The sequence below is a fragment of the Brachycentrus maculatus genome, unplaced genomic scaffold, assembly GCF_059751285.1.
Source record: "Brachycentrus maculatus isolate JH-2025_06_01 unplaced genomic scaffold, ASM5975128v1 h1tg000522l, whole genome shotgun sequence".
In the NCBI taxonomy this organism is placed as follows: domain Eukaryota; kingdom Metazoa; phylum Arthropoda; class Insecta; order Trichoptera; family Brachycentridae; genus Brachycentrus; species Brachycentrus maculatus.
In genome coordinates this window covers 28,130-274,069 of record NW_028281268.1, presented here as the reverse complement: position 1 = coordinate 274,069, position 245,940 = coordinate 28,130, and the positions used below count along the sequence as shown (strand labels likewise).

The 245,940-nt window shown below is 33.3% G+C and overlaps 4 protein-coding genes and 1 long non-coding RNA gene across 10 annotated transcripts; 1 reads left to right on the top strand and 4 right to left on the bottom strand.

Moving 5' to 3' along the window:
• Nucleotides 1-13,678: 13,678 nt before the first annotated feature.
• Nucleotides 13,679-190,372, bottom strand: LOC148301751 (SLIT-ROBO Rho GTPase-activating protein 1-like). 5 transcript variants are annotated; one of them, XM_088272774.1, is made up of 22 exons: nt 129,242-129,308; nt 126,577-126,797; nt 39,635-39,818; nt 37,645-37,810; nt 36,612-36,854; nt 34,995-35,123; nt 34,749-34,857; nt 34,007-34,122; nt 33,100-33,273; nt 31,628-31,840; nt 29,788-29,936; nt 29,169-29,305; nt 28,099-28,311; nt 27,431-27,536; nt 27,221-27,317; nt 26,457-26,572; nt 25,833-25,909; nt 25,017-25,152; nt 23,617-23,758; nt 16,997-17,142; nt 15,860-16,078; nt 13,679-14,652 (listed from the first exon to the last, which is right to left on the bottom strand). In XM_088272774.1, exons 2-22 carry the CDS (start codon nt 126,650-126,652, stop codon nt 14,373-14,375), a joined length of 3,228 nt encoding a protein of 1,075 aa, XP_088128900.1. In that variant the 5' UTR covers nt 126,653-126,797; nt 129,242-129,308; the 3' UTR covers nt 13,679-14,372. The 5 variants fall into 5 exon arrangements, with proteins under 5 accessions (XP_088128900.1, XP_088128901.1, XP_088128899.1 ...); XM_088272775.1 differs by lacking the exon at nt 129,242-129,308 and adding an exon at nt 127,845-128,150; XM_088272773.1 differs by lacking the exons at nt 126,577-126,797; nt 129,242-129,308 and adding an exon at nt 189,453-190,372.
• On the top strand, nt 187,252-189,426 carry LOC148301752 (uncharacterized). Its single transcript, XR_015838759.1, has 3 exons — nt 187,252-187,477; nt 188,494-188,686; nt 189,119-189,426. It is a non-coding gene; the product is annotated as an uncharacterized LOC148301752 (long non-coding RNA).
• Nucleotides 190,373-190,561: 189 nt separating the features above from the next.
• LOC148301750 (ribosome biogenesis protein BOP1 homolog) lies at nt 190,562-204,483 on the bottom strand. The gene is made up of 16 exons (XM_088272769.1): nt 204,300-204,483; nt 204,066-204,158; nt 202,995-203,057; nt 201,809-202,220; nt 201,177-201,339; nt 200,568-200,709; nt 199,713-199,895; nt 199,168-199,317; nt 198,165-198,332; nt 197,912-198,086; nt 196,859-197,080; nt 195,941-196,044; nt 193,782-193,955; nt 192,765-192,910; nt 191,690-191,839; nt 190,562-190,760 (listed from the first exon to the last, which is right to left on the bottom strand). The coding sequence occupies exons 1-16, from the start codon at nt 204,411-204,413 to the stop codon at nt 190,607-190,609; spliced, it is 2,613 nt and encodes an 870-aa protein (XP_088128895.1). The 5' UTR covers nt 204,414-204,483; the 3' UTR covers nt 190,562-190,606.
• Nucleotides 204,484-205,681: 1,198 nt separating this feature from the next.
• On the bottom strand, nt 205,682-207,835 carry LOC148301749 (uncharacterized). The gene is made up of 3 exons (XM_088272772.1): nt 206,458-207,835; nt 206,152-206,367; nt 205,682-206,036 (listed from the first exon to the last, which is right to left on the bottom strand). Exons 1-3 carry the CDS (start codon nt 207,676-207,678, stop codon nt 205,758-205,760), a joined length of 1,716 nt encoding a protein of 571 aa, XP_088128898.1. The 5' UTR covers nt 207,679-207,835; the 3' UTR covers nt 205,682-205,757.
• Nucleotides 207,836-211,985: 4,150 nt separating this feature from the next.
• Nucleotides 211,986-225,945, bottom strand: LOC148301748 (uncharacterized). Of its 2 annotated transcripts, none has more exons than XM_088272770.1 (4): nt 225,848-225,945; nt 213,676-215,016; nt 213,498-213,590; nt 211,986-213,184 (listed from the first exon to the last, which is right to left on the bottom strand). In XM_088272770.1, exons 2-4 carry the CDS (start codon nt 214,983-214,985, stop codon nt 212,125-212,127), a joined length of 2,463 nt encoding a protein of 820 aa, XP_088128896.1. In that variant the 5' UTR covers nt 214,986-215,016; nt 225,848-225,945; the 3' UTR covers nt 211,986-212,124. The 2 variants fall into 2 exon arrangements, with proteins under 2 accessions (XP_088128896.1, XP_088128897.1); XM_088272771.1 differs by lacking the exon at nt 225,848-225,945 and adding an exon at nt 224,414-224,963.
• Nucleotides 225,946-245,940: the final 19,995 nt, after the last annotated feature.

Here is a 245,940-nt window from a genome sequence, read left to right as displayed (position 1 = left end):
TATTAAATTTAAGGTAAATGTAATTATTATATTTGTGTGGAAAAATAATCACTTTTGAGTTTTTTTTTATTCTTCCGTATTTATCAAAAATGTAACAGATACAGCTATATGTAGATGTTTATACCTATTTATTTTAATTATAAATTCGAGTATTGGGAGCACTATCGGAACTGTACACCTAAAAACTAAAATATTCAACTGTCTCCATATGTGGCATTAAAATTGCAATTTAAACAACGTTCTAAACTATGATTTTCGCCAATAATTATATTTATGCTCTGAACACCCTCAAATATTTGTAGGTTTTTCATACAAATATATCAGATTTATTAAACTTTTTCAAATGTGAGAGAATACTTAACCTTTATCTGTTCAATATTTTTAAACATAAATTTTAATTATTAATTATTTGCAATCTTATTAATGATAATTTCAGTTGCATCCTTAAAAATATTGTGATTCTGCAGTTTTTGTTTTCTATTTAAAATGGTAAATACCACTATGTTTATCTTAAAACCTATTGTGATACGTGTTTCGATACATTCAGCATCAATATCAAACATCGCATGTGAATATTAATTTAAATTTGTGAGTTTAAACACGTGTCACGATAGATTTTACGAAATACTGGTATTTACCGAGAAAAAGATAAATATAACCACAAGGTGATGAATCAATTAATTTTTTTAAATGTTTGGCATCGTTCATATCGTTGCCGTGACGCATGCGGCCCGCAGACCACAGGTCGGACACGCCTGGTAGCTACGCGATCAAATGAAGCTTAATATAATATACTGAAAATCCAATTACCTTAGGGAAAATAGCCAACCCCTATACATTGTTCCGTTCTTTCATTCTTTATTTTTTAAAGTCTAAAATTAGCTTCCGTTTGCGTCTACCCCTAATGTAATATTTCATGTTTTAATTGCGGTTAAGCCACGGATGAGCTCGGACTTTTGCTGAAATAGTCTCTTCCTTGAAAAAGCTCATTTTTACCCCTTTTTAGAAAATCTTTTGATTTTTAAAAATAGCAAAAGGCCGCGATATATAAATTTTGATTAATTATGCTTAATATTTTATAATTTATTTTAAATAATGAAAAATTATATATTGTTTAAATTCATTCATGTATTTAGAATAAATAATACCGTTTTTTCCAATAACCTGATATTTTTTAATTGAAAATAATACAAAATAATATTTTGAGTATATATTTTGCGTCTCCAAATACAATATATATGCATAAGTAGTGGTAATCCCCGAGAGATTGTTACCACAGACGAAGAACTTTGTGGGAAGGGAATATACAAGTCCGAGGCATTCACAGGGCTTACGACCCTGTTTAAGGCTTATGACTTGTCATTGACCGGTTTAAGTCATCAGTTTACACGCTGTAACATTCACCATGATTAAACTTCCATAATTAATTACTGAAACCCAGTAAAAAGGGTTACCCCAAGTAAACGAGGGGATGTTCATTATTTGTATATTTTTTAAATTATTTTTAAAGGATTTTTAAATTAAATTTTACTTATTTTTTTAAATACCTTATATTCCACAAAGTGAATTCGTATTAGTCATTATTATTTTTTAAATTAAAATAAACAATTACCTGTCAATATATACCTAAAACTTCCATTCTCACTTTTTGCAAAGGTCTTTGCGACTTTATGAAAATATCAATAATAAATATTTGTATGTGATATACACAAGAAAAAACAAGATAAACTTTTACTTATTCACAAATCCGCGTTTCTCCCGTTCTTTTTACATTTTTGACTTTATTATCATTTTGTATAAATGTTTGTTTTAAATAAACCAATGGGTCCTGTCAAACATTGTCAAAAATAATGATAATATTATTTTTTAACATCTCATCAAGGATGAAGAAGAATATGTAAGTTTGGGCATTTACGGGGCTGACGACCGTCATAGGCTGGTTTCAGTGATCACTTTACACACGTGTAACATTCACCAATTCTACCCATTGTTGACAAACACACTACTCAAATTCTTGGAAGTTCTATATATATGAAACTATTTAGAAACCTCGTTCTTGAATCACTAGAACTTCACTACATACATCTATTGGTGAGATATAAAGAAGTTTTTTTAGTAAGCAGAAACTCTTAAATTAGTATGTGAGGTCCGAATCCTGGATTATAATCACATACATAATCCAGATTTGTAAACAAGTATTTGGATACACTCAAAATGTTGTAAAAATAATTTTCACTTCGATGGTGTTCTTGCCAGTTTTCTAAACTGATCAGAATATTAATGCGATTTTTTTTTCGAAATATAATAATCCATTTATTCTGACCATGGTTAAAGTTTTATATATTTTAACGATATATATATCCCAATATTTGTTTACAATAAACAAGTAATTAACCTAATATTTAACTTTGGCTCAGTTGCTAACACTCCGTAAAACAACCCAAAATTAATTAAAATTTTGCAACGCCTTTTCGCGATGTCCAAAGATTAACTGCTGTATTTAAGTTTGGTTTATTGTATAATCACGTGTACATTTTTAAACAAACTCATAAACCAATGTACAGCTATGGACAAAAGTACCGTCGCACTTAATTCCTATTGCAACCCCTAACACCGAACCGATTTTCTAAGGAAACCATGTCTTTTTTACCCTGTATTTGGGAAACTACTAGTTACCTTTCCATAGTATTTTTTTTTAATATTCCAAAAATCTTGTTTCAACCGTTATAACTTAACTAAAATTACTAGAAAATGATGTGAATTACAGTTAAATCGTTTTGAAATATGAAATTTCATAACGAATTATATTCTCCGGGCCTTAATTACGTAGTGTAGACAAATTTAACGTTACTTTTATAGAAAAATATTTTTTTTTTAAAAAACCCTTTTGTGTTTTTGTGGTAGTTTTAGTAAAGTTAAAGTTATCGAATTGACATCTAGAGAACATTACTCGTTAATAAATTTCATATTCCAAAATTAATATCCTCTTAAATGTGATGATTATACAATTAATCCTGGGTTTTTTTTTACACATTTTCTATTCATCGTATGCACTGTTAATGTTTAATTTAGTCTTCCATTTAGAATCAACACCCTAAAGATTCCATTAAAAAAACAGTCCCAAATCTGGTCTGCAGACTGGAAAAAGGGAGCAAAAGGGGTGATTTAAATCTGACAAAGAAAACAGATTGAACGAAGCAAAATGAAGCAATATTCACGTAATAACAGCAAGAAAATTGTATCTACCGGCACCGAAAAATCTATCGTTTTGCGGCCGAGGATCGGACAATGTGCTTTCCGGTATTCATCAGATATGTAAACCAATAGAAAATAACGATTTGAATATCAAACGTAATTAATTATTGCCAAATTTCTCATTTTTAACGAGTGGGATGGTTTTTTCCGTTTCCAGCGGTGTACATATAATCTGTATAGAGACCAATCCGAATAAAATTTACCGAAAAAAGTAAACAGAAATTTTGTAACTCGCTTTTGCTTATGTCAATAAACCTTATTGAATTATTTTATGGAGGTGTATTTGAAATTGGGAAAATTGCCTTTGTGGCGCTACAGAATTAAATATTTTTTCAATCAAACCTCAGTCAATTCAATAAACGTGTATTCTCAAAGCGAGAATAGTAATCAATTATTATATACACGAAAAAAGATTATTGTTTTAACAATAATCAATAATTTGAACAATAATTTAAATAATAAATTGTGTATTATGCATGATTTAAAATGCTGACAGGAAGGAACCCTTGATTCCGCAATAGCCGTTTTCAATATTTTTAAAGAGCTTTTCATATTTATTTTATTTACTATTTTTCTGATAACATACAAAGAGTTTCTTCATAATATTCTTGAAATGGTTTACAAATACTTTACCTGGGTTTTAAACATTATTTTGTATGATAAACAATTCACGTTGGTTTAAATACAGAACAAATTCGGTTTACAAAAACTAATAGCTATTATTATTTTTTTAGATAATTTGTTTCAGTTTCGTATTAATTTCACTTTTAATTCATTTACTCACTTTTTTCTCAACAAAATATGTCTGGACAGAATAACGTTTATTTTTATTATTTTAAAACATAATTATTAAAAATAATAGACTGATTATATTTGTAATACTATGTTATATATTGAAATAATTATCAATATTCAGATTGAAATACGTAAAACTTAATCGGGACTTTTACATTTATATATTATTTATTATTACTATGGATTTCTTTTATACATTTGGAGCTATTTAAATGGTTTTATGTAATAAACACAGTAGAGACATTAGAATTACAAGTATCAGGAGATTAAAATTTATGTGTAATATCTATGTCTATCGATAATTTAATAGCAAAAACATAAAATCAAATGATTTGTTACGTATGTATAGATTTTAAAAAATATTTTAATGTTATAAAACTAAATGAAACTTACCCAAAACCAATCATTAAATGGCTGGATGATTGAAAATTCTATTTTTTTTTTAATTATGTATCAATTTCAGATTATTTAAATAGTTCACATATAAAATATAACGAGATTTTATAATCTTTGTCTTGAATATGTGTTTGATTATTAATGATTTAATATTACTAAGAAAAAAGATTTTTTTATTATGTACAAAATTATTTAATAATTTAGCATTACTATATTTACTTCCTGTAAAATTGTATTGTAGGTTAATTATTTCTATTTTATTTTTAATAATAATTGATTATTATAGTTGTCTTTATAAAATACAACTTATAATATGTTTAAGTATTAACAATACATATGTATTTGTTTTATTATGTAATGTAAATTTTAGTATGTAACCTCATTTATTACTGTTGATGAAATGTTCATGTCCCTAAATTGATGTCACTGCATCATCTTTGTCAAGTTTGAGGCCAAATAAAAATATATCAAAACATTATGCATTCAAATTGTCTTTATTTATTTGAAATACATTAATTTTCGTTGGAAATGATATGTTAGTGTCTATTTCAGTCAGCAAATTATTGCCTATTAAATCAGTGTAAACCTTTAATTGATTTATTGGCTAACTACAAATTTTGTTATGTAAATTTTTTTTTTTAAAGATTGAAAAAGAAAACTATTGTCTTCTTCTTCTCCGTTTTAGTATTCATAGTAGAGGGTTTTGACCCTTGTTGAAGCAATAACTCTTCTCCGGCTATCCCTTGACTGCGCTGCACATAGCATTCCAATCACCGAAGTGCCTGCTGCTGTCTTAACTTGATTTGTCCATCACGTGGGGATCTTCCTCTCCCTCACTTCCCCTCCAGGATAGTAAAAATATTGTAATCACCTGTTTTTCTCAAATTTTTATAAAGTTATGTATTTCAGTTTAAAGAGCTGAACTCGCCTAATAAAATATTTCTGCAAATATACCAAAAGGACCTTATTAAAAATGTATTACACTGTGTGGAAACAGAGTAGTGACTATGTACCTTTTTACCCACTATTTACTTTTTCAAAACCCACTATTTACTTGTTTTGAATATTGAAAGCATTAACTTTGTGGACCATATTGATATATTATTTTGAGAAATAAAAAGACTTTATTTATTTGATCCACTCACATGTGAGTGGATCAAATAAACAAAGTCTTTTTATTTCTCAAAATAATATACACTATTGACTTTTTCGAAAAATACACAAACAAATTTTTAACATGTTTTATTTTTTAAATAAATTTGTAATGTTTTTTAGTGATTTTGGAAATACAAAGTACCTCGGATAAATCTTCCGCTTCCATGCTGATCCAATCCCAGTAAATCGAGGGATCCCCTCTACATATATAACAAGGATATGGTAAGAACTAAATACAGACTAAGTTACAAATTTAGAAAATTACTGTTAAGTTGTAATTACTAAAATGGCCATTATTTTATCATACGAATTTGTAGCAACATTGAATAATATATTAGCAAGTTTGCTAAACTGCAAATATTGATGACCAACTGTGCCTGATGCGGTATTATCTTCTTCCTTTATATCCCTGTAAATGTTACAAATGTTCAATAGCAACTAGTCAGAAAATAAAATAAAACAAATGCATTATTAGACCAAAGGATTTATTGTTAAGAATATTCATAAGAGTTACAATATTATGTAGTTTCGTTGGCCGCTCTATCATTTTGTGGAAACATTCAACCCATTCCTCGCACATCTTCCCACCGGTAATACGTAACACTACTTGAGACAAATACACTTATCTTGGTCATTATAGAATACCTGTAGAGTAGAGATACATTACATTTAGGAAATTATAACCAATCATTTATTGTACTCACTTTAAACTATAATAAGTTTGAAAAAAAGCCATAAAAAACAGTATATTGTAACATATACTACACATATTAGCTTAACACTGTTGTATTCTATTTATTATAATACTTAGATACAGTCAACCTGGGTAACTTTTTTATATTCATTTTGCAATTACGTTTGTTTTTTATACTCGTATATGGGTGTAACATCTATCATTTTTTATACGAAAGAAGTAAGTCTGAGCATTTCGGAGCTTATGGCATAGCATTTGGCTGGCTTAAGTGTTTACTTTATACACTTGTGTAACGTTCGCCATTCCAAAATTAAGGACCATTTATCGCTAATCAAGGTAATATTGAACACAAAGTCAAATCCTAAATATATTGTATAGATTTAATAATGTAAGACAAAAATATGTCCTTGAATCACTAAATTAGTTAAATTCTGTCTTTTTTTATCTAAACAAAACAATTCAGAGTTGAAAACATGTAAAAAAAAATAGACATCATAACCAAATTAAAGTGAAATTGTTTATAAACATGTTTTTAATATTCATTTAATCGTGAAAACACTTTTATTAAAGGATTAACCCTTAAAAACCAGAGGATCTTAAAATAGATTTTAGAGTCGATGCTTTAGAAAAGATAACATATAAAAAGTTCATTTGACCATAGATATGACCCTGGCGTCCCTGGTCTCCTAAATCTTTTGACAGACCATACATGAAATTATACTTGATGCTATAGCATATATTTGAATTATACTGATGCTATAGCATCAGTATAATTCAAATATATTCAAAGTAGGCAAATGTGAATTTTTCATGTGAGCGTTGTTATCACTCCATTTTTAAGGGCGAGTGACACAAATTCTCATATGGCCAGACTCATGTAACCATCTTCTATGAGTGTCATATTAGATAATTTGACAAAATGTTCATCTGCAGTTGAAATTTTACTCTCAAAATGTATTTTTCGCATTACGGGGCTAAATAAAAAATATACTTATGCTTAAATGGCACAAATAAAATCATTACTTAATTCTGTTGCTTTGATTTTACTACGGTTTATATATTTTTAAAAGTTAATACTCCACTTGATTTTTAAAAAGGTATATTAATTTTAAATTACATGAGATAGCTTATGATATGTTGGTATTTAATTTTTTACAAACTGAATTTAGCAATAAACAAACATTTGTTTTGTAGTTTAAAATTAGAAAGTGGTATATGTGAATTTGAATGTGAATTTTCGTCCGCCTCCGTAGTGTAATGGTCAGCACGCTCGGCTACCGTTCTGGAGGTCCCGGGTTCAATTCCCAAGGGGGGTAAAAATAAATATAAGTGATTTTTTCACTGTAATATTTATTCAATATTACCATGGACTGGTACCTGAAGCGAAGGGCTGATCACCTTTCCTTCATAAGTAAAACGATCATGATAACACTGCGTTTATATGACGCAGTGCCCTATGCACCATTGGGGTGCGGATAAGGGTTTTATTATTTATTATTATATTATATATGTGAATTTGAAAAGCATTTCAATATTTCAAATCAATGGTTAAATTTTAAGGCGAGTACAATAACAAATGGTGAATAAAATAATAAATTGTGTAAATTTCCTTGGGATATATTATAACACAGCACCTTCATCTAAATATTCAAAGCAAGTTACAAAGATTGCTTTGATTATACAAATATGTAAGTGAATATTTGGGTATATGTAGTTCCAGCATAATTCTTAAAAATAGCAAAAACAAAGAAAAGGAAAGAAACACCAAAACAGTAATCGTTCAAGTAATTATGCAGTCACTTAAAATTACTTTAAAATAAAATATTTAATTAATGAGTATTTAGAATAAAGAAAATACTCGCATTCTACAGTAACAAAAATACGCGGACAAGCTAAATTAAAGTAATATACTATCTTACAGTAAGCAGTCATAAGTAATATATTTATCACATAATCAAGGAATTAAAAATAAGATGTGTTACCTTTCAATTTAAACCGACGCAGGAAAAAGTAAGCTATAATATTAATTTTTAGTTAAACTTTTATGTTAAAGTGATTATAACTCCGTAGTTTAGTGAATAGAGTGTTTGGCTATCGTACTGGGGGTCCTGGGTTCGATTCCCAGATAGGTGAAAATAAATATATGTGATTTTCCACTCTTTTGATTGGTACTGAAGCGCACGACTGCTCACTGTGCCTTCTATTAATTAACAATCAAGATAACACCGTGTGTATGCGTTGCAGTGCCCTATGCACCATTGAGTGCAGATAAGGGTCAAAGAAGAGTAAGTTTTGCAATAATCAGATGATATATGTAAAACAATCAGGTAAATAAAGTATCCATATAAATTTTTTGTTATGATTAAATCTGAATAATTATATTTTAATTAATTTAGATGGCAAATGTGACAAAAAAGTATGTATTTAGGTATACGTAATACATATTGATTTTAAGCTGGGATATGTTTATAACTTTACACCGCGCAACATGCATATTTTATTATAATTTGAATTGGTAATATAAAATGCTACTCTAAAAATGTTTGTCTGAGAGATGAAGGGTTATAACCCAACCGTAATAGTTCAAATAGGTTATGCATCTAGGATTACATTATTATTGCAAAACACCATCCAACTAAGAGTTGGAAAATCGACAACTATGTATACATATCGCTCACTCCTTTCAAGAACGTCATATATCAAAAAACTTGATTTTTCAGGAGAACGTTTTTAAAGTTTAAAAATATAACGCAATTTATTAAAAATAAATATATCAAGCGACTTATTGAACTTTTTACTGTGCAACAGATCTTTTTAGGTAAAACCTGAAGGTTTTTTCGCCATTTGAAAAATATTACGTTTATTTTTTAAAAAAATTAAACAATACCTTTTCTTCAAAATGCAAAAACAACATTTTCTGCCCTGTAGTGGGTAAATATTAAGTTAAAAATATGCCGCTTTTTCTGGGATATAGTACATTTTCTGGGCATTCTGAAATCATACACAACTGAAAATTGACGATTTTTGATTTATGACGTTCTTGAAAGGAGTGAGCGATATATCATGAGTAATATTTTAATGATTTTAAGAGCTTAAAGCCCAGGTGACAGACTTTTATTATACTTTTTTCAAACTAAAGTTTTCTGGCCTTGATAGTGCAGTGGTAAGCACAACTGGCTGCCGTACTAGAGGTCCCGGATTCGATTCCCGGTAGGAAAAATAAATAAAAGTGTTCACTATAATAATTATTTAATATTACCCTGGAATGGTACATGAAGCGCAGGACCGATCACCTTGGCTCCATATAATGAATTATCAAATCAACATTGTGTCAATTTGAAGCAGTGCCCTATGCACCATTGGGTGCAAATAAGGGTCAGTAGCAGTAGTAGAGTTTTAGAGTTTTCTGGTGACCAATTCCCAGTGAGATTTTTATAAGAAAAATATTGCATTATTATAGGGTATGCCAAATTAGTAACTACGAAACAAGTACTATGTAACAAGTCAAACGATACACCACATATTCAATGATTACCAAAATAATATTTTTGGTTAGAATTGGCCATTTTCACAATGCGTTCAAACAGTTGGGCATCTTAGTTTTGAGAGTTTAGCAGTTGGTAGAATTAACAAGCTGATCAAATAAAAACTTTCAAATAGACATAATTACAATATACATAATAAGCACAATAAACAGAGTAAAGATTGGGAAATAAAACATTTCTTACTTGGTAAAACATCAAACATCAAATGAAGATTACGACTTTGATTAATCTAAATTTTGTGTACATAACACGAAAGTATAGTTCCCGTTCATTTAAAGATGAAACATACAATTTTCACCCGCCGCTTAATTTGATGACCTCAAATCGAAAATAACAATAACTGAGCTAACCTTTGAGCCGTTCTTCAGCTTGGGTTGTTCAGAAATGAGCTGTTATTTTAAGGTGGAGACTGACCGGAGCATTTCGTCGTAACATAACGTCGTAACATCGCTTGCGGCGAGCATCAGAAACTATGGATGGAGCGCTCGGCTCGCTGTACTGACTGCTTGAATGCTCGCATCGTAACGTGTTACGTTACGACGAAATGCTCCGGTCAGTCTCCACCTTTATATCTTATTATAAATTATGTATAGCACGATTTAAAAATGTATAATTAATATATTTAATTATGACGCGGGGAAATAGTGAGTATTGCTTCATTACAATATATGTTTATGTATATATTTAAGCTATACTTATTTCTTTACACACAAAAAAAACGTTGATTCAAAATTAATTGTTTACATAATATTTTCATTCGCAAACATTCAGTTGTTCAGCAAATTACATCAACTTTAATAGAGTTAAACATTTTCAAAAAATATTTTGTCACTTACCGAGTCGAAATACAGCATTCAAGAATATTAGTGTAAAATCTGTCTTAGCATACCTTAGGTGTAAAGACGTCTATTTCTCTTACGGCTACCGTACCGACTAAAAGTTTTGGACCTAACGTCAGCAAACAGAGATTGCTTCGTGTTTTAAGAGATAACTTAACAAAGACTGTCATATATAAAAATAATGACCACGCTCGTAGAAGCTCACATATTTATTGTTTGATAATCACACTATAGTTTATCGACCTAATATCTGCCTTCGTAAATTGAAATCTTAGACGCTAGATCTATAAAATTAATTTAAATGTAATACAAATAAAATTAGGGTTGATATACGTTCCAAAGTAGGGAACTTTCACTGGATACAATAGTAAAGTCACATCAAATTATGCCTTTAAGAATAAGAATTACACTTAAAAAATATCAATTTCACTTCGCTTAGTTACTATTTAAAGGAACATAAAAATTTCTTTAATAATACGATACAACTTTATACGTGAGTAATTAGAGTTAGGCGAATCGTTCACGATAGATAGACTTAGATATAATATGTTAGAATTTTACGCAGGGATCTACGTTAAACAATTATTCATCACATTTGTAAATTATCTTTAACATTGGACAAAAATGACGGTGATTCTTATCTGACACTACTGGACTTAAGTTTTCTATTGTTGTGTACTGGAGTGTGCTCTGAGTGAAAACAATTCATGCTCAATTTTTTTAATGGTCTTATTCTAATTGTAAACATTAATGTAGGTATTATATGACCATACAATTGATCTAAATAAGCTTGTTTTAAACATACGGATAACACACATGCAACTAGTGGTAGATGAGTTTATTATAGTTGCCGTATTGTAGGAACAGTTTTTTTGATAGAATGAAAGAGTGATTTATTTAATCTTCATATATTCAATATAAATTTTTGATTTTGAATTGAATTTTTATTGATGAAATACTACATATTTATTACAGATCAATTTATTTAATGAGGTATAATTGATCACACACAATATTGACAATGTGAACATTGGAAAGTGAGAGATGTATGAAAAGGATATCTTGATCTGTCCCTATAGTACGGCATGCATAAGACGGCGATTATTATAATATGATTTGTAATAACGTTTATACGAGGTAAATCCTGATAAAAATATTATTTTTACTATAAAATATAATACACAACTAATCTGTATTTGCTTAACATTATTAAGTATGATAAAAAGCTTTAAGAATTCCACCTAGCACCTTCCATTTATATAGAGATTAAACTCAAATTAATGCGTCATTACATTGTAGAAATTGGAAAAAAAGGTAATAAAATGACAAGATACATATCTTACAAGAAAAGAGGTTCGTAACATAAATATTCCTAGATCTATTTCTGAAAGAACACTTTCAGGCCACTTGTATTGTGCGATTTTTTTTACAAAATATAATAAAAAGAAGAAATAATACAAAACGTTTGACATGCATAAACATGTAATATGTATTTATATTTCTCGAGTAATTTTATTACAAAATAAAAGTCAGAGATTCTTGGAAGGTCAAAATCAAAGAGATTGATCTAGGAGAATCCAGAAAGTTGCTAACTTTTATCTATGTTAATAGTACCTACACATTGAAACATACTGATAAAGGCTTTAAATTTAGGACAAATGCAAGTTGAATAAGTAATATGTTAATTTTCTTCCTCGCATGCAAGATTCAAAAAAATATCCTTAAACATAGATTAATAATGTTGTGGGTCAAGTGTGTTTTAACCCGTCTCCATAGTGTAGTAATAAGCACTTTGGATACCATGCCGAAGATCCCGGGTTAGATTCCCAGCTAAATGATCAAATTAACATTGCATCAATTTGATTCAGTGCCCTATGCACCATTGGGTGTGAATTAGGGTAAGTAACGTTGCAGGTGGAAACAGCACGAGTCAATAAAGAAAAATTGGTAATAAATGACAAGAACCTAATAATACAACTAAAGTTGGTAACACAATGACAATGACAATCAATTCACATACGTTGGTGTTACGAGTATAATTTTGACACTTATTTCTAAAGATAACTTACAACATATCTCACACATAGAGAATTATTAGAAATATAGTGAATATATCATCAAAGTTAAAGAACATTTATATACAAAGTACTTAATATGTTTATTGAAAAACATCTTAAACATCTACAAGTTTCCCGATTATTTTTCATTTGGATTCTGTTGTTACATCGATGATTAGGTTGTCTCCTCAGTCATATACACATCCGAGTATATATATGAATAAAATAAAATTCAATCAATTCCTTAAATAAAAATTACTTGATGCTGTTTTTTTATATATCTACCACAGGTGTAATACAGCAGAGTACAAATAATTATTTTAAGGAGAGATTTGGTACTTTATATGATGAAAAAACATTTTACAACACGATTCTACAATAATTGATAATTCTCTGATGTCTACTTGCAGATCAGTGAAAAAAAAGCTCAAAAAGTATAAAAATAGTTGAGTTGTAATTTTTTTACATACATACTGTATATCATATTGAAAAAGGCATATATATTTACAGAAATACATTATGTCGGCGTACAGTTGAAACTAAATAACTGACAATAAGGACAACAAGTGGATTTAATAACAAAAATCAACAAAACACAGAAATTTGCTCGTTAAAAACATTCCTTTTGAGATCACTATATTTATATTGTGTATTCCATTAAAATCAATTAATATTTCAATGAAATTAAGTTGAAAGAAGAGAAAAATATAAACTTCTGCCATAGTAAGCGAAACTATTTATTCTCTAAAATTCCTTTTTTCCTTAGAGAAATACAGCCAGAATTGCATAACTCCATAATGAAATTTAAGCAGTTTTGCATTATAAGCTATTGAAGTATGTATTTTTTGTTAGCTGTTATCAGATTTTTCTTTCACTCTTCTTGATTATAATTAACAAAAAACCATTTTACAATTTTTGGATAAAAAGTCTGTTGGAAAAAAGCACACACGGAGCAAAGAGTAAAGTTGATACAAACTCGGATTTTATGCAGTTATTGCTGTTAACAAAGTAACTAAATCAACTCTTAACACATCGTTTGCGGGAAACGCTTAAAAGCGTCTTTAGCATACTGCTGGTAAAAGCGAAAGACGCTTATAAGTGTTCTATTTGCTTACTTTTGGTTGTGCGAGATACGCCAAATAACATTGTACAAATCGGAGTTGGTTTTACGGTTACTTGTGATTAGTATACTACTCCAATTAGTATGCTAATTAGGGTCGGTGTTGATGAAAAAATCGCCCGCCAACAATGTGTTAAAATAAATGCACTCGGCGTTCTCACATCTTGTCTGCAATTATTGACTAAATCGTTTAAGATTGAGGTGGGGACGACAACGAAGGCGATACTGGAAGGAACATATAAACAGAATGTCAGAAGACAGATTTCCACGTATCGCCCTCCAAGGCAACCCTGAAGGACGCAGACTCCCAGGCAGACCTCCGAAAAGATGGAAAGACAGCTGGGAGTTGACATCCCAAGAGCGACGTGCAGAGGCACAAACAGATCCCTAGGATCTACAAAAAGAAGAAGAAGAAGAAGTTTAAGATTGATAATTATTCTCTCATCTGTGTTGAAAGGTCCCCAACATCGGTTTAGGTTTCAATAGAGGTTTCCCATCCTCGGACGATACTAAGTGTCAATCCTCTATCGTGGCCTGAGACGGTTTCCTCAGCGCCATGGGCTTGGCAGCTATCTGCGGCTTGAGAGACCCCCCGGTGAGGGTCAGGTCCGCGAACTTGGCGGCCACCCGCTGCGTGTTGCGCGGGGGCACGGGGCTCTTCTGGCACTCGGCGCGGAGGGCCGGGGTCATGAGCTTGCCCGACTCGGGCGTCGCGTCCTTGGGCAAGTCGTCCTTGGGGATTTCGCGTGAGGATTTGCGCTCGTGGTGAGACTCGGCGTCGACAGGCGCCGGCTCTCTGTGAAGGGAAATACAAATATTAACGATGTATAAGTAGATTGTTGCCTGTCCAGTGCCTGGAAACATGAATGGCGAGACTAATGCTCTCAATCAGGTGTCCAGTGGTGTAGTTAATGGTCTATTAATGATGATATCCAGGGTTTTTTTTCTATGTAATGCTGTGGAACGGCGTTTCGGTACCTATTTTCGCATATAATTTATATATTTTTTAAAATTTCAAAACAAATTAGACTAAACAATGTTTGTCCTTACATAATTACAATCTATATTAACATAATTTATCAAAATGATAAAGTATGGTACTGTAATGAATATTTAAATGACATTTGTATATGATTTTTTCAAAGTAAAAAGCTTAACATGAAGTGGGTTCCTAGTGATATCAGATTTCCATGAATTACTCGTATGTCATACATACATTGATAAGTGATATGATCTTGGTGTGGAAAATACATATGTATTTGGAAAATACAGTATGTATTTGACTTATTGTCCACATAGTCTACAAAGAAGGCGATGAGCTGATCTCTAGTTATTAGCGAATGTAATAAGTAAAAAATAAATCATTGTTAATCAATGGAATATTTTCAATCTTTTAATTTGTAGCCGTTTTAACCCTTACCGGTACAATGTCAAATCTCATTCGACATCAATGTTTTCCTCTTAGGTCCCATGTCGGGTTTTATTCGACGTTTTTTTCATCAATAGTATTATTTATTTAAAATGCAGGCTTACATTTTTGTCACTCGTATCTATTACAACAGTATGTGGAGCAGAGGACAAATGATTTTTTTCCAATTGGAATGTTTACCTATATATTTTTAAAAAAATTGGGGGACCTGTACGTATTAAAGGTAGCTTATTTATTATATTGCTGTCGAAAACCTTTTAATGCAAAAAAAATAACTTGAAAGTGTCCTTTGTACTTCATTGTTAAAATGAATTTTTTCCCTAGTAAAAAAAACTGTACGGTATGAAAAAATCTCAGCATTAACCCTTTGCACTTGGATTTTTTTTCCATGACATACCAGTAACTCAAGTGTACTTTTTTGCAAATTTACACAAATTGGTACAAAGTGGCGACAAATAGTCGCCAACCGATTTACTGAGGAATTAACCATGTCGACATATTGTTGCCATTCGAGTGCAAAGGTTTAAAACAGTTAAAATATTAATATCTTTAACTTAAAACGGGCAGTACTCACTTATCAGCAGCATCTCTGTTGACCGTCCTCTTCTTGAGGGTGTGCTGGTTGTGCGCGAACCTCTCGGCCGCCGTGACGGGGGAGGTGCTGCCCGCGTCGTCCTCCGCCCCCTCGCCCCCCTCCCCGCCCCCCGCGCCCCCCGTGGGCGCCGCGCCCTCCGCCCCGTCCCCGGGCAGGTCCATCACCAGGTCGGGCGTGTGCTTCAACTGGTGAGAGGCGCTGCACAAACATAATTGTTGCTATTATTAACCTTCCCTTCCCGGTGATATGTATTTACTACAACTCAACTTTTAAAATGAGAATATCAATATAAAATATAATAGATACGGGCTCACAATTTTTGTATTCCTCCGTAATATAATTACGTTAATTACGTTATTCATTTGCAGCGACGGAAATAAATAATTTGTGAAAAAATCGGGGATAAAATCACCAATACACAAACATTTCTCAGTGTGTGCGTGCGTGCTGTGCTTCGCGTATACGCGCATGTCGTAGCGTGTTTAGTTGCGTCAGTAGCGCACAGATCATCTTGGTCGCACAGGTCGTGTCGCTACGCTAGCTATTGCGGTTACTTGTAATGTATTTTTTTCTCGTTTTCAGATAATTACTAGAACATTACAAAATTGTTACATTTCAAATTCAATTGTGGTCAATAAAAGCAACATTTAGGAATATTCACATTTTTTCCGTTTTTAAACCACATTTTCATATGGTGTACAAAATACATATCAGCTTGTTTATGTAACTTTTATAAAGAAATTAAATATTTTAGTTGATCGAGATTTAATAACAAGTAAAAGCTTTGTCTCATAATTTACTTATAAGCATCTTTTCTACCACAGGAATATCCACTTGGTCAGCCCCTTCTAAACATGTTTTTAAGGGATGAGTAGGCAGTCGGATTACAAAGAAGTTTGGATTATAGAAGTCCTGCTGTATTTTGAGTATGTCCAAATCTTTGTCCACAACTGACTCTTGTCCACTAAATATTAATTTTTTTATCTCGATATTTCAACGTAGATGAAGAAGAATATGGAAGTCGGCTTATGACCTGTCATAAGCTGGTTTGAGTGAATTTTAATATAAATTTCTCAAAATAAACTTTAGTAACCAAGCAATTGTTAGAGTACTAACCGTTGTTGCCACAATTCCCTATTGAGGGAAAAGGGAACAGCGCTATTCTCTCCGGTACTGTGTGACTTGTTGTGTGCCTTCCCATTTATCTCACTCGCCATGGAACCGTTCACATCCCCTCCACTCGCCCGTGACTCTTCACCCTTCTGTGAAAAGAATCAACAATATAACGTACATGGTCAAATATAAAAACAAAGTCTCCAGTTGGAAATAATGGTAATCAAGGCCAATAAGGAAAACATAACTAACTTTGCATGTTATTAAAAAAATTAAATACTTTGCTCACTCCTTTCAACAAAGTCCTATATCAAAAAGCTCACTCGTGTAACAGAAATATCATCATAAATTATGTATACAGGGCAAAATGTCGTCGTCATAAAAGCTAATAACTAAAATATCTGAAAATACCTTATTTATTTATTTAAACCTCACGCATGTCAAACATAAAATGAATGATATTTCTTGCCTAGTACTGAATTTATAAAATATTTTTGTATAACTGTTATGAACACGAAAACAACCCAACAGAATTTATTATACTGCTCATGTTTTATTAAAAATATTATTTGCTGTTTGAGAAAAAAAATCACCAAATAAAGGAGTATATTTTATCACATATCGCTCACTCCTTTCAACAAAGTCATATTTCAAAACACTTCATTTTTCAGGAGATCGTATTTAAAGTTTAAAAATATAATTAAATGTTTTAAAAATAAATATCAAGCCACTTATTGAACTTTTTACTGTGCAACAGATCATTTTAGGTAAAACCTGAATGTTTTTTCTCAATTTGAAAAATATTTAGTACATTAAAAAAAATAGTTAAACAATACCTTTTCTTTAAAATGCAAAAACAACACTTTCTGTCCTGTAGCGGGTAAATATTAAGTGAAAAATATGCCGCTTTTGCTGGGATATAGTACATTTTCTGCACATTCTGAAAACATGCATAACTGAAAATTGTTGAAAGGAGTGAGCCACTTGTTTAATCCCACTTATTGAGTTTTATTTCATTAAAATTTTCAAATTTGGTTGGATTTTACGAATTTCTAGTTGATGATAATATATTTAACAATTTGACATAAAAAAATAAAGGAGAGGAATACAAACAGATATAAAGTAATGCATACTATCTTCACCTACAATCCTACAACCTTATATGTAGTATACCATACAATACTTTATATGTTAGTGCAGTTGAAGCTTTACAATATTGACCAAAAACGGCATTTGAAGGAGATCATGCTTTGGGCAGTTATAAATTTGCCTCATTTTATTGATATTTTTTTTCATTCAACATGCAAAAACCACTAAAAGATCATATACATATTTCAGTTGCAGAAACCTAAATTATTATGAAATAACTAGAAAATAAAAATTAAAGCGATAGAGAGTAACTTGATATTTCACAAATTTTAAGGAGGTTTATATCAATGATAATTGTAGGTTAGTCATTATTTGTATTATTGTAGATTTTTATTAGCTTAAGTTAATATTTTTTTAAATTCATATTTATGTTTTTTTTTCAACTCATATTTACACTTGGTGACTTGATAAAGGGATGTTTTTTTAGTAGCATTGTGTGTGAAAAGCGAACACTAGCATTACAGTTACGTTTAATAGCACTTACTAAAAGAATACCGAATCCAGATAAAAAATTTTTTTTTTTTGTTAAATTGGTTATAAGCGTTTATGTTTCCTCAGTTAAAATAATAATAAAAAACATTAAAATTTAAATACCTATACATATATACAAATTGTGCTACGTTAGATTGACATCAAATATATTTATTATAAGTATTGTTTGTTCATAATGATAAAAAAGACTAATAAATTAATATTCACAATTAATTACAACTAATAATATTGCATATTCTGTTTTTTTATTTATTTATTTTGATATAAAATAAAATTATGTTCATGAATTGCATAAGAATAAGCTTAAGATTTTATTTTTATTAGTTGTAGACCCAATAGGGAATTTTCACACATGAGGAATGTTACATTTGACATACTCTACAAACAAGAGGATTTTTAAGATTCTCTTTGTATATTTTTTAAAATAATTATGCTGTTTAGCATTTTACTATGTTCGCGACGCATTGAATCATCGAGAGTATGCGTATTTTACTAAGTTGGTACCAATGTTAAAAAAATCCGTGCCTAAAGTTACGACTTGCATATTTTAAACACAAAAGTAATCCCAAAAACAGTGCATGTGTTTATTCAAACACACGCACAGTTTTTGGAGTAGCATTAAATTTTTGATAAAACCATTATTGCTAAAATAAGCAGTCTTTCAAGACATAAAAACGGGATACTCATAATTGCAATTTGTGCATAATATCAGATAATTTTCACATATGAAAGGGCATTTCTATATTGTTAATAATTCAGGCATAAAACAGTGTATGATTGCCTTATATTTGGCAAAATACAGCAATAATTAACACATTGTTGTTGGGCGGTTTTTTCATCAACCCCGACCCTATAGTATACTAATTGGGGTCGTATATAATCACAAGTAACTGCAAACCCTATTCCGATCTTTACAATGTTTTTGGCGTCTCACGCTCTGCCAAAAGTAAGGAAATAGAACACTCTGTCAACAGAATGTAAAATACACTTTTAAGTGTTTCCCGCAAACAATGTGTTAAGATAAATTCATAAAAAATAGATATGTACAAAAGAATATTAAAAATAAGTTATAGAAAAATAGTTTGGCATGCATGATTCAAGGTTATAGGTGAATAAGTACGAAAATATAAAATAAAAAAGAAACCAGGAGAGAGTACCCATTGACATGTCCCATTAAAATTACAATAACTCAACACGAGTGATTAGTGCCAAATTATCTACCACACGGGTGAATTGTGCCTTTAATTTTAAAGTGACCTTTAATGTATAAATTTACACTCAGAAAATCATTGAACTTTTCTTATATTATGACCAATAATCCAAATTAGTAATTTTTAGTATTAATATTTTTATCAATGAAGTTTGTTTTTTTTTTCATATCAAACAATAATTAAAATTATTCTTTTTATTTCAGTGATTCAAGTATAAATGTAAATATTTCTGCATTTAAATCAGTTTTTTATATATTATTTTTTATTGTCTTTAAGCGTTAGAAAAAGTGTTATTTTTTTAGACTTCCGAAGATAGCTGTATGTACAGTTCAAAATGCATTAATTTTGTTAAGATTCGTTCAGAGAAAGAAGGTCGTTTGAGAACATGGTAAAGTTGTGATGATTTTAGTGAAGTGTCAGTAAAAAGTCGGGGTAGCTCTCACCTGATTTCTTGGAGTCAACGACAGCTCGGAAAACTCGGCAAAAAACATCCTCGTGACAATTAAAAGCGTGTGGATCCATGGGATTTTTTTAAGTGATGTCTCAGACTAATAATGCTCACAAAAATTAACAGAAATCATTGATTTTTTTCTTCTTTTTTCTTATTACTCAATGCTCTGATAAAAAAGGTGCTTTGAATGGTTTTTATTTAATCCTTTACTTTGTCAGCAGCTTTTGTAAATACATAAATTTTTTTAATGAAAGAACTCCTTAAAAAATATATATAATTGCAAAAAGTAATAAATAAATAAATGATTAATCAGCTACTTGAGTTTAATAAACGGACAGACAAGTTTCAGGTTTAGGACTATATTTTTGCATCTGATAAAATTATTTATTTAAATTGACCATTCTGAATTGAATACCATACTTGGTTTTTAACTTTCATATCAGGTTTTTCAGTAAATATTGTTGAAATACAAAAAGTGTCAAAATATTTTGCTCCTAAAGTGTTAGCTGTAACTCAAGAACAATTAATATGTTTCTTTCTTTTTTATATGGTATTAAGGATACATTAAATCATTGATCAAAATAAACACCATTCAAAACAGAACACTCTGAATGGAGTATCCAAAAATAAGATTTTTCTCCGGCATGCTTGTGAAATAAATAAATAAAAAATAAATTAAAATAAGCTGAACCTATTAAAATATTTATTTTTAAGAAATAATTTTGACATAACAATAAGTATTATTAAACACAAATAAAAAATTTGTTTAAATTAAAAACAACACAAATACATATTAATATAACACATAAATACAACTAAAACACACTTGAGGTTAAATTATTATTTGTAGTGGATGCGAGCGTAGATGATTGGGATAACTATGAAGCAACAAAGAGAAGGGTTATTTTTTAATAAAGGCACAAAACAAGACAACGAAAAAACACAAATTTACATGAACAATAAATAAATCAAATTTGAAAAACTATTTTAAATATGTTTTTAAATAATAATCAAACCTGAAAAACATATACATATATTACTATGTGCTTTTTATATATTACTATGCTTAAACCCTAATCTTAGAGAATGTTTACAATATTTATGTAAATTATTTTTACATTGTAAACAAAACTAAATAAAAAAAAATTTCGTGGGGTATTTTCACTACATTTTTTTTACACAAAAATCTCCAAAACAATGGAGTTTTTTTTATGAATACCTAACCTTAATTCAGCATTATAAATACATACAAGTATCTAATTTTGTACATTTTAATTTGAAAAAATTGATTATTTATTGGAAAGAATGACTTAAAATTCTAGGATTAAATGAACACCATTTCAATTCTTTTTTCAGTATAATGATTGCTAATTTCCCAGTTTACAATCTATTTTGCGACTTTATTTTTAAACATAATACAATCTTAAATTTAAATTCTAAATAACAATGTATGTTATATACATTTTTGAAACATATATGCAGAAAAAACTATATACAATGTTAAAAAAATATATATATTAAACACAAACAAATATGTATTTATTAAAACAAACAAAATATGGCAGAATTGCAGTTATTTTAACAAAAACAAAAAAAAACATAAAGGGTCTTATAAATAAAATTGAAATAATAACATACACGGAAAGCTTTGGAAATTAAGCCATGCATTTTTATAAACCTAGTGAAAATATTTTTATTAAATATATATTTTTTTAAAACTAACTAACCATCACGCCGCTTCCCGCAGGGGTAGGCAGAGAGAATCGAACGCCACACCACTCTCTCCTTGCAAACATTCTTTGCCCCTTCTACATTCATGCATCTCCTCATACATACTCGACGATTATTACGACTCCTGACCCGGCCGCTTTCAAGTATTTGACATACCTGATTGTGCCAAGTTTTCCTCGGTTGTCCTCTGCTTCTTTTTCCAACTACATTCGCCTCATAAATTTGTTTAACCGTTCTTTCTTCACTCATACGCTCCACATGTCCAAACCATCTCAACACACCTTTCTTAATTTAATCGATAATGCTTATCTCAGCCTTACATTCTTTCCTTATTTCATCATTCGAACATCTATCAAACATCGTTTTGCCACACATTCGTCTGAGGGATCGCATTTCGACTGCATTAATAATTTTTTTTTTTAGATCTATATCATCATTTTGATTATAATAATAATAAAATGTAAAATCTACTTAGGCAATAAAAAAATAATTGTATCTTATGTATATATAAAAATCTTAAATAGAAAACGTAAACTAAAATTGAGAAATTTTGAGCAGAAAACTTTGATGGAGATGCATTCAAAAGGCTATTATTTTTTTCTTTTCCCTGACTTATATTACCTTTTGCGATTTGTATAAAAAAAAAACAAAACATAAAATAAAATGATAATTATAAATCAATAACTAGATTATGATTGATTCAACTAAACAAAGTGTGTCCATTTATATCTAAACATGAAATTATATTTTTCAATTTTATTTCACTATCTAGGGGAAGGGCTGATAGCCCCGGACACTGGAATTGGTGCGAGCTTATATGGACAAAGCTTGACGAAGGCCTGTGATGTCACAAAACTACGCATGTGATGGCACGCATCATTATCAGAAATAGGTTTTAAATTGTGGTAGAGTCGGTTCGAACCGAGAAACTCTGACTCAAGAGCCCGCGACACTAACCACGGGACCACAACCCAATTTCATTTCAATTACCAATTTAATATATTTTTCGTCTTTTCAATTTGAAATAAACACAAGTTTTTACTAAACGAAATTCGTGTGTTTACTGCTATGGAAAGAATTCACTCATATCGCTCACTCCTTTCAACAACGTCATAAATCAAAAATCGTCCATTTTCAGTTGTGCATGTTTTCGGAATGCCCAGAAAATGTACTATATCCCAGCAAAAGCGGCATATTTTTAACTTAATATTTACCCGCTACAGGGCAGAAAGTGTTGTTTTTGCATTTTGAAGAAAAGGTATTGTTTAACTATTTTTTCAAATGTACTAAATATTTTTCAAATAGAGAAAAAACCTTCAGGTTACACCTAAAAAGATTTGTTGCACAGTAAATAGATCAATAAGTGGCTTGATATTTATTTTTAATACATTTTACTATATTCTTAAACTTTAAAAACGATCTCCTGAAAAATCAAATTTTTTGATATATGACGTTGTTGAAAGGAGTGAGCGATATGTCAGAGTACACTTCTTAGCTAACCGGATTCGCCATCTAGATATGAGAATGGAGGAAACATTTAAAGGCGCGAGCTAAGGGAATGCCCCTCATACGGTGGTCTCGAGTAATACCTCTTGTCGGGGCCAAGTGTGCGGGGGCAGGGCGGGGGTGGGGGCCGGGGAGCGGGCCCCCTCCACACTGTCACTGTTGCTGGAGGACACGCGCCGCCGCAGAGAGTCACTGCTCACCGAACAGTGCAGGCTGTCTTCATCCCTGGACATGATAAATATGACAATTTTGATTAATAATGATTTTATCTATCTAAGCACATATTTCTGATCCGACAGTTGCATTTAACGTGGATGTCATTAGTAGGATGAAGCATCGACAAAGCCGTTGCATTCACAATAAACACATTGATGTCGGGCAGTTTTTTCATCAACCCTGAACCTAATTAGTAAACTTATTAGAGTCATATGCTAATCACAAGTAAACCAATCAATCATAAGTAACCACAAATCCAATTCCAACCTAAACAATGTTTTTTGGCGTATCTAGTGCTCTACCAAAAGTAAGCAAATATAACGCTTATAAGCATCTCCCACTCTCTACCAACAGCATGTAAAGACGCTTTTCAGCATTTCCCACAAACAAACGAAGAGCGTAAAATCACTGATTATACGAATTCATCATATCTAATACACGAAACGATAACTATCTGCATCAGGATGCAAAACCGGACCCTTTGATTGCCAGTTTTTTCAACCGAGCAACTGAACTTAATATTTACAAAATTCCACAGAGAAGGGTTGGTTTCATATGGTTGACATTATAGGCGTGTTTGCATGGCTTAGTTAAATAATATTTCGCTGACCAGCAATCAGCGAAATGGGGTATAAATTGTAATGCATAATGATTATTTTTCTGTACTATGTATGATGAATTCATGTCATTGTCATCAGCTACCACAAGATTAATGATGTTTTTTTAAACAAAATATTTTGTATATTATACTTTTGACATTGCCTGATATTTAATGCCAGGACAAAATAATAGAATATTTTTAAACCGATATGCTTCAGTAGTGACATGTTTCTCGGGTGGCTTATAGTTTGGGCTTAGGAAAGGTTAGAGACTGGTGTTATACTAACTTTGAAAATAGGTGCCTGAGGCAATAAAGTGGTATGACTTCGTCAGGAATGACGATGTGAGGAGAAGAACCCAACAGCCCCTCATACTGGAAGTCCTGAAGAGGAGAAGGTGGACATGGATGGGACATGTCCTTAGAATGCCACCTGAGAGCATCAACCCCTCATGTCTCTTCTTCCAACCCCGAGGATTCCAGCGCCCCGGAAGGCCGCTGACGGCCATTCACCGACTATACTCAGAGGAACTTCGAGACACCGGACTGACCTGGGAGGATGCCAAGGAGATGGCGCGTGACAGAGTGACTTGGAGACGTCTCGTGTTGGCCATATGCTCCGCCTAGAGAGCGAACATAGAAAGAAGAAGAAGAAGAAGTTATACTAACTTGATGTGTATGTCGGTGTATGAATCCGGAGTATGGGGAGCTTCCCTCCTCCAGCAGTGAGCTGGTCTTTCTCCGGGACCCCCTTCCCAGATTATCCCCCCTCCAACATCTCCCAAACTCTCTCCTCCGTCACCCTCTGCGAATGGAAAAAACAAATAAATAATCAAAATTTAAAAAAAAAAAAAAAAAATTAAAAAAGGCATATGAAAAAGTAAGTAATGTGAGTGGATCAAAACACAAAGTTTTTTTATTTCTCAAAATAATATATGATCCAAAAAGTCAATGCTTTCAATATTCAAAACATGAAAAAGTACCATTTTTTTCACCTAAACTATATATTTTTTTTTTTATGACACAGAAACTACCATAAAAATATTTTATTTATTGTTGTGGCATTCACTTTGTGGTAAGACATGATGAAAATGTAAAAGAAAAACACTTGTTTTTTAACACTCGAGTTTCTTTTATTATGAAATAATAAAATAAACTCAAGGGGTAAAAAAACAAGTGTTTTTCTTTTACAAGCCTTAATAATTATATAAATTTAAAAATATTAGAGCTCAGTGCAACACTTTTAGTGTAAGAATAGGTTTTTTTGCTGATTACATTTTTGGACATTTAATTTACAATTCTCTGCTTGTGAATTACTGAATTGTATTATAGTGCAGGCAAAAATCATAGCTAAACTGTAGCAACTGGACCGGGAGAGAGATAAAGAAGTTGTCCCAGACAACGCAGGCCCACAAGCTTTCGCCCTGATGGCACAAATAGAAGAAAAAGGAAAATTTATTGGAAATTAATAATAAAAACACTTACCATCTTCTGAAGGATATAAAGATGCTTCGGAATCCAAGTCATCAGTTCCCGCCTCCAACGGACTTTCATCCACTTCTCTGTAAAAACATAACAAATTAAAATGTTTGTTTCATTGACCTCACAGTGTTATTTTCCATGTCTAGAGAATACCACAATTTAAAAACACAAAGCACATATCGCTCACTCCTTTCAAGAACGTCATAAATAAAAAATTGTCAATTTTCAGTTGTGCATGTTTTCGGAATGCCCAGAAAATGTAATATATCCCAGCAAAAGCGGCATATTTTTAACTTAATATTTACCTGCTACAGGGCAGAAAGTGTTGTTTTTACATTTTGAAGAAAAGGTATTGTTTAATTATTTTTTTAAATATTTCAAATATTTTTCAAATGGAGAAAAAACATTCAGGTTTTACCTAAAAAGATCTATTGCCCAGTAAAAAGTTCAAAAAGTAACTTGATATTTATTTTTAATACATTGTATTATATTTTTTAACTTTAAAAACGTTCTCCTGAAAAATCAAGTTTTTTGATTTATGACGTTCTTGAAAGGAGTGAGCGATATGTACTTTTATTCGCCATAGTCTAACACTAAGGTTGAAACATATATGTAATTAAAACTTACTGTCCCGGTAATGTCTGGTATTTTTCATATATGGGTCCACCATCAATGGGGAAGATTTCTTCATGCAGAATTATGATATTCTTAATCAAGTCATTTATTTGATTTTGATATTGGACCTGGAAAGGAAAAAGACCTCAATGTAAATAGGACAGAATAACACAATGTGAAAATAAAATCTCCATGATGGGCATACCCAAATTCATGCAGAAGTTACAAAAGAAAACTTTTTGTAAAGTAAGAAATGCTACACCTGTGAATTTCAACTATTAATTCAAATCTCACCATAATTCTTTTAAAAAATCTGGACCCTCATATTCATAATAATTTTCATTAAAAAATACATGAGAAAGGAATACAATTATTTAACTGGAATAGACATGGGCGAATTAAATAATGACTGCTTAAAAAGAAGTTGCTGCTTAGTTTGGTTTTTTGATTCAATAACTTAAAACTAATGATGCTAATCAGAGTACAAATATGGTTGCGCATTATTGCCTTTTTTAGTTCCCGAAATATGAGTATTTGACAATTCGACATAAAAAACTTAAGCTGGAAAGAAATAAAAAGCAAGAAAAAGTAACAAACACTATTCCAATTGGATTAAACAGTTAACCATTTGTCAAACTTCTAATCTTGTCAAAAAAACATCCAAATTACATACTTTAAAAACATTGACCGTGAGAGTTTTTTTTTTGGTTGCCCCAATTCCTAATAAAGAAACTTCTACTATGAATTTAATATAGAGAAGTTGGAAAGTAGGGTACCTGGTCTTTATCTTCAGGAACCGGTATGAGTGTAGGCCCAAAGCAAATGGCAAGATTCCAGGGGTCCATCATGTTTTCTTCAGAGAACTCCGACAAACTGGAAATGAACACATTGCACTGTAGTCAATCCTTGCAACACATGTAATGGATGAATTTCACTTTCAGATTTGCTTAGAAATGTCTTAAATCAATCAATCTTTGATAACTTACTGATTCAGAAAGGCGAATAGATATCGCAGAAGCACCATCGTGGAACGCGGCATACCGCGGACAAACTCTCGCATCTTTTGTACAAATTCCGGCTTTGACTCCAATTCTGAAATATTCAAATAATCAAATCGATCATTTCATCTAAATTGATTTCTGCCAGGTACGGTAATACCACAGATAGTAAAGAGGGAAGCAATATTTTGTATGGGCCGGGTTTTTTTCAATTCCAAAAGTAGGTAACCAAAATTACTTTGTTGAAGGTGGGCCAACTGTCATACTTAGTTTTAGCATTTATTAATGCGCCCCTAATTCAATCCTGCACTCCGGTGTCTTGAAATATAATATATCTGATACGAGGGGCATATATAAAGTAAGGTCTCCAAGACCCGCGCGTTGCCGCACGCACCGCAACGCAACATCTGGCAACAATGTCGTGTTTATTGGTCTTTCCTCCACCCGCTGCATAAACAGCATCTCGGTAGCAAGCTCAGTTCTTGCTCTGATTGAAATTCATCGCCAATTGGAAGAAGAGTACTGTCTAAAGTAAATTTGGGCATTTTTTACTTTTTTCGTTTAAAAGTTTACCTTGCGTAATAAAATCATTAAATTATTATTTAATTTTAGGCACACTTTCTTAATGTGAAGACTAATGGGTACGTGGAACTTACGCGCCAAATCCATGTAGTGTTCAAAGTACACGATGGGGAAGAGCGGTTCCCGCAGTTCCCTCAAGTAGAGCTTGAGGACTCCCGCCACAGAGTTGATGTCGGAAGCATCGCTCACTGTGGCCAGCGGGTCGGCTCCCCTCTCGAACCATTCCCGGAGCGCTCCGATCTCCACCTGAGACCCGGACACTCGGAATATACCCTGGTGGTGCAGACCTAAAAAGGAAAGAGTTAAACATATTTTTAAAATATATATTGAATTTCTTGATGGAACTGCATTTGTATATAGTAAAAAAAAAAACAATTATATAGTTTTCCACATATATTTTACTTGACTAGTGACCGGGTTTCGTCATTGCCAACATCATCACCAGTCTAATTATTGTCGGTAATGACGAAACCCAGTCACTGGTCAAATAAAATATGTGAAAACAACTACAAATTTGTAATTTTATTGTATAAAAAATATATATATCTGACCGACTGAATTTTTTTTTAAAAAATCATAAAAATGATAAATGCTAAATTCTGTATTATGATTAACAAAACATCTGTTTTGTCAGTTTTCTGCATCCAATGATATATAGGATACAATAATATAATGTGTGTAGCACTGCATTAATGTAAAAGAACTTTGCATTGATCATAAATTACATGAAAGCAAAATGATTAATTGAACAATTCAAGTACCGTAGAACGGCGCCACTTAAACTTAGATGTGTTACTTGAGCCCAGTACAAAAAAAGAGATTTAAATCTGTATTTGGTCTACAATAATGAACGTATCGTGACAATAAGTGTCACCTGTCAGGGAAACAATGAATCATGTCGATACATTCATTATTGTAGACCACATACAGATCTAAATTTTTTTTTTGTACTGGGCTCAAGTAACACATCAAAGTTCAAGTAGCCCCGTTCTACGGTATCAGTGCAGGTTGACGTAAAAAACATTACAGTGGAAAAAAATGTGGAGTCTTTCGGGAGTCGACCCAGATTTCATACATAGTAGCCGAATGCAATAGCCACGTATACCACGAGACGGAAAAGCCATTATAAGATGGAAATATTTACCATAAAGGTTGATAACTCTGATGCAGGAAGTCACCACTAGCGGTAACTCTTGTCCAGTTGCCTCCAGATACTCCTCCAGGGATCCGGCAAACAGGCGCGGCTGGGATTGGCAGGAGCTGCCTCTTCCTATTCGTTTCCTGAAGAATTTAAAACAAAATATATAACCAAGATAATATTAAAGCACTGGAGCAATTCAAAGTTTATTAAACAGCTAAAACAAATTGTTATTTTTTGACATCTCATCAAAGATGAAGAAGAATATGGAACGTTTTGAATATTGAAAGCATCAACTTTGTGGATCATATTGATATATTATTTTGAGAAATAAAAGACTTTGTGTTTTGATCCACTCACATTTTTATTAGACTGAAAAATCACTAATATTTATTTTGACCCTCTTGGGAATCGAAGCATGGTAGCCTAGCGCGCTAACCACTACACTATGGAGGCGGACAACCCACATGAAATGTTTTCTCTAGAGTGATTTGAGTGTAAATATTGAACACAACCAAGAATCTCATAGTAGCAATGGATTGCCTGATACATAATTGCAAATAATGTGCCATTTACACGATCTTCAAAATAGACAGCTAAACTACATAATACCGAGGTATTATACCTGTGTCTCGGTGCTGGGTGGTGCTGGTTGGCGGTGAGCGCCGGCGGGGCCCCCGCCCGGGCTGCGCAGCCGATGCGCCCCCTCAGGAAGCCCCCCTTCGACTCCAACCGAGCTATTCGGCTGCTGCCCAGCAGGTATTCACGGAATTTCTGCATTCAAATTATCACATATAAAACTTCTGTTACTTTTTAACACTTATTAAACAGGTATTTTTTATGCCTGCGGAACGACGGGATTTGATAATTGTATACATATCATAGTCATACAGGAGAACGTGACCAAGTGCATATTAAAAAAAAAATGTGATCATTGACTGTTTGATATCTTGCTAGCTTAATATTGCCATGAAAAAAATCCCAAAGGATTTTAAACTTGGAAGTATAATATATTGACTTGTTAAAAATGACTAACTGCATTGATGTTTATTTTCTTGCCAAGCAAAAGTGACTTAAATGACCCTCCTGAACATTTTACGTTTTGGTAGTTAGTCACTTTCTCCTGTACGACTACAATATAGATATATAGACCTTAACAAAGGGTTGGTATATAATATTCATATAAAAACATTGGATAATTCCTTATTCTCCGCCATTGATATGAGGCCGACGCAAAAGGTAAAAATACCCTTACTGTCCTTAACCCTTTCCAGTCCCCCAAAATGAAAAAAAAAATATATATATATCTAAGTAGACAGTTACATTCCAATTGGAAGAAAAAATCACTTACAACATTTGAGTGTGTCCAAATACTTGTTCACAAAATCTGGATTATCTCCAATTACAGGAGTCATTTTCATATTATTTTTCGACATCTCATCAAAGCTGAAGAAGAATATGGAAGTCTGGGTATTTACGTAATCATTTCGTCAGCCCCGTAAATGCCCAGACTTCCATATTCTTCTTCATCTTTGATGAGATGTCAAAAAAAAAATCACTTGTCCTCATACTGTTGTAATAGATACGAGTGACAAAAATGTAAGCTTGTATTTTAAATAAATAATATTAATGATGAAAATAATGTCGAATAACATCCGACATGGGACCTGAGAGGAAAAAATCGATGTCGAATGAGATTCGACATTAAACTGGTAAGGGTTAAGCGTTTGAAAATGCCATAACTAGGCGAAACAATTATCACAATATTAATTTTTATGCGTTTTTTAATAAAATACAACTTAGTTGACAGAAAAAACAAAAAATTTGTGTTTGATTTAAAAATTAATACATAAATTAAAATGGAGTTCTACAAATTAAACGCCAAATCAATAAATAAGTTAAGCATCAATCGACCGAACGGGAAAAATACCTTTCACGAAAAGCATTTTTCAAACCCTTATCCGCACACCAATGGTGCATAGGGCACTGCATTATACAAACACAGTGTTATCTTGATCGTTAACACATGAAGGAAAGGTGATCAGCCCTCCGCTTCAGGTACCAGTCCAGGGTAATATTGAATAAATATTAGAGTGAAAAAATCACCTTTATTTATTTGACCCCCCCTGGGAATCGAACCAGGGACCTCCAGAACGGTAGCCGAGCGTGCCTACCATTACACTACGGAGGCGGACCAACGAAAAGCTATTTAGAAATATTACAACTAAAATAACAAAGACTGCCTTTACCTTTTCTTAATAATTAATATTGTAAGTTAAAAAATAAACTTTTTCTTCTAATAATAAATAAATATTTTATTGTTTATTATTGAAATGCTTTATTTTATTCCGAAGTGTTTTAAGACATATTATTTCGAGATTTAAGACAACCCAATAAAATAATTCGGGAATAACATGAATGGAAAAATGCCAGTTTACGGAATACTCAAATTCCAGGACACTTGCCGTGAGATAGAAGTCTTCAGTCTCCTGTCGGTCGGCTCGCGCCTTGAGGGCCACCTGCTCGGGCTGCTTGGGGAGGGGGGGCCCGCCCGACACGGTGCTGCTGGAGCCGACCGCGGAGCCCCCGTTCAGCACCGAGCCCCCGCCGCTGCCCCCGCACGACCCGTTCTGCTGCTCCCCGAACATCCAGCTCGTCTCCCAGTCCTTGGCGTCCACCTAAACAATTGACATAATACCTTTAACTATCCAAACACTGAGATATCAAATTATGAATTATGTAAGGAAGGTAATTCAAAACGGGTCTCAATGTTAGAATGTCCTTCCCTTATAAAATCTTGAGTAGGGGAAAATGGTCAATGTTGCATGTTACAATTAACAATTTCTTTTTCTTTTGCAGAATCACAATGTGTTAATGTACATAATATGGCTCCAGAGTATCTAAAAGAGCTGTGTATTTCAGACGACTTTTGAGAGACGTTGAGAGACGTCTCGCCTTTCCATCGGGCACAACAACTGCAATGGGCAAAGTGATTTTACTAGCTCGCAACCAACACACTAAATTCGGTGAGTGTGCCTTTGCTGTTGCGGGACCGAAGGCGTGGAATGCTTTTCCTTCAGTGGTTGGAAAAAGTGAGGGAGATGATCTTTATAAGAAAAAAAAACTAAAAACACATTTGTTTGTTTAAATCATTTCCACCATCTTCTTCTCCCCAATTCATTCACAGTAAAGCACCCTGAGGTAGTATTTTAGGGAAAAGGCACATCAAAAATAAACCAAATTTATTATTATAACCCATTGGCATACCAGCCACCAATATATGGCCCCTAAGAATATTTTACATTCGCATATCAACCGTTAAACATTGGCGGTTTAAGCCACACCTCCGTCCGTAAGTAGTTAATATTATAAAGTTACTTTCATGAGATATCTACCAATCAGTAAAGAAAACTTTTGGTCATGCATTATTCCTTATTATTTTTATACAAATTTATATACGGCACTTGACCAGAGATGTCCCTGTAAGGCTAAAATTATCATTTTGATTAAAATATCAACTATAATCAATTAAAATTCAAAACTCTACATCCCAGGCGTAATGTTTTACTGAGTTATTTTTTCAAGATTTCTTGTCAATTGATCACATTTCTGATCTAGACACTCAATGAAATACCATATTTATTAGTAAAACAGTAGTAGTTTATTTTTATAACTCGGTTTAATTTGAACGCTTTTGACATTTCAAAAGTATTATTCAAACATGTTTGTTCTCATTATATCAGGTGCAAAATATAAACGCCTCATTGTTTGACAAACCATGTCACCTCCCCTCTGGGCAGGGCAAATCTTTTACTTTCAGGGATACATTTAATTAGTTTATTTGTAAAAATACATATTTTTTAAAAACCGATATGCAGATGGGTTAAAAATTCAAAGGCTCTCTACAGCTAACACTAGAGATGGTATTTGGTCTTACCATCTGCAGGAGTGTGGTCTCTGCCGTCTCCAGGGTCTTCCAGACCTCGTCAGACTCGGTGCGCAGGTGGCGCACGCGCGCCTCGAGCTGAGCCAGGCGCGCCTCCATCTCCCCGCGCAGTGCCCGGGACACGCTGTCCTCCACGCCGTCCTGACCGATGGTCACCTCGCATTCCTGAAGACAAAAATCAAGGTCAAAAATTATCATAAACTACTATCACTTATCCATAGCTCATGGTGTATGAATAAGCTCAAGGTTAAAGACATTGCGAAAAGGAAAATAGCAGCAACGGTGAAGATGACATCTTTCATTAACCTGTTAACCGGGCGGTCCGCTGTCCAATTACGCAACTTGTAACGGGCGCGGATACTGATTCACTCCGTGTCTTAAATTCATGTCGAGACATGTATGGATGACTAATAATACCTTTGTTGTTCGATAAATATACCTCCATATATATAATATAATAAATATATATTTCAAGGACGTATTCATATGTTCTTCCCGTACCCAATATTGTTTACGTTTGACGTATTTATGCGTCCCGCCCGGTTAACAGTTTAAAAAAAAGGTGACATTCAGAATTCATAATTATTTTTTTTTACTTCAAAGGAATAACCTGCAAAGCCTTTACTTTTAGAGGCTTGTCTGCAGGTGGGATAGTAAGGATAGAGAAGGTAAATATGAAAAATGCATCACAAACACCCAGATCAATTGATAATAAATGCTTCTTGAATTTATTTTGCAATGGCGGGAATTAAACCCGCGATGCCATTTCGCAGTTGAGCGTCTACCCAACTACGCCACGGCGCCTGCCAAGTCATGTCAAATCAATTGGGTTTTATTACAGCGGTAAATTTTGGCAGTATTCTAAAGATATATGTCACCGTATTGATATGCTACATACCTCATCGCTCGGTTGCTGTCCCTGGAAAGCCAGCTTTTTGGGAATAACAAAAGCAGTATGGTGAGCCTCCAGGAATTTCTGTTTATCCAATCTGGAGTCCAGTGCGTTTATACAACCTGGAAAAACAAGCAAAAATACAACTTTAGGTGGTTGCGACATTTTTGTAGTTGTATACAAACAATGCATGATATAATACAAATAAATGGCCTGTTAAGGCACCGAGTGGCAGGCTTCCGGGAGAGGCTGATGAAGAGCTCCAACCTCATCATAAAGCGGCTTGTGGAGCACTGATGGGGGCTGGAAATGTGGCGGCACTGGAGCACACTGCTGCGTTTGCCAGCAAGCTGATTGATATTCATCTACTACATCTCTCCAAAAAAAAATTACTTTATTTTTAATTGTTTTTCTTCCACGGTTCCTTTTCTTAATTTTTTTTAATTTCTTTATTATTGTAATTTTGATTTCATTTTATAAAAAAAATGTTGTAAAACATATATGGCTGACTAAGTATTGCACCCACCACTTAGTCAAGCTGGAAAAAAGAGTTATTACTATTATATTATTATTATTATAAAAAACATGGTTCAAATCAATATCCAATGTATATTTTTATGAAAGTTGTATGATCTTTCATTGAGTTTTTCATACAAACCAAACCACCACACACGATTCATCCAATTTTTTATTGAGCGTGATTTAACTACGCAAAATATCTTGAATATTTAAGGTTCTTATAGCTTACTTGAAAGAGTATCAGCTCCTTGCTGCAGCGCCCTCGCTCTTCCTTCGTCAGCAGACACTTGCATCCTTAGTGCTCTTGATATGCAATTATGGAAACCAAGATCCATACACTAAAACACACCAAGAAAATATTTTTATTTCATGAAAAAGATAAAGAGAACTGAGATAGGTATGAAAAGCAACAAAGCCATTATATAATTTTAGATTGTAAGTTTATAGGTTTATCAAATTATAGTGCATTACTTACATCAATCAAGTCGGAGAGATCATCAACAAAGTACTTGTGTATGGTTGTGTTAGAAGCTTCCAGGCACAGCAAGTATTCATTCCTCGCCTTGAGTGCTTTCAATTTGGCATCAGTATATTTGATTTTCCTCTGAAAAAAAGGAAAATAAATTATAAATCATCGAGTCACCTATCTTGAATAGTAACATTCTTGTCGTGTTGCTCTCCCAAATACCTTTTAGATGCATTTATTGCGCTTTAGGCAATGTATGGTAATAGTATCAAGACTTATTTTTGTAAGGAAAGATCCGAGAGATCTAAAGATCTGGAAGAAGGCTGACCTCCTGATTGAACAGTATGAGAATGGTTTGGAAAGAGCACCAATATGTAGTATCTTGAGCTACAGTTTCCCGAAATTGAACAGTCCTGATGATAGTCCAAAGGTTTGTACTTTTATTTCTGTCCTTCGTTTACTAGGATTATGACAGGTCAAGGAAAAATATAACTTGTGAAAGGGATCCGTAATAGTGTCAATGAATAATGGTTGAGTGGGAAATGCAATGATTGAGCATTTTCTGTAAATGTCTGCACTGTTCCGTGTCTGTCTGCAGTGCTGGTCGGGTTAGTGGAGGAGTCTGTGTACCGGCCAACGTTGGGTATAAAATCGGATCTAACTGACTAACTGAACTAACTAACTACTAATCCCTTTCACTGCCTACACTAGGGCACTTCTAGCAAATTAGGTGGTGGTTTTACAAACTTGTATTCATTTAGATTGGCAGTGACAGGGATACTGAAAGATTTAAAATGTAAATTCACAGTAAAATTGGGATACAATTTAATTTCACATTTTCTATAAATTTTGCAACTTAGTTCATAAAACAAACAAAAAATTGCTTCACAAGAGAAAGTCTGTCAGGAAGCCTAGATGCTTCTGTATTAGATCTGGCAATGCGGTGGGACAGGTTTCAATAGTCCTGATGATAGGCGACCCCCAATAGAAGGTACCGAGAGAAGATGGCTTTGATTTAGACTATTTATTGGAGACTCGCGAGGATGAAAAGTTATGGACCGTCAACCAGTGAGATGGACAGACGGCATCGCCAAAATTGCTGGAAAGGACTGGTCGAGGAGGGCCCAAAATCGCAAGGAGTGTCAGGCAGTGAAGGGGACCTTCACCCATCAGTGGGTGGATGCGGATCGAAGACACATTTATTGGGTTTTTTCTTTTTAGATGGGAATTGCATTTATTATTTACCTTGCTTATTATGTACAAGGTTTATAGATCATTAAGTGGATTTTTGTTTCTTCAAACTACATTAGTATGTTTTCATTAATAATCTGTATTGGGAACAGGAGGGATAATCTAGTGTGGGCCAATCAGGAACTTCTCAGCATTTGCTCATTGCTGGGAGAAACCACGTAAAACTCCTCAGGAGAAGGCAGACTGTCATCAGCAGACCTTCCGTTACACTAGAAGAGGGTTCGGCATTTTGTTTCAAAGACAACAGCTGGAGACGCATTGCAGGAGCCTAGGTGAGGACCTATCCGAGGTGGTATCATACATGATAAAGATAGTGAAGGACATTGGTAACATAAACCAAGCAAGGACATTTATTGGGTTTGCCCCTTTTCTCACCTTTTCGACCTCCTTGTCGAGCGTCCTCGCCTTCTTGGAGGCGGGCTTGGCGGGCGCGGCGGCGGCGGCGGCGGGCGGCGCGGCGGCGGGCAGCAGGCGCGCGCGCTGCGCCTCCGCGCCGCGCAGCTTGGCCTCGGCCGCGCGCCACTCGGCGCCGTACTGCTGGAAGGTCTTCATGGCCGCGTGCAGCTCGTGCAGCACGCGCAGGATCTCCTCGTGCGTCTCGTACGCCACCTCGCGACACTGCACAAAAGAGACAAAACTGTTAGATTCCGATTATTCTTCATCTTTCCAGTCTTGCTCAGCACTGACCATTGCGCCCTGCAGAGATGTATAGAACTTGGTGTGACAGTTCATCTCCATTCCTTTAACAGGTTGTTTGCGGGAAACACTCAAAAGCATATTTCACATACTGTCGGTAGAGAGCGGGCGATGCTTATAAGCGTTCTATTTGCTTACTTTTTGTAGGGCGCGAAAAATGCCAAAAAACGCTATACAGATCAGTATTGGGTTTGCGGTTACTTAAAATTAGTATACATACGACCCTAATTACAATAGTATACTAATTAGGGTCAGGATTGATGAAAAAACCGCCCGACAACAATGTTTAAGAAGATCGCGTTAAGTCCTTTATTTGAGCTGTCCATCTCATAGAAGGCTGTCACTTTCCTCACTTTTCCTTGGCTGTCCCTATCGCTACAAAGCTATGAGCTTCAAAACAGAAAATAGTGCTTCGAGTTTTACCAAAACAGCCCATTTTTTGAAGATGACGACGTTTGCGTGTCTCACAGTCCAAGCAAGCATCTCCAAAGCATATGCCTCCATATTGATTCATTTCAAATCAAATGTTACAATTGCGGTGACTCGAGTAGGTCCCTACCATTGACAACAAACGTACCAAGTTCCAAGCACTGACAAACTTTTCACGTTGGCAATGTGACAAGTTTGTCAGTGCTGGCAACATTGTAAGTTTGCTTTCGATGGTAGGGACCTACTCCAGTGACCACACCAGATTGGTTTTCTCAACACTCACCCTGCGGTAGACTCGCTGGACATCTTCCATGACGGTGGCCAGTCGAGCCACGAGGTGGGTGGAGTGCAGGTCGGCCAGGGTAGCGTGGTCCCTGGCCAGGGCGCGTGCACCGGCCACCAGCTGCTGATAGCAGCTGTATGAAGAGAACAGCGGCCATTGCTCACGCCTGAAATAAAATTGAACAAATTTTAGCATTGCCTACATTTTAGCATTGACTACAGTCGTTACCACATCAAGATAGATCCTTGTCTGGGAGCAAGATATATAATGCTGAACAAATAGGGGAATTAAACCAAATATAATGTTGATTTGAAGTTATAGGTTTTATTTATTTTTTATTATTATTTTTTTTTATTATTTTTTTGGGATTTTTACAGCCACTACAAAACAATATACAACAACAATTAACAAATCTACAGCCAATTAAAAAAATCCACCAATAATGCTATTCTTATGAAAGTAATGTTGGTTGGGGTGAGTGTGTGTGTGTGTGTGTGTGTATAGTACCTATTCCATGTCAACATAAATCATGTTTTACATTATACCATGTTTTACATGAAAAAATATGGAAGTCTGACCATACCAGGGCTTGCGACCTAGCATTTGTCTGGTTTAAGTGATGACTTTATACACTTGTGCAACGTTCGCCATTCTGCCCATTATTGAACATATTGCAATAATTTTTGGAACTTATGAACATGCGATGATCTTGGATCCCTTTCACATGTTGGTTTTTCTACTGAGGGACGAAGTGTCGGCCTCTCTCCATACATCCTCCCCCCCCCCCCTAATTAATCAGCATAGAGTTTTTATTCCTTAATAATATTTTGAAAATTTTCCTCTAAGCGCTGACAAAAAAATCCCCCAGGACTCTATAACCGCAGTGGGTGGATAGTGGGTTTCAAAAAAGTAACCAACAGTGATCGCTTAAGCCAGTCAAACACCAGGGATGCCATGAGATGCTCAGACTTCCATATTCTTTCATAAAAAGGGAAGAATGATACGTGTTTCATATCGAGTTGACACCTTTACAATGGATCAATTTCATGATGTGTTATTATTGGCTAATAAATTAATATTTAAATCACAAGACCATCGGTAACATTCTTATTGAAATCTGTATAGAAGTAAGGGAGATATTAATGTTTAAACTTTAGATATTTGAATAAAACGAAAAACGGACACCGCTATACGTCATCAAATTTTACGTCATCGGGTGTGTTATGCGGTGTATCCCAAAATGTCTCCGCTTTATAGAGAATATATTAAAATAAGTCCATCGCTTTTGTGACGTCATTCATTACAAACATACGAAAGCAACGTTTTTACGAAGGCAAATTTTCCCAAAGAAAATATTGATTTTATCGGCTGTTATAATTTTGTCTGCCTCCGTAGTGTAATGGTAAGCACGCTCGGTTATCGTACTGGAGGTCCCGGGTTCGATTCCCAGGGAGGGTCAAATAAATATAAGGGATTTTTTCACTCTAATATATATTCAATATTACCCTGGACTGGTATCTGACGTGGAGGGCTGATCACCTTTCCTTCATGTTAATGATCAAGATAACACTGCGTTTATATGATGCAGTGCCCTATGCACCATTGGGGTGCGGCTAAGGGTTAGAATGGAATGTTCTAAACACAAAACGAGTCTAATACAATCCTTTATAGGTTGAGCACGTTAAATTAGATATTCTTCCGTCTGCAAATGATCCATTGAAATGAGAAGGTTTATACCAAGGGTGGAATTTAAAACAAAACCAACATGCCTGATATGCAATGATTATGTTTCTATCTTGAAAAAGTATAACATTAAACGGCATAACGAGGCTAAACATGCAAATAAGCAAAAAGTACCTAATATATATAAGTATATATTTATCTTGTTTGCTTTGAATAATAAATTTTATTTTACGGCCCGGTAGGATATCTCATTTCTAAAATTTGGCCCGGCTACTAAAAATGTTGGCCACCCATGGTTTATACTGACTTGTTCCTCTGCTCTTTGTGTCGCAGCTGCAGCCCCTTGGCCAGCTTATCCAGCCCCCGGCTGTAGTCCAGCTCCACCTCGGCCCTCCGTCTGAAGAACTCCTGCAGCTCGGCGGCCAGGGCCACCTGCGCCTCCACGCGCGCGTCCAGCCATCGCAGCTGCTCGTTCAGCTGTGCGCGAATATCTGAAAACACACAAAAAAATACTTGGATAAATCATTCTGGAGTAGGTACTGAAAATGACCAAGAATAAGCCGCGGGAAGAGCCGCTTTGATTAGAAGATTACTAGCAAAAAGAGACAGCGGTGAAAAAACTTTAAAAAAAATTATACATAAGTAATACTAAAAAAATCGTTGACGTCCAAGGATTCAATGATAAACTAGTGTAGGTATAGCGAAAGCTGAAAATGTTTAATGTTTTGGATAATTTACATAGGTCCATATTCGTAAAATACTACCTCAAGGGCGCTTTTAAGGACGTGGATGATGATAAAGATTTATAAAATATAGAATGATAATAATGGCGAAATGATTTTTTTAAACCATAGTGATGGCAAAACAATAAAATAAAATAAAACGATAATAATGACAAAACGACAATGATAAATTAAAAAGAAGCGATAATAATGGAAAAATATTTTTTTGAAAAAGGAAGATAAAAATGGCAAAATAATAAAAAAAAAAAAAACGGTAGTAATGGTCGCGTGAACATCGTTTAACATGTTCATAAATTTGCGTCAAAAAATGAGAAGTAACTTGCAGATGGGTCGGTAAATTGGGTCCCCTGGGCATGTTGAAAACAGCTATTAAAAGCGTCTGCATTTTACGAAATATGCACTTTATGAGACAGCTCCAAATTGACTGCAGCTTGGAACTCCCTCCATAAATCCAGAATCCGAACGTGTTACTTCGGATTCTGGATTTATTACGTATCGAGAGCATCTCATCATTGAAACAGGACATTGGCTCATTCAATCCCTATTTTTGGATACGGCCGGATTACTTTGGAGAAAAGTAATATTTGTTTTATTTTTTTTCTTTTATATATTTTTTTCTGCTCTGGGACTCGAATCTGGGCTTTCTTATGTCGATCTTCTAAGCTTAATATACTCTGATCTTTTTCGAGGCCGTTCAGATGCTGATAGCGTTTTCTCTGGATTATTGCGCCGTGTATCCACACTGATGATAGGTATCGGAATGCGATCCGAAACGTCAGCAAGAAAGGCCAACAGAAACACATAAAAAGTTAAATACTGATAAAACATTAATTAATATTATGCTTTCCCAAGATTCCTCATCATTATAGTCTATGTTCCTATTAAAGCATGTCACAACTCTTTACCCCCCCCCCCCTGCCTCTATTTATTACCCCACCCGCCTCTACCAATATCTGAATGATTTTTCGCTCGTTATTTTTGCGATCACCTGTCGATGAAAACATCTGTAGTTTTCGTAACTAGTGGTGTGAAATAAACTCAATTGGTGGTCTAATACAAGTATTTTATTAATTTTTAATAATCAACATGTCCTTCCACAAAGTTAATGCCAAGTCGATAAATAATATGATATTCAACACTCTCCTTATCATTCATCGTTCACTTTGTGTAATACCACTTTAGTAAACACTAATTCGTGACTACCGGTTTCGGATAATCATTCCATCAGGTCAATAAAATGAAATTGTTACTGTCTGACATTTAAACAAATATATTTTCTCTTACGTGGTATTACACAAAGTGAACGATGAATTATACGGAGTGTTATATTACCATATCACAAAGTTAACAATGCTTTTAATATACAAGGAATGTGATATTCGTTCAATTCACCAACGGTCATGCGACACGTCTCCTACAAGTACAACAAAATTCGTTCTAATTGAAGACGGTATGTTGATAACAATTTCAACCGGAAAACGGATACAAACATCTCTTTTCACACTTTCAACACTTTTCTAACGGCATTACTCGTACTTTACTCGATAGCACAATGTATAAAATAACCGGAATTAAAATAAGAACAGGAAGCAGGCAGTAATGTGTACTTACTGTAAATGCACATAACATGTGAGAATCATATATAAATGTGTGTTAAAACACTTTCTTGTTTGAGAAAATGAAAATTTAAAAAAATGCAACTGAAAATTCTCAAGGTCCGTCTACGGAAACATGAAATCCAAACTATGGTATACGAGAATACAGATTCTGTTCTTAGGCGATCTCTTAGTACACGTTTTTTATATAACACGAAATAGAAAATAATACAATTCTCTTTTTACACACATCACTTTGATTTACACGATAAAAACACTAAGTCTCCATTTTCATTTATTTAGGTTCACATTGTGCACACAGTTTTATAAACGTACAATTTACAATTTTATATATGTATCGCTGCTTCAATATACTTAAATAGGCTTACCCATTCCAACGTAGAACCGAAAATACAAATTACGAGTATTTACGCATGTATAGATATTTTAACATATGTTACGATATCGAGTAAAACAGATGTGTAACTACTTTAAAAAATATAAAAAGAAACGATCAAAATATCTGTGTACATACGAGTATATCATTGACATTTAGAAAATAATTAATAAATAAAATAACCACCAGAAAAAAAATTATGAGGCATAAGTATTTAGTTTTTTTAAACGAAAGAAGATGAAAATCTAATCATCTCAGAACGTACGACTTGGCTTTTGGCTGACTTAACGTCCAGTATTCGCCAGGTCGCAAATTAATTCTCTCGAAATCCAGGTAACATTTTACGTAACTGATTTTTTTAACATCGTTTTTCCATTGAAAAAATCAGTTTTTCTACGAAATAAGTATATGAGTTTGAAAAGAAAAGAGTTATTGAAAGGAAGGGAGTTAAAAAACCTTTTTTTCTGTACATAAAGGTATTTTAAAAAACAAAAAATTATCCAATATACATTATTTAAAAAAAAATCGGGCGTGAAGAGACGTATAACTACTCCAGTGGTCGGCCGGTGATTGAATTCTGTGTTCGCGTTGTATCCCCTTAAGTGGTATACACATTTGTAACGTAAACCATTATGTCCATTATTGAACATCCATATTGCATTAATTCTTTGAAAAATACACTATTCTACAGTTATGCCTTTTGCTGTAAACCTATGCCAAGAAATTTCACATAGATTCTAACTAAAAGCTCAAAACAATTTCCACGTAAGCATATTGGAATGAAAATGATCATTCATCGTTACATTTAGAGTTATGCATAACAGTTTTCCTAAACTACAAGAATTTGCCATTATGTAGTTCCGAGAATTCCTTCCCACAAACTCTGGGAACGGGAATATGAAAACACAACATGTGGGTAAATTAAATCAGCCAGTTTCTATGGCAGAGAACACTCACCGCTAGCATTGACATTCCGTGAATCGATAGAAATGATATACAAGACAAAACGTAGCAATTTTAATAGCCATAGAAAAGATGGTTAGGCTTATTTGGTCAGGAATGCTTCTTCCACAATCTATAATATATAAATAAAAATTTCAATTTTTTTTTAACATCTCAACATAGATGAAAAAGAATATGGAAGTCTGGGTATTTACAGGGCTTATGACCTGTCACATGCTGGTTAAGTGATCACTCAACACACGTGCAACATTCACCATATAAAATTATGACACAACATTGCATTGTAATGCGTGTTTTTACCTATATAAATAAAAATGTAAATGTTAGTTCTAGACCAGTGACTGTGACCTGTGACAGGTAAAAACCCGTTTTTTTAGAAAAAACAGATTTTTATCGCAATGGCAGCGCCATCTGTTTAACGTAAATACTTTTTGCTTCTTGACAGTTTTTTATTGCATTGTTGTGCCTTGGGTTTATAATATATTTTCATTGCTTCACAAGTACAGTGGAACGTCTCCTAACGAGTAATTCGCATAACGCGCAAATAAAAATTTGAAAAAGTTGCCCCCTTAACGAGCGATGATTCGCATAATGAGTAATTCGGAGAGAAAGGGTAAGTCCCTAACGGTTGGAGAAAAAAGTACCAATAAAAAGTGGTTAAAAACAAAGTTGTTTTTAACCACTTTTTATTTGCACATCTTATAAAGTTTATAAAATGTGCCACAGAGTATCTGCGAAAAACATTCAAGAAAAATTAACAAAATCATATTCACGAGACAATAAATAATCTGTATGAAAACGTAACTAACTAACTATCACGCCGCTTCCCCGCAGGGGTAGGCAGAGAGAATAGAACGCCACACCACTCTGTCCTTGCAAACATTCTTCGCCTCTTCCACGTTCATGCATCTCCTCATACATACCCGCCGATTATTACGACTCCTAACCTGACCACTTTCAAGTATACCTAATCGTACCATGTTTTTCTCGGTCTTCCTCTGCTCTTTTTTTAAACTGAATTTGCCTCATAAATTTGTTTTACCGTTCTATCCTCGCTCATTCGTTCTACATGTCCGAACCATCTCAACACACCTTTCTTAATTTTATCGATAATGCTTATCTCAGCTTTGCATTCCTTCCTTATTTCACTATTCGAACATCTATCATACATCGGTTTGTCGCACATTCTTCTAAGAGATCGCATTTCGACTGCATTCAGTCTACTTTCATCCTTCTTTTGCCAACTCCATGTTTCACTTCCGTACATTAGAGTTGGGACCAGCACTCCGTTGTGCACTGCCAGTTTAGTTTCCGCTGATAGGTTTTTATTTGCTATAACTGATTTCAGTGCACCATTCACTTCGTTCCCAGCATTCATCCAAGAAAACTTTCAAGAAAACGTGGACTGTGAGAAAAAAATGGGTATTCTAGTGACTATTACTAAAACGCGGGTCGTGTGCCAGGAATGCGGACCGAAGTACGAGCAAAGTGAACAGACGGTTTGATAGAGTTCATAGTTTAGTGAACACCAAATTAGGCAGATTGTGTTTCAAGAGTCGGGAGTCGGGAGCCGGGAGACGGTGAGGCCGCCGGCCAAATTGCTGCGGACGCTAAGCCAAAATCACTATCAGTTGGCTGGAATTGTACTCGCACTTGGCCGCCGATCAAACTGTATTACAATACCACACTTGTACAGATATTACTGTACTTGGAATACTAACGGTTACTATTATTTACTATTATCAGACCAGCATGCTTTTCTCGATGTTTGCTATATCCAAATACATAATTTTTGAGCTATATTTGACTTCTATAATACACACACAGAGAAGCACAAGGGATACGAAAACATATCGTTCACTCCTTTCAAGAACGTCATAAATCAAAAAACTTGATTTTTCAGGAGAACGTTTTTAAAGTTTAAAAATATACAACGTGATAAATACTACACTACCGAGGTGGACAAATTTGTTCTACTCAAATCAGATTTTGTGTCACATCATTTTTTTTTATACAAGCGTAGTCGGTTAGGTTAGCGTGCAGTGTACACTGAGTACTATGAATTGGTGATTAGTTTTATTATATACAGGGTTGGGACGGTGAAAACAATGAAACACAAAAATACACCCTATTTTAATCAGTTCTTTTGTTTATTTTTTAAATTGAACGTAAAACATTTTGACAAGAAGATTTTTTTTAAATGAACATATTTTCGTATTAAAGTACAGTTCTGACTTATAAATTAAGAGAATTGCCGTCTACTTCAATTGTTCTTTGAATCGGAGAGAACCAATGAGAAATTTTCTGGGTTTCGGATTAAAATCGTTATGGATTAGACCGATATGAGTAAAACAGATTTATCTACAAGCTTTTTTTTTCTTAGCGCCATAGCGGCGGCATTCGAGTAGTACGGCAAACCACGCATGTCGCCTCTATGGCGACACTCGAGTGCTAAGGGATAACCATTTTTTACTCTTACCACTCTGTAGACCAGATATTCTGGCCCGTATGATTCTAGTAGGCAGCTCCGTGGGCCACAATCTCCGGCCCGGCGCAGGTATAACTTTAATCACTGATTTCTCTATCACCCAAGTATATTCTACCAAAAAATATTTCAGATAAATACAGCTAATCTTAATTAACATGGTCATACGAATTGCCGGACAGAGTGTCCCAAAATTAGGGAACCAAAATATTTATTTGAATGGTAGAAAAACGTCGCATTTTTTATATTATTTTTTGACATCTCATCAAAGATGAAGAAGAATATGGAAGTCTGGGCATTTACGGGGCTGACGACCGTCATAGGCTGGTTTAAGTGATCACTTTACACACGTTTAACATTCACCAATTGTACCCATTATTGACAACCACACTACTCAAATTCTTGGAAGTTCTATATATATGAACCAATTTAGAAACCTTGTTCTTGAATCACTAGAACTTCACTAGAGACATCTATTGATGAGATATAAAGAAGCTTTTTATTATTTTTGTTTATTTTTTTTTCATCATCCACGTAAATTCCCAGACTTCCATATTCTTCTTCGTCTTTGATGAGATGTCAAAAAATAATATGAAAATAACTCCTGTAATTGGAGATAATCCAGATTTTGTGAGCAAGTATTTGGACACACTCAAAATGTTGTCGCATTTTTTGATCAGAGTAGCTGATCAGTTAGGTGAAAAAATGGTCTGAATGGAAAGGGTTAATAATAAAAATAATAACATCAACGATGTTGATACCTAAGTAAACTAGTATTCAAAACGAAAATAAATCTTTGAAACAACAGTAAAAAAAGTAATTAAAAAATAATAATAAAATTGCCATCCCTGGGATGATCGCGTGCAGTGCAGTGTACAGGCTGCAGATAGGGAAAACAATAACCGACCAGCTGACGTCCGACCAAACCATATTAGGAAAAGAATAATTTATTATTACAATCCGATAGCATCGCTCCTTCACGATGTTCGCTTATCAATGACAAAAATCGGATTCAAGCCCTCACTGTACTGTCCCTTTAAAAAAACGAGCTATATTGCAATTTACTTGTGTATTGAAAAAAAAAAGAACTTTACTGTCCATATAGTCAAGTGGTTCGAATAGTGAAATAAGGAAGGAATGCAAAGCTGAGACAAGCATTATCGATAAATTAAGAGAGGTGTGTTGAGATGGTTTGGACATGTAGAACGAATGAGTGAGGAAAGAACGGTAAAACAAATTTATGAGGCGAAATTAATTGGAAAACGGAGCAGAGGAAGACCGAAAAAACTTGACACCATCAGGTATGCCAAATACTTGGAAGCGGTCAGGTTAGGAGTCGTAACAATCGGCGGGTGTGTATAAGGAGATGCATGAACGTGGAAGAGGCGAGGAATGTTTGCAAATACAGAATGGTGTGGCGTTCTATTCTCTCTGCCTACCCCTGCGGGGAAGCGGCGTGATGGTTAGTTAGTTAGAAAATTTAGTCAAACAAAACTTATCATTATTAAAACTTAGGCTGGGATAGCCTCACCATATTGAAAGTCTAAGTCTGTTTCGGTTTATTAGCATACGGGGTAACAAGCGATGGTAATTTACTGAATAAATGATTGTCTGTATAGAATGCAGGGGTCGAAGATCCGATGGACTTTTTCCATGGTCTTTCGTTCTTCCCGTGAACGTGTAATATACCAGGAGAGTAGGGGAAAGATTCGGTGATTTACGACTTCAATCCGAAGCTGCCCAGTCCTGGCCAACTAGCGCATGTGTCACCCTGATGCGGACATGAATCTTGTGACATAACGCGCTATAGAATTCCCTCCGCGGTGAATGGAAGGTTCGTACGAGGATAAAAAAAAAAGATAAAATGTGTCGATTTGCGATGTTTAGTACGTAAATCAACGCGGAAAAAAATCTCAAAAAAAACACAAATTTTTATAACTGAATTATTTATTGATTCGGCATTAACTTTGTGGAATGCCATGTTGATTTTTTTTTTAAATTAAACACTTGAATATACCACTTAATGAGTTTTATTTAAATATGCAACTAATTTCTAAAACTTACACATGTTTTCATCTTCTGGTAAAAATTAAAACTATGTGTTTTAATTTTTACCAGAAGTTGAAAACGTCTGTAAGTTTTCGAAACTAGTCGTATATATAAATAAAACTCATTATGTGGTATATTCAAGTGTTTAATTGTTAAAAAAATAATAATTGAACATGGTTTTCTGTTAGTGAAAAATAATAACAAAAATAAATTATCAAAAGACATCTGATCATATAAAATATAACCACTTTCTATGTGACAATTGTAGTAAAGTATGTGTGTGTGTTTGTATGTGTGCGCGCGTGTGTGTATTGTAAATTAACTTCAAATTGTTACGCGTGTTTCGATGCCTTCAATAATAATAATAATAAACCCTTATCCGCACCCCAATGGTGCATAGGGCACTGCGTCATATAAACGCAGTGTTATCTTGATCGTTTACACATGAAAGAAAGGAGATCAGCCCTCCGCTTCAGGTACCAGTCCAGGGTAATATTGAATAAATATGACAGTGAAAAAATCACTTATATTTATTTTACCCCCCTATTTTTATTTTCGATGCCTTCAATACCATTATATAATAAAACACCGTTAGAAAGTGGTGTTGCATGTTTCACAATACATTTCGATAAATGGTGGTATTTTTTCAAGTAAAAGTTAAATAAATTAAAAATATATTAATATTACTACAGCTGATTAAAATACATCGCTCGCTTCTTTCAAGAACGTCATAAATCAAAAATCGACAATTTTCAGTAATGCATGTTTTCAGAATGCCCAGATAATGTACTATATCCCAGCAAAAGAAGCATATTTTTAACTAATATTTACCCGCTTCAGGGCAGAAAGTGTTGTTTTTGCATTTTGAAGAAAAGGTATTGTTTAATCATTTTTTTAAATATACTTGAAAAGAAAAATATACTTGGTTTTACCTAAAAAGATCTGTTGCACAGTAAAAAGTTCAATAAGTGGCTTGATATTTATTTTTCATACATTGTATTATATTATTAAACTTGAAAAACGTTCTTCTGAAAAATCAAGTTTTTTGATTTATGACGTTCTTGAAAGGAGTGAGCGATGTGTTATAATTATGTTTTTATACAATTTTTTTTAGATTATTTCAAAACATAAAAAATAATGACAATCACGGGACGAAGTCCAGGAATAAGGCGAATCAATGCAATTTCAAAGAATAGCTTATTAATATGTATAAATTTATAAAACGTATTGATGAAACTTTCCCAACTAACCTGGTATACAATCCAAAGAAATAAATAAAATTCTTACATAGCTGCTCTTAAAATGTATATACAACAATTGAAAAACCCTCTTGCTATTTAGTAAATTATGTATTGTTATTAATGCAAGCTCCCCAAGACGAAAGTTCATCATGAATATTAAAAGATAATATATTTTACATAAATGTAAAATAACAAATATCGCCCTAGATCTTTGGCTCTGAAAGCACATTTGCATTAAGCTCAACTTGACTTCTTTCTAGAGTTCCCCTTTGATGTTAAGCTTCATACAACAAAAAGCAAGATCAAAAGTCCCCTATATCTCGTAGAGAAACTCTTACGTTATATATTTTTCTATAAAAGCCGAGCACCCTTATACTCCATACTTAAAAAAGTGCCCGCATCGCAAAAAATAAATATACACATGAAATACCTAATTAAAGTGCTGTTAAGGCATTTTAAATACTTACTGCAGCGAAAATATGCTTTAAAATGTACATTTAATACAACATTTTGAGTGTGTCCAAATACTTGTTCACAAATCTGGATTATCTCCAATTACAGGAGTTTCTCATGTATGTGATTATAATCCGGGATTCGGACCTCACATACTGATATAAGAGTTTCTGCTCAATAAAAAGCTTCTTTTCATCTCACCCATAGATGTCTCTAGTGAAGTTCTAGTGATTTAAGAACAATGTTTCTGGATTAGTTCATATATATATATAGAACTTCCAAGAATTTGAGTAGTGCTGTAATCAATAGTGGGTAGAATTGGTAAATGTTACACGTGTGTTAAATGATCACTTAAACCAGCCTATGACGGTCTTAAGCACCGTAAATGCCCAGACTTACATATCCTTCATCTTTGTTGCGATGGAAAAAAATATATTAAATACGTTTATAGTTTTTTTTAGATTGACAATCATCAATACTTGAGGTTAGATCTTCCATATTCATGAGGAGATGCATGAATGTGGAAGACGCGAAGATTGAGTGCAACGCAAGATTGGTGTGGCGTTCTTTTCTCTCTGCCTACCCCCTGCGGAGAAGCGGCGTGATGGTTAGTAAGTTAGTTGGTTTTAATATCATTTTTAATTTTTTATATCATTTCTAATTTTTCAAAGACAAATAAACAATATAGTTTAAAATACGTACATTTTAGTAACAAAAATAAAAAAAATACATATGTCCTTACCACCACTATATCCTATTTTGACAAAACTATGAAGTAGTACTTGGGGAAGTATTTGTAGTAAAATGGCGCTATATAAACTACCCAAATTCAGTATTATAAGCTATTTTTAATTTAAGTATTACTTGGTAAATACCACAACTTCTTAAAATCAATTGTGACGCGTGTTTCGGTGTATTTCGCATCATTTTCAAACATCGGCGTTTGAAAATGATGCAGAATGCATCGAAACACGTGTCACAATAGATTTTAAGAAAAAGCGCCATTTACCAAGTAAAACTTAAACTAAAAATGGATAGATATTACCACAAAGTGAATGCCGAATCAGTTCATGAAATTATTATTAGCTTTTGACATATCGCTCACTCCTTTCAAGAACGTCATAAATCAAAAAACTTGATTTTTCAGGAGAGCGTTTTAAAAGTTTAAAAATATAATACAAAGTATTAAAAATAAATATCAAGCCACTTATTGAACTTTTTACTGTGCAACAGATCTTTTTAGGTAAAACCTGAAGGTTTTTTCTTCATTTGAAAAATATTTAGTATATTTAAAAAAATAATTAAACAATACCTTTTCTTCAAAGTGCAAAAACAACACTTTCTGCCCTGTAGCGGGTAAATATTAAGTTTAAAATATGCCTCTTTTGCTGGGATATAGTACATTTTCTGGGCATTCGGAAAACATGCACAACTGAAAACTGACGATTTTTGATTTATGACGTTCTTGAAAGGAGTGGGCGATATGTGTACAGCCTGTGCAAAGGCGTGCATTCTATATAGGCAGAAAAGTAGTGCCTACCCTGGATTACACGCGTTTCATATAGAAACACGACTATGCCTTTTTCTTATTCAACCCTACTTACTACCCTGATTAAAAACTCAGTGCACGCCACTGTGAACAGGAATATTTTCCGAAAAAACAGATTCAGTACAAACTTTTTATGATTAAATATCGCCATTTAATGAATTTCTATTAATATCTTACGCGAAATACAAATTTTCTTAAACGTATGTTAAAATCCCAATTATTTTTCTATCGAGGCCTTAAGATGGTGACTACACTAATAAACCTATTTCGCTCGTCGTTAGCAGCCCATAGGCACTCTATTCTGACGGGGTACAATAGTAATTTGGGCACTTTTCAAGGTTTTCTTCCCCTATTTAATGGGGTGGAATTTTTCGCACTGAAGAAAACGAACCGTCCTTACAACATGCGTCCGACTGTCCCAGCTGTAATTACTGCAGAACATTACTAGCGATCTGAGCAAAGGGGACACATCGAATGGATATAAATGGAGACAGGAGAAAACGTTTCATTAAAAGAAAATAGGAGAATGGGGAAATAATATCTGAGAGAGGAAAAAATAAACAATAACTAATGGATAAAAAAGCTTCTTCGTCTCACCAATAGGTGTCACTAGTGAAAATTCTAGTGATTCTCGTACAATGTTTCAAAATTCGATTGTATATTGTCCACCTCCGTGGTGTAATGGTTAGCTAGTTTAGCTGCCGTGCTGAAAGTCCCAGGTTCGATTCCCCGGGGAGATGAAAATAAATATTAGTTATATAACACTCCAATATTTATTTTATATTACCCTGGACTGGTAACTAAAGCGCAGGAGTGATCAACTTGCTTTCATCTGTTAACGATCAATATAACACTGCGTCGATATGATGCAGTGCCCTATGCACCATCGGGTGCGGATAAGGGTTTGAAGAATTGTAAATATACTTTAATAGTTAAACACCTAACGATACGAAAATTATCTAATTGACGGTTTGGAACAGCATCTGTACTTGGGTCCAAAGTAATGGCATTAAAAAAAATACATAGTAAGTGTAATATGTTTTCTAACAACACGGTAAATACTTTAGCCTGTGACAATAAAAATAGAAGTGGCAAGAACATGGTCTATTTCAAACTTTCTATCTGAGAATAGACCTTCCCTAACTACTTTAAAGTGTATTTTCAGACTTCCATTCTTCTCTCATCCTTTCTTTATCCCAACTACTTTAGTACAAACACTTCTTTTTCCCTTGTCTACACGGTTATTTATTTTTCCACCTCTTATGCGCGGGTAAAAGTACACAGCCCGAAACCCTCGTTTCTCGCTTTTACCTCATTGTTTTAAAGTAAAAGAGAAATATTCGTGTTTTTATTATTTACATAAATATTTCAATTTCAAAACTTTATAAAATTAATTAACATGATCGTTAGCACATGAAGGAAAGGTGATCAGCCCTCCGATTCAGATACCAATCCAGGGTAATATTGAATAAATATTGTAGTTAAAAATCATATAATATTTATTTGACCCCCCCTGGGAATCGAACCCGGGACCTCCGGCACGGTAGCCAAACGCGCTGACCATTACACTACATAGGTGGACAAAAATATTTATAATCTGTATTAAGGAAAGAATGCAAGGCTGAGAAAAGCACTATTGATAAAACAAAGAAAGGTGTTTTGAGATGTTTTGGACATGTGGATTTTACAACATATTTTATTTCATAGTAGTCAATTTATTGTGAATAAATAAATGGGTCGATTATTAGTCACATCCTATTCCTGACGTAGTTTATTCTAATCATTACTATAACGAATGAAAAATGAGATTAAATGTGTTATTTAATAGTTACGAGTGTCGGTAGTAAATATAACATATCATTATGAGTTTATTGACTCTTATTTTTCTACAAGATAACTGTAACATTATCTTCGTAATAAACATAAATATTATTAAAATGAAACTATGAATGAATTTTGACAAGATAAACCCTAAGAGAGGTCAAAGAATATTATTTCATTCATACAAATAAATAGTAACTAAATGCGTATTAAAAATAAGCACATGCTTTGAGTGTAGAACTATCATGCCTCGCATACAAGCAAATGTCTTTTTTATTTATGTATGTATTGTATTATTTTTTATACTGCTGATTTTGCTGTGCAGAAAGTTCTTAGCATAAATAAATAACATACATAAAGATTTTTTTAGAAAATCTGCTTTATGATTGAGATTTTTTTTCGAATGTTTAATTTCCACCCCTGTAAATTACTTTTATAATAATAATCTTGGATGATTTATATAGCGCCATTTTTATAAAATACTACCTCAAGGGCGCTTATACAGGTATGAATTGTGATACGAAAATGATAATAATAGATAAAAAAAAATATTAAAGAAAAACTTCGTCAATCGGCTGAGTCTGAAGGAAAAGTGGAGCCGCCGTATTATTACACCATCTTTTCGGTCTTCTTGGGCTGGGGCATGGCCAAGATGTTAGGATAGTTCTGCGTTCGGTTGACGATGCATTATTGCAAGAACGTCCAAGAATAAAGAAAAATGACCAGGTACTGAATAGAATACTCCTGACGTGAGCAATAATTAGAGATGTTCCTAATGAGTAACTGTTACTTTTTCGGTTACCCGATTGAGATAAGCAATAATTAGAAATGTTTCTAGTGGGCAACTGTTACTTTTTCGGTTACCCGATTGAGATAAACAATAATTAGAAATGTTCCTAGTCAGTAACGGTTACTTTTTCGGTTACCCGATTGGGATAAGCAATATTTAGAAATGTTCCTAATAAGTAACTGTTTACTTTTTCGGTTACCCGATTGAGATAAGCAATAATTAGAAATGTTCCTAGTGGGTAACTGTTTCTTTTTCGATTAACCAATGGGGATAAGCATAATTAGAGATGTTCTTAATAGGTTACTGTTACTTTTTCGGTTACCCGATTGAGATAATCAATAATGAGAAATGTTCTTTATGGGTGACTGTTACTTTTTCGGTTACCCGATTATGATGATAATTCAATTTCTCTTTCTCGGTTTAGATTTCTCTTCAACTTAAGTTTTTAGTGTAAAATTGACAAATATACGGAGTTAAAAATACGAAATTCCTTTAAATAATCGAATACAAACACTTTTCTTCAAAAGAAGTCGTCATTGAATTCATTTTTTTATTCAGGAGGCATTCATTTTATGACTTATCCAGTCCATATATAGACGATTATATTCGGCACAAAATTGATGATATGTAAACGCGGCATTAAGTGCGTTAAATACCCTGGTCGCATTTTACACGCGCAAGATAAAATATTCACACGCCAACGTACTGATTTATGATTTAGCACACAAAAATTCGCTCACGTTTTCCATCCGAACGGCTGAGGAAAGTCTATCAGCTGTGAGCTGCGAACCGACCCTCGGGAATAATAATAATACATCCTTGTGGGGTTCCCCGACCCGCCCCAACTTCATGCTCTCCTGCGCCGCCCCGCGACACGTGATGCCGCCGCGGAGGAGGGGGCATGACGTCATGGGTTGTAAGGGAAGACTCTGGAGAGGAGGCGACGAACGGGATCAACGTAACGAGCTCTCCACGCAGTGCAAAATTAAATTATTCCTCTTTATCCCTCTTTTTTCGAAATTCTTCGCCATTGCTTTCCATTTTTCCTTTGTTTTCAAACTCCGTTCCTTGACTAACCCCTTCCCCTTACTTTCCCCTCTCCTTATTTATAGAACAATTTTATATTTTATATTTTAGTTACTATACAGACCTGAATGATGGAAGTTTAACTTCTGAAACATGTAGTCTATAATAAAACTCATGTGGTAAAAAACGAAGTGTTTTCTTTAATCATTGTAACACGTCTTACCACAAAGTTAATGCCGAAACAATAAATAAAATTAGTTATGTTACACGTGGGTAAAGTGATCACTTAAACCAACCTATGACGGTCGTCAGCCCGTAAATGCCCAGACTTCCATATCCTTATTCATCTTTGATGAGATGTAAAAAAAGTAATATGCAATGAATATTGTTAAAAACGTTTTGAAATTGTATTTTTAAATCAATGAATACATATATTTCATCATTACTACCGTTTATTCTATTGGATACTGGATTATTTCAGTCATCTAGGATGCCAGCCAAATGACAGGTCGTGAGCCCTGGAATGCTCAGACTACCATCTTCCCTCCGTACAAAAACAATAGATGCTTCGTTTCAATTGAGACATCTATAATTTATATCTCGATAAATAAATATTATACTAAAGATTGATATTTTTCGGACATGCTAACATTTATATAAATTTCTAGAGTACATCATATTTTTTAAATCCCATAATACAGTAAAGCACTAAGCCTCGCTTTGCTTGACTTTTAGAATTTTATAATACAATGTAAAAAAGTTTGCAATTTAAAAATAGGATCGTTGTGTGCAAGAAGAATTTCATTATGGCCATAATCCATCGAGGGGTAACTTTAATACGTTATTAAAGCTTTACATATTTACATAATTGCTTCGGAGATGTGTTCAGAATTTTGGAAAAGTTAAAGAGATTACCTATGAAATATCAACTTTCCAGGAAAAATGGATATCGTTTTTATTTACTAACAATATGTTAAGTATGTTTTTACGAAAATATTAGATAACACACCCACAAAGAGCTTTTGAAATTTTAGTAATATGGTTGTCAATCATAGGTAGAAAGGCAAATGTTGCACAGTGTGTAAAGTGATCACTTGAACCTTAAAATAACAAGTCGGAAGAACTGTCAATACCCAGTCTTCCATATTTCTTCTTCTTCTTGTAGATCCTAGGGATCTGTTTGTGCCTCCGCATGTCGCTCTTGGGATATTGACTCCCAGCTGTCTTTCCATCTTTTCGGAGGTCTGCCTGTGGGCCTGCGTCCTTCAGGGTTGCCTTGGAGGGCGATATGTGGAAGTCTCTGTTCTGATATTCTGTTTATATGTTCCTTCCAGTATCGCCTTCGTTGTCGTCCCCACCTCACGATATCCCCCGTCTTACGCATGCTCCGGATGTCGGTATTTCTTACTCGGTCTCGCAATGTGTTTCCGGTTATGGATCGGAGAGTCTTCAACTCGAAGGTTCGAAGTCGAGATTTTATTCTGGAAGTATCTGCTCTTGCCTCAATCCCATAATTGGCTATTGGTCGAACACATGTTTTGTATATTTTCATTCCATATTTCAATCTCAATAAATTACTTATGTAGTTACTGTAGTTACATTTTTTACTTTAAAGTTTGCAAAAAAGGGTTATTTAATCCAGCAGTGTTATTTTTTTCTTGGTTCGAGAAAAAATATTTCAGTAATATAATTTGATATAATACAGAGATCCTGCACATTTTTCTCTGTCATAGACATCAACCTCTTGATTCTAAACAAGGCATTCTAAAGTAGCGAGTCACCCATACAAGGCAGCATCGCGTAAAGTATGTCACTAAAACATACAGTATGAAGGGTGGCTAAGGTGTCGACAAGAAGGTACGCCTATTTCCTTGGTGTACATTTGGTTTGAACAGTAAAGAACGTATTCTTTGGAATCGAGCCCCAAATAAAGCGAAATGTCCCGCATTTTAGGAAAAAAGCAATCGATCGGAAATGGAACCCACGATTTAATACCTGGTAGTCAAAATATGCGACAACTATAATATAACGTGGTGGTAGATCCAAAACCACAACAAGAAATAACGAATTAATGAAGAAAATAATAACAGATCTTAAACTAGTATTTATCCCTTATCTCAGCGGCTCTCAAACTTTTCTTGGCGGCAGAACACTTTTGAAACACGAAATATTTTACGGAGCCTTAAAATAAACAATTCAACTTCAATTCAAACCCTTATCCGCATCCAATGGTGCATAGGGCACTGCATCACATAAACGCAGTGATATCTTGATCGTTAACATGTGAAGGAAAGGTGATCAGCCCTCCGCTTCAGGTATCAGTTCAGGGTAGTATTGAATAAATATAAGAGTGGAAAAATCACATATATTTATTGACCCACCCTGGGGATCGAACCCGGGACCTCCAGTATAGTATCCGAGCGTGCTGACCATAACACGGACAAAGTAAACAAACCCTGGTTTATTGTTCATTACTGCAATCTTTTAATAAAAATCAAACAAAAATAGGTACATTATTTTTTAATTAAAAAATATATATAAGGGTTAACAACAGCGACATATGTATGTAAAACAATTCTTAAAAGATATACATTAAACAAGCCAATTATAGTTAACTACAGAGACGTAAATATTAGTACAAAATATTTAGCGTAGATCTAGCAAATAAACACGTATTTATGAGAGAAAATGTGTGTAAGAGGGTGTGTGTGTGATGTTGATTCCAGTAGGAACATACATACAATGCAGAGAAGCATAGTTTTTAAAGATCCTGAGAGGACAATATGCTCACCATTCGACTTTTCAACACAGATTTTCCGCAATTGAAAATGTCAACTTGACTTCTAGAACAGTATACAAAACAACACACAGTAAAACAATACACAAAATAATACGGATGATTAAGAATGTGGAAGTCTGGGCATTTACGGGGCTGACGACCGTCATAGGCTGGTTTAAGTGATCACTTTACACACGTGTAACATTCACCAATTCTACCCATTCTTGACAACCACACTACTCAAATTCTCGGAAGTTCAATATATATGAACCAATTTAGAAACCTTGTTCTTGAATCACTAGAACTTCACTAGAGACATCTATTGGTGAGATGTAAAGAAGCTTTTTTATCAAGCAGAAACTCTTGTATTAGTATGTGAGGTCCGAATCCTGGATTATAATCACACACATGAGAAACGCCAGAAAATACCATTTTCATTTTTATTATTTAAGCTTATAATTTGACCAGATAATTTATTTACAACGTTTTAAATGTGTGTCCAAATACTTGTTCACAAAATCTGGATTATGGGCATTTGCCCAGACTTCCATATTCTTCTTCATCTTTGATGAGATGTCAAAAAATAATATGAAAATAACTCCTGTAATTGGAGATAATCCAGATATTGTGAACAAGTGTTTGGACACACTCAAAACGTTGTACGGATGATTAATTTCATTCCACTGTAATTGTTTCGTTCGCATTTTTCTCACAGCATTATTGTAGAATTATTATGCTGCTTGTCTAATACACTGTGAGAACCGCTGCATTTACTAATACAAAGAGAAGGGGCCAATAGTAAGAAGGTAAGAATATAGTACGTTCGGTTAAAGTACAGCGTTTTCTCAGCAGTAGGTGTGTACTTACCTACAGAACCCTTATTTATTTTTTACTCCCCTAAATCGCTGGTCTAACGACCACTCGTAAAATACACACATTGGATATTAAGCGTTTTATGGTTACGTACGCATAAAGGAATGAGGCATACTTCAAAGATGAAAAGTAAAGAAATTTTAGCTTAACGTTCCACGCTATGGCAATGTTAAGAAAGCAAGAATCAATCGACCCGTAAATTGGAGACATTTTGATGGGAAAAAACGCTTGATTTTAAGATTTTTAACTACTTGATACTATGTATTTGTTTTATGAAATTTTAATTAATAAGTTCTGGATTTGCTCCACTTAGAAGCTTACTTACTATCACACGAGGGGCTTAAAGTTTGGATAAAATGGCATTTTAAAAATATATATTGATATAAAATACTGGAAATAATAATATTGATTAAACAATATAAAAATTAATTAAAGTCAAATAAGAGGCGCAAAACCTTCTATCCAAATGACATGTTTTGAAAAAAATTGCATGTTTGTTTTACTGGTGGTAGGGTACTACGTGCCATTGGCCCGCAGCAGCGAAGGCACGCTTGGAAATATTAATTTTAAAATTTAGAAGGTTTATAGGGGCTTGTAATTCTATGGTATCGCGTGATGGTTTGTGATTTGATTTAGACACCGAAAAAACGTAATACTATTAAAATAAAATTCAATATTGCCAATCCCTCACGCGTACATGAATTGCATTTTTTTAAATAATTAAAATGATAACGCATTTCATTTTGATAGGAAATGTAGTTTTTTAATATGTTTTATCTACCAATAGAAGCCATACATTGGTTCCTTTTTTTTTATATCATATTCATATTTATTTCGAAGAAAAGCTTATTTTTTGTAAAAACGGTGTTTTAAGAAGAAAACAATCGATTACGTTGAATGTTACCAGGGTTTAAAGAAAATAAAGTTGCGGGCTATCGAATATCCCGCCTTAATACAATGACTTATAGTCTAGATCATTTTCCGGAAATCAAATGGAGACATTTAAAGAAATATGTTATACATGATACATAAATGTAAGTGACTGTTTATTAGGTACCTTACTCTTAAGAGTTTTTAAAAATATATTATTATTTTTAAAAATGGCATTATTACGTTGCTGCAAAATAAAAACACACCCCTATAAAAACCTTAAAGTCTAGATTATTCATGTTATCCAAGTCGACCGATATTTTATTAATCCTTGCATTGTACAGGCGAACCCTTATAAAAATAAAAATAAACCTCCCCTAGCGGTTACATGTGTTTCGCATTAAATTTAAACTCTTAGCTGGCGCGCCTAATTAATATCTCGGTAATAATTTAAAGAGCCTAAAAGCCCATTGCAATTTGCGCGATATGCTTGGGAGATACGGGTTTGCTGGTAAATAAAATATTAATATATCAGTAGGGGTGACATCACAGGGGTTGGCCATTGCAAGGGTTTTTTTACTGTTACATAAATCTGGACATTATTGAAAGCGTTTTACGACATGATATATTTAAAAAATCTAGAAATTAACACTCCATTCTCCGTTATATACATAATAAGGTACTGTAATTCGTAACAATTAAATTCGTACTAGATCGTAATTTTTAACTGACCATTTTTTCATATAAATCTATTCAGCACTTATTTATCAAGCTGCTAATCAAATACTTTTTTTTAGACGGGAGCTGCATTGAATTATTTACCTTGCTAATGATGCACAGGGTTTATAAATAAATTAGTGGATTTTCGTTTCTACTAGCTAAGAACATGATTTATTTTAATCTGTTGGGAACAGTAAGGATAAACTAGTGTGGGCCAATCAGGAACTTCTCAACATTTGCTCATTGCTGGGAGAAAACCACGTAAAATTCCTCAGAAGAAGCCGGACTGTTGGTTGTCGTCAACAGGCCTTCAGTTTTACTAGAAGATAGTTCGGCATAATGTATACTAGCTTGGTTTATGGTATCAATGTCCTGCACAATTTTTATCCTGGGGTCCTGCAACGCGCTAAATACCAAATAGTTTAGATTGAAGAATTGAAGATACAATTGCTCATTAGTTATAGTACCGGAATGGGTAAATCATCAAGAGTTAATTTTATGATAATTGTAAAATGTTTATACTTAAGTATTCTTAATTTTTTTCTCTTTTATGTGTTTATATTAGGTTAAAATCGTTAAAAACAATAAAAAATGTATAAAAAAAGAACTCCACCGACAAGACACACAAGGTGGGTTGGTGGGTCTCTAAATAAATGTATACAAATAAAAAAATAAAATAAATAAAAAGTTTAATTTCTGGCTTATTTTTTGTCATAATTTTCCACAGTACGAGTAAGAGAAAAAACCTTTCGGTTTAAAATATGATCGACACATTATTACTGTGCACTTTTCCAATGTAAACACACAGAACACTCCACAGAAAAAAAAATATGGAAGGGTGCAACAAGAGGGGGAACAATTATATCAGTCCAGACAGGGAGGTATTCTGCCGGAACATTCAGAGCAGGATTCTACAAATATATCGAAGAATAAGCAATGGTGACACAAAATCGTTAGTACCTATTATAGTCTGGCCACGTCACGTCACTTCCGCGACAACTTCATAATTTATTTATTTGTTTCAAAACATATTACATACATCGTAGTCATACAGGAGAAAGTTACCAAGTGTATTTTTTTACAAAACCGTGATCATTGACTATTTGATATCTTACTAGCTTAATATTGCCCTGAAAAACGTTCCAAAGGATTTTAAACTCGTAAGTATAATATATTGACTTGGTAAAAATGACTAACTGCATTGATGTTTATTTTGTTGCCAAGCAAAAGTGACTTAAATGGCTCTCCTGAACATTTTACGTTTTGGTAGTTGGTCACTTTCTCCTGTACGACTACGACATAAGTCATATATACATATAATATTCCCGATGAGTAATTTCTATTTCTCATTTTGGGACATGGGATTAAGGTTAACAAGACTGGAACACAAATAATAAAGTAACAAAAAATATTTTTTGAAATAACCGAAACTAATACTAATACATGGCAAAATAAAAAAACAATAAACAGGTATAATAAATAGGCACAAGAAGCATATTTAAAAGAAATAATCGAGAAAAACATAAGGTAAGAAGCATATTTAAAATTAACAAAAGAGAAAATATAAAAAATTAGAAAATTTGAATAATGAGAAAATATAAAAAACATAAGGTAAAAACAAAATAATAATATAAAAATACGTAAATATTCATATTTTTTAGTAGTTTAATTTTTAAAAAAATCTGAAGATGAGCCATTTTTGGTAAGGTGGCCCGGAAAGCATTCAATTTGTACTAACATCAGAAATTTGTTGAATTTTATGAGTCTTAATTTTTTCATGATTTTCTGGCTGAATTCAAAAAACGTGTGTCCAGAATAAGAGAAAACAGAAAAGAAGAAAAAGTGTGAATATCATTCCGGGTGTGTTAGTGAATGAATATTCAGAAGCGTTTGCGAGAAGCGGTCACAGGGATCTACATACAATCGGCAAATCTTTAGGCGGCTTGTGGCGACCTAAACTACTCGTAAATATTCAGAAACTTTAGCGAAAAGCGGAATTGAAATTCCGTACGTGTGCGCCCAGCTTTATACTAGAATTAGAAGCGATAACGATAAAGATTCGCCGACTATTTTAAGGTTTGTTTTATTAAGTATAAATAGATTTTTATTTATTGATTTGGCGAACTTAGTAGACTCAAAAAATCTGTGTTTGATTTAAAATTAATACATAAAGTATAAATAGACTTTTTTAAGATTTTCGAAAATTATATAAATCCGTAATTACATGCTTTCGCGTATTGTCGCATATTTTCATATTGTAAATACACTTCCCAGCTGTTATTCTGTATAGCGGTAACCTTTTATAATATGATAATAGTACTGGTTAGTAATGGTATTGATAATATTATGAATAATTATTATTAATGCGGGAAAACATCAAAAGATATGATGATTTATTACGTACAAAGATAAACTGTAATTTAATTGCTATTTTGTATCGTAAAATAATAACCCTATTTTTCCTTCCACTGTGTCGGATGTGATAACAATGTCAACCCTTTCAGTAATGGAGTGATTTAAAAAATCTAATATAGTAAATATTTCTTGTTAAAATGACTAGAGAAGAATAAGATGAATAAAATGTCTCTTCGCGTAATTCATAATTTAATTTACTGTTTAACTTCTAATTTTGTACTTTACATACAATTAGTTTAATAATCTGGATATATAATAATAAATATAAGTATTGGCAACAAAAAAATCTATACAATTTTCAGGTACTTGCGTTTGAAAATGAGAATCATGTTGGGACAGATAGACAAATCGAAACTTGAACCTTGGCTCACGACACTAACTACAAGACCACAAACCGGCTTACGACTTTAAGGCCAAGATTCCGAATATTACGTGGGTTTAAAGAAAATTAAGTTGAAGAAAAATTAATGAAACGGTTCAGAAAAATACGTGTAGTTGTTTGTGTTCAAATATCGGCATAAATTATACAATAAACAGTATTTTTTTATAATTATAATACTAAGCAGAGGAAGACCAAGAAAAACTTGGTGAGGAGTCGAAATAATCGGCGGGTATGTATGAAGAGATGCATGAATGTGGAAGAGGCGAAGAATATTTGCAAAGACATGGTGGTATGGCGTTCTATTCTCTCTGCCTACCCCTGCGAGGAGCGACGTGATGGTTAGTTAGTTAGTTCAATAAGTTTTTTTCAGAGAAAAATCAGGTTCAATAAGACGGTACTGCGAATAATTTAAGCATCTGGGATAGATGCAGGAAGTGACCAGAGCTGTAGATCCGGTCCTGGTCGCCCTTCAGACCGGAACCGCCTTCAGCCTTCCTCCCTTCCGCACACCCTCGTGACTCACCACCGGCGGGCGGGGTACAACACACCGCCCCACACATACACCGCACCACACCACGCATGCAAGGGATAAAAATAAACTGGAAACCGAACTCGACGGATTGAAGTCTGATTGGAATGGAAATCAGTTCGATTGCAATGGTATTTTTGATACTATTTTGAGGCGAGATTTCGACGAAATAGTCTAAAAAGATTGATTGCAACTAGCAAATACTCATGCAGACATACGTAATGGACCTGTCTATTTGCTACAATTATTATGGTTATTTACAAATATACATAATTTTATGTGAATCGACAAAGTAATACTGATCGTCTTGCCAACATGTAATTTACAATCGAGATAAAACTTCTTCCTCTTCTTCTTCTTCTTAAAAATAAAACTGTACCTGTTATTCAGCTAGAGTATATACAAATATGTTTTGAATGTTGAACGTTACAGTATATAAAGTAATCAATTAATTACATTTTTTTTAAGTTTTACATGGTAAATGTTTGAAAATGACGCGGAATACATCGAAATACGTGTCACAATAGAATGTAATAAATAGGAGTATTTACCAAGTAAAGCTAAAATTGAAAATGGATAGATATTCAATTCAATTCAATTCAATTTTATTCAACAAAAAATTATATATACATAACAAACTATTTGCAAGGCGTATATATTAAAAGTAAGCAAGAAGACTTAGAAAGCGTAGAAGAGAATCCAGCTTCGGAAAACTCCTTCGGATACATGGAACAGATCTATATCCAATGTGATAATGTTTAACATAGCGGTAGCTCCTCCTACAGGCATTACCATTGTCAGGTTGGTCCTGTATATAGGAATGTGAAACAATCTATGCCGACGCTGTCTTAGGTAACTATCGGGAACATATAGACCAATGCACCGGATAACTTCAGGATTATCGATCATACCGCGCAAAATCGATAAAAATGAGTAATTAAACATTCCTTCTAGTCTATAAACTATTGTAGCCAGGCATACCCTGGAGAAACTCCTTCAGGTAGAGCCAAGGATAATAGCCGTACTCACTCGTGTATATTAATTACCACAAAGTGACTGCCTTATCAATTAATGAAAAAATAATTCCATATCAGCCAATGCCAGGTCGTAATCACAACGAATGCCCAGATTTTAATATTCCGTCGTGTAAATCTGTAAATGATACTTCATCTTTGTTGAGATAACTTTTTATCTAAAAAAAATGCCGCTTTTGGTCAAAGAAAACCTAAATTTATTTTATAAATCATAGGAAAACATTCAAAAAGCATTATTTTCGAAATAATTTTATTTTTAGAAAATAACGTAATATCCAAAATAAATAGAAAAACATTCAAATCTTCACCTATGATTGAAGTATGATGAAAAAATTAAATAAATTTTTAACACAAAAAAAATCTTATTTAAAAAAAAAACTACTAGAGACTTACACACTTATACCCACCCCACTATAAAAATATTAAATCATTATGTTTATATCGAAAATACGTAAGTAACTTTCTAAGAATATCAGTAATACATATCGTAGTCGTACAGGAGAAAGTGACCAACTGACAAAACGTAAAATGTTCAGGAGGGCCATTCAAATAACTTTTGCTTGACAATAAAATAAACATCAATGCAGTTAGTCATTTTTAACAAGTCAATACTTATATTATACTTCCAAGTTTAAAATCCTTTTGGGATTTTTTCAGGGCAATATTGAGCTAGTAAGATATCAAATAGTCAATGATCACGTTTTTGTAAAGAATGCACTTGGTCACTTTCTCCTGTATGACTACGATATACATAAAATAGATTACATATGTATATTCGTTAACATTAAAAAAATAGATGATATCAAAATACTTAAGAAAAAAATTAAAGCTCATTACACATAAATCTTGAAAGAATATACAAAAAAAAAGAAAAAAAAGACTTTTATACTATTTATTATATAACATTAAACCACGAGTGTAAGTCCCTCTCCAAGCACAAGAGCTCAGTCTCTTTTTTGGAGAGACACAGCGAATCGAAATATAAAAGTTTTCCTTATGTATAAATGTTTCAAATGTATTCTGTTATAAATAAAAATGTAAATATATTAAATAATAAAAAAAATCTAATCTTGCTTCAAAAAACTCTTCAGCGGGTGTTACTGATGTCAAAAGTTGCCGAAACTATTCAAGCTGTAATTTTCCTGACTGAAAAGCGCAATTATTCATTCGCAGTTGCATTACAGCGCACACTTCACAGCACAGTACACGGTACACGGTACACGAGACTCCAGGGGGTGAATTGGACCATGTTATGCATAAACCATCCAGCCCACAATTTGCAAAATTGGACTTTTAGGTGAATGCTACACTTGCCGAAGACAAAAGATCGTAACAATATTTTTGGAGAACTTTTGTCTTAACTACAACCAATAAATTCACGAAAAAAATATGTTAGAAATATCCATGTAGGTTGACAGCTTTCATCATTTTTCACATTGAAATTATTTATTTACATGAAAATATTGCAAATTAATTTTCTTAAAATCCTCCAGGTAACACTGTTAATTGTTGAAGAAATATTTTTTCTTCGAAATCAATAAGTAGGTTTTGAAAAGAGAATTTAAAAATTATAAAATATTTTTTCAATACATATTCTAAAAAACAAAAGCTAAAAATCTAAAACGTATTCTAAAAAAAAAAAAAAAATTGGGCTTGACCCAACGACCGGCTCTATGCGTTGCCGGAAGTAACGAAGTAAGTAAAGAGTTTTTTTATTGCGTGTTTCACCTTAACATATTTTTTTTAAATTCTCATTCATACCATCAAATTGTAAGCATTGCATGAAACTGTATATCTGTAGCAGCTACGAGGAGCAAGAATGGGATTGGATTACTTGTGAATAAAGCATCGGGTAGAAGTTGGAGCTTAAATCTTGAAAATGCAAGCGCGCAGACTTACATCTGTAAGTGCAATGTGAAACTAGACGAGACTAATGATCATCCGACAGGCTCTTGACATTACCACTTTATGAATATATAATAAATTGGTGGCATTGCGCCTCTTTTATGATGACATTAATTGAAAATTCCGCTGAAGAAAACATAGTACTTTCTTTCCGTACATTCGATTCCAGCGATTTTTTACAGTCTAAAGAATTGCATTTTAATGGCGGATTAATAAAAGGAACAATCAATTTTATTCTCAATATTATTAAAATTTAAAGCATTTACATTGTGGTTAGTCATTTTTACTTTTTTATTTTTTCAAAAATTTTAATAATTATAAATATTAAAATTTTTGAAATAAATATTAGTATATAACCACTCACCAAGATTTTTTCTACCGGTTTCGAGACGTACCCGTCTCTTCGTCAGGACAATCACTACAAAAACCTCGAGTCCTGACGAAGAGACGGGTACGTCTCGAAAACGGGAGACATAAAAATGTCGATGAGTGGTTATATGCTAATATCATTAACATTTTTGTAAAAAATAAATAAATAAATTTTAAGGAATGCATTTTTTTAATAAAAAAATTTGAATTAAATTATTGAATTATTTATGTAAATATTATTTCTGCCTTAAGCCCGTCTATTTATTACCCTCCCAACCTCTATTTTTACCTGAATATTTTTTATACTATTTTTTTTGTTCGTTAGTTTTACTATTCACCTGTCGATGAAAAGCACTGCAGTTTTCGAAACAAGTCGTAAGTGATGAAATAAAACTCAATAAGTGGTATTAAACAAGTGCTCATTAATTTAATGCCGAATCAATAAATTATTTGAAATGACATCTACAAAAACTATCAAAAATGTATTACTCATTGGATTTTCCTTGTATTTGCAATAGCTACAACTATGAATAATATTTCACAATCCCTATGCTGGAAGGGAGGGAGTATGTAATTAGATATTCTTTTGTAGCTTTATTCCGAAGCTCTTCTCCCGACTCGACTCCTGGCTTTATAAAGGGATACAATAAGGAAAAACACGAGAAGGGATCGAGCGAGCTTCGAGATCCGAGATGATAAATTATTCATAATCCCAAAATAGAATTCCGAACACCCAACTGTACGGCGGACAGAAAGTTTCACCATTTAAGTTTGAAATTTCGTTTATTTACGACACTTCGTACTCTTATCCGACTGGTAGATATTACACTTATTTTTCTTAAGGCCCAGATCTCAGATGTTCAAATTCAGAAAAAAAAACTCGATCATGTCAACCCTCATCATACCAATATAACAAAAGAAAGGTCAAATAAAAACTTTTTTAAAGGGATTTAATATCAATTGGTCTGGTTGTTTGTGATGTATTTTTCACATTTCCATCCCTGTCCTTACTTTCCTACCTGCAGACGAGCATCTAAAATAGACGCTTTGCAGGTCATTCCTTTAAAAACATATTTAAAAAAAGGTAAGTATTGCGATTTTATTAACGACAGGCGCCGTGGCGTAGTTACAGGTTCTATTCCCACCAATCGCAAAATGAATTAAATAAACAAGATATATTTTCAATCAGTCTGGGTGTTCCCTTTCCTTACTATCCCACATTCAGCAAAGCCTCTAAAATAGAGGCAATCATTTAAATTTTTCGGGTAAATCCTTTAAAAAATTAAAAGCAAATTTTATGAATCGTATTATTTCATATGCTTATGTATTTATACATCACAAATTGTGCAATATACAATACATTATTTTTCGGTCTTTTAAATACATTTTTTTTCATTTCAAATTTAAATTTCACTTGGTTAATACCACTTTCTCTAGAAATAGTGCTAATTACAAAAAAATATGTATGAAAATTAGATAGATATTATAATTAATGAAAATATTTTTTTTCTTTCTGCTTCTATGTAATACATGAATGTGCAATTTTTGAAAATTAATTGGTTGATAGGGACTCAGTAATTATGCACTACCTGCATAGGTATAAAACATCATTTTAAGCAAAAATACAAGAAAAAAAAAGTTATTTCAATATGTAAAAAATCGAAATAAATTAATGACTAATACGCACATGCATACAAATATACATAAGTCGATCGTTTGCTTATAAAACATACACACAAAACCACACAATAGCTTCGTCCCACAAGCTAAACTGAAATATAAAGGAATAATAAAAGCAGTGTGTAAGCTCCAGTTAGCGATGGGACTTTGCGATGCGTCAACCCCTGACTAAGGAATTATTCATACAGGCCTCACAAGAGCGCTCACACGAGAAAAAAGCCCGGCCTGATAACTAATAAACGGCGCGCGGAACGGGAAACGCGCGAGATCTGGCGCTCGTAAAAACATCGTGCAAAACTCTGGAAATGATAATTTATCCCGATATTAAAGAAACGGGAAAAGATTTTACATGTGTCGCACATAAATTTTATTGTTTATTTGTGCAAAATATCGACCGATTCCCGGCAAAACATCGAAAACGCCAGTTAGGGTACAAATCTTATTGTTTTAGTAAAGCGGGAGATACACTGACCGCTTGAAGAATTATACATTGGATATTAACATAAATATTTATATTTCCTTGTTCCCAATATAGTGAAGGTCAGCAAACTTATTAGATAAAGAGCCAAGTATGTACATTATAACGATTGAAACATTTCTTGAGAGTCAAATCTATTTGCAATTCTAGCACCTTAATTATAATTTCAGACCTTTATTACACGAGTATTACGGGTACACCCAATAAAACTAGATTTCACACTAAATAATGATTTTATTCACTGATAAAAAATCTTTTAAAAGTGAGGTATCTTTTAAATATAAGAAAACTACTTATTGTGAATAATAAATCCTTGCATTTCATTTGAAAATTTCATCAAGTCAGGTTTTCATATCGTTATTTATTGCACGTTTTCAGGTTCTCGTTAATAAGGCGGTTTCTCAATTTGCTTTGATGAGGTTGCTTCAAGAAGATTGTTTGCATGAATGCGTAGATCCGAAGAGCCTTCCCGGGGATATTTGTGCCGGAGCCGTACTTCAAAGGTCAAATAGTGGCATGCGGCTCCGGAGCCACACTTTGCCGACTCTATAGATATATACTTTGACCCATATCTACAAAAATAGTCAGTACAGTAAAATGCTGTTTTTCGGTAAGCGAATTCGCAAATGGAAATGATACATAAAATGATTGATTTTCCGGATGTTGATTAATACAAATAAATCCTTTTGTGTAAAGAGTCGTCCATTTTTATATGTAAAGTAACATATCGCTCACTCCTTTCAACAACGTCATATATAAAAAAAAACATGATTTTTCAGGAGATCGTTTTTAAAGTTTAAAAATATAATGAAATGTATTAAAAATAAAAATCAAGCCATTTATTGAACTATTTAGTGTGCAACATATCTTTTTAGGTAAAACCTGAAGGTTTTTTCTCCATTTGAAAAATATTTAGTTTATTTAAAAAAATAAATAAACAATACTTTCTCTTCAAAATACAAAAACAACACTTTCATCCCTGTAGCGGGTAAATATTAAGTTAAAAATATGCCGCTTTTTCTGGGATATAGTACATTTTCTGGGCATTCCGAAAAACATGCACAACTGTATATTGACGATTTTTGATATATGACGTTGTTGAAAGGAGTGAGCGATATGTTAAATCTGATACTCTACCCGAATGAAAATATGGATGAAATACACTAGGACTACAGTGATGGCGAATATTATTTGATTAATTTATAAAATGAAATGCCGCCTTTGTAATGTTTACGTCCTGTGAAAATGAAAATCTCACAATTTAAAGTAAGCAGGTACGGTGTTAAAGGAATTGTAGATAAATAGGTTGAATTTAATTTGAACTAAAGCATTTGTGTGGCGTGTAACACGACACGTGGATTTGAGTACTCGTATAAATATATATGATATTTTTTGTTTATAACACTTGTATAAGACCACTTTTGAGTTTATTTATGTACACTAATTTAAAAAACATTTATTAAAAATATACATTATTCTTCTTCAAACTCTTATCCGCACCCCAAAGGTGCAAAGGGCACTGCATCATATAAACGCAGTGTTATCTTGATCGTTAACACATGAAGAAAAGGTGGTCTAGGATAATGTAGAATACATAAATATAAGAAACATTTAATTATATTTATTTGACCCTCCCTGGGAATTGAACCCGGGACCTCCAATACGATAGCTAAACGCGCTAACCATTACACTACGGAGGCGGAATGTGTAAATGCGAAAAAAATATGTAAAAAATTTGTAAAAATAACCTGTCCTAGGTTGGTTAAGTGATCACTTTCCATACGTGCAACATTCACCATTCTACCCACGATTGACGACCACGCTACTGATTTTTGGAACTTCTACATATATCATAATCATATTTATTTATTAACGTACCTGATGGCTTATATAATACTTCTGATGCGTATTTTTTTAAAGTACTAGACCCATTTCTAGTAACGTGAACAATGGAACTTACCTGTGAACAAAAAAAAAATATTTAAGTATTTTACAAAATAATTTCAAGGAAGTACTTATATTTTTTTTTATAATTGAAAAAATACATTTTATTGAACCTTAAGGTAGGGACTGGCCGGAGTCATTTCGTCGTAACGTAACACGTTACGATGCGAGCATTCGTATAGTCAGTACAGCGAGCCGAGTGCTCCTTCCGATGTTCAGATGCTCGCCTCGAATGTTACATTATGACGAAATGCTCCGGTCAGTCCCCACCTTTAGACATGGTTTTATAATGTCGTAGATACAGGAGAAAGTGACCAACTAACAAAACGTAAAATGTTCAGGAGGGCCATTTAAGTCACTTTTGCTTGGCAAGAAAATAAACATCAATGCAGTTAGTCATTTTTAACAAGTCAATATATTATACTTCCAAGTTTAAAATCGCTTTGGAATTTCTTCAGGGCAATATTAAGCTAGTAAGATATAGTCAATAATCACGTTTTTGTCAAAAATACACTTGGTCACTTTCTCCTGTATGACTACGATATGTACAATACAGGGTCACCTTCGTCTACTTGTATCCATTGCAAAACATTTTCATTGGCTACTTCTTCTCCGGCATAATATTAACAGGGCGTTTTGAATTGTTTTACACTTTACCAGATTTTTGTCTGTTATATCCGAAGTTCGCTAAAAAGATGTCCGTTATATCGAGGTTTTACCGTACTCACTTGTCCAACATTGATGCGTGAGATCTGTCAGCGTTCGGCATGTTGAAGAACGTCCGTAAATGTATTCCATGTCTAGTGGAATGGAATCAAATGTAACTGGAAACGACATGACGCGGCTCTAATTGAGGGACTCACAAATATAAATTTGAACACTTTGTTTACATGAGGTTATTTCGGAACGTTTCATGTGTGTTAATATAGTACCCATATTAATCATCAATAAATGAGCCATTAATCAATCAAAAATATACTAAACGAACGGAATATTTAAATGCGAAAACGACGAAACGACTTCATTAATTGATTCGGCAGTCACTTTGTGGTAAAATCTATCCATTTTTAATTAATGTTTTACTTAGTAAATACCACTATTTCTTAAAATCTACTATGACACGTGTTTCGATGCATTCCGCATCATTTTCAAACACCGTACGGTGTTCGAAAATGATGCGGAATGCATCGAAACACGTGTCACAGTAGATTTTAAGAAATAGTGGTATTTACTAAGTAAAACATTAATTAAAAATGAAATGACTTCAGTTTGAAATTTCCCTCAAACTGTCGAGTTGAGATTTTGTGCAATTTTTTAAAATAAAATATTATATGAAGGCTATCGTCGAAACGTGATTCGTAAGTTTTTAAGTAAAAAATACTTATGAATCATGCAAATGGATATGTATAAAATAATTTTATATTCAAATACCATAGTTTACTTTATATTTTTTGTTTTTGTTTTGTAAAACAAATAAGTTTCATTACTTTGCCGTACTGCCACTAAACCACAGTAATACAAACAAACAAAAACTTCATAGACTAGAAAATAGGGATGATTTTTTTAAAAATACTTAACGTTATAAGTTACGACAAAATCAGGTAATTGCTCAAAGAATACAAATAGTTAGTGCTAAAAAAACAGTATTTTACGTGCTGTAATACATGTCAAAATAAAATCATTTAATGTCATATTTATTTTTAACATCTCAACAAAGAAGAAGGGAGTAAAAGTCTGGGCATTTACAGGGCTTGCGACCTGTCATAGGCTGAATAAGTGACCACTTTACACACGTGTCATATTCATTATTCTACCAATGATTGACAACCACACTACTCAAATTTTGGTCATACTTATATGATCCATCTCAAGACATTCCGTGATTGAGTTCAAAACATCATCCATGATTGAATTTAGAAAGCTTTTATTTAGCAGAGACCCTTTTATTTGTATTCAAGATCCGAACAAGAATGTCGGGTTGTGATCCCGTGGTTACTGTCGCGGACTCTTACCACAATTTGATACCTATTTCTCATATAAAAATGAGCCGCTTAGGCTCACAGAAATAATATGAAATTGAAATATTTGTGAAAATAATAAAAACACGGATATTTCTCTTCAAAAAAATTACAAACTACGATATTCAACTTATTGAATATTATGTAAATTTGTTGATATAAAATTATTTTACATTTTTTTAAACATTTATATAACATGTATTAGTTTTGTGAAAAAATCATGTAAATCCACAAAAAAAACCTTCATTCAAAGACAACAAAAAATTAAGACACAAAGTTCAATGACTAAAAAATTGTAAACAATTTGACATCGTTAAGTTACGAAGCAAATTAGGCGCGAAATCGTCGTAAATGAAAATGTTAATCTGATGGCAGGCTCGGGTGGATTCTGAACGGTCATAAATATGTTTTTCATTCGAGACCAGAATTACCGCAGACTTTGAACATAATTACGACTTACGTGTTCTGGCGTTACTTCCATTCTTCGTCATCCAAAGTGCGTGATGCTATAATAGGGATCCGCCCACTAAATTACCAACAGAATGCTCGCAAAATGTGAAAAAAAGAGTGAACAATGGAGACTTATAATATTAAATTTAACGTATAATAACAAAAAGTGTTTTTTGTACGTCATGTATAGTGTGTAAAAAAAAACTTTAAAAAGGATGGGTTGTGTTTTTTTAGGCGTTGCAGCTTCAATTCATACATAGGCTCTAGATTTGACTGCTAATTTTCTCACAGCTTGATTCCTACTGTCAAAAATAAGAAACAAAGTTTTTTCAACAGTATTATTTCATTGTTTTTCATTACCTTTATACAGTCCAGAGCTTTCACAGGCTCTGGTTTTTTTTCTCCACACTTGAATCCTACTGTCAAAAATAAGAAACAAAGATTTTTAAACAGGATTCATTTATTGTTTTCATTTCCTTTATCGTTTCCAGAGTTTTCATAGGCACTGGATTTGATTCCCTTCTCAAAATATGAATCCCTCTGTCAAAAATGAGAAACAAAGAATTATTTTTTAACAGGATTGTCCTACTTTTTTCATATGATTTTTCAAATCCAAAGCTTTCATAAGATAGCTGGATTTAAATACCTATTTTCTCATAACTTAATTTCTACTGTCAAAAATAAGAAACAAAGAAATAAATAAAACATTTTTTAAAGGATTCTTTTACCGTTTTTTTATTTCCTATACAGTATAAAATTATGAAAATAATACTGCATCGTAACATTGTGTTTACCAGAGAAATTTCAAATATTACAAAGACTCCAAAACACAATCCAACAGAGTGTCCTTTGCACGAGTCGATAAAGATTTTCCGGACAAGCTTAAGAAAAATATACGCGATAAAATAAAGCGATGCCATTTCCCGCAGCGACGACTGCAAAAATGGTTATTAAAATCCTGCGTTGAAAATAACGAGATTCGTCGCCCATCAAACTGTCAGTTCCCGGTTCTCGTCCCGGGAGAGGTGGTACTACGCTAGGGGAAGCGACACAATCCATCCATCCATCTCCCTGATAAATGGTACTCGCCCGAGGAGATGTTTGCCCACGAGGGACTGCCTCGGCTGGGAGGGACTTACGACGCAAACAATACAGTCTGATAAAACGAAGATAAGCTCCTCTTAACGCTTTATTTACTAACAACTTTTTGTTTGAATTTTACTAGTTTGTGTTATTTTTGTGTAATCGGGGCATAACAGGAACAGGTTGAAGATTTTAAACAAATAAACATTTACGTTTATTTAATAACAACATTTTGAGTGTGTCCAAATACTTGTTCACAAAATCTGGATTATCTCCAATTACAGGAGTTATTTTCATATTATTTTTTGACATCTTATCAAAGATAAAGAATAATTTGAATTTTCATCTCACCAATAGATGTCTCTAGTGAAATTCTAATGATTCAAGAACAACGTGTCGGAATTGGTTCATATATATAGAACTTCCAAGAATTTGAGTAGTGTGTTAATGGGTAGAATTGGTGAATGTTACACGTGTGTAAAGTAATCACTTAAACCAGCCTATGACGGTCGTCAGCCCTGTAAATGCCCAGATTTCCAAATACTTCTTCATCTTTGATGAGATGTCAAAAAAAATGATATTTATTTAATAAGTTTGACTTAGTAAATACCACTTTTCTGTAAAACGTCCAAATAGAATTTAAAAAAGTAAAAATAATGGAATTGTGACACGTGTTTCGATGCATTCCGCATCATTTTCAAACACCGTATAAACTAAGTAAAACCTGAATTAAAAATGGATAAATTTTACCACAAAGTAACTGCCGAATCAATTAATGAAAATATTTACATTTTTATTTATACGGACAATCATATAAATTAAGGATCGCCATGCATCAAAACTCAGTTTAAACCGTTAAATATTCGTCAGCCGATTTATTTTCAAATGAATTATATAAAATTCATCCAATAACCACAAAAATATGATTGTATTCATGAGATATAATATTTTTTTAATTAAAAAAAATAAGGAAGAAAGTATATGATAAGCAACGTATAGTCACTACACCATGTGATTAAGTTTGTGGAAAAATTAGATTAATAAAAAAACAAAGCAATCTGGAGCCGAGCGTTTTCTCAGAAACCGAGAAAAACAATGTTCTCACCACTGGCCACTCACCGCAAGCCGCAGGCGCAGGGCACAGCACATGTGCAGCGCAGTTGAATCACCCACCGAGCTATTTCAAGATCACACATCGCCAGATTAACATATTACTTTATGTCAATAAACAGTCGAATTGGAATCATTTCATGTTTACATTCAGTCAAATATAAATAATAACAATAACAAACTAACGATTTAATTTCTTGAATTATTGTAACCGTTTAGGGGCCGATAGCGTACTTCTGCATTCACAACATTTTGAGTGTCCAAATACTGGTTCACAAGTCTAAATTTAAGTGCAGGATTGTGAACAAGTATTTGGACGCACTCAGAACGTTGTGAATAAATAACTGGTCAAATTATAGGCTGCATAAAAAATTAAAATTGTATTATACAGGCATCTTCCTGTCTGTAAAATGATCCGGGGTTTTTAGCGACTGGTGTAAAATAATATGTAAAAGTATATCAAGCCACACGTTACTGCGCTCAGACAGATGATAAATGGAAAAGAAATAAGGGAGAAAGCAAATATTTCTAAGATGTTTAATTTCACAATTCTTGTGGGCATACAATATATTTAAGCAGATGTTAGAAGCCCTGTAAATATCCAGACATTTATATTCTTCTTCATCTTTGTTGAGATGTCAAAATGTATTTCTGCATTATTCATACCGTACGTCGATCGTGTTTATTGCCGACATTTCAGCCAACGTTTCAGGAGGCATCTTCAGAGCGCTTCGGCACTGAATTTATGTTTATTTATAACGTGGAAAATTGTCAAAAAGAGTGTACATGGTACAAATTAGATGTACCAACTTATTGATTTTTTAAATATATTTTTATTTTAAGCCTTCACTTCACTATAGGAAAGATTTTGGCTCTTACAAATAAAAATACTTTGTAACATTAAAATAAAAAGAGATTTTAACTCATATATTAAAATGTGGTCAGTGAAAATTATTGTTACCTTAAATGCAACCGTGAAATGTGGATTACATACATTTGCACATATATACATTTAATCAAAGAAAGTTATAGACAAAATTAACATTTAAATTAAAACTTATTAAAAAAACATAATTTGCATTAATCATTTCATTGGATAAATGAAGTGTTACTTGGATCGTAACTTGAGTTTTTCAGACGGCAGAGTTACATGTAATAGTTTAATAAAAAATCAAATATAAATATAAAAATATATAATTTTCACATTGACCCCACTGAGAATCGAGACCGCAACCTTTTAAGCGACAGGATGTGTTACTCGCTCTGCATCCTCCTTATATAAACCTTATATTCATCCAATCGCCCAATAGTATATAGAGCACCAAATCGGATCTAAGCTCTGTCGATTCGATCGATAATTATTATAAAGGCAAGGTGATCAGTTTGGGGTTCAGATTTTGGATCTAGTAGTGCAATACAGATAAGGCTTATCGCATTGACGTATTATTAAGGTACTATCCAGAATCTAGATTCTAGATTCTAGATGCTTGATAACTGTACTGACTAAATTGTATACACGGTCAGATAAGCCAAATACAAGTTCATAAAACAACCAGAAATAACTTTCAAACATTTTATGGAGAAATCATATTTCAATCTAAGCCACAAACGTACGAAGTTGAAATAATAGCGTGCTCGATCGTGGCCTTTGATACTGATTATAAATCGCTACCCGACTGCTGCGAATTCACGTTTCCCATTCGGTAGCGCCCGTTTACAAGTTGTTTCTTGTTTACGAAACGTAAAGTTCAAAGTGGATTAGGTTCAATCCTAATTACGGCCGTGTCGATAGCTCGTGGCCGTAACTCCGCGAAGCGCCGCAAACACATGCCAGCAACGGCGAACAGTGAATGCTTTATGCAAAGGCGTTGCAAATGCTATGAAAGCAATCAAAATGATTCATTTAACATTCAACACGATCGGGAGTAGTGATTACTATTTATTGCTACGTGAATCAAATATCTGACATATTCAACCATTTCTACATTCCGAGAAACGAGAGCAATCATGCGAATATTGAATTATGGCGGAGTTATAACACATCATTCACTCATCTTTATTTTGGTAAAATCCTGCCATCATTATGGTTATTCAAAGACATTTTGTGTCTTTCAGTTGACTAAATTGAACCATGCATGATAATTTTATTGTATTATATAAACCACTACATACATTTTAATAACAATTCGCTAATCTGTTTCAAACAATCATGGTAAATTTATTTTCGTCAACCAGTTTCGACATAAACCATACTTTTATAGACAACAATACACACTCGGAAATATACATATATTTTGAGGTGTGGGCAGAGAGAATAGAACACCACACCAATCTATCCTTGCAAACATTCTTCGCCTCTTCCACATTCATGCATCTCCTCATACATACCCGCCGATTATTTCGACTCCTAACCTGACCGCTTTCAAGTATTTGACATTCCTTTAAGTACCGATAACTGGTTTTATTAACTTTCATAATCTCAAAAAGTGATATTATAGAGCGTTTGTGCACTACACGGAATTTCGCCGTCCGGCAGTCTGGTTTTTTAAAATAAAAGCGACTACGACAGTTTAGCGTGATCGAATTTACGCGCACCGTGATCACGCATCAATCCGAAAAAAAAGACGGCCAAAAGCACAAGCCAATCATCCGTTTTATCATGTTAACCGGACGGTAAAATTCCTGTAGTGCACAAGCGCCCATACTTTATTTTTACACTCAATCATATAGAATACTTAATGAATGTGGTTATTTTGAGCAATGTGTATTGTTAAATCATGTCAAGTCATGAAACTTATGAAAACAAGTTTTTATTGATGTGTTTATACACACGCATGGTACTGAGAGCCTTACATTTACCTTCATACATTCGTGTTATATGTCATTTCCAGCCTTGTTTCTGCTTTATGATTTATATTTAATTTACCAGACATCATTCTGGAACATTCGTTCGTGTATTATAGCATTATTTTTCCAACGAGGATTTAATATAATTGTTCCCTCTGGAAATTTATCCTTGGCTATATTTGAAATCTGCGAAAGGGTTTTTTTCCCCTTGGGTACTTTTCACGTTGTTCTTGACCTATTTCCATCATTCTACTATCGTTTAATCAGGCGCTTGTTTCGTTCACTTAATGGCTTCAAATGTCGTATATCTACAGTAGAAAAATAACCTATCGCTAACTCCTTTCAACAACGTCATATATCAAAAAACTTGATTGTTCAGGAGATCGTTTTTAAAGTTTAAAAATATAATAAAACGTATTAAAAATAAATATCAAGCCATTTTTTTAACTTTTTACTGTGCAACAGATCTTTTTAGGTAAAACCTGAATGTTATTTCTCCATTTCAAAAATATTTAGTATATTTAAGAAAAAAATTAACAATACCTTTTCTTTAAAATGCAAAACAACACTTTCTGCCCTGTAGCGGGTAAATATTAAGTTAAAAATATGCCGCTTTTGCTGGGATATAGTACATTTTCTGGGCATTCCGAAAACACGCACAACTGAAAATTGTCGATTTTTGATATACGACGTTGTTGAAAGGAGTGAGCGATATGTTACAACAATTCTATTGTGTCCTATAATTATATTATATTATATTGTAAAATGCAACAACAAAAAATAGCTATCTATGATTGGATTTAGAAAGCTTTCGACGGGTCGTAAGACCTGTAATAAATATCCAGACTTCTATATTCTCATTCATCTATGTTGAGATGTCAAGAATGTAACATATACGAGTGTATTGTACTTTATTAGCATGTAAGTATTTTTCGGCAAGTGAGTACTTCGGCTTAACACAGGCTATGCCTAAGGAGCCAAAATGCAGAAAAAGTATAAGTATGTACATTTATATTTAAAAAATAAAATAAAAAAAATTAATGTCATTTACTCTCTTTATTTTCATTTCCGTGCCGTTTCATACCGATATATCGTAGTCATACAGGAGATAGTGACCAACTACCAAAACGTAAAATATTCAGGAGGGCCATTTAAGTCACTTTTGCTTGTCAAGAAAATAAACATCAATGCAGTTAGTCATTTTTAACAAATCAATATATTATACTTTCAAGTTTAAAATCCTTTGGAATTTTTTCAGGGCAATATTAAGCTAGTAAGATATCAAATAGTCAATGATCACGTTTTTGTAAGAAATGCACTTGGTCACTTTTTCCTGTACGACTACGATATATGAAAATACGATAAATATTCGAAATGTAAAGTAATTAATCATAATTTTTCATAATTTCTCTTCTCAGCACACATTCCATCCAGCTAACCGGAGTAAACAGTCCCGAGCACTGGGAAGTAATCTAAACTGATGGAGATTAATCCGTCTGGCCGGGGGCTGGAATCGATAGGCGGCGGAGGGGGTGGGCGGAGGGCGGCGGGCGGAGGGCGGCTGCAGGAACGTCAGGGCGGCTGGCATCTACTGCTGGGGCGGCTAAACAATTGCCTTTTGCCTTTAATCGTTCATATTTAAACAATGTTCACGACCTAAGATGTTAGGGCCCTCGTGAAGGTATTCTCATTGTTTCGGAAATAGTATACCGAAGGCAGGAACGATAAATTAAAATTTATTACAAGCTTAAGAATGCTAATACAAAAGGTTGCAGAGATAACAAATTATGGGAATTCTGATACTTTTCGAGGAACAAGAGTAGTTTCAAAATCAATGAACATTTCTGGGTTAATCTGTTTTTTTTTTAATCGAAACTACGCGACTTCGAACCGTGTCCAATACGATTAGTTCAGCACTCACGTTTTGAATCACCTAAGACAAAATAACGAGCGTAGGTTGAATTCAAATAAGATTTTTTTTCACTTTCAACAACGTCATATATCAAAAATCGTAAATTTTCAGTTGTACATGTTTTGGGAATGCCCAGAAAATGTACTATATCCCAGCAAAAGAGGCATATTTTTAACTTAATATTTACCCGCTACAAGGCGGAAAGTGTTGTTTTGCATTTTGTATAAAAGGTATTGTTTAATAATTTTTTTAAATATGCTTAATATTTTTCAAATGGAGAAAAAACCTTCAGAGTTTACCAAAAAAATCTGTTGCACAATAAAAAGTTCAATACGTGGCTTGATATTTATTTTTAATACATTGTTTTATATTTTTAAACTTTAAAAACGTTCTCCTGAAAAATCTAGTTTTTTTATTTTATTTATGACGTTCTTGAAAGAGGTGAGCGATATGATATTTAATAACATACCATGAAAATTTGAAAAAACATTAAATAATCAATATGAAAATGGAAAAATTGTAGTAAGTAAAGCTATCATCATCAACTTAGGTTAATCTGAGCGGACTTGAATAAGAACTAGAATCACCATATAAGCGTACAATAAAGTTTTATGAAACACACACAGACTGAGGAATTAATTGTGAACGCCACCCCTGAGAGGGCGGTTTTCTCGTGGTTGCCATGGAAACCGTTCCCACTACCACCGCAGAGCCAACATACACACACGTGTACGCGTAGCATGAACGAGGGGGTGAAATCAACAAGTAAAGGCAATAACGATCATCTCAAGAAGGAAGGAGCTTAGATGATGGGATGTGTGGTTTACGATAAGAGCAGAATGAAAGGTAATATGGGAAAAGTTTATAAAATAGAGGGTTTTGCTGAGAAATTTGGAGTGGTTGGTGTACTGAGGATTTTGCACCAATGAGTTGCAGTTATGATTTGCCTTTCTTATGATGTACAAGGTTTTACTTGAAAATGGAATTTTTTATTACTTTTAATTACCTTTGTTTGGGGATCAAGTAGTATGGTCGGATGTGACCTATTCATGGAAACTTCTCAGCATACTCTTTTGTAATGAGAAAACCACAGAAAATTCAACAGGAGAATACGATCTGTCGCTTCACAACGCATTGACAGGATCTTCCGTGTCACTATTATTACTATGACTCATCACAGATTTGAAGTCACTAAAGTCCTTATTCAGATTTTTTCATCTGGTCTCGCTGAAAAATGGGTGAATACATCAACAAATGATTGATATCTTGGTTGTTGCATCATTGCACAACAGTTGTCGATTTGTGATAAGGATAAAGTAATAAAATGTCATTTCGTACTGAATGTTTGTTTTAAAATATAAGGCGTGCATTAAAATCCATAGATTTATTTGCGTTGTTTTTACTAAAACTGTGTTTTTTACTAAACGTCCAAATTATCTTGTCAAAATAATCGGGTTGTGGTCCCGTGGACTGACTCAGTGTCGCGGACTCTGAGTCAGAAATTTGTCTTTGAATAATAAAAATAATAATATTTAATAAAAATGATAATGATCTTAAATTAATGGTTGAAGTAAAACAGTTAATAAAACATTTATATATTGTAGACATATTTTGTATTCTACCTAATTATGTGTAGTTCAAAGTTAACATTTTAAAGTCAGTGAAAACTGTCAATTCTTCATTAAAAAAATCATGTCAATGTGGATATATGAGTTTTGGAAAAGAACCTCAAAATTATGGTTTGATGAAATATAACTTAGGAAGTAAAATGCAGCTTAAACAAACGATACGAACTGATGTTTGGGGATAAGTAAGTACTTGTGTTTATGGTATTCAATTCCATAACGATGTTTATGTTTCGCACGGTCTTGCTATACTTATTGAAAAAACATGAAGACTCCCTGAGGAAGAACACAAATCGTCTAACTCGTTTATCCAAACATAGCCAATTTGAGGCAACTCCAAAATATTTTATGATGATTTATTGACCCACTTGGTTTACTTCAAATAAATAATATGCTAATGAGTGCTAAACATTTAACAGTTATTTAGGCTAAAGGCGTTATCAAATAACTATACGACATCTCCAGCAACGAACCAATATGCAAACCAGATAGCTATTAGTATAAACTAGAAACTATTTTCTGTTAAATTAAGCGACTAATCACATCGTCTTAGTTAGTAGACAGTATATTTTTTAAACTTGTTCAATAAAATAAATTATTGATATTCAACAATTTTAAAATGCGAGGACCTAAATTTGGTTCTAGAAAGAATTGTGCCAACCAGGGGCGTGCTTTCCATATAGGTACAAAAGCAGTGCCTATCCTAACTTACCCGCGTGACATATAAAAACGCATCCAGTACCTACCCTACCTTAATAAGTAGTACCAGCTTAATTTGCTACATACATCTACTGCCTACCCTACTAAGTAGTACCTAGCTTACCTTCTAACCTATCTCTACTGTCTACCCTAATTAAGGTCCAGTATTCGTTGAGCGCAACTTAATTTTCTCTGAATCCAGGTATATTTTACGTAATTGATTTTTTTATCTAAAAACACAGTTTTCGCATTGAAAAAATCAGTTTTCTTCGAAATAATTATATGTTTTTGAAAAGAAGAGTTTTTGAAAGGTGAGGAGTCAAAAATATATATATAAATATATTTGGACATATATTCTAAACAACAACAAAAATATCCAGCATGCATTTTTTTAAATCGGGCTTGAACAGACATGTAAACTCTCCGGTGGTCGTTGGTCTCCGGTGGTCGGTGGTCTCCGGTGGAATGAATTCTGTGTTTGCGAATATCCCCTCAATTCTCTGTGCTCGCCACTGGTGCCAACACCATGACAAGAAACTGGACTAATTGATTGACAATTAAAAGACTGCCCACAAGGTGTATAATTGGACGACGTTATCACGGAACGTGGGGATGCCATGCGAAATATGCAAAGCGGTGGGTGTCGGATATTTTAACGAGTCGTGCAAAACGTAAACGGAATGACCCAAGTATGCGCGACATGTCATCCAGTCGCTCACTCTTGACCGCCGTCGGACATGTGTCAAATTGTTTTATTAATGAAGCAGTGGAGATGTTTTTTTTCGCTACTGCCAAAAATTCGTACACAAAACATATTTATCCATCATAATTGTAAAACAAAAATAAATACACGTCTAAATAAGTTTTGACCTGTACACAAACGCCATATATGTATTTACGTAATACTAGAACGCTAGTAGATTGAGATGTTCGTAGGTAGCTTGATATAAGAAACGATTTATAATTAAAATGTATCTTTGTTTTAAAATCACTATAAATTTTATAGTGATATTAAACAAAGTTACATTTTAATTATAAAATGAAAAATGACAAAGTTAGTGCTTTGTTTGAAACGTTTGTTACAGGACAAACTTTCCTGTTTCAGATATATTATGTATGTGCAACTGAATTCAGCGTATGAAAAAGTGTGCCGATTATCTGAGAGAATAATTTGTAAAACTGTTAAGTAGTTTCCAGCACAAAGCATTTGTTTTTGCTCGTTAATCAAAATACATATTATGCAACCTACCTATTAAGTGTAGATATTTCTCATTTTAATATCCTTAACTTCTGTAGAATAAATGCACTGCTAATCCTTGTCTTATCCTTATTCTTAGGGGTTTGTCCGGTACCTTACTTTATGGGATTTTTATAATATTTATTATTGTAGAGATGCCTCTAAATATGAGAATACGAGTATATTATAAAATAACTGTTCATTTTTCTTAGAAAAGTGATATAAATAATAAACTTATTTACAACATTTTGAGTGTGTCTAAATACTTGTTCACAAAATCTGGATTATCTCCAAGTTATTTTCATATTATTTTTTGACATCTCATCAAAGATGAAGATGAATATGGAAGTCTGGGCATTTACGGGGCTATTCTTCTTCGTCTTTGATGAGATGTAAAAAAATATTAAATAAACTTATTGATATCTTAACAGACGAAGCAATTTATGTGAAGGACTTATGAAAGTCTCGGCATTTACAGGACTCAAAGTCCGTCATCAAAAAGTTAAAGTTATCACCTTTGGTCCGGTGTAAAATTCACCTTTTTACCCATAAAGGAACATCCATATAAATTGATTTTATATGGATGTTCATGTATAACTTGTTTGGTGTCCAAATATTAACTGACCATATGTGATTCTTGGAAAGAAAATACTATAATGTATTTCCTTCTCATAAATTGCGAAAGAAAGATTCCTGTTGACACATTTATAATACATCTTGACAACAATCCTTCGGGGCAAAACCAGTACAAATTGGCATTGAGATGTACGAGTTTCTCTGAATTGTTGGTAGTTAGCGACAACTTTGAAGCATTTGGCTATTAGTTGGAAAACGCCATTCCGAATCATATTTGAGTAAGTGGAGCCAAGTGCTCTGAATGCGGAGACGTAAACTCCTTACACCGCACATACAATATAACCAAAGCCGCTTCAAAGTACAGCTAAGTCTGCGGCTTTTTGAAGCTATTCACTAAAGACATAATATAAAATGTACACAATTTCATTATGCTATTGTGCAATACCGAGCGTAACGCTTGATGTTTGTACACCTCCCGCCATTACTGCTACCCTGGCAGGTGAACGTCTCGCCGTTGTCAACACAATTATAAAAATAATAACAAAAAATAAATAATAAATAAATAATAATATAAACAACCATAATAATAAGTGATCTTTTATAAATTGCTCGACTCACATAATGATTCGCCTGCATTGCTGGAACGTATATATTTTAGAGTTCCCAGTCGGATCACCAGGACAACTGACACCTTAGCGCTTCCCACGAGTAGAATAAACTCTAAACAAAGTTCCTATTTACTATTTTTTTTATTCTTATTACTTACTATCGTATTTGAATTTCAGTCTTGTTTATTTTTACTATTGTTGTAGCCAAGTTTTTTAAATATATTTTTACTGTATTCTACTCTTTGCTTTTGTTTTTTTACGTATCTTATTAAAGTTTTTTTATTTTTAATTTTACCTTTTTAACCTTAATACTAAAATAGGTAATGGAAATTTCAGGAATATTATATATTGTACTCTAATGCATGTGATATGTTTTAAAAGATTTTTTTTAAATTTACAAGTATTTATCGTTCATCTATTTAGATGGTTGACGATGAATATGTTACACTCGCCATTGTTAGAACTGAGATCGCCTACATTGTAACTCGACATTTATATCGTGGTGTGTCCCTAGTTTCATACAAATAGTCATTAGCTTGAGCTATGATCTTTCCCTTTTCCCCTTTTTCTCCCTCCCGCCTCTCTTCCAGGTATTTTCACAAATTTATAAACATGGAATTTTGTAACTGGAATAATACAAGTACTAATTTTGTGTAACTCATTTATGTGCAAGACTTGATTGATGACTATTATGTAAAATTACCCAAATATTTTTTTTTAAATGTATAGTAATTATTCTTCATCAAACCCTCATCCGCACTCGATGGTGCATAGGACACTGCATGATATAAACGCAGTGTTATTTTGATCGCTAATACTTGAAGGAAAGATGATCAGCCCTCCGTTTCAGGTACCAGTCCGCGGTAATATTGAATAAATATTAGAGTGAAAAAAGTACTTATATTTATTTAACCCCCTCCTTGTAAATCGAGCCTGGGACCTCCGGTACGGTAGCAGAGCGTGCTGACCATTACACTACGGAGGCGGACTATAACAAATAGGCTGAATAATAATTAGCTCAATAATAATTAGTGTCCGGGATGTTTGCCCACAGCATTCACAGTGCGATTCCGTGGAACAAAACTAGGTCCGGTGAGCTGCGCGCGTGGCTGACCCACAATAAGCCCGATCATCGCGCAAACTCGACCGTGAAATTGGCAATATTAAAACAGATCGTTTGATTAATGCGACCGGGGCATGATTCGCAGCCATTGGACTTCCTAGTACCGCGTGCGTCCCATCAGCGCATGAAAAGGTTATGCACAATGAGTGTTTTGTTCACATCTCGCTTTGTTTGAGCTCGTCCAGACTGTAGCGAACGAATCGATTTCAATTTCATAAACCGGGACTTTGTTTTAAACCGTGGCAAATTAAAATTTAAGCAGGCGTATTCTGGCGTTTATATAGGTAACGGTAATCTTCTTCTTATCAACTTTCTTCAACAATTTCTCAAATGTTTTCCGCAGATACTTTGTAGCACATTTTATAAGCTTTATAAACTTAAAAAAACTTTGTTTTAACCACTTTTTTTAATACAATTTAACCTACCGGTTTCGACAAGAACCTTGTCATCATCAAGGTTTATTTAATTCCAAAACATTAAAAACATTAAAATACTCTCACCAAAAACTTCCACACACTCCGTAAAAAAAACATTTAGGATTTATTACGGAGTGTGTGGAAGTTTTTGGTGAGAGAAATTAATGTTTTAGAATTAAATAAACCTCGATAATGACAAGGTTCTTGTCGAAACCGGTAGGTTAAATCGAGTTAGTAAAAATGTGGTTAAAACAAAGTTATTTAATTTTATAAAGTTTCTTCAACAATTTTCAACTTGGAGTCCGACTGTTGGGGTAAACTCTCCTTGACCTCAGGTTGTAGGTCATTCTATAATATGCATGACAACATCACCTAGGCCATGCCTTCGAATCATGTTATCTTTCTGTAGCATCCACGAATTTTTTGGTCTTCCTCTAGATGTCTTTCGAGGGAGATCCATAGCGATCGCCTGGTTTACAATATGTTCAATTCTTCGTCCTATGTGCCCGAACCATCTCAATTGCCTTTCCTCTACCTTGCTATTGATGTCAGTTGCACCCAGGCTTTCACGAATGCGTGATACGAACTCTTTATTTTGTCTCAGCTGACCTTCTAAACATTTCAGAAGTTTCTCGTTGCCAAGAGTGGGTGTTTGTTATACATGGTCTAGCATTCGGAGGCATAGAGGAAAGAGCCATTGGTAACAGTAATAAAATATTTAAATGCAAAATTAATACTGGCAATATCACCGTTACCGACCCAAAAAGGAAAGAAAACTTCAGCCTACTTTCCGCGTCGAAAAATTTAATTCAATTGGTAAAAAATGTTAAATATCCCTATTTGGTATTGAATACTGCTGGTGTATCGCTGCAAATTGGAATCACTACCGTTATCTCCGGTGCTGTTGACACTAAAACAGGATATTTATTTTACGAATCGAAATGTACGAACACAAGTGTGGCGATAAACAGGTAGGTAAAAAATAAAATTGAGTGCAGCATTTGCATCCCAGACGGAAATGCATTTCCATTGCTGCTTGTGAACTTTGCTTTTATTTTGTGACTTGGGAGTTAAATTCAGCATAAGTTTGAAATTGTCGGTGTCAGGAAGTGGATTTGAATTTTAAATGGATATTTCGAAGACAAGAAATAAAATTAATATGAAACCAGTATAAGACATTCAGAAAGTACGATTATAAGAGAGTACGAATAAAGCAGAGTTCTATAAATGCTATTGACATTCTATTTATTAATTACTCTAATATTTAAAGTATTATCTTATAAAACAATCAGTTTTTTGTGATGATAAACAGACTTTTAATGACGTGGATGTGGCGAAGATTATTTGCTAAGACATATAGCATTCTATTATCTATGCCTACCGTGATATTTTATTGTTTTTTTTTAGTTTCTTTTGAAGATTTTTTAAAGATTATGATGACAACCAAAAAAACTGTTAACTTTGATGTTTTGGCCACTGCGCTACCAAGGCATAGATTACATACAGATATTAACGTTAAAACTACAACGTAAAGATAACATCAGCTGTGTACTTCTCTTCGGTAAAAAGAGGCAAAAGAAAGAAAAAAATTCTTCACTATTTAGACAAAACGGACAACAAAAAAATAACATAATGTAACTAAATCAACTAACTAAACATCACGCCGCTTTCCCCCAGAGGTAGACAGAGAGGAAAGAACGCCACACCAATCTGAATTTGCAAACAATCTTTGCCTCTTCCCCATTCGTGCATCTCCTTATCTGTACATGCCGATTATTCCGACTCCTGACCTGGCCACTTTCAAATAGTTGAAATACTTCAACATGCAAAGTTTTCCTCGGTCATACTCTGCTTCTATTGCCAACCATTACGGACCGACATCTGATTTTAAAATGCCGAAGAAAATAAAAATAAAGATGATGTTTTCTTCATTACAACAAGTTAAAGCATTAATTCTCGTATGTAATCAATGCCGAGGGATGTAGAGTAATACCAAACGTTTCAAATCGCTCACTCCTTTCAAGAACGTCATAAATCAAAAATCGTAGATTTTCAATTGTGCGTGTTTTCGGAATGCCCAGAAAATGTACTATATCCCAGCAAAAGAGGCATATTTTTAACATAATATTTATACGCTACAGGGCAGAAAATGTTGTTTTTGCATTTTGAAACAAAGGTATTGTTTGATTATTTTATTAAATGCACAAAATATTTTTCGAATGGAGAAAAAACCTTCAGGTTTTACCTAAAAAGATCTGTTGTACAGTAAAATGTTCAATTAGTGGCTAGATATTTATTTTTAATACATTGTATTATATTTTTACGCTTTAAAAACGTTTTATAATTTATGACGTTCTTGAAAGAAGTGAGCGAAATGCCAATACTCGTACTAACACGATTCCATCAATCAACTGACGTCAACCCCGGTATGGATAATTAAGAGCAAATTTAATTAATTACACGTGTCTTTGGTTTGGCCAGGAAGGGGAGTCGAGTCGCCTCAGGGGTGCTACAAGACGTAATTACTACCAGTATTTATGTTCTACGAAATCTGAGCGTTTACAAACACTCGTGTGTAATCATAATTAACCATGGAAATAACTGGAACGGCTGAATGAATTTTTCAACACTATTGCAAAATAAATACGTCTGCCAGAGGCCTAATATTTGAATCTTCTTGGACTATAAATTAGTTAATTCATTTTATAAAGTTGCACACTCCGTAAAAAATCGTAAATGTTTTTTTTACGGAGTGTGTGGAAGTTTTTGGTAAGAGTATTTTAATGTTTTTAATGTTTTGGATTTAAATAAACCCTGATGATGACAAGGTTCTTGTCGAAACCGGTAGGTTAAATTGAATTAATAAAAAAGTGGTTAAAACAAAGTTATTTCATTTTATAAAGTTTATAAAATGTGCCACAAAGTATCTGCGGAAAACATTCAAGAAATACATTATATTTACTATATGCAGGGACGTGCATTTATAACATTGTGTAAAAAAATCGCTAATCTGCATAGTGAATAAGTAGATCGATATTTATAATATAGAAATAAATACTTGCAATTTATAATAGAAAAATACAAATATTTAATAATCGTCGGGTATGTATGAGGAGATGCATGAATGTGGAAGAGGCGAAGAATGTTTGCAAATACAGAGTGTGGCGTTCGATTTATCTCTGCCTACCCCTTGCGGCGAAGCGACGTGATGGTAGTTAGTTAGTTAAAAATACACATATATTTATAATTATAATTTATATTTGAAGCAATAACTATGTGATTTTCCATTTTATAATTGAAATATAACTTTGTTGTTTTAAAATCACAATAAATATTTTAAAACAAAGTTATATTAATTATAACACATACCTTTGTATTTTGCATACTTATTTAGATTTATGTTTTGTGCTGATTTCAATTTCTTGGTGGAACTGGATTTTATATAATAAAACAATTAATATGTATATAATGACGAAACCCGGTGAGTGGCCAAATAAAAAAAATGTGGAAAAAACCATAAAAGTAATCGTTATTTTATTAATATTATAAATATTCGCCTGGCGACCACCGGAGACGTTACATGTCTTTTCACGTCCGATTTTTAAAGAATGTATATTGGATATTATTTTAGTTTTTATAATAAAAAATAAAGTATAATTTTTAACCTTTTAACCTTTCAATAACCCTTTTCTTTTCAAAACCATATGATTAATTTTACTTTTCATCTAACTCGTGTGAGTTCAGTTTCCGTTTTCACTTTCCCAATTTGTTAACGAGGATGAAAAAAGAAGTTAAGATTAAACCCATCACTCAAACTTTGGGTAATCCAATCAGATAATGGGTATGACCAGTTACACCGGGTACAGATCAGTAATCCACAAGTGTTGCAAGAACAACGAGCTATACCATCAACCAAATACCATATACCAATAATCGACCGTATCAGCTCGGGGCAGTTTATTCGAGAGGTATAGCGACAAGAGAGGATGTGTCCATTTGTTTCAATTGGTGGTATCACCGCAATCAAATTGAAAGTCGTCAACCCTGTGGACGGTCCATGCCTCATGATGTACATCGTCAGCACCACTTTTCTCTATAAAAGTGGTTTTGACGACATTTTAACGTCAATATTCGTCATTATTCATTTTTAAGGACCACGATTCATCGCAGAACCAATTTATAAATAATCTTACAATATAAACTTTTTAAATTCAAGTTTTACATAGTAAATACAACTTTAAACAAAAAAATGTGACATATGTTTCCATTCATTCCGAATCATTTTCAATCACCGTATGTGAAGCTTAGTCTAAATTTTAGAGTTGTGTCCTTGGACGTTGAAAGATTAAGAGGGGGTAAAAACTGTTTGAAAAAAAAACAATAAAGTAATAAAAAAATATTTTTATGAATCTAATACACTCGATTACACCAAAGAAATATAATTTATTGTTGATTTAAAACAAATATTTTTATAAAGTGAAGTTCTAGTGATTCAAGAATAATGTTTCAGAGTTGGTTCATACATATATAATATAGAACTTCCAAGAATTCGAGTAGTGTGGTTGTCAATAATGGGTGGAGTTGGTGAATTTACACGTGTGTAAGGTGATCACTTAAACCAGCCTAAGACGGTCGTCAGCCCCGTAAATGCCCAGACTTCCATATTCTTCTTCATCTTTGATGAGATGTCAAAAAATAATATGAAAATAACTCCTGTAATTGGAGATAATCCAGATTTTGTGAACAAGTATTTGGACACACTCAAGATGTTGTAAATATTTTTATATTTACGACTATTCTATTTGATACTCTAGAAATATATGCTTGAAAACCAAAAAAATTATTGTCAAAACATATTTAAGTCTAGTACTGCTGTCAAAAATGCATCTTATATTATGTCATCACATAAGTAATATAGATATGCATTGCTCATTATTAGATGTTAGATTTTTTCCATCTCAATTTTAGCTTACCAATTTCCTGTCGATAAAAGCCTTTCGGTATTGAGCTGAAACGAATAACCCCTTCCTTAGGCTATGGAGCTGGTAATCCTTTAAGCTGAACCCATAATATACGACGTGTAGTATTGTCATAAAGAGTCCATTTATCATCCCCATTAAAAAATATTTACAAATGATCTTTTTTTTTCAATCTATAGAGATGTGAAGAAATACAGATGGCCAAATGTTCATATGATTTGAATAATTCGATAATTTGTGAGAAACTTATGACTTGTTTCGATAACATTGCTCCATCACTCAAATTTTACACTGATACTAATGAATCGACTCACTACACTTTGGCAAAACACTACCCCAATAATCGCAAAAAAAATATGAAATAAAAATATATTATGAGGTTAATTAAGATTTGTGAAATTCCAGCTGTTCCAAAACAAGTATGGATTGTATTAGTGAACAAACCGACTAATTGAACCAGGACGAAGAAAGAATTATTGTACTAAAAACAACAACAAAAAGTAAATTGATAAAGTTTAAACCATGACAACGTTGACCGACTTATTCGACCGTTTTTCTACAGAACAAAGAGAAGGAAGGAAACAAAAAACGGTAATGCATTAGCAAGACCCTAGGCTAGGCCCCTTTCAGATAAGTGTCGTGAAACGTGGAGAACAAATGCGTATCTCGGAGAACTAGATCACGGAACGGTCAATTCTAGGTGGAAAAAGACAGCAGAGAAATGTCTAGGTATTAAGAGAATGCGCATCTTTATCACGATTGTGAATTACTCGGAACGTGACCGAATGGAATATTTATACACAATATGGGTATCTACCGTTGTAGAAAACACCATTTTTTGCTATCGAACGTATAAAATATTTTTGTTACGACATACTAGCTATACCCGGCCACACGTTGCTGAGCCACCAAGCCATTTAAATGGAAAAGAAAGAAAATAGAAAGCACAAATTTTTGTATGTAAAATTTCACAATGCTTGAGATGCAATGAAAATATGAAAATATCTATCAAACTACAATGCAATCGAAAAAAGCGATAATAGATGTCAAAAAGCACGCTGTATGCTATGAGCAATGTTCAGTATTGCGTGCGTTGCTGTTTAGTTCAACAGGTGGCGCTGCCATTGCAGTAAAAAATGTTTGAAAAAATCCCTGTCGCAGGTAATTTTTAGGAAATTCAAGATTTTGATCAAACTAACAGTTACATTTTTATTCATATAGATAAAAACACGTATTCAAATGCAACGTTGTGTTGAATTGTCAAAGCAATCGGTGAATCACATTTGGAAATTTAATATTTTAAAGAAACGAACATTTACACTTTTATTTATATACGAGGAAATGATTTAAGATATGAGCTATTAAAATTTGGATGTATTTTTTTACGGAAAATGTGGAGTGCTAATTTAAAGACTCGAAAAATTTATAACTACATATATTATATGTTTCTAAACTTCGGTTTTAATTGTCGCATACTTAAGTTGTATCCCGAGCAATTGGTAAATATGGTCACCCTATCGTTACTCATTTATATTTTTTTAGAATTAATCGGTATGGAACTAATGGTATGTAAATAAATCCGCGTGAACGCTTAGCATTAAAAACAATAATATACTGACTGTGAAATCAGACATCGCTCACTCCTTTCAAGAATATCATAAATAAAAAAACTTGATTTTTCAGGAGAACGTTATTTTAAAAATATAATACAATTTATTAAAAATAAATTACTAGCCACTTATTGAACTTTTTACTGGGCAACAGATCTTTTTAGGTAAAACCTGAAGGTTTTTTCTCCATTTGAAAAATATTAAGTATTTTTTTTTAAATAATTAAACAATACCATTTCTTCAAAATGCAAAAACAACACTTTCTGCCCTGTAGCGGGTAAATATTAAGTTAAAAATATGCCGCTTTTGCTAGGATAAAGTACATTTTCTGGGCATTCCGAAAACATGCACAACTGAAAATTGACGATTTTTGATTTATGATGTTCTTGAAAGGAGTGAGCGATGTAGGAAAGAACATAAACAGGTAATAGATCAAAGATGTATTTTGTTATTCTTTGGCAGGCGTGTAATCGTCAGTCAGGGTGGAGAATCTATATGAAATCTGTATGAATATTAATTAGTAAGCCATAAGCGATACACGAGTATCTCAAACGGAAGGCAAAGTGAACACTTATAACTCACACTGAAGATAAACACTACATAATGGATTGGCAGCACGCGATCAACGCCCCTTAGCATCTAAATTATCGTAAATAGTTGTTCTTTTCGTTGTAAAAAATATAATACATACGAAATTGCCATTATACAGAATTTCTAGAAGAAAAAAAAGACCAATAGGGGTGTGAATTATTGGTGAATGGGGAAATAATGGAACAGGTAGATGATTTCGTATACAGTGGAACTCTCATAACGAAAAATTCGTAAAACGAACAAAGAAATGTGAAAAAGTTTAAGCATTTATTTATTTACATAAATAGTATACATTTATTTAAATAACAATTTTAAACAAATAAAAAAAATATTTTGCAGACACCCACCAAGCCAACTTGCGTGTCTTGTCGGTGGAGTTCTTTTCACAAACATTTTTAATGTTTTTATGCATTTAACATAATACATACACAAAAAAGAGAGAAAATTAAGAATATAAACTTTTTTACTATTTTCATAGAGTAAATTCTTGATCATTTACCCATTCCTTTATTTTGCCTTTGTTACATATTTTATTTTGAGATCTAACATCCGTCGGCAACAAATTAAAAATGTTTGGAACGATATATTGCAGTGTTCGACTCCCATATGTATTGTCAATTCTTGGGACTGTCAAACCTTCGTTGTGTGTAAATCGTAAACGAACGATATTTCGTATAAGGAGTTACAGAGAAAGGGCAAGACCCCTTTACACGACATTCACATGCGAGCCGGGACTTCCACGCCAGTACAAACAAAAAAGTTCGCTTAACGAGTAAGATTCTGGAACGAATTATGCTCGTTATGAGAGGTTCAACAGTATTTGGAAAGCATGTTAAAAACAGGCCACAAGACCTACACAAAGAAGAAAAAGAAGGAAATTATGTTTTCTAGGGATGGAAAGATTGATAAATATAAAGAAAGGAGAGTGAACGCTTAGAACAGAGTAAACGGTACACTGAAATCAGTTATAGCAAATAATAGCGAAAGCTAAGCTGGCAGTACACAATGAAGTCCTAGTACAAGTCCTAGTGTATGGAAGTGCAGCATGGAGTTGGCAAAAGAATGATGAAAGTAGACTGAATGCAGTCGAAATTCGACCTCTCATACGAATGTGCGGCAAAACTATGTACTCCATGATGTTATTTTTGTCACCAAATCTAAGTTTCCCCGCGATATTTTTGCTGTAACTGGCTAAAAACGAAAGTGATTTAAAAATGGATTTTTTACAAAATTAATACTGCCTCATTGAATAAAAGAATTATGTAAAATAATTTTGAATTTTAGTACGATTGAAATTGAGTATACTCAAACCAACCAAAGTATTACTTAGTCGCCGACATCAATACTCTTTTTCCGGCCGAATGGAGAATAAACCCGCAATGGTTATACGGAAACATGATACTGTACTACTTACATGTTCACTTTAAAAACTTCCGAGGATCAATGTTGGAAAAGGACACATTAAAACGTTGCGTTTTTATATATGCACATACATAAACACCCGAGTGAAGAAAGAACGGTTAAACAAATTTATGGAGCGAATGTAGTTGGAAAAAGAAGCAGAGGACGACCGAGGAAAACTTGGCACAATCAGGTATGTCAAATACTTGAAAGAGGCCGGGTCAGGAGTCGTAATAATCGTCGGGTATGTATGAGGAGATGCATGAATGTAGAAGAGGCAAAGAATGTTCGCAAAGACTGAGTGGTGTGGCGTTCGATTCTCTCTGCCTACCCCTGCGGGGAAGCGGCGTGATGGTTAGTTAGTTAGTTAATTTTCTTTACACCCAGGTAACATTTGACTTAGTTATTTTTTTGTTTAAAACACCTTTTTTGTATTGAAAAAAAGTTTTTCATCAGAATAAATATACGATTTCAAAAAGGAGTTATTGAAAGGTGAGGAATTAAAAAAATATCAACGTATATTCTAAAAAAAAGTCAAATTTTTATATACTTTTAAAAAAAAATGAGCGCGGAAAGACGTTTGGCCCCTAGTGCCGACTGATTGCGTGTTAATTTAAACGTTCGAGATCTCAGTTGTAACGGACTATATTTTCAAAATTTGTACTAATAATGGAAAATGCAGCTCACCAATGATGTCGGTTTGTTGTTTTTCAATGAAGTACCTAATCAATGTCTTTTGATTCACAGCATATTGGGTGTGTCTGAATCATTGTTCACAAATCTGGGTTTTCTCCACTTAGATGAAGAATAATATGGTATTAAGTCTGAGTATTAACAGGGCTTACGACCCGTCATAGACTCTTTATCACTCTAAACACGTTCTGATTGACAACAACACACCTCAAATTTGAGAAGTGTGGTGTCAATCATGGGTGGAATGGTCAATGTTACACATGTGTATAGTGATCACTTTACACGCGTTTTGATTGACAACCACACACCTCAATTTTGAGGAGTGTGGTTGTCAATCGTGGGTAGAACGGTGAATGTAACACGTGTATATAGTTATCACTAAAACCAGTCTATGATTTGGTTAAACATGCATATATACATGCGGTAAAGTTTTTAAAGATCTTTATAAAATTAAACAACTTTGTTTTAACCACTTTTTTATTATTAGTACATTTTAACCTACCGGTTTCAACAAGTACCTTGTCATCATAAGGGTTTATTAAATTCTTAAACATTAAAAAAATTTAATACTCATAATTAATTACATTCCCTTACCAAAAAAATAATAGAATTTAATATTTGGTAAGGGAATGTAATTAATTATGAGTATTTTAATGTTTTATAATTTAATAAACCCTGATGATGACAAGGTTCTTGTTGAAACCGGTAGATTAAAGTGTACTTATAATAAAGTGGTCAAAATAAAATGATTTAAATTTATAAAGTTCATAAAATATGCCACAAAGTATCTGCGAAAAACATTCAAGAAATGTTTAAATATCTACCGTTCTAGAATTGTAACAATGATTATTAATAATAAAAATTAGTAAACAGAAAAAAAAAAGTATCGAGAATGAAGAAAATAAGCATAAATCAAACGTAATCTTGTTATATCCGATAAAAGACTTAATTTATACCGAGCGACTATCTGTTGCGGTTGGCCGAGCGGATAAATATACGCGAGAACTACTCCCAAACTCATTATTTACTAGCAGAGGCCCGATACACTCGTACAGGAGACGTGTAATTGAGTGGAAAATACATACTTAAGAGACGCTAGAGAGCTATTATATACGGAGGTATGAATTTCAATGTATCGATAACATCTATAATCAAAGAGTAAGCTTTTTAACCGCCGAGGTGTTCGGCTGTCCAAACTCAAAACACAGTAAGGGACATTTTTTGTAGCACGTTTTTTTTTGCATTTTTGGACGAAGTAGATTCTACTTCTACTTAGTCCAAAAATGCAAAAAAACGTACTACAAAAAAAAGTCCCTTACTGTGTTTGGACAGCCGTGTTGCGGTAAGAAATTGGAGTTGCTGAGCAGCCTACTAATGATCTAACAAATAAATACATGTTTAGTGAAGCAATACTCTTATAATACTTGTTTATTTATTTAAACTTCATGTACGGAAAAGAAATAAGTACATTGGCTTTTTGCTAAAAAGCAATAACTTCTAAACAACCAATAACAGACTAGTGATATTGATCAAAACGTTTGATAGGGTAGATAGTACTTGAATATTTAAAAAAACATAAATTACAAATTGACATTAAAAAAAAACATAAATTACAAAAGATGATATTAAGGAGGGTAAAGGAAAAAGGGAGTTTAGGAAAGGAGGTAGAGGGAAAAACTAAGGGAAGAGGTTTGATAGACAGTTAGGATTGTAATGATAGATAATAATGTGTCAGACGTTTCTTAAAAGTTATTAGAGAAGGTGCATTTTTTTACAAGGAGAGGTAATTCATTCAATAGTCTGGCCGATTGGACAGAGAAGGATAAAAAGAGAAAGATAAAATATAAGGCTTAGTATGTAAAAATGTTTCGGAAAGAATCTTAAATATAACGTATTGCATGCACGTTTCTGCTAATATTATTTTTTTTAATAAAAACTCAATCATAGATATTGCCGAAGAAATAGCATACAGATAATCTTTGAGTAGTGTGTTGTCTGTCATAGGTAGACTGGTGAATGTTACACAGTGTATTAAGTTATCACATAAACCATCCAATGACAGGTTGATAGGCCATGTAAATGTCCAGGCATTCATATTCTTTTTAATCAATATTAAGATATAAAAAAAATATCGGCAATCATGTACGAGATCACGGATTCAATTCCCGAGCAGATTAGTATCGAATAAAAATTTAGTGCTTTATTTTGATACCCTAGACTCGCACTAGTATGCCAGTCGGCAATTCCTTACACCAAAGAAATACACTTGATGATAAAAAACGAAAGTATACGAACATATCGCTCACTCCTTTCAACGACGTCATCTATCAAAAATCGTCAATTTCTCGTGTTTTTGGAATGCCCAGAAAATGTACTATATCCCAGCAAAAGAGGCATATTTTTAACTTAATATTTACCCGCTACTGGGCAGAAAGTGTTGTTTTTGCATTTTGAAGAAAAGGTAGTGATTAATTATTTTTTTAAATAAACTAAATATTTTTCAAATGGAGAAAAAACATTCAGGGTTTACCTAAAAAGATCTGTCGCACAGTAAAAAGTTCAATAAGTGGATTGATTTTTATTTTTCATACACTTCATTATATTTTTAAACTTTAAAAACGATCTCCTGAAAAATCAAGTTTTTTGATATATCGCTCACTCCTTTCAAAAACGTCATAAATCAAAATTCGTCAATTTTCAGTTGGGCATGTTTTCGGAATGTCCAGAAAATTTACTATATCCCAGCAGAAGCGGCATATTTTTAACTGAATATTTACCCGCCACAGGGCAGAAAGTGTTGTTTTTGCATTTTGAAGAAAAGGTATTGTTTAATTATTTTTTTAAATATGCTTAATATTTTTCAAATGGAGAAACAACATTCAGGGTTTACCTAAGATTGTTTGCACAGTAAAAAGTTCAATAAGTGGATTGATTTTTATTTTTCATACATTTCATTATATTTTTAAACTTTAAAAACGATCTCCTGAAAAATTAAGTTTTTTTTATATATGACGTAGTTGAAAGGAGTGAGCGATATGTTACGGTTTCGGAATTACGGTAGGTGGAAGTCGCGACTTCCGAAAAATCTGAGCGCTTCTCTGATGCGGCGAAGGTTGTTGTAAATTGAACGTTGGATTCGCTAAGGTTAGGTTATATCCAGACTTACCTTTCAACAAAATCGGTTGTGGGGATTGCATCACGAAATAATAATTACAAAACAAAACTACACTGCACTTATATTCACAGAAAATATATAATGACCTGGAACCAAATGATACAGGTGTTAATCGGTCCGCGACCAGTGAACCAACGATGCGTGCAGTACCCGAAACGCATAGTCAGCGTTGCAATGAAACAAAGTCACCATTAAACACGTGTACAACAAAATGGCCACTACGTAAATTAATTAGTAGTCAATTAATTATTTTATTGTGAGACACAGCGTCATTGTATTTTTGCTTACTCGAGCTTGGTGGAAAAAAAAAACTGTTGAACTATATAATGGGAAAACCGCTGAGGTTTTTTCTTTAATATATATTATTTTACAAATATTGTGCAAGCATTCTGCTTGCGTTTGAAATCATAAAACGCATTTTATATTGTGTATTATAGTAACCGAATATTTTAAAAATAAAATAATTGTTATTATCTGTTATTGATGTTCGATTGTCAGCAATCGTAAAAACCTTACTTAAAAAATAAGTTATTATTTATTTATTTATTGAACGGCTAAAGTCTTTAACATAATACATTTATACAGTATCTAATATAAAAATACACCAATGAATACACTAATAGAGAAACAAAAAGTCTTATAACATAAAATAATAATAAAATAACAAATAGTAAGCACTGGTAAATACACGTCTCCTTCACACACTATCAGCGAGCAGCAAGAGACAATAAAACACAACGTTTAAATTATGACTATTATAGTGCTTTAACATTACATAAGCATTCCTATTAATTACTTTTGTTTTAATGATTAGTTATATTTTCTCATTTGTTTTCTTTAAACATGCTTCTTACCTTTTTTATTTACCTATTTACTCTACCAGTTATATTTTACATTTTGTCCTGTGTTAGTTTTGTTCAATTTTTTTACTTTCTTATTTGTGTTTTAATCTTGTTAACCTTAATCCCAAAATGAGTAATGGAAATTACTAATCGGGAAATATTATAATATATGTGAAAATCCTCTCTAAAACGTCACATTTCCATTAAAAATAATTTTAACTAATTAAGAATTCCAGCTTATAAAATTGTTACGTTTTGTTGCGATTTAATGATTTCATATTGGTTTAACACAGGATTGGTCACGTTTTGTCGCAACTTTAATTAAGATTTCGATAAAATACAGTAAACAGAACAGATTTGCATTTAAAAGATTTTTTGTGCAATATTGGAAATGTAAGTTTTTGGTGAGGACCTCCACATATCGCTCACTCCTTTCAAGAACGTCATAAATCAAAATACTTGATTTTTCAGGAGAACGTTTTTAAAGTTTAATAAAATAATACAATGCATTAAAAATAAATATCAAGCCACTTACTGAACTTTTTACTGTGCAACAGATCTTTTTAGGTAAAATCTGAAGTTTTTTTCTCCATTTGAAAAATATTTAGTTTTTTGAAAAAAATAATTAAACAATGCCTTTTCTTCAAAATGCAAAAACAACACTTTCTGTCCTGTAGCGGTTAAATATTAAGTTAAAAATATGCCACTTTTGCTGGGATATAGTACATTTTCTGGGCATTCCGAAAACATGCACAACTGAAAATTGTCGATTTTTTATTTATGACGTTCTCGAAAGGAGTGAGCGATATGTTTCTTATATATGTTACATGTTTTAAAATAATACCAAAAATACTAGAATATAAAATTTATGAAAAAATCCTTCAATCGTTCGAAGTGCCGTCCATTGTTTTGAAACGAATACAGTTAAAACAAAAAGCGTCTCGTCCATTAGAGAAATTACTTTGGAGGGTTCCCTAAATTCGTGAGAATGAGCAGATGCGCGGAGTGAAGGGAAGTGAATCCAATTCCCGGTTCCAGGCGGCGTCACGCACAAACTATTATGTGCAAGTAGCCTGTGTAGTCCAGTGGCAGTTTTTTGTTCCGCATGTCCCGTTACCGCGACAGCCGGGACGCCGGTTCGAGTACCGGCCACTGAAGCGTGACAAAATGACGTTCTGGATCGCCTTCCATTTTAACAGGAACTTTTTTGATGTTTAAATAGAACTGCTTTCCATATTTTCGTTTAACCTCACATTTAAGGATCGTGTGGTTTGGTAATTATTTTGATTTGCAGATTAATATTTCATTATAATCAACCAAAGGGTTATAAAGGACGATCATTATGACCCTTTTTTTCAATAGACTTTCATTGACAGAGTTGTTTTGAACTGCCATGGTAATTTTATGCAGTATTGTTTGACATTTCATCATGGAAAGACTTTCCGCAACAAAGTTTACATACATATTATTCTCGACTAAGTTGCTTTACGTTTAGTCAACTAATCAACTTCTTACTTCTCGTGAAAACGGACGCAATCGACGGTAGAATGACAGTTGTCGAAATGTCGGTCATCTTCGACTGTTGCGGATGTTCTGATGCATAAAGACGTTTCAAGTTGAAACGATACAACAGCAAATAGGAAGTTATAATGTTTACATTACGCTTCAGCTTTTCTAATGTCTTTTCTGTTAAAATTACTTTCGTAATTAATTATTGTAAAAAGAATTTCAACGCCAAAAGTAATGTAACATTACAAAGTGTTCCACAAGCAAATTTACAACTACCAAAAGCGTATAACATAGCACTGTTACAATCATAATGGAAACCGCTATTACACTTAAAAATGCACATAACTAGTGGTAAGCAAACAGAGAAAACAAATTTTGTATGATTTGATTCGTGCTGGCGTCATAAAATCACGATATCATTAAAATTTGAAGAACGGGAAAGTAACTGTTATATTGATCTGTTACGAGATCTGTGATTGCTGATCAAGTTTAAATTTATATTACACAATAAACTACGAAGGTGGAGAGTTTAGTTGAACCTATACAACCAGTGTCAGAAGATACAACATAATCGTAAAAAGAAGCAATGAAAATATATTTTCTACCAAGTAAATTAACACGCATAACTGGATAATTCTGTGTTGGAAGATGTAAGAACTTACAAAGAAATATCCTTACATTACTGAATAATTCTGTGTTGGAAGATGTAAGAACTTACAAAGAAATATCCTTACATTACTGGATAATTCTGTGTTGGGAGATGTAAGAACTTACAAAGAAATATCCTTACATTACTGGATAATTCTGTGTTGGAAGATGTAAGAACTTACAAAGAAATAGCCTTACATTGGTCAATTTTCAATTTTAAATCATGCAACTTTCGAGTTACGCAGACATGACTACACGGAGCCGGCCTCCCAATGAAACCTTTATAAAAAGGTTTATTATTATTATTTCATTTAAGTTTTACTTAGTAATTTCCTAAAATCTATTGTGACACCTATTTCGATGCATTCCGCATTTTAAAACACCGCAGGTTTTTATGTTCTTACAAGATATTCAGCATTTCGAAAAAATTCTTACTGCACAGAATTAATGACTAAATGTACTTTTAAATGTTGAAAATAAATTTACACATTAAGTACAAATGGTGTGTATTTTATAGATGTGTAAGTTAGCTATAAAATTACAGGTGAAAGCGACATAAACCGGAGGTGATGGGAACTGAAAAACTCCGCGACTGATGACGAAACCAGCTTCGGATGTATCTTGTTAATATGTTTGACCATTAAACTGCACTTCCTTCGTACAAACCAGATTAAGTAGTAATATTTATAGTAGAGATTAAAACATGTAGAGATGAACTCACAACTATACAGAATAACAATCGGAATATCAGTTATCAATACGCAATGACCGAAAATGAGAATAAGAATTGCTAAAATGTAATTTACGTGCATCTAATGAGACGTATACATATTTGCAAGTCCTTCTAAATGTGTAATATCGAATCAAAATAAAAAATTCTTACCCAAAAAACAATTAATAATATAGAATATACATGCATATACAATATACATATTCGGTTACTGGTCCAAAAAATCAAGTGGAAAAAATACAGATCTTTTTAGGTAAAACCTGAAGGTTTTTTTTCCATTTGAAAAATATTTAGTATATTTAAATAAAATAATTAAACAACACCTTTTCTTCAAAATGCAAAAACAACACTTTCTGCCCTGTAGCGGGTAAATATTAAGTTAAAAATATGCCGCTTTTGCTGCTTTTGTACATTTTCAGGGCATTCCGAAAACATGCAAAATTGAAAATTGTCGATTTTTTATATATGACGTTGTTGAAAGGAGTGGGCGATTTGTCAACAAAAAAATGTACCCTCAAAATCTTGTACATAAAAGGATGTTTCCCTGTAAATGCCCAGACAATATTTTTCATCTATGATGAGATGTCAATAATAATGCAAGGAGAATAATTTACTTGAGTGCATAAGTCGATCAAAATACATATAAAATTCCTTAACCCCCCTCCCTATATTTATTAACCTATATATACACCTCAATATATTTTTGTGCGTTAGTTTTAATTTGTACCAGAAGATGAAAACATCTATCGTTTTCGAAACTAGTCGTAAGTAAAAATAAAACTCATTAAAGTGGTATATTAAAGTATTTAATTTTAATAAAATAATCATGTAATTCCACAAAGTTAATGTCGAATCAATAAATAACATAAAATTTGTATTAAATTGGAGTTGAAGTGAGGTTAATAAAGCACGAAGACAATATTTTGTAATGAATTCATCTCAGATTGATTGATGGTGTAATTATCAATCATATTACCTCCCGGAGATGTGATTGGATAGACCGAGTAGACGCGCTCCTGTGCGCTGTGGCTGTGCCACCTAGAGCACACACATAGTTTGGTAAACACAAACAAACCGTAGCTGTAACAACACGCTAGAAATCAGAGCAAAGTCGTTACCGCTATCGATATAACGACCGGTTTGCACGTGGCCGATTGACAAATGTTTACTGCACCAAGACAATATTTACGCACGTAGCGGAAATCTCAACAGATACTGAGATCCTCTGAATAAAAAATATTTAATATATCGAAAAAATGATTTTGTGTCTGATTGTGGTCCCGTGTCGCGGACTCTTGGGTCAGAGGTTCTCGGTTCGAACCCACTCTACCATAAATTGATACCTATTTTCAATAATGAGCCGCTTAGGCTAACATAAATAGTTTAAAATTTAAGTATTTATATAAATGATAAAATCACATAAATTTTTTTTATAAAAAAAATCGCACACATACACGCCCTTATACACACCCTCCCTCTCTTATCTTTTTTCTCTCGTAATATACAACAGCATTCATAACATATATCGCAGTCATACAGGAGAAAGTGACCAAGTGCATTTTTTACAAAAACGTGATCATTGACTATTTGATATCTTACTAACTTAATATTGCCCTGAAAAAATCCCAAAGGATTTTAAACACGGAAGTATAATATATTGACTTTTTAAAAATGACTAACTGCAATGATGTATATTTTCTTGCCAAGCAAAAGTGAATTAAATGGCCCTCCTGAACATTTTACGTTTTGTTAGTTGGTCACTTTCTCCTGTACGACTACGATTTGTGGAATTATTCAATTGGCTTTTATCGTTGTCAATCTAATTTTTTAAATGTTTTTTTATGTACAAACTGCAATTCCCAAAAAACAAATAAAAAACAAAAAAATACTTTGTGGCAATATCTATCTATTTTTTCTTTAAGTTTTCCTTGGTAAATACTATTATTATTTATAAGTGGTATTTACCAAGTTAAATTGAAATGGAAAATGAGGAACAGTCCTTAAAAGGAACATAATCAGTCAGTAGGAAGAAACGACCGCTTCATTTTCATCATTCAACTTAAGAGTGAACCAAGCATTTATAGCATTATAATACATAACTTCTTTCCATTACATCTCACGTCTTTTATTTTGAAAAGCTTTCATTTTCATAATGCCCTGTCATCTGCTCTTCACAATATCTTATCAAGGGACCTGCCATTTGCCCTTTCTAATATCTTATCAAGTTCGGTCATGGTCCACATTCCAGATGTTGGTCACATGGACCTACACGCTTTGCTTATCAGCAGCTATATAAGGGTAGTCTACGCTAAATGAAGCATTGGTAATTCACAAGAGACGTCGTGTAACATCACGACAGAGCTGATTTAGAACACATGAGTATTGAATACTGAATTGTTGTTTCTTAATAAACATAGATAAATAGTCAACAGCTTGTAAAACACACTATCTGCGGGCGGATTCGCGCTCATAATAGAGATAAACATCTCTGAAAAGAAGTGATAACATTTAACCATACTGTATACATCGATATGAGATCAAAAGATGCCGCAATAGTCATGCGTGAAAATAACTTAAACGCAATTCACGATGAGTCGAGTGAAAAGGTAAAATTACCCTTCCCGCCGAACACTATCAGTCGATTGAAACGGTAAAATTACCCTTTCCGCAGATAGTAATACTACGCTGCAGTCCATCCTGCCTCCTGACAATAGGACTCCTTGCTAATCGGGCGTCGCGCACTCAGCACGCTCATCGCAGCTGCATTTTCAATGTATATGTTTGGAGTTTAAAATAGCGAGGTTTACCTTGTTACTTTTAACTCCATACTCATGTTACGTGTGCATTGCAAGGCACAGAAAGTCCAAATCCTCCAAAAATTTATTATTACAGAAAAACTATTAACAAGATACAGTAAAGACTCGTAGTACTCTGTAGACACGCTGCCAAACAATCAAATATTTCGGGAAATAAGAAATCCCAGCGACAGGAAAGCGACTAGTTGAAAAGATGAAGAAACAGACTAAAAGATGAACAAACCAAATAAAAAAGTTCCTATAATTTTTTGACATCTCATCAAAGATGAAGAAGAATATGAATAAGTCTGGCCATTTACGGGGCTAACGATCGTCATAGGCTGGTTTGAGTGATCGCTTTACACACGTGTAACATTCACCGTAAATGCCCAGACTTCCATATTCTTCTTCATCTTTGATGAGATGTCAAAAAAAAATGAAAATAACTCCTGTAATTGGAGTTAATCCAGATTTTGTGAACAAGTATTTGGACACACTCAATATGTTGTAAAAAAATCATTTTTACACGCTGTCATTAATATGGCTAAATTCCAGAATAAGCGATGAAAAGTGCACACCAAGTTATTTTATTTATTTTATTCATTCGGGAATTGTACAGCTTACATATATAAAAAAATGATATAAAACAATAGTTACATTAACAATAATAAACATTACATTACATTGACAAAAAATAGTTACGTTAAAAAAAACAATTAAACAATTCCACAATTCTGTTATAAAACTATTAAAAAATATTCAGAGATTAAACAAAAAACAAAAAAACAAAAAAGGGTATTATATAAAATAATAGATTTAGCAGGAAGGAGAAGGAAAGGAGAGGAATTAATAAGGGTGGTTAAAGGATTTTTTTTTCTAGGTAAGAATTTTAAAAATATATTTATAAATATACATACATACATATATATACGCATACATACACACATATATATATATACATATACATATTCTATATAAATATAGAAAAAAAATTGTCATGCACCGTTCACCCCCCATCCATAACATAACTAGGTTATTGGTGGAGAGTAAACAGAGTATGACAACTTTCTACTAACCTCAAATAGAATATAGAGTCGCCAGAACTCCAGGATTGAGCAAGAAGAAGAATCCATGATACTCGTTATTTGATCCACAATACAAGTTATTTGTAAACGCCTGCAAAATCTGATACCGAGGCATAATGATAATGAGCGACAGGTCGCTTTTATCATTTTTATATCTCAGAAATGCGAGCCAGAACCTCGCAAAGCGTAATTATATTAATCACTAATATTAATTATACACATTTGCCATTTTGAAATAAGAAACGGGGGAAACGCAATAATGACAGAGCGGTGCGAAGAAACGGGCATAGTTAGCGGCAAGGCAAAAACGTGTAATATACAAGTAAAGAAGACAGCGATATAGAAGCGTGATAAATATGTTGGGCGCAGTGGAAACAATGTGAGCTTACAACTTGAAAATTACGTATACAAAAAAGTCAATTATTTTTCGGGTTCTATTCCTCTAAAGCATGGCCGTGCAATAGAACGGTAATTTATTAGTCTAACGTCAAATTTACCATTCAATTCGGGTAATAAATGTGCCTCAAAAACTCGAAAGCAATCAATCATTGCTATATGAATTTAATCAACGGAAATAATAAGAAACTGTACAATAAATCATTATTTTTATCTTGAGTCACAATTTCACCTTTTACTAACATGAGAAAATGCGAAAATCGACAAGTTGCATTCTCAAGAATGAAGAACAGCATAATATTTTTTTTCAATTTTTCAATGCAAACCCTTATCCGCACCCCAATGGTGCATAGGGCACTGCATTATATAAACACAGTGTTATATTGATCATTAACACATGAAAGAAAGGTGATCAGCCCTCTGCTACAGGTACCAGTCCAGGGTAATATTGAATAAATATTACAGTGAAAAATTTAGCATAACAACATAATAATTTAGCATAACAAATAGCCATTTGTGTTACATATAACTCATTTATCTGACGTGCGTATTTGTCTTATTTCAGAGGCAGTTACATCGAATACAAGTCATAAACTTAAAGTTTATTTCAGTTCCACTTTACCGGTTATTGGAATGATAGTAAAATTTTAGAAATATAAACCCGTTTTTATAAAGGAACAAAATTCCTAACCGTGGAAGATAATAAATCTCCTAGTAATTCCGTGTCTAAAACAGCAATAAGAAAACCTTCGATAGAGATTTAGCAATAAAGCTGATCGATCGTTTATTGCATACAGACTACATCTGGGAAATGCTGCCCGATGTCTGACGTTAAAACTTCAACGATTGGGCCAACTCTATCTCTCTTCACGTGGATCGCTGATTTCAACACATTTGAATCCATTGATCCCAATATCAATATTATCTTCTCATCTCAAACACTTGACAAGTGGCCCATTAACCGTTTACACTTCACGAACGAACGAAAACTTTGGGAAATTGGTAATCCTTCAACAACGAGAGTTAATAAATTTAATATTTTCACTTTTTTTCTCACATAAGAGTGATTCATTCTGTGACAATGGTTAAAAATAATAAACTGTTTCGTCTGTTTTCTGGCAAAAACAAGGTATTTTTTTACGAATTTACCTAAATTTTTCAGAAGCGAAACGATCCAATAATAATAATAGAATACTTCTAAAAACACCTTCCTGTATTTGAAAACAATAAAAAAACAGTATAATTTCTGAACAATGTCGAAACCAGCCGACATAAATTTCATTTTCAATTGAATTAATTTCTTAAAATATATTGTCACACGTGTTTCGATGCATTCACCGTCTTTAAAAAACACACCGTATCTAAAATTTAGACAAAGCTTCTCGTAGGTTGATAATGACGCTGAATGCAACGAAACGCTCGTCACAGCAGGTTTTAAGACATAGTGGTATTTACCAAGCAAAATCTAAATTAAAAATAAATAGATATAATCAAGTTAGAACCTATAATTGTAACGAAGAAATTTTAAAACGTTAAACATCTAAAAATATATATATATTAATTACATGACTATAATACAACCCTACTACCAATGCGTAAATTTTAATTTGGATAGTAAAAGTCGAAATTTATTTATTGATTTGGCTTTTAATTTGTAGACATCCAAAATTTATATTTTAAATTTTAAAATCAAATACTGATTTTCGGGCTTACTATGTTGTATATTTCATTTAAAAAAACAAAAATACTACTGCAGTAGTTTGACAATACCCTCAAAAGGCGAAACAATCGCAACAAATTATATTTTTATGTTTTTTTTTAAACAAAATATAAATCTTAGTATACGCTAAAAATATGTGTTTGATTCTAATATTTAAAATTATTTATTATTATTATATATATATGTATATGTATGTGTATATATATATATATATATATATATATATATATATATATATATATATATATATATATATATATATATATATATATATATTATATAAATATACCATAATAATAATTAAGTTATTATGGTATAACGTTTCAGTCAATGTCAGTAACGAAGTCAAAATATTTATTTAGGACTCGATAAAGTAAAAAAGAAGAAACGAGAAACAAAGAATGAATCAGAACATGAAAAATAACATTCTCGTGACTTGGACAGTGTATGTATGGATGTGTGTACATAGTTCCAAAGTGTATTTTTGCGCCAGAATTGGCGACAGGTGTACAGGAAGTAGCCAGTGCCACGCTAACGACTAGGTATAGGCGCTTGTGCACTACACGGAATTTTACTGTCCGGCAGTCCGGTTAGCATGATAAAACAGATGATTGGCTTGTGATTTTAGCCGTCTTTCTTCGGATCGGTGCGCTTTATCGGTGCGTGATCACGGTGCGCGTGAACACGAACACGGTAAGTTGTCGTAGTCGCTTTTATTCGAAAAAAACCGGACTACCGGACAGTAAAATTCCGTGTAGTGCACAAGCGCTCTATGGGTGCTGGTCAGCCAGTGTCGGCTACTTGCTAGCTACAAAACAAAAACGAAGCCATTCAAACTCACATATTGTTTTCTGCTCTTGATTTGCTTAGAGGTTTGCAAACTTGAAATTGTAGCACCTAATGAAATTATTCAACAAGAATGGCATCACGCCAGCACCACACCCTTTTTCGTATTTACATCTCGACCCTCCTTCCTAAATGAGCTCAGCGATGAATGCAAATGGGATTTGACCAAACTGACGTTTGCGTTCACAGATTGTTTTTAAAAAGTAATTCTGGCAATTTAAAAAAAAATACAGTAATTTATAATCAATTTCTAACTCATTATTTACGAACATCTAAAAAAACTTAATTTGCCTTCAAATTATTTCCGTGATATATAATATAAATAGTTTAACAGTCCATTATTTCGTGTTAATTCAGGATCCTCGATGTTTTCAACATCTTTTCAGACATTTTTTAAGTCTATGTTCAAACTGTTTTTTAGTCTGTGTTTTAGTCTACTTCATTTCGAGTATCGATGTTGTGTACACAGAAATATTACGGATAATTTTTCTGTTACGAATTGTCCGCGCTTAAAACACCGCCTCTATTTTTTTGCAGAACACCATGCTCAATGGTATGTTAATAATCGAGAATGTTAATTAGATATATAATATTTACATTAGAGCCATAGTCGACTGAAATACAACGACCCTGTAATTCAATGGACCTTACAGTAACGGCAAACTTCCTAGTTGTGAATTTTATATTTTTTTTAGTAATAATTCAGGTACGACATCAATCAAGTAAAACAAAATCAATTTATATTTATGTACTATGCAATATCAATTTCTATCCGCGCTATGGGTTATTACACCGTCTGATAATATACTTTGTAATATTTTTCAATAATATTAAAAGAAAACAATTTTTCTGCATTAACTAATGATCTACGACTTCACCATTTATATCATTATTTTTATTTTTAGAATGCGAAATATTTCAAGACTTTTAAATTTATCATCACCTTGAAAATGTATTTCGGTAGCAGTTAAGAGAGAAGTTATTCGACTGACACTAATGTAAGACGAAATTTTACAAACCGCAAAATTGCAAGGCGGAAACCCGGCGAGGCAAAATTTGCATCTGTGTATAGTCGAGCCACGTTTAACATCTCGGCTCTAATTATTTAGACGGAATACAATCGAGACTTGTGGCGGACACAGATCAGAAAATTTGTTTTTCGGTAACGTGGGAAGATGAGCGGAGCTATTTCGATCGCGTAGTAATTCACTAAAACCGCATGAAAACGAGCGGAGTTTATTTTTAAAGGATCGGTTGCCCTTGGCAAGTGTCATAACACTGCAAAAATAATATTTTGATAATTGATTAGGTACGTAGTAGATGACAAATTGTGATAGATGGCAAGCGCTATTATTGAAATGAAACGCTAAAAATCATATCAAAACATTATACGGGATTCAACTGGTAATTTCGATTAGTAATGGTCAAGATGTTAATTTTCTGACAAATAAACAATAAGTGATGTTCTCATGAATACATACAATGGTAAGTATATACTTATATATTTTTTTAAATAAAAAAAACATCCATTTTCATCAAAGCTTACGAAATATTAAGGTTATGACTCAAATTGAATGCCCATACGCGATGTAATAGCTGTTAGTGATACAAAAAAAACAATGTTTCTCATATTCATGTATTTGATTATAATCCAGGATTCGGACCTCACATACAAATGAAAGAGTTCTGCTCAATAAAAAGCTTCTTTCATCTCACCATAGATGTCACTAGTGAAATTCTAGTGAATTCAAACTACAATATACGTAGAAGTTACAAGAATTTGAGTAGTGTGGTTGTCAATCGTGGGTAAAATTGGTACATAAATGTTACACGTTTGTAAAGTGATCTCTTAAACCAGCCTATGACGGTTGTAAGCCCAGTTTTCTATATTCTTCTTCATCTTTGTTGAAATGTCAAAAAATATATTTCTTTTATTGAAAATACATGAATGACTAGGAGAAATTCTTGGCGTGCGATGCTTAGAGCAAATTTAATGACTGGAATTTGGTGACAAGTCAATGAACGCAGCGACCTTTGGTTAGAAAACTGTTGGCAAAAAGCGACACTGAAGGTTAGACTAAGTACAGGATACCTTAGTCCTTATTTTACAAGGTTTAAGATTCCCATGAAACGTGGCTGACCATTTTTGACATGTCACTGACAGTTATAAGTATGGAAAATCTCGCAGCATTTCACTACAAAATCAATTCTCCCGATGTCTTTCCGCACATTTTGACATATTTAACTTGTTTATTTTTTAATGTAATTAATTAAGTACGTCATTGTTGCACCAAATAAGCAAAATCTGGATAATCTCCAATAAGAAGTATTTTTTTACATTATTTTTCGACATCTCAACAAAGATGAAGAAGAATACGAAATATTGGGTATTTAGCAGGGCTTACAACCATCATAGGCCGGTTTAAGTTATCACTTTACACATGTTTAACATTCACCGTTGTTTCTCAAGTATGTGAATATGGTCCAGGATTCGGACCTCACATACAAATTAAATAGTTTTTGCTTAATAAGAAGCTTCCTTTATCTTAACATAGATGTCTCTAGTGAAGTCAAGCACTGTGTTTCGAGTTTGATCAATACATATAGAAGTTTCAAGAATTTGAATAGTGTGGCAGTCTGAACTTATAAGTATGGAAAAAACTGGAGGCATTTGTTTGAATCTTATAGTATTTTTTACTATGCCTTATGGTATGAAAGATGTAACTTTCATAACAATGAATGGCATCGATTGGGTTCTGTCTGTAGAGAAAGAGTGACATCCAAACAATATAGTATCAATCCAACCTTAGCGAACGAATGTTTTTCTACAGCCCATTTTTTATTTCTTTATTATAATTTATTTATTTCTTAAGTTATTACATAACACGTTTACTAACAAATATTTGACGTTTAATATAGTACATTGTAATATTACGAGTAAACTATATTATAATTATATAAATATGTGTATATATATATATATATATATATATATATATATATATATATATATATATATATATATATACAGTGGGTGGCCAAATTATTAGGGACACTTGTACTTTTTTGTAATTTTCAAGTTTAAATGAATTTTTTGGTCAAATCAATAAGTTTTAATTATTTTTTCTTATGTATTTTTGTTGCTGGTATCAAAATTATTGTTTTGAAGATGTATCAATACTGTGAAATATCAAAAAAGTAAGTTTTTTTTTATTTGGATGTTGATTAGTGAAAAATGATATTGGTGTGAGCTCAGTTAATATTTTTTTAAACCATTTTTCTGTAAGTTTTTTGACTTCAAGACTATAAAAACGTAAGTGTTGTTTAATAATTTATTAGTTTTGCTAATTCAATAAGTTAATTTCAATGAATTTTTAAATAAAATTCAATTTAGTTTGAACTGAACCATAATATTCTCAATTTAAGTATGGGCAAGTCTTCAAACATATCTCCGAGAAAATATAGGGAAGTTATAACCTTACTACTTCATTTAACATATTTTCAGAGAGAAATAGCAGCACTTACAAATGTTTCGAATTCAGGAGTCCATCGGATTTAAAGAAAAATTGATATAAACCTGCGTCTAGAATCAGCCCGCGTCGCAAAAAAAGGCAGAAAAAGCATCAAAACTCCGCGTGGTGCCCATAAAATCAGGGACATCTATTTCCAAAATCGTAAAAAGTCTGTTGATTGTCTAATTGTTGTTGATTTTTGTTGATAAACGATGAAGGAATCAACGTATCCAAAAGGACAGTTCAGAGACGGTTAGTTGAAGTAAATCTAATGGGTCGACGTCCAATCAAAAAACTACGCCTGACTGAGGCATGAAGAAAAAACGACTCCTATGGGCCAAAGAACACCGGAATGTAAATATTTCGGACTAGATTCGAATATTTATGGCTTGTATTCGTATAATAAATTAAGAAGATAAAAAATATATGTATTTTTGCAATTATGGTAATACATTACAGGTCTGCTTCTTGGACGAGTCAACATTAAAAATTTTGGTGGGAAAAACTTCATTTTTCCGACGTGGCCCAGGAGAAAAATTCCACCCATACTGCCTTGTGGAGATGGTTAAAATACCCTGTTAGCATAATATTGTGGTCCGTAATCTCATTTAAGGGTATGGGATGCCTCTTTATCATGGAAGGGACCATGAGGCAAGAATAGTACCAGCGAGTACTGAAAAGTCGACTCCAGCCGAGGCTCAAGAATGGTTCCCTGGCGATGAAAAGTATGTGTTAATGCACGACTCTGTATTGTGTCATAAAGCCAGGAGTGTTATCACATTCCTGGCTGAAAAAACCCTCTGTGTTTTGCCTTACCCAAGGAATTAGCTGGATATGAACCCCATCGAAAACCTTTGGGAACTAACGAAACGTGAGATTGCTAAAGAAGTCATCACAACTAAGCGGCAAGTGATAGAAACTCTTATCAGAGTATGGCATAATAGCCCTAATCTCTGGCACAATGCAAAAATCTGCATTAAAAAGTATGCCCTGACGTTTGGAGGTTGTAATCGCAGCAAAGGGTGTTATTACTAAAAATGAAGATTTTTTCGAAATTGTTGAATAATCACTTATTATGATAAAAATAAATTGGTATTATTAAATCCATGATAATATAGTTTCTACATTCTAAATAAAGCACCCCGATCAATAAGAAAAAATTCAAAAAACCAAATTATTTGTTCATTAAATTCATTTAATAATGAAAATTACAGGAAATTCGAAGTGTCCCTAATAATATGGCCACCCACTGTATATATATGTATATATATATATATATATATATATATATATATATATATATATATATATATATATATATATATATATATATATATATATATATATATATATATATATATATATATATATATATATATATATATATATATATATATATATATATATATATATATATATATATATATATATATATATATATATATATATATATATATATATATATATATATATATATATATATATATATATATATATATATATATATATATATATATATATATATATATATATATATATACACCGCAGGACAAAAAAATTTACGAGTTTACTTGCTACCGCACGCCTTGACTTTACTGAACTCTTTTTCTAAGAAATCCTTTATCGATACCTCTTTCTTTTGTTCAATAAATTAAAGACACTTTGTGTCACCTTTCTAGAATATTTACATTTTAAAATGTCTCAACAATTTTGTTTTACCCGCGTTTGAGGGAACATAACACAACAATCATGGAAAGTGCAAAGCAAATGTCGATAGCGATAAAATCCAAAATAATCACACTGTCGCAGCAAAACATATCTAATTGTAAAATATCTCGTCGAGTTGGGTATTCAGAAGGTGCAGTGAGGTTTTTATTTAAAAAATTCCAACAAACTGAATCCATAGAACGGAAAAAAGGAAGCGGATGGGGGCGCGCGACATCTGCCCGAGATGATCGCTTAATAAAAAAAAATGTTAAGCGCGATCGATTTTTAACGGCACTTAAAATACACGCAGAGGTGCAGTCTACTAGCTAATCAACATTTTCAGTAAAAACAGTGTTCAGGCGGCAGTTGGAGCATGGTTTCCAAGCACGAAGTCCCGCAAAGAAACCATTACTGACGAACAAAATGCAGAAGGCTAGACTGGATTGGGCAAAGGAGCACCAGAATTGGACCTTGGAGGATTGGCAAAATGTTATTTTCTCCGATGAATTAAAATTCAACCTTTTTGGTCCAGACGGCATAAAGATAGTTCGACGAAAATTTGGGGAAAAATACCATCCGTCGTGCGTCCCTCGAACCGTTAAACATTCACCCTACGTCATGATTTGGGGGTGCATGACAGCGTACGGTTTGGGACCTCTAAATTTTAAAAAGGGTACGATGAATGCCATCCAGTACAAAAAAGTGCTGAAAAACCATCTTATTCCAACAATCGAGGACATTACGCAGTATACCGCGGACCCGATTTTTCAGGACGATTTGGCGCCGTGCCATAGAGCCCGCACTGTGAGTACAAATATTTATTTTTTAATGCACTTTGTAGACCACTTGATAAATAATTTATTGTTTTTCTTACAGATCATTGAATACAAGGATAAAATTGGCTTAAAATCGTTGACGTGGCCCGGGAATAGTCCTGATTTGAACCCGATAGAAAATTTATGGGCGATTATGAAAAAAAAGTTGGGAAAAAAAAATAAAAAAACATTGAGGAATTAAAAAAAAACTTGATTCAAGTTTAGGAAGAAGAAATAACATCAGAAATTTAAGATTCGCTTTACGCTTCGTTAAATAATAGAATTTTACATGTTATAAAAAATAAAGGTGAATTCACTAAGTATTAAATATTTTTAAATGTTATAAATATGTTTAAATGTAAAATACCTTAATTTAAAATAAAGCGATTAGAACCTTCTTCTTAAATATGAATAAAAAAATTACATGTCTTTTATTACTCCATCACAAACACTCGACCATAAATGAACCGTTATGGGTCTCTAAGGTTCGGATAATCTGATACCTGGTATATAATGGCAATTTCTAAGTACAATTCATGAGTAAGATCTTTCATTTTAACCTTGAAGTAACGAGTAGTCATCACATATGTTAAACAATACAAAAAAAAACTAATTAAATATCAAGAATAATTCATTATGTGTCAATTTTAGTTTTTTTGAGGACTCGTAAATTTTTTTGTCCAGGGGTGTATATATATATATATATATATATATATATATATATATATATATATATATATATATATATATATATATATATATATATATATATATATATATATATATATATATATATATATATATATATATATATAACGTAGTCGTACAGGAGAAAGTGACTAACTACCAAAACATAAAATGTTTAGGAGGGCCATTTAAGTCACTTTTGCTTGGCAAGAAAATAAACACCAATGCAGTCATTTTTAAAGAGTAAGTCAACATACTTCCAAGTTTAAAATCCATTGGGATTTTTTCAGGGCAATATTAAGTTTGTAAGATATTAAATAGTCAATGATCACGTTTTTGTAAAACAATGCACTTTGGTCACATTTTCCTGTATGACTACGATATACATAAATAATTAAAAACATTTACATTCTATATTAAAACATCCCAATTACAACATTTATTTTTAAATTCACTCGGTTTCCCTGCATTCTTAATACTTTCTGACATCTCATTAAACAATTTTCAACCCTCTCTTAATTACCGATTCTGTATACAAATGTTTGTATTGCTATTTCTAGATTTATAACTATGCACAACATTACTTAATAGAAAAATTATTTTAAAAAAATTTTTGGCATTTGGAGCAAGCATTGCCCTGGAGTAGCATCTAAAGTTATCATTATATTCATTTAAAAACTTGGTCACAATCAATACCAAACTAATTAAAGTAACCCCACATGAATCTATGATGAATTAAGTTTAGTATTTCTTATTTTGGTGGGAGCCTAAAAAAATGGCCGGAGCCCCTTGATCTTGAAGTGCCAAAACTGTTCAGCGACCATTGAATTGTCGTGGGAGTTCATCAGCTGACCTAATGAATTATCATTCGTGCCACCCACATACGTCACGGACCACGTGACCGCCGGCCGGCTTTATTATATTTTATGGCGTAGAATTATGTCATTTAAATCAACCGAGCGATAATCGCCTCGGACATAACAGCGAGCATAACGCGCCTCAATGTACTGAAGAAGCGGGCATGATTCTAAGCGATGTCGTTTCACCCATTCAAAATAGTCACCATAAATCGCATTTGACGATGCCACCAGAGATTTTCCGACTAATGAACAAGACATGATCATTTATATCATTTTAATACTAGTGATGCGAATTAGCTGTCATGATAACAATAATCGAATCACATCATAAATTTTAAAGTTGACTTACACAAACACTGTTAATTGTACATCACATATTTTCTGTGTATTTTATCGCCCTCCCGATATTTAAGACACAATTACAGAGTCACCATTAGGGCGCTACGATAGTGAAATATCAGTACAATATCAGCCTTCTGAAGATGGCTAGTGTTGATGTGCCAAAATCTTGGACGAAGAAATAAAACATACATGGATTTACCCAAAAATATGTACATATTCTATAAATTATTTGATAATCATAATAACTTCCTTTCAAGTGCCCGAGAACGGTCAATAAATATGACAATATTTACATTACTCGAAATTCTTATCATTAGCAACCAAAACAAGTCGCAATTAATGGCAAACGCTTAAATTGCCTTTGTAAATGGTCAATTGGTAACATCGATAAGCATCAATGACGTTAAAATATTCATTTATTGTCTTCGAACCTGTTTAGGACATTGTTTTAGTTTTAGACATAAGAAATTGATAATGATTAATAATAAAACACTATTTAGTGGTGTGAAAAAATATTGATATTGATATTGATATTGATGTGATAACCCTCGTATCTTGATCGATAATACATAATATATTACCAATCAAATATACATATTTTTTTTTAATACATAAATACCATTTTATGCAATTTTGTCACACGAATAACAAAGGATATAACGCCATACAACTTTCGCCGTTCCTACATCTCATGTCTCATACTTGCACATCACATTCTAAATCTAGCATGTCTACATTCAAGAAAATCTTATTTTCTTTTGTCTGACCACACCATGACTTTTTTGATCTTCCACGGTTCCTACGTCCAATATCCACACGACAAATCTGTTGTATCGATCTTCTATTTTCATCATCATCTATCGATCTAATATTTTCATCACTCAACGTGTTCATATTTTAATACAGCTGTTCAAGAAAACACACCAATAAAGTTAATTTTTTTATTTTCATAATACTGAGATGATTATCATAATCGATCTATTAACCAATTAAACGATTACCGATGATCGATGGCAGGTTAGGGTTAGGGGCGTTACTATTACAAATAAAAATGTATTAATAGTGCCAGGTGTCGTTTGCCAGATATTAATAGCTATTTTTTTGTTCGGTGCTGACCAATGTTTCTAATCCTGATAAATTATTATGAGACACGGATTTAATAGTCTCAAGGGCGAGCCTCGTAGGCGCCATATGAATATATAAATGTTTTTTAATAGTTAATGTTTACGTCTCCTTCCTTTAGGAATTGTAATGTAATAATTAATGAAAATAAAATAAGCTTGTTATAATCACTAGCGTTCATTCATTATGTTAAGTTCTATGTATCCCGCTGAGGACATGGGGTTTTATTAGACAGATAGAATCTAAATATTTTCAACTATATTATTTGGAGAAATAAAATGACTTTGTTTTTTGATCCACTCACCTTTTTACTAAAAAACCAACTAGTTTCTGCAACAGCCTGTTGCCCTCTTCAGGGTTTGTTTTATTACTGAAGTTTTGTTTTATTACAAACCCTGAAGAGGACAACAGGTTGTTGCCGAAACTAGCTGGTTTTTAAAAAAAAAAAGTGAGTGGATCAAAAAACAAAGTCATTTTATTTCTCCAAATAATATATTGCAATCATCCACAAAGTTAATACTTTAAATATTCAAATTATTTTCAACTATCTGCTTGGGTTAGTTTTATTTTTAAGGGATAAAATTAGCGTTTTGTCGGGTTTAAGAAATATTTCTGTGACGTGTTATCTAATAGCTTAGGTTTTATTGTTTTTGGTTGATTCCTGTTGGAGTTCAGTGATTAGTGCAGCGAGCTCTTGAGTCAAGGTTTATAGGTTCGACCCCCCACTCAGCCATAACTTTATTCCTAATTTTTAAACATGTATATAAATACATATGTTTAAAAAAAACGTTTAAGCTAAATAGACATATAACTATTATAATAATCGCATCTAGTACATGTGACTAGAATCTATTCTAGTTCTATATCCGGCGCTGCCAGAGTCACTTCCTGTCGTCTTATCAACCAAACGCATTTCTGTTTCGCCGTGCATTTGTCGGAATCGTATTACTGAAATACACTCAGAGAAACACCTATCCAAATTGTACCTAAAAAACACTACAAGACTATAAATAAAAACGTCTTTTTAAAGTATGGTATAATAAGCCAAATATTGAATTTAATAAATCAAGTGAGTGAATTTTTTTAATATAATTTCTTTTGACATCTCGACATAGATGAAGAAGAATATGGAAGACTGGGTATTTTCAGAGCTTATTAAATATCATAAGGTGGTTAAGTTACCATTCTACGCATGATTGACAACCACACTACTCAAAATTTTGGAACTCTTAGAAAAGGTTAATGTTGCACGTGTGCGAAGTGTTCAACTAACAAACCTTTGACAGGTCAAAAGCCATGTAAATACGCAGACTTCCATATTCGTTTTCATCACGGTTGAATGTCAAAAAAAAAAGTAAAATAACTTCAAGTAGACAAAACCCTGATTTGTGAAGTATTTGGAGACACTCAAAATGTCGTGAACAAATTTTTAATGTTTACAATGTCATTGATTCATGAGTTTTTATTATGTTTTTTTCTTGATTTTTATACAAACGATAAAGGATGTTAGTTTTACTGCTAGTATCAAAACGTTTCCTGTCCGTTTCAATAATAATGGGGGTATATTAATAGCTGTTTTACAATACGTAAGTACCTAGCTACACAATGCAGGATTATACAAAATAAACACATTACTAAATACACACATATGTCATGAGACGGACTACATACGTACATATTCGTGAGGTACGTTAGTTTTCAATGCCCAGCATACGATATTAATATGTATCATAGAAATTATTTTGCATGGCGTTCAAATTTGTTGCAAAAAACAAAGCACTTAGCTGTTGCAAAAAATTTGCTCGCTAGACAACTGGGTATTTCATGACTAATTTTACTAACTAACTAACTTAGCATCACGCCGCTTCTCTGCAGGGGTAGGCAGAGAGAATCGAGCGCCACATTACTCTGTCTTTGCAAACATTATTCGCCTCTTCCACATTCATGCATCTCCTCATACATACCCGACGATTATTACGACTCCTGACCCGACCGCTTTCAAGTATTATGCGTACTTGATCATGCCAAGTATTCCTCGGTCTTGCTCTGCTCGTATTTCCAACTACATTCGCCTCATAAATTTGTGCAACCGTTCGTTCAACATGTCCACACCGTCTCAACACACCTTTCTTAATTTTATCGATAATGCTTATTTCAGTCTTGCATTCTTTCTTTACTTCACCGTTCGATCTATCATACATTGTTCTGCCGCACGTTTATCTGAGGGATCGCATTTCGACTGCGTTCCGTCTTCTTTTATCCTTGTTTTACCAAATCCATACTTCACTTCCATATATTAGGGTTGCAACCAGGACTCCGTTGTGTACTGCACTAGAAATAAGAATCAAGAAATAAGCTTAAGATAAATACATATTGTTATCTGCGGTAGCTATATTCGCCTGACCTACGAGTCATGGCCTTTCATGCACTCTATCTCAGCATTCTACTAGCCGCTTCTGTATATATGCACTAAGCACTATGCACTACGCCGTTAAACCTGCACAAATGCACTTAAAAGCTCTAGCTTAGTTAAACCTTCCGCTTGCCAATCAATTGCGTTAAACCATTACAACATTTAGAGTGTGTCCAAATACTTGTTCACAAATCTGGATTTTCTCCAATTAGGAGTTATTTTTTACATTATTTTTTGACACCTCAACATAGATGAGCCAAAACACTTTACACACGTGTAACATTCACCGTTGTTTCTCAAGTATATGAATATAATCCAAGATTCGGACCTCATATACAAATGAAAGAGTTTCTGCTTAATAAAAAGCTTCCCTCGTCCGACCAAAGATGTCTCTAGTGAAGTCTAGTGAAGTCAAGCACTGTGTTTCGAGTTTGATCAATAAATTAAGTTTCAAGAATTTGAATAGTGTTTGTCAAACAAGGGTAGAATAAAAAAAAACTAACTAACTAACCATCACGCCGCTTCCTCGCAGGGGTAGGCAGAGAGAATCGAACGCCACACCACTCCGTCTTTGCAAACATTCTTTGCCTCTTCAACATTCATGCATCTCCTCATACATACCCGACGATTATTACGACTCCTGACCCGGCCGCTTTCAAGTATTTGACATACCTGATTGTGCCAAGTTTTCCTCGGTCGTCCTCTGCTTCTTTTTCCGACTACATTCGCCCCATAAATTTGTTTAACCGTTCTTTCTTCACTCATACGCTCCACATGTCCAAACCATCTCAAGGGTAGAATTGGTCCTCAAGGGTAGAACAAGGGTAGAATTGGTCCCTGTAAAAGCCCTGTAAAATGCTCAAACTTTCATATTCTTCTTCATCTATGTTGAGATATCAAAAATGTTAAACCATTATCATTAAATAAATACCCGGGTAATACTAAAGTAATTACTGCCGGTAATATTCGACTCACGAATGAAGCTAATGCCTTTTAAAAAATCAGGTTAACGATACGGTGTGTTAACTCCCTTTGATTAAGCCGATCTGCGCCGTGTTAAGCGAAGATAAAGGAGGACCTGGAACCATTAATGCCACAGTTTCAACTCGATGTACAGTAAAGCCTCGATATAACGGACTAATTAGGGGAAGGGGGTGTCCGTTAAAACCGAAAGTCCGTTATCTAAAAATAGGTTTAAAATTTATCAAAAAACATGTTTATGAAAATATGAACACTGTATTTAGAACAATACACAAGCAAAATTATATTTATTGTCTTCGGATACTCCTTATAAAGTGATGTTGCTGTTTAATATCGACGCGCTTGCTTTTGGTTATCCCGCCTTAGAAAAGGGCACTTTTGGAGTTTGCTGTTTTTTTCTGTAATCAACTCTCCAAAATTAGGAAAATACGTATTATATACTTGAACTTGGTGATTTGACAAATAGCCAATAAATGTTATTAGATCGTCGAGATGTGATCTTACCACCGATAACTTCATTTTTGGCAGTGTTATTGTTGTTGCCCCGGCTAGGTGCAGTCTACGAACAAGACGGTATTGTCTCAAATTCTAGTGCTAGACGCATGTGATTATCATGCGGCGTCACTTGAATGAAAAATATTAAAAGAACGCAATTATAGATTTGGTGTTTTGTAAACTCCATTATAATTTATGTATTTAATGTTGATCAAACACTGATTTTTTTAGTCAACTAAGTTGTGCTGTATTGTTAAAAAACACATAAAAAATTAATTTTGTGACAATTGTTTCGCCTAGTTATGGCATTTTCAAATGAATATTTGAAAGACATTCGTTTGAAAATGCCATAACTAGGCGAAACAACTGTCACAAAAAAAGTGTTTTTTAACAATAAAATACAACTTAGTAGACCCAAAAAATCAGTGTTTAATTTAACATTTAATACATAAATTAACAGGACGTTTTTAATTTATTTATTTTTACATTCGACCGGATTTTTGTCCGTTAAATACGAAGTTCGTTAAATAGAGGTCGGTTATATCAAGGTTTTACTGTACTCGCAATCCGAACACTTTTGATGCTGAGACCTGCGAAGCAACTCGAGAGATCGAAGGCGGCGTCCGTCCCTCGTGATTTTGCTGCTATTTTTGAATATCATTTCCACAGAGCTTCCAAGAACAACAAACAACCACAAAAACGAGACAGGCAGGAAGACGAGGCGTAATGTTTATTATAATAGTGCACCGAAGCCCGAGCACATGTACAGACAGATAGTTTTCCTCCTATAAACGGTACTAACGTCTAAATAAAGCCGATACTATAGCCCGTAACCAAAATAAAGCATGATTTATGGACTATGAAATAATACCACTCGCCAGACGATGCACATACTCGTAAAGTACAAGTAAATTGGAACAAAGCGCTGCAAGTCTTATGGGATACATATTGGCAGTTGAACAATAAAATATTAATTTAATCCATGCATCACAGAGAACAAAGGTGACGGGTTGTCGGGGCATACGAGAGAACAAAAGCTGTCATTGATGGTGGTGAGAAATGATTTCTCTGAGCAAAAAATTAAAGGCGCGTGAGACTCGAATGTGGCAAAAACAATACTACGCTGTCAGGTGAAACGGACGTTATAATGGAAGATAAACCCACAAAGATTAATGAATAGAAAGCTCAGATAAGGAAAAAATACGAATAAATGCGTAATACGCATTTCTCCCATTACTATAAGCCTAATATCCTAAAATAGTTGTCAGTCTTCGAAGAAAAGATAACGTGGGCGAATGCGTTTGTGATGGTTTGTATTGTAAAATAGGGTGAGTTAAACACTAACACAAAAAATACACACGATGACATAAAATAGCTTTTAGGTGACAAGGTTATTTTAAATTGTATTATTATCTGATAAACGTTCTTAAGAAAACGAATTCTTCATGCACAATGAACACATAAATGACTGACCGTTTTTAATGCTCATAGATAATAAGAAGAAAAATTAAAACTGTATGATATGACATGGACTGAGAAAGGCAATATATAATTTCAACAACTGCATAAACTTAGATGATCGCTACCAGGAAATCAGTAAGAAGAGATCTATCTTAGCAAGAAGCTTGCACCGAAAGACTACGAGTTCACGTGTGAAAGATAACTTCCCGGTGGGGGCGATGACACTGCAGTGGTAGAACTATGGGTTATTATTCCCCATCGACGATTGGACCGGAAGTGCCTATTCCGCCAGCGCTTACTCCTTCCGTCGCCAGTCCGCGCTACGGACTGCCTAATGGACTCCATTGTCACAGATTACACTTGATTGATGAAGAAACATGCGAAGAGGCAAAAGGATGATTTACGGCCGTTATCCACTTCTTAATGCACTCTCGATTTCACACAAATCTTCCATCAAAACAGAGATTAACATATCGAGTCGACATTTTTATCGGTTGCCTAATTTAATCGTGTCGCTCCGATTTTAGAATACTTAATCCACGACGGAAGTAGTAATGATAACATGGCACCCACTTTATTCACATTGTGTGGATACATTCCTATCCAGGTACCAGCTTAAAACGCTTCTGATTTATGAATTAAATCAATGAGTGGGTAACGGGTACGACTTGCGTATCTATCATTCGAATTGCCGTAAAATTACAGTCCTGCAATGAGAATCCATTCAATATAATGCAAGTTACGAGCCGATACCGAGATCAAATGGTAATTTATACGAATCGATGTATCTATTACACCCATTATAAAAACAAAAAAAGCTAGTATTACATCTCGCAGCGACCAGGCTGAACTACAAACCCACCGAGGCGCGACTTTCAAGTAGCGAGAGGATTAAATAAATCAACAGTGTTACATTATTTCAACGAAGAAACGAATCAACCGTGTTATTATCTTGGCAATGCGAAAAAAAATGAAAAAATCTTCGGAGTAGTATCATGAAGCCAATTTGATTCGTTTTGCACGTGCGCAAGACACAACAGCGAGTATCAGACGATCAGACTGATGTTATTTCAGATTCCAGAACCATTTGTGAAAATCATTAAAGATCGGGATGGCCAAGGAACACGACCTTTAGGATACCATTTCTCACAAAATTAGCATATTAAGTGAATCGATTGCTTCTCACAATCAAGAGACTTAGCCCGGTATTAAAAAAAAAGATACAGATTAAAAGGACATGTGAAAATATGTAACTGGTAATAATAATTTTGGATAATTTATATAGTGCCATTTTCGTAAAATACTACCTCAAAACAGCTTCAATTGGGGGAACAATTGTGGAAATGATTTATCAAACATATTATTTATTAGTTTTTTATCTAAAGATCATCTTACGCGCTCAGTTTCTAACTACTTGTGGAGAGGCATTCCATGCCATCGGTCCCGCAAACACCGAAGGCACGCTCGCCAAATTTAGTGTGCTGGTTGCGAGCTCGTTACCCATAGCAGTTGTAGCCGATCGAAGCGTGAGACATCTATCAACCAATTCGTCTGAAATGCACACCTCTTTTAGATACTCCGGAGCCATATTATGTATTGATTGATACACTAGAACATGGGTCGGCAACCTGCGGCCCGCGGGCCGCATGCGGCCCGCGAGATTCTCGCCGCAACGCACATGACGGATGATATTATACACAATCGAGTGAAAGGAAGCGAGAAAGGGAGCGAAGGGAATCTCATTGATTTTATTAAATACAATAAATGTCGTTAAAATATACACTTAGCGTTTTATTTTTAAAACTAAAATATTGTATGTATACCTACTGCAAGTGCGGCCCGCACTGATCCCCATGAAAAATATTTGGCCCTTTTACAACAAAAGGTTGCCGACCCATGCACTAGAAGACAGAGTTTATACTCTACCCTTTCGGGAAAGCGTAACCGTTGCAGTTGGTGAAATATATGGTTAAATAAGGTAGGTTACTTTTTTAAGTAAAAATTACTTTTAGCGGATAAGGACAGTAAGTATTGCATACAAATCAAAATCAAATAAGAAATGAAACGCGAGGATAATTTATGATTCAATATATCGTACGATGTTTCGAGTAATTGAATTCCCTCGCACTCCTATAACCAAATAAAATAGCTTCCAGGTTGAGTACTAGCAGCAATGCGGAAGGCGCATTCCGCGTAGACGTCAAATCAAAACACAGGCCATAAAGCAACCAATTACCAAACAGACATGGTCATGGGGAGTCGGTGATCCGAGTCTTACAAAAGCGCAAAACGGTTGCCGAATATGGGATATGCGGACATGAACAGCTCGAACTGTTGATGGTTGATAATTCACCAATCTATATATAACCTACTCAACACTGGCTCAATCTAGAATTGACGGATAGTGGTAATAAATTGCTAAGTGCATTGAACGACAGATTCGTACATTTGCATACCCCCGGGCTAGAACCCAAGAAGGCACGGTCGGGAACGTGTTATTAGATATTAGATGAAGGTAGTGAGTATCTCCAATAGGTTTAGTGTTTTCCTTATACAAAAAAGTGTACAAGTCTGCTAAAGTATTTCACGCACAAAAAGGCATTAATAATCCCCTTCCTTTAAATTCTTACAGACCGCCACCCTTTAGAACTTATGAGAACCCTACTCTTGCGTCGAGTATATGAATCAACCAACGTACAAAAAGCTTTTATTTGGCTTAAAATGTATACAGGCAATATTTTACATTATTTATTACAGACCTCGAAATACAATTATACAATTAACAAAACACCCTTTATGGTCGTACATTTCCAACACAGACGTATGAATAATCTTTCAGATTCATTTTATGATAATGCTATGTACGATACTAAATTACTTTGAGTGACAGGCTAAATATCTCGGTTGAATTGTGTTCTTAGAAGCGCAGACCAGAATCCCATTATGGAAATGAATGCAATCGAGTTTCAGACTGGAAGCGAGGCGCAAAACAAGGAACGAAATCTGTTATTATCTCAATATGAAAATAATTTTAATATACCTGGAAACACATCCTTCATGTCTGGACTGGGGGAGTGGATCCAGCCATTTCGAGGCTGGATGATGCACTGGAACATGTTGAAGTGGCTATTTGTCCATTACACTATCACAAACATTGTAGGTATACTTAAAACAATTGTTATTTCTTTTATTTAATTTTCACCGATTAACAAACGTAGACGTTTAATTATTATTCCACACGTATCTGGAGTGATTTACAGCCTGAAATATTAATAATCACCTTCAATAAACGATCACGCGAACAATTCGTAATTTTTTCGAAAACCGCCCATAATTTCTGATAAGTTGAATTTGTGAAGGGTGCCCTTTGGGTATCGTGTATAGGAGTAATCAGTCGAGTGTGTGGAATGGGTTTGAAAACAATTTTTTCAACTGCCAGTCCTTATTCAATAAGCGAATGTTTGGGTTTTGAAGCCGGGTATACAGAAAACGGAGTTCATTGATCGGCATTGAAAACATTAATTCTATATGACGAAGAATCTCTTTGTACCGGTAACTCAACTGTTCTGTTGAAAAAAAATAATAAAATAAAGACTAGTTCATACATTACTAATATTTTTTACATGTTGTAAGAAGCTGTCACTCAAAAGTATGATTATAGTAGATGAAAAAATGCAGTGTGTCTGCAGTGCATTTTATCGCTCAGAGCAAACAATAATTATCTTCAAATCAACACACAAATGACTTAGATCTTGTGAAATCCCACGTAGTACCTAGGTAACTATTGCGCAAAAGAAAAAACGCTAGACAAGCTTCAGTGAATTCAATTTGGCTTGGCGTATTTGAGAGAGAGGTTAAAAAAACAAGTGCAAAAAACTGTTCATATTGTAACAATCGTGTTTTAAGAAATTTTTAAGCTCCAGCAAAAGTCAAAACAACGATGGTTTATTTTTAAAATAATGTCTGATTCAAAATGTTTGAATAAAATAAGCTTGAATCATATTAAGGTTCGAAGTCAGTGATCACCATTCCTATTCTAAAAACCCCACGGAATAATGGAGCTCTGTATACATACACACAACAAAAGACATTATTTCTATTTGACATTCAATAGGTACCAAATGGTGGCAGTCTACCCCTGTCAAACAGACTCTTATTGTCACATACCCAGACAGGGAACACCCCGCACGCACAATAACAACAACAAAAAAACATACAAAAATAGACGAAAAAAAAATTAACAGAAAAAATTCAAATTCTTCAACCGAGAAGATAAAATCGGCAGGAATAAATGACAAGCGGTGTTACATGAATTTAGATTTGGAGAATTCACGGTGAGACGACTGCCGTAGGCGAGCGACTCGATAAAACTGATCTGTACAAGAGAGATCTGATAGGGGAGAGGGGAACACAGCATCCCCGATCATGCGCGGTAATGGACCGGAGAAACCTCCCCCGATCACTTTACTTCCGGTATATTCAATTACATCATTTAGAAGAAAAAAATAAGTACTTGGCTTTCGACTCTACAAATAACATTTGTTTTTAATTGGACAAAATAAAATGATACTATTGCAGGAAAAAATGCTTTTAATAAACAAAAATGCTGAGATTATTATTATTTGCATACAGCGTTTTTCAGCTCCAAACTAAATCATGTAACCAATCATTTTACGGATAATCTATACATTATCCGTAAAATGATAATATATACAAAATAATTTATACATTTAAAAAAACGCAATTGAAATTCTCCTCTTTAATACTTTAATTTTAGTATTAAACGAAAAAAGAAAAATGTAATCGTGATATTTTCTATACATTATCTTAGAAAATCATCGATTAAAATTATTTGATACATATATAATTTTGAGAGCAGTGTTAAATAGTACCACACAAAAAAATACAAAAAAGGCTTGTCTTATTTTGTAAATATGAATGATCAATAATAATAATAAATAATAAATAAAAACAATATATTTTTAAATAAATTCGATGATAAAAATCATTTTCCATATATATAGTAAGAAACACTGATAATTCTGTAACTGTAACTGATAATTAGTAAAAAGCCGTATTGTATAGATCAAAACAAAAAAATCTAAGAAAATTAGATAAGATAAATGAAAATAATAGAATAACAATGGGAAATGTTAAAATAATATAATCAATATTTTGCTATGCATAAAATACCCAAGTATCTAATATTGTTGATAAAAAAAAACGATACCACAACAATGAAAATTAATATTTGTGTTTTCTTGCAAAACAAACATACTGAAATATTTCATTTTAATATTCATATTATGAAATTATCCATATGTTCATCTAATCTCAATAATGGTGCATAGTATGCAGTAGTGGATTGATGCGTTATTATTTTGATCGTAGAGACAAAATAAAATACATATTATACTAATGAAAAAAACACAAATGATTTTGTTCGACCAGCCGGCAATCGAACCTACTTGGGATGTAATGGTAGCCAAATTTTCTCACTACTGTACTAAATAATGACAAGAAAAAAATACTTTTTTTTTAATCACTAAAAACTATCCACTCACAATAAAGATACTGATTAAAAAAAACACAAACTCGGTTTTTTATTGGTAATTTGTTTTTGATCACTTGAATATGGTATACGTATTTTTATTTTTACTTTTTATATGAGCAAACAATCGGTTTATTTATGTATTTATTTTTACCGGCCAAAGCACATGCAGTCGACTTTTCAAACAAAATGAAAACAAACCACCGCGCGATATCAATGCCAGACTACGCATCTGCGCATGCCCACGCAAGCTAGCACCAACTTGACGATACGCTCGGACGCCTTCGGATTTTAAAAAGAATCAACGCTATACAAAAAAATATTCGCATCCCTTTCTACCGCCACCGTTCGGCCACTGGAAAGAGACGAAAAATATTTCCTTCTCAGAGAAACAAGAAAACAGCTGAAATAATACAGATAATATAAACACACGAGTAAAAAAGTTTTACTCATCCAAAAGGCAAAGTAATTGTAAGGTTGATTCGTTTTCTTTTTTGACGCCGAGCCTGCGAATAGTTGAGGATGTTTCGATGTGGGAACGTACGCAGGTGTTGAGTTTTCACCTTTCAGGACGCAGCATCCGAAGCTCGTACCTTTATCTTTTTTCATCATCAAAGCTTGCCCATACTGCGAAAGAGATTTGAAATGCGCGGGACAAATGTTTAGAAAAAAAATGCAAAGATAAACATAAAGAAATCGAAAATAATAAGATCAAAAAATGGCTAGGCAACAATAATAGATCCTATCTAAATAAATGCATTAAGTCCTGTGATTTCTAGGCGTTTTAAATATATTTTTTGTTTCTTGAAGCAGTAGTAATTTGATGGTGAATTAAAAGAAAGATGGCACAGTTTTTTTAAATGGGTTAAAAGTACGGTAAAATTATATTTTGTGAAATTAAATTATTAAATAATACTGTTCATTCCTGAAAAAAAAAACATTCATAGCGTGCGAATACATAACGTGGTTGTTATATTTTCTTAATTCATTTTAATACCAGTAACCAAAAAAGTTTAGGTCCTAAATTAAATAAAAATGTTTTTTGAGGACTAAAATTTTACTGCAAATTTATCAGCACTTAAAAAATGCCAGCGAAGGGTGGGGGGTTAGCCTTTTACTTGATTTTTTAAAAGTTTGTTCAAAATTTTACGGTTACAATTATTCAATTTATCACACGTGAATATTATCCGAAATAAACATTTAATTTCGGATAATATTTACTTTATATATTAATTTTAAATCAAACACAGATTTTTTGAGTCTACTAAGTTGTATTTTATTAACAAAAACACATAAAAAATTATATTGTGACAATTGTTTCGCCTTGTTAGGGCATTATGAAACGAATTTAAAATTAATACATAAATTAAAATGGAGTTCTAAATTAATACATAAATTAAAACGGAGTTCTACAAATTAAACGCCAAATCAATAAATAATATTTACTTGTGAAATCAGAGGTAAAAATAATTAAAGAAAGACAACATCCACCCTAGTTTTTGTCTTACGTAATTATTTGAATGAAGTCAGAACGTAGGACAGCTTTAAAAATGGTTAAACTATATTTATAAAATTAATTTACTTTGTTTTTACCAGTTTTTTAATAATACAATTCAACCTACCGGTTTCAACAATACATTGTCATCATCAGGGTTTATTTTAAATCAAAAACATAAAAAACATTAAAATAATTTCACCAAATACTTCCACACGCTCCATAAAAATCCTAAATGTTATTTTTATTATTCATTGCATAGCAACCCCAAATAACAACGAATGGAATCACCCAAAAAAACAGTATGCAGCTGTTTTATTAAAATTAAACACTTGAATAAACCACTTTACGAGTTTTATTTTTATTTACGACTAGTTTCGAAAACGACAGATGTTTTCATCTTCTGGTACAAATAAAAACTATTATTGTCTAAACTATTATTATATATTAATTATTATCAATGTTTCCTTTTACAAAAAAATCTTGTTCCTTAACCCCCCTCCCTATATTTATTAACCTATATATACACCTAAATATATTTTTGTTCGTTAGTTTTAATTTGTACCAGAATATGAAAATATCTGTCGTTTTCGAAACTAGTCGTAAATAAAAATAAAACTCGATAAAGTGGTTTATTCAAGTGTTTAATTTTAATAAAATAATTATGTCATTCCACAAAGTTAATGCCGAATCAATAAATAATATAGTATGAAGCTGCATTTATCATTTTATAAAGATATTATAAAATGTACCACAAAGTATCTGCGGAAAACATTCAAGAAATGGTTAAACTAATTTATAAAGGTAGTTATAAAAGGCGGTTAGATTCGAAAATAACAATTTATCGGCATTATAAGTACCATCCTCTCGCGATCACGAGATTCCGTAATTGTAATCTCAGGTCCGATCAGACAAGGAAAGAAATCACTCGAGCGATTTGCAGTCCTGTACGAGATAATGGACCTATTGCCGAGACACGGGATGCGATTAAAAACGGCAGCTCGGGGTTCTATTGCAGCCTCTTGCGAGACACATTAAATATCGAAACGTACCTTCGTAATAGGCGGATATGTTTTATCCACGTTCTGTACGTAAAAGATGGCACTGAACTAGTAGCACTAAAAAAATGTTATCCCTGGCAGTGCAAAAGTGCCAAATCTCAAAAAAATACGCTAATGTAAAATAACGTCCAAGTGACTCTGAAATCTAGCTACGGCTTATGCAACACCGCTTATCATGACCCTACTCAGGCTTCAACTTTTTAAGTTTCATAGCCTATGCTTACTCGTGAGTGGATTTCCTCCTTATGTTTAAGGTTACTATAATTTCATGTAATTCATGAGTGAAAATTCTAGGCAAAAACACTCGCTAAAAATACGCTAAAGATTTAGACGTTTTGTATTTAAGTTATTAAGATTATCGCAAAACGGTAGACGGTTGTATCCGTGAAGAATGCGTGCACGTATAAATGATATGCACGTATTCTGAAGAATATCGTGAAGAATATGCCGGGGCGTGCATTAAGGATGCATTAATGGGCGTGCATTAAGGTCCAATATACCTAGGTTTTTTTTTTAAACTCAGGTAACATTTGACGTAATTGAATCTTTTTGCTTAAAACACCGTTTTTGTATTGCAAAAATAAGATTTTCTTTGAAATAAATATATGGTTTTGAAAAGAAATAAGTTATTTAAAGATGATGGGTTGAAAATAATAAAAATATATGTTCAATACATATTCTAAAGAAATCAAATTCCTTCCTTTTTGTGTATATATTAACACAAGGAAGGGGTTGAAAAGTATGATTTGATATATGTTTTCCAACAAAATTAATTGAAATTGAATGAATTGAAGTATTGTAATGATAATTACAAATTAATTATGGTAGTGGTTTTGAGTGAGTTATATAATTTTTAGTATAGAAATTTCAAAAATTAACTTTAAAGCTGTATTACAAAAAAAGGATAATAAACATTCAAATAACACAGCGTAATCACATTAGGGTGGCGAGTATCACAAGGAAAATGTTTAACAAATTACAGCGTGTATTTGTTTTGGCCCATCGAGTACCGACACCAACGCCTAGCACACATTACACATAAGATGCACCTGCCCTGGTCGGCGACCTTGCGAGGTCAAAAAGAAGGTACACAGTAGACATGTATAACACTACCGTGATGTAACACATCCTAATCCCTTGGATAACATATTTCAAAAAATATAATTCAACTTAAGGAAGGATACGAATGTGTGGAAAATCATTGTATGATAAAATTAAAAACGAAGATTTAAGATAGAAAGGAATATAAGGCTGAATGAACTAAGGATAATTAAAAAAGATAAAGAAGAGTTCTTTTAGGTGGTATGGACATGTGGAGCGAATGGATAATATGAGAATGACTAAGAAGGTAAGTATATTTGGTTAACAGAACGAGGGTACCCGAAAAAGACTTGGCACGATCAGATCAATCAGTACCTAAAATCTGGTGAAGTCAAAAGTCTGCGTAATCGGGTGGCATGTTTGACTAGATGTAATGATTTGAAGGAAGCTAGGAGTGTATGTCAGGACAGAAAAGTGAGGCGTTCCATCCTCTCTGCCTAACCCTACGGAGAAATAGTGTGATGGTAGTCGTAGTATAATTAAATATATTATTATATTTTTTAAATGTTAAAAACTATACTTGAAAAAGATGAGAGAGAAAAATAGTTTTCTTGATAATTATAAAATCACAGATATTATAAATTATTGTACTGAATTGTTTACTCGAACCCAATTAGGTACGTTAAAAAAAGACTTTTCACATCCATTGGTACGTACATTAAAAAAAATCTTAACAGAATTATTGAATACATAAAAATCAAAAATATTTTAATGTCAAAATATATACCTATATTTTTTTTAATGGACGGCTCGTAGAAGATGTAAGTGATAATGAGGCAAAAATAAGCAACAAGATCATGTCTTACTTATAACTAAAAATAATACCGGAACAACAATCTTCTCTCTTCACCGACAGTTTGTAAAATAGTTTGAAATAAAATCCACAGAGGGCGCAGCGCTTCAAAATACTACCAGCTGCGATCAGCTGATAGGACATTGAATACAGCACGGCATTTAAATAAAAAGTTATCCAATCTGCATAAAGTAATCGGGACTGAATATTTATCATGAGATAAAAAAAATACGTATTAAAAAACATCAATTTATCTGGCAATTTATCCCACTAAAAAATATTGTTTTATTACAGGTTCCACGATTGTTCAGAAAACTAATAATAAATTTATTATTTCATTAATTGATTCGGCAGTCACGTTGTGGTCTTTCTACCCATTTTTAATTTAAGTTTTACTTGGTAAACACGTGTCAAAATAGTGGTATTGACCAAGTTAAACAAGTTTGTTTTTAACCACTTTTTTTACTTCATGAATACAGCACTATGTAATACTTCATAAGTTGTTTTATTTTATAAAGTTTATAAAATGTCCCACAAAGTATATACGAAAAACATCCAAGAAATTAAATTAATTAATTGTTATGAAAATGTAAATCAAGTTTTTAAAAAATAAAATAAATAAAATCAATTCAATCAATGGTATTCCATCATGTTCACAATAGTTAATGTTACAAAAATATAAAGGGATTACTTAATCGGTCAAAGACAAGTCATAAGCCCTGTAAATGACCACAATTCCATATATGGTATAATTCTGAAAAAAAATTCAAAAATTGTCGATCCATATACCATCATGATCGCAATAATGGATGTTACATAAATATAAAATGATCACATAATCGGCCAATGACAAGTCATAAGCCCTGTAAATGACTAGAATTCCATGATTTAAAAATCCATCACATAAAAAATATAGTTTCCATCGTTGTACATTATTGTGACCATGTTGGTTTATGGAAATATACCAACATGGTCACAATAATGTATGTTACAAAAACATAAAATGATAACATGATCGGCCAATGACAAGACATCAGCCCTGTAAATGACCAGAATTCCATGATTCCTACTAAAGAGAAAAAATTACTTTGTAGTTTTCATCTATTAAAATCCTATTAAATCATGCACATATTTATCAAAATACAATGAATTTTTTTTTTTAAATAAATTAGGTTATGTATTCAGCTAATACATAGAAATGCTATTCTTAATTTAGTTATGAAAAAAAAATTTTTTTTTGGAAAATATATTCCATGTATGTTATACCTAGTAAATAAGAAAAATAACATTTAAGTATATGTAAATAGAAGGGCTATAAAACACGACAATCACAATACAATAATACACTCTGGAAGCGTGATCAAAATTACAACGTACGATAAAAGTGTTAGAATCAATATTCCTCCTCCGTGTGCGACAGACGAACGAATATCAACATGTCAATTGAAATGGGAAGCTAATTGACGCCTTGAGACATGAGACATATCTTTAAAAAAAGAAACTTATGTATTGACCCAGAGATTCCAATCTTTTGAAAGGCCACAGGAGTTAAGAAGATTTTGGTTTTCTTCATTTAGTTTTTATTTATTATTTTGAGAAATAAAAAGACTTTGTGTTTCTCAAAATAATATATCAATATGATCCACAAAGTTAATGCTTTCAATATTCAAAACATAGTTTTTATTTGTTTATAATTTCAATGAACAAAAAATTGACTGTAATACTTCATAATGTCTATCTGAAATACATATTTAATATTACAGAATGATTTAACGCTTTTTCTGGGATATAAAGCAAATATTAAATATTTTTACTATAAATATTTTAGTGTTACAAAAATAGATTAGAAAAAAAATTGTTTTCTCGAGATAAATAATCATACTTATAATAAAAATAAAATGAGCATAGCGCATTTTCGTAAAATACTAGCTTAAGAAAACTTCGAGATTTTGGAGGCGCTGTTTTATTTTCCATACTTAATATAAAAACCTGTGTAACCTAACTACGGCTGCGTACAGCTAGTATCTATTTACCCCGACTGATTCAATCTGCTTGTCTATTTCTGCAGTTATTCTTTAAATATCTTCTCTTCCTCTGCGTCTTATTCCTTATTACTGAGGGTTGTGACCCTTGTCGAAGGAGTGACCCTTCTCCAGTTATCCCTTGACTGCGCTGCACGTAGCACGCCAACCACCGAGGTGAGTGCTGCTGCCTTAATTTGATCGTTCCATTGCGTGGGAGATATCTCTCTCTTCCCCTCTCTCTCCCTCTCTTCCTCTCCAGGCTACCAATCACAACCAGTCGTTCCAGGCTATCCTCATCGCATAGCGCAACGTGTCCAAAGAACTGAAGAATCCGTCGTGTACAGTCACTGTCCAAAATCAAGATATTCAATCCTGACGAATGGACTAGTTGACGCGTTTAAATTTCTACAACTTAAAACGCAAGATTTTTGAAACGCTGTGTTTAGGTAGTCGCTTCATGGAAATAACCTATGGGATCAACATTTATTGAAATGTAACTAAAAAGACATGTTACTTGGGACGGGTGAGTTAAGGATTTGTATGTTCTGGAGATTCGACGATGGACCATAGGATGGGCGTCCGGGAGGATGTCACGCCCGCAACCGTCGCATCCCGCACGGAACAAGCATAACAATGAGACGTGGTGACCAAGCGTTGTATCTATTTAAATTTAAAGCAAACTGATTTCGAAAGATTCAAATAAATAAATAAAAATATTATTAAGAAAACGTTCAATTGCATCGAAGGATTTAGTCCCATTTTATTAAATATAAGTATATTAAAATATTCAATATATTTTGAGTGTGTTCAAATTCTGAATTTAATCGTCTAAGGAGAAACGACCGAAGAAATAAAAGGATACGAAAGAGGCCTTTATCCAGCAGAAGAGGACATAATGATAAAGAAAACAAAAGTAATTTAAGTTAAGATTTTTATTAATTAATTAATATCTCAGCATAGATAAAGAAGATCATAATATAAATGCCTTATCAATTAAAGCATCGTTACAACTTCCGAAATTTGTATAAAGTGATCACTTAAAACAGCCAATAAAAGGTCGTAAGCTCCGCAGATGTCCAGAATTTTCTACGAGATCTATGGTGAGATATCAAAAAAATATAATTTCTTAAATTACATTCGAAAACCGATGGTATTGAATACAAACATAACTAACTGTGTTTAAATGAATTGCAATGTTCATTAAACGTCAAATAATAAGGATAAACAGAACTCACAGTTTTTCTACATTTTTTTATACACGATTTCAAAATAACACGGTACAAAAAAAGTAAAATTTCCTACATCCCTTGCATGTACTTACTTCTCAGTACTATGAACAAAAAGATAATGTGGGAGGTGCCTAGATGAATGATTTTTGAAATCATTGATTTTTCAAAGTATTTTAAAAATGAAATTAAGATACAAAAAGCAATAATGAATATTGTTTTGTATCCTTAATTGAATTTTATATGTTACAAGGAAACCTATCTACCGTAATTGCATTTTAGTATTATATTATATATAGCTCTACCGTGTAAATGGGGAATTAGTATACTAGCACTGAAAACACATTATTTTAATGGAATATTCTTTTCAAAAACTAATTGAGTAAAATGAAGGGGGGTTGGGGCAAACTCGAATACAAAAGGTGATCACGGTATAATTATAAAATTATTTTCATAAACAAAAATTTAGATATCATCCATAGCGTAGGCAATAATTTTAATTTAATGAACCATAAAAAAACGGTGTTTTAATAACAACAAAAACCACGTGTTTGAAACAGATGGGCCAATTATTATCCGATTAGCAGCGAGGAATGCCCTACACGAGTATTTACGAAAGTTGAACAAAAAATGTAATGTGCATACTTAGTAATTCAGAGAATGCGTTGCATACTGCACACTGCAGCCAGCACGATTTGAAATTTTTAAATGCGGTTAAACAACGTGCGACTACTGTTTTAAAGGACACCTACCAGTAATCGCAGCCTTCCCCAGACTTTAGAGGCGGGATAATCAAAAGCCCGCAACGTAATTTTATCCAGGTAACATTAACGTAATTGAATTTTTTGCTTAAAACACCGTTTTTGTATTGAAAAAATATTTTTTTCTCCGAAATAAATATACGGTTTTGAAAAGAGTTACTGAAAGGTAAAGAGTTAAAAAAATCATAAAAATATTTTTCTTTAAAACATATTCTAAAGAAAATAGATACCAATTTATATTGTTTTTTTAAAATGTGTGCTCAGACAACACGTAAAGCTTTTTGAGCAGCCAGTTGCATGCTGAATTTGTACGTTTGAGAGTACACCCCTAATGCAAACAATAATTTAAGAATTTTCGAAAAGACTATATAATAAATCGTCCCCTATTGAGTTCAAAGAAAACTGTTGTATATGTGTCGGGTTGTGGTCCCGTGGTTAGTGTCGCGGACTCTTTAGTCAGAGTTTCTCGGTTCGAACCCACTCTACCACAATTTGATACCTTTTTCTAATAACGAGCCGCTTAGGCTCACAGAAATAGTATGAAATTTAAATATTTGTGTAAATAATAAAAACACAAATATTCCTCTTTTTTAAAAAAAGAGGAATATTTGTGTTTTTATTTGTAAAAAATACAACGCTTTCATTTACGAAATTATCCAATGTAAAATTCCTTTAAATCCTGTCCATGGATAATATTATGGCTGTTTAAAAAACAGTAGCATATAAACATTTTTTGTTTAAAAATTTATATAAATTTTTTAAAGACATCTTTAAAACTATCAGAAAACCATAATTACAAATATCATATTATTTTAATAAAATGATCTTTTTTATAAATGGACTTCAACTCAGTTATCCCTGCATCGATGTACATTTTGTTTAAGGGCCAAAAACGTAGTACTAACACTTAATTTGGGAACCGCTATCTGTGGAATCAAATTCACTTTTTTATTAGACAAATAAAAATAGTCTTCAACGGGCGAAATATCTGTTTGTCAAATAAAAAAACTCGATTGATAATATATTTTGATTTACGCCATATGTGTTTAATATTCTCATGATAAATGTTGGCATAAATTTATAAGTAATATGTCAAGTGTCATTAATTGGTGACAATCACCACGAACATCGACAAACGAGAACTGGAGCAAATTCGCCGGACAAATAATAAAATCAACGCCAGAAGGAATACAAGATTTATAGCGAATTGATTGAATTGACGAGAGTAATCAATTGCCTATTAATATATTACAAAAAATCAAACCTAACAAATCGATTAACACGCGCTCCTTCAATGATAGTCCAAATTGGAGTGAGTCTAGTATAGAAATATATAACAATCTCTAAAACATCTTAAAAATTAAAGATTAAAAAAAATACAACAGCGCATACAATGGTGCAGGTGAATGCGTTCATTGAAACTCAAGTACCGTATTGGAATTATAAAAAGGAGAAAACAATATACGTCTTTATAATCGTCACATACCTGGTGTACCATAGGTGCATACACAATGCATTGTTTCACTCACGACAGATGCGAACCAATGCGAATAAGATTGAATTATGGACTTACCTGTAAATAAAAAAAACGTAAAATTAGCATTTGAAGTTAAAAAAATGTAATATGTATGCATAAAATACCTGTAAATAATAAAAACATCAAATAAGCATTTGACGTTAAAAAAATTGGATATGTATGCACACATCGCTGGTTAAATGCGAAAAGGCCACAACGCAAAAAAATAAACTCTTCATTCCAAAAATGGTATCTAAATCGTCAAAAATTTCATATTCGAAAAAGATACCTATGATTCTAGCGTTAGAAATGCCCTTTTCTTGAATGTTTTTCGCAGATACTTTGTGGCACATTTTATAAGCTTTATAAAATTAAACAACTTTGTTTCAACCACTTTTTTATTATTAGTACACTTTAACCTACCGGTTTCGACAAGATCCTTGTCATCATCAGGGTTTATTGAATTCTAGAATTTTTAAGTTTATTTCTAAGTTTAGAAATGTCCATTTCTAACGCTAGAATCATGGGTGTCTTTCGAATATGAAAATTTTGGCGTTTTAGATACCATTTTTAGAATAAAGAGTTTTTTTTAGCGTTGTGGTCCTTTGGCATTTAACCAGCGATATGTTTATACATTCAATACGAAATAACCAGAAAAAATAATGTCATAATCATTAAGAAGACATACGTATAGATAGGGGTGTATTGTTAAGCTCCAGTATTAAGTCAAAATATGCTATGGACGAATACGATGAACATACATACATTGCCGTTAAAATCACACGATAAATGAATAATTATGAAGTGTGAAAGGTACCTATGGAGAAGGGAAATATTTTCAGGAAAATTCTCAATTATTTCAGTACAATTTTCCTCAAAATCTGGATATTTATGTAAACTCAAATAACGTATTGTACACACGTCAACTCTCATTTGGCAGCACGTGTCTGGCTGAGAATCAGTGCGTACTATATCCATTTGACCCAGAATAGGAGAATAGCTTTCAATACCGATGTCATAAGGATTGTTATCCAATTTCTCCAAAAGTTGATAAAGTGCATACCAAATTTTCAGCCAGAGACGTGTTGTGTAAATATTTCACTGAGCGTGACTTTAATCCGCCATAATCCATCATAGTGAATTATTGAATTGAATGTTATTGTGAGCTAAAATCGGAATCGAATCTTTAAAATAGCACAGAAATCATGGTTAAGTATTCTCACTTTAGGACCTTGATCGCCTTGCCTTTATATAATTGGACAATGCTTTGTAAAATCCACCCAACCTACAATTTACAAAAATCCAAACTTTTCGATTAATAATTATCTTCATTAGTAAATTTTTTATTTGCTGAAGACACCCAGCCCAAAATAACAGCACAATATTATTTGGATAGCTTTTTTGTAACCTACAATCAATAAATTCATGAAAAAAAAATGTTTCAAACATTCATGTGGGTTGGCAGCTTTCAGCATTTTTCACATTTAAATTATGGATGTGTTCGACTTTAAACTAGAAGAAGAAAAAATAATTTCGCTGAAACTATCCAAGAGATTGGATGTGTCTATCTTTTTTTTAAATTTTGCTGAAACTATCCAACCAATGAAATACTGAAATGTCAAAACAATGAATGAATAATATGACACACAGTAAACAATGCTTCTATGGTTATATTAAAACAAACTTAACTTGCAACATTTAACATAGTGATATTATATATTTTTTACTTGTGAAAACATTCAAATGCAATTATCTCGGCTTGCTAATTTGTGAGTTTGATGGTTTCTGCATAACATTTAGCGATCATATTGTTTTTTGACATCTCATCAAAGATGAAGAAGTATATGGAAGTCTGGGCATTTACGGGCCCGTAAATGCCCAGACTTCCATATTCTTCTTCATCTTTGATGAGATGTCAAAAAACAATATGAGAATAACTCCTGTAATTAGAGAGAATCCAGATTTTGTGAAGTATTTGGACACACTCAAAATGTTGTATTTAGCGATCAAGTTAACACCGCGTCGATATCATGCTTATATCCTATGCACCAACGGGTGCTGTTAAAGACCAGATTTTTTTAAAAATACCTTATAAAATTTGAGAACGTATAAAAATGCCAATATAACTAAATTTACATTTAGATCCTTTGCATGATGTTAAAGCAAGAACAAAACTATATTTCTATAACAAAGTCGTTATCATCTATTATCTATCATTTTATCTCATCTTCTGTATAGTTTGTTTTCGCTTCTTGCTTCTTCTCCTCGTGTCCCGATATAAATAGCCCACACAAATAAACACAGAAGAGTTTCCCCGCTCCAACTGTACATGACTGATGCCAGTCGGAAGTCGCAGCTAAAGAAACGCGTTATTCCTTCACCAAAAACTGTTCAACAAGATTTTCCGATAATTTGTGCGAAAAGACAACATGAGTACCTACATGCAGAATGTCCTTACTCAAAACCGAAACAAATCAAATGACTTATAAGAGTAGTGGATACTTCTTAACAGAAAAGTAGGTAGAACAAATATTATGTTGAAAATAACATTTTCAAATAATAATTTAATGATACTGATTTTTTATTGGTGAAAAAAAAGCCTGGATGTGACTTATATGAATAATAAAGTAGAGTTACGTAGAGTTAAGTAAATGGTATCGGCACCGAGGACGTAGAGAACCTGAACATAATTTATTATTAGATTAAAACCAATATTTTTAGCTTTTCCACTTTTTTATTTGACCAGCGACCGGGTTTCGTCGTTACCGACATCATCACTCCAGTCTGATGATATCGGTAACAACGAAACCCGGTCGCTGGTCAAATAAAAAAGTGGAAAAGCTAAAAATATTGGTTTTAATCTAATAATAAATTAAAAATGCAATTCCATCACGAAGTGTCAGTGGATAATATAAATCTATTAACCTGAGCATATTTTAAACCAGGCGATCGCCACGGATCTTCCTCGAAATACATCTAGAAGAAGACCAAAAAATGTACGAATGATACAGAAAGATAACACGATAACATTCGAAGGCATGGCCTAGGTGACGTTATACATGACGTGTATATGATAGAAGGGATGCAAAATCCCCTGACCCCAAGAAAAAAAAGGAAAAAAACAAAGATGGACCTACAACCTGAGGACAAGGACAGCTGACCCTACAAAGACGGTAAGTTAGGATTCAACCATGATGTGTATGTGTGTGTGTGTGTTGTGTTATCAACAAAAAACCGATATTTTAAAATGTTTTCACATGGTTTTTATTTCAGTAATTAAATAAATTAAAATGTAACCCTTAATTTCCTTCGATATTTTACAAACGAGAAATCAAATGGACTGTAAAGATTACATTACTAAATAATCTTATAAATAACGAATAAAACCCTAAATATCCTTCGATATTTTACAAACGAAAAATCGAATAGACTGTCAAGATAACATTACTAAAAAATCTTATAAATAACGATTATTTTCATATAATCTTGTGTTTGGGTAGTCGTCAATATTCGGAAACCCGACGAGATAGACAGCTGCAGTCTGGACAGTTGAGGGTAGAGGAAAAACGCGCGAGATCTCTTCTCTCAGCCGAAATCACGAGACGGCCCGTAACCCCGCAACGCTCTGCGGCAGGTCATGACTGTGACAATTCCACTCTCACGAACTGGACCAAACGTAACGGTGAAAGCAATCGATACAGCCATCTCTTCTCCGAAACTGCATCCATAGCTTTTTGTTCCATCTCGGGGTATTGTGTAACAAAATTCACAACAAACCAGTTGAGGAATACAATACAAAAATGAGACTTTCTATTTTTTTCTTTAAACGAATATGTACAAGACCCGCAAAGATTTTCTATTTTGAAGAAATTAAATACATTTTTTTAAACTAACCATTACGACGCTTCTCCGCAAGGGTAGATAGAGAGAATGGAACGCCAAACCAATCTGTCTTTGCAAAACATCCTCGCTGCTTCCAGTCATGCATCTCCCCATACACACACCCCGATTACAGCAACTCCTGACCTGACCACTTTCGAGAATTTGAAATACTTGATCATGTCAAGATTTCCTCGGTCTTTCTCTGCTTCTATTATCAACCACATTCGCCTAATAAATTGCTATACTTTTCATTCTTAAATCATGATTTCACATGCCCAAACCATCTCGACACACCTTTCATAATTTTATCGAAAAGACTCATCTCAGCCTTGCATTCTTTCCTTTTATCGCTTTTCGAACATCTATAATACACCGTTTTGCCGCATATTCGTTTGAAAGAACGCACTTCGACTGCACTCAGTTTACATACTTTCATCCTTCTTTGGCCAACTCTTTGCTTCACTTCCATACATTATGCTTGGAACCAGGACTTCATTGTGTACATATAACTCGTGTAAAATTTTCAAACAACGTCAGAAGACATACAAAACACCAATACACACCTTATTTTCTTAGCTTGTTTTAACAGCATACCGAGGAAATATTGTGTGATTTCGCCGGGAGTAGTATCCTCACTTTAGGTTCTCCTTCCGCGTGTACCAAACGGTTGTTTAAAAATAAATCCCGGAGAGGAAAGACGAAGCTTGAACCGGCGGAAAAGGAAACCGCCGAGTGTGTTGAAGCACTGAGATAAGAATAAATAATAACAGATCGTCTGGCTAAATTTAAAAACACGCAACGGGCGTTTCCCAAAATGTTTAAAAACAAAAATAAATAAAATCGGGTTAGGAATGACCCTGATATAAAGAAAGAAAATTTTACAAATTCAATGACACAGATTTTTTGAGTCCACTAAGATGTATTTTATAGTTTAAAAAAACATATAAAAATAAATTTTGCGACAATTGTTTCGCATGTGAAGATTAAATTGACATTTAATCTTCACATTCGTTTAAAAGTGCCATAACCAGGTAAAACAAGTGTCAAAAAAATTATGCAATTTTTAAATAATAAAATACAATTTTAAATTAATGTTTTACTTGGTAAATACCACTATTTCTTAAAATCTACTGTAAAACGTATTTCGATACATTCCGCATCATTTTCAAACACCGTATGAAAATGATGCGGAATGCATCAAAACACGTGTCGCAATAGATTTTAAGAAATAGTGGTATTTACTAAGTAAAACATTAATGAAAAATGGATAGATTTTACCTAAAAGTGACTGCCGAATCAATAAATGCAATGAATAAAATACAACTTAGTAGACTCAAAAAATCTTGATTTAACATTTAATACATAAATTAAAATAGAGTTCTACAAATCAAATGCCAAATCAATAAATAAATATTTTATCCTGAGTGGAGAAAATCCAGATTTGTGAACAAGCATTTGGACACACTCAAAATGTTGAGAATAAATTTGTGAACAGAACATTTAACTAACTAACTAACCGTCATGCCGCTTCTCCGCAGGGGTAGACAGAGAGAACAAAATGCCACACCAATATGTTTTTACAAAAAATCGTCGCCATTTCGACATCTCATACCTACATACACGCCGATTATTCCGACTCCTGACCTGACCTGATCACTTTCAAGTACTTTCAAGCTTTCCTCGGTCTTCCTCTGCTTCTATTAACAATCACAATCGCCTCTTGTTTTACTATCAAGGAAATTATGTCGCTAAGGTTAATTTTGTCTGTGTAAGATTTAGCGTTGAATAAAATTTTAAAAATTCAAGGATATAGATTGCTTACCGAGAAAATCGAAATAAACTACTCCTCACTGATATCCCTCGAAACGTCTGTTACGACAGTTAGTCGGAAGAACCACGATATTAACAAGTCGGTTTTATGTCTTTATACAAGCCTATATACATAACAGAAAATTTCTTGAGAATCGATAAATAAAACAGCGTTCAGTGAATTTATCAATTTCGATCTACAAGAGACTCATAACAATGGATTTATAAAATGCAATAAAAAAAGAAAAAAATCTTGTTAATTATACAGATTTAATAGACTGTCAAATAGCGACAAGTCATTAAGCTGAACGACTTTCTCACATTTTTCTCAAAATGCAACACATTGAACGAGTGTTGCAAATGAATGAGAACGCGTACCATAATGGCAATATTTATAGACCACCACACAGCGAATTAGCTGACTAGACACGAAGAAAGCGTGTTTTCAACGGCTGTTCTGGGAAACTAATAAATAATTCTAAACAATTCATTGTTTATACCCAGCCTCGCAGATTTGATTTTAGTTTAGTGTGTAATATAACTATTATTTTACGTTTATCTAATGCATTTCTTCGCACGTAAAAATAGCTAAGAGCTGTTGTAGCTTCACAAAAGGATTCTAGGTTTTTCTAGTAATCTTCATTAAGAATTCATGGATACTACAGAAAGACATATAATTTGAAGGCATGGCCTAGGTGACGTTGTCCATGGTAGAAGGACCTACAACCTGAGGACGAAGAGAGCCGACTCCAACGGTCTACAAAGATGAAAAGCAAGGATGGAGCCAGGAAGAAGATGTGTGTGTATATATGTGCGCCCGTGCGCGTGTGTGTTTGTATAGTGTATTTTTTTGTCAGCATAAAAACCTTTATGTAGTAATCTTCCATTGCATAAGTATACAATAAAGTTAAAAAAACTGATAAAGATTTGCTGATTAGACTTACAAACTAACCATCGCGCCGCTTCACCGCAGGGGTAGGCAGTAAAAATAGAACACCACACCACTCTGTCTTAGCAAACATTTTTCGCCTCTATCTCATTCGTGCATCTTCTCATACATACAACCGATTATTTCGACTCTTTACCTGATCGCTTTGAAGTATTTGACATACCTGATAGTGCCAAGTTTTTCTCGTTCTTCCTCTGCTCTTTCTTCAGACTACATTCGCCTCATAAATTTGTTTTACCCGTTCGTTCCACATGTCCAAACCATCTCAACACACCTTTCTTAATTTTATCGACAATGCTTAGTTGCTGATTAGTTTCATGCATAATGGAATGCAAGTACGGAACGTTACTTGTGGTCATTCGTTTAGCCAAGTTAAACCGCAGTCTCGGTCAAAGTTCAGATCTAAACCGTCCGTAATGAATATTCATCGCTTCCTCGTGTTCCCGCCCCCCGTAAGTACCTCCGGTGTCTTGTGAGACAAAGGAATCCGAGATGCTTCCTCTTCCTATAGCGCGCCCGTGGGAAGACGAGCCAAGTCAGCGTGACCGCGACCAATGGCGGACACCGAGACCACTGCCCACCGTGTCTTATTAACGACCCATTCACTCGTCTTATTCTTCCTGGCTTCATCCCAACTTATCATCTTTGTAGACTGTTGGGATCACCTCTTTTTGCCCTCAGGTTGTAGGTCCTTCTATCATATATGTACAACGTCGCATAAGTCAAGCCTTCGATTCATGTTTTCTTTCTGTAGCATACATGAATTTTTTGGTCGATTGCCTGGTTTACAATATGTAACGACCAATTTACTCGTCTTCTTCCTGGCTCCATCCTAAATTATCCTATTTATAGACTGTTGGGATCAGCTCTCCTGGTCCTCAGGTTGTAGGTCCTTCTATCATGCACAACGTCACCTAAGTCATGCCTTCGAATCGTGGTATCTTTCTGTAGCATCCATTAATTTTTTGGTCTTCTTCTAGATGTCTTTCGAAGAAGATCTATGGTGATCGCCTGGTTCACAACATGTAACGATCTATTTACTCTTCTTTTTCTTCCTGGCTCCATCCCAACTTATCGTCTTTGTAGACTGTTAGGGTCAGCTCTCCTCGTCCTTGGGTTGTAGGTGCTTCATTTCTTGAATGTTTTTCGCAGATACTTTCAGAGTGTGTGGAAGTTTTTTGTGAGAGTATTTTAATGTTTTTAATGTTTTTGAATTAATATAAACCCTGATGATGACAAAGTTCTTGTTGAAACCAGTAGGTTAAATTGTATTAATAAAAAAGTGGTTAAAACAAAGTTATTATATTAAATAAAGTGTAGGCGCTTCTATCGTACACAACGTTACCTAGCCCATGCCTTCGAATCATGTTATCTTTCTGTAACATCTATGAATTTTCAGTGTTTCTCTAGATTTCTTTCGAGGAAGATCCATGATTTACAATATGTTCAGGTTACCTGCGTCCTATGTGCCCATACTATCTCAATTGCATTGTTATTGACGTCTGTTATACTCAGGCTTCCACGAATGCGTGACCTCTTTATTTTGTCTCCGAAGGACACTTCAGTTGACAATCTAAGCATTCGCATTAAGCAGTTTCTAGTAGAGAAGTGCAGGCTAGTACTTTAGGCCCTAGAGAACTAGCCTGTACTTCTCGAAACTAGTCATATTAAATTCAAGTGTTCTTATACAAATGTTTTATTTTTACTCAAACCATTGTGTTAATCCACAAAGTTAATGCCAAATCAATAAATTAAATTAAATAAAATGCAAGTACTCAGAATGCACTGAACGTGGCAGTAAACGATTCAGTAGTTAACATCTAGTAGCAGTACATTTTTAGTAGTCTCGGACGAGCAAAGTTAACGGCTAATGAACAAACAGCAGTCTGGAAGGTGTGACTGATAAAATTATAAATTACGGGCGTAAAGATGTTTAATGTAGAAATTTAGACGGAAATAGGTACAAGCCAAAGAGTAAGCCTCAAAATATACCCAGTTACTGCGATTTAAGTGTGTGTGTGTGTGTTTTTTTTTAATCCATGTAGGTACCTACATTATATTATGTATTATCAGGACGATGTTATACACCCATTCTAGGCAACTAGAAACTGCTGAAATGCGAATGCTTAGATGGTCAGCTGTAGTGTCTGAGAGACAAAATAAAGAGTCAAAATAAATGCTACGGAGTTAAGAAAAAGTACTATTCGTTAGAAATGTAGAGGATATGGGCGCTTGTGCACTACACGGAATTTTACTTTCCGGTAGTCCGGTTAGCGTGACAAAACAGATGATTGGCTTGGATTGGGTTGTGCTTTTGGCCGTCTTTCTTCGGATCGGTGCGTGATCACGATGCGCGTAAATTCGATCACGCTAAACTGTCGTTGTCGCTTTTATATTTAAAAAAAACAGACTGCCGGAGGGTAAAATTCCGTGTAGTGCACAAACAATGACAATTTAAGTCATTTTTTTAAACCTCAGTAGAATCCCAATCTGTCAAAATGATAATTATCTTAAAACGCCAGTTCCCCATTCTTCGTTTACAACATATCGCAGTCGTACAGGAAAAAGTGACCAACTAACAAAACGTAAAATGTTCAGGAGGGCCATTTAAGTCACTTTTGCTTGGCAAGAAAATCAATGCAGTCATTTTTAGCAAGTTAATATATTATACTTCCAAGTTTATAATCGCTTTGCGATTTTTTCAGGGCAGTATTAAGCTAGTAAGATATCAAATAGTCAATAATCATGTTTTTTTCAAAAAAACGCACTTGGTCACTTTCTCCTGTATGACTACGATATTAAGAAGTTAGTTTATGGCTATCTGCTCTAATACATCACGGCCGGCGGGCGTATCAGGCGCCACATCGCGCACTCTGGGCGACAACGTCTCGTCTGGCATGCAATTTGCACACTGTCACCAAATTGCACAAATGTCGCACATGATCAGCAATATGCAGGCCCAAGTCGAGCGGAGCTGCATATGCAGAGTTGGCTAGACGAATTGTGACACGACGAAAAAGAGTACTTATCTAAACGAAGTTTTACTTAGTAAATACCACTATTATATTATTTTGAGAAATAAAAAGACTTTGTTTTTTGATCCACTCACATTTTTATTAACAACCAACTAGTTTCGGCAACAACCTGTTGCCCTCTTCAGGGTCATAAATTAAACCCTGAAGAGGGCAACAGGTTGTTGCCTAAACTAGTTGATTGTTAATAAAAATGTGAGTGGATCAAAAAAATTTTTTTCATTTCTCAAAATAATGTATCATTATGATCCACAAAGTTAATGCTAAATGTTAAATTTCAATAATCAAAACATAATACCACTTTTTCCTAAAATCTATTGTGATGCGTATTTCCATGCATTCCGCATCATTTTCGGTATGCATCGAAACACGTATCACAATATATTTGAAGAAATATTGGTATTTACTGTATTTGCAAACAATCCTCGCCTCTCCCACATTCATGCATCTTCTCATAAGTACCCCCCGATTATTCCGGCTCCTGAAATGACCACTTTCGAGTATTTGAAACACTTGATCATGTTTTCCTTGGTCTTCCTCTGCCTGTATTCCAACCTCGTTCGTCTCTTGTTTTACTATCCTTTCTTCACTCATTCGATTCACATGCCCTAACAATATCTCAAGACAAACATTTCATTTTAAACAAATATTTTTTTAACTCTTTAAAGAAGAAAAAATACGGTAAAAAAACGTTTAAATTTAGGAATAGAATCGATAGTATTAAATCGATCGTTCCAATCGTTTGTTTTAAACGCGAAATTAATTCCTTTTTTTACGATGGGCATACGGTTAAGTATGCATACTGAAAAATATGTGTAAGAGAGTACGATTATACAAACTATAAAGCCCATGCTGTGAAGATGTTGGAAGTAAAAAAATCTCAAGAAAAAAGTCCTAATGGAAAAGACAGTATAGTTTTCTCGAGTTATAAAAACCGTTTTCGGACCAAGAATCGAGACATATCTGGCCGTTACAGTTTCAGATTCAAATTAAGACTCAAATTTATATGGCATTGGGCTTTACTCAATTTTTACCCTGTAAAGGTAAACTAGCGAAACTTTAGTATGCATAATTATAAATTTAAAAAAAAAAGTTTATTATTTATTGGTTTGGTATTTACTTTGTGAAATAGCAGGATGGTTTCTAAAAAATTTTTTTACAATAATGTTAGTAATAACAGTATATAACCACTCACCGTGAGTGGAGTGGTTATAAAGTTATATTAACGGTGAGTGGTTATTTACTAATATTACTAACATTTTTGTAAAAAAAATAACAAAGTAAAAATGACTAACCACAAAGTAAATAAATGCTTTAAATATTAATAATACTGAGAATATTCATTATTTAATACCCTCCTTATGTTCAATCGTTCATTTTGTGTGATACCGTGGTATCACACAAAGTGAACGACGAATGATAAGGAGAGTGTTATATTACCATACCACAAAGTCATCAATGCTTTTAATATAACAATATCAATTATTCACGTAAAAATTAAACAATCGTATAAGACTACTTTTGAGTTTATCAATGTAAACACGACAAGTTTCATTTTCACCTGTTGATGAGAACCTTATATAGTTTTTGAAACTAGTCGTGTATAGATTAATAAACTCAAAAATGTTATTTTACAAGTGTTTCATTTTCATATTTGAATACGAGAAACGAGATAACCTCCGATTACGTCTCCAAATTTATTTTCATGAGAATATCATAACCTCAGTTTATCATTAACAATATAAAAAAATCTACAGGAGACTCAGGCTCACAGGAGAACACAACTACAAATTTATTAGATTTATTATTGTTGTTATTATGTAAATAATACAAAACAAAAAACAAGAATTTGGACTTACGTATGCATAAGTTATATAAAATTTTCCATACCAAATGTTTGAAATACAATTAAATGGAGAAATTCATTCCTATGGTTTATTTTATTAATTTAAATTATCCAGATATAAAAGTAGTGCACTTTTATCTCCAACTTCTTGAATACAAATAACCATGTGCCGCTCGAGAGTATTTTATAACGCGACCGAGCTGTAGGAACTATATTTGTGTGATACTCATTCCCTACACTACAAACTGCCTCCTACCTTAACCTCTTATGAACTCACTAAGGAAACTTGAGACAATGCTGCACACTACAGACTATACTGCACATATATGTGACACTACACAATATATGTTGTTATAAGAGATGGGCGAAGTGTCACAAGCACAAACTACGAGTCTGAACTACATACGTATTAAAAAAAAAAAACAACAATGAAATGCAATGCAAACAGCTTAGAAACTGTGAGGAATACCTCAATACCAGACTTAGACTAATACTATTGTAGTTTAAAAATAGTGACAATATGAATTTATACAATTTTCGCATGCAGTATTTTTAATTCGAAATATTCCTAAGAATTTAATGCTATGTCAAAATATGCTTTGGAATTGTTATGAAGTTGATGTTAAGAGTTCAGAAAATATAGATACTCAATCTACAAAAAATGGATTTCTATTACCATATATTAACAGGCCGCTTAGTAGATACTGAAGATACAAAGTATAAAATCAACAAAATGTATATATAAAATGAGATAATTAAAAAAATGTATTTGTATACTTTCTCGTAAAACATGCCGTAAAATTTTGAGTTAGGCAAGAAAACAGAAAAAAATACTTCATTTAAATGAATTAGATTACTCAGGTCGTAGACTTGTGAAATTAAGACAAAACGATACTGAAATTATATAAAATAACAAAAGTTAAAGAGGTTTTAAATTTCTAACTTTTAGTTATTGACATTTCCAGCCAAAAATTGAAAATATACATAATATAGGATGGCGGCTATTGCACTATAATTGCGAGTGCCGATATCTGGATATAGACTCTTAACGATTACAAATGAAAAACTGGTATGGTTTAATTAATGAAATTTCACCTATCATATGTGTTTCTAGCCGACTATAGATATATCGCTCACTCCTTTCAAGAACGTCATAAATCAAAAAACTTGATTTGTCAGGAGATCGTTTTTAAAGTTTAAAAATATAACACAGTGTATTAAAAATAAATATCAAACCACTTATTGAACTTTTTACTTTGCAACAGATCTTTTTAGGTAAAACCTGAAGGTTTTTTTTTCATTTGAAAAATATTTAGTATATTTATAAAAAAATAAATAAACAATACTTATCTTCAAAATGCAAAAACAATATTTTCTGCCCCGTAGCGGGTAAATATTATTTTTAATTAATGTTTTACTTAGTAAATACCACTATTTCTTAAAATCTACTGTGACACGTGTTTCGATGCATTCCGCATCATTTTCAAACACCGTATGTGAAGCTAATTCCAAACTTTAGAGTTGGGTCCTTGGGACGTTGAAGGTTGAAGAGGGGGTAGTAGCTGTTTCTTATTTTTATTTATTAATTAAATTTTTATTTTTATTTTTATTTCTTATCAGAGGGAACATAGACAAAAGGGGGGAGGCTTTAGTCATTGTCATATTGTTAATTATGGGTTTATTGTTATTTATATTCTTATGAATTTCTATTGTTTCAAAATGCTGCAGTTTATGGCTTTTCGTATTGATTATTTTTAGGATTTCTACGTTGTTGTGGTTAAATTTGTGATCATTATCTATTAAATGGTTAGCGAATTCCGAAAAATTATTATTTCTCAAACATAATTCATGTTCCCTGATTCTTGTTTTGAATTTTCGGGAAGTCATACCAATATACGAGCTTCCACAGTCGCAGTTTAATTTATATATGCCACTATTGTCCAATATATTTTCAGGATTATTTTGTGTTTTAAAGATTTTAGTTAAATTATTTTTTGTGTAAAATGCTGGTTTTATATTATTTGGGAATTTTTTGGTAATTTTATGTGATGTTTTATTTATGTAAATGATTCTTTTCCAGTTGGTTTTTACTTTTTCACTATACGTATCGGCTAAGTAAAACATTAATTAAAAATGGATAGATTTTACCACAAAGTGACTGCCGAATCAATTAAGGTAAATATTATGTTAAAAATATGCCTCTTTTGCTGGGATAAAGTACATTTTCTGGGAATTCCGAAAACATGCACAGCTAAAAATAGTTTTAATAATCGATTAATTTAATAAATTGTTTTGTGAATTTCTTAAATTATATTTGTGACAGTTAAATTATTTTGCATTTGTTTATTTGCAAAATTGATTAAGTTGTAAATAATGAGACAAAGCAAAACAGTAATCTCCATGAAACGGGTAATCAACGTAATCTCGACTCGTTTATTATTTGTTCTAGAATCCAGATAAAATTATATTTATTATTTATTGTAAATTCCTCGGATCAATGATGTACCGCCATCTTTATAATTTTTCTCACACTCGGACACTTGTTCTCAGTTAATGTGTGTCTATTTGGAGTTTTTAAAAAAAGTTTCTCACTTAGACACCCATTAATTAAGGCATGAAGTAAAACAGTAAGCTCTACATTATTATCACATACGTACGAGTATATAATATGATAATATGTGCATCAAGTGTGTCCCGGTTTTGCTTAGTGGGCCCAGCGTACATATCGCTCACTCCTTTCAAGAACGTCATAAATCAAAAATCGTCAATTTTCAGTTGTGCATGTTTTCGGAATGCTCAGAAAATGTACTTTATCCCAGCAAACGAGGCATATTTTTAGCTTAATATTTACCCGCTACAGGGCAGAAAGTGTTGTTTTTGCATTTTGAGGAAAAGGTTTTGTTGAGTTATTTTTTTAAATATACTCAATATTTTTCAAATGGAGAAAAAACCTTCAGGTTTTACCTTAACTGTTGCACAGTAAAAAGTTCAGTAAGTGGCTTGATATTTATTTTGAATAAGTACATTGTATTATATTTTTTAACTTTAAAAACGTTGTCCTGAAAAATCAAGTATTTTGATTTTTGACGTTCTTGAAAGGATTGAGCGACACATACAATATATAATATATCGTTACAAACATATATACATAGCAGGAGCTTCAACTTGTTACACGGGGGATCAAACTTCAGGAATCTAATAACACTCCTTAGATACAAACTACTAGAGAGGGTGTGTAATTCAGGGAATTGAACGCACATTACACATTACACATCGCGAGGGTGTGGAGTGTAGAGCACTCTATTTTTGTACGTCTAGTCTCTAAAGGAAAGCTCCCATCACACATAAAATGATATCGTATCAAAACGAGTACGTGATTTAATTACATACTATTACACGAGCATTAACATCAAAGTATACAAGTATCTCTAATGTTTACTAGTCTGAAAATGTCTCCCGACAGGTAAAAGGGCGAACTGAACAAATAAATTAGTGAAAGCGTGGCAAGAATTGAAAATAAAAATGCAACAGCACGTATTAGAATTAATTATCATTACAGTGGAATTGCATATAAAAATATCAATGAAAAATGCTAAATTCATCAAGTTAACAGCTTTGTACTTATTTCTCGACAGATTTTTATGGAAGTTTGTACATTTACAGGTCGTAAGCAAGACATCCATAAAAATACTTCTGTCACCGTTGAAATACCGAAAAAAACGTCGGTAACTACCCTTTCTGTGTTTAAATCTAGCATTATCCGAAGTTTTAAAAACAGTCAAGTTAACAGCAAATTAGTCAATATTTTACACAATTCTTAAATCAATCAATATATGATTGATTTAAGATATTGAATACATTGTGTCTATTGTACTGTTTTTAGGGATCAACCTTATTCATTCCTTAACTATACACATCCATTATCATTTTAAGACATAGAAACTACAACATTTTGAGTGTGTCCAAATACTTGTTCACAAAATCTGGATTATCTCCAATTACAGGAGTTATTTTCATATTATTTTTTGACATCTCATCAAAGATGAAGAAGAATATGGAAGTCTGGGCATTTACGGAGCTGACGACCGTCATAGGCTGGTTTAACTGATCACTTTACATACGTGTAACATTAACCAATTCTAAACTGGTTTATATGTACAGAACTTCCAAGAATTTGAGTAGTGTGGTTGTCAATAATGGGTAGAATTGGTGAATGTTACACGTGTGTAAAGTGATCACTCAAACCAGCCTATGACGGTCGTCAGCTCCGTAAATGCCCAGACTTCCATATTCTTCTTCATCTTTGATGAGATGTCAAAAAAGAATACATAGAAACTAAATATGCTATGAACCCTTGTATATAATAAGCAAAAAGATTTTTCGAAGGCAACTAATAATAGAAAATATTTTTTAAAAAATCTATATATTTGTTTATTTGTAAACAACTTATATCAATTAAGTCTTTTTTTACTGCCAAAGGAATTCCATGAAATACAATTCGTCACAAATATGTCAATAATTTACGTTTGAGACCGACTATTTTTTTGTGAGTCCGTCTCTTGCACTTACAGTCCATTAATAATGGATGAATGCATTCAAATGAAAATTGATTTTTGAAGCTTGTGTAATAATCGTATGCCTCCCCAAGATCTATTATTCTCCTATCTATATATTAGTCATTCAAACACGGCGTTAAGAATATTCCGATCCATTGAAATTATCAATAACAAGATCGGTTTGAAATTATAAAGGAAACACGGCGTGGGGAGCGGCTGTGGCCACCATTTTGTAATAAATTATAAATCCCTATTGTGTCCTTTGTGCTCAAATGAACGGCGGCAGAATGGAAGTAATGTAGATATATAGGATATAGGTCAAGCCCTCTATTAGGAGGGTCCCCTTCAGCGGTGTAGTGTTCCCGTGGAGGGAATACTTAACAGGGTAAGGGTAGAGGTACCATGGGTGGTTCTAGGCTGGTTGTTCGAGGGCTTAGCGAAATGCCGAGCTGTTCGAAGACAATAGACCAACGAATAGCTTTTAAGATGTTGAAATATAAAACTTTAAAAGTAATTTGATTATTCTTTTATATTTATTTTATTTATTACATCTTAAGCTATTTTGATGACTGCAACGTCATTTTCAACCATTGACGGTGCTAAACAAATTGCGCCCATTTTGCAAAATAAGGATAAAAATAATATACCAGCAATACAAAGAATATTGCATCAAATTTTACCAGCAACAAAGAAAAAAACAGGAGCTTGGGAAAATAGGGGCCTTAAGAACATATTAATAAAATTTTAGATTAAAATCATAAATGGAATTCGTTTTTTTATTTATTTAAATTCCACTTGTAATTGCGACTATTAAAAAAATCTATTATGTCACGTGTTTCGATACATTCCGCATCATTTTAAATAACGTTAACGGTGTTTGAAAATGATTCGGAATACATCGAAACCCTTGTCACGATAGATATTAAGAAAAAGTGGGATTTAAATACATAGATATTACGAAATATAAACTAAAAATAGATAGATATTACCAAAAAGTGACTGCCGAATCAATTATAATCATGACAAAGTTAAATACAAAATGTTTAATGAATCCCATTCTGTACATAATAATGTTGGTTAAAATCTGAACGTAAATCACAAATTTATAACGTAAACATATTCAGATATTTTTTTAGGCTTCTGTAATCCAAGGCCCCTCACAGAAAAACTTCAAAATTGATCCAACTGACTCAAAATTAACACAAAATAAATGTACAATTAGATCTTCCCATTTCTTAAAGTAAGTAAAATTTCCCGTGATTTCACAGGTACCATGTAAATACAAGATCCAGATTTTTAATTTACCTACATTATCCGTTTACTTCGGATTTAACCAGACTGACACGCCGACCATATCAGCGGACGTTATTCAATTCAAACCCTTATCCGCATCCCAATGATGCATAGGGCACTGCATCATATAAACGCAGTGTTATCTTGATCGTAAACACATGAAGGAAAGGTGATCAGTCCTCCGCTTCAGATACCAGTCCAGAGTAATATTGAATAAATATTACAGGAAAAAAATCACTTTATATATATCATATTTATTTGACCCCCCCTGGGAATCGAACCCGGGACCTCCAGAACGGTAGCTGAGCGTGCTGACCATTACACTACGGAGGCGGACTTACTAAAAATAAAAGCAGACGTTACAAAAATAAAAGCCACATCCTCCGAAACGTCGTCGACCCTCCGTAATCATAATAAAATGATTTATACATTCGGAATTATTTAATTATACGCAGTGACTTACTGCCGGTGTAAATCTGTAACTCGACACCCGAAGAGGAGCGACGCGACGTCACGCATAGGGGACATGGGACATTATAAGGATATACATACACTTTTAAATTATACCAAAAAAATAATACAATGCAGTATTGTCCCGTCAGGAAATGAATACGTTGAATTCGCGAGGCGAAAAAAAGCCACCGTGAAAAAATGATACGTATACCATACGATATTCGAAGCCTTCTTTCTTCAAACAATTTTCCTTTCCTTTATTTTTTGTGTGGAGTCTAATTTATTAATTATATTTAAAGCAGCATTTATAATAAAATTCAGTTCGCTCATACAGTATATGACGTAAGAAATAGTAAATAATAAAAATGAAAATCGCCCTCGAAAATTATTAATGAATGTTTTATCAGAATTTAAATTTTAATGTATTTCTAAATAAAATTATGATAAAACATCAATAAGTGGTATGTTTTTCCAAAAAACATCACCATTATTGTCTATATTCCCACTAAACAAAGTCCTGCCCATAACCTCCCCCCCTAGTTTTTACCACCTCTATAAGCATAAATTCTACCTATCTGAGTAATTTTTTGCTCGTTAGTTTTTGTTATCACCTGTCGATGAAAACATCTGTAGTATTCGAAACTAGTCGCGTGTAATGAAATTAAACTAAATAAGTGGTATTACACAAGTGTTTAATTTTTTAAGTAATTAACATGTCATTCCACAAAATTATTGCCAAATCAATCAATAAATAGCCAATTATTAAATCAATAAATAGCCAATTATTAAATCAATAAATAGCCAATTATTATTAAATCATTTCATCAATTGATTCACTTTGTGGCAATATCTATATTTTTATTTATTTCATAATTAATACTTATTATAACCCTTATCCGCACCCAATGGTGCATAGGGCACGGCATCGAATTGACGCAGAGTTATCTTGATCATTTTTTACATGAAGGCAAGGTGATCACTCTTGCGCTTCAGGAACCAGTCCAGGGTAATATTAAATAAATATTACAGGGTAAAATCACTAATATTTATTTTCACCCCCCCCCTGGGAATCGATCCCGGGACCTCCAGCACGGTAGCCAAACACGCTGACCATTACACCACGGAGGCGGACAAGTATAACGGAATACTACTATGTTTTAATTTTGGTTAGGTTTGATAATTCTTGATAAAGCAACAGGCTAATTTTTAAAAGGGAAACAACCCGCCCTTGAGGCAGTATTTTGCGAAAATGGCTCTGTATAATTATCCAAAATTATTCTATATTATTATTAACCGACCTATGTATACACGTTAAAATGTAAAGCAATATTTTGAGTGTGTCCAAATACTTGTTCACAAAATCTGGATTATCTCCAATTACAGGAGTTATTTTCATATTATTTTTTGACATGTCAAAAAATAATATGAAAATAACTCCTGTAATTGGAGATAATCCAGATTTTGTGAACAAGTATTTGGACACACTCAAAATGTTGTAAATAAATTATCTGGTCAAATTATAAGCTTAATAATAAAAATGAAAATGGTATTTTCTGGCGTTTCTCATGTGTGTGAATATAATCCAGGATTCGGATCTCACATACTAATATAAGAGTTTCTGCTTTATAAAAAAGCTTCTTTACATCTCACCAATAGATGTCTCTAGTGAAGTTCTAGTGATTCAAGAACAAGGTTTCTAAATTGGTTCATGTATATAGAACTTCCAAGAATTTGAGTAGTGTGGTTGTCAAAAATGGGTAGAATTGGTGAATGTTACACGTGTGTAAAGTGATCACTTAAACCAGCCTATGACGGTCTTCAGCCCCGTAAATGCCCAGATTTCCATATTCTTCTTCATCTTTGATGAGATGTCAAAAAATAATGTAAAGCAATGCTTATGATTCAAAATACTGTTATTAGTACCGTAACACTTATAACAAGCATTATACTAAAAACAAACTTTCTCAAAACATTAATAATAATGAAGTGTTAATATCGAAATCATTTACGTGGAGAAATTATTATATAAAGCACCGTATATTAAAAATTACAAATTATTTTTTTCCGATATCAACATGAATGAAGAAATTATTGATACATATTACTATCCGCCTCTATAGTGTTATGGTTAACGCCCTGGGACACCATGATGTTCGATTCCCAAGGGGGTCAAAATAAATATTAGTGATTTTTCAGTCTAATATCACCCTGGACAGGTACCTGAAGGGCAAGGCTTTCAAGGCACCTTTCCTTCGTATATTTAAGGATCAAAATAACACTGCTTCTTTATGATGCAGTGCCCTATGCACCATTGGGTGCGGATAAGGTTAAGAAGAAGAAGAAGATTATTATTATATTACTATTTCAATATCTTCTTCAACTGTGTTCAATTATCTTTTTTTTTAATTGATAAACAGTCAAACTTTGAGGTAATATATCCAGTGATATTATTGAACTATACTTTATTTCGTAATATAAAGAGTTTATAAAAAAAATCCACAGCCAATGCAAAAACTAAAAAAAATTTACATAAATTTATATTTTTTACATTTCACTATAGATGCATACAAACGTACAAAGTAGCATTAATTTGATTGACAATATTTAATATGTAATTTAACATTCTGTTTAAAATTGCAAATTATATCCGTCAATCATGCAAAGGTAAAAAAAGCGTATATTTACCCGCCAATGAATTTTAGTTTAGAGCAGTTGAAACGCACTTTTCTGTTTTAAATTATGTGTAGTAACTTCTCTCTTATGCAAATATTTATTTTACTTTGTATGGAGCCATAGTATGGTAGAGGAGAGCTAGTGAACTGGGCTGCTTAATTTTCCATACAATATCGCTCACTCCTTTCAACGACGTCATTTATCAAAAATCGTCAATTTTTCGTGTTTTCGGAATGCCCAGAAAATGTACTATATACCAGCAAAAGCGGCATATTTTTAACTTAATATTTACCCACTACAGGGCAGAAAATGTTGTTTTTGCATTTTGATGAAAAGGTATTGTTCAATTATTTTTTTAAATATACTTACTTAATATTTTTCAAATGGAGAAAAAACCTTCAGGTTTTACCTAAAAAGATCTGTTGCACAGTAAAAAGTTCAATAAGTGGCTTGATGTTTATTTTTAATACATTGTATTATATTTTTAAACTTTAAAAACGTTCTCCTGAAAAATCAAGTTTTTTGATTTATGACGTTCTTGAAAGGAGTGAGCGATATGTCTTTTAAAATACTGTAGAAAATATTAAACAATCTCTCTTCAGTCAATTTACCTTTTACATATATGCAGGGTACATATAATAAAGGAAATAAGAAATGCAAAAAAATCATGAAAATGATTGAAATTTCTATTATCATAGGAATTACAATCTTTATATTTGAAAGTTTTACTTTTAATTATTGTACATTTATTTATATTTGAATGCAGAAAAATAAATCAAAATATGTATACATGACATATATATTTCAAAAACAAATATTATAAAGGACAACATGAAGTAAAATTAAAAATCTATAAAGCAAACGTTCAATGGTTTCCATCCCAAAATATTTCTAACAGCGACAGTTTTATAAAGGTTGTAAAAATAAATCAGAATGATAAAATCGCCGTTATTATGACTTTGCTCTCGGCGACCGAGAATAAGCATATTTGATAATAATAAATTAACCATTTGTCTAGCGTTACGGCCTCCTGTCCTATTAAGGGACAGCAATCGCAAATGAATGGATACTAAATATGAAATAAAATCAAACAAGTCAACGATCTGCCCAGCGGGTCGTTCAACTTCCAACAAGATGTAAACGGTAATTGAAACAACGTAAAACCATCCAAAAACCATGAATCTAATTTAAATAACGTAAAACAAACCAAAACTCTTGAATCTAATTGATTTGCCACTACTGTCTGAATACCGTTTTTATTCATTCAAGCAACTCGTAACAAAGCAACTTCTAGTACAATCGGTTCTTTACAAATATTCCAAAATTTGATTTGTTAAACTCGGGTAAAAATATTTGAAAAATGATAATGAAAAAAATGTGTGTCCATAACAAAGTAAGGAATTGATTATTGATTTGGCATTGTTTTGTAGAATAACATGTATAAAATAGAAAGAAAAAAACATAACAGACCACTTTTGATTTTAGTAATGTAAACACGACTGATTTTGAGAACTACACATGTTCTCATCGAAAAAAAGTTTGCATTTTCACTTGTTGACGAGAACATCTGTAGTTCTTGAAACTGGTCAAAACTTAAAAGTAATAGTGTAATACAAGTGTTAATATATTTTTTATCTATCATTAGCATCATCATCCAAATGATATCCAAGTCATTGTAAGCACCCTTGAGGTAGTATTTTACGAAAATGGCGCTATGTAAATTATCAAAATTATATTTATTATTATTATATCGATTGATACCGCGGAGAGTATATGAATTATCCTGTCGATTTCGTGTCAATTTTTATCCAATAATACTTCGCAAAGGGTATTACTTTCCAAATACATACCTAACCAGTTGTGGACTTAACCATTGGTTATACTCATCCATCACTTCTGAAGCATCTATAGTCTGTTACATCCATTACGAATATTAAAACAGGGACATTGTGAAGTCAAAATATTTATTCAAAGGTTCGTTTTTTGTAAAGCACAACACGTGTTGCAACAAAAAGTGGACCATTTCAGACAGATTCAACGCGATAAAAGATTAATGAGAAAAGGGACGAATGAAACATGTAAATTTCCTGTAAGGGTAAAATTGGGGACCCAGGATCACAGAGACGAATGTACGAAAACGCTGTTTTGGGTAAATATTAACCGGATCGGTCTAATATTCGTGGAAAATCAAATTGTAAAACAAGGTAATAAAATAAAAGGTTTTTATTTTAACAAATAATACAAATACAAAATAAAACTAGTTTGTTTTTAACCAATTTTTATTGCTACTTTCTCCAACCGGTTTCGACAAGAACCTTGTCTTCATCAGGGTTTTGACAACAGAGTAGTTTAATTTTATAAATTTTATAAAATGTGCCACAAAGTATCTGCGAAAATATTCAAGAAAAAAACAAAATCATAACAATAAAATTAAATTAAAATACAACAAAATTTATTCGTTATATGAAACGTGCGGTTAAAATATTGGAGCATTTTATTTCATGATAAAATTTATCTCAAACGTATTGATATTTATAATATTTTCACAGGAAAACGGATGTTTAAATATGTAGGAACTATAATTGCGCTTTACTTCCCACATTATTTATGAACTCCGTCTCGGCTCAATATTTTTTAATAAAATAAATGAAAATTTAATAATCAGTCTCCTTGGCGCTGGATCAAAAACTAAACACTGTAGATATTCATTTGGATTATGTATTTATTCGGCATTTACTTATAATAGCTTATTATTAATTTGTGTCGGGTTGTGGTCCCGTGGTTAGTGTCGCGGACTATTGAGTCAGAGTTTCTCGTTTCGAGCCCACTCTACCACAATTTGATACCTATTTCTAATAATAAGCCGCTTAGGCTCATAGAAATACTATGAAATTGAAGTATTTTTGTAAATATGTAATAAAAAAAAAACAAATATTTCCTTTTAAAAAAATAACTTTGTGGAATGACATGTTGAGTATTTATAAAAAAAAACACTCGTATAATACCACTTATTGAGTTTTCTTTCATTACATACGAGTAGCCTCCATAGTGTAATGGTCAGCACGCTCGGCTACCGTTCTGGAGGTCCCGCGTTCGATTCCCAGGGGGGGTCAAATAAATATAAGTGATTTTTTCACTCTAATATTTATTCAATATTACCCTGGACTGGTACCTGAAGCGGAGCGCTGATCACATTTCCTTCGTGTGTTAACGATCAAGATAACACTGTGTTTGTACAATGCAGTGCCCTATGTACCATTGGGGTGCAGATAAGGGTTTTTGAATTGAAGTTTCGAAAACTACAGTGGTTTTCATCGACAGATAAAACTATCGATAAGTGGTATTATACAAGTGATTAATTTTATTAAATAATATTCATTTAGACACTATGATCTCGTATAGTGTACACATACACAGTATCTATGCATTTCTGACCCTCTTTGGCTCACGAATAATAATTTCCTCCAGACCGCCTGCTAGTCCAAGTACTGTTTACTACTGAAGCCCGCCGTAATTTATTACCTCTTTTAACTTCCAAGTGCTTACAACTTTACACTATAAACACAGACACAATCATACTACCAACCACCGTCTAGGAAACCGAACCGTTTATCAAATATTACATGATTTATGCGTTACAACGCAATAATGGTACTAAGCACCGCGCCGTTTTGGGTAGGCAACGTACGGGGTCCTTGTAATGCGACTGGTATTTGGTAGGTACAGAAAAAATACCCTTAAAGCTGATCCGCTTAAAACAGGAACAAACATTACCTGCTTCGTAAACAGGATTTGAGGTTACGTTACATTGGGACACGTCCAGGAAAAATAAACAAAAAATGTGATAATTAGATTATTTTTTAAATAATTATAATATAAATCTAGTGAGCAAAACGATTAGGCATATACATACGAGTTTAAAGCGTGAAAAATTATGTGATCACTTTTGAACGATGAATGATAAGGAGAGAGTTATATTACCATACCACAAAGTTAATAATGCTTTTAATATATTATATATAAATAAATATTGAAACATTACATCATTTTAGTGAGTCTCAATAACTTGGTCGAAAATCTAGACTATCTCCAATTAGGAGTTATTTTTTTACCTTTTTTTAAACAAAGATCCATCGAAAATTCCACATAATAATTGAGTTGTGTGGTTGTGAATTATGGGTAGAATTGGCGAATGCTACACGTGTGTAAAGTGATCAGTTAACCACGCCTATGACAGTCGTAAGCCCTGTAAATGCCCAGACTTCTATTTTCTTCTTCATCTATATTGAAATGTCAATTTTTTTTAAGTCTTATATATATATATATATATATATATATATATATATATATATATATATATATATATATATATATATTATATATAACATTCATTTTTATACTTGAACATACGTTAACAATACAATGCTGATATTGATAAATAGGGCGGAAAATACACGAGTAAGTTTTTTGTGCGTAAGAAAAAAAAACATGATACATATTTTGAAATCATTAGTCATCTCTACGCATCGTTTCGCAAAAAAAATCTCATTTGCCTTCCCTGCATGCTGGTATAAGTGTGTATATCGTACCTACATGGTTTGTTATTTTTTGTGAGTTACATTTCAAAGGGGCTAGGAGCTACGGATCCCATTCAGTTTTCAACGCCTTGCCAAACCCACGCACAGATGATAAGGGTTTCCATTTTGAAAAACAGCAGGAAGCTCCCCTTTTGGCATGTCGTTAGTGAAGCGTTTAGTTTATTCTAATGAATGGCTTAATTTAACGAGTTAGGCAATATTATTTTTAAGGCACAATAAAAATATTACATAAACGAAGTGGGATTTATGCATAAAATGTTAAAGATTTTGAAAATTAGGCATAGGAATATAAATTTAAAATTATATGCGAAATTAACCAAACGTTATATAATATAATGTTTAGGATTTAAATATAAAGAAGCAGATAAGTTCTTATAGATAAACTAATAATGTACCTACATATATTTCATATACATTGTTGTGAAAATAATTACTAACGTATGTCCTTTTAAATGTTTAAATTACTGCAAATTGTAAAGTGCCATTGACATGGTTTTCCACGAAAAATGCGCTGCATAAATTGTCCAATAAATAAACAAACAGTATTACTATTTACATATGAACTGTTACATGTGAAATACTATATACATATATGATAAGTAATTTTCCATAATAAAAAAATACGATTTCTATGTACCTCTGGATAAGACATCCACGATTACCTAAGTATTTTCAAAACAAGTTGAAAAATTTCAGGTTGTGGAAATACATTAACGCTTAAATTTATAAATTTTTTATGCTTTTTAAAAAAATACAGAGATATGTGGAAGATGCAACATTAAAAGAAGTCAAACTAAGCGTCATTATCATCCACTCTGTGGCCTCTGCGCGAGAAGAAAAGGCATATAAGGAATCAGTTTGTAGGCTGAAAGGTCTACTTCCCCCTAATAAGTAATAAAACTTTAGGAGATATTGAAGAAGAGGTGGCCAGAACGCTCTCGAAGGGTAAAAAGCTAAAATAAGAAGAAGAAGAAGAAGTGGAAGAAAGAAGAAGAACAGTATAACGGAGGTGATTTTAATCCCTCAATAAGATACTTGTTTAGTTAGGGTGTCGCGACTCGACGTCGTGGAATATGGTGGAACACCCGCCCGCCGGGATCAAGTCTTCAGTTGGAAAACATCTGCCCATCAGGTACTGTGTTCATTGTTCTGCGGCGAGAATAATTCTTATCGTATATCCCTAAACCACCGTTTCTCCACCATGCATCCCAACTAAAATAACATTTTATAATTTAATAATAACAATAAATTTAGATGATTAAAGAAAACACTTGTTTTTTACCACTTGAGTTTTATTATGGACTACAGGTTTCAGAAGTTAAACTTCCATCATTCAGGTCTGTATAATAACTATTATTATAATATCAGTTACTATACAGACCTGAATGATGGAAGTTTAACTTCTGAAACATGTAGTCTATAATAAAACTCAAGTGGTAAAAAACAAGTGTTTTCTTTAATCATTGTAACATGTCTTACCACAAAGTTAATGCCGAAACAATAAATAAAATAAATTTAGATAATTTATACAGCGCCATTTTCGTAAAAGATTACCTCAAGGGCGCTTGTTTCTATCACGTTTTTTTTTTGCAGTATTACAAAAATATATTAATGATGGAGGAATTATTATTATTATTACTTTTGTTTTTTTAATGATTTTTATAGCGCCGTATTCGTGAAAAATCACCTCAAGGGCGCTTTACAATCTACAGTAATTTTAACATTTAAGACGACATAAAGAAACAATTATTTTAACTAACTAACCATCACGCCGCTTCCCCGCATGGGTAGGCAGAGAGAATAGAGCGCCACACCACTCTGTCCATGCAAACATTCATCTTCGCCTCTTCCACGTTCATGCATCTCCTCATACATACCCGCCGATTGTTACGACTCCTAACCTGACCACTTTCAAGTATTTGGCATACCTGATCGTGCCATGTTTTTCTCGGTCTTCCTCTGCTTCTTTTCCCGCTAACATTCGCCTCATAAATTTGTTTTATCGTTCTTTCCTCACTCATTCGTTCTACATGTCCAAACCATATCAACACACCATTCTTAATTTTATCGATAATGCTTATCTCAGCTTTGCATTCCTTCCTTATTTCACTATTCGTACATCTATCACGTTTTGTCGCACATTCTTCTGAGAGATCGCATTTCGACTGCATTCAGTCTACTTTCATCCTTCTTTTGCCAACTCCATGTTTCACAATTATTTTCCACATCAATATTTAAATTTTAATAATCATGATACTAATTTGGTCGTGTACACACATCTTCCTTCTTCCTTAACATACATACACCTAGTCATGTATGACTAGATGTATGTATGTGAAGGAAGCTAGGAGTACAGAAGAGTGTGGCGTTCCATCCACCTCGCATAGGAAACGGTTAGATGGCAATAGTAGTAGTAGTAGTACTAATTTTAACCATAGATATCGCCGAATAAGAATCACGTGAAAGATTTCAATTGAAACATGGAATAGGAATTATGCGGATGTCAATCATGGGTAAAATTGTACATGTTGTTAAAAGTGAATCATTTAATGATAAACTTTATAAAATAAAACAACTTTGTTTTAACCACTTTTATTGGTACACTTTTTTTTTCCAACCGGTTTCGACAAAAACCGTCTAGTTTTCATATGGTGTACTTTGGCATCGTAAGGGAAGGGTTATTTACTATAACCTAACTATGAGTATTTTGTCCGCCTCCGTAGTGTAATGGTCAGCACGCTCGGCTACCGTTCTGTAGGTTCCGGGTTCGATTCCCAAGGGGGGTAAAATAAATATTAGTGATTTTTTCACTGTAATATTTATTCAAAATTACCATGGACTGGTACCTGAAGCGGAGGGCTGATCACCTTTCCTTCATGTATAAACGATCAAGATAACACTGCGTTTATATGACAGTGCCCTATGCACCATTTGGGTGCGGATAAGGGTTTTTTTATATAACTATGAGTAATTCAATGTTTTAGAAACATAAACCTTGATGATGACAAGGTTCTTGTCGAAACCGGTTGGAAAAAGTGTACCAATAAAAAGTGGTTAAAAAAGTTGTTTCATTTTATAAAGTTTATAAAATGTGCCACTAAGTAAGTATCTGCAAAAAACATTCAAGGAACATGTAATGATCGTAAACCCTGTGATTGCTTAGAAATAATTATTTTGAATTGGTCTGGGTGTTTATGGTATATTTTTCACATTAACCATTCCTATTCTTACTATCCTACCTGCAGGCAAGCATCTAAAACAGACGCTTTGTGGTTCACTCCTTAAATTTTTTTAAAACTTCCACTTCTTTCTTCATCTATGTTGATCGTCGTACACCAATAAATAAAAAATATTGAAAAAATAAAACAGTTTGAGAGACATCGGAGAAGGGAGGAAATTGTGTACAGGCAATGTGCAGCGACCGGCCATGTCTCAAGAAAAAACAGATGGGGTAGACAGACTTAAAATAAGCTCCCGATAGGAGAATCTGAATTTGATACTGAGCCCCGCTCCCTCTGTCATTTCTGGACGGATTATTTCGTCAGCTTACAAGGAACTCGATAGGACTTTACATACAGACACTCTCTGGACATTGGAACCTCAACTTATACTGTAAAATATTTATTACTTTTATAATTACGGTCTTTAAGCTACAAGAAATATGTTATGGCTTAAAGACCGTAAACAAAATAGTGATGTTGTGTAATGAGTACTTGAGAAACAACATTTCAAATAAAGCTGTCGTTATTTTGCTAACATCTTAGTTTTTAGAGATGTCTCTTTCTTGCTAAGGACAATAGACTAAAAATAACTCTATAAATGTTTAAAAAATATATTTTACATATATCGGCTGTCCAAATTTAAAACACAGTAAGGGACATTTTTTGTAGTACGTTTTTTTTTCATTTATGGACTAAGTAGAGTCTACTTAGTCCAAAAATGCAAAAAAAAAACTACTTAAAAAAATGTCCCTTACTGTGTTTTAAATTTGGACAGCCGATATGTGTGTGCAGCGTGTCCCAATTAAAAGTTTAAAAAAACTTGTTGGATAATCATTTTCATTAAGGTGATATTCGTAAACACAGAATTCATTCCACCGGAGACAACCTAGGATGTCACACGTCTTCCCACCCCCGAGTTTTTTCAAAGCATGTACATTTATTGGATTTTTTGTTTTTTAGAATACATATAAAATAAAATATTTCTATAACTCCTAACCTTTCAATAACTGTTTTTTTTCAAAACCTTATAATAATTTCAATGAAAAACGAATTTTTTCAATGCAAAAACGGTTTTTTAAGAAAAAAAAACAGTTACGTAAAATGTTACCTGGATTTAGAGAAAATAAAGTTGCGACTTAACGAATACTGGACCTTAACAGCCGTGGAGAAAAACATTGCTAGAGAATAATTAAAATTTATCTTATTACTTGAATATTCGCTGATTTGCAACTGCTATTGTTATCAAAATGAACACTCACCACCAATGGTATTGGTACCTGACACTGCACCCTTGCACGAGCGATCGTAAGACATCGCTTCACGTCTGGCAGGAAATTACTTTAAAAGACAATCAAGCTATCACTGCCATCATTGCTTGATTGTAAATCTCCATTAGGTATGATAATGCACCGTTCGTGTATTACATTCAGTTATAGCCACAGTAATATAAACTGATACACAACAATCTTTTGCACTATGAGTGTAATATATGTATGTATGTATGTCTGTATAATGTATCTATATTGTACATCCGTATAATTTCATTGGTTGATTCGGAAATCACTTTGTAGCAAAATCTATCCATTTTTAATTTAAGTTTTACTTACAACATTTTGAGTGTGTCCAAATACTTGTTCACAAAATCTGGATTATCTCCAATTACAGTGTGTTTATAATCCAGGATTCGGACCTCACCTACTAATATAAGAGTTTCTGCTTAGTAAAAAGCTTCTTTACATCTCACCAATAGATGTCTCTAGTGAAGTTCTAGTGATTCAAGAACAAGGTTTTTAAATTGGTTCATATATATAGAACTTCCGAGAATTTGAGTAGTGTGGTTGTCAATAATGGGTAGAATTGGTGAATGTTACACGTGTGTAAAGTGATCACTTAAAACAGCCTATGACGGTCGTCAGCCACGTAAATGCCCAGACCATATTCTTCTTCATCTTTGATGAGATGTCAAAAAATAATAAGTTTTACTTAGTATCGGTGTTTGAAAATGATGCAGAATGCGTCGAAACACGTGTCACAATAGATTCGAAGAAATAGTGGTATTTACTAAGTTAAACTTAAATTTAAAATATATCTTTATACGTAATACTAACAATAACGATTTTGAATATTATAGATGTCTCAATATGATATGAAACATCAATAGTTCATCTTTATATGAAAGAATATGGAAGTCTCAGCATCCAAGGGCTTACGACCTGGCATTTGGCTGGCTTAAGCGATCACTTTATACACCTGTGTGTGTTTACCATTCTGCCCAGTATTGAATGGGCAGAATGACACATTATTGAATAATGTTTTCTCTATAAAAGAAAACATGGATATAAGAGACCTCTTTATAAGAGAAAAATGTTCAGGCCTCACGGGATCTCTTATGTTATATCCAGGTTCAACTGTGTTTTTTTCTCTTCATTTTCAGATAACGGAACAAACAGGTAAAGAAAATGGTTTTAATATATTTTTTGCCATTGAATGGACTGATTTTGTTTACCCGGCAAGAAATCGACTAAGGCAATATTTATCTACATGATGCAAGTGTACAATTGCTAATAACGATGATGCTTCAAATTAAAATATTCGTGCGGATAATATATAGAAATTACGTAACATATTTGTACTATGATATTCACAAGCTATTGATAGCTACACCTCAAATTGATATTATAATATGCACGAACTAAATTGATAACAGACTGCATTACTTCCGCATTCTAACCAGAAACCTGTAATAGTTGTAGATACATTGTGTATAGAGGCAGTGGCTGATTATTACAGATTACTGATGGTATCACCCATTGAACGTGATGATATTACCATGAACAATAATTAATCAAGGAGTGTGGAATGCATACCAAATATAAACGATATTATGTATTATTACTAATTATTGATATCTAACATACACGATGCGTGTATTAATCCAGTGCTCCGCAACGTCAAATTCAATGTTTTTGATTTTTTTATTTATTTTACTTTATATAATTAAATACAAAAATAATTGGTCATTATGTGTTAACACACAATAACAAATTATTTTTCATAACACTGACTTTTATTTCAAAATTATAAAATAATTATAAGTACCTAAATAATTTTTTTATGTATTTTATGTATTAATTGCTATATGAAACAGATTTTTTGAGTCTAAGAAGTTATATTTTATTGTTAAAAAACACAATGATTTATATTGTGACAATTGTTTCGCCTAGTTATGGCATTTTCAAACGAATGCTAGGCGAAACAACTGTCACAATATTAATTTTTATGTGTTTTTTACAATAAAATACACCTTAGTAGACTCAAAAATCAATTAATACATAAATTAAAATGGAGTTCTACAAATTAAACGCCAAATCATTAAATAATTTTTGAATGGTCTATATATTTTAGCTAATGGTGCGCCGCGGAATTCTAGGAAGAATTTTGGTATTTCGTAGGTAAGAAAAGGTTGCGGAGCACTGTATTAATCGATAACCATGTACGATACATAATACGTTTCACAGCTTCCTCTTCTTAATCAGCTGTCTCTCCACTGCTGGATGTAGGCCTTTTCTATTTTTTACAGACTTCTCTCGTTTCGACTTTTTCAATCCACTTACTACCCGCGACGGGAGTAATGTCACCATCTCATCTTTTCTGGGGTCAGCCTTTTCTTCTCTTCATGTCCCATGGTCTCCACCGCAGAACTCTGGATGGCCATCTGTCCATTCCTTGTCTCGCAAAATGACCCGCCCATTGCCATTTTAGTCTGGCAACGCGATCTATCGCATAGACAACCTTTGTCCGGCGTCTGATTTCATCATTTCTGATTTTATCTCTCAGACTTATACCTAGATTTTGTCTTTCCATAGACCGCTGTGTACATCTCAATTTGTGTATGGTCCCACATCTGTCACGTTTCATATTTGGACCAAAATTATTTACAAAAATCTGCTTTATTTATTAGACAGATTTCGATACAAAATATAATTGGAAAGCCATGTTTTGAGAAGACAAAAAATAGATAATTTGTAGAATATATGTGGAAAAAATATTTTTATATATTTTTAGCTCCTAACTTTTCAATAACCCCTTTTTTTAAAACCATATAATTATTTGGAAAAAAATGTATTTTATATCTTATTTTTTCAATGCAACATAGGTGTTTTAAGAAAAAAATCGATTGCGTAAAATGTTACCTAGATAATCTGTTTCATTAATAAGACAGATTTCAATACAAAATATAATTAATAAGTCATGTTTTGAGAAGAAGAAATATATAAAAAAAATTGAATATCTTGTTCTTAGAAATAAAGTTTTGAATCCTGAGTAAATCGTGAATTATTTTTGTGATAGCATATCACAGCATACACATTTGCATGGTGTCACAAATGTGTGTGTCACCCGCAGTAAAAGGGTTAATGGGCCTACTCAATATGAGCGCTAAAGATTAGTTCTTACATAATAAACAAACAAAAAAACATACAAAAAACGAATCCCTAGGGATTTTAGAATGCCAGATGACTTCAATATGTCACAGTTAAACATAACAATACTTAAGGGTGTTGGCTCAACAATGGAGTAATGTTCGTGTACTGATTCGAGAATGGAGACCAATGGAGACAAATCTACCTAATAAACATAATGCTGGTGGACTGCAATAATAATTCGCACGAGGACGAATCAATTAGTGTTGCAAACGGGGTGAGCTATTTCGGGACTACCTATTTTCACGATGTCTGCATGCGGCGGTGTCACCGCACACTGCACATCTTCAGGGCACACCATGCATTATTACAATATTAAGTAAAATAATATTTTTCTGTACACAACACATCAACAGGGCACACCACACATTATTACAATATTAGGTATAAGAATATGATCCTGTAAACTGCACATCTTCAGGTCACACCACACATTATTACAACATTAGGTATAAGAATATGATCCTGTAAACTGCACATCGTCAGGGCACGCCGTGCATTATTACAATATTAGGTATAAGAATATGCTCCTGTAAACTGCACATCTTCAGGGCACACCATGCATTATTACAATATTAAGTAATATAATATTTTTCTGTACACAACACATCAACAGGGCACACCACACATTATTACAATATTAGGTATAAGAATATGCTCCTGTAGACTGCACATTTTCAGGGGACACCATGAATTATTACAATGTTAGGTGCAAGAATATAAGTACATGTTACCTTCCTTCGAAAGCACTAAAATTACATTTTCAAAATTTAGACTAAGGTAAAATTTATAGCGAAGATGTTATTACTTAGTTTTCTAGTTCACATTAGGAGTAGCGCAACAAGTGTCCTATCCATTGATGATATTCTCTTTATCTAAAAAAATAACTGCTAACGTAGGTACTTAAAATTTGCGCTCTATGATTTAAGCTTCCAATAAACAAAAAAAAAGTATATCAATATCTCAACATAGAAAAAAGCAGAATATGGAAGTCTGGGTATCTACACGGCTTACGACCTGTCATAGGTAGTTTAAGGGATCATTATATTTAACCTCTAAGTGGACAAACCCTGTTTTGTGGACAAGTTCAAAATATTGTGAAAAAATAAATATTTCATGATGTTGATTGAGCGAAAACCGTAAACAGTTAAAGGAGATTTTATCAAGTAGAATAATTAATAAAGACGATTTTTTATGCGTCTAAAAAATACTGTTCATGTTAGCATCGCTGGGAATCTGGTCTTCAAGCATTGTAGAACAATAACTAAACAGCTACACTACGAAATAACCTATTATTAAATAGAAATAAACAACGTTGCCAGCGCATCATGTCTTAAAATAAAAATTATGTCCAGTGATATTTGGTAACAGGAAATTTTAGATCGATTACTACAAATTCCCATACGAAACTATAACCTCAAAGTTATATTGAATCTCACTTCAACGGGTGTATAAAAAAATCGAAATCAATAACAAAACCACTAAAAACTTTTACGATGTGTTTTTACAGCCGGCGCCATACAAGGAACAACGTAATGTAGTCTCAAAACTGTAACTGATCAGAGACACGACGCATTTGGAATACATAGTAATCAACTACCTACTTCTTTGCAATCACGCCATCTCACCGCAGGGATAAGAATTCATTAATTTGCTTAAAAAATAAAATTAATAACAAGATAGGCTTCATCCCGCATCTTAAAGATTGAGGAATGTAAGGCTGAACGAGGGATAATTGAAAAGATTAAGCAGAGTTCTTCAAGGTGGTATGGACATGTGGAGCGAATGGATGACGAGATAATGACTAAGAAAGTATATTTGGCGAATGTGAGCGGAAGAACAGGACGAGGACGGCCGAAAAAGACTTGGATCAGATCAATCAGGACCTAAAATCTGGCAGTGTCAAAAGTCTGCGTAATCGGAGGGCATGTATGACTAGATGAATGGATGTGAAGGAAGCTTTATGTCGGGACATCCTCTCTCCCTACCCCTCCGGGGAAACGTAGTGATGGTAGTAGTAGTAGTTAGAATAAAGACATTAGAAATAAGCATCAACAAAATAACTCGGTTAGAAAAAGTCGATAAAAAGTTGGAAGAACGTGGGATTTCCGAGAATAACGCCTCCGATAAAAGTTAATTGAAATCGACACAATCGCTTACGATTAAAACCGGACAGTAAATCTGACGTCCAGTGTAAGGCGACGATCCTTAATTCCATCAGAAACTTGAGATATACGCGGGTACAGGTGAATTTCACCGACCAAATTTGAACAGTAAGAAATACTTAAAAACCATATTATTACTTTAAGAGACTTAACAAAAGGCAAGGATGTACTTTACATGTAAGTTGTAGCAGATGTAAGGTTGAATAGTCATTGTTGTTATACCATTAAATTAAAATATGGTATAAATATACCACTACATGAATTGATCAGAATTGCTCGAGTGTAGCATCGGAGGTATTAATCCTCCCATCAACAATGGTGAACATTTCAGAGCAGTGAATTACGTTTTGAGGTGAAAATAAACTAAAAGATTAACAAAGAAAATTAATTGAGTGTTGACTACAGTGGAATGGGCTATGAGAGGACTCGCTAAAGCCTCGATCACGATACGAGCGTCATGCAGCATAAAGACACATTACTCATATTTTTGTTGATACCTACTGAATATCTAGGATATTATTTATAGATTGTTTAATTTGTAAAACTCCATTTAAATTTTATACGAATGCTCGCATCGTAACGTGTTACGTTACGACGAATTGGCTCCGGTCAATCCCCACCATTAAAAGAGCAATTTTATATATTTCGTTTCTAGTCTTCGTTTTCAAAATGAGAGAGAAAATTACTTGTTTTTGCTTGTCTGTTTCTCTATACCTGATTAAACAAAGCAAAAATTATTTCGGTGATATGTTTAAACGATTTAAATAGTTTTTTTGGTTGATTGAATAGAGTTAGAACATAACCATGGAAAAATCTATGGATCTTGGAAAATAGTGTAAATAATTAACCGAAACTCAATAGAGGGATAAAGAAATACGAGTTTAAGTGATTTTTAAATTTAAGGGATACTTAATTAATGACTAAGGAGTGTGATATTTTAAAATGGGGAAAATCTGTCAGACCTACCTCAAAGGTTAGGAATGACTGACAAATAAAATAATGAGTGAAACAATTCAATATTAACGTCCAATTGCAATAAACTCTTCTAATACAAACTGACGTCAATTGCAACTGGACGTAGAAACGGGTTTGTTCAAACGCGGTTTGACGACAAACTAGCGACTAAGCTGAGGAAATATTCTTGCCGTTATCAGACGGTTAATTATTACGGTCGGGTTTATTGAACGAAGGAATCTGACGCGTAGTGTGCCCACGCCGACGGGACTTGATTAATCGAAATGTCGACCCTTGATTGGTTGTTCACAAGGACGCGGGTTTAAACAAAGAAATTAAAAGGAAATAAAACATATTAAGATATTCTGCAACGATAGCTTCAATCTGAAACTTCGGCAAAGGATGGTTAGATGTTTGGTCAGTACGTATGCACTTATATACGGAGTTGAATCGCGGACCCTCGAGATCAGCACTATGAACCCGTTAGCACATGGACTGCTAAATTAGAAAAAAATGATCCTTGGGGTCACAACTGTAAACAGACTGCATACAGTCTTCATTTCAATGCATTTCAAGAATTGGTTTTCGGAGAAAAATCTGGGCTAACTTCGGTAATTTGTCCAGGGGGCCACACAGAAAGTGCATACATTTGCATTACGTGGCAAACGTGAAGCGTATCCAATTCACATAATGTAAAATCTAATCCATGATTGCAGTTATATTTAACTCACTAAACTTCTTGGCCAAACACAGCGCGAGTGAAATACAACTCATATTACGTTCCACGTGTTAGAGGCATTCGAAATGTGGCTGCATCCCATGGACCGATATGGTCAGGAGGCAAAATGTGCTCCAAAAAGCAAGAGCAAGGAGACAGTTGCTGACTGATATCAAAGTCCGGATTACTGACAACAATAATAGATATTGAAACAAGAAAGAGTACATAATAATGTGCCTTGTCAATTACTAAAAATCCACCATACAATGATCTAAGGACGTACGTATAGTTTTGGTGTATAGATCAGTGATCAGTTTGAAGCTTTCGATGACTGTCCAAGCATTTAATTAAATTTGCTTTTATCTCAAAAAGTATCTCAAAAATTAAATATTTACACATTTTTGACTGAAACCATAGCTATATTTTTGTGGTTAATTCAAGGAATAGGCAAAAATTAAATAGAAATGTTGAACAAAAAATCTGATCATACATACAAAAAAGTACTGTAGATTTTAGTAGAAAGGATAACTTACTCATTCTATATCAAAACAAAACAAAGCAATCTTTACAGAATGTGTGCTGCAAAATAACGTTATGGAAATTTCGAGCATCGGCCTTGATTGGTTGACTTAATACCGAGAACTGTCAAGGATAATGGGTAGGTACGTAAGAGCATTAGGATGGAATATAATTTATCATTATATTTTTTTCTCTTAATTCTAAAACAAAAACGTACCATATCGTTTTCATATAATACACGATAAAGATCTAATAATATTATTTGTATTTTTTATTGTTGAGAATGAAATGAAAACAATACAAAACGTCATAAATTATGACGTTATATAAATTAGTTATGAAACCAAAACAAACGAAATTTTATCTTATCAGACGAAGCCGGTGCAGAAAAATTCTAAATTCGGTATAAACAGATTACTTAATTCAACTCTGACTTACTGACAATCTGTCGTATCTTTAAAAATATCTCAATGATAATAAAAAATATTTTTAACATTTATTTTGATTTGTATCCATAACATAAAAATGGTAAATTCCAATACCTTAGAAGCGAGTTGAACTTATTTCATCATATATTTTCATTAATTAATTCGGCATTCACTTTGTGGTAATATCTATCAATTTTAAATTCAAGTTTTGCTTATATTATTTACTGATTCAGCATTAACTTTGTGGAACGACATGCAATTTTTTTTAAAATAAACACTTGTTTAATCCCACTCACAATCAATATTTATTTCATTGCAATAGTTTCTAAAACTACAGATGTTTTATTTTTCATTTACATCTAATTTTACTATTTACCTTTAGATGAAAACATCTGTAGTTTGCTAAACGATTGTAATGAAATAAAACTCTTTTACAACATTTTGAGTGTGTCCAAACTTGTTCACAAAATCTGGATTATCTCCAATTGCAGGAGTTATTTTCATATTATTTTTTGACATCTCATCAAAGATGAAGAAGAATATGGAAGTCTGGCCAGACTTCCATATTCTTCTTCATCTTTGATGAGATGCCAAAAAAAAAATTAATAATATGGAAATAAAACTCATTTAGTGGTATTATACAAGTGTTTTTGTTTAAATAAGTTTTACTTGGTAATTACCACTATTTATTAAAATCTTATGGTTTTTAGGTGGTATTTACCAAGTTTAACTTAAATTAAATTTTAGATTATTTATATATATATATAGTGTACAGCCCCACCCTAATAAACACCTTGACTCTTGGCATTGACCTCCGAAAGGTGATGAATTTAAACGTAGAAATGGCTATTTGTATAGCGGACTCCAAACACGTTTCGATCAGTCGAGACCATTTAAGAAAAGACTAGTCAAAGCGCGTGGATTACGTTCTAAGAATACGGAAAATTCTGATTGAATCAATAATAAAATGGGAGCGGACTGGAGAAGATAAACATAACAAACAGATGATTATAGATGCTGTGTTAGTATTTGATCTTACCGATTATAATTCTCGTGAATCGATTATGGCGTAGGCTGACGACATGCGTTAGAAATAATAGCCTTGAATTACGATTGCAATAATATATGTATATGGTTAGATAATTTCTATAAATCGCTGGTCCTCAGGTGACGTATATAAAAAATCACGTTGAAGTTTGAAGAAGGATAAATTTAGACAAACGTATCTCGTTTTATTTCGCTTATCAATGGAATACTAAATCTCTTTGAAATGAAATAAAATTGTAAAGGATTCAGTTTCTACATATTTTTGTTCTCATATCGGCAACAATCCTGGATGATCTCATTCTTGTATAGTGAATTGAAAAGGAGAAAAAAAATTTTAAAAAATACTTAAGTAACACAAACTTTATCAAATAAAGCTAGAGCGATATTCATGACATAGTTTGATGTGACAAATTAATTAAGTTTATGAGAACAAAACAAGTGGTACATAGAAGATTTATGTTAAGTGGTACTGTATTTTTTTTTTTATATTTTACTAACTAAGGTTGATGTAAGGAAATAATGCGAGGTTGAGATATTATATTTTTACATCTCATCAAAGATGAAGAAGAATATAGAAGTCTGGGCATTTACGGGGGTGACGACCGTCATAGGCTGCTTTAAGTGATCACTTTACACACGTGTAACATTCACCAATTCTACCCATTATTGACAACCAAGATTAAGATTGAGATATTAAGCATTATCGATAAAATGAGATAAAGAAAGGTGTATTGAGATGGTTTGGACATGTGAATCGAATGAAAGAAGAAAGGATAGGCTAATGTGGTTGGTACTAGAAGCAGAGGAATATCGAGGAAAGCTTGGCCTGAACAAGTATTTCAAATACTTGAAAGTGTACAGGTCAGGAGTCGGAATAATCGGCGTGTATGTATGAGGAGAAGCATGAAATTGGAAGAGAAGATTGTGCGCAGGCAGATTGACGTGTGTATGTGTATGTGTAGAGTATATTAAAATTCATTTCTTGTTGGTCAAAACATTTCATTATGGTGGGGACTGACCGAATTTATTTCGTCGTAACGTAACACGTTACGATGCGTTCGTATAGTCGGTACAGCGTTCCCAGTGCTCCATCCGAAGTCGGATGCTCGCCGCGAATGTTACGTTACGAATGTGGAGGTCAGTCCCTACCTTTACGAATGCGATGAATGCACCGACAGCATTCAGTCAGACTGATCGAACAAAAAACTCGAAGTATGCATGATCAAAAGAGTCAGATTGACGTGTGGACTGGACTTCCCAAAATGACTGATGACGGTTTCCACCGCCCAGTTCTGGCGCCCGAACGGAGGATATCTCCGCTGGAGCCGATGAGGCAGATCGTGGCGCCCTTCTGCTGCCCGCCGAGTGGTCGCAGCTTGTGACCCAATCACCAATCACATCGGCGTTAATTAATGGCGGCCACACTTGGGCGTGAAGCGGCGGGAACAATGGCGGGTCACGTGACCATCGCGTCTCTTCATCAGACAACTGAGAAAATGTCTCCAATGTGCCTAAGGGGTTTTCGGATACATCAACGGGACAGGAATCTTCCTCGTTCTTGATTGACATTCTAACAATCTCAACACACAACTTATTATAGCGATAGTGGGGATTTTTATAGTTCTGACTTAAGTTTTTCTGATTTAACCATTTTTTATAACTGAAGGTCCAACATACGATAATTCGCAATTTAATTTTCTTTGAAACCAGGTAACATTTGACATGATTGAACGTTATGCTTAAAACATCGTTTATGTATTGAAAAAATAAGTTTTTATTCGAAATAAATATATGATTTTGAAAAGAAAAGAGGTACTGAAAGGTAAGGAATAACTAAACGATAAAAATATTTTTCCGATACGCATTCTTCAAAAAAATGTGCGCAGACACACGCCCAGCTCTTTGCGCAGCCGGTCGCTTACTGAATTGTATTTTTACGTTGACTTAAGTTATCTACATTATCTAATAAAATCGTTAAATTCCGTATGTAATCGATATCCTGGTAATATCTACATAAGTATGTTATATATGTACATAAGATTTTTTTTTTAAACCAATCTGTATTTATTTACATATTTACCATTTTTTCATATCATTATTTTTAAACTTAAGTGATTTTCTTTCAAAATTACAGTTATTCTAACAAATTTACATCGACGTCATTGTTTGCACTTTACAGTGTTATCTTTTATGACAAATTAATTCTGGTACATAATTATTAAGTTCTGTAATAAAAAAAACAGCAGTTTTCACAAAATAAAAATCAATTCAGCGTAACGGATGATCCCTCCGAAAGACTGCATATCCCGAAATAACGAGCGAGTATATTTTTTTACTGTATTACAGTCCTTGAAACGGTTCATTTTAATTATTTTTCCCAGCATCGGACTGGAACCGCTCCGTAACGAAGAAAAATAGTCGACCCAAAAGCCCAAAACACATGCTCGCTTCCAAAGAATTAAAATGAACACAGATGTTGTGTGATTTATTTGACATTAGAAACTCCCGTTTTTTCATTCCTTATTTTTTTGTTATATCGTGTAGATCAAGGGTGGCCAACCCGCGGCCCGCGGCACCCTTACGTGCGGCCCGCGGTCCTTCAAAATGTATTTTAAATCATATGTAATTTATTAAACCCAATCAAGTTTCTGTAATTACATGAAATGCATATATTCTGGTGAAAAGAAACTCAAATCTCGCAAAATGATAAATTGGTTTTATTTCAAATAAAATTGGTAATATTGTTTGATTTACGTGTTCTAATTAATAATTTTGATTGTTAAAATTGATAACAATGTTTATTGTTGGGTAACATATCCAAAATAAAACACGGTTTTTGTTGGATTGAATTCTACATTTATTTATGTCTTTTTAAATACGTGACGCGTTTCGTATTCTTAGGACATTATCAAACACATGAGTGTTTGATAATGTCCTAAGGCGAAACGCGTCACGTATTTAAATATACATAAATAATGTAGAATTCAATCCAACAAAAACCGTGTTTTATTTTGGATATATTACCCAACAATTCAATATGGAATTCTACCAACTGTCTGCAGTTACAATAAACAATGTTTATAACTGTACAGATACATTTTTGTTGGTTGAATGAGTGTTTTCTTCTTACATCTGGTCGTAGTTATGTTTATTTTTCACAATTACCCTGACTGTACTTAATCTTTAAAAAAAAGGATTTTTAATTTCAAATTATTTAAAAATCCTTTTGTTTAAATCAACGAGTTTCAAATTCGTTGTATTTTCTTTAATTATTACTGTCTGTGTGCGGCCCTTAGGAAAAAAGTTAGGTCACGATGCGGCCCGGGATGTAATTTGAGTTGGCCAGGCCTGGGGTGGATAGATATAAAATCAGTATACATATTACCAAAGTGTTATACCAATTGCTTCTGAAAATACGGCAGCGAATTAAAAATTAGACCGAAGATTGCAAAAACATGTCGAGTACCTACTCTTAATCTGGTTATCATCAATAAACAGCTATATTTATAACTAGGTAAGTATATAAAATATTATACTTACTTTCTTGAATCAAATATTAGTAGAAGACATGATTTATATGTTTCTAATATGTAAGTTCAATACAACTTAAGGCCCAATATACCATGAATCGCAACTTAATTTTCTACAAACCTAGGTAACGTTTGACGTAATTGTTTTTTTTTGTTGCTTAAAATGCCGTTTTTGTATTGAAAAAATAAGTTTTTCGTCGAAATAAATATATTTTTCTAAATAGAAAATGAATATTTTTTCTATATGTTTTCAACAAAAAAAAGTCAAATTAAGATACTTTTTTTAAATTGCGCTCGGAAGCACGACCGACCTCTCGTGCGGTCGACCGCGTTCTGAATTTGAATTCTGCGAATGCCCCCTTAATAGGACCACTGCCACGGGTTCATTTAACGCTGATAATTGGACAGAAATATTTAATTTTTGAAAAAAAAAAACACTAACATTCTGACATGTATGGAAAGGAAAAATATACCTACTTACGCCAGATTCAAAATTGAAATATATCAGTCAGGGTTAATAATCGCAATATCAGAAAATAATAAATTCACTGAATTGACTTGTTGACCTAAAATTTCTAGGTCAATAAGGCAAATTTTAGTTCGACGTCATAAAGTCGAGATGTTGCCATATGAGATATTCATTTATTGTTTGTCGCGTGCGAAAGATTTGAAAATACTACTATTACTGAACTTTATCCACACCCAAGAGTGCATAGGGCACTATACCAAATTGATGCAATGTTAAATTGATCGTTTATTATATAAAGGCAAGGAAAGAGTCTTGCACTTCAGGTATCAGAGTCCTGGAAATATTAAAGTGAAAACACTTGGATTCATTTGAATCCTCCTGGGAGTCGAACCCAGGACCTCCAGCATAGTAGCGACTACACTATAGAGGCAGACGAATATTATTATTGAAATTATAAATCTGTATCATTCAGTAAACATTGGTATTTACCAAGTAAAACTTAAATTAAAAATGGATACATATTACCACAAAGTGACACAGGGTAATATAAATCTCTGTTTCGAGTTATTTCTCTGCGTTAAAATCATATTGCTCACTCCTTTCAAGAATGTCATAAATCGAAAATCGTAAAATTTCAGTTGTGCATGTTTTCAGAATGCCCAGAAAATGTACTATATCCTTGCAAAAGACGCATATTTTTAGCTTAAACCCGCTACAGGGCAGAAAGTGTTGTTTTTGCATTTCGAAGAAAAGGTATTGTTTAATTATTTTTTTTAAATATATTAAATATTTTTCAAATGGAGACCTTCAGGTTTTAAGTAAAAAGATCTGTTGCATACTAAAAAGTTTAATATGTGACTTGATATTTATTTTTAAAACATTATGTTGTATTTTTAAACTTTAAAAACGTTCTCCTGAAAAATCAAGTTTTTATTTTATTTATGAAGTTCTTGAAAGGAGTGAGCGAATGTTTACATGTTTGTGAATTCTCCCATCAGATTGAGTCGTTTTCCATATTATTAATTCCAGACCCGAACTTCTAGGAAACTAAATTTGGGTGTATCTTTTGTGATCGTTCGTCAATGCCGAATGGTGGGCACAAAATGATAATAAACATATCGCGGAAAAAACATTTCCAGAGAATTAGATCTAAAATCGCCGCTGGGCTGCGGTTATTAGGACCAAAGCAAATTATTCATACTTCGGGAAAGTGAAGGATTCATGTAGCGCAAAACCGCGTCCGCTAACCTCCGATAACGTTACCGAGGTTGATTACAATCATTGCAGATATTCCAGAACTCTGATAAACTGAACTCTAGAAAATGTTTAAACATAGCTGCAATTTGAACAAAACATTTACATACTTCGCTCACTCCTTTCAAGTACGTCATAAATCAAAAATCGTCAATTTTCAGTTATGCATGTTTTCAGAATGCCTAGAAAATGTACTATATCCCCGCTGAAAATGTACTATAATATTTACCCGCTACAGGGCAGAAAGTGTTGTTTTTGCATTTTGAAGAAAAGGTAGTGTTAAATTATTTTTTTAAAATAAACTAAATATTTTTCAAATGGAGAAAAAAACCTTCATGTTTTACTTAAAAAGATCTGTTGCACAGTATAAAGTTCTGTAAGTGGCTAGATATTTATTTTTAATGCATTGTATTATATTTTTAAACTTTAAAAACATTCTCCTGAAAAATCTTTTTTTTTATTTATGACGTTCTTGAAAGGAGTGAGCGACTTATGTAATTTAACAAAACCTTTTCTTCAAAATGCAAAAACAACACTTTCTGCCCTAAAGCGAGTAAATAATATTACTTATTGTGGCATATTTTAAAAACTTTATGAAATTAAACAACTTTGTTTTAACCACTTTTTTATTGATACACTTTATCCAACCGGTTTCGACAAGAACCTTGTCATCATCAGGGTTTATGTTTTAGAATTTAGTATATAAACCCTGATGATGACAAGGTTCTTGTCGAAACCGGTTGGATAAAGTGTACCAATAAAAAAGTGGTTAAAACAAAACTGTTTAATTGTATAAAGTAAATAATATTAAGTTAAAAATATTTCGATATTTCTGGGATATAGTACATTTTCCGGGCATTCCGAAAACATGCACAACTGAAAATGGACGATTTTTTATACATGACGTCGTTGAAAGGAGTGAGCGATATGTATAGCACTCGTATTAATTTTCAGCAAAACAATTCACATAGTTATAGAATTTAGTACATAAACCCCGATGATTGATGACAAGGTTCTTTTCGAAACCGGTTGGATAAAGTGTACCAATAAAAAAGTGGTTAAAACAAAGCTGTTTAATTGTATAAAGTAAATAATATTATGTTTAAAATATTTTGATTTTTTTGGGACATAGTACATTTTCCGGGCATTCCGAAAACGTGCACAACTGAAAATGGACGATTTTTGATATATGACGTCGTTGAAAGGAGTGAGCGATACGTATAGCACTCGTATTAATTTTCAGCAAAACAATTCACATAGATCATCTGTTGGATGTTTGGCTATGAAACATGACGCGGGCACTTAACATTCCGGTAAAGAAGAGACATAATATAAGCATGTCGTATTAACGGAGCGGCATGACGACAGCGTGGAGGACGAAAGTGTTTCCTCCATCATGCATCATGAGCCCACCAATCGGTCCAATTATCCCAGCGAGACGAATCGCAGACCCTCGATTGCCTACGCGGGCCACTTAACCACTTCAACTCGAGAGCGACTCGTCTCCTGTCTGCAGCCTGGATCCCGCGGATAGAATGACAACTTGTTCTGCCAAGTCGGAATGTGAGTGATCATAATCACTGCCACTAAAACACAGTAACATTTTTTTTTACATTGATATATCAACATAGATGAAAAATAATGTGGAAATCCGGGTGTTTACAGAGCTTACGACCTGTCATAGGCTGATTATAGTGATCACTTTACACATGTGTAACATTGGTCATTTTATGTATATCAAAAGCATTGTTAACTTTGTGCTAAAATAGTAATAAAACACTCTCCTTTTCATTCATCGTTCACTTGGTGTAATACCAGTTAAAAAAAATAATTTCAAGTCCGCTTTAGAAAATATTCCCATTCCGATTCTCTTCTTTCTCTTTTTTACAAATAATAATCTTTTACTTTTTTTCTTCTTTTTTTTACAATTTTTTCAGAAATACCGATTAATAAACGAGCATAACCACTCACCGATATTTTTATGTCTACCGGTTTCGAGACGTACCCGTCTCTTCGTCAGGTCGGTTAAATTTTAATAAGAATAATGTTTTATTTTATTTTATATAAAAAGGAGACTGTAGCAATTTCACTTTAGTCTACAGTTGACCAGATGACGCAATGGTTATTCCAAAATCGGTAGTCATGAAGTAGTGTTTTAAGTGGTATTTCACAATGTTAATAATGAATTATTCGGCATTTTACCCATGATTGTCAACTACTCTGATTTCGGAAATTGTATATATGTATATCCTTCAATTGACACTTTTTTCACACGCGAGTTCTCGACACCATCTATGGTTGAGTTGAGTAATTTAAAAAAATTATTAATAGAGATGGAAATGTATGTGAAATTCTTTCCGAATTATTTTACATAAGTACTAGGAGACAGACGCTTTGAAAACATGATTTTCATATTTTTATTAAACTTGTATTTTGACCGGTCATATTTTATCATTGAACAAAGATTTGGACACACTCAAAATATTGTCAACATAGTAATAATATTTAATAGGTATTTGGAAACGACATTCTATAGCTCTATCAACAAGTACCGAGCGATGACAATGGAATTATTTTTTGGATTCTACACATTGGAGCGCAATGTTTTAACAGAAATGATTGCCTACAAATTCAAAATCTTAATTGGAATGAATTGAATAATTGGATATTTATTTTAATAGGTAAATATGATCTAATATGCCTCAACAAAATTTCATCGGTAGGTATGCAAAACAATACGTCATTACTCAATAGGAATTAAGCGATTAAATGTACAGTTGATAAAAAAATGATTGAGCCAATTTTTATTTAAAGAATTCAATGACTGCTATTTCAAATGCCTTTGTTAGTGTTTAAAGTCAATTCGAGGTATTTTTTTAAACATAAAATTCGATAAAAGTGGATTCCTAACCATTAATTTAAAGATAATACTATGGTTTTTACCAGCTGAAACTTAAGTAGAATTTCAAATATCGCTAGGAAGACAATTTCATTAAATAACTTTTTTTAATCTAGAAATAAAACAATTAGAAAAATTATTTTATTAATGATATTATTAAAATTGAATATGATCATAAAAGTATTCTTTGAAACAATTCATTAAATTTTCTACTTTCAAATCATATTACTGCTGACCCTTATCGCACCCAATGGTGCATAGGCCACTGCATCAAATTGATGCAATGTTAATTTGATCGTTTATTACATGAGGGCAAGGTGATCAGTCCTGCGCTTCATGTGCCAGTCCAGGGTAATATTGAATAAATATTAAAGTGAAAAAACACTCATATTATTTTGTCCCCCCTGGGAATCGAACCCAGGACCTCCAGCATGACAGTCAAATGTGCTAAACACTACACTATAAGGGCAGAGAAAACATATAGGGCGTGCAAAGAGTTTTAATCGGGGTAGCTAGTAGGGTTGGGTAAGGATAAGGCATAGTAGGCACTGGTCTCGTTTCTATATGGAATGCGAGTAATCTAGGGTAGGCACTGCTTATCTGCCTATATAGAATGCACGCCTCTGTGTAAATATTCCACAACACATCTCGTAAAAAAATAAAGAAATTTCGCGTTTTTTGTTTCATGATTTTTTTGACCAAGTAATCATGTATCCATGTTTTTTTAGACTTTTCGCATCTTTCGAATCTTGTAAAATTTTAAAGAAATTTCGCGTTTTTTGTTTCTTGAATTTGTTTTTTTACCATTTAATACCAAGTAATCACGTTTCTATATTTTTTTTAGACTTTTAGCAGTTTAAACCTAAAAAATATGGATACGATGTATGTGGATAAATAATTTAATTTATTAAATGACTTATTAGCATATTTCAATGATATATATTCAACCGCCAACCGTTGAAATTATTATTCATAATTTTAATTAATTAAAATACCCGTTTTCATAGGAGAAAAATGCGAGTGACAAGTGCTAGAAACATTTAACACACCCAACCAGAGTACTTGGAGGCCAATATAATATATTAATTATTATTAGTATGACCGGCACAGTTTAATTAATGGCGACTCTGTTTAATTACTAAAGTCAACCAATGTGACAGAAGCTTCATCAATCTAATGAGACTTGCAAACCAACGTCATCCTAAAAACAATATTCATATTTATGAGTAAGTACGTTGGCAATACCGAAATATTAAAAAGAAAACCAAAAAAAAAACAGACGAATGCTTCAATGAGCGCTTAAAATAATATTTCGAATATGGAATTATCTGGCTAGGTAGGTAATTTAGAATATGCATTTTTCAGCCACAACAATTCCTTATTTAAAAAATAGTTTGAAACAAATGGTAGACGATCACCTGTCTGATTAAAATTTTGACATTTTTAACCCGTTCTAGACCATTTTTTTTAACCAGATTTTTACATTTCAATTATTGTAAAAATCATTCAGCCTCTTCTTCATAATATTGTTCTAGAACTAAAATTTGTGAATAAAGTGCACTGAGTTCATTGTTTACATACTGGTGTAGTGATTACGCGTAATGATTGCGTCTTGAAACCGGTAGACTTAAATATCGGTAAGTGGTTAACTAACATTAAAAAAAAACAAATATTCATTTACTATATATATTTTAAATTATATTTAATTAAATTACGGTCAATATTATTGGAAAACGCAGGTAAACTTAGGTGATTTACATAGCAGATCCTCTCCACCAGAGGTAGAAATGATTAGACCAGATTTCAAACAAACTGTCAACAACAACAAAAATATGTCATACTTATACGCCAACACTACGCACGAAAAATGCACATCACACAGGACAATTTAAATTTACGAACGAATCTAATGAACAAAATTCTAAAAATATAGATTTCGGATCACAATAAACACGAAATAGAGTCGGGTTGTGGTGATGCGATATCCCCATGGCTCCTGAGCAGGACTACCACAACTTGATTCCTATGATCTAACATAAAATAAAGCCATAATAATTGTGCTTACGAAAAATAGTTATAAGAATATAGAAAAAATGCGAGAAGAACTCAACTCAAAGTTCTTCTCGCATTTTTTATAGGTATATAAAAAAGAAACTGATATATAATATGCTTATATTTTTTTTAATATTTTTTTTAACGATAGAATGCAAAAATATTTTCAGAATAAGGTAGTTTTAAATATTTAAAAAAATCATAGACATGTAACTTGAAATAAGGATAAACTAAAACAACTTTAAAAAAATCGCAAAATTGAATTATGTATAAGGGTTTAAAAATGTATGTTGCGAAATACGAAAATGGCTCTATATAAATTATCTAAAATTATTCTTTTTATTATTATGAGATGAATGTATGAAGAATGAAAAGAGTGAAAGAATTAAAAATAAATGTTATATTTATTGTAAGATGATGTAAATATATATGACGTTAAATTATGTGTAAATAATAGTTTGTATTAAATGTTATATAGGCTAACTATAGAAATAAATAAAATAAAAATAATTTCGAAACAATTCATTTATGATGGTCTTAAAATTTAATATCTTCGCCGATGGCAAGATTTAAAGAAAAAAATGTCTCTTGCCGCTTTTAGCTCATGCCGGTCATTTACCACCGTGCCTGGCTAGACTGCGCGTTTGTATGGGCGGCTGCGTTAGCATTTAGGCGCCAAGAATCTTGCCGTACAAGTTTTGATAACGATATTCGCACTGGCTAAACTTGCACGGCCTGCATATAAACACCGTCGTGCGTGGTGTCCGTACTCCGTGTCGGATATAACGAAACAGGTAAAATAATCTTTATACACACCCTTTTCGCCACGTAAATTACAAAATAAGAAATCCTCGAAGGTATATCATTTTCATCAACCGACAGCTGTCAGGTGTGCATTAAAGGTAGGATAATAAATTCACGTCCAGTATTTTAGTAACGGTCGGGTACATCACAATTTTTTTAAAGAAATTCTTCGAGTTTTATTAACATGTACATATTCCAATTTTTGTATATTATACTTTAAGATAAGATTTACGTAATATTTTTGAAGTTGAAAACGCAAAATAAATTTGTGAAATATAATTATTTCGTGAATTTTCTCTAGATTATGCATGTGTTAGGGACTGGTTGCTCGGATTTGAATATATTGCATAAATGATGTCAGTTGTGAACTCTTGTAGAATAAAATTTGTTATTAAGGACAAAAAAAAACTTTTTCATTACAGGACCCAAAACCGCAAGAAAAACATTTTTGTAACAGAGATCGGTGTGGAAGTGTTAAAACTTAAAACGAAGATACAATTTAATTTATGCCAGTATTAACCACTTAACTTTGCGCTTGTGTTTAAAAATTCGACAAAAAATGTACTACTACAAAAGTTACGTATTATAAAAAATATAAAGTTCACGAGAACCACTCGTCAACGTAGGGCAAAACTAAAAGTTATAAATTGCAAGTTGTGCCCGTTAGCATTAAACGGTAAAAAAATCGATAGCTGATCGATAAAATATGAGGATCATCGAGATTTAGTAAAGAAACAAGAATGTATATGTACTTACTGCTGAATACTAGAAGTTTTCTCGTAGATCCTAGGCGTTTCATCGGCGATTTGATGTCCAAGTCGTTTTCATCCATTGCAGAAGACATGTTTACGGCCACTTTCTCACATAAAATTATCAAAAAGTTGGAAATGACTATCACAATCAGCTTATCACAACGATATTGCTTACAGCAAGCACATTGTTGTGTGTGCAAACGCACAACGCTTTTGCTTTCACTCACTGCAATTAAAATTAACAGATATTTCTCAAATGTCAAGATGAAATAAAACACAAGTAAACAAGAACCGCGGGCGAGCACGAACCGACTTGCAAACTGACACTATCAACCACGTAGTCGAGGGATAAATGGGAATCGGGAATGACCGGGAATCAGAATAACTTCGGGACTTTTGTCCACATTCCACATTCGTACTAGAGCCGAGCGCGAACTACGATTCACGCCGAGCGCCTGTTTGCCGTTTGTTTGGGTTTGAAAGTTCGGAATAATGACGGGTGAGTACTTCGTATATCTACCGACAGAGAGCGCTGATCACTCAAATAAAATCGTATTTTTTATAGCGGTAATTTTAAAATTTCAAACAGGACTACAGCGCAGGGTTAATTTTTTCTTCTTTTTATTTTACCTCTTTAAATTTTGGTAGGGTAAACGGTAAACCGGGGTGTGTTTATTAAATTATTGAAATAACTGGTTTCATTTGTAAATATTATAATACAATATTTTGATGCCATGAAAATACTACCTATATTCGAAACAATGATTTTCATCATGTTTCTGCCAGTCGAGTCAACACAGGCACAGTTTTTATGATTTTTTACTAAGTGCATATTATATATTTTTTAGTAATGAATGATAATTTTAATTTTATACCTCTTAATTTAAAAAAAAAGTTTTATTATAAAATGCCTAGAGGTTCCAGTAACTGGCAAAAACTCCTATTTTTTTAAACTTAATTATGAAAATCATTTTTAATAAAAAAAAAATTAGGCAATCATTCGTCCACCCTGTAATGGCTGTTAGCAGATTTGGCTGCTGTACTGGAGGTTCCGGGTTCAATTCCCAGGGTCAATATGGGATAGGAAATTGGAAAATGAAAAGATATCAAATATTTAATTGAAAATATTTATTATATTGATGTGACATGTCAACAAAATTATGTGTATAGTCGAATGGTACAATCAGCCCCCGCTGAGAAGACCCACGGCTGCAGAGGATGGAAGGTGACTCCGAGGATGCCAAAGTCCTCATGAGCTTCGTGAGTCTGTAGCTGCTTTAGTGGAACTATCAGTGGATTCTGGAGAAGATCACTAAAAAAACAAACACAACAGAATAAAATACACAGTTAAACTCATTATATATTTAGTTATTGAAAAAAAATATATGGTAACTAAAGTTGTGGACAAATAACTTAACTATTACCCCTTAGAGTGGGAACCATCGATAGATCGACTCTCTATTAATTCGTATAAAGTGGGGAGCGACGGAATACCGACTATAGCGCAATTTGATTTAGGTAACGACCTGTGCGGACGTGTCTTAGCGCGCGCATGTATAACGTTTTTAATAAGTTAATAACGTTTATAAATAACCATTTAAAATTGTTTTACTGCAAATTTAACATTTATTTTTGTATTTGTTTTAAGTAAAAGTTTTTTATTTCTACCTACAAAATGTCAAATTCGTCAAGTAGTGATGATGAAAAGCAATTAGCAATTTATGCAAAATATGTGAAAATAAGCTCAGCACTATAAGGGTTAATATTAATTTTTATTGTACAGTAACAGTTAAAAATTCAAGATGGCGACTAATACAGTGGGTCTAGAATACCAATGGCACATCTTATTCTTACAAAAGAAAATTTGCTGCATTTAATGCAATTATAAATTACCTAGTATGTATGTAACTAGAATGCTAAAATTTCAAGCGAGTTTTTATCTTTCTTCGTCTTATCCCCTAAAGGTGGAGACTGACCGGAGCATTTTGTCGTAACATCGCTCGCGGCGAGCATCATCGAGCATCCGAAACTATGGATGGAGCGCTCGGCTCGGTGTACTGACTGCCTGAATGCTCGCATCGTAACGTGTTACGTTACGACGAAGTGCTCCGGTCAGTCTCCACCTTAAGACCCCAAAAATCAATATTTAAGATTCATCATGTTATTTACTGACCATCCCATTCAAAGCAGAGAATGCATCAATAATACTATGTTTGCGTTAGGTAAATGTTTCGCACTTACTTATATACCATTCCGTGGGATATGATGAGTTTTCTGTCATCAGATCCAGATGCGAATAGTGGATATCTCTTGTGGAAGGCAACCCCTCTCACTGCTGCACTGTGAAGTCGGAGAGTCTGGTATGGCTTACTCGACAAGTCAAGATCAAACCTAAATAAACAAACAACATAATATTTTGAGTGTGTCCAAATACTTGTTCACAAAATCTGGATTATCTCCAATTACAGGAGTTATTTTCATATTATTTTTTGACATCTCATCAAAGATGAAGAAGAATATGGAAGTCTGGGCATTTACGGGGCTTACGACCGTCATAGGCTAGTTTGAGTGATCACTTTACACACGTGTAACATTCACCAATTCTACCCATTATTGACAACCACACTACTCAAATTCTTGGAAGTTCTATATATATTTTCACGTGTGTAAAGTGATCACTCAAACCAGCCTATGACGGTCGTAAGCCCCGTAAATGCCCAGACTTCCATATTCTTCTTCATCTTTGATGAGATGTCAAAAAATAAACAACATAATGTTAAAATAATCACAAAAATTTACTGGTCCAATATTGAATCTCATTCGATATGGATTTTTTCCTCACGGGTCCCATGTTGAATGTTATTCGACATTTTTTTCATCATTAGTATTATGAAGTTAAAATGCAAGCCTACATTTTTCTTCACTCGTGTCTATTACAATAGTATGTGGAGCAGAGGAAAAATAAATTTTTGCCCGATGTGTAACTAACTGTCTACCTGGATTTTTTTTGGGGACCCGAAGGGTTATTGGCCTATTTTAGTATTAAATATTTATTAGGTTTTCTTTTAAATTCTTATATCATTAGTTAGTTTCGTATATACACAGTCCAACATAAAATATTAAGAATAATAACTTCCTTGAGGTTCTTTATTAAAATGTGTTACATTTTGGGCTTATTCTAAAAACAGATGACAATGCTTGCATAAAGTTCAAAACATCAAGAAAAAGTATGAATGCTGCACAGTATTACAAAATGGCACAAGAAATCCAAATGTTAATGCCAAATTGTAGCATTCAAGTATATGAATATGCTTACCACATCATTTTTCTATCATACGAGGCAACAAGTAAATTGTCACCAGCGGGATGTATAGCCATACAGCTGATCCATTGCGCAGAAGTCAGAAGTTTCTTCACCAACTCTTGCTTTACCAGATCATACACTCTTACGATACGTTGAGTCTAAAAAAAAACATTAATTTAAATTACATTCAATAAAACACAGTAAGGAATTCAATTGAATTTTAAACTTCCAGCTTTTATTTTAAAAAATACATAATCAACTATTAGATAACCAATTTCAGAAGCATTACACGGAGCACAAAGAAAAATATTTATGTACATCTATATTTTTGACATATCTACCGTGTTTAAAGCACTAATTAATAATTTCTTAAATGCAAATACAGTAGACGCTCTCTTAAACGGCCTTGACTAGACCGACCCAGGGCCGGATGGCGAAAAAGCCGGTTAAAGAGAAGGTAGTGAAAAACACAATTTTCGCAAGGAAAAAAAAACAGAATTTTTTTAATAACACTAGAAAAACAGAACATTTATTCTGTATTAGAAAATTAAATTAAAAATTATTATTTCATAAACTATAAAAAATATGTAAAGGAAAAAGCCACACATCACTCCAAAAAAGCGTGTATTTCGGGCGCGAGGCATTCCTAGAAGATATATTATTTTGAGAAATAAAAAGACTTTGTTTTTTGATCCACTCATATTTTTATTAACAACCAACTAGTTTCGGCAACAACATGTTGCCCTCTTCAGGGTTTAATTTGACTTAATTAATTATTTAATTCATAAATTAAACCCTGAAGAGGGCAACAGGTTGTTGCCGAAACTAGTTGTTAATAAAAATGTGAGTGGATAAAAAAAGCAAAGTCTTTTTATTTCTATAAAATAATATATCAATATGATGCACAAAGTTAATGCTTTCAATATTCAAAACATTCCTAGAAGAGGCCGGTTAAAGCGGCGCCAGTTAAAAGCGCGTCTACTGTACTTTGATTAATGTGTCTTTGTGTAATGTGTTAATTAAACTTACGGCAACAAAAAGGAATGGTCTTATCGGATGGAACAAGGCGCACTGAACCATTCCTTTGGCTTTAGTAAACGGCAGCTGAGACCTCCTCCGGGAAACTTGATGCACCACCACGGAGCGGTTAGCTCCCTCTGGCAATACCACGCACAAATAGTCACCTCGCCCGTGCCAGACAACCTGAAAAAAATCAAAGAATTTAAATCTGAACAAGAAACTACTATTGCTACTATCATCACACCATTTTTCCGCAGGGGTAAGTAGGAGAGGATGGAACGCCACACTCTTCTGTCCTGACATACACTCTTAATATCCAAACATCATTTGTCAGGGCTTTTCTTTAAACAGAAAAGGTCATGGAACTCACTTATGTCAAGCTTTTTACTTAAAACATCATTTAAATATTACGATATCATATTTTATCATCATGACGGATTATATAATTACAGATGGTAATTATGTAAACGCAAACATTGTTTCGTCTAATTGATTTTGAAAATATAAAAAATTAAATTTATCCGTGAAAAAAGGTGCCAGAACGACATTCTACCGATTTACATGAAAAAAAAAGCCCTGCATCTAGTCACTCATGCCCTTCGATTACGCAGACTTTTAACACCACCTGATTTAAGGTTCTGATTGATCTGATCTTGCCAAGTCTTTTTCTCGTTCTGTTCCCGCTCACATTCATCAAATATACTTTCTTAGTCATTCTCTCTACATGTCTATACCACCTTAAAGAACTCTTCTTAATCTTTTCAATTATCCCCAGTTCAGCCTTACTTTCCTTTTGTATATCTTCGTTTTTAATTCTGTTATACAATGATTTTCCACACATTCGTACGAGGGAGCACAATTCAACAGCGATCACTCTGCTTTCATTAATGCAAAAACATACAAATTAAAAAAACATGGTTTTGAAGAGTTGGTAGCCATGCCATTACAACTTGCAGGTACTAATTATGTATCATTAGTACCAGTTCTCTGTTATCATTATGAAATACTTTAACAGAATTCATAATTTTTAATTAATGTTTTACTTGGTAAATACCACTATTTCTTAAAATCTACTGTGACATGTGCTTCGATGCATTTCGCATCATTTTCAAACACCGTATCATGCGGAATGCATCGAAACACGTGTCAGAGTAGATTTTACGAAATAGTGATATTTACTATGTAAAACATTAATTAAAAATGGATGAATTTTACCACAAAGTGACTGCCGAATCAATTAATGAAAGAATTTATAATCTTCATGGTAAAAGTAAGGACAATGATATAACGAGGGTAGCAAGTTTTGCAATTTCGAATCTTACAGTTAAAACAATTAATGACACACTTGATGTTAATTTTTTCTTTGTTAGTTTTTCTTTTTATTAAAATATAGTGATAGTTTTATCCTTTTCATATTCCATATTTCTTATTACATTATTAAGACATAGAAAGGAGAGTGAATGCTGGGAATAAAGTGAATGGTGCACTGAAATCAGTTATAGCAAATAAAAACCTATCAGCGGAAACTAAACTAGAAGTGCACAACGGAGTCCTGGTTCCAACTCTAATGTATGGAAGTGAAACATGGAGTTGGCAAAAGAAGGATGAAAGTAGACTGAATGCAGTCGAAATGCGATCTCTCAGAAGAATGTGCGACTAAACGATGTATGATAGATGTACGAATAGCGGAATAAGGAAGGAATGCAAAGCTGAGATAAGCATTATCGATAAAATTAAGAAAGGTGTGTTGAGATGGTTTGGACATGTAGAACGAATGAGTGAGGGAAGAACGGTAAAACAAATTTATGAGGCGAATGTTAGCGAGAAAAGAAGCAGAGGAAGACCGAGAAAAACATGGCACAATCAGGTATGCCAAATACTTGAAAGTGGTCAGGTTAGGAGTCGTAACAATCGGCGGGTATGTATGAGGAACGCATGAACGTGGAAGAGGCGATGAATGTTTGCAAGGACAGAGTGGTGTGGCGCTCTATTCTCTCTACCTACCGCTGCGGGGAAGCGGCGTGATGGTTAGTTAGTTAGTTAGTTTATTTCTTATTACAGATAAATTCAATATTAGTACATACTACTGATTGTATTTTGTTTTTTGTTTTTAATTGCCTAGTCTTTGTCATAATGAATTTTTTCCAGTTTTATCATGTGCTATTTACCTGTTTGACTTCTTTGAAGTGACTAACGCTGATTCTAACTCCCAATTTCCACTGCTCTGGTGATACTGTTTCCCATTGAACAGCAGTTCGAATCCTTTCATCAGCTATAAAAAAAATTACAAAAGAATTTATATTAATTAGAAATTAAATAACAAAACATGTATAATAGTGCAGTATGGAGTTAATTGCTAGAACTATGTAGTTTGCATTAGTTATTTTCATTAAACGTCTCCTTCATGGCATTTTTCCCAAAACACCACTACTCACGCGATCTTGAAAGATTTGACTCCACATTAATTTATGTCATAAGCAATTAGTCAGCATTATTGTCAACTTTTCTAACTCTTATCCGCATCCAATATGTAGTGTGTAAGGCACTGCATCATATTGACGCAGTGTTATCTTGATCGTTATTTACGTGAGGGCAAGGTGATCAATCCTGCGCTACAGGTACCAGAACAGGGTAATATTAAATAAATATTATTTCATTTTCTTTTAACCTTTATCCGCACCCAATAATGCATAGGGCACTGTATCATAGCGGCACAGTTTTATCTCAATCTATAATTGCATGAAGGCAAGGTGATCAACTCTGCGCTTCCTGTACCAGTCCAGGATGATATAAAATAATTATGAAAGTGAAAATAACCCATATTTATTTTAACCCCCTTGGGAATCAAACCCGGGACCTCTATCACGGTAGCCAAATGCGCTGACCACTACACTATGGAGGTGGACAAAAATATTAGAGTGGATAAATTAGTGGATTAGGTGGATAAATACTAGGGTGTAAAATCACTAATATTTATTTTCACCCCCACCTGAATCGAACCCGGGACCTCCATCGCGGTAGCTAAACACACTAACCAATACACTATGGAGGCGGACTTAAATAAAATATTATTGACGATAGCTTACCGATATATTCCGAGTTGTCCGGGGCTTCAGCCAGCAGTTCTTCGGTCCTCTCGGCCACTTTGTGGTCTCCCACTCCCTTTCCAGGAGACACCAGCAACATGCGTTGGCCACACGCCACAGCCAGGAGGGAGAGCGATGTCACAGGAGTAGACTGCACACTCTTGACAGCGTCTTCACCGATCTTGGTGGTCTTCAAGCAACGCCCAGTGCTGACTTCCCATACTGCAAAAAGATACCATTAGAGGTCTGAAGAGCCGTTCTAACCATGTAATATATTATATAAATGACAAGGTAGAGAGTCGTATAATGGGTATATTTTATAAAAACATTAAAAGTTGTCCAGTTTAATGAAAACTCTCCCTGATTTTTTTTTCCTTAAAAAAGAGAAATATTTGTGTTTTTATTATTTACAAAAATACTTCCATTTCATACTATTTCTGTGAGCCCAAGGGCGTTTGTGCACTACACTGAATTATGTGGAATTTTACCGTCCGGCACGTCAGTTAGCGTTTTAAAATGATGATTGGCTTGTGCTTTTGTCCATCTTTCTTCGGATCGGTGCTCTTGATCGGTGCGTGAACACGTTGCGCATAAATTTGATCACACTAAACTGTCGTAGTCGCTTTAATTTTTCAAAATCGGACTGCCAGATGGTAAAATTACGGGTAGTGCACAAACGACCTAAGGGGCTTATTATTATTAGAAATAGGTATCAAATTGTGGTAGAGTGGGTTCGAACCGAGAAACTCTGATACAAGAGTCCGCGACACTAACCACGGGACCACAACATGACACAATGATATTAAAATCCTCATTTGTAATGTTCGAAATGAATTGATAAACATATTAAAAGAATTTGCAGATAAATGTTTTCAAAGGAAAAAAAGAAAAGACACACAAAATAGTGGTCAGAATAATGTCAGCGCGTTGTAAAATTGTGAAATAAGTTTACCCCGAAGAAAGCCCATATAAGGGTGGCTGAATCACTGGAAGAAGGATACACGGTTTAACAAAAAAAAGTACATATGTCTACGAGAAATGCGAGAATATTACTTTTAACTGTTCCATCATCGCATCCGGAATACATGTACTGTCCAGTTGGATCCACATCAATGCATCGCACTATATCGGTATGTCCTCTGTACACCATACTCTCATGGGTCGGGAAGGGCTGCAGATCCTGTGGGTTCGGTAGTTTGGGGACCAGCTGATGAGGTTCGATGGTGAGCTAAAAAAATAAAATAATGTAAGATTCCTTGATTCTCAATGCATCATATGATCAGTACCTAATAGGTTTGTTATTTACCCTCATTTTGATGGCGCGTGGGGCAAGATAGAGATCCAGACAGCGCAGGAAACGCTCCCGGGTGTACCTGGAATATGCCGGCACTTCGCGAAGAGAGGCATACTTCTGTGGTAAGAAAGTATACTTCCTCTTCCAAGGTGTGTTCTCCATTCTCTTCCACTGTTTCATCTGTAAAAAAAAGGGTTAATTAACGGTCTTATCTTCAAAAATTAACAGGAAATCACACAAGATAATGGGTATAAAGGAATGCAAAACGACTGGAAAGAATTTAAGTATGATATAATGTGGGAATGGGGCTAGATATTTGGTTCTTCTTCTTCTTCTTCAAACCCTTATCCGCACCCCAGTGGTGCATAGGGCACTGCATATAAACACAGTGTTATCTTGATCGTTAACACATGAAGGAAAGTTGATCAGCTTTCCGCTTCAGGTACCAGTCCAGGGTAATATTGAATAAATGTTAGAGTGAAAAAATATTTATTTTTACCCCCTTGGGAATAACCCGGGACCCCCAGAATGGTAGCCGAGCGTGCTGACCATTACACTATGGAGGCGGACAATATTTGAATTAACAAAATTTATTGTTTTTTTTTTTTTAAATAATATACTTGGATGGCTTGACTCTGGCCAATGTCTGTACACAACGGATTCTTCAGTTCTTTATACACGTTGCATGTAGCAATGAGGATAGCCTGGAATGACTGGTTGTGATTGGTAACCTGAAGGGGAAAAGAGGGAGAGGAAGATCCCGCACATGATGGATCAATCAAATTAAAACAGCAGCAGGCACCTCGGTGATTGAAGTACTACGTGCAGCGCAGTCAAGGGATAACTGGAGAAGAATCATTACTTCCACAAGGGAGAAGAATTTTTTTTTTTTTAAATATACTTGTTAACTTTCGACAGATAGTTGTATCGCAGTAGGTATTTCATTCCGCAAAATGTTTATCACCAAAATCTCAGGAGACCAAATGCCTAGGAGATATATTTAGTTTGGCCATACCTCTCTTTCATCAAGCAAGTACTCAGGAGGTGGATTATAGCTCTCTGCGTGGCCAGGAAGTGCCCTTTTTGGTGCTGGGATGTGATTTCGGATCCTCCTCATTTCCTCCGCCTGGTCATCGGTGCTCCATAACATGTAGAAACGCGGCTCCTAAAGAAAACAAATAAATAAATCAATAATACTTCAGTCAATTCCCTTTAATAGGAGTTAACTCATTGCAACACGAAGCGGGAAAATCGCCGGCCAAGATCAATTTGTCACTGACTAGCAAGGCTTTGTCTTTGAAGTATTATTTTTACATTAAAACTGAATGACAATAACTATAAAAATGACTTATATGAGTATATTTTGGTTACTGATTTCATAACAAAATGAAATAATCACAAAAAAATATGCTACATATTATGTTTTACCATTTTTATTTTGTGTGTAATTTAGTCTTAATGTTATTGTGATAAAAAATGTGTCGAAATTAAAAAGTGTATGAACAAATTATGTCATCTTTATTAGTGGTGCAATGGGTTAAGATGACAGTTCCGCAGTACCTTCTTCTTTTCTCTGTCTATCCTGTCCTGTTCCTTGGTCTTGATCCATCCGGCTCGTAAGGCGCGGACCAGTCGGTTGACCTGACGCTGCTCCAACTGCGAGGGAAGGAACGATCTCTTGTGCTCGGGGAACGCTCGAACCGGAGTCTGGAGAACTTCGCTCGAGAACCATTCCACCCATTCCTTGAAACATAACATAGTAAAATTAGTATAATGCCATTAAAACCACTTACAGCACTCATAAACAGAAAAGGATATGCCTAACTTTGGGAAATTTACACAGGGTAAAAAATTTGCACACAATACCTTAAAATAATGATGAATTTCATAAATAGCTTATTTTTTAAATAACATATCCATATTGATAAGGAAATACTGCACTCTCATTCATTAATAGGATTTTTCAAATGTTTAAAAAATTATATACTTAATACTCCTGTCTGGATGTGATACAAAAAAATATAGAAGATTTAGATTTATTACCTGTGACAGGTAAAAAAAATGGACATTAAAACAGCTTTTTCAACCACAATGTTCAACCATCATTCGTTGTTGTGAAATTGAAAATACTAGAAATGTGTGCTGTCCCTTTTATTTCTTTTCCATTTAACCAGACGGAACCACAGAAACGTGCGGTCGGGTACAGGTAGTATCAAATATATTTTACAGTAAATAATCGTTACCTAATACATACTTATTTTGAGCCTTCCGAAAATCAACATTTGATTTATGTACGAAGGTGGACAAAATATTTCACCAAATATTTATTTGATATGCTATTGTAAGCCAAGAGAGACTATCATAATATGACCGATTGGGAATATTTTTGATGCATTATGTTCAAGATTGTTTTACCGGATAATCGTCAAATGAGGGATCTGGAGTTTTGCCATGTCTCAACCTAGCTAAGATCTCCAAGTCCGCTTTGCTGAGAATGACATCTTGTCCTGTCAGGGGATCATGTACCGTTCTCCAGAAATCTGGATCCTCACATCGCCTGTGAAAAAAAAAGAAATTAGTTTGAACTTGAGAATTCGATATCTACGTAGCATTGAAAGCGAATTGACAGCGAATTTTGTACTGTATCCATCAAAAAGATATTTAATTAATTGATTCGGCAGTCACTTTGTGTTAAAATCTATACATTTTTAATTTATTTTACTTAGTAAATACCACTATTTCTTAAAATCTATTTTGACACGTGTATCGATGCATTCCGCATCATAGGGTGTTTGAAAATGAAGCGGAATGCATCGAAACATATGACATAATAGATTTGAAGAAATAGTGGTATTTACCAAGTAAAACTCAAATTGAAAATAAGATACTTCAATGGAATTAAATGCTAAAATTTCCATGATAAACTGTTATAACAAAAATAATTGAATTTCTTATTTGCACAATGTAATGGTTTTAAAATTTTTACTTGTTTAAACACTAGTTCTGAATAGGTAATATACTCACTTAAGAAATTCTTCTATTTGATCTCGTTGAACCGGCTTAAGAATTTGTTTGCCGTCCCAATCGTAGCCAATGTGCGGATAGTCCTTGTACCAATGTAATGGCACGTCTCCTATTGTATTTCTACGATCTTCCTCATCTGAAGAGTCATCACTTGAATACTCATCTAAAAACCAGTCACAAAAATAGATTCATATCTAAAAACATAATAAATTAATAATAAAAACATTTTTTAAAATCCTCCATTTACATTTAAAGTAAATTACTTTTTTGCAGCTATACTTTTTCATTTTATTCTTGATAGTACATTTCAAATCAGCTGTGACATTTACACTACACGGCAGAATTATGACATATTTTATTCATTATTTTAAACATTTGTTAAGAACCATTAAGTCAAAAAATTAGTAGCATAAAGACTTTACTACGGTTTAAGCTAAAAATTATTATGTCAACATTTGGTCCAGAGAAATTGATACATAATTGGATTTCGATTACTGCGCTGTCACAAACTGTATCTCAAAACACATTGGACATACATTGTATTTTATCAAATGTGTTACAGACTGTTTGCCGAATGCAGGTAGATTTAAATGAAAACGTTTTACATAAGTATGCTTTAATAAATCACTTACTTTTTTTAGTTTCTATTTCATCATCATCTTTACTTTCTACTGTTGATTCTTGTGCACTTATTTTAATATTTTTAAGGTTTAATTTATTTTCATTTTGTGTACTTGCTAAAGCCCCTCCTTTTCCTTTGACTATATCTGGTTTGCTTTTATCCGATTTACTTTTAAAATCACTCGATGCATTTTTTTCACGGACAACTGCGGGTTTTTGTTTTGAAGACTTTGCTTTTTGGTCTTGTTTAGGTGTTTTAGAAACCTCTACCGTTTTGGACTTGGGAATTTTGGGATCTGGTTTAATTTGATTCTTTTTTTTAGTTTGTTTTGTTTTACTATCCGAGCCATCATCACTGGAATCCTGTTCAAATCCTGATTCTGATTCATCATCGGATCCTTCTTCGTCATCATCTTCACTGTCCTAGAAAAATGAGAACATGTTGACTTAGAAATAAAATTCATTCATAAATATGGACACCACAAACTGCCCTGAGGGCCTTCTGTCGGCTACCAGCTCCCTTGCATTATCCCACATCCCAAATCCCGAAGTTCAGACGAGAACTGCTGACAAATTTTCAGGAGTGGATATTCTAAGGGACGGGAACCTGACACATTGTAAAAGAAACAAGCTTGATTAAGGTTCTCGGGCAGCAAGCAAAGTACCTAACCTAGTCAAGTGTATTGCTTTTTCTTGATAACGTTATGACCATGGATGGCTGCATCCTACTCTGTACCTCAAAAAGTCAAACCACGTAAGTTTTTTCGCAGACTTCTGCTTAACACTTTGATTGCCACAAGATATTTTAATTGCGTCTCATCAGCTACCGGAGGCTGACACTTTGTACCTTATATTGTCATATAAAGTCAATATAAGGTACAAGGTGTCAGCCTCTGGTGGCCGACGAGACGCAATTATAATGCCGTGTGTCGGTCATTGGTGGCTGACATTGGCGATCAACATGTTAAAGCGGATTATACAGCTCCTTAGACTTTTGCAAAATGCCATGTTTTTCCCGAATCGGGTTGTGGTCATGTGGTTAGTGTTGCGGACTTTGAGACAGAGTTTTCATAAGAAATATCATAAATATACAAATTTTATTTAATTTTACATGTCATTTTTACTATCTCTATATTAAAACAATGTTGTCAATTAACAACCACAATATAAATATAAAAATATTAATAATAAAATTACCTCTCCCGAACTGCTAGATTCAAAAGATAATTCGTCATCATCATCAGAATCAAAAATAGGTTTCTGGAAAAACAATACAATAAGTTAAAAATTTAAAGAATGCAAAATTTTATTTGTAAGGTTAAACAGTTCATCCATTAACAGAAAGTTTTATCATCGAATATGAATATAATATAAGTATTAATACTTAAATAAATCATTTTTTATGTGGACAAAGGTTATAAATTATACATCCACTACTTCACTAACTACACTGGCTACAGTTTCCCAAAAACCAACAAATTTGAGATAAAACCTGCATTAATGGATACAACACAATTCATTATAGCCTCATCAGATTTACCACTTGAGATAATTACACACAATTTTTATTTTTATTTTTTATTTTTTATTTTTTTCATAATACATAGATACATTCAATATACATATTCATTTCATATATACATTTAGTATACGTATTACGGCTCTTTAGGCATGGCCTGTGTTGAGCCGAATACTAACATGGTAATACAAAATTTATTTTTTTATTTTTTAAAATTTTTTCATAATATATTTTTTTAATGATTAGATTATAAACATAACATACAGGAGATACAAAAATAATTTTTAGTTTAAGGTTTTTCAATGTGATAATTACACCTGGACTTTAATTAATTCACTTTCCACCTTGTCCCAATAGACGGTTCTGCCACATTAGGTGGGACTACGATGGCCGCGTCGATAAATTTCATACAAACAAATTTCATATGTGCTCGCTCAGTTCACTTTTTAAAAAATCCTACTTCTCGGCACGACACAAAATCACATACATAACTTTACAGAACTCCATTTGTCCCACCCGCCTGTGGGTGGGACAAATGGAGTTCTGTGGGAACTCAATTAATTTATAATACACGACTTATTAAACCATTTCAAATGATTACTTTGGGTCTTATCTCGAATCTTAACTAGCATTGCAATAAAAAAAAAACATGGTTAAAACTCATATTTTGCATTCGCATCAGTGGTGCGATAATAATATATGGCATTATGTTGTTTTCTATTGAAATAATAACGACATAATAAACTTACATCCATTTCTCCATCTGAATCCTCAACTTCGCCTTCTGAATCTGTGCTGTCGGCATCCTCATTGTTTACAGATCCCAGCAAATCATCCGTTTTCTACCAAAAACAATTTATTTAAATGACATATAAATTTTATTATGTGCAACTATCATCACTGTAATGAGTACATTATTATTATTATTGAAACCAAAAATGTTTGATCGAATCAAAGAAAGATCATAACCCTAAAATACTCACAATAGTAGGATCTCTGACAATAGCGTCGTCATTCTCATCAGATTTAGTTTTCACTTTTATTTTTGGAGCGACTGCGTGTTTTCTTTTTTTCAACGCCTCTTTTGAAGCAGGCATTTTTAAATTATTTTGTTGTAATCTAACAAACTTCTAAAATAAACTCACAAACGCACATGGGAAAAACGTCAAATTATAGAAAAATAATCAAGTGACAAGTGACTTTAGTATTGCTATAAAAAAAAAACAAGTAATTAATTTTTTCGGGGTTAGTAGTTATTTTTGTTTAAATTTTATTTCTGTGTTGATAAAAATCATCACCTGAATGCAGATTTTTTTTTAATTTTCATAAATCTTTTATACTTCTGATTTTTTAATGCATATATGTCCAAATATTATGAATCTAAATATTAAAAAGAAAATACTAAAAGGATTGAAAAAGCTCACTTTCGAAAGTTGAATTACCTTCCCTGTAAAATTTCTTTATGTGCAATTAATTAGTCTTCTTTTACATTCGGCTGACAATATGTTGTCTCGTTGTATTAAGCACCAACATTATCTTCCAAACAAAATACTTTTTACCAAATTTATTTTAAATTTGCTCTTCTCCCTTCTCATATTCTAGAAAATTTCAGAAATATTCATACCCCAAAATTTAATGACGCCATTCAGTGGGGAGTATTCTTAGGTTAACATTTAATTCAATAGGTTAGTTCTATTATTTATTTACTTAGTATTACAACGAAAAGGACACATTAAATACATTATTTTTATTTTAAACAATCATTTGACTAACCCATATATATATATATAAGTATAAACAAAATATATTTTTTCGGAGCTCTAGGCCTGGTTTCAACAAATGATTTCCACTTCTGTAGTGTATTGAAGTGTAAGTAAGCAGTAGTAATAGGTCCTGGGTTCATATCCAAACACGAAAATAATGGATGATTTCTTTTTCACCACAAGATCACTATGGCACAACAGTGGCTTAGTAACTGAAATCAAATTTGACAAGGGGCATTTATTCAATTACTTTTATAACTATCTTGTAGAAGTAAAAGATTTTTTTTGCCTTCATGAACATACAAGTATATAATATTTAAATCTTTGTTAAAATCACAAATGAGAGTGGAATAAACCATAAATAATGAAAAATAGGAGGCATCAAAAGTCTGGAATTAATAAATTTCGCTACTAGATTTACCCTCTAACACATTTGATTTAAAGATGTTAAAAAATAAATGTTTTAATAATATATACATTATCCCAACAATAATATTAGCAAATTATTTACACAGAATTTACATAGGAACAGTTTTGGCTGAAATTAATTTTTCACATGGGTTTTACCAGCAGCAACAGTAGTAAAAAGAAAAAAACTGCAATAAGCATTAAATAAACTTTAATAAATTCTCCATAACACATTAAACAATTTTTCAATAAATTAAACTCCTTTGATATTTATAAAAATCTTAAATAAAAAATAAGGATTAGCGGTAAAGGTAACATTTTTAAAGCAATAAGGAATTTTTCAGTGGTGGTTGCATTCAATCTCATCCGTCTTCTAATTGCTTTTCTGCATAAATGTTTTAAACTCGGTACATCGCTTTGCTTTAATAAATTTAAAATATCAGATAATCCTTTTGAATCTTCAACGAGCTGCAAGATTGAAACCTGTTTATACACTGTGTCTGCGTACTTGATAGACAGGCAACACATTGGCAGGATTTTGAGCATTACCTGTAACAAAAATATTTATAAAATGTTAAATTCACTTGTATATTGTATGTAGGTTTGCATTATCATCCTATAATGTACAGGTAATTTTATTATGGTTAAGTTAATATATGTTCACCTCAGCTGATATCCGTTGACCAATAAAATTGTAGTCACTTAGTTTCTCTACGATTTCTTCTGGATCTACCTTTACCGAGTAAGTGAGAAGTATCGGGAGTGTGTGTCCACCAGACGTGATAGAAGCAATGATAGCATCAGGTACTAACGTGGGACTATCAAGTGGCATTGTGGTATAATCAACATCACAACCTTGGCTAACTAATATATCAATCACCTGAAATATAACATAAAAAGTATTAGTTAGTATGTAAAAAGTTGGGCAATTAATTCTATTGACTAAGTAATAGAGGGTTTACAGTATTACCTGTGCATGGCAATAATTGTGTTCAGTGTAATGCAAATATACTAAAGGAGGACATTCTCTTCTGTACAGTGAATTAACAGCAACTCCTTTAGTCAACAAAAGATATACTAAAGTCTCGCACAGATCTTCGGAATACTTATAAATATATTCAATAATATTTAATATTGAGCAAAACGGCGGGTTCACAGTGTAGCGAGGCCTAAATCCAAATATTTTTTCCAATATAACGTGAAATCTATCACATTTGTTGAAGAATTCGGGACCTAAGTTAGATTTTAGTAATGTAGTCAGAATATCCATGGAGAAGTAAAGAGGTTTGCAAGCCATATTCATCAAATCATTTTTAATATTATCTACATCCGTAACGGACAAGAGTAACTTGAATATTTCCGCATGTCCGTGAACTACAGCTGTATATAATGGAAGGTATCCTTCATCGTTGGCAATATCTGGACTCGCTTTATTTTCTAATAGAAATGTAGTAACATCTAAAGAGCCGCGTAACGCCGCTAAAATCAGGCCGGTGTTTCCATCATAGGCACATTCATTTATATCCAATATAAAGGGAAATATAGCGCGCACGCATTCTAATGACCCATTGAAACAAGCGAGAAGAAACGGTGTCAAGCCATAGACATTGCGTAAAGTGGGGTCAGCTCCGACGTGAAGAAGAACCGAGGAGAGTTCTGCGTGACCTCTGTGGGCCGCTTCATGTAGCGGAGTATCTCCGTCATAATCCTGAAGACTGATGATTGAACCCGCAGCTATCAATGCTTGCGCCACGTCCATACGGCCCTGACAAGATACCACGTGCAATGGAGAAACCATTTCATTGCTGGCATATTCCGCAACATTTTCTCCATATTCCAATAGTAATGCAATTGTTTTCATTGAACATTTGTTTCTACATGCTAGATAAAGCGCCGTGTGTCCTTCGAAGGTTTCTGCTAGAGGTGATGTTATCGGATATTCCAAAAGAACCTTAACAGCTTCGTATGCGTCATTAGCAGCTGACACATGTAATGCAGTCCAGCCTCGGTTATCTGTGCAATTAGGATTCTTTCCTGAATCAAGCAAGTGCCTCAGTGTTACTATATCGTTTTTTCCTGCCGCTAAACTAACGGCGTTCGTACTCAATGGATTTAACGCGCTGAAATCCATTTCAGTACATGTTTTGAAAAACTTATTGATATAACTACAATAATCTAATAACAATAGCATACATTTTAATATTACACTACTTTTCGTAGAGAACAAACATTTTTTCAGCGATAGGAAGGGTGACGATGTACTAGCAAAGTAAATTCGTGAAATAATCGAGGATACAAGTTACACAAGCAACGTAAAAAATTTAACCGACTGTCAAAATACCACCGAACGTCACACCGACATTTGTATAATGTGCTGCCAGCTAAAAAAATAATTTTGAATTGCTATATAAAAAATACCTACCCATAATGTAAATATATTTTTGAGTTAAAAAAAACTATCCTTCTTATCCTCACCCAAGGTGATTCGTGTTCAGTCCAGCACAGTTCCTAGTAATAAAAAAATTATAGAGCATAAATATTTTAGTAATGCACGGTAGCCTAACGCACGCATTTTTTTAAGGTCATAAATATTTTTAAACAAAAAGATACACATCTAATACTTTTTCCATAAAAAAGTAATCGATTGTACTGTAAAATAAAGTTTTGAAGTACTTATACGAAGAGACTATAGAAATTGATTAGTTAGTTTGTAACACAGAATCATGAAGATTTATTGATTAAAAACTGAGAATTTGGGAGAATCGAGGTAATAATAATAATTATAATAATAATAATAATTCAAATGGAGCGCTTAAGGCTAAGGACTAAATTATCATATAAGGGCTCGGAGCAAATCTCCCCACCTACCGAAATAAAATTTTGAGAGTGATTGTATTATTTCATTGGATGACATTAATTCACCGTCTGACTTAGACAAAGAAAACAATACAATTTTATTCAAATAGAAATATATTTTTAGTAAAATTTACACATTCCTTTGCATTCTTTTTTATCTTTCCCCCCTTTTTGATAAGGGAACTATTCAAGGGTTATTGAAAGATATCGAAAAATTATTTTGTAATAATACGTTGATATGGTAATCAATATAATTTAGTGTTGATCGGGATACTCGTTGATTTGCATAGTTATTGAATTTTGTGGACGAAATGTCAAACTTGTGTTGACTCACGATTTCGATTTGTCTGACTGGTTCTTGGTATTTCCCGGAGAACACTGACTGGACACACCATTGCTGTTTTCTTTCCTTGCAGGAAAGTTTTCCAATTGTAACAAAGTCCTTAGGGTGATTTATATAATTCTTCTGCATTTTGATATCTTTGAGTTCTTTTCCAACGCAAATCATTTTTTGGATATCATCTTCGTCCAAATACCAATACATGTCTGCGTGTCCAATCATTGGCAGATACTTTCCACTGTCTCGGGGAGGTTTCTGGGTTTTTACAATTTTTGTGTAGTATTTTCGTAGATGCGTCATATATTTCTTGTAATGAATGCTTTTGAGCAGTTTTTCAAAATCTGATAACTCACTAGAAAAAAGAGGACAAATGATTCTTCAGTATTGAAATTTTAACCTAAATATACATTCAAGATGGATGAAAAGTTTACTACCGGACAAAGAAATAACTATCGAAAATAAAAAGAATATTTTTCACCTATATTTTGTCTTTCAGTATCACTTTCTAAGATCAACAAAATTTTAATGTATCAAAATACTTCTTTAAAATTTGTCTTCAAAATGTGATTTCAAACCGTCCTTTATTTTATCGGATTTTATTGTTTTTTTTAATATATTTTACTACGAACTTTATCACAATTTTTAAAATGATTTTATAATTCATAAAATGTTCATAGAGGATCACTTCTAAGCTATATTATAAAGCCATAATTAGTCATAATACCTAGACTATAATACATAAGGTTCTGGAAACCAATGGATATTTTGTACTTTGACCCGGGCGAACAGGTAAATGATCATTTATCAACATTCTGTGCACCTATACCGACCTTCGACCGACCTTAAATATATGTTTTTTTTTCAATGTAACAGGTATATCCAATCGTGTATCCTTAAATTAAATTAATCGCTCTTTAAAAAATGTTGGATCACAATTTAACAAGCAATAATTTTGCTCATGTAACTGTCATTTCAAATAACTCTCGTCCACGTTCTAATAACCACAAATTAGTATTAAAAATTCATATAGACCAGACTCCTCATAAACAGTGTCGTTAATTCGTTAGATCTATGTCAGATTTTCTCACTTTTTCAATAAGCTTAATGACAACACAATAATTAATTTTAATTAACTCTAGTTTTTACTTAACATTTCGCTGCTATTTGGGGTCTAGAAATAAGCTTGATCTTATTACAATGCTGATCTCTGGTGACAAAAATCACATTGTATACGAGTATAGTAAAATTATGTATGTAATGTAGAAAACATTTCAAATGCTCCTGGTATCTCAAAAGAGGAATCCCGAAAGCCACGTACATTGTTAAACGGATATTATGTTTACTAGGTGTAGATATTTTCATTAATTGATTCTTCAGTCACTTTTTGGTAAAATCTACCCATTTTTACCACTATTTCTTTAAATCTATTGTGACACGTATTTCGATGCATTCCGCATCATTTTCCGTGTTTGAAAACGATGTATCGAAACACATATGACAATAAATTTAATGAAATAGTGGTATTTACCACGTATAACTTAAATTTAAAATATATTCATTGTTTCAAATTAATATGGTATGTAGATATACTCACGATGAAAACCTTTGTGAATAAATTCCTGAAGATACTTTCGTGCGTAAGAGGTGATGCAATTTGGCTAGAATAAAAACCACCCACTTCCTGGACTCGATTTCAAACTCTTCCAGCCTTTGTTCTTTCAGGATGTGTTCCCTCGCCTTGATTTCTGTCAACACCTCGTCATTTTTATCCTGGACCTTCGATATCCAAGCCTTAAGAGCGTAGTATGAAAATATATCTCTACGCGAAAGGTATCCGTGCCACGTCTTTTGAATGATAGCTGCCATTTTATTATAATATGCCAGATACATTTGCTCTACAGTTTCCTTTAGAAGTCGACGGTAGAACACCCTTCCGCGCCAACCTCGGTACCATTTTTGGATGACGAGAGCGGACTTGTTTAATTTCTTTATGTATCGTTGAATCAAAAACCTTCGTACGTAAGACTGAATGATCCGAGCATTACAGAAGACAATCCTATCGATTGATGCATTTTCACTGGAAATAATAACATATTCTTGATCAAATGCCGACTGTCATCCATTAGTAATAATTCGTTCAGTTCAATTATGTACCGCCTCAGTTTACATTAAAAATGATAGACTAAAATAGAATCAGTAAAAAGACGACCAAAAACATTTATTTTATTGAACATATTGTTCAATGAAGTTTTGGGTGTGGAGGTAGCTGTCTTGAAAGACAACGGTCGCATGTGGGTCTACCCTTTTGAGCAGTCAATAAATTTTAGCCTATATAAATATATAACTTATTACTCTTTATGTATAATATATCATTTAACTCTGTATTTATATTTTTAACATTGAAGAAATTAAACTTACTTTGAACGATTCTGAGATTTTTCCAAGAAAGTATCTACATTTGGAACTAGATAATAAACAGAAGCCATTATAAATCCTGTGTCAAATTTCGAACTCCGAATTATTGCTTGAATAAAAATATTTTTTTGACAGGGTGAGAACTTTTTGAAAAAAAAATATTGCTGGGAATTGAAACTTCATGGAGGCCAAGTGTTCGTAGGTCAATGTATTTGTTTCTTATGGTTTTTACCTTAAGGGACTAATCATCATACACATAATCATACAAACCCAAGCGCCCTGGCCTTCGGTCTATTCTCCTTTCCTAGCCTATTAATCCTTCTTCATTTCCTTTCCCATATGGCAGTAATATTTATCACCCCAAGTTCCTCAATTTGCGTCATTTGCATCCCCTTAAATACATTCCCCTGGCGCAAACCTGATCACCTTGGTTCCATATTATTAACGATCAAGTTAACACTGCGTCGATCCGATTCGGTATCTTATGCACAGCTGGATGGGGATAGGGTTCAGAAAACTTTAAAAAAAAAACAAACAAAAAACAAACAAAAAACTTTTTAATCTAATAATATATTAAAAAACTTTCTTCATTTAGAAAATCAAATAGTTTTTATTTTGTTATCGATACATTTATGAAAAACTAACTTAAATACAATAAATGTCTTTAAAAATGAAATAACATCATCGTGTCACGGGTGCAACAAAATTATAACAAACAATCTATGTATCAAATTAAAATATAGCTCTAATTGTACGGAGATTGAATTGATCGATCCACACAGATCGACCAAACCAATCGATCAATATCCATGAAGATATCTAAAACATTCACATATAAATAAATGCCACCGTACAGAACAGCGGACAGAGTATTTAATCACCAATACTTGACCACATCATAGTCAACGTCATGTCCCACCAGTTAAATGAACAGAAAACAATGGCAGGTACACTATGAAGCTTAATCTATATCTTTAAACTGTTAGGCACTGAATTTCAGACAATACACGAATGTACCATCAATTGTCACTTAAATCTCCTCGTTTTACAATACTTATTATGTAAGTAAATTTCGTATTTGTTGTTAAACTTCAGTCGACATCGTTTGCATCTGAAAATAATGTACGGACTCTTATTTCTCAACTTTTTAAGCAAAAGTTTGGCTATCAAATCTCGATTGACAGACTTCTTTTTTCCTTTGCGGGCAGGTTTATTGTCTTTTAGGATAACTCCATAGTCCTTGAACTGATCTAATTTCGTATCAGCGACTGACGAACATCGAGACGAGGTGTCGCAAAATGAAACCAATTTTGCTTTTTGTTTCGATATTTTCGAGATGATGTGATCAATTTGATTGATTGATTTTCCCGATGTTAATGTGGCAGTTTTGCGTTCGGCAACAACGTTTTTATCTTCAGACCCGTCGTCTTGCAAACAAACATCTTCTATCCCGTCTATCTGGACAACTTTTTTCGGTTGACTTTGTTTCCTCGATCTTCTGAGGTTGGTGTTTTCTTCGTCACTTTCCCAAGCGGTTTGTGAAGAGGACATAGCACTATCCGATGCCGTACTGGCCAAGGAATTGTCAAATTGAAACTGCGACGACGCTCCATTGGCAGCCAGAAGAGGCGACCTCAGCGTACTGCTATTGGTGTGACGTCTTTGGTGGGCCGCCAAAGATCCGGGCGTTTTGAATGATAACGAACAAATATTGCAGCCGAAATTCGACTTCTTATTTTCTTTATTGTGAGACTTTTTATTTTTCTGTATTTTTTTCTTCCTTTCGGTAAAATGTTTCGAGTTTTCAGCGGGAGATGTGACTGTCGCTCCGTGGGCCGCGGTCGGATCGCGCTCGCCAGTATCTTCAGCCGAGTTGCCCACATCCCCCGCTTTAGGAAAATCCTGGACGTTCCTTTCTTGCGGGTGCGGGTAGGACGCGTGGCCTCGGACGCTCACGCCGCCCGGGAAGTCGTCTTGGTCGGAGCCGTCGGACGCCTCCATGTAGTTGAAGAGGCGCGCGGCGCCTTGCTGGCGGGGCGGTCTCCACACCCTCACAGGTTCCAGGGAGCCTCCATCACTCGAGGGGCTGTCAGCGGAAAAGAACTTTATCAAAAAATTAATATCACCCTACCTCTGGCGAGGTCAGAGTCATACATGGTCCCTGGCTAAATTTTGCGTGCTGGGTTAATGTATTAGTATGTCGATTAGTTCCCTAATCTCATTAACTCTATATAAATATTACATATTAGTAAAGCTTAATCTAGGGAAGGGGAGAAGAGATGATGATGAAGATGTTAAATGTTAAGAAAATGAGATGAAATGAAAGCAAATGACACCAACACCGAGGAGTTCCCTTGCTAAGCGTAACATGCTTCTTAGGGTTTATATTATTATTTTACCCAAACGTTGGCATTACTGGCGCTGTCGGAGCTCCACTGTACCCCGCTCTCACCATGGTGTTCGGGACCTTTATACTGCGATTCTCTACGTGACTGAAAATAAAAATAAATCATAAGCGAATAATACGAAGCGAATGCTCAATCACAATGAAACTAAACTTAGAAAATAAACACTCACTGTTGTTCTTGGAGGTGAATGGAAAGTTGCGCCTGATCTTCTGCGAGGAAAGAACACTTCCCACAAGCCTTCTTGTTGTGTACCTTGGAAACGTGGGTGGAAAGTCTTTCGGATCGAGCTGCTTTGTAATCGCATAGTGCGCAAACAAAGGGCTTGAGATGAGTATTAAGATGTCGTTTCAGACACCAATTATCAACTCCCGACCAGGGACAGTAACAGCACGAGTATCTCTTTTCACCTTTCTTTTTACTGCCCGAATTCTTAGAAAGGGTATTCGGATCGTGTTCGGATTTGACTTGATGCATGCTATGTTCGGTCTTGATGTGTTGAACTCTCGGCGCGTAAGATTGCTCTCCTTGATTTTGCTGCGTATTCATATCGGTGGTCACCTTGGGATAATAATTTCCGGGAGATGTCTTAGGTATCTGTCTCCTTATTCTATTCAAATCGTACGGATGATCGCGATGCATACGCAAGAAATGTTTCTTTACGTGGTCAGCGCGATTGAACTGTTTCTGACATACGTAACATTCGAATGGCTTTTCATCTCTGTGGATGTTTTCGTGCCTCGTGAAAAGGTCACGACGGTCGGTGGCGTAAGGGCAAGCCGGGCAGCCGTACCGCTTGGCAGCCCCCTGGACGCTCGCGGGGCCCGCGATCCCCGCCGGAGGGGAGCCGGAGGGGGCTCGGCCCGCAGCCGCGGGGACTGGGGGGGGAGATACGCTGTCGACCTTCGTTTTTAATCTCTGAAGGTACTTCGATACTTCATCTAAGACGGTATTGTCCTTGACGAGCGCGTCAGTCGCCCGATCGTCGGGCATGTTATGTTCTCGCACCATATGCAAGCGTACGCACCGTGCCCACGCACTGCCGTACGCGCATTGCGGACATTGGAAGACTCGCGCATTGGAGTGAGTTCCGAGCCAATGCTCCGCTATTCGCGACAGAAAGCCGACGCATTCGCAGTCGACGCATTTGAAGAGTTTCTGCGCGGGGTTATAGCTGGCGATGCGCGAGGCGCTCCACTGGAGGGTCTCGTCGCTGGCGGTCCATTTGTCTTCGGCCGTGGGATTAGTTTTTGGCTGGAAATTAGCGTGCAGGATCCCGGGAGGCGGAAAGCCATTCTGCATGAGGGCGGCTAGACCGAAAGCGGTGATATGGTCTTCCGGCTTCAGCAGGGATCCTTCTTCGTGGTCGGTCACCCTGTCGGGGAAGTCGAGGGCGCCCTCTTCTCCGTATAGTTTCTTGGTGATCTCCTTGAACATGTCCTCGCAATCCAGGGCCAGCGGCCCGGGCATGGCGACCTCCATGTCAGCTGCTCCGCTTCTCCATACTCCGGAGCTGCAAACGAGACAACTGTTGCGTACAAAAGATATTCGTAAACTACATAAACGCAAATTGTATCCCGTATAAATATAATGAGCACCCCTGAAAGCTGTCCGCATTCATCTGACCTTATGGCGAATGTAAATCACGGAGGAAAATGCGACAATTTAGGGATTAAGACGGCCAATGTAAGCGGGGCAGCGAACAGTTCGGTGGGCGGCCGCCCCCGCCCAGTATTGATTCCCCCGCCGGCTACCCAACCCGCCCCCGCCCTAGCTCGCCGGTCAATCTTTGTTCCGGCTTTTGAACCACACGACACTGAGCCACGTATGCCATACTGACCATTGCCAAAAGTACCGGTAAAACACAGATTAACTAAACTATTAGCTAATAGAAGGCACTCAGTCATGGTAAGAAAACAAAATAATTATTGACCACAATAATTTTTTTTCGTAGACACAACCCTTAAATATTTATTTTTAAAAAAATGTTTGATTGGAAAATACCAGAACATAATTTTTCGACAATTCCGAAATCAGTAATTTTTAATTCCAGAATTTTCATAATATAAAAATGACCGAAATCCCGCATTCCCTAGTCACAATAATATTCCCATACAAGTGCATGGGTGACTGGTTCAGTGGCTCAGATTTGAATGCAGTGTGACCCACAAATTGACAACTGCTACTGCTACTTTAGTGTTTAGATTTAAACTAATTTAAATTGAATTCATGTATTTTAATATCACTTACGAATGTTGGATGTAATAATTTAATTAAGAAAAAAACTATATCAAGGGTGCTTTTTTCCTATGAATCGAATTTTCTACTGCAAGAAAAATGGGATGTAGCTCTTGCTAGAGCTAGACACTTTTATTTATTGTGGAGTATGGCGATGCAGTGCGTCAGACGGAATGCATCAACGCATAGGAATTGAACCTTATTTATTATATTCATTTCAATTGTATTCAGCTAGTAGACACACAAAGGCATAATATCTTAAAAACAAATAACAATATAAGCAGCCGTAAAAATTGTGATTATTTTATTAGGGAATTTAAGAGTTTATTTTCTGAGTTTTCTGCGATCATCCAGAGGGTTCATTTTGAAGAAGATACACTTTCTGAGTGTGATCTAAAATATATACATTCTGTCAAATAAATACCAAGACTGAGTAGATTTTTCTGAGTAGATTCAAGATTTTTCAGATTTTTTCGCCAAGTTAGCACAACTGTGCTCTATATCGACGCTAAGTTTGAGAGAGATTTGTTATTTAGTTTGTTGTCAGCAGTCAAATACATTTGCGATTGCGAAACTCAATTGCGATTTTTGCTACGAAGAAAAAAAAATTGCAAAGAACTTGTCTTAAATTTTGTGTCGCGAACTAAATCTTGCTTTATATATAGCATTTTAAAAAAGAAAGATTTTAATTGGAAACAGAATGTGCGAAAGAAGGTATGCAGTTGACAAAAATTGATGAGGCAATATGACATAAAGATCTATCAGAATTAGTGGTGTCTTATTTAGAAAATATGACTATGTGACAAATCTTGATTGATATAAGATATTGTATTTATTGTATTATATTTAGGGACCAACCTTAATAATTTATTTTTATTTTTATTTTAAATTTTACTTAGTAAATACCACTATTTCTTAAATCTATTGTGACACGTGTTACGTGCATTCCGCATCATTTTCAAACGCCGTATCTTACGCCGAAACACGTATCACAATAGATTTTAAGAAATAGTAATATGTACTAAGTGAAACTTAAATAAAAAATGGATAGATACCACAAAATGACTGCCGATAAATATTTGTGTTTTAATTATTTACAAGAATATTTCTTGTAAATAATAAAAGGCCTGAGCGGCTCATTATTAGAAATACTTAGGTATCAGATTGTGGTAGAGTGAGTTCGAACCGAGAAACTCTAACTCAAGAGTCCGCGACACTAACCACGGGACCACATTCTTAACTATACACATTCACTATAATTTTAAGACATAAACTAGATATGCTATAAATCCTTGCACATAATAGGCAACTAATAAATATAATAATAAAATAAAAATAAAAACATCGCAGTACGTCGGCGGATAAGGTTGGTCACCATGTCGTAGTCATACAGGAGAAAGTGACCAAGTGCATTTTGTACAAAAACGAGATCATTGACTGTTTCATATCTTACTAGTTTAATATTACCCTGAAATTAAACTTGGAAGTATAATATATTGACTTGTTACAAATGACTAACTGCATTGATGTTTATTTTCTTGCCAAGCAAAAGTGACTTAAATGGCCCTCCTGAACATTTTACGTTTTGTTAGTTGGTCACTTTCTCCTGTACGACTACGATATTTCCAACTCCAACGCGCCCTCCACTTTTATCGGGGACACACACACTCACACCACGACAGGGCTATGGTCACTACGCCAGCCGCACACGCACACAGGCGCGCGCCTTACAAAACGATCACCTCATCTCCCCTTTTCCGTCCGACCCCCCTCGCCCCTGCGCCGCCCCCAGAACCGAGGGGGTCGGGTCGGGTAGGTACCCAGGCGTGCATTCCTGGACTGCTGCCTTCGCCTACCCTACCCGAGATACCCGACCTCGGAGCCTCTCTGAATATTCGACGATTTTTAAATATTTTCTGTTTTACGAACTCTGAATTTGAAATTGCGCGGTATATTATGAAATTACGCGGGAAATTATGCTATCTACACAGCTATATGGTATATGTAAATTTGTAAAAATATAGGTAAAATTAAAAATGAGACCTACAGTTTCAAACTACATGTTTGTCAGGGTGAGGAATATTAGAAACATAATATTTACTAAGTCGTATTTTAAAAACATATTGCATAAATAATATTTATTCCCATTGAGTAATTTCAATTACTCAATTTGGGACAGTGTTATATGTTGTGTATGGGACAGTATTCCATACTCTCTGCCTACCCTTGCCGAGAAACGGCGTGATGATATTAGTAGAAGTATTAGTAGTAGGGATAGTATTACATAAATTGCCTACAAAAAGCTCAAACAAAGCCACTGTCACAAAGTATTACTAATATACTCGGTGTTTGTATTGTCATAGTTTTACCAATAACACAAAGTATTGTCAAAATATTATCAACAAACCGAGGTAAAACTTAAAGCAACTGTAACAAAGTATTACCCATATACTCGTATGCTAATATTGTCAAAGTTTTACTAATATAATGTAGTACATATTGTCAAAATAATATCAACAAACCAAGGTAAAACATAAAGCAACTGTCTCAAAGCATTATATATATACTCGTATGTAAGTATTCTCAACGTTTTACCAATACAAAAATATAAATAAATAAATAAATAAATATTGTTCAAGTATTACCAATATACTCGTATGCTAATATTGTCAACGTTTTACTAATATAGTACATATTGTTAAAATAATATCAACAAAACAAGGTATAAAAAGCAACTGTCTCAAAGCATTATCTATATACTCGTATGTTAGTATTGTCAACATTTTACCAATACAAAAATATAAATAAATAATATTGTCAAAGTAGTACCAATATACTCGTATGATGTATTGCCAATATTATACCAATACAACATATTATATTATGTCAAAGTAAATATTAAATTCTATTGTCAAAGTATTACCACTGTTGTATTCGTCAACGTGACCGTTTTGTTTTCTGCCCAATCTTGCGAGACGTCACGTGACGACGATGAATATAAAAATAAGCTCACAGGTGCAACCCCGTCGAAGGGGAAGCGAGAATGTAAGGGGGAGTCACCCTTCGGGTAGAGGGTAGCGAGATAGGTACTCGACAAGCCGGAGGGGAGACATGGGGTGTTCTTGGTCGTTGTGCAAGACGTTCTCTACTTTACACACGATCTGAGAGAAGGAAGTCGCAAGAAAGATATACCATCAATTCAGACGCTACATTTCTGTTATCTACTAAAGATGGCGCCCAAAAATATTAGAACAAAACTAAAAATTGACAGCATCTTTTGAATTCATATTTTAAAACATTTTTTAATAATTAAAATGTACCTTTTTTTTAAATTACTATAAATATTTTATTATAACTTAATTACAATTTTACCGGTTTCGAAGCTAACGGCTTCTTTATCAAGACTGATTAATAGTCTTGATAAAGAAGCGGTCAGCTTCGAAACCGGTAGACATTATAATGAAGCTAAAAAAAATATTTAAAGTGATTTTAAAACATAGTTATATTTTAATTATGACAAATATATTTTCTGTCAATTCTTAAGTGACGCTTCGCTTCGGAAAAATAATTAGATAGGGTTATTGGATATAATGAACGACGCCACTAGCTATCAAAGAACCCGATATCTTCGTGTGTAAGTTTTTGCCTCGAGCCGGCAGATGTTTCGACGGGTGAAGGGAGCACGCTGTCCGCCCCGGCACCCACACACCCACACACCCACACACCCACACACCCACACACCACACACCACACTCACCACACACCACACACGTGGCGGGGAGCTGAAAGGTTACTTACAGTATGTATCCACACACATGGGTAACATGGGTACCTACGTAGGTTATACAATAATTATGCTGAATTAAAACTAAATATTCACATTATTCTTCTTCAAATCCTTATCCGCAATGGTGCATAGGGCACTGCAGCATATAAACGCAGTGTTATTTTGATCGTTAACACATGAAGGAAAGATGATCAGCCCTCCGCTTCAGGTACCAGTCCAAGGCAATATTGAATGAATATTAGAGTGAAAAAATCTGTTATATTTATTTGATCCCTCGCCTGGGAATTGAACCCGGGACCTCCAGAACGGTGAACGAGCGTGCTGACCATTGCACTACGAAGGCGGATAAAAAATTACATTATAAGTGCCTTAACTTCTATATGAAAGAAGATGGGGATCTGAGCATCCACGGGCTTACGACCTGGCGATTAAGTAATTTTTTCAAGAGAAAACTTTCAGGATATTTAATTTTCTACAACCTTGCGTTTATTTTTCTCTTTGATCGATAATTTTCGTATTTTGACATATCGTAGTCATACAGGAGAAAGTGACCAGGTGCATTTTTTACCAAAACATGATCATTGACTATTTGATATCTTATTAGCTTAATATTGCCCTGAAAAAATCCCAAAGGTTTTTAAACTTGGAAGTATGATATATTGACTTGTTAATAATGACTAACTGCATTGATGTTTATTTTCATGCCAAGCAAAAGTGACTTAAATGCCCCCCTGAACATTTTACGTTTTGGTAGTTGGTCACTTTCTCCTGTACGACTACGATATCAACATTTATATTTACAGGGTATTTACAGGGGTTGCGACCTGTCATAGGCTAGTTTAAGTGATCTGTTTATGCACGTGTAACATTCGTCATCATTGATTGACAACCACACTACTAGTTTTTTTTGGAACTAATACATATATCATATTATTCTCACGTTGCTCCATGTTTGAGTTCGCAGCAGTATCTATGGTTGATTTGACAAAAAATGCTATCCTCTTCTTAGACCTCAAAAAGACTGAAGTCGAAATAAACGAGATAATGCAATTAAATTTTACTAACTATTTATTATTTTTAAATATGATCTAGCCATATCGATTTTATTTATATTACTCGATTAATTTTAGTTCGTAACCACAGTAAAATGGTTCGCGCGTTCGGCTACCGTGCTGGAGGTCCCGGGTACGATTCCAAGGGAGGTCAAAATAAATATGAGGGATTTTCACCCTTATATTTATTCACTCTCATCCTGAACTGGTAAAAGAAACGCAGAACTGATATGGCCTTCATCGAATAAACGATCAAGATAACACTGCATTAATACGATGCAGTGCCCTTTGCAAAATTAGATGCGGATGAGGGAAGAAGAATAAGAAATAAAGGAATTTATTATTTTATAACATTTATTTAATATGTTATTTATTAATTCTGATAAAACGTTAATTAATAATATACTTTTTCAAAATACGTCACCAGTATTTTCTAATGTTTTCTTTAACAAAAAGTCCCGTTCCTCAAACCCCCCCCCCCTATTTATTACCCTACCAACCTTTACTATTCACCTGCCGATGAAAACAATGTAGTTTTCGAAACTAGTCGTGTGTAATGAAATAATACTCAATAAGTGGTATTATATATGTACTACAAGTGTTTAATTTTTTTATTTAATATCATTTTAGACTGAAACGCAGGACTGATCAAGATAATGCAGTGCTCTAAGCACCATTGCGTGCTGATAAGACGTTAGAATAAGAATACGTATTTTATTTTAGTTAGTTATTTATTATTTTATTTATTTAATTGATTGGTTAATACTAAAACACTATCTTCTAAGCAAAATAAAAAAAAACATACTTATATTTTTTTAAATATTGTTAAGTAGATACTGTTTAAGTATTTATCAGTCTTGAAAAAGAAGCGGTTAGCTTCGAAGCCGGTAGACATTAATGGGGTAAGATATAGATTTCAAAAATTTGTTTTCCGCTTAGAATTATTTAAAACAAAGTAAAAGTACAACATTTTACTTAATTTAATAATAATTAATTTATCTATATTATTTAAAATAAAAGTAAAATTTAGTCGTAACGTCATGAATCATAATTTTGGTCATTTTTGGGTGACGCATGCGTTGATCCTTTTTTCGTCGAAGGAGAAAATTGTGGGTTGCGGGTAGGGGGCGTCTTGGTCCCGTATAATCTACTACCTGCCCTGGCCGGGCGCGGGGGCGGAGCGGGGGGCAAGGCGGGGGCAGGACCGCCTGAAGGGGCCCGCATCGGGCAGGTGCTCGAGGATGTTGAAATATGCTCCACCCGGTCAAGTCGTTTGAGACACCCGATGTAGTATTCTACATTAAACGCGGATGTACTATCACATGGAATTACACTCAAACCTGGATATAACAGACTGGAATATTTTTCACTTATAAAGAGAATCACTCTTATATCCATGCCTTCTGTTACTTATTCTTCTTTAATCTCTTATCCGCACCCAATGGTGCATAGGGCACTGCATCGTAATGACGCAGTATTATCTTGATCGTTACTAACATGAAGGCAAGGTGATCACTCCTGCGCATCAGGGACCAGTTCAGGGTAATATCAAATAAATATTAGAGTGTAAAATTCGATTCCCCCCGGGAATCGAATTTTCGTAGCTAAACACGCTAACTATTACACCACGGAGGCGGACAGAGGTGTAAAATAACGGGACTTTAGGGCAGCTCTCTTTTAAAGAGTCTTTTTATATCTTCAAGTCTTCTATATGTTGGTTTGACTGTAATTGTAGAATGAAAGCGGGGTGAACGATTGTAATGTATTTTTCACATCTACCTTCCCTATCCTTACTATAATACCAGACGAGTCTCTAAAATAGACGTTTTGCGGGTTACTCCTTTATAAAAAATGCAGTGGAAATGCTAATACTAATACCGTCTCCCTTACCTAACGTCCAAGTGACTCTAGCTGAAATCTAGCTACGGCTTATGCAACACCGCTTATCATGGCCCTACATAGGCTTCAACTTTATAACACGCATCAAACACAATCTAGCGCATACCTCTTTTGGTCAAAAGAACTTTGATTACATACTATGCAATAAAGTTGTACAACCTGCTCCCGCTGTCCATAAAGTCATTAAATATAAATGTCTCCTACTTTATTCTTGCTACGATTGCTCTCTACTCCTTGCTACGATTCTAATTTCGTCTACTGCATACATGTATGGTGCTGAAAGACCCCGTTTGTTGTTGCTTTAGTATAATAACGGAGTACATATTATGATCCTTCCTCGAATCAGGCACGACCTGTTGCTAAGACATTCGCATGCAGCTACGGGGCGCATTTCATATCATTACACCATGTGATAAGATAATAAATATATATATATATATATATATATATATATATATATATATATATATATATATATATATATATATATATATATATATATATATATATATATATATATATATATATATATACACACACATATAAATTCACATATACATATATCTAAACATAAAGAGTTTCTTTTTTAATTTCGATATGTATGAAGTTGGTCTGATGATGAAACCCGGTTGCTGGTCAAATAAAATTCATGTGGAAAAAATAACCACTTGATAGAGTCAAATCATGATTTCGATAAAAATGTTAATGTAAAAATCTTACACAAATGTAGTAAAGGTAAAAATTTAGATAGGCTCGAAATTTTGGAAATAAATAGATTAAAAAATTGTCATAATAAAGACATATTAAATGATCAAGTAACACACATTCATTCTCCCTTACTTTACCCATTAGAAAAGAAACAATAGATGCCTTAATGTCTTGTCGATAAGAAATGACTGCCGGGAAATTTACATTTCAGAGAACTTCGGACTCCCCCCGGACAACCACAGCGTAGTGGAAGGAGCCGTCAACCAGCATTTCCTGATACCTCGTTACATAATTTAAATTCATTTATAAAAAATGCAAATCTATTATAGCTTTATATAAAATCGTGCTTTCAATACAAAAAAAAACCTTTATAAAAAATATTTTTAATATCATACAATACTTAAATTCACTCAAATTAAATTAATTTCTCATAAAATTATATCAAATCATGGTTATCAACTCCTGCCTTCTTTTATATATAACATAACAATTTGTATAGCCTCTCACCAGTCTGATGATGTCGGTAACGACGAAACCCGGTCGCTGGTCAAATAAAAAAGTGGAAAAGCTAAAAATATTGGTTTTAATCTAATAATAAATTAAAAATAACATAGTTTTTATTTTATTCTATAAAATGTAGTTCCACCAAGAAATGTCAGTTCAAAACATAAATCTAATAGATGAAATTATTATCGGTGTATGGAAGTCTGGTTACTTACTGGGCTTTTGAACTATCATTGGGTGATTAAGTTATCACTTTATACACTGAGTAACATTCACCATTATGCACATCATTAACATCCATATTAATAAAATTTCGAATGTATGTATGGTTTATTTCAAGTGACAGAAACGTTTCAATTTGAAATACGAATTACAGTGCCATCTATTTAAAACATGTTTAGTAACAGAAGCTAAAGTTGAAATATGAATTCTTTCATATACATCTGAAAATATCATTTGTTTAAATGTACTTATTTTTTGGATAAGTTATTTTATGTAAAATATTTTGAGTATGTTCATTTTATGGACACAAATGCTAGATTAAACACCGTCCAATTTACAGTCGCAAACTCTGTAAATACCCTGACTTATATATTACATACTTTCTCAATAACTTCTCCTTCTATGTTAAGACATAAATAAAATCATATAAACAACGAATTTTCAGCAATAAATTAAACGTAGTAATTTTAATGATATAAATATATTATTGTTATTTTTACCTTTTACTGGTGTTTGAGGTCCGAAACTTGTCAACTTGATTGAATTTATTGTATGATCAAAACATCAATTAATTTATTACTAACGAATAAATAAAATTTAACAACTTGTATACTTAACAAATAATAAGTTCACTGGTATATTGAAGGTGTAAGTGAAAGGAATTACTTTATTTGCAAATTGCAATGTATATTTTTATAATCTATATCAAATTTGGCACCCGTTATCTGAGTGACAGGTATCGGAGGTTCAAAACAAATTCGCGTACATAACACCGACGTAACAATAACACGTGATTTTACACTCAAACGCGGGATACGGCAAACTGACACAATATTATACCATGAATGACATAGTTTCGGAAACAAACGTGACGAGAATAGCGGCACAGTCTGCCGAAAGGCTAAAATAAAACTAATAGTGGGGTCTTCGCGCCTCGGCGGGAGACTTTTGTATACACAATTTTCAGAACCACCACCCACTGCACTCGCTTTTGATCAACTTCACAGACCTAAGGACATACGCTCGTCCTGCTCTGTGACGCGGAGTCATAACGGGAGAGAGGAGGGTAACATCACAGCCTGTTCCGATGGCGGAGCGCCAAATAATGCCGGCGGTAAAACGACGACACCGAGACGAAAAAGACAAAGAACTTCGTAGTTTGATGAGTATGTTGAGCGACGCTCTTGACAGAGTGGCGTGATTGCTTAAATTTGTCTAAAAGTCAACCCTGGATCCGTAAACATTCGTCTGTCAGACCTCATAATACGCGCAAATGCGCGCTATTTGGTAAAAGTGTTGAATGAATCCTCGATGGTTCGCATAATTACAACATATTTCGACTGATAAAGCTATTAATATTTAAAAATAAACTTTAAAAACATATATTTCCTATGATTTCGACTAAAATTTGCACAACAACATCATATTTATGTTATTCGGCATTCACTTTGTGGTAAGACATGATTTAATTATAAATAAAACACTTTTTTTACCACTTGATTATAGTACATGAATATTTAATTTAATTATTCAAACCTGTAGATGGAACCATCATTAAAATACAACACTCAAGTGTTTTATATATATATATATATATATATATATATATATATATATATATATATATATATATATATATATATATATATATATATATATATATATATATATATATATATATATATATATATATATATATAAATGTTAGTGCGATTTGGAAACGAGCTTTACTGCAATTGTTACGTCGAAAGTGTTCGTCTGAAAGACGTGTTTACGAATGGCATTGTACGGGTCCCGGATGTGACTAATCTAAGGTTAATTAAGGCTGAACTGCGCGATTGTGTTTTTTTCGCATTGGGTGACGGGCTGCGTGGCATTGCAAGAGGAAAAGTGTAGTTTAGTTAAGTTAAGTTTAGATTGGGATTGTTCCTCACCTGGATCGTGGATCGGCTGGCTGCGACGCTCGGGTCGGTGGGGTGGGGTGCGCGCGGTACGCGAGGAGACGACGTGCCACCCACTCGGCGGGCCGGGCTGCACTAGCGCGAGCGCCCACCCCCGGAGAGGGGCGAGCGCCCCCCGCCCCCCGCGCGCCCCACGCGCCCCACGCGAGGGCAGCGCCGCACGACGCAACCTTGTACAGCCGTCAAGCCTGCGCCTCTACTATAATAACAAAGATAAAAATGTTATTGATACAGGAATATGGAAATCTGGATATTTACCTTCATCAACTAGTTTGAACGCTGGAAAAAGACTATACCAATGTATCAGGCGCGGTCCGTCCATATATGCTGTGGATGCTCCGCATCCCTTCCATTTTGAAGTTTTTTTTTCTATCCGTAAACAGCAATACTACAATTGAAATATTTTGATTTTTCTACAGCGACCTTAATGTGTTTTTTTTTTACTAAAACGGTGCTGTACAAAATCATACAAATATTATTATTATAAAACATCGTGTATATATTGTCCCGTCTCAGTGTACGCGCAATGAACGACACAATACAAAAATACAAACATAAGTAGGTACCTGTTTTTTTGTTGGAATTACCCATCGTCCAAATGACTGAATTCTAGCTACGTTTAATTACTTCTCTATAATCTTGATATGCTTTATGCGACAGCGATTATCATGGCCCTATTAGGTTTCAACATTATACGTTTTAAAGCCTATATCTACTTGTGAGTGGATTACTCTTTATGTTCAAAGTAACTATAATTTCATGTAATTTATGGGTGAAAATTCTAGGCAAACTCACACTCAATAGCATGTCTACTTTAAGAAATCTAAAATTTGAAATCAACCTAATAAATCCAATTTATGTATGTACATATATATCTAAAAAAAATGAGACTGATATATTATATAAAGACTAATGATATATATATGCTTATTTTTATAACTAATTTATAACGATAGAATTTAAAAAAAAAATGTTATAGTATTAAATTATTTTAAAAATCATGAACTAGAAATAAATAAAGAATAAAACTACCGTTAAAAAAAAACAATTTGAAATTTTTATTATGTACAAGGGTTTCAAAATGTACGAGAGATTCCTGAATGTATGAAGAATGAAAATGTCTGAAAAAATTTAAAAAGTCATGTTATGTATACTGTAAGAAGGTGTAAATATTTGGATGACTTTAAATTAAGTGTAAATAATAGTTTGTATTAAATGTAATACAAGTTAACTGAAGAAATAATTATATATGTATGTATATATATATATATATATATATATATATATATATATATATATATATATATATATATATATATATATATATATATATATATATATATATATATATATATATATATATATATATGTATATATATATATTTATATCTTTAATTTTAACCTGGGTTCACCCTTCTGAATTTGATAAAATTATTTGAGACAGCCCAGTTTCACTCAAATCACGTTTTGTGGTCATTTTAATATAAAATAATGAAGGCTTAAATGAAAATTACAAAAAAATGTACTTTTTACTAATTAAAATAACTGGAGAGCAACGTTTCACATATAAATCTGACCAAAGGCTAAAAAACATGTTTAACTTATTTTTAAATATTTTTAATGAAGGTTATTGGTAAGATGGAAGTTTTTTTTACTGTCGTACATTTAACGACAGTCCCGTATTAAAATATATTGAAACAAGTCCTGCAGTCTAGGGTTAACTGCCTCGAACGATCATAATTCAAAAAAAATATTTTTTTTTAAAAAACATTTTATTTTTGACGCACCGTCAAAGTTGTCTGCTGCTACCCCTATACGTCCGTCTCAGTCGGGTGTTTCCGTCTCCTTCCGCCACCCCTCGCGCCACCCGGCTACCCCCGCCCCCCGCCCCCACCTGCCCTCGCACCACACCCCGGCGGGGCGGACGGGCGATCGATCGACGCGCTGCCAATGGCTTCCTACCGAAGCTTCGACTTCACTAAAAGCTGCATTTATTTCCTACAAAACTGGAAAAAAGATCATTCAATTAATTATGCTTGCTGAATGACACACCATTTTTTTGACTTCACTTAAAGCTGCATTTATTTCCCAGAAAATTAGATACAATATCATCTCATCATCATGCTTATTGAATGAAACACCATTTCATTTGTAGTATTCCATATTTAAACCATTCATACATATTCGTAATTTAACTTCACTAAAAGCTGCATTTATTTCCTACAAAACTGAAAAAAAATATCATTCAACTAATTATGCTTGTTGAATTACCACCATTTCTTTTACATCACTAAAAGCTGCATTTTTTTCCCAGAAAATTAGATAAAATATCATCTAATCATTATACTTATTGAATGAAACAACATTTCTTTCGTAGTATTCCATATTTAAACCATTCATACATATTCGTAATTTAACTTCACTAAAAGCTGCATTTATTTCCTACAAAACTGAAAAAAATATCATTCAACTAATTATACTTGTTGAATTACCACCATTTCTTTAACTTCACTAAAAGCTGCATTTATTTCCCAGATACAATATCATCTTATCATTATGCTTATTTAATGAAACACCTTTTCTTTCGTAGTATTCCATATATAAACCATTCATACATATTCGTACTTTAACTTCACTAAAAGCTACATTTATTTCCTAAAAACTGGAAAAAAAGATCATTCAACTAATAATGCTTGTTGAATGACCACCATTTTTTTAACTTCACTAAAAGCTGCATTTATTTCAAGTGATCACTTTACACACGTGTAACATTCACCAATTCTACCCAAATTAAACCAGCCTATGACGGTCGTCAGATCCGTAAATGCCCAGACTTCCATATTCTATTTCATCTTTGATGAGATGTCAAAAAATTATATGAAGATAACTCCTGTAATTTGAGATAATCCAGATTTTGTGAACAAGTATTTGGACACACTCAAATGTTGTAAGTTGACACGTTATAAAAACTCTAGTCTTTTTATATAATTTAACTACTTTTGTTTGGAATAATAACATCGATATAGAAGAATCAATAGAAAGGGTTAATGAAATAATCACAATTTTTAAGGATCTCCACAATTATATTTATTATATGTATTAACGTAAGGTTTGAGAACAGCTACCATACTGTACGTATTTTCAACTTCTGAGGTTTTGCGGTTTACATTTGAGTCATTTAAAAATAACATTCAGGATATAATTATTATTCCGGGATGTGGGAAGATTTATGTAATCTCACACGTCACAATACTCATAGTGTTACGATGGTAAAATAAATATTATAAAAATTAAAACTGAATAAAGAATTTTAATTTATTTAAGTCCCAAGCATAGAAACCATTTCTAAGAAAACTGCAATTTTTCAATTAACAAAGGGTGACAAATATTTGAATTTTAAAAAAAAAGTGCATTCCAAATTGATTTTTCTATTCCAGAATGTGATACTAAACAATTTCAATAAAAACTTCAAATATTTGGGAATTAAATACGATAAACTCCCTACAGAAATAAAAAAATAGAAGATATTCTTAAGAAAAAAAAATACTCATTACATGTAGATCTTATAAAACAATACACCTTAAGCGTAAGTCCCTCTCCAAGCACAAGAGCTTAGTCCCTTTTTTGGAGAGGCACAACGAAACTAAAATTATAAGTTTGCCATATGTATAAATGCATAAATTTTTTTTTTTTTTAACTATGTATATTAAATAAAATGAAAAAAATGGTCAAATCTATAATACCGTTTATACTCATATTTATACTAACTTCAAGGCTCAGTATTCGTTAAGTCGCAACTTAGTTTTCTCTAAATCCAGGTAAAATTTAACGTAATTGATTTTCTCTTAAAACACCATTTTTGCATTGAAAAAATAAGTTTTTCTTTGAAATTTTTATATAGTTTTGAAAAGAAAAGAGTTATTGAAAGGCAATTAGTTCAAAAATAATTAAATTTATTTTGCTGTATTTAATCTAAAAATCAAAAAATATCCAATAAACATTATTTGAATAAATTGGGCGTGAACAGACCTGTGACCTCTCCAATGGTCTCCGGTGGAATGAATTCTGTACTAGCGAATATCCCCTTAATCGAATTACTGGAATAATCTTCTCATTTGATTTGTAATATAATGAAATTCTTTCAAACCCATCCTCGACATTCGAGCGTCATGAGCTTATGATACATGTTAAATTTTTTGAAATACTTGTGACGCCAAGTTTTCCTCAGTCTGCCTCTGCTTCTATTTCTAACTACACTTAACTGATAAATGTAATTTTACTGTTCCTTCTTAACTCATAAGTTTCACATGCTCAAGCCATCTCAACACACATTTCATAATTTTATCGATTATGTTTATCTCAGCCTTGTATTCTTTCCTTATATCACCATCCGATCATCTATTATACATAGTTTAGCGGATCATATCACCATCCGATCATCTATTATACATTCATCTCAGAGATCGCATTTCATCTGCATTCAGTTTACTTTTACCCTTCTCTTGCCGACGCCATGCTTCACTCCTATAATACTTAAATTTTATTTAACACATCAAACAAACCCTAACACACTTCTTTTGGCCAAAAGAACTTTGATTATTACGCTATAAAGTTGTACAACCTACTTCCATTATCCATAAATTCATTAAAACTGACTTCATTACAATGAAACAACATATTAAAGGGCTATTCATAAATGGATAATGGAAGTGGATAGATATGAAAAAAGCATCATTCAGCCATGTCGTATTTGATTGCATGTCAAAAACGATTTTCTTTCATATTTTGTATATTAAAAGCATTGTTAACTTTGTGGTATGGTAATATAACACTCTCCTTATCATTCATCGTTCACTTTATGTAATACCACTTTAATAAAAGTGTGTCTTTTCTTTCATGTGATTTTATAAATAAATACATATTTTAAATTGTGCCCTCGCTTCGGGAAAACTCAGTGAAGGCTCATTACTGTTATTCTTATTATTTTTTGACATCTCATCAAAGATGAAGAAGAATATGGAAGTCTGGGCATTTACGGGGCTTACGACCGTCATAGGCTGGTTTGAGTGATCACTTTACACACGTGTAACATTCACCAATTCTACCCATTATTGACAACCACACTACTCAAATTCTTGGAAGTTCTATATATATGAACCAATTTAGAAACCTTGTTCATGAATCACTAAAACTTCACTAGAGACATCTATTGGTGAGATGTAAAGAAGCTTTTTATTAAGCAGAAACTCTTATATTAGTATGTGAGATCCGAATCCCGGATTATAATCACACACATGAGAAACGCCAGAAAATACCATTTTCATTTTTATTATTAAGCTTATAATTTGACCAGATAATTTATTTACAACATTTTGAGTGTGTCCAAATACTTGTTCACAAAATCTGGATTATCTCCAATTACAGGAGTTATATTCATATTATTTTTTGACATCTCATCAAAGATGAAGAAGAATATGGAAGTCTGGGCATTTACGGGGCTTACGACCGTCATAGGCTGGTTTGAGTGATCACTTTACACACGTGTAACATTCACCAATTCTACCCATTATTGACAACCACACTACTCAAATTCTTGGAAGTTCTATATATATGAACCAATTTAGAAACCTTGTTCATGAATCACTAAAACTTCACTAGAGACATCTATTGGTGAGATGTAAAGAAGCTTTTTATTAAGCAGAAACTCTTATATTAGTATGTGAGATCCGAATCCCGGATTATAATCACACACATGAGAAACGCCAGAAAATACCATTTTCATTTTTATTATTAAGCTTATAATTTGACCAGATAATTTATTTACAACATTTTGAGTGTGTCCAAATACTTGTTCACAAAATCTGGATTATCTCCAATTACAGGAGTTATTTTCATATTATTTTTTGACATCTCATCAAAGATGAATAATCATCTCATCAATAATGGGTAGAATTGGTGAATGTTACACGTGTGTAAAGTGATCACTCAAACCAGCCTATGACGGTCGTAAGCCCCGTAAATGCCCAGACTTCCATATTCTTCTTCATCTTTGATGAGATGTCAAAAAATAATATGAAAATAACTCCTGTAATTGGAGATAATCCAGATTTTGTGAACAAGTATTTGGACACACTCAAAATGTTGTAAATAAATTATCTGGTCAAATTATAAGCTTAATAATAAAAATGAAAATGGTATTTTCTGGCGTTTCTCATGTGTGTGATTATAATCCGGGATTCGGATCTCACATACTAATATAAGAGTTTCTGCTTAATAAAAAGCTTCTTTACATCTCACCAATAGATGTCTCTAGTGAAGTTTTAGTGATTCATGAACAAGGTTTCTAAATTGGTTCATATATATAGAACTTCCAAGAATTTGAGTAGTGTGGTTGTCAATAATGGGTAGAATTGGTGAATGTTACACGTGTGTAAAGTGATCACTCAAACCAGCCTATGACGGTCGTAAGCCCCGTAAATGCCCAGACTTCCATATTCTTCTTCATCTTTGATGAGATGTCAAAAAATAATATGAAAATAACTCCTGTAATTGGAGATAATCCAGATTTTGTGAACAAGTATTTGGACACACTCAAAATGTTGTACTGTTATTCTTAATTATGTGTATTATGAAATAAAAAATGAGAGTTTATTTTAAAATAAGTTATACATACATACATACAGTATCGAACAGATTGATTGAAACAAAACTTATTTTTCGTATTTACAACACCCTCTAAAAAATGTTTTGGGAGTGTTCCTCGTATTATGGATCAGAGCTTCTTCTTTCAGTGACTGAGTTGATGAATAGCGAGAAGTATTACTCAATTCTACTGGAAAATATACTACCAGAGATACAAAAACGAAGGTCAAATGGTAATGAAATATTTTAGTAGGATTTAATCCCCTGCCACAAATCCAAAAAAATATGAAAATTTTCACACAAAAACAATGAACTGTCTTGGACTGGTCAAGAATTTTGACAGGCATAAACCTAATTGAAAATCTATCGGCAATCTGTAAGAATCAGCTCTCCAAAATTGATTGCACTGCGGTGGAAAAGCTCATTTTGTCCATAATTCAGGTCGAGACGAAAAAATGGCATCCTCTTGCCAAAACCATATATAATAGATGTCAAAAGAGTAAAATCTTTGATTGAGCCCAAATGAGATCATACAAAATTTAATATTAATTTGTGATATTACTCTTAAACAAAAGATTTTACATTTTTTTTACGAAAAAACAACAAAAAAAGTTTTGTTTCAATTAATCTGTTCGATACTGTAGGTACGTATGTATTGGTTGCAGTATGGTGACGAAATGATAAATGGTCAACGTGTATAAAATAGCACAGAGTTTAGCAATATTGGAATACATTCCTTTATATATCTGTGCCCCACCCTCGCGCTTCGCATGCCTCTCGTTCCTGCTCCGACTGGACTACGGAGATATTCCGGAAGTATTTCCGACCGGGAATGTCAATCCTTTATGCATTGAAATTCCAATAGGTCACTCCGAGTCTGCGAGTAATGAAATATATATAAATATTATAGGTGACTCAACTTGATATGATACATATATTCATATCAAGTTGAGTCATCTATATTTCGTTCTTCCCAAGAAAAAACACTTTCCATTCCTCGTCATAATATATTCTTCAGTATCCCTTCTCTGTCCAAGCGGCCAGACTATGGATAGAATTACCTCTCCTCGTAAAAAAATACACCTTCTCTAATAACTTTTAAGAAACGTCTGAGGTATTACTATCTATAATTAGAATCCTAACTGTCCATCAAACCTTCTGCCCTAGTTTTTCCATCTAACTCCTGCCCTAAACTCCCTTTTTCCTTTGCCTTCCTTATTATCATTAATTTGTACATTTTTCTTTTAACGTTTAAGTACTATCTAGCGTCTGATTGCAAACAGCTATATCTGGTATCAAACGTTTTGACCAATATCACTAGTCTGTTTTTGGTTGGTTGGAAGATTTTGCTTTTTAGCAATAAGACCGCCAATGTACTTATTTATTTTCGGTACATGAAGTTTAAATAAATAAATAAATATCGTTCTTTTTATATGAAAGAAGATGGAAGTCAGAGCATCCCAGAGATTACGACCTGGCATTTGGCTGGCTACACTTGTGTAACGTTCACCATTCTGCACATTAGTAAATATCCGTTTAATTCTTCTTCTTCTTCTGCCTCTTCCGTATCTTTGAATTGTTTTGGTCGGTTGCTGCTTGCAAACGGTTTTTACACACAGCGGCTATGTTGTCGGACAATATGTTTTGAGGATTGATTCGTCGTTCATATTGAATTAATTTTTAAACCTGTATATATGCAATGGTCTCGGTTACCTTCCACATGCTGGTACAATTTTCGATAGATTTGGAAGTATACCTGATTATGGCGCCACTAGTTGAGAAATTTGTGAAGTATTTATTTTTCTCAGTTTTCTGAGTTAAAAAAATAATTAAATATGGATGTAAAATGATGGGCCCAATTATTACCCCACTAATTACATTAAAACTATATCGAATTAATAAAAAATGGTTATAATAATCAAATATGATATAATACAGATAAGATGAAATAAATTAGATTGAAAAAAAATGAGTAGGCCTTTTCTTTGTGTAAACGATATGAATATACTCATACATCAATAGAATATTTTATTATTATTATATTTTATCTCACTTTTTCTTTATCTCCAAACTTTTATCCGCCCCTAAATGGTGCATAGGGCAATGCATCGTATAAACGTAGAGTTATGTTGATCGTTAACCCATTCAGGAAAGTTGATCAACCCTACGCTTCAGGTTCCAATCCAGAGTAATATTGAATAAATATAATAGTGAAAAAATCAATTATATTTAGAGTAATATTGAATTGTATTTGAATTATATTTTAGAGTAATATTGAATAAATATATGTAATAGTGAAAAAATCAATTATATTTACATTACCCCCCCTGGGAATCAAACCCGGGACCTCCAGAACGGTAGCCGAGCGTGCTGACCATTACGTGCTGGACATATATTCTTCTTTATATATATTGAGATGTCAAAAAATCATGTAAAAAATTAATTGGATTTCGAAATGTAATAAATATTTACTTCAGAAAAAAATGGAAAAAAGTAGTAACGTAGTTTCCAGACTATGTATCGGCGGGTATGTATGAGGAGATGCATGAACGTGGAAGAGGCGAAGAATGTTTGCAAGACAGAGTGGTGTGGCGTTCTATTCTCTCCGCCTACCCCTGCGGGGAAGCGGCGTGATGGTTAGTTAGTTAGTTTTTGCTCGGCATGGCTGCCCTCAGATCAATGGGGAATAACCCAAATGGAGCACAGTGCCAGTGGAGAAAGCGCGGGAGGGCGATGCGTCTCGCGGCGGTGCGCGTGCGCGGCGGACACGTTCCCGGCGCACGCGCCGCGCCGGCGCGCGCGGCACGCATGACGAGACCTCTCCCGATGGGTGTAACAACGCAGTGTGGACTCGCGCGCGCCCAGCCACGACCGCATCACACCACCGGCCGCATCCACGACCGAACTCGACCGCCACTCGAACGCCACACGCGAGATTCTGTGCCAGTGGACCTACCCGACAAATCCCAGTGTTGTGTGCATATCCATATCCATCTCCATTTATATTTCTAAATTCCTCAATTCAACGATTCTACGATCGTCTGGTGACAGATGGGTGATCTCTTTTAAACAGCATCCGTCTAGTGTTCTACTGGTACCTATTAGGGACTAATATTAACGGGTAAGTTGTTCATTAATTATTCAATATCAACCTCCTGAAATTAACCGTGATTTTCAGCCCTAGATTTCAGGATTTCAGGGTTCAATGAAATCACGACAATGTACGTGATTTCTAGTTACTTCAATATACACATATATAAAACTATAAATATGGTTAACAGGTTTAATAATATTTCAAAATATTTCACTCGTTTGTAAGTCTGTTATTTTATTCCAAAATATTTTTTTTTAAAGTTTTTTTCTTTATTTATTACTTATTACATAGAAATTTTTCATATATTCAACAGACGTATTTTACTTTTAAGATCAAAACTGTTTAAACTGTGAAAAAAATGGTTTAAAAATAAAAAAATAAATGTTTTTAAACGCGTAGAACAATAGTGAATGCATGGTATTTTTGTTATTGTTGCATTTTTTAGGTCTCATTGAAAAAAATATGCCATTATATACATGTTTATACACGTTTTATTAAATACTATGTTGCAATGTCAATAAAAAATAGAACACAAATAATAAGTTAATCAGAGTAGGTCATTGACATTACTCGTGGAACTGTATTTTACACAAGATTTAAATACCAATTAAACAGCTTTTTGTCTAATGATGTCGGCGTCAACAAAACCTGATAACTAAGCAAATAAAATAAAACTAGAAAAAGCTATTTGTTGTTGTTTTATTTTATATAAGGTCCATATAATTTTCCGAGCCGACTCTCGCACAGAGATATTATTATTAGAATTTTGGATTCTCCAGTTTGATCAAGAAATTTTCGAGATATCCATGAAAATTTATCAAACATTTTATAAAAACGCATACTTTTCTGAATGATAAAGATTTTTGATGATAGTCTTAAGATGTATTTATATTTTGAAATATAGATTAACGTTTAATGCATACATTGCTTCCCCACCCTTCTTTCCTACTTACAGACAAAGGCTCTAAGATATGGACTTCGCGGGTTATACCTTTAAAATATACATTTTAATAAACTTTCACCACAAATATAAATTGAAAGTATATAAAATCTTAATACAGTAGATTTTATGTGGTAAGATAGATAGACATGTAGATATCACGACTATAGTGAGTTATTGTAATTAAAAAGAAGAAAACATTACATATTCAGATTTTTTTGTAAGAAACAGTTTTTTTCTCTTCTGAAATGAGTAATCTATTTAATGATCGCAGTATAAACCTTACGATTTATTTGTCGTTATGACATCACACTTTCATTTTTCAACCGTAAAAAATGTATGTTTTTAAGCTGAGGAAAACGTCACGAAAATTCTCCTTATTTCAATTTTATTTTTAAAGTTCTTAATTTTATTCACTTTCAGAATAATATATTCATTTGCATATTCACAAATAGAAACGTTATGCTTCAATAACATAATATCTTGTGTGTATTTGGTTAAAAATCAAAGCATTTTTTAAACTTTATATTATAATTCTACTTTGTTTTTAACCATTTTTATGTACTCTACATGTTGACCCTGGTGATGAAAAGGTTCTTTTCGAAACCGCTTGGAGAAAAAGTACCATTAAAAATGGTTAAAAACAAAGTGGTTTTATTGGATAAAGTTTATAAAATGTGCCACAAAGTATCTGCAAAAAACATTTAAGAAAACATTTTTTGCTTAACAGTCATAGCTGCTATTCTGCTAGCCCTCCTTAACTTTCTACAATCCTCTTTCATTTCCTTACACACATAGCAGTGATACCATTCACCCTGAGCTTCTTCCCTTATGTCATTTGTATTCCATCAAATATATTCCACTCCGAATATATCCATGAATCCGGAGCGCGTGACTTACCATTCAAATCGCAAGAAAACCTTGTACGAGCATTCTGAATTCTACTTGCGACCCGAAAATTGTCAGACTCCTTTGCATTATTTTGGCTGATATCAAGCACTATCAAGTCAGCAAAACAGTAGGTCAGATGGGAAAATTGAAGGCATCGAAACATATACCACTTTTGGGGAATAATCTGATTTATAATATTCGCTAAGCAACCTGCCCAGTCAACACAAAAGGCAGTTACTTAATTAAGTGTGATTAAGTTGTTCACTGATTTCGATAACACCCGTATGACAATCATTCTCTAATTTCATATTCGCAGCCGGGATACAAGGTTATATCATATGTTATTATGCCTCCGTCATATTTAAATTGTGCTAAAAATTCGTTCTTACACAAATCACTAAAATATAAATGTTTATATACATAATGGTCAGCACGCTCGGCTACCGTTCTGGAGGTCCCGGGTTCGATTCCCAAGGGGAGTAAAATAAATACAAGTGATTTTTATCACTGTAATATTTATTCAATATTACCCTGGACTGGTACCTGAAGCGGAGGGCTGATCACCTTTCCTTCATGTGTAAACGATCAAGATAACACTGCGTTTATATGATGCAGTGCCCTATGCACCATTGGGTGCTGGGGTTTTATTTTATTTTATTATATATTATACACATACTCGCAAACGTTTTATTATTCATGTATTGTTGATGTACAGGATAATTAAATTCACATTTTAAAAATAAATAGCAATAAAAATATATAAATAGCAGTACAAATATATTTAGATAGGCACTTAGAAACAGCACTTAACTTAACTCAACTTAAAAAATACTTTTTATAAAATGACTTTTTAATAATGGTTTAAATTAGATTTTTTATAAAAAAAAAAAACAATTTCATAAAATAAAAACGTAATGTGTTCAAAGTTATCCGTATCCCGGTATTCTCTTAAATTAAATTAAATATTAAGAAGTACACTACATAAAGGGTATTATGCTCATCTACGGTAAGATATTAAGTTGCAGTGAGGAACTTTAATTGTTATTAATATGAGGCAGTTAGGAATTTAACCCTTGAAACTGGGATAAGGATTAGTAGTTTTATGTAGCGCGTTTGGCTAATATATATATATATATATATATATATATATATATATATATATATATATATATATATATATATATATATATATATATATATATATATATATATATATATATATATATATATATATGTATGTATAACTACTGATCCTTATCTCTACCAAACGGTGCATAGGGCACTCCATTGGTGTAATGTAAATTTGATCGATTATCTTATGAAAATGATAAATTCTTCTCTTTAGGAACAAATCAGGGTAATATAGGAATCGAAGGCTGTTGACGATAGTCAACAGTTTTTTCCTGAATAATATATTATTAGATTAAAACTAATATTTTTAGCTTTTCCACTTTATTTTTATTTGACCAGCGACCGGGTTTCGTCGTTACCGACATCATCAGACTGGATGTATGGATATTTTCCTGAATAGTTTTACGTGGTTTTCTTCCAGCAATGAGCTATTGGTGAGAAGATCCTGACTGGCCCATACTTCCCTATTTCTATTGTTCCCAACACAAATTAAAATAATAATTTAAAAAATACTAGAAGAAAAAAAATCCACTTTATTATCTATAAATCTTGTACATAATAAGAAAGGTATAAATGTAACAAAAGTTATAAATGCAAATCCCATCTAATTTTTATTTTATTTATTTTGTCTCCCGCATTATAACCAAATGGTATAATCACTACACTACGTACTTATAACGTAGGTACGGAAAAAGTATGAACATATTTTACGATAAAAAGGCTAAGGGCAGTTTTCATTTTATTACCATATTTATACGTTGTACACAAATAATGATATATTTATATGAAAACATTATTCATAATGAATGATTCATTACTTTTCTTGTCCTTCACGATAAGATTTTCGTGTACAAAAGGGTCTCATTAGTACAATATTTTTTTATACAATTTACCCGTTTTTTTGTTAAATGTACGCGTACTTAAAGAAATAAGGAATACTTGGAAATTATTTCAAAAGATCCACCTACTGAGTTTATATTTTTTGCCAATGAAAAAAAATGGTACCCAATTAGTCAAAAAAATGCGGGTTGTTAAGGAAAATATTTTATGTTATTTATTATTTTACTAAGGGGATTTATGTGATAGGGTTTAAACCACATCGTCATGACGATGTGGTTTCAGGCGCGTCACTTAAAAGCAGATATATCCTGAGTCTAACACAAGTATTTTTCGTTTTTTCATGTAGTGTATTCTATATCCTACTGATTTAGTCGTGCAGTAAGTTCTTAACTTAAATATTCGTACATTTGTAGTTATTCATATACTTAAATAATCTGAATATTCTAAAGAAAATACTATAAAATTATTGATTGAATTTACTTTCAAACGTTTGATAGACTTAATCGTAAAATGTCCTTGTGTGCAATTAGAAAAGTTCTGCATTTAGGTGACCATAAACATATGTGTCTGACTTTCCCAGAAAGAGATTCTCAAAAATGTAAAAGAATTTTAGCTGTAACATTCATTTCATATTACCTGGACTGGTTCCTGAACCACCTTTATATAATTCACTATCCAGATAATGCTGCATTGATAGTAATAGTTTTTTTTACCATGTAACGCGGTGGAACGGCGTTCCGACGCCTTTTTTCACGGAGATTATTATTTTTTTATTAATAATATGAAACAAAGTTACCGCTTAGGTAATTACAATCTATATTTATATTTTGTCCGCCTCCGTGGTGTAATGGTCAGCGTGTTTAGCTACCGTGCTGGAGGTCCCGGGTTCGATTCCCAGGGGGGGGGGTGAAAATAAATATTAGTGACTTTACACTGTAATATTTATTTAATATTACCCTGGACTGGTTCCTGAAGCGCAAGACTGATCACCTTGCCTTCATGTAAGTAATGATCAAGATAACACTGCGTCAATTTGATGCAGTGCCCTATGCACCATAGGGTGCGGATAAGGGTTATATTATATGACGCAGTGCCCTATGCACCATTGGGGTGCGGATAAGGGTTTTATTATTATTATATTTATAAGATTCGTCAAAATTATAAAATAGAGGTTTTGTAATCAATATTTAAATGATATTTGAATATATATTATTTTTTGTAAAAAGCTTGACATGAAGTGAGTTCCGGGACCTTTTTTGTTAAATAAAAGCCCTGGTAAAACGTGTCACTATATAGATTTTAAGAAATAGTAGTTTTTACCAAGTAAAACTTTAATTAAAAATAGATAAATATTACCACAGTGACTGCCGAATCAATTAATAAAAGAAAAAATAATTTTGTAAAATTTTTATGGCGCCATTTTCGAAAGATACTACAACAAGGGTTGATAAAATGCAGTGCCCTATCGATTTGGAAGAATAATATTTATTTCACTTTTAAAATCTAATTGATCCTTGTTGATCGTGTGGATTTTACATACATCATTAGACATTTTTTCGACATTTTTGTTTCGCCAGATGTTAGTAACTCGGTCCAACTAATCGAATTGACGGTGATTGGCTACTAACTTTATTTATGCTACAATAAATTTAAAAACGCGTTTCTTCCGCTGGCTCGTAGTGAATGGCGTAAATCCCACCCACATTGGGAAATCCCGACAGTCAATTATTTTCCACAAAAATAAAAGTCTATCAATCAAGAATTATTTAACATATTTGCCACAGGGAATTGCGAGATTGACTAACATTTCCATCAACTATCATTATTCTTATTTTTTTTGTTTTAAATTAAAGTTTTACTTGGTAAATACCGCTATTTCTTAAAATCTATTGTGACACGTGTTTCGATGTATTCCGCTTTCATCATATCCACTATTCATGTCTTTAACAACATTTTGAGTGTGTCCAATCACAAATCTGGATTATCATGGAAAATCAATTCTGGGTGAATGTTACACGTGTATAAAGTGATTACTTAACCAAGCCAATGACGGTCGTAAGCCCTGCAAATGTCCAGACTTCCATATTATTCTTCATCTTTGTGAAGATGTCAACAAATAATTTAAAAAATAACTCCTAATGGAAATCTAAATTTGTGGACAAGTATTTGGACACACTCAAAATGTTGTAAACATGAATTTATTCAAATTGGCAGTGACAGGAACATTGAATGCTAATAAATATAAATTCACAGTAAAATTGGATTATAATTTTGTTTCACATTTTTACAACTTAGTTCATAAAATAAAATCGCTTTGCAAGAGAGATCTCGCTCACTCCTTTCAAGAACGTCATAAATCAAAAATCGTCAATTTTCAGTTGTGCATGTTTTCGGAATGCTTAGAAAATTTACTATATCCCAGCAAAAGAGGCATATTTTTAACTTAATATTTACTCGCTACAGGGCAGAATGTGTTGTTTTTTTCATTTCGAAGAAAAGGTATTGTTTAATTATTTTTTTAAATATATTAATTATTTTTCAAATGGAGAAAAAACCATCAGGTTTTACCTAAAAAGATTTGTTGCACAGTGAAAAGTTCAATAATTGGCTTGATATTTATTTTTAATACATTGTATTATATTTTTAAACATTAAAAACGTTCTCCTAAAAAATCAAGTTTTTTGATTTGTGACGTTCTTGAAAGGAGTGAGCGATCTGTCAGGAAGCCTAGATGCTTCTGTATCAGATCTGGGAATACGGTTGGAAGAGCTTTCAATGTTAGCTGTACACAATGCCTTATATAGTAATTTGGTTTGTTGTAACTTACAATATACGAGCACCTTTATACGGGTGTGTTGTGATTCAGGAGTCGTGAGTATACGGGGAAAACGCCTAGAGGGGTCGATTATGATTTTAGAGGGTTAATCGGTTTTCTCCCAAGGGTAGTCAGAGAGGGTTAGTCTTAGCTAACGATAAACTACATAATATATCATAAGGTAATCACCTTGCTATTGTTTCCAACGCATTGTTTTGGTTTGAATAACACCTTCATTGTGTTTGATGTAAAAGTGGTAAAAAGCTTTTCCAGGTTTACCTACGTGATAATATAATACACTACTACTACTACTATTACAACGTTTTTCCCCAGGGGTAACCAGAAACGATAGAACCCCACACTTTTCTGTCTTGACATACATACAATCCTCGCTTCCTTCACATCCATACATATAATCACACATGTCCTCCGATTACGCAGGCTTTTGACATCATCAGATTTTAGGTTCTAGTTGATCTGATCGTGCCAAGTCTTTTTCGGCCATCCTCGTTCAGTTCTCTAGCACACTTTCTTAGCCATTCTCTCATTATTCATTCGCTCCACATGTCCATACCACGTTAAAGAACTTTTTTGAAACTTTTCAGTAGTTCAGCTTTACATTCCTTTCCATTATAATACATAATATGTACAATACATATATTATATGTGATAATTGCAGCTGTGCTTGATGTTGTTCATCCCTCTAGCGTGCGAATTGAGAAAAAAGACTTAGAATTGACAGAACCTTAAGCTAGTTCTCCTTGAAAGAGGTTTTCCTTGTGTCCAGTTCACTTACATAACTGTTAATTAAAATTTTACTTCATAAATACCACCATGTCTAAAAATCTATTGTGGCACGTGTTTCGATGCATTCCGCGTCATTTTCAAACACCGTATGTGAAGCTAAGTCTTGACTTTAGAGTTGTGTCCCTAATCAATTAATGAAGTGACTGATAAAACATATTGCTAGGAATAAAAGCATATAAATGAAACTTTGATACAGTAAAAATAATATTTCATTATTTCTAATTTAGGAATATGTTATTAATACATTATCGATAAATGTTTATGGCATACCGTATTTGAATTCACAATACACGAATTTTTACTTATTGTTTGAATGGAAAAAGTTTTGTGATCGAATCAGTATTTATTGTTCTTTTATTTCCATTATTTTTGAAACGTTTCCAGAAATATGAGGTTAGTGAAATGTAATATCTTTTTTTGGTATTAATACATCCCATCAAATGACAAATGAACTCCTAATAAAATGGTTTTTGTTTAGTGAATTGTCTAAAATGGGACCAAAGCTATTTCTGTTGATACATACTTCTTTTTGCATTTTGAAGAAGAGGTATTGTTCAATTATTTTTTTAAATAAACTAAATATTTTTCAAATGGAGAAAAAACCTTCAGGGTTTAGCTAAAACGATCTGTTGCACAGTAAAAAGTTCAATGAGTGGCTAGATATTTATTTTTAAAAGATTGTATTATATTTTTAAACTTTAAAAACGTTCTCCTGAAAAATCAAGTTTTTTGGCCATGACGTTGTTGAAAGGAGTGAGCGATATGTATATGGTCACCTAAATGCAGAACTTTTCTAATTGCACACAAGGACATTTTAAAGTTAAAACTATTAAACGTTTGAAATTAACTTTTTGGTTTATGACGTTCATGAAAGGAGTGTGCTATATACTTTCCCTTTCCTTACTATCCTGTCTGCAGACAAGCCTCTAAAATAGAAGCTTTGTGGGTTATTCCTTTTTTAAAAATTGATAACCACTTTTCTCAAATTTCAGAAGTTGTATTTACACTTCAATTGATAAGATTTAATACATATAGCTTTTATAGCTGAAAAAAGTAAAAAAAAAAAAACAGAAAAAAATGCATAAAATTTACACTGGATTCCCAAATCATTTTAGAGATTCAAAAGAAATGCGTTACAACAGATTTGATACATGTTCCATTGGTGTTATTGCTTGATAAGTTAATCTCTGAAATCACTCCCGGAATTTTACGGGGGGTAATGTACCAGCGAGTTAATATTGCCTATCTGTCGATATAAATAGATTTTTTTATAGTGCTTTACAGCCACAAAGGTTAAGTAGTCGTCTATTTGTGTTATCAGCCCGATATCAGTCGGTAGGCGCTGCAGGCCGCGCTCGCCGCCCGTGTGGGCGGTGTCGCTGCCCAATAAATCGGACACATAAAAGAGGGTTGGCGACAATCGGCCATATCAGATCTGTTATTGAATCGATCATTTAGCTTTGATCTAAATAAAAATCTTCGTAAATGGAGATGTATCAAAATACATACTTATCTAGTACCAACTTTGGTATTTTATTTATTGTTTCGGCATTAACTTTGTGGTAAGACATGTTACAATGATTAAAGAAAACACTTGTTTTAAACCACTTGAGTTTTATTAAAGACTAATCATAGAAATTTTTTATCATGTATTCAGGTGTTTCCCAGTTTGTAAAAATATTCCTGGGTTCAAATCTTGCTTACGAATAAAAGGGTTTCTGCTGAATAAAAGCTTTCTCTATCCAACATTAATGGCTGATTTGAACTCATATGTATGTACTGTGCAATAAGATTGATCAAATATATTCAGGAGTTATCCAAAAATTGATATATGAAGAAAAGTCTAGAAGCCCAGAATTGTAAACAAGTATTTGGACACACTCAAAATGTTCTGAAGTCGTATTTAATTCACTTTTTTAATTCAATCGCCTGTCTATAGTAAACATATTACATCGAATTGTCGAGTTGAAAGCGCAATGCACAACTCGTAAAGCAGAAATAATATTTATTTATGGGATTTGAGGCGGGCTAATATCGTTCCATGAATCATAGAGAATGAATTCTTACTTCAGTTTTTTATACGAATGTGTTGTATTGTACTGTAGAGATTTATCATAAGTGTTAAAAATGACGTCGAAAGTGATGCGGTTTGGTTTACAAGTAACATTATTTATTGATTTGGCATTAACTTTGCAGAATAACTTAATGATTTATTAAACTAATAATGAAACAACGTAAAAGACCACGTTTTGAGTTTATGAATGTGAACATGATTAGTTTCGAAAACTGCAGATGTTCTCATCAACAAGTGAAAATGCAAAAAAACTGTTTTTGTATTTTTCATATTATTTTTTGACATCTCATCAAAGATGAAGAAGAATATGGAAGTCTGGGCAATTACGGGGCTGACGACCGTCATAGGCTGGTTTAAGCGATCACTTTACACACGTGTAACATTCAGCAATTCTACCCATTATTGACGACCACACTTCTCAAATTCTTGAAGTTCCATATACCCCGAGGACTATGTACTGGGCTCAAGTAACACATCAAAATTCAAGTAGCCCCGTTCTACAGTATTTGTAAACTAATTGGTTACTGTTATTATTCAGTTACCTGAAAATGGTATTCTTAACCTATTCCGTTAAGATTTCTTTTAAAGAATACGTTATTTAAATCGTTATTTTTTAATGCCGAATTGATTTAGAGCAGTTTTTAGACTAGGTAGCTATAACATCTTGTGAGATTACGTTGGAGTATGTAATTTATTATTCCTTAGGGCGTTTGTGCACTCAGTCAGTTAGCGTTTTAAAACGATTATTGGCTTGGATTGGATTGTGCTTTTGTCTATCATACTTCGGATCAGTGCTCTTGATCGGTGCGTGAACACGTTGCGCGTAAATTCG

Excerpts from the sequence above, each read along its gene's own strand:
- LOC148301748 (XM_088272770.1), bottom strand. The coding sequence starts at position 214,985 with ATGGAGGTCGCCATGCCCGGGCCGCTGGCCCTGGATTGCGAGGACATG. Across the intron at positions 213,591-213,675 it reads ATTCACCTCCAAGAACAACA|TCACGTAGAGAATCGCAGTA; the intron begins GTGAGTGTTTAT and ends TTTTATTTTCAG. Across the intron at positions 213,185-213,497 it reads CCAGTAATGCCAACGTTTGG|CCCCTCGAGTGATGGAGGCT; the intron begins GTAAAATAATAA and ends TTCCGCTGACAG.
- LOC148301750 (XM_088272769.1), bottom strand. The coding sequence starts at position 204,413 with ATGCCTGCTTCAAAAGAGGCGTTGAAAAAAAGAAAACACGCAGTCGCT. Across the intron at positions 199,896-200,567 it reads CCTCATTTGACGATTATCCG|GAATGGGTGGAATGGTTCTC; the intron begins GTAAAACAATCT and ends TTATGTTTCAAG. Across the intron at positions 198,333-199,167 it reads ACTTGCTTGATGAAAGAGAG|ATGAAACAGTGGAAGAGAAT; the intron begins GTATGGCCAAAC and ends TTTTTTTTACAG.
- LOC148301749 (XM_088272772.1), bottom strand. The coding sequence starts at position 207,678 with ATGCTATTGTTATTAGATTATTGTAGTTATATCAATAAGTTTTTCAAA. Across the intron at positions 206,368-206,457 it reads ACAATTATTGCCATGCACAG|GTGATTGATATATTAGTTAG; the intron begins GTAATACTGTAA and ends GTTATATTTCAG. Across the intron at positions 206,037-206,151 it reads GTCAACGGATATCAGCTGAG|GTAATGCTCAAAATCCTGCC; the intron begins GTGAACATATAT and ends TTTTTGTTACAG.
- LOC148301751 (XM_088272773.1), bottom strand. The coding sequence starts at position 189,540 with ATGTCTTCTGCAATGGATGAAAACGACTTGGACATCAAATCGCCGATG. Across the intron at positions 25,910-26,456 it reads TACCAGACATTACCGGGACA|AGAAGTGGATGAAAGTCCGT; the intron begins GTAAGTTTTAAT and ends ATGTTTTTACAG. Across the intron at positions 17,143-23,616 it reads ACACTTGGCCCCGACAAGAG|AAGGGTGAAGAGTCACGGGC; the intron begins GTATTACTCGAG and ends TTCTTTTCACAG.